The sequence below is a fragment of the Rhamphochromis longiceps genome, linkage group LG10, assembly GCF_057381845.1.
Source record: "Rhamphochromis longiceps isolate RC_006_pf linkage group LG10, R_longiceps_female_GT1.1, whole genome shotgun sequence".
In the NCBI taxonomy this organism is placed as follows: Eukaryota; Metazoa; Chordata; class Actinopteri; order Cichliformes; family Cichlidae; genus Rhamphochromis; species Rhamphochromis longiceps.
This window is the reverse complement of record NC_140566.1, coordinates 11,945,466-12,184,874: the sequence shown is the minus strand read 5'-3', so window position 1 is coordinate 12,184,874 and position 239,409 is coordinate 11,945,466. Positions and strand designations below refer to the sequence as shown.

At 40.0% G+C, this 239,409-nt stretch overlaps 4 protein-coding genes across 5 annotated transcripts; 1 reads left to right on the top strand and 3 right to left on the bottom strand.

Annotated features, from left to right (window-relative positions):
- Positions 1-7,792: 7,792 nt before the first annotated feature.
- On the bottom strand, positions 7,793-24,406 carry kif4 (kinesin family member 4). Of its 2 annotated transcripts, none has more exons than XM_085420183.1 (31): positions 24,190-24,406; positions 23,271-23,415; positions 23,029-23,143; positions 22,656-22,846; positions 22,484-22,573; positions 22,200-22,366; positions 20,693-20,787; positions 20,433-20,552; positions 19,362-19,537; positions 19,169-19,230; positions 18,924-19,056; positions 18,684-18,742; positions 18,403-18,508; positions 18,039-18,146; positions 17,718-17,894; positions 17,351-17,454; positions 17,114-17,258; positions 15,898-16,008; positions 15,672-15,755; positions 15,431-15,544; positions 15,180-15,335; positions 13,959-14,056; positions 12,627-12,756; positions 12,323-12,493; positions 12,117-12,236; positions 11,926-12,003; positions 11,116-11,217; positions 10,870-11,037; positions 10,540-10,665; positions 9,809-9,916; positions 7,793-8,567 (listed from the first exon to the last, which is right to left on the bottom strand). In XM_085420183.1, exons 2-31 carry the CDS (start codon positions 23,391-23,393, stop codon positions 8,379-8,381), a joined length of 3,726 nt encoding a protein of 1,241 aa, XP_085276309.1. In that variant the 5' UTR covers positions 23,394-23,415; positions 24,190-24,406; the 3' UTR covers positions 7,793-8,378. The 2 variants fall into 2 exon arrangements, with proteins under 2 accessions (XP_085276309.1, XP_085276310.1); XM_085420184.1 differs by having other exon boundaries at positions 10,552-10,665.
- Positions 24,407-29,824: 5,418 nt separating this feature from the next.
- ammecr1 (AMMECR nuclear protein 1) lies at positions 29,825-46,639 on the top strand. The gene is made up of 6 exons (XM_085420182.1): positions 29,825-31,696; positions 36,431-36,541; positions 40,023-40,137; positions 40,771-40,861; positions 40,980-41,076; positions 42,766-46,639. The coding sequence occupies exons 1-6, from the start codon at positions 31,224-31,226 to the stop codon at positions 42,878-42,880; spliced, it is 1,002 nt and encodes a 333-aa protein (XP_085276308.1). The 5' UTR covers positions 29,825-31,223; the 3' UTR covers positions 42,881-46,639.
- An 11,756-nt stretch (positions 46,640-58,395) lies between these two features.
- tmem164 (transmembrane protein 164) lies at positions 58,396-79,553 on the bottom strand. The gene is made up of 6 exons (XM_085420185.1): positions 78,709-79,553; positions 69,175-69,224; positions 66,761-66,827; positions 65,051-65,129; positions 61,704-61,804; positions 58,396-59,000 (listed from the first exon to the last, which is right to left on the bottom strand). The coding sequence occupies exons 1-6, from the start codon at positions 79,144-79,146 to the stop codon at positions 58,794-58,796; spliced, it is 942 nt and encodes a 313-aa protein (XP_085276311.1). The 5' UTR covers positions 79,147-79,553; the 3' UTR covers positions 58,396-58,793.
- An 18,002-nt stretch (positions 79,554-97,555) lies between these two features.
- gabra3 (gamma-aminobutyric acid type A receptor subunit alpha3) lies at positions 97,556-216,200 on the bottom strand. The gene is made up of 10 exons (XM_085420181.1): positions 215,913-216,200; positions 184,210-184,307; positions 151,281-151,402; positions 145,720-145,787; positions 127,437-127,657; positions 119,460-119,542; positions 118,524-118,667; positions 116,228-116,380; positions 113,664-113,869; positions 97,556-103,977 (listed from the first exon to the last, which is right to left on the bottom strand). Exons 2-10 carry the CDS (start codon positions 184,290-184,292, stop codon positions 103,669-103,671), a joined length of 1,389 nt encoding a protein of 462 aa, XP_085276307.1. The 5' UTR covers positions 184,293-184,307; positions 215,913-216,200; the 3' UTR covers positions 97,556-103,668.
- Between the last annotated feature and the right edge of the window lie 23,209 nt (positions 216,201-239,409).

Here is a 239,409-nt window from a genome sequence, read left to right as displayed (position 1 = left end):
TGTCGTCTTTGGTAGATCTCTGCAAGTAACAGCACCTCCACTGGAACTGACACAGCTTCCACATGGAGTTGCTGTTACATCCAGCAAGCACCAGAAGGCTCGTCGCCGATGATAAACAGCACGAGGCTGATGAACAAACCTGTCTTTGGATCAGGGTCCAGTTTATTGAAGAGGAGAGAAGCACCAAAAGAGAGCCCAGAGGTGGACTCAGCATTTGGACTCGGAGGCAGCTGCTTTAGTAAGAGAGGAGTCTCCTCTTGCAAGTGACTTTGACCTGGCAATTTCCTCCTCCCAGTTTTTATAACCTGAAGTAAACGGCATCATTGCTCACGCTGCTCCAACAGCATGTCCAAAGGGCCAAGGCCTGTAGAGATAACACAGATTTTATGGCAGCTGTCAACATGAGGGCTTTCAATGTGTGAGTAAAAGGGTGTGTCTGACCTGTGTACCTGCTATCCTAGCATTTCCTGCTTGCGCCTAAATGAGTCTTCTAATAACTATCAAGTTCTTACTAAGTAATTATGAGGATAAATCTCAAACGTCAGATTACCCAGTTTGACTTTAATCAAGTTGGTTTTAGGTCTTGTAGTAAACGTAAGTAAAAGTAAGTTTCTTTTTCACCCTGCCTTGTTCAGCTTGCAGGGTTATGTCTGTGTAGACTTTGCCTTGTAGTAAAACTGCACAGAAAAAAGAAAAGAAAAGAAAAACAGAACAATAAAGCAATTCAAAGACCAGCAGTTACACTTAGACCAGCTGCTGTTCTTGTACTTGGTTTGTTTTAATTGTTTTGAACAAATCAATCAGACTGCACTAAATTGCTTTCAAGCAGACACATTAGCATTCATTTGAAAACAGCACGTGTCTCTTCTGATCACTGATCCAAACAACGATCCAGTGCTTACACTACATTTAGTTATGTTCTGAAGGTATAAACGTAGGAAGGATGAAGCTGGGTCTTGCCTGGTCATTGCTTGGTTTTGTTTTGTTATTGTGACTGAAAAAACAAACAAAAAATAAGTCATACTCACCTTCTCGCTCAACGGGGCGCAGTGGATTTCGCAGAGGAGGCCAAAGGTTTGAGCAGCAGGGTGTCGTGACACACAGAGCCAGCGCTGGGAGCAGCAGAAAGCGGGTTACAGCCAAGACGAGTAGAAACTCAGCACACGGGACCGACACAGGTGAAGTCACACCTTCGTGGATACTGACAGTGCATGGTTTGGTTTTTTAAGACGTAAATGTCAGCAGTGACAGCAGAGAAATGGCAACGAAGCAGAGCGGCCAGTTTATGAGATCAGGAGTTGGTGCAAAGTTAATTATTATACTCGCAGTCAATATTTAACAGGCCCAGCGCCCGGCCCCTCTGTCCAACATCCTGATTCCATACTGAGTGGCACGGAGGGTAGGGCCAGTGTCAAGCACATCTCTTTTGTCGCCCTGCACAAAATATGTATTCACTGCCTCAAATGGCCTGCGAAATAAAATAAAAAACGAAACCCTCAGAGAACTGGGCTTTCTCTGAGTTTGAAAAAGCTCAGCTCTTGTGAGCCTCTATCTTAAAGGATTGTTTTAACAATAGCAGTAGTAACAATAATAGGATGGGGTGCAATGTACATTTACTGTTTTTCTCATACATGCATACAAACACACACACCTAAGCACACTTAGTGGAATAAGCAGTAATGTAGCTGAGAAGTATGAAGCAATAGCAAGAGGAATCAAAATACTGTGGAGTGTAGCAACAGAGCCAGGCTGAACAACAGGACAGTAAAAGGCTGATTAAGCAGTGCATTAAAGATTGGAAGAGGGCACTTTGATGCATTGGAGAAAAACAGCACGACATGTGACACAAAGCACTGATACTAAAAGTAGCACACAGTAACACAGTGTTTAGCGATGCTTTAAAGTAGCTGCTCAACACGTGCCAGTACAACCACATCTCTGAATGAGGTTGAGATATTGTGTAAAAGTGGTACTGCATTCAACGTAAAAACAGCACAAAGACAACTGAATTTGGTTCACTTTAATTCGTCTCAGATGTTGTTCCTGGGATCTGCTGAGCTAGGCGAGTGGCTTCAGCAGATCCCAGAAGAGTGCAGTGCCCTCAAGCTCCCAGGCCTCCGGTGGAGGACCTGAGCTTGAAAGGATAAAGACCGGCTGCAAGGCCGAAAGGGGAAATCTTTTTTCATGAAATATATATAGCACCAAACCAGTGCCTCGGATTACTTTAATTTGTAAAGTAAGGATCTTACCCCAACAATCAGACGATCCTCAGTGAGTAAGCACTTGGCGACAGCGGGAAGGAAAAACTCCCTTTTAACAGGAAGAAACCTCTGTTTGTAGTGGCTGTCCTGAAATGCCACGTTTTTCTGAAAAACAAAGAAGCTGTTCATCCGTTCAGCTCAGACATACACGTCTATATCTTGATAAATATATGTATACAAAAATATTAATAACTAAAAAATACATTTGCTGAAATTAAGAGGCTTGAGCCGTGTGTGACATGGTTAACTGTCAATATCTAATGCTTTCCCAGTGTCTCGTTGCCCTCGTCACAACGTTTCTCGAATGTGATGCTTGAATGAAAGTCAAAATGACCTTTTATACTTTTCCCTCAGCAGTTAAATGTTGCGCTATATGGTCTAAATGCAGAGTTTAAATAATGCAAAGCACTGTTTTTACTTCAGTTACACACTGTCCCGGATCTTTTCAAAGACAGGCTTGTAAGTCACACTCACGTCCCCTGCATTTTTGCATCCATCTTTACTTGATTAATGACTTAATACCTTTTATGACATCTAACAAGGGAAAACAATCTTGTTATGGTTACCAATCAGATCCATATTAACGCCTAGTGATGATCAGCAGGAAAAGCAGCTGGTGCTCTGCTGTTTTTCTCCTCCTTTCACGGGAGCCACTGTTTTAATGTTCCCACTATGCAAAACAGCGCAAACTCCCTGAAAAAAGTAAAAGCAAATGTGTATCAATCATCTTTTATTTTAAGTAATGGCATTTTGTGCCTCTTTTATTCATGCACTTGGCCTATCTTATCTCAGACATTCAAGAGATTGCTCCACCTGAGTGCAGAGTCCAGTGTCTCTAAGAGGGAGAATATGTGCACAGCATTAATCTTCCACATTGATAAGTCGTTTCTTGTTCCTCTGAATCGACTTTGGTCATAATCATTTGAGGTGCAATTTAAAGCAGATAGCGACATCAGTTTACTGGGCATAAAATGATCTCACGTACAAGGTCACATGCAGAATCTTAGCTGAGATTGGTGTGGTGAGGACAGTGATCTCACTTCAGAAATGATTGACTCCATCGGGGTTATTGATGTTCTTTCAATTGTGCCAGTTTTTCTTACGAATATGTCAGATTTTAAAAGAAAATACGTAGCTCTGGGTTCGAATGTCTCCTTTTGATTTGTTTTCTCTATGTTAAATCTGGACTAGGTTTTACAGTTTGATATCTTGCTTTAGGTTAATTACCCTCAGAGTTTTGCTGGACTTTGGTTGACTTGTGCCAAACATGTGACAATCCCCGGAACAGCCGGAGAACTGCACGAAAAGGTTCTGAAAACCTATTGCTTATTTATCTCCCTACTATGACTCACAGTTTCTCTTATGTTCCAGAGTTTAGCTTATTTATGCTTCTTATCTGTGTACTTCCTGCTCCTTTGGAAGGTGGCAAAGCTCAGTTGGACAAAGGCGACATCTGCTACTTCAGTGGCCCAATCAGGGTTTGAAACAGCATTCGAATGAAATCAGATTAGCGTTTATGGCCTGTTTGACCATTGCCCACCAAATCTGATCAAATCTCGCCACAAAGATCTAGATTAGTGATACACTCCTAAAACAGAACACCCAGTGCACACTGTGTACTGCTCTAACTATACTATATGTTTTTAAAAGCTGACTGATGCTCATTTAGTCATTAATATTTAATGATACTTTAAGTGGCTTCAAAAGTGTTGAAGGTCTTGAATGAACTTGGATTATTTGATAACAGATTTTTAAACCTAAAGAATGCACATGTAAAGAATAATGTATTCTAATTATTTTTATTATATTTATTTGTTGATTCGGTGCATGCTATATCTAGACTGCATACGAAGATGGTGACCACTTCTTGGTCTAAAAAATGAAGCCATTAGCTTTGAATTGCCTCAAACCTGCCTTTTTTGTAAATGGCCAGGAGGGGGCGACTCTTCTGGTTGCGACATTTGTGACCTCAGTAAACTCTACGTTGACTTCATGGACTCAGTCCATTCATCCATCCATCCATCCGTTTTCCTCTGCTTATCTGGGGTTGGGTCATGGGGACAGCAGCCTAAGCAAAGAAGCCAAGACCTCCCTCTCCCTGGCCAACACCTCCAGCTTGTCCAGAGGAATACCAAGACATTCCCAGGCCAGCCGAAATATATAACCTCTTTCCAGTGTAGCTTGGGTCTGCCCTCGGTACAGCGTCTACATCACTGCAGCCACAGCACCAATCCATCTGTCGATCTCCCGCTCACCTCACTTGTGAACAAGACCCGAGATATTTAAGCTCCTCCACTCGGGGTGGAAACTTGTCCCGACGCAGAGTGGGCTGAGAACCATTGCCTCAGATTTTCAGGTGCTGATTTTCATTCCCACCACTTCACACTTGGCTGCGAACCACTCCAGCGTGAGTTGGAGGCCACCACCTGATAAAGCCAACAGAACAACATCATCTGCAAAAGGCAGAGATTAGATTCTGAGACCACCCAAGTGGAATCCTTCCACTACTTGGCTACACCTAGTAATTCTGTCCCTGGTGAAGTCCAACACCCACCGAGAACGACTCTGACTTATTGCCGGCTATGTTGACCATGCTCTTGCAACAGTTGTGTAAGGATCAAATGGCTCATAGCAACTTCCACACCAGGCACCAACCACCTTGTGGCTGCAGCTCAGTGCAGCAGATTAAGCAATTTAATGTGGTCCATTAAGACTCAATGTCCCTTTGAATTGCTTTGACAGCTTTTCAAAGAGACGTTGAAGGAAAGAGTTGCCAGGGGAAAGAGTTGAAGATCTTGCAGACTGGGGCGTCTAGCGTTCTCAGCACACCCTCACTATGCATTTAGCCGCCACAGATCTGTTGAACAGAACATCAGAAATTAATCTATTTTAACAGTAGAGGATCATGTGATGTCTCCTGACATCTCATGAAAACAATCAGAAAATTCTGAAATAATAATGTATAATTTTATTTAATTATAGTTATAATAATTTATGCTACCGTGCTTGCAGAGGTATTTCCATTCAGACAGACTGCAGAGAGCAGTTTTTTGCTCCTGTCCAGTTTTCCAAAATCCCAACTGCATAGTGCCAAATGTAGACGATGCTGTGGGCCAGAAGAGGAAAGGGAGTGACGGCTGTACCACACACTTTTTGACTGTGCACCCATCTGACAGCAGACGCTCTCTGCAGGTAGACAGGTGCACACTTCCACCCCTGAACCATGATTACCCCATGAGAAGTAACCTTAATTACAAGAAGTTGTATTCTGACATTTAGTGCCCTCTATTGGTGACCAGCATGCTGTGCACGAGAAAAAAAAACAGGCCTCTGGCTCAGATTACCTTCCTGAGCTGAAACCATTATGTTTTCATGAGAGCAGGGAGCCATTACACTGAATGACACACTTCAACTTGTGCATTTTACTTGGACGTGTGATAAAGTTTCCATTCATAAACGTGACGCCAGCTGCACACTACGAAGGACGCTGCCTTTAAAACTCATCGCCTCTTGTTTCTCAAAGTACTTCTCGCCTCGGTGTCCTCGACCCTCACGTCTGAATCCAATCAAATGGGAGAGACCTCTCATTTCCTTTTCATCCTGCTGTGTTATTGAGACAAAATGTCTTCTGTATTCATGAAGGGAGCCTTCATAACCCATCTCCCTGAGGCTTGATGAAATCTTTCTCCTCTTAAACTAGATGCGCCTCTTCGTGCTCATCCCCGTCTATTTATTTTCTTGCGTAAATCTGTAATTTAGTCCTCCGCCTCCGTGGCCTTTTCTGGTAAAGTGTTTTTGCACTAGCCTGAATGCTTTTTATCTGGGGGCGGGTAAAAAAAAGTCAAGCAGACTTTTCTGTTTAACAGTGATGCTTTGTCTTGTAATTCATTTGGCCTGGGAAGCAGCTGTCATGGCCAATAACATCCCATAAGAGCTTCTAGATCGGATGAAAATGTTCCAAGAGGAGAACTTTGAAGCACCTTATGAGACATTTAACTGTTAAATCGGTGATCTCCATGAAAAATTGTGCTGAACTTGGTTTTGTGCTGGAATTGGCTTTGGGATCAGTGGATATTCTCTTTGCAATTTGTTGCTTCTTTCCGTTCAGCTTGTGACAGTTTGCTTTTGGCATGTTCGTTTTACCCACTTTATAATCTTTACCAAGGAACATCCAGTTTTCCAGACTTATTGTTCACCGCAGTTTCATCATCTGCCAGCTCATACTCAGATCCTGCACTGACGCTGTCATCGGGACTTTGTGTGTGCCCAAAGTAAAAACTACTATAAGTACCTAAAGATCTTTGATTAGTGTGATGTCATACTGAACGTGATTCAATATGACATTGTAGCCAAAAGCTGTTTTCACAAATCTTAAAATATGACTAGATTATTCAATTATTTTGGCTCAGAAAAAATGCAACAAGAAGATGAGTGTGGTATCTACATGTAGGTCAGATGGATCCTTTCATGATGTCTGGATCATCAAGTTACAGACCCCTGGGACAAATGTTTGCTAGTCCCTGCCCAGCTTGTTTTGATGATCAGACTTCTTTTCTGTCTTCAATAATCAGACATAACATGCAGGATTGTGGACACACGTGTCCTCAGAATAGCTCCAAATTGAGAGCATTGCACTTTAATGAGTCAATAAAAGCTCTAAAGTACCAGAGTCAGAGCCTTTTTTTAAATATAACAATTATATTCTAATGTATGTTTTTGTGCTTGCACATGCACCTGTTGCTATCGTGTCTTCTTTTGTTTCCCCCCCTTTCAGTGCTTCTTGACAGCTCCGCAGCGAGTGCTGAAAAGATAATGAAACAGAGCTCAGAGAGGTGAGTTATTGAGGATATCCTGAACTTCTGTCTGTAAGTGCTCCTGTTTTTGCTGCTGTTATCCACTGTTAGCTGCTATTAGTGAAACATTCTTTGAAGTAGCTCAAATAATGTTGGATTTAGACACTTAGTGAATAAACTCTCAAAACTGATCTGAGAAGTGAATCAAACTGTTAATCCCAGGGGAAGTGTTGGTATATAACCAGTTGTTGTTTAGCTGTTGTCAGCTGTCCGGAGAGGGAGGGTCAATTATTTAATCTGCTGAAAATAAATGAGCATATCTGTGTTAAAAAGTCACAACTTGTCATCTATATGTTGGTCGTGGTCTCTTTTCTGCATTTTCATTTCTTCAGCAAAGACAGCCTTACATACGGTAATGAAACATGGGTATGAGAATTCATATGTGGTGTCTAAGGTGACAGTACAAATCTAAAAGCCTCGTCCTTTGTATACTTAAAGGATTCATTGTTCATGCCTGTGTATCACAGTACATGTTTTTGTACAACCCCCCATGACCATATGAGATCTGACCAGGAGTTGCTTTGATGAACCAGTTAAACAAACAAACCTAAGATTGCTCTCAGCTGAGGCACTCGGATGTGTAGACTGGAGAAAAGCAACAACAAAACCTGACATCACAATGTTTTCATGCAATACATGACTTGGCATCTTGATAAGTGCTTATTCTCCACCTGAGAATTTGATTTGGAAGAATTTAATACATTCAGTACTCACACTGCTCAGCCGGGACATGATGTACATTTTCCAAAAGCATCATCAACTGAATACTGTTTTCCTGGTGAAACATTTATTTCATCTATCATTTACACTAATTTAACCTACACAACAACAAAACAAATCAGAAGTTCCACATTAATCCTACCAGAAGGATTCAAATAAATTATCTTTCAGTTACAAAAGAAAAAACATCAATTTGCTTTAAAAAAAAGAAAAAGAATAGACTTCAAAACTTTATTCAGCAGATAGTACGCAGTAAAAAGGACTCAAATTTAATCCATAAGATGTTGTTATGCACCTGTAGTGACAACCGGTTTAATGTGTTAGAAAAGTGAGTTTATTATCATTTGGGGGGATAAATGAGTCATGTACAGTTTGATCGTGTCATTGTGAATCATTGAGTGCTATTCACAGTTCTTTGATCAGCATCTACTGAAACTGAAGTGTCAATAGCTACTTTCAAGTAACACGTTAGTCACATATAAACAGAAAGACTTAAACGCACGGACAACATTCATCTAAAAAACATTGACAGCTAGTGTCCAGATTAGGACTCCTCTCTGATTGGAGTGCATCCCGAGAAAAAACTGTTCTGGAAACTCGTCAGGAGTCGTTTCTTCTTCTTGAGGAAGCTGACTGTTGTTTTGTCCTCTTCATCATCGTTGTCCTCCTGCTCTTCCTCTGCCACCTTCAAGTCTGCGGTGGTGTGTCCCATATCTCCAATTTCTTTTAGCACCTAAAATAGTAAATGAGCACAACACTGTTAGCTGGTTATGCAACATGCAAGACATAAACAGTCTAAGTTTACTCTCGATTTTAAGTGTCAGGATGTAAAAAAAAAAAAAAAAAAGTCTTCTTACTTAAATACAACCTCAGATGAACAACACCCAGTCATTTAACAAAGACAAAGAAAATCCAGAAGCCGTTTGTGGAAAACTGCAAAAATGCATCCCATGATTCAACAGTTTATAGAACCACCTTCTTTCCTAAATGACCTTATTAGCCTCTCACATCGTAGGTCCCCTCCTTTTTTGCTGATATGCTGCGTTTGGTTTTCTCCAAACGTGGTGCTGTGTATCATCACCAAACATCTCCACTTTGGTCGTGTCTGACCACAGGACATTGTTGCAGAAGTCCTGTGGTTTGTTCAGACAAAACTCTGTAAAGCTAAACTGTGATGCTGTGCTCTATTTAGAGAGAAGACACAAACAAGCCACACTGTTTTTTCTTCCTTTTCATTTAGCTGAAGCTGGTAGAGTATGAAGTAGCTCTGGGTTTTTTTTAGTAGTTCCTCTGAGCACTGCACAGTCTTACTGTGGGATGGATTTGCTGGCACGTCCACTCCTGAGAAGACTGGCAACTGCCTTGAATATTTTCCAGGACTTCAGGTTGACCTTGTGACCCTTTCCAGATTGATGGGCAGCAACAATTGTTCTCCAAGATCATTGATGACGTCTCTCCTGCGTGTGCTAGCATACACCTGAATGACCAGAGCTGCAAACTGCCTAAACGTCTGCTTTCAGAGGAGCTCTCACCTACTGATAATCCAATAATCAACTGAATTTGATTATCAGCACCTGGATGCTACTTACACTCTTAATTCCTCTGGAAACTGTACAGGTGCACTTTTCACAAAAAACTTTGGCATTTTGACATTGCTAAAAAAACAAAACAAAACAAAAAACCCCCAATAAGGTGCAGTATCCCACGTGTTCATCTCTCGTTGTACTTAAATCATTTAGACCCTCACAAGGATCAGATCCTCCCCCCCTTATCTTGATACTTAAAATCTTAGAACTGATGATTTATACGACTGTAGCAGTTTTTTCTCGCTGCAATTCTATATTTCTACAGTTGAGTTGCCTCATTGAATGAGAAAACTAATGTTAACTAATGTAACTGAGAAATATGTTTACATTCACTCACACGCAGCCTTGGTACAAAGTCCTGTGCATGCCAGTCAACTCTTGTTCTTACCTTTTTTGTGGGAGTGCAAGACGGCGGCTTGAAGAACGTATTGTTGCCTGGACTGGAATCCTGAAGAGATAGAGAGTCTCGGGAAGTGCTTTCTGTGGAGCTTGCATCCTGAAATAATGAACAGTCCCAAATTCAGAACAATGCTCACTGATAGAAATATGCTGGGCAGTGAAAGCCAGACCTGACTACACAGAAACACACCTCTTAGGCTAACATTCACTTCAGTTCTGAGTCTTATTTTCACTTCTTAGGTTTTCAATCATTTTCATTATGAAACAACATGTTTATTGTATAATACACACTATAAAAATCCATCCCAGAAGCGTGCAGGAAATGGCCTGAAATTAAACTGACAACCAAACACTGTGGGGATCCAGTTTTACTCTTTCACTGCATTAAAAAAAAAATACATGTTGTTTCTAGTACATCAGGCCAGACTTCGGTGGCTGATCTCTAAACTCTTTGTGATGCAATTAATGAGTAAAACTGGAGCCCTGCAGCATATGAGCTTTTATTCTCTTCTAAAGCAGTTAGTAAAAGTTCATTTTAAGCACATTTTTCATACATGAAACTGGTGTGAAATCTGATTCTTATATATTTCTACCCCAAAAGCTAAGAGTGACTGCTATGCTTGTGCAACTCTAAATCTGCACGGAAATCTTACATCTACACCAACAACCCATTATTTATCCCAAATTAAGAACAGGGAGCAAGAATGAGGAAAAACCTGCCTCAGCGGGCACCTGGTTATCCATATTTCGACACTTCTCGTGATCACATTGGCAGTTCTCCCCACATGTCATCTTCCCTTTGCGGCACCTGCACTGCTTGTTGCTGCAGCGACCTTTACACGCACACTAAAAGAAGAGAAACCAGGTTCATAGGCCTTCTATCCTGATGCAAACAGTTTCATTTCTGTTTTGGTCTGAAATATGTGACATTTTCAAAGAAATGACATGATGATAAGATGCACATGATTTGTTTTCACTGTGGACAGTCTGTTTCTATAAGATCAAGGAGTTCAATTCAAAAAAAGTGCCAGACTCCTCTTCCCGTCTTACCCCGGTTTGTTTCGGTTTCTTTGAGACTCTGCGTCCTCTCTCCTGTTTCTCAGGTCGCCACTCTTCCGTTTCCTCCTCGTTTTCGTCCTCGCTGGGTGACATCAGCTCTTCGATGTTGATGGTCGCATTCAGCTGCGCTTTAGCTGTGGTAAAGCGCCTTGATTTAGGCTACAGAGAAAGCACCATGTTATGTTCAAATAATCATAAATTGAAGCTACTTCAAGTAAATCTGCAAGAAAAACTTACCTTTGGAGGGACGTACTCAAACGAATCATCTGGGTTGTTTTCTTTGTTGATTTTAGGCACAAGGATTTTCTTCTCACTTGCCAGGTGCACCATTGAGAGTTTCTGCAGACACGGGCAGGTTTAGGTTAGTCATATAACTTAGGTGAAGAGAATTGCAATGCTTTTTTTTGCTTTTCACTATTCAAACCTGCACTGCAGAACTTTTATTTCTTCCTTCTGGCAGTGAGTGAAATTACACAAATACTTTCTTTATGACAGGGTTTCTTTTCATCTAGGCAAACACTTTTTTTCAACATTTCCAGCATACAGGTAGTAACTGTAGTCTACTCTGTCTCCACTGCAGCACTTAGCGCCCTCGTCAATAACAATCAAAGACTAGTATGATGCAAAATATGTAGAGATAAGGACATAATCAGGATTGCATGAACGTCTTTAGGGGGGCCTTAAATAATTCCACTTAATTTTATTTATAAAACACCAAAACAACAGTCACCTCAATGCGCTTTATATTGTAAGGAAAAACCCAACCATAGTAGAGAGAAAACCCGAGTAATCAGAAATTTCCCTTTTGAGCAAGCACTTGGCAACAGTGGGAAAGAAAAACTCCCTTTTTAACAGAAAGAAACCTCTGGCAGAGCCAGGCTCAGGGAGGGGCCGCCATCTGCTGCAATTGATTGCTTTAAAAAATTAATAAGAGAAAACACTCAGACTGCCATACTTAACTGGCTGAACAACTGGCTAGTCATGACAACAGAAATATAATGACATTGGAGGGAAAAAAAGAACAACAACAACAAAAAACACCATTACCCGTCTGTACTCTTCATTCTGCTCCACCAGTTTCTGGTTCTGCTCGCTTAATTCCCGTAGCTTTTCAAGCTCTTCCTCCTATAATGATATTACAACATAAGCTCTGGGCACAACTCTGCATTAATTAATTAAAACAAAGAAAGCTAAAGTTAATTAAACCACAAACGGCTGTAAAATCTGTCCAGACAAACCTGAACATTGAGGCGCTGCAGGAGCTCCTTCTCCTTTGAACTCTCCTTGATGGTGAAGTTTGTTTCGTCTGAATCTTCACCGATAGGTTTGTTCTGAAGCTGGTTAAGGAGGTAAAGAACCTGAAGAAACAAGGTAGAAAGGTAAATATATGGAGCTGCGACAGGTCAATATTTTTGAGTCTAAAGCGAGCCCATCTATGAAGCACCTTCTCTTGATGCCTCTGCTCGAGTTCAACCAGCTGCTGCTGGTGCTCCATGTCCATGGTGGACATGACATTTCTCTCTTCAGCCAGCATCTTCCTTAAGTCTTGTGCATTTGCCTTTTCCTGTGTCACCTCGCTCTCTAGCTTGGCATGGGCTGTTTTAGCAGAAACCAACTTAAAAAAGAAAAAAATATTAGATTTTCTTTTCTAAAACCAAACACCATTAAGTGATTTGACTATTGTACAATTAAACAATTCAGTTATGGTCATGGAATATATGCATGCATTCTCATTTCATTTTATCTACCTCTGACATCAGGACCTTGAGGGCACACTTGGTCTCAACTATACTGGTGATGTTGTCTATGCGTTGCTTAAAACGTCCCTCGCTGTCTGCAGCGAGAACTTTCTGCTGCAGGTCCGCTATCTGGGCATTCCTGTGAAGGTGCAAATCACTCTGCAGATCTTATAAAACCTTTAACGTGTAGCATATACGCACAAAACAAACGCAAACAGCATTTTAGTCCAAATAAAACAAGCTTGTACATAGCTTCGTTAGCAGGATTTTGCTAATACAGCGGACCTTTTAGCTTGAGTACAGAACCTTTGGCCACAAGTGCAGCATGTGTGATCGTTTGTTCTGGAAAAACAGCCTAAAAGAAAAATGAAGATACCGACTGTGGCTGAGAAACCAGAGAGAACCAAGTTACTGGTTGTTGACAACATTTACACGACTGACCTTCGCTATTTGCATGAACCAAGAAAAAGAAGTATATTAAACGTTTGCGAATTTATTGCAATATTAAAATGATAAAGTGACAGCTCACACATGTTGCATTTAAGTACAGTTATTACTAAAATTGCAACAACTGTACTTAAATGCAACATCAGATGTTTCTTTGCAGCTCTGAACCCTTGGTTTGGTGTAAGTTTGGCATAAACTGGACTCCAAACTTATCTTTTGCTAAAAGCTTGAGAGGCTTCAAGGAAAATCGAAAAACAAACAAACAAACAAAAAAAACCCCTGAAATAATCAGTGAACAAATTCAGGGTTTTTTGTTTGGTTTTTTTTTAAAACCGCTATTACTTATTACAGAGAGCATCTTAGAAATAGACAATAGAGTTTTTTTCACATATAAAGGGGGGAAAAAAGGGCTGCTTGAAATAGTCATTAAATCACACAAACAGTTTGGACCACAGACAGTAAAAAATATGGATGTACTTTCAGGTTGGAAAAATTCAGCCAATGGGCAAGTGCCTAAAACCTGCATTCTTTGTGAAGGCCATCAGGTGGCAGTAGTTGCAATTAGGCACATAGGCTTTTGGTCCTATAGAAGTCTATGAGAAATCAGCTTTCTGGCCTCACCTCTGTAAACACTTTGCTGCTAGGTTTATGTCCTCAGTTACTAACGACTTCTCAATCACAGGTCATTAGCCACTACAATGCTTTCAGACCCACCCCTCCTCGTCACTTTTGTAACCAAGATGACAGCAGCAGAGACGCTCATCTAAGTGGCCTCGAAACAGAATGAAGCCAGTGGAACTTATCAAACCAAAGGAAATGTCATGGCAGCTAGGTATTATACTGTCTGGTTTTGACAGACTGAGGTGTCTTGTTTGGCTGGTTTTCATGACTCACCTGAGGCCAATTTCTGTCTCCAGGTTCTCCACCTGTTTCGTCAGAGGGGTTTCCAGCGCCCCCTGGCTCTCCAGTTCAGATATGATCAGTGTCCGACGCTGCATGGAGAGATGACATAAAGTAAATGATTTAACCACATTTCTCTGCATCCATGTCACTTTAACTATTTTATTTAAAAAAGAAAACACTTAATTAGATTTATAGACAAACTCTGCTTTAATGGTCCCCAGAGGAATGTTTATAATTATAGCCAATCAGAGTTCACTGATAGATGATGGCTGTCTCTGCTGTAGCAGAGATGTTTACAGAGTTGCTATTAAAACTAAGAGTTAAGCAAGTTGGTTTTGCATTTAACTCATGTAAATAAGTCACTGTGAATGGATCCAAAATGGACACGATGAGCTGGAAAATAACCACATCTAAATTGGATCTGGTCCTCATCCGGTCTGAATCTGTGGTTCTCATCTGTTCAGATGAGTTCAGTCTTTGAATTTCACACATTGTACCTTTCAAAATATTGTTTAACATCATTTAAAGGCCGATTTATTGAATGCTGCCTGCTGCAGTCTGAATTTAAAAGGTCACAAACATATTTAAGAATCATTCAGCTTCATCTGGAAGATCTCAACTGTGACAGACATTTTTCCATCATTGTGAGCGATTACAACACAACAAATGGTTGATTATTGATCAGCGTGTTACATGTTTAAACACTTACACAGCTCTGTTTCTATCTAGAGAAACAGAGTTAGACACTAAAGATTTTATCCTGAGGCGATTATAAATATACAGTGTAATGACAACTGTCTCTGTCCTTCTATCACTCATTTATTATTCAACTGCTCATGTTACTTAAAAAAAACTTTAGCAAACAAACGGCAAGCTAACGTGTTCTTGAGATTTCAGCGTGTGTAAAAATGTAAACTTCTGTAGCTTAATTGGCTCCACTCTGATCTTTGATAGCCACTTTGTGAATGAGGATATTAAACTGTGTCAGACAGCTGGTTCAGGTGTAGCCAGAGGGCAGAGTCAGAGAGAAACACCAAAGTTTGCAAAAGAAAGCCCGTCAAAGAGTCCGTTTCCACAGTAACCAGCTTAGATCTTAAACCCAGCTAATCCCAGGGTTATCAAACTCAGTGTTGTTAGCCAAACCTGGCACTGAAACAGGGCCTTGCTGCATGTTTCGTTTTCTATAACAACTGTACAGATGTGTCAGCTCACCCTGATTTTGGGAGCCGGCCTCTCCCCAGCCTCCAGCTGCTGTTTGAGGTGGTTGATCTCCTGAGCCAAAACCTTCCTGTCCTCCAGAAGATCATTGAGATGGCGCCGGGCCTCCTCCGTGCTAACCATCACCTCCACCTCGTTGAGAAACCATGTCTGATGACAGAAAAGGAAAACGGTTCATATTGTGAAACTTTAAGTCCGAGTTATCTCCAACACAAAATATTTGACCATTTCTCAAGTTTTTCTACCTTCACTCTCGCAGCTGCTCCCTCCATGCCTTTGTTCTGGGCATCTTTGCGCTTCTCTGCTACCTCACTTCTCTTCTGTAGAGCATCTTTTAATCTCTTGTTTGCAGCTGCAGCCTTTAAGCAAAAAAAAGAGCACCTCATAAACAGCTACAAACCTTTTCCAGTGATTCTTCAACCCTATGAACACAAAAATTTCAAATGGTAAAAAACAAACAAACTGTGCAACAGTGAATGGCCACACCTCTTCGGTTTTACGACGCAGGACGTTGGCTTGTTTCTGAAAATCTCTCTCCAGTTTAAGCAGCTCATACTGCCGTTTACGATCCTGCAAAAAAAATACAAAATAAACGGATTACAGAAGTCAAAGAACCTCCAGAATAAACAGGTTTTTGACAAGAAAAGGCTAGAGAGTGCAACAACTGAAGTCATCCCTCTTATGTCTCCATAAGAGTCTTATCTCTACTCACCTTCTCCTTCAGCTGCAGTACCTCCCTGTCCTTTTTGTTCTTCCACTGCCTGAATTTCTCAGAGTCCTCTCTCATCTGCCGCATTAGCTGTGTACGTTGGGTCTTCATAGCCTGTGAGAACACAGCGACATTTGAAACTTGTGTCTGTAGTTACTCAAACGCTTTAAAGAAAAACAAAGCTCAGAGTACACGCGATGACGCCATGTGACAAAAGGTTTCTGTACTGCATGCTCACAAAGTGCCATATAATGCAGAAGAGAAATATGTTACTGAACAAAGATAATAGATAAACTATTACATCAATTACGGAGGCTGCTTGATGATCCAAAAATGACTCATCAGTTACATGGTGGCTCTCATCACATTGACTTAATTAGTTTCTGACTATAAAAACAATATCTGAAAACTCTGCCAGAGATTTTTAATATAAACAAAAACTATAATTGTCTGATATGGAGATACGATCACAGGCTCTCGTGTGTGATCTGCAGACAAATCAGCTGCAGGCAGCAGTTAATGATCCTTCCAAAGGTTCACAACTTGTGATCTTGTTACAATTTTAGCTTTCACTAGACAGAAAGAGAGCCTTTGTTCATCAAGACTTGTCATCATGGCTGAAGCCAAATAAACTGTTTGTTAGTTTGCGATTTTATGAAGGAAAAAGTAATTAAAAAAAATAAAAATAAAAAATAAAAAAAAAATAAAAAAAGCTGCTCTAAAGTATTTCTCCCATTAAAAATAGCCAACACAAAAACGGTAAAGAAGGAGATCAAATTTTTTAAAACGAAAAGAAAGAGGTAAATATGACATAAAGCAATTCTAAACCTAAAATAAAAGCATGTATTGTATAACAGGCCAGTTGAGATTTGGATTGGTATCACAAGAACTTTGTAATGAAAACGAATCTAAAGAGATTTTAAAAAAAAAAAAAAAAAAAAAAAAAAAAAAAAAAAAAAAAAAATCAACCATCTTGTTTTCATAATCCCCTAAAGCCAAAAAGCACAATTAGAAATAAGATTTAACTAATAGCCCAGCCCTACACCCTGCTTTTACAGGACTCAGTGTTAGATTAAGCATCTCAGCTGTGGTTTATATCACAATTCCCAACTGTGTTGTTTTGTCTCATACTTCAATTTAAAGATCAGTTTAAAAAACAAAACAAAACCCATGCCACACAAAATATTCAACACACCATTAAAGGAAAATAAACCGTTACCTGTATTTCCTCCATGAGCTTGCTAACTTTCTGAACAGACGACTCTTTGAGTTTCAACAGTTTGGACTGCTCGAGAAGTTTCTTCTTCATGTCTACCAGCTGGCTCTCAAGCTCCTGCAGTCTCTTCCTCCGTTGCTCGCTGAGCCTGGGCGAGGATGGTGGAGTCAAGTCAGGTCAAGTATAAGAACCTGCACGTATATTACAACAAGCACCAAAACAAAGAAAGGGCTTTCCTACTTAGCCTGGTTGGTGTCTTTCTTTGCAGACTGAAGGGCCAAAACGAGTTCCTCTTTCTCCTTCTGCAGTGAATCCACAGCAGACTGTAGAGTTTGTACATTTTTCTGGAAGAGAGTCCGAAAGATTAAAATGTGTCTACCGTTTCATGATATTTTGAAATATGGCTTACACGTATTTGCACTACACTTTGAGATCTGTGTATGTGACAGCCTCTACTAATAAAACCATTTAGAATTTGTTATTCAAGTGGAAACGTCTGCAAAGTTTAAAAATGCCAATAATAAACTGTGACTTGGCAGTCAATAACACCTCGCTTAAACTTGTCTACTGTAGTGAGATGACAGTTAAGTGACTCTGTAATGCTGACCTGGTGCTCAGATTGCATCGGCTCCAGCTGGCTGTCATTTTGGCACATTTTTTTAACAAATGCTTCTTTCAGGCTTAAGACTTTGTTAAGCTCAATCAGCTCCTTGGAGAGCTGGGCTTGCCGCAATGCATGATGGGCTGTGAAGGCTTCTGGGGAGTCCTTTAGGGCAGTGGCATCCTATTTGGAGAGTATTAGAGTTGGAAAACATCTAAAATTACATCTGGTTCAGTCTTCAGTCACGTTAGTTTGGCCAAGATAAAAGAAATGTGATGCTCCGCTACTCGTGGAAGATACGTTAAGAAAACAAAACTGAAAACATACTGATGGGGATCCCTCTGGTGAACATTTATTGCCATTCCCAGACACTTCAGGTAAATCCTCTTCTGCAGCCACTGCATCAATGGAGGCGGCGATGCCCGCACTCTCATTCTGACAAAGCAAACAAGGAGTAAACCATAACATTCAAGAAGAATATTCAAATTTAATAGTGGAAAAATTGAAGAATTGCAAAATAGTTTAATAACACAGCAGCAAAAGAAAGTTGTCATCAAATTTATTTAACCCATTTCTTTCTATATTTAACATCAGGCAAAGCTCTCTATTTAAAAAAGAAGCACCAATTTACTCTATTATTACTTGACTTATATTTCTTTGACTGGATTGTAATGTAAGAAGACATCCATACTTTGAGCTCCAAGATGATGTTTTGCAGATTCTTCATCACTTCAACATTCTCCTTGAGCTCCTGGTCCTCCAGCGTTTTCATCACTTTCTCCAGATCTACAGTACATCTGAAAAACCATCGGACATCAATGTGACTCAGTGGATTTGTTGACAAGCTGAAATCCTGAGTCAAATTAAAAAATGAAACTGCTTTTTGTAGGAACAGATTTCAGCACAGCTACTGTTAAAGCTTTTTGAGACCTCTTCTAAAGCTTTGCTGGCTTTTTGCTTTAGCAAACTCACGCTGCATGGTGCCGCAGTTGCTCCAGCTTGCTTTGCATTTTCTCATTTGCTTGCTCTGTCTACAAAATAAAACAAACAGCATATAAAAACTATGATGATGCAAAACAGTGGAAATGTAAGAAAGAAACTAAGGTCAAAAGATCAACTGTAAATAATTTGCAACTGTTTTTGTTCGTGTCAAATCCAATCCTTTTGTTTTCATAAGCAGTAATAACAGGATGCTGCTGTGACCAGGCTCACCATAATGATCTTCTCAAACATGTGGGCCGTCTGTCCAGCTGCCTCACTCAGCTCTCTGCTCAGTTTATTGTTCTCATCCCGCAGAGCGCGGTTTCGTTCCAGCAGTTTAGTCACGTTCTCTGCACTCTCTGACCTGCAACAGGGGCAACTATTATGGCCTTTTGCTTTATAGGTGATGTTTATCCTGGCTGCATTTATTTGGCATCCTCTTTGAACCCTGAGGTTTACTGAGAAAGCTGTCTTACCCAGAGAGCACCGGAGCTACTCCTCCACGTGCATGAAGTAGCATCACCTGCAGCTCTTGGACCTACACCAGGGTACCATTGAAAACATTTGGAACATGCTTTAATCTTTTTCAAACTAAACCACTCAATGAAAAACTGCAACACTAGTAATTTGAGTGCTGATGATAATGAGGGCCAACACCCATTTTTGCACCTGTTGTTTCAAGCGGTTCATTTCTGCAGCTCTGGGGTCGATGTTGACAACTGGTTTATTTTTAATCTTGCGAGCTCTGTCAGCATATCGCAGCGTGTTGATGGTTTCCTCCATGTTGGAGTCTGCAGGACTGACGCAAGCAATCATCAAAGTGTGGCTGTTGCCTCCCAGAGAATCTGAGGACAAACACACATATACATGTATACGTTTACAGGGGTGCAGTTAAGTTCTACAATGCATTGTTACCACTTTGAACACCCGTAGCTTTTCTCCCTCAAATAAATAAAAACCTAAGCTTAATGCGAATCCTGTTCAAGGAGTCTGAAGATGTTTCAGTTTTTCATGGTAATGGAAGTGAAACAAGCAGGAAAAAAGAAAATACCACATACTACAAGCCCTACCATAGAAAGGCATAATGTTTGTGTCTGCTGAAAGTAGAAGCGGGCCTATGTGACAACATCTTATGATCATCTCAGTCATACAGGTCTTTCTGAAAGTAGAATGGCAGCCTCCACTTGCTGTTCAAACCTTGTTTGCAGAATGCAGCCATTCAGAACATAGCTGGCTTAAAGGCCTCATATGAAAGGGACCTTAAAAGTCTTGTTTCAGACAGTGGAAGAATCGAGGAATCACACCAAAGTCTGGTATAAGCTAAATAAGAATGATTTAAAATGGAATTATCGACTCCAGCAGAGTCCACAAATACAACTTTAAAGGAATCAGGACAAAATATATGACAGATTTAAAATGTTTTAATAAAATTGGTTTTGCTAGAGAATATAATGAGCAAAACAAAGAAACACTTAAAGAAAAAGAAAAGGGCAGCACATATCCAGTTTAACTCAAATTTAATTCATGTTTGTGAATTATGAGTCTTATTTCTTGCATGTTTCTTCAAATTCAAGATTAAAGGTAAATAAAAGCATCACCAATCCTGGACTCCAGGCATCTAAGCCTTCTGAAAACCTAAATAAAACCCTGACTGACTTTGAAAATCCTCACAGTGAGAATGTATCCATGTCTGACCTAATGACCATAATGTAACATCTGGCCATCTACATCAAAGCTTACCTTGCAGCAGGCGGGTGAGCTTAGAGTCTCTGTAAGGAACAAAGGTGTTTTTCTTGCTTTCATCCCCCAAAGCACTGATCACATTTCCCAAAGACAAAAGGCCACGATTGATGCTGATACCTGCACATAAATATGGACGGCATGACCAGAAGTACTGTTATTAAACACAGAAATGTAGCTTAATACACCTTACATAGCAGCACATGTCTCCGTGATAATCGCACATTAAAGGCTTACAACTTTTAACTGATCTTGGTTACCTTCCTTTAAACGATCTCCTTCTGCTTTGGTTTTTTTTTGTCTCTCGGATCCAGCCAGATCCACAAGATGCAACTTTGAAACAACTGAATCAGCCCTGAAACAAAGGATTGTACAAATATTCAGACTGCAGTAGGCAATATTTTGGAAATGCCTGTTGGGTGTTGTAGAATGAGGACGTGCACAAACACACTAACCCAGTTTAAGGGAAAATATTATAGTAGCTTACAAAAGAGAAACACTGAAATTCTGGGCCCACCCTCTGTGTAAATCAACAATTTAGCTGATACAATGTATCTAAAAAGTATTCACAGCGCTTCACTTGTTCCACATTTTGTCATGTTACAGTCTTATTCGAACATGGATTCATTTTTCACCTCAAAATTCAACAAACAAACACCTTATAATGACATTAAAAAACAAGAATATTTGCTGTTAGTTTTAGGTTGTGGTGGTGCCTTCTGTGGTCCTTTTGGTGTTGCTGAGCTGGTGAGTGGATTAGGTTGTTGTTGTTTTTTTTTTAAAGAACGGACTAGATTGTTGATTCAGCAACTTCATACATTTTCTCTCTTTGTCTGATGTATTCACTATGTTTTTATCAGGCTAATTTAGTCGTCTGTTTCATTTGTTCTATTTTGAAACTTAAACACTTTAGCGGCTACCTTTTGTGTAGTTTGCAATATTTGCCTTTTATTTATCTGAAAAAGTCTCATGTTCCTTAAGTACATCTACCCTGTTGAACTTATTATGGGAAATAAATATTTAAATAAAAACAAGCTGCTGATTATTTCACATTTTACTTGTGAGCAACGGCACATTTAAATCTTACAAATATAGTTATTTGGCTTATATCGTGATAGATATCGTTATCGCCTGAAATGAAAAAAACATATCGTGATATGAAAAAATCTCATATTGCCAAGCTCTATGAAAAACCAACAAATGCAAGTTCAACAATTGGAATCAACTCCAGATCTTTTATCTGCCTAATCTCTTAATGAGGCAACAAGCAACACCCGGTCATGAAGCAGCTTGTCCAGTTTCTTTTGACACTTTGACAGTGGGGCATTATGTACAAAAACAACTTTAATTCCTAAGCAGTTCATACAGTTCTTTCATAATACCCCTTGAAATAGAACCAAATGCCTCATGTTGAGGATTACATTAAAAAAACAAACAAAAAAACAACAACAACCTGCTGTGGTGATGTACAAAGGCAAAATAACAGAAACATAGTGTCCAAAGCCGGTTCCAGTAAATCAAAGATTGACAATATAATAACAACCCAAGGCAAAGTTTTTACTGGACAAATGTTAAATTAAAACTGTAACATTTAGAGCAATTCTATAACAAATACCCATAACAGGAATATGAAAATGTACAGAATTCAAATGACTGTCACCTTATATCTGAGCACTGTGAGCAGGTATTCTGTGTCTATATCAGAAAAAAATGTTTGGACAATAAGATGAAACATGTTTTATCAAGGAAAAAGGGAGCCAAACTGACTTATCTGTCCCTCTGCGCTGTTCCAGTGTGATGGTGAAGATAGCATGGGAACGTGAAGAGGCAGCGTTCATGGCTGTGGAGCCCACGGTACGAGCAGAGTTTCCAAGCTCCAGACAGCTCACCATTTCAGGGGCAGAAAATACCTGCTTCTCAGTTAAGCCGACAATCTGGAAAGCAGGACATTTTTAATAAAAGTTCAACTAAAGATGGAGAAAAATGCACATATGTGGTTCAGGTGGGCTGTCAAAAAATTTGAATTTGCTTTTAACATACGAGTCACTCACCTTGATGCCTTCTTTAGGATCTTCCCGAATGCTGATAGCAGGTTTGTCTTTGGATGAACACAGCAAGTCTAATATTTCTTCATTATAAATCTACAATCAAAAGAAAACCTTAACTACTTTACTTTATAGGGCTATTGTACATACACACCACAAACCAAAAACATTCACCAACCTCCAGGTAAGACACTGCCAGACAGAATTCACAGTCTGTCCTTTGCTCCTTTTCTGCAAAGATGCACCTGATAACTCGAGGAATGACTCCAACAGATGGCTCGTTTTCTTGAGCCGTTGTATAGGTTCCTCCCATCGAAAAGGTCTTTCCAGATCCCGTCTGTCCATAGGCAAGAACTGTGGCATGGTAGCCTACAGTAACAATAACATCACATGATGGATGGAGCATAATTAGCTGCAAAATTATTCAATAGATTTAAAGGAATACAAAAAATAAACACAGCTATTTTATTTTTCGAGCCTACATAATCACGTCTCAGGAAGAAGATTAAATCTTAAGACATTCACTTAAAAAGCATCAAGTTAAAAGCTACCTTTGAAAAGCCCAGACAATAAAGGGGAAACCGCTGTACTGAAGACTTCTTCTTGTTCAGCAGTGGGCTCAAATACATAATCATAAGTGAATGCCTTCTCTGTGCCAACAATCACCTGAAACCAAACAAACATGCAGCAGTTTTTACACACAACATGCAATGTAAGTACAAAACGAAAACACAGTGTAGTTTGATTTTGATATATTGTGAGGCATGCCTGTAAAAGAAAGGCAGTTGAGCACCTGTGGCTCCCCAGGGACGAAAGTGAGGCAGGACTGACATCCCTCGTTGATTTCTTTTGGTACTAGTGGGCGACATCGTAAGGCAACTCGCACCGGAATGACCTTCTCATCCTCGTTTGTCATGATGCAATATTCCAATGAATAACTGCAAAACAACAAAATGAAGGGATTACCAAAAAAAGCTGGGCACTGATGTGATTAAAAGGCATGTTACTATATATTTGCAGAACAAATATGTTTAAAAAAAACTTTATAATTTATACAAAATAAAAAAAAGTTCTGAGTACTCAATATTAAGGCAGGTGGTGTAATAGGGACTCCCTGTATGTTCAAATATAAGACTTTACTTTTGCTAGACAATTTGACAGACCAAAAAAACGTCCTAGAAATAAAATAGAAATCTCTTCTGATAGTTTACGGTTACACACTTTATATGGCTGAGTGTCAAACATTTATGCGGTTGTCTTTTTTTACATAAGTGCTTATTTGTGAAAATGACTTAATAAAACAATGGGTGGTGTCAGTATCTAAAAAAATTGCTCCATTATTGACTTCCTATGTTGCGACTCCGTGATCAGTCTCTGTGCACCACAGCTTTCAGCCCTTCTGGAGATTAATCGGAACAAAACAGAGCTGTGCAATGACTCCCTGTCCTGGTGGAAATCTACCATTTTCCACGGAGGGGGTTGTATCGTTGACGATAAATTTTAACTGTTTGTCTGGAGGACACAAACAGCAGCCATACTTTAAGTCCACTCGAGCAATTCACATTTCATAGTTAGCGGTGCTACTTTTCCAGAACAGAAAGCACTACCAAAAATGCATCAAGATGACTGTTAATTAGCTCAGCTGAAACCAGCGACAGCTTAACCGTAGCTAACTAGCGGGAGTTATCAGCAAACATTGACATTAACGTTACCTTCACACGTTTCCTCCAGAGCCAGTGTTTAATTAAGTATAGCGAAAACTACATTCGTTGGTTCTGCCTGATAGACGCTCTCAAATAAACATTAAGCCTTAAATATATCAAATTATTAACGCTAACTTCCTCGACTTTTTAAATTTTACTCAAGTCAGGTCCCTAAGAGGAGTTGTTACTGCCCGCCACTTTCAAACACTCAGCTCCGCCTCCTGTTTCTTCTTCTACTTGTAATTTTACTGCAGAGTCAATGCAGAAACGCAACGCTACCGACCTCTACAGGATAAACGGAAGAGTACAGCGTTAGTACGTTGTTCTGTGTTATCCGTTACACCCTTTCTCCTCAATGTTTCTGAACTTCGAAATATACTTGAAGGTGCGATTAGTAAATGAAATCCCTACTTGATATTTAAATAGCCATACTAAAAAAGTAATTAACCACAGACACAGTGAGGAAAGCACTAGAGTTTTACTGTCCAGGCAACAACACGAAACTCAGTAGCTAAGGTAGAGATGCCAGGATTAATAAACACAAATAAATAAATGAACAAAAGAATGAAAGCGCAAGAGGGGACTATTTGTTTTTTCAAAAAGACAGGAGGAATATAAGGAGAGATGGGTGAGTGACATAACGCCCCACTCGATGAGATGAGTTTTTCAGCCTACAATGGAGAAATGGGGGAGTGACTCTTGTCTGCTGGCTGGAAGAGAAAGGTCATTACGCTGGGAGCCAGAGGGGGAAAACAGCTGAGTCCAGATAAAACGATGATGACAAGGTTTCTGCAGGGAAGACAGAGCTAAGCTGACAATAAGAGCAGCAGAAACTGGGGCACAGATTCACATTGCATTTATGTGTTTCTGATAATATGCAGTAACGTATCATTTTATGACAGTAACCAGTCCAACCAAACACATCAAGGAAATTTATTGAATGAATGGGACAAGTGAGCACATAATTGGACCATATGCAAACTTTGACCTCTGTCAATACTTGGAACTCCTTGGGAGAAGCATAAGCGCCAATAGAGCTTATCCTCACCAGCCAACACAGATGTCTGACTCAGCCCCACCCCTCCTCTGACTGAAGCTCTTGACCTCATATCACATTTTTGCAGTGTGATTAAATGAAATATAATAACACATATCAACCACGGGCATGTCCTATATTCATCCTAAGAATTAGCCACTATCCTGCCATTTCTAAAACCCTACAGTTACGACACACTGACAGTGCTATGAAATAGAGGTATTTTGCAATTGCTCACCATTAAGTGATTGTTTTGCTATTGAGTCGTTTGTCACAATATGTTGAAGGAGATTTGAGAACCAATGAATCCTTACTATTGATTTAAAAAACCAGAAAACCCTGGTGTTGCCCCTATACCTAACTCCATACTTATGTGAATCATGTTCATCATCATGTCTCCTCTCAGCTGTGATCTCAGAGGCAAGTGAGTCCTGCTGCTGTGGGAAATTCCACCACAAGGCGTAATAACAACATGCCAGACAGTCCCAGCTCCCAGGAATAGAGCAGACAGTAAATGAATGGAACAAAACAGCCTAATCTTTCCATTTATATTCACATAATGATTAGTGCAGATACATGTATTTTTCTTAAAAAGGTAAAACTGCAGAGCCAGTGATAAATTCTCTCAGTGTGGGGGTTACTTAAAGCCATCACGACCTTGACAACAGTACACGCACTTAGACTGCAGCTAGAAGGGGAGGAAATTCAGCCTGCTTCCCCCTTTCCTGTTGCAGCTTCAAAAGATAATCTGGACGTGGTGGATTGCATTGCAATGACATCACCCGTGCCTCAGTTCCAATGGTTACACGAACAGGGTTTCAAAGAGAATACAGTCTGCTCAGCTGCACTAAGCTATGTGTACATACCAGCTTCATGCTCTACTGAGCTAAAAGCCCCATAATGGTGTTTGCCATTAACCACGGAAAGTTTAACATATGATCAAACTCATTTCTGTTTCACAAAAATGTATTAATAATTAAAAATATGCTAAATATCTGTTGAGTTGAGTAAACTTGAACAATTGCCTACAGAAATAAATCACTGAGATGTCAGCGAGATTAACTGACTGTGTAGAGGTCCATGTGACAATAAGTGAAATTATATGTTGCCACATAAGAAAACACAAGACAATTTTTACTTGCTTCATTTATTGTGTAATACAATAAATGCAGGCATCTGCATTTTTTTTTTTACTATTATTTTTCTTTTAAAACAATTTTTTACAACTGTTTTGTCTGCGCACTTCACATCATTTTTGAGTGCTTTCAGGAACCTGCATAGATACAAAATGTGAGTATATAATATGACTACATTTATATCCAATGTTAGGGTTACATGTTTTTCCCCATAAAAGGGACAACAGAAAAAACTAGCAAGCAATTCAGCCAAGCAGGAAAATGGAAGCTTAGAACACTTAAAACCTGCAGTGCTCTGCACAAGAAAGCCTGTTTGGAGGCGAAAGCCGGAAAGGGATCAGTCAACAGCACAGCCAACAATAATTAGTTGTACATTTTCAAAGAGGTTTGAAGCCTTATGCTGAGTCAGTCATGAGGCACTTTATGGGAGCGGTGTCTGTAGGTTACTGCTCTGATAAACAGAAATATGTCTGAACTTGACAGCCAAGGAGGTGAAGCCAAATCAAGGAAAATACTGTCAATGATAATATAAGTATAAGCATACTAATACTTTGGGCATAGGCAGCATTACAGAAATTGACATAAATTTTTTGGCTCTGGAAGAACCGAGGATGCTGTTGGGTTGCTACACTGGCATTGAACTGATGCTGACAGTAATATTTAAGGATGATATACTGATGTTTAATTTAAGCACATATGAAAATATTGTACTGTGTAATTATTCTTTTTCAGTGCTTTTGTCGTTACAGTTGGACTCTAAGGAACTTGACTGAATTTTGAGATTTATTTGCCATAAAAAACAAATAAAAAGACACACAACAAGCAAAGTTATATATGAATTTAGCTGATAATATTACTTAAATTATTTTTTTAAACTTTCTGTAGATACTATAATAATATTGTTTTGATTATTTTTCTTTTTTTGTTGACCATGGTTACAATAAAGTTCCTTAGAGTTTACTGATAACACAGCAACAGCAATTGATATTGGGGAATATGCCAGTGGAGTACTTATAGATTAAAAAACAGCCTTTGACACTGTTGAACATAAATGATTATTTTAAAACATACAGATGTATGGACATAAAAAACATGTGAGAGAATGTGAAATGCCAAACAGTCGAGGGTTAAGGCATGACACCTGGTTAAGAGAGTGTTAGTACCCGTAGCCATGTTTTGTAAAATGACAATGTTGTCGTTAGCTCTGAATATAGCAAAAATAGTTATCTTATAGGCATAGTATTATCATAGTGTTATTATAGTATTATGTGTTTAGTAGCACAAAAAAGGAACAAAGACTGAGTAACTTTAGTTTGATGTTGCCCCTCTGCTGTCTGTTCTCATATTTAGCAGACGACAGTTAGCTGTGTTGAACCTGCAAAACATCATCTTGGAGCTCAAAGTATGGATTTCATCTTATATCACAATCCAGCACAAAAAAATATAAGTCAAGTAATAATGTCACCAAATGACTATATAATGTTAAGGATAGCAAATGTCAAACTAGATGTTGCTGCTTATGTAAGTGAAAAAAACACAGAAAAACACCTTAATCTGTAAGAAACTGCTTTCAGCAGCACCGTTTCCAGCAAAAAAAAAGAAGAAAGAAAATGCTTTGGTAAGCCCACTGTAACACAGAACAAACAGCTGACAGAAAAAAAAGTCATTGGCTGCTGGAAAGTTAATCAGCTAAAAAGCCTAATATTGTTCTCGGGGTCTGATGGGACCCAAATCAGAGCTAAATTTAGCTCTGATGTGGCACAGATGTATCCAAGTAAATTTGTTTTTCTGCTTTCATTCAACTTCACGTTTGTTGAATATTGACATTTGGTAAAGATGACAACTGTTAACTTTTTAAAAAAATTGCATTCATGTATTGTCTGGACATGGTTATTTTAGAATATAATTGATAATTAATTGCACTATTTCTGGGTTTTTGTGGGGTTTTTTTTGTGGGGGTTTATTTTGTACATTTTAACTATTCAGAGTTAGAAAGTTGGCCAAATTGTAATTTTGTTTGAGTCCCTCAAATAGAAATTGTTTTGCCATATAAATTTAGTAATTCAGCTTTGGTTAAAACTGAAATTGATACACTTAAATTTAAAAGATTCTAAAAACTGTTGTTTATTCTGTTTGGGTAAATGATAATACAACACATATAAAATGGAATTAAATAAATTTATACTGACAAACATACATCTTTTTCTCCTTTTATCAAACACATCTTTTGTTCAAATTAATAACAAACAACTTAAAACTGGGGGGTTCCTCATGGATCTGTATTAGGACCATTCTTGTTCATTTTATGCATTAATGACATTGTGTAATTTCCAGATCACTACAAACAATATTATTTGCAGATGACACCAAACTTCTATGTTGTGATAATAATTTGGAACAACTTCTGAATGCACTGGGGAAAGAGTTAAGTAAATTAAAGATGAACATTTTAATTTAATGACCTGGTTGAGCTTAAAACTGTCCAAACGCACAAATATAAAGAATTTGTTTCAAGTTAGACAAAAACATCACGTAGTATCATAAAACTATATATTTAATAAACAGGCTGTAAGAACCTATGGTAAATATTTCAGTATTACAGTCAAGAGACTAAAACTGCGGAATAACTGCACAGAGGAAACAAAAACTTGCATGTCACTGCCTATGTTCACACAGCTGTATAAAAACAAAAAACAAAGAATATGAGGAAGAGCTGGCTTGGTAAATAAGTGGTTTGACTTCTCTGTTTTGCTGAGTTCTCACTGTGGTCATAATGATATTACTGTCGCCTGTTATTATTGTTATGTTCACATATCTATGAGAATGTTATATTTTTGTTCATTTTTGCATCATGGAGTAGGTGTTGATAAGACCTACACACAGGCAAAGCCCAAAATGCTGACTTTAATTAATTTGATCACATCTAAATTTTGCATGTAATTTCTTTACAAAGTACATTGTAAAACAAATGTAATTGAATCTGGTCAAAGCATCTAGTTAAAAATTTGGTTTTTTGACTCTGGTTCAAAGCAGCAAATGGTCTAAATAATACTTGTCTTAAATATGACAGACATCAGTGATCCCCCTTCAAATGAAAGTGAACCTAATGGCAGGTGTATTTGTGTAGCTGACTGCAAGTATTTTGAATATACGGGAGTGAAGGTGCTAATTTCACTGTCTACATCCTTTATCAGAGCCCGTAGAAAAGAAGATGTCCTTTCCCAACTGCATCTAAGCATTATTTCCCTCTGCTGTACATGCAGTGTTTAATGTCTACCCACTCCGTTCTTTATTGATATATTAATTCCTGACTGAAGGGCAGAATGGGAAGGAGGTGGGGTAAGAGAACGATTCAGGAAACACAGAACTCGACATTAGACGTGTGTGGATGTATTTATTTGTTTACTCTTCCAGGGTCCTGGATGAGATGAAGCCACGACATTTCTAGCAGCAGCAGCAGCCCCGAGAGCGGCCATATGATATGTCTGTGTGCCACATTTCAAATCGGCCACTCGGAATAGATTACATTAGAGGCAGTTTCTCAAAAGAACGTGCATCGGTGTGCGTAACTTTATCCGAACTCACAGCGCTGTGAAATCCAGACACTGTCAAATCAGTTTACAGCAGTCAGTCGGCTCCTATGCCTTTTATAACTTGGGGGGCGTCGGCACCGATACTTTACCATGCACGCACGCATATACACATACACACGCATGGACGTCAAGAGCGCGCATGCTTCCACGGCCCCGTGCACTTCTTCTGAATTGCAAATCTGATACCCCAGAAGCTACGCATTATGTGTAGCAAGTGGGCGCAACACGTTTTCTGAATCCGGTTCCGGTGTGCCGACGACACCGATGCCCGTGCCCACAGACTGATCACAGGGCTTTTACCCAAACGGCACCGAATTGTAGCAGCTGAGGACGAATGCGGGGCTCGTCAAATCCAGAGGATTTCTCACGGCTCACGGACTAGAATGCTCTTCTCTGTGTATCCCCATGAACGGATGACAACCTCCAAACAAACCTATACTGAAAACTTTCAGCTGTCCGTTTGACGCGGGGGTGTTATTGAGATTTCTTCCCCCCTCCTTCTCACCAGATTCAAGAAAAAGGCATCATGCAGGTGCAAACTGTGGGCTAACGTTACTGATATGACTTGCTGGGCGCTGACGCGTTTCATTGTGCCATGACAACCCTGCATTGTCAGATGCCATTTTACTCTGCGCTATCCCAGCGTCTGGAATTCCAACATACTGGGCCTGTTGTGTAATTAGAAGTTCGTGAGGCAGTAGCAAACAAGCTGGTGCAATGAGGGGCTACGCTGTCCAAGACACTGTGCGCAATTTGTGCTGAAGCTTATGGGTCCTGCGTACTCAAGCTCCCGGCTTCCACTTGGAGAGGTGTGCAGCGGGGCTACAGCGCACTGGCTGTCGGCTTCACATCTGGACCGCTTGGCTACTGTCATCTGCGGCCTGTTCGGACCGTGCCCACCCTGAACTTGTGTGTTTTAAGGGGGACTGACTGTGATCTCCTCGGATGCGGATGGTGTCGTGTTAGGGAGAACGGGGGGCTATTAGGCTGGGAGTTGACGTTATAGGTGATCCACTGGAACACCGAGATCCAAAGCTGGACTGGCTGACTACTCGAGAAAAAAACTGCTTATCCCAGCTATGGATTTTCCGTAGCAAAGTCACGCATTTTTAAAGGCAACGCTAGGGTGACACTGCAGTCTTCTCGCCACATCGGTTATTTCGTCGTCCGACAAAAAATAAAAGAGTGAAAGTGGAGTATTGTCCGTCGTACGTATCAACGCAGTGGGATTTCTACGTCTGGTCGGCGTTCCCCCCCACCCTTCCCGCGGTGACGGTTATGGGTCGGAAGCGGTGTGTCGGTGCAGATTGTTCCAAGATGGCGGCCGGGTGCTGCGGGGTGAAGAAGCAGAAACTGTCGGGATCGCCCGGATCAGGGGGTCCCGGCGGGGTGGGGGCGGGAAGCGGGGTGGCAGGAACCGGACATTGTGGCTCGGAGCTGGGGATTGGCTCCTCCGCGACAGTTGCAGCGGCGGCGAACGTGAGCCGAGCCAACGGCCTGGGGGGACCCGGGGGTAACGTTAGCGGCAGTAGTAGTAGTGGTAGCAGCGGCACAAACGCTCTGTCCCCAGCCCCGGCCGGATATAATACATCCGGCCTCTCCCCGAATCTCAGCCCAGGACCTGGTTCGGGAAGTGGAGGCAGAAAAATGGTCGTTTCGGCGGAGATGTGCTGCTTCTGTTTTGACGTGCTTTATTGCCATCTGTACGGATACCAACCTCCGAGAACACCCAGGTTTACAAATGATCCCTAGTGAGTATTTTCTTGTCTGCTGTTGTTTGCTGCATGTCAAAGGCTCACTATGCTATTCTCCCAGAAAATGTATGTGGCAGCACGCTTCGTGGCTTCAGCTCCGGGTTCTGTTCAAACTGTCACTTCGAAACACCCTTTTGCTTCTCGTGAATTTACACCGAAAAGCTCGCGAATACAGCTTGAATTGGCCAAGTTGGAATATCGGGCCTTGTCGAAGAGACTGTCTACACTGGCCTGTCGCTAAACTAGCTGACCACTAACGCTACAGCGAATTTGATATAGTGCTTATAAAGTAATCTTTTATGTCACTGGATAGAGTGAAAGGTCACTCTTATATTTCCTGTTGGCACTTTGCGAAAGAAACCGTTTACAGTGCTGTCAGACGAACTCTTTAATAACACTGCTAACGTAAGCTAAGGGTGTTTGCTACTAGCTTTAGCTGTTACCAGCTAGCCACTTAGTCTAAAATCATAGAGGTTTGAACGAAGATAACGTCGTTGACTTTATTTTAGTGTAACACCGATAGCTTCGTTAGGTGAAACATACGACTCAACGTGTTAACTTTTAATATTTTGTATGTTAATATCAAGAATATTTTAAGTCGCCCTGAATGAACTCTGCTTTGCCACATACTAGGCTTAGCTTTGAGCTACATTAGCTTAGTAACGAAGTATTAACAAGCTTTTAGGAATTAAATTAATGGTAAATATGCTGAGAACCTCGGCTACCATGACTACGAAACCAGCCGGCGGGTTTCACAGCAAGTTTTTGTGTAGTGTGGACAAGACCAGTGTAGAAACACATAAAAATACCCGATTTTTGGCACCAAACAACAAAGAAAAGGTGGTGCTTGCTAAGTACTTAGCAGCACTAATCTTTGCTTAATTTAACCGGCGATAAAAGAAGAGCAGTGGCGGCGTTAGATAAATAGAGCTAAAAGATAGTTTAACTGTTTCGCTGTTTAACCATGCGAAGCATTCGTTGAACGAGGTGTTTTTTGTATTAATTGTTTAAAAAAATCAATAAATGTATGATTCCTGCGCCCTCAACCGAGACATTTTGTCTCCACCTTATGTTATAGCGTCTGGCTTGCGGTTGTTTAACCCAACATAAGCCTGTAAGACGGTTGTTTACATTGGCAGCCCTACCCAACAATTTCATTAACCATTATAAATATAATAGACCAGATGACTTTGAAATAACTTTTTGATCTTGTGTGATCATTACTAAAATAATGAGAAATCTTGTCTTTCCATTGTACTGTCACGTGACACAGAGGCATTCTTATCCCTTTAGACAGACAATAAATTACATTGCTGTATACATGTTGGGTGTATGCATGCTGTGGGTTGTTTGTATCTACCAGCTCAAACATTCCAGTGTTTATGGAAATCATTACCTACCATGGCAAACGGTCCCCTGTACACACTGCTTTTTGCAAGTGTTTATTTGCATTTATTGTGTTGAATATGCAGAGATGCTGATTTTGACATCTTGACCTCTGAAAGGAAATCCAGCTTGCAGGAATCTTTAATGATAAAAGGGCATCCTCGAAGTCTGTCAGACATTTCCAAGTCTCTCTCAACTGCATGTCAGAAAACTGTAGGCAGAAATGCTTACACATTCAAATATACAGATTGCTCAAAACTCAGTGGTGGGTGTCACCTGACATGTCTCTGACAAAATAGATAGAGCTTGTTAGGCCAGAGTTTATGTTGCTAGACTTACCTAATGCACAATAAGCTAAATAAGAAATGCATTCTTGGTGGTAAAACTAAAAAATGTTTATTTTTCATATTTAAGTTGTAGTCATTTTTTTGCTCATTAATTCCAGGACTGCACTGACAAATGCAAAAATCCTTCATAAGAGAATTCTCCTCATGTTGGCCCCCATACTGGTCTTGCAGCCTATATAGGTGTTTCCAGTGATGATACACTCAAGCCCACATTTTCTGTTGTACCTCCCAATAAGAGACTATGGAGAAGGAAAAACTGTGAAAAAAAAAATTAGTGCAAATTACTCCACAGTCTCTTGTCCACTCTTAGCAAAAAAAACCCCCTCAAACATTAAGCGACATTGCGTTGGTAATCAGGATAAGTGCATCACTGCAAGGAGAGTATGAGTATTTGAAATGCCAGCAATGGGGCACAGACCTTGGTAAATCCCATATTTACTGAATATTTCCGTGTCCAGCAAAGTGTCATGCAGTTTAATAAATGGCGAGTATTTGGTGCTGACTTTCTAAATATTGCAGTAAGGGTATATTCTCCACAGCAGAACAAATTTACTGAAGTGATCATGCAATATTTACATTTGGGAGCCTCTCTTAAAGGCACAAATCTTGTCCATTTTTAACTCTGGCTGGCCAGTCTTTAAGGCTGAGCATTGGGCTAGGGCTTAACCTTCAGATTAAACCCAGACATGTACTCGTGTCTAGGAATGTAGCATGCTAATGGCCACACAGAAAAACTCCCACAGGTTTGAGCAACTCATGGTCTTGGGTGCCCTTGACATGCCCTTCTCTTGGGGCCATTGTCAGTTTGAATTATTTAAATGCTGCAACAATGCTGCTGTATTTGACATAGATGCACTGCTCTGCGCAGTTAGTCGATCAGCTCTGCAAAGTCACATTAGTTGTGATGATATCAAAATTTTGAGGGATAAAAATGTGTGTTCTGAAGACATAAACATGAGTTTGTTGTGTTTCCCGTGCATCCATTTCAATGATCAAACAACATTAAACATTGTCTGCATTTTTTTCTGTTTATCTAGTTTTGGATTTACAGCTATTTAGCATCCGCTTTAAATGTAATGAAATATTTGAGTGTATTTAAAATACATTTGCTGTATTTTTACTGCAAGGAGACTAATAAATTATGCCGTCCACCAGCTGCTCCCACAGTCATGTTAGCAAGGCTCGTCAGCTAAATTAGCTGACTAGCTGCTAGCTGACACAGCAGGAATATGGCGTGCTCGTAACTGTGACCGTTTTGTTCAGTTCTTTCAAATCATACCAGACCCTTTAGTCTGGGTGAGGTTAATTTGAAACTCCAGACCGGATGCTCTGTGCCGTTCCTGCATCTGACTTCCTGCCCTCACCATCTGGTTTGTGCAGCTTGACCCGGCTCCCATTAAAAATAGACTCGGCGTGTGTTGTTAGTAAAGCAGAGAGCTGGTTTTGAGATGCATCCATATGCGCTTTGGGAACTACACGCATAGTGGACCCCTAGTAGGAATGAGCAATGTTGAATGGGTAGGCATTGCTTAATAAAATGTTTTATTGGATACAAATTTTGTAAAAGTTTTGAAGTGAAGCGAAGCAGCCACTGAAATTTAAGGTTTACAATTTAAAAAAAATAAATAAATTAAAATGTAGAAATCATGCTAAGTTTCTGAGTGTACTGATCCACTGCGTTACCAGAATAAATGAATAATGGCTCCTTTTTTGACTACATTACCATCTAACGGAAGAAAATCATTCACTTCTGTTGCCAGCTGAAGCCACTTAAACTAGTTAAGTTTTAGTTTTTTAAATGTATTTTTTTTTTTTTTTTTAGATAAATGAAACTTCATTGAACCAGGAGTCATTTTGATTTGTATAAAATATCATTTAAATGTTTTCAGATAAAACACACCCTTTTTTTTTCTTAGGCTTTGCGCATGTCCAATATTTTAGGAGTGAACTCAGAGATGCTGGAAAAGACTGTTCTGTCACTGAATAATTTGGCAGGGATATAATAATACTGTGAAACCTTTGTAGCTAAACTGTAAAAGTGTCATGCTGAATTTTGAATTGAATGCTGAATTATTTTTATCTGTACTTAGAATCTGACTGGTGGTTTTAATCTGGAAAGAGATCATTTGGAGCCCTACAGTGGCATGTGAGAATAAAACTTTACATAATCAAATGACTGTACATGATGCAATATACATATATAGTGTGTGTATATAAAATTTATGTATTTATTATTTTCTTTTCGTTTTTTTACAATGTGAAGCTATAGATGACAAAAAAACCCTTTAAGTATAGTGTTTCAGACACACATTGGACAGATGACAAAAAGGTATGCAGGGTAGATGGGGTGTGTGTTCTTATTTCCATAATTCTCCATGGGCCATACACCCGGTTTTGCATGGTTTTTGCCATGGACATGCCATGATGCCTTCCAGCATTGACTGTTGTACTCAGCAATGCTTGATGAATGTATGCAAACCAAAAGGAGGTGTGTACCTTTTACTGTCCTGTTCTCTGCCTAATGCACTTTTGGCTCCAGTGAAACAGCATGTAACTAAGTAATTCGGTGTTTTTCCACACAGTGAGTCCAATGAGGAATTTAAAAACAAACAAAAAACTTGTGTAGTTGGTTTCTTTTTTCCAGTATGTTTTTTTTTTTTTTTGTTTGTTTTTTACCCGCTACCATAAAAGCTGGAAAATGTAGTAAGTGTAGAAAATCATTGTTTCAAAAAGAGATTTGGGTTATTCTGTTGTGGCTGGACATATGGCCCAGTGCTATGGGCTAAAGTCTTTGATGACAATTAATCCGTAATAATGTGAGACACTTGTCCCATTTCAGTCCAATGTGAAAAGGTCTGTCTTACTAGCTGCAAAAAACTCGGCGATGTGTACTTCTAATGAGCTTTTATAAGCCCTGAGTAGGCATTTCTCATCTTGTGTAAACACATTAATGTTCAACTACTTTAACACAGTATCTTGTTCGTCTGTTGTTTTTCAGCCCGCTGTTTGTCACATGGAAAATAGGCAGAGACAAGCGGTTGAGGGGTTGTATAGGTACATTTTCTGCCATGAATCTGCACTCAGGACTCAGGGAGTACACCCTTACCAGGTAAGCAAAAATGGGGACTCGCTAATTTGTGCTTCAGAGCTGCAGACCTCTGTCACAGAGAAGAAACATTCAGAAACGGCACAAAATGTTATTAGTGGGGAAAAAAAGAGTAAATTGAAGTCATATTGAAGGTTATTTTTTTTAATTCATTTATTTTTTAAATTTCATTTGTGCTGCGTTTTGAGTGGAACTGATGTTTGTCTTTGATTCCTGATCCTGGGGCTTGGAAAATATTCCACAATAATGTTCTTTAGTTTTCCGTAAAGGTTTGAATTAATGACATCTATTTGGGAAAAAAAAAGTAGTGTGATTAAAGGACAAACATGAACCCTTGAATCCCAGGAATGCAGATCACTGAAGGGTGTAATAAGGAGAAGTCATCGTAGGCTTTTTGGAAAGACGTTAGTTCTTCCCCTCGGTTATCAGATGCCGAACACTGTGGACAGTGTTTTTGCTCCTATAGTAGACTTCCAAACACTGAGAGAATCAATGCCAACATGGACTGAAGCTGTTCTGGAGATACATGGAGGTCTCCTATCTTGTGACCACCTTTTCTTTTGGTATTAAAAACAAGCGACATAAAGATTTACCTTTGTCTAAAGAAGACAAATAAAAATACTGTTTAGGTTCTGAATGTGCAGTGCCACCATTGTGTTTGTCATTTGTCAAGCAGAATGCTACATAACCATTTATGCTCATGCAAAAATGCAGTTGTCTTGTCTCAGTGCAGGTGCCATAACACTGTCCATGCGACAAGGCTAAACAACACGAAAGTGCACCATTCACTAGCAGTTGTTAGGACATTTGTGCCACGCATCACTGTTCTTGAACTACACTGCCTGTGTGTGGTATGTGTTGGCATGTAATCTATCTCCATTAGGATCTTGGATAAGTTTCAACAGCTGGTCTTAACTGCTGTGTTGGTCTTTGCTAAGACGTGTCTGTAGAATGACACTCACATTCACCAAGTCTTAACTACCCCCGTTTGTGATGATTATGAATGACCAAAGCAAAAAGAAAAAGGCAAAATCGCTGAAAAAAGGCCTAAGTAGAGCTGGGCGATATGAGATTTTTTCATATCACGATATGTTTTTTTTCATTTCAGGCGATAACGATATCTATCACGATATAAGCCAAATAACTATATTTGTAAGATTTAAATGTGCCGTTGCTCACAAGTAAAATGTGAAATAATCAGCAGCTTGTTTTTATTTAAATATTTATTTCCCATAATAAGTTCAACAGGGTAGATGTACTTAAGGAACATGAGACTTTTTCAGATAAATAAAAGGCAAATATTGCAAACTACACAAAAGGCAGCCGCTAAAGCGTTTAAGTTTCAAAATAGAACAAATGAAACAGACTAAATTGTCAATTCCACTTAGAAACAAAATATTAATTCTAAAAATAAATCTTAGTTTGTTTTACAGAAGAACAGACAAAATTGACTAACTTTTGTCAATATCAAATAAACTGAGAACTAAAAGGAAATTCTCAATCTCTCCTTGTTGTATAGCTTAGCTTTTCAAACAGTTTTAACAGTTACTTTAGTCTGACAAAAGCCGAATGACGAATTAGCGCTTCCAGTCAGAGACTGAGGCTACGTCCACACGTACACGGGTATTTTTGAAAACGGAGATTTTCCGTTTTCGTTTTAAAAAATAATCCCGTCCACACATAAAGGCAGAAATGAAGGAAAACGCTGCTATGAACATGCCAAAGCAGCAGGTGGCGCTAGATTCCTAACCGTGCAGAAATATTGGTCAATCAGAAGTCTAGAAGCCTCGGTGGGAAAAAGTAAACAAAGCTGGGGCATAGAAGCAGAACCGAGTCGTATGTGTGGAGGGACAGTAACTGTGTGTATATGTAAGCATTTAACCACTGCAGAGAGTAGAATTAACAGTAACAGTATTGTAGAAATTCATTTCACCGAAACAATAACGTGGCGCAGTGTGACGCATGCACCAGTTTATTGTATTTCCAGACTTGCTTTCGGCACAATTTACAGTACACGCTACTCTGTTTTTTGTCAGACTTGAAATAGCCGAAATACCTTCAAACTACGGAACTTCTATGGCTCTTCCGTTCGACAATCTCTCCAGCATTGGAACCATCATCTGTTTTCTCTTCGGTCACGCTCGGTTGATTTTTCTAGTCGGCACACTCATTTCCTCCATTACCCGCTGGCTGCTTCCCAAACAAACACACGTGCGGCTTGGCACTTGTGCTGTACTAACAAGTCACATGACGTGACGCTGCGGCTGTGATTGGTTCGGCTCTGCGCTACTTAATTTGGATTGGCTGACATTATTATTATTATTATTATTATTTTTTTTTTTTTTAAGAGGACAAGAGCGGTGAGGTCTATCGCGATAGCTTAATTTCTCTATCGAGTAAAAGTTATATTGCGATACATATCGTTATCGTTCTATCGCCCAGCTCTAGGCCTAAGACAATTAAAAAGTGTGCAATCTGCACAAAAACTTGTCTGAGTGGCAAAAGATCAAGAAACCGTAGTGGATTAGGAAATAAATAGATAGAAAGTTGTTGGGAATGGAGCATCTTATGCTAAGCAAACAATCATGGGAAAAGCGTCAGATCCTCCCAATCAATTCAAGAAAGGTGGGGTAATCAGACATATGGATCTTCCACTAGTGTTATCAGTAAACAGTGGTGTAATTCATGTTTTTGGTGAGGCTAAACCACCTTTTACTGGTTTTTGCCACTGTGGAAAGCAGCAGTGCTGACCTGCTTCTGTTCCTTTGACATCCTTGTAGTATATACAGATAAATAGCTCATATAGAATTAAAACCTGTCAGTTAGCTTGTAAATGTTAAATATGTTCAGGAGATGGCTTTTCCTTTTCCTCAAATAGTCTGGTTTCATGAAAGGCAGTATCCGACATTCAACATGGCTGCAAGTATGCTTTATTACAAGCTTGTGCACTTGTATCCCCACTCCTAAATAGGCTTGGTTTGTTTATGGCCAGTCGTAGAAGAGAAGTTGAGTCACAACTAAACGGTGCAAGTGGTGTAACTGAGACTGCCTCGATTATACTCTGTTGTGGATGCGGACAGCTGGAGACCCGATGGCTAAATAGTCGTTCCTGTCATACTCCTTTGAAGAACGCCACCTGAGGTGCATGTGCAGTTGATACATTGTAATGTAAATTCTCTGTGGACAAGTCAACAAAAACAAAACAGGCCGGCTGGCCATCCGAATGGGTCTTCACAGTCACTGTCTGATGAGGAAATTTATATCACACAGACTTGTGGACATGGAAAGTCCACTAGTCGTCTCCCCCCCCCCCCCCCCCCCCCCCCCCCCAAAAAAAAAGACAAAACCCCCCCCAAAACAAGCAAAACATATTTCATTCTGTTGCAAAGTGTGCTACTATATCTGTTACATACCAGCACCCTGCATCCCTGTGCTGAGTCACCTCTTGTAATGGTGTTTTGCTTTTGTACTTTGATGTCTCCAGTGCCCTTAAAGACAGCCGCTTCCCCCCTATGACAAGGGATGAGCTGCCTCGCCTCTTCTGCTCAGTGTCTCTTCTCACCAACTTTGAAGACGTCGGTGATTACCTTGACTGGGAGGTAAGAGATGTTATTTGCTTGAACATGGCTGAGCACAGGCTTTTGCCCCCGCACTTTTGTGGTGCTTTGCAGCTTTGATGCAGACTCACGTGCATCTCATTCTTCAAGCTATTATTGTACACGAATGTGTCCACACGTTATTTCTGGGTTTGTCACTTGAAGGCATACCCAGCATTCTTGAAGTGGCAGCATAGTTCTAAAGCATTGTATTTATAAAAGAGAAAAAAGTCTGCTTTAAATTAAAGTTTTCTGGCTTTCAAAATTGGATTAGTTTGATTGGGTGCTGTATGCTTTTCCAAAACATCAGTAGATGTCTTTACCAGCTGTTATCTGTGAAAATAAATATGATTTGGAGCTACAGTTTGATCAATAGTACCATTTTTTAATTGTAGTTTTAATTTCCAGCAGAAGACTGAAAATTAAGAATAATATGTGAACAGAAATGAGAATATCGTGTAATAAACTGGAGCTTCAACCATGCAGTACATTGCATTTAGATGAAAAATGTAAAACAGATTCCATCATTAACTTGGAAGTGCATTTTGAATGGAATAACCTGTTTCTCCACAGCTCTGTCTTCATTGGATGAAGAGATTTATAGGGATTTATTTTTGTGCCTGTCTTGAATTCTAGGTGGGTGTTCACGGTATTAGGATAGAATTTTTCAATGAAAAAGGATCAAAACGCACCGCCACCTACCTACCAGAGGTTGCAAAGGAGCAAGGTAAGATCTTCTTGTGCCTCTAACAATCTAGCTTCCTCTGCTTTTAATAAAGACTGAGTTGTATTGAACAGAGTAGGGAATATGTGGAATTGCTTTTCACTCCTTTTACTTTAACTAGGTTGGGACCACATTCAAACCATAGATTCCTTACTACGAAAGGGAGGTTACAAAGCTCCCATCACAAATGACTTCAGGAAGACCATTAAGTTAACCAGGTAAGATTACATTTAATTGATTGAATTATCTAATGCTGAAACATTAATGCGTCACTGCTGTACTCTGTTCTTGCAGCACACTTTCATTTAGATCCTTTTACCTGACGTGCACAAGGCTTAACAGAACCAGCACAAATAGTTGTATACGTCAGTGTGTCTGGATGTACCTATGTGCATATGTGAAAAGGCATATGTTGAGTCTGTTGATTAAACCTTTTGTGGCTCTTGAGGAAACTATGTGCAAATGTTCCAGGAACTGCCATGCCACTTTTGTTGAGGCTGAAGTGAGACAGTGGCAGGCAAAAGAAGAAAACCCAGGATGTAAGAGATGGGTGTAACCACAGTGACATCACCCTTTTGTTATGTGAAGTAATGGTTTAAAACCTTAGCTCAAGGGGCTTTGTCCAAGGGTTTTTTGTTTTTTGGACAAAGTTTCAGCTAACACTATCAAGCTGCATCCAGTTACTGTGGCTAGCTGCTATTTACTCTTCAGTAATATAAAAATCAGGATCATAACTTCACCAGTAATGCATTCTGCCTTGCACTAGGCTATAAAATATTTAGATGTAAATATAAAATATTAAATATATTCTGGTATAAAACTATCAGTTTGCGGTGACTCATTTGCTTTTAGAGCTCCCATTAACCTCCTAAAACCCGAACTCTTTCATGACATGCATTTTGAATTTTTCTTTGCTATTTGGATTGATTGGGACCTGATGAATGTAAAAACAAAGAATTAGCAGATTTATTTTTTTTTTAACCTAAATTTTGTATTTTCTTGTAGAGAAAAATGTAGTATTTTTGGTCTAGACATCCCAAAATGTGATGTCCACATATGCGGACACCAGGTCCTAGGAGGTTAAGTGAAATTGAAATTTCTGGCTGCAGTTTTCGTTGCTACTTCGTGGACACTAAAAAAAAAAGACTCTCCTCTGCTTGAATATCCCTTCTTGAGGCCACATTAGCCCTCATTAGCATAACACAGCTAAAGTCCATATTGTAGACTGTATTAGCAGACTGTATTAACAGAAGTGCTAGAAATCTGTAATCTTTTAATGGCCAGCAAGGGTTGACCCCTGGTGGCAAACAAGACCAGTTGTACTGAAATATATGGAAAGATGTCCCTGACTTTCCTCAATCTATATCCTCAGTAAATATCTTCCTGTTTGGTCTCAGTTACTAGTTAAAAGCCTTGCTGAATATAACAGGATGTTCATTTAGTAACTTATGGTCCCCTTTAGTAAAAAAAAGAAAGTTAATGTATGGTTTACTGCAGTGTGTGCGCTGTCTGTCTCTTTGAGTGATACTGATGTCTGGTTTCAAAAAGCTAAGATGGCAACAGTGGAAATGCTGAGCTTGAAGTTTAGAAAATGTTCACGTTGCTAGCCAACGTGTGATGCACATTGCCTACATCCATCTTTTATGTAAATTTTGTTTTAAACGTAATTCTTTCCAGGAAGTTGCATCATGGTTATTGTATGAGTCAGGTTTAGTAAAAGAAATCACGCATACAAGTAAAGTATCATCTGTGGGCCTGCTGCTTTAGTTTTGATAGCTACTGAACATGCAGCCTATTTTAGCACTGACACTGGACTGTATATGAAGAGCAAAGTGAGAGTGATCATGACTCTCCTAACACTGGATTAGAGCAGTTAGCCATCACAACACATCTCTTTTTGTCCCCAGGTACCGTAGCGAGAAGATGACGATGGGCTATGCAGAGTACATCGCCCACCGCCAGCACCATCACTACCAGAATGGCATTGGGCACCCTCTACCACCCTACAACCATTATTCCTGACAGCGAGCCGCATGACCAATCATTGGACCTCTCCGCGGACCTTTTCCCAGGAGAGCCCGCCCCCTCCTGGTCTAGCTATTTCTACTACTGTACCATTTTATGATGATAGTTTCCGTTGCCATGCTGGCCGTCTCCCAGACGTTGACATGGCAACGGGTGGCAACGAAGCGTTATTTGATTCTGACAAGAAATCCACACGTTTCCTTTTCTTTGCCTGTGGTTACGTTTTTGCAGCATATGTATTCCTATATCTGAAACCCCCCGTTCATTCATATTTTTGGAAATTTAATCAAACGTTAGATTTTATTAATCTTTTCAGCGAACCTAATCAGGTGTTTAAGTCTGTGGATGGAAGGAAGTCTCTTCGAGTGGATTAGTCTCGCGCTTCTGTTTTTTAAGCTTTGCTACAATTTTTACATTTACTAAGAATTTTCTTTTTTTCTTAATCTTTACGTTAACCTACTCTTAAACATGTAACACCATGTAGCAAGGCAACTGCAGTTTTCAAAGGCTGTCGTCTCTTCTTGATTCCTCTCAAAAAAACAAAACAAAAAAAAAAGACTGAGGTTTGTTTTAGCTTGTAAACTCTTGTAGTGTTGTAGTTGGAACTATGTATTGGAATATGTATACTCCAAAGTATAGATGGTAGGATTGTGGTGGCTCTTGACCAGCTTTTGCTGGCAATATTTATTGATTGAGCTCACAATCGTGTGTGTGATTTCTGTGTGTGGATATAGACATTGGTCTGCCACAAGACAAAAAACTAGTAGAAATTGGATGATACTTAAAGATTCCCCTACAAAAGAGTTTGGAAACCTCCCCCTCTGAGTATTTGTAGTGTTTTGGTGTGGAAGCTCTAAACCATGAACAGCTGTGTCCCTTATCGGTTTTTGTTTTAATCATTTTTTTTTAGCTTCTTTCAGTTTAAAGTAACTGCTGGAGGAAGCCATTTTGTCCAGGGATAATCGTGTCACAGTGATTTATTAATAAACAGTGTAAAATTCTCTGCATTGGAGAGGGGGAGCGGGCACAACTACAGGTCCCTACAGAGGGGAGGAAAAACACCCCAAAAAGCATGGCTGAGTAATACTTAGATTTAAGTTGAACGTATGTGTTTGTTTCTGAGTTTACTGGCAGGGAGTCACTTGACAGGGACATGCTATAACTACTCAAAGCCATAATGTCTTCTCTCTATTCCACACTTTGTAGTCCATTGTTTGGTTTTGCATTCTTTAACCTCTGGTAGATGTATCAAGTCTCCAGCTTCTGAATGCAAAACCAGTTTCGAGACAGACCGCATCACTTGATATACTTGTCAAACCAGGTGGGTTTAGTCATTTGCTGAATGTGCTGCATGTTGCCCACGCTAATGGGGAAAGATTGTCTCGTCTCTTTACATTATAGCTAACAATGGTCACTCGTCCACAAAGTATTATGTATCAAAGCTGTCATTTTGATCCATTGAAGACGCACAAAGGAAGTGATCTCATTACCATGTTTGTGTCATGTAGACGTTCATGTCATTGTGCTGTTTAGAAGTGCAGCCAGTCAACGTAGTTGTTGAAACTGCACTACTGCCATTCTGCTCCGGTACTTTAGTGAGATCCCATTGATCCTGTTTGTGTGTCCACGGCGCTAGTAACGTTTTTGTCAGCTTGTATGGGCAGTCAGGTTGAAGCAAACACAGTTGAATTAGTTGGAACAGATTCTCTGCACGGGGCTCAGTGGCTCGCAGTCGAGGTCTACGTATATATGAAAAAGCCTACACATAAAGACTCAACAAGCCATCTCCCATCCAGATATTTACTTGCTGTGAGTCTCATCCGCACACACACCTGGATACTTGGCTTTACTTGTCAGAACGTTTGAGTCTTGGAGGATCGTCGTGCGGGTCGCTTGTTTCGGGTTTTAGTTCGCTAACTGGAATTTTTGAGAGGTTCTTGTTACTTGACCAACATCTTTCTTTGTAACAGCCTTTACTAACTGACAGGTATTTTTTTCTTTATGCAAAAATGTCAAGGGCTTTTGGCACTCCATCCACAGTAACCCGAAATGACCCAGATTTCAGTTGTGTTGCCTTAAATGAATGATTTAAAGAAAGGAAAAAAAACAATGGACCAGTAGATGATGCCCTGAGTGTCCCTCTGTCGCTCTTCTCTTTTCCATCATCACACCACAGCGTAGGAAAGAGCCACATGACGTTTTCCTGCTTTAGAATGCCAGTGCTCTCTCTAAGAGGGCAGCTGGATGCCCGCAGCCTTCAGTTTTTTCACCCAGCTGGCGAAAAAAAAAAAAAACCCAACCCCTGCTCTTAAAGGTGACGTCAGCCGCTGTGGTGTTCAAACTGCGTCTCCTTGTACACTACATGACGAGGAGGAACAGCCAGGTGGTCATTTCCTGGTCCATTTAAACACAGCACAACCTGAATTTTTCTGCTGCAAAACCAAATTGACCATGCTCTTTTACATATGTCTTTGTATACACATGCAATGTATTTTGTTGCATGTATGTATGAGTATGAGACCTATGGTTTTATCCATGATATGCTTGATCTATGGCTTACACACTCTTATTAACCATTAAGAGATTTAAGACAAATATGGTGCTATCTGACCTCATATTGGGGTGGTCACATCTCGTGACTGGTCATGCGGACTCATTGATCATATCATACTTAAAGATGATACATATAAGATTTTCTCTTTAGTACATTCCTGTGAAATGAGTCATGACGGCACATTTTAATACCGAAGTATGATAGTCACCAATTCATACAGTAGCCCCCAGCAACCTCTGCTTTCACGAAGTTCACTGTGGGTTATTTTGGGATCAATTCCCTATGGGAAATACGGAATATAGTGAAGAAGGAAAAGTCCCAGAAGCAACACGTTACAGGGGCTATGGAATGTACTGTCTGCGGTCGTCATTACAATTTACCAGTGATATATTAAGAGAAAATCTTACATGTTTTACCTTTACTATCCTTGATATATGCAGATCTGTTCAACAGGTGTTTTTATTTTGTTTGTATTTTGTTTGTTTTTGTTTAGTTTTTTTCCTACCAGTGCAAGTCAACACCCCTTGCAGGTTTGAAAGGACAAGAAGTCACAAGTTAACCTCATTCCCCTTGATCGCTCCCTACACTGTGGCCCAGCCTCATGGCCTAGTTTGTCAAGGTGTGTGATGTATGTCGTTCGGTAGATGGTGACAGTAGTCGTGGTCGTCTTTAGCCTCCTCCTGCAAAATTTGTTGCTGTTGTTTTTGTTTTGTTTTTTTTTTCTTCTTCTCCCTTTTCTTTTTTTTTTTTAAAAGAAAACAACAAATCCTTAGTTTTTCTTCTAGCTGCTGAATCGTTTGACCTCCTCAAAGAGTTTGAGTTGTTGACTAGTGAACGATCCTGTTTTTAAGCCACGTTGAAGGAAAGCATCTCCTAAAATGGGACGGAGAGTTAATATTTTACGTAAGGACACAGAAAACAGTCCTGCTTCTGTACTGGTTTAACTGTTTAAAGCATTAATACCTCATGGGATCTTATGGAACGACATTTGTAGTTTGTCTGTAGCAGATTGTGTTTTGGTTCCATACCAGGGTTAGAGTTCAGCCTCAGCATTCCTTGCGTGGTCATTCTCATATTTCGTGGAATGCTCAAGCTCGTGTTACCTTCGTATGTTTGACTGAACCAAAGATGCCAGCGGCCATGCCCAAATGCTGCTCTTCAGGCCTGGCTTCCTGTCCTTCCAAAAAAACAAAAAAAAAACTGCAATTGACAAAATGTTTTGTCTTTTTTTTTTCTTTCTTTTCTTTTCGTTTGTTTTAAATGTGCGATTTTTCTCAACTGTCTTGACTTAATAAGCAACTCAATTTTTCAATGATTTTTTTTCATTGACTCTATCTCTGAAGCCGTAATTGGCCTCAAGGATGGTTAAAAATGGTTGCAAGTTGTTGTTACTTGTTTTGTTTTATTAATATTATTATTATTATTATTACTATTATTATTATTATTATTGCTATAATTTTCAAAAATGAAAATCCCATGGTGTGCCTCCTAGCTTTATGGGTTTATAAATGTTTTTTTTTCCCCCTAAAGACCAGCAGTTATACTTTGTATGAACTATGGATTTATTCCTTATTTTTTATGCCATTAAAGATGAAAAAGCCTGTTTTCTTTACTCTGGACCCAGTAGCTGCACTGGTATACAATCGCACTGATAGATGAATTTAGAAAAAAAGAAGAAATGAATCAATAATAATAATAATAATAATAATAATGATAATAATAATGACAAAAGAAATAAGAACTACAATACACTTGTGTTTGAGAGTTTTATTATAAAAAAAAAAACCTAAGAAAAAAAAAAGGAAAATGACTGTTTTTGTACATCAAAATAAATTCTTTTCAAAGGAATATTTTGGATCTAGTTTCAAAATTATTTTAGTGGTTTTCTATGTTCTGAATTTTTGAGACACTGACTTCTTAAGACGTGTCACTGTACAAAATGACTTTTTTCTGTTGCAGTGGCCTGATGGGCTGGGAGGGTTACCTGGTGTAACTCCTCATACCAACTTTTATTTCATTTCTTTAAAAAAAACAAAAAAACATTTTGGATCCTTGTTTTTTTCCTTCTGCTTTAGTAACTTGACAAATTGTTGATGGAATAATATGAACTGGGAACTTCAAATCCAACCCCTGTAGAGCTAGACCCTTCCTTTTTTCCTATTGAATAGCTGTTAGTGTGACAAGACTTGAAATGGGCATTTATTATGATAGTATGACTCAATAAAAAAAATAAAAAAAAACATAAAAAAAGAAATTAGCAAAAAATTGCAAAAGACAAGTGTGGGGAGGGTTGAAAGAATATATATAGATGGGTTATCTGAGTATGTAAGCAATGGCTGTGAAGATCATGTAGTTTTAAACATTGTTACCTTTTAAAATCATTTATTCAATAAAAAAAATTACAAAATCAACTTGAAAGAGAACGTGTCATTCTACTTTCTTGCAGCATGTACACTAAATTAGCTAAACTAACCTCCAGTATCTTCAGCTGACTGATGGTGGTCTAAACTTTATATTACACCTATGCATTATGCTGTTTGGACAGTTACAGTTTGTCCTGCTTTAATTACGTGTTGAACTAATGTATGCCTAAACATTTATTTTTCAGGGAACATGGTCCAGTTTAAAGGCAGCAGCATGGGCAAGAGTCCGGTTAACTTGTATGGTCTTCAGTAATGGAGCAGGATAATATTTGGTGTAATTGGCAGAACAATGTGATCCCCCGTGAGTGTTCTGGCATCTTATTTTCTTTTTAAACACCAAATTTGCCCTCAGCAATTCTCATTGTTTTGCATTGTACATGGAGGTTTCCCCTAATGAAAACTGTGAATGGTATGTTTACTAAGAGCACATTATGTTTCCTTTACCCTTGCTGTGATGGGGTGGAGGGCAATTTCCAGGCAAATCCTCAAAAAACAAAATCCATGAGATTCACCACAGTGCTGGAAACATTGCTCTGAGATTTTGGTCCATGTTGACACAGTTGTTGTACACACATGATACAAATCTACTAATGCTGCGGATCCCAACGCTGCTCTAGTGCAGGGGTGGGCAATCTCAGTCCACGAGGGCCGGTGTCCCTGCAGGTTTTAGATCTCACCTTGGGTCAACACACCTGAATCACATGATTAGTTCGTTACCAGGCCTCTAGAGAACTTCAGGACATGTTGAGGAGCTAATTTAGCAATTTAAATCAGCTGTGATGGATCAAGGACACATCTAAAACCTGCATGACACCGACTCTTGAGGCCGAGTTACCCCATTAAGCCATGACTAATAGCCTGAACCCTTGATATAAGACATGATGGATTCATGCTTTCACTGTTAACACCAAATTATTACCCTACCATCTGAATGTCGCAGAAGAAATCACGACTCACCTGAGTAGGCAACGTTTTTGCATTCTTCTGTTGTCTGCACCTGTGAGATCTGTAGCTTCTGCTTTTGCTAGCTGACAGAGGAGTAGTGGCTCATCTGCTTCAAGGTTTGAGAGGCTGTGTGTTGATTCTCCTCTGACCTCTGGCAACAACAAGGACATTTTTAACCCAGAGAACTTCTGCTCACTCTTTCAGGCCATTCTCTGTAAACCCTAGAGATTGTTATGTGGGAAAGTCCCAGCTAGATCAGCAATTTCTGAAATACTCTAACTTGCCAGTCTGGTACCATAAGCCATGTTCAATGCCACTTAAATCACCTTTCTTCATTCTAAAGCTCAGTTTGAACTTTGGCAGGTTCTCTGGTCCATGTCTACCTGCCTGTATGATTGGCTGTTAAGATTTTGTCGTTAACAACCAGATGACAATGTATACCTAATAAATTGGCTGTAAGCGTATGTGAATTGGCCCTTTAAATTTTGATCACATTTCAATCCCCCTGTAGCCTCATGTTAGTATGCAGTGTTCTATCAGTGCTTTTCTATAATTATTCAAAATGACTTCAGGCAACACATACTTTTATGATGTTTGGATTAGCAATGGAGCATGCTGGGTACATGCTGAGACAATGGGCTAAATGAAGATGTGATATTTCTGGCTCCAATAATTTAACGCAAAACTGGGCCATATTTGCATTTTGCAACCACTAGGCATCGTGAAATGATCCAAAGCTCAAATTATCAACACAATCATAACTGCTTTTTTAAAACTTAAGTATTTCCCTGAAGTCCTGCTGTGTTGTACCAGGGTGTAAAGTTCCATCTTTGCTAGGAAAATGTGCGCCAGATCACACTTTAAAACCCAAGAACAATGTGGTAATCATAAAATCAGAGCCAATCATGAGGCAGATAGATTACATCAGAACGCCACTTCAGGTTTCACTCCCACCTGGCAAAAACAAAACTTTGGGGCTGCAGTAGGCATAGTCTCACTATAACTGGCCAGTTGAAGGCAGGAAAAGTGTAGTCTGGTCTCATAAATCTCTATTTTCAATTCAGTTCAACTCAGTCGTATTTATATAGCACCAAATTAAAACATCAGTCACCTCAAGATATATTACAAAAAAAGAGAAAACCTCAGCAATAAACCCCGTATGAGTGAACACTTGACAACAGCGGGAAGGAAAAGCTCCCCTTAACAGGAAGAAACCTGTGGCAGAGTCAGGCTCAGGGAGGGGGAAGCTATCTGTGGTGAGGTGAGGAAGACAGGACAATAGACACACTGTAGAAGAGCCATAGATTAAAAACAACTAATGATTAAATGCAGTGCAAACTTTTTCAAAAGCCTAATTTTAAAAGCAGATAATTACTGTTGAAGCATCAAGATTTAGCTTCAACAGTGCAAATTCATTGACTGTGCCTTGTGCTAACAGTGTAGGCAGGTTATGGTGAAATGGTGCAGGGTTTTCCTGGCAGACTCTGGCCCCTCAATACCAATCAATCGTGGTTTGAACGTTATTACAGTCCACACATGCTGAATTACTACTCTGTAAGCTTTTATCTTTTAATGAATACCTAAAGCAGGGGTGTCAAACTCAAATACACAGTGGGCCAAAATTCAAAACTGGAACAAAGTCGCGGGCTAACGTTAATATTTATTGAAAAAAAAATCTTCCTCCAGATATAAGAATGAATCTTTTCTTATGGACTCAAACAAGCTTTGCTGAAAAACTGAATATGGAACAAGCAAAGCTTAATACTAAACAATATATATATATTAGCTGTATAATACCAGTAGACCAGCTCTAATAGTAATTTGGTATGGCTTCGCGGGCCAAATGTAATTAGGCTGCGGGCCAAATTTGGCCCGCGGGCCAGAGTTAGACACCTATGACCTAAAGCAAGTTAATACATCATGTTGTCTTCAAAAGGTCTCACGAACATACCAGTGAATTCACTGGACTTTAATGGCCTCCCCACATGTCACAACATGTGAATCCCTTGAATATCTTTGGGATGTGGTATGAATATTGTACAATCTGCTCAAAACTAAGGATCCTTTGAGCAAAAGGAGCCTTTACCCAATATTAGCATTATGTTCCTAGTAAAGTGTTTAACAACGACTTAAAGATATCTATCTCAAAAATATGTGCCACCAACTTGATACGCAAGGTGTAAATTGAAACTGTGTTGTCTTGTTCAAAGCATGTAACAGCTGGTTGCTTCAACATTAAGAACAGAAAACTTGACAAACGTGGCATTAATGTATTGTAAAGCTCACAAATACACAAGTATTATTTTCATAATACACTACTGTTGGCATCAGTTTGTCCAATCTGCATGTTTTCTTCATGCTTCTTCAGTCTCTGCATTCTCTGGGTTGCCACCTTGTCATGGGCAGGGAGCTTGCGTGCCATAGGGACACTAAGAGCTGTGCCTTTTATGGTCACCCATGATGGACAGGTTAAAGGGTAGGAGCTTGGAGCAAGGATTGATTCCAGGTCGAGACCCTTATCCTATAAAAATTATTTTGAAACAGAAACATCAATGGTAGGAGGTGGTCCGTGTGCCTCCACCCTAGAGAGAAGGGTTACATCTCCTGTGTCTAGGTGCGGCTTGCCCCTCTGAGGGCGGGGGTACCTGGACCTGGGATATAGAGTATGTTTGGGGAGTGCGACTGTCTGTGCAGTGTCTATTTGTGTCTGTCTACACGTTGGGTGAGTGCCGAGTATTTGGTTGTGCATATGGGGTGGGAATGCACGTTTGTGTCCGCGTGCGCCTGTTCGTCTGTGTCTATATGTCAGGTTGGGTCTTAGACTCAACCTCTCTGGGTACATCTCAGGCCCTCTAAAGTACGGAGGCCTATCTCCCCTCACCACACTCCCTGCCGGTGGCTGATGCCCTCAGACGTTGGTGTGTTGGTGGTCCTTGTCGTCTGGGGCTGGGCGCTCATGTATTTACCAGCTCACTCCTGGTGGCCGATTGGCGGGGCCTGGCGCCTGTGGCCTGGCTGGGCCCCTTCCGGGGGGTGGGATGCCCTCGGGCCTCTGGGCCTGAAGCTTGGTCCTCTCTGGCACAGCTGGCTGCCAGCAGAGCCCGCGGGCACGCCACTGCAACCCCCTCTGGCCTCTGCTCCGTAGCTGCGGGGGGACCTCTCCTTTGGGGCTCTACTCAGCTCTTCCCAGGAGGGTGGCACGGTTCCCCCCCTTTTGGTGGTCCTCCTCGGGTCCTTGTACTCTGGGGCCTCTGGATATCTGGGGCCTGGATCTCCTCCATACCTGCTTCATACCCTGGTGGACGGGGCTATGGCTCCCCAAACTCCCTAGCAGATCGTTACATGGAGAAACCTTTGGAATACAAGCATGCTGATCCACACAGGTATGCACACAGGTGTACACACGGGTGTTCACAGACGCGGACTAGAGCTTTCTTGGCTGCTGCCTCAAAGCACATTGTGCGCTGTCTATCTTGCGTGCTGCACAATAGCGTTTAATATTTAGTATCTACTGTTATCTACTGCTAGCTAGTTTATTGTGATGGTGCTGTTTTTTATTATGTTGCTCTTTTTTTGTTTGCTTTCTCTTCTGTTTTTTTTCTCCATACACCTGATCCATGTGTTTTTTTGTTTTTGTTTTTGTTTTTCTTTCTTCCCCCCCTTCTCACCGTCTCTTCTCCCCTTTGGTTTTCTTTCTCTCCCTCTCTTTCTTTCATTCTTTCTCCCTGTCCTAACCCCCAGTCATGTCTGTCCCGTTTGTAGCAACCGAAAATAAAATAAATTCATAATTATAATAAAGGTCAATCAAATGGACCAATATGGCAAGGCCATGATGATCCACTTGGTAAAATAAATCTGCTTGGCATCTTTCTTGGCCTTAAGACAACAATTCTGATCGCTAAAGATCCAAACGGGACACACACAAAAAAAAGAAACATCAATGGTAGAAAACTCCAAGACTCTAAGATGGGCATCTGAAGAATATGATGCTGTGTAATGAAAGCCAGGAGTTCTTGGAAGCCACAGGACCAAACACTCTTTCTCTGACACCCTAATTCGTGGGATATGGAAGACTGTGTACCAGAGTGGGAAGACTACACCAACAGGAGTAGAAATGCAAAAGTACAACATGACCCTGCTTGGAATGAGTGAGAAGATGATGAGGTTGGATTGGGCACATTCTATGGAATCCAGAGCATTACCAGAGAGGCCCTGACATAGAACTCCTCAAGGGAAAAGAAAGAAAGAAAGGTCAAGCTACACCTCCAGGCAAACTCCCAGAAAGTGGGCCTTACTTGGAACCAGCTAAAGGCAAAGACTCTAAATAACACCCAACAACAGATCTTGTTGATGGCCTGCACCCTATGGGATGAAGGGCTGAAACATGCATAGCTAGTAACAATTTTGATCTATCCGACACTTCAACTTCAACTTGGACATGTAACTACCGAATTTTGTAGAAATAATTAATACTCCACAAGAATTTATTGAAATAGCATGGCAAAAATGTTCACTTTTCTCCATTTATTCAATACATTATGATGAAATACCAACAAAATGATTGACATCCACATTAGCTTTGGTTGCACTTGTATTGCTCTATAACAAGCTATCAGTTTACAATAAGTCAGAACGCACCTGTTTAGCAGTTAGGTCAGTACAGCTAGCATGACTAGCCTTTTAATGCAATTATTTTTAACAGGATCCAGTACAGTGCAAATGTCTGGAGCCCCTCTCATTTCTCTATATTTTGCTCCAAAGGACACACTTTCAATTTTTTTAAGTGGCCTAGAGCAGCAGTTCCCCTGACTTTCTGAAGGTCTTTTTTTGGACACGGCTTTTCTTTGTACCTGACCATTTCTAGAGGAATGTTTTGCTGACCTATTAATCCCTCAAGCATAAAAAAATTCGAGGGATGAACCAGTGTTGTGCCTAAACTTAACTGACAGCTTAGCAAAGAACCAGCTTTAATTTTATCTTTAGGTGCTAGCAACCAGTCACAAAAACACTTTTGACAGGCACAAAATTGTATTTGTACACTAAGGTGATTCTGAGCATGGTGTGCAATGTCTCCCTAGAAACTGAGGAAAATGGACATTACAGGAAACAAGAAGAAGTGGTAGCATAAATTCTGTTCAATTCAATTTTATTTACATAGCACCAATTCAAAACAGCAGTCACCTCTGGCACTTCAGCTGATCCGTCTATGGTTTGTTGAAGCCACATGAGAGCTGGTCACATGCGTAGAGCGGCCATGGCAGTAGTTTGACTTGAAACGACTACTTTAAATTCTAAATTTTGACTCTGACTTTTTCTCAAAATTAACAATAATATTATTTTTCCTTAATCTGGCCATAATACTCCTTTGTATCTTTGAATGTCCTTCGATGAGCCGGGAGAACTATTCCTAAAGGCTACCTAAAGAAATTACAAGAGAGCTTGTCTAAAAGAGTTCAGGTTGTGCCTAACAATGTATTTCCAAGTATGTTGGCACATTTCAATAAATCCCTGCACTGATATCCCATTTTCCTTGCAAACTGTAAAGAAATGTGGGTCAAGACTTTTGCATAGCACTGCATATGCTATAATTTATACTAATTATATATAGGAAATACAAGTCAAACTAAGCATCTCTGCAATGAGACATAAAAGCAGCGCTATGCGGTTCTCTCTGTTGTAAAATGCATGTAGAATCTACACTATATTTAGAAAGTGGATATCATTATTAATGCATCATCTGACAGATTTCTATATTTGTGTTCTCATGAAAATAAATCAAAAAAAAAAAAAAGCAAATGTGTGTGTGTTAGGGGTTGTGTGGAGCTGTGAACATAATAAGAGATTTCACATACTTGCTCTACTTTTCTACTATTTCTCCCACCGAAATGTCTGAGCTGCACTCCCGTCACAGTCTGGGCAGGTGTATCTGAAAATACTTGTTACATGACACTTTGGGGCTAAGAGCTCAGAGACAGTTGAGTGGCTCAGTCTGCTGCCTGCATGTAAGCACACGTGAACCCTGGCGTGAGGTCAAATCTGTCCGACACATCACATTCTCTCCTGAGTCTGCCTCCGGGCTTCCATCTGCCAGAATAAATGATATCGGTGAGTGAGGGAAATTAATGGTGGTGGTGTAAATGCAAGAAACGCCACCTCTTTCAATTTCTCTTGGATTCATTTTCTATAATTCGGAGCAATTATTATACGTCATGTGCCAAGAGTTACAAAACGTGCCATCGAGTTCCGTAATCAACCGTAACAAATCAAAAAGTTCCCTCCTTGGCCGAGCAGTATGTTACTTTGCTTACCAGTATTTCAAGGAGAGCAACGTGTATTGTAATCCAGCGTCTCTTTGCAGCCACTGCGGTGGTTTTAGATCAACCTCCACTCTTGACTGTCTGGAATCATGAGGTGCTACAGGCCCGTGAAGACTCTCTGCAGCTCACTTCAGTCAATATGCTGCACTTAAAGCTTTTTACCCTGTCTGGCCTCAGAGAGAACAGCCAACCGTAACGTACAGTGCTGAGGCTTGAGTGCTCATGAGTCATGCTGCAACTTGGCAGCAAACGGATTTTGTAGTATATCTGAAGGTCTTATTATCTGAAGAACAGTTTGACAATTTAGGACAAATTCATTCCCTTCTTGCAGAGATGTAAAATGAGAAGAAATGAATTTTGTGGTCTCCCTATTTAATCTTAGCCTTCAGTTGGTTTGTGATGATGGCTTTTTAACAAAAAATAAAAAAAAAATTTTTTCCCCTAGTTTGTAGCTACATGAATTGAGACTTTGTTAGTAACTTCTTGTAGCATAGCACCACCGTCTCTGACAAGCTCACTGTTTAGGATTCTCTCTCAACTTGGTTTGATATTTGGTTTGAATAATCCAGTTGGTTTTTGGCTGTGGTGTTCCCTTTTATACTGGCTATGTTACTACAGTTTGTGCTCAGTGTATGAAACGTGTGTGCAACCCTTATTAACAGGCGCAACAATAATAGGGGCAGAATGTTTGATGGATGGCTGTCCAAAGTTAATCTAGCATGTCACTGTTTGTTGTCGAGTTGTGCTTGCTGCCTGTCAAATATGCTCCTACGGATATCAAGGTTGCAGAGAGAGTAACAGACAATACTGGTGGGACTGGGAGAAAACCGGTTTTTAAAATAGGCCGACGGTGGTTGTCAATCTTGAATCTAACAAGATGAGTAATTTGGTCTTTGCCACCTCCATCGCTCATTTCTAGTGAGCTTAATTAGATCAGCTCTTAAACTTTGCGGTCTCTCTGTTCTGAGTTTTAAGTCAATTCATAAAAATAATGAACTTAGTATGTCATGCTGGGTAATTTTTTTTCTAAAAATAAATAAATTCAAGATATTTGACAAGCATATTACATCCATTTTTATAGTCTCCCATTGTCAGACAAAAGCAATTGGATAATTGATGGGCAAGTAGGGCAGGTTCAGACCGGTTCCCTTGTTATTCTATGAGAAATTAAGCAGATAATAGAGTTGATCCAAGTGATAAATGTGCAATTTGTAGCTTTTCATCAAAACTCTCAATATGATGTACGAAGAGATACGAGTACAAATGAGGGAGGCCCTCATAAATTAAAAAAAAAAAAAAAAAGAAATGTAGAAGTGGCCAAATCAACAATCTGAAACATTCTTGCAAATAAGAAAAGCAGTGAGCAGCTCACTGTAAGGTCACAGAAGAACTACAGTATTCTTTCATTGGTTCAGAAAAACAACATCAACCAAATCATGAACACCCAAGGACACTTTTTAGACTTTAAAATTGTCTCAGTGTGAAATCAACACATGCCTAATTCATTCACTTCCACGTCTCCTTTTTCAGGGTCGCGGGGGGGCGCTGGAGCCTATCCCAGCAGGGTACACCCTGGACAGGTCTCCTGGACACACACAACCATTCGCACTCACACCTAATTTAGAGTTTCCAATAACCTAACCCCACTAACTGAATGTCTTAGGACTGTGGGAGGAAGCCGGAGTACCCGGAGAGAACCCACACAAACACGGAAAGAACATGCAAACTCCACACAAAGGCCCTGGCGTGATGGTGGAATTGAACTCAGCACCTTCTTGCTGTGAGGCAACTGTGCTAACCACCGTCCTGCCCCATAAATGTGAAAACACGGTGTAAACCGCTCCAATATAAAGTCAGATTAGAATGTGGCAGACAAAAAGAGTCTGCACAGTTAGTTCTGCAAAAATTCCTAAAAAACTGATGCAAATTTTGTTTTAGCCAACCTTAAATTAAAGCTAAAAGTCTCTATTTTCATTACACTTGATTTAAAATCCACTGTGACAGTGCACAGAGGAAAAACTTTAAAAATATGTATTACAGTTCCAAAAAACCCCACAAAAAACTATGGACCTCATTATCAGCATGAGCGCTGTGGTGTGAAATCCTGAATTATAATTTATATTGTTTGAAGCAGGGCATTTTCTGCAGTGTAGAGCTTAGATACCTTTTTACTTCCATGCTGGCTGCATGGCAAATCCTCTTAATCTTCTCAGCTCTTTGTAACAATATGCACATTTCCCACAATGCCAGTCTATTTGGCGAGCTCCAATTCATGATCACGGTATTAACGGAGACACAAAGTGGTAATATCTGTTGGTCGTCAGCAGAATAAAGTCAGATTTAATACTAACGCAAGCAACATGGTTAAAAGGCAAAAAATACACGCTTAAACATACACACAAGGAGAACTGTGATGAGCTACAATCACCTTTATTTTCAATACAGCACATACACTCAAACTGATAGAAATACAAAAGTTCCTCTTATCCCTTCTTTGCAGTGAAGTTTAGAATATGCTACAGTAATATACACACACATCCCTCATATTTGAAATGATACATACCATGACTGACATCTTCTAACTTATCAGTTAATACTTCCTTTCAAACGGGCCATGAATAAATGACCCACAGTGACCTGATGCAGAACATCAGATGCATTTCTTAAAATACAAACTGGAGTGTGGCTCGTTACAGTTGCGGTGGAGAGAATGGATGTTTTGTAAGATACATTAATCCAACCCAGAAAGACACTTTATCTTGGGAAACACCGAATTCCTCCCACTCGAGATTATACCTCACTTATTATGGTCTAACGGCACAATAAAACAAAGACTAATAAACAAAAAAACTCCTTCACAGAGATAATATTAACATCCCACTGTAGATTTCTGGATCCTCTTTCACTGCTTTGAGTCGCAGCATCTAATACACCCTCCTGTCCCCTGATTATCACAACTGGAATGATCTGAACAAGTTGGAGACAGAAAGGCAAAAGAAACCTCCACGGCGATGCTTTCATAACCCGCACAGCCGTGGAGTCAAGTGGGAACAGAAGAACGCCAGAAAGCTTTCAGTCGTAACAACACTGAGAGTGTCAAACAGAAATCCTCACGCTATACACAGGCAGTAACTTTTACAACTGCTCAGATTTTCATTCAGCTCCAAAGTTCAAGTTTGAAGCAAATAAACTCGCTAACATATGATCTAGTGCAACTTTAAAAAAAACCCCCGACAACAATCAGAAAAGTGTAACAGCTGGAGATCAGTAGTGACATTTGGGTGACCCCTATTTTCTGTCCTCAAAGCTTAAAAAGAAGCAGCTGGAGTAATTGCCACAAATTCGCTGACATATTTCTGAAAATAAAAAACAACAAAAAAAAAAAAAAAAAAAAAAAAACGAACAAGGGCTAAAATCTGGCCAACGCCACAATTCTAAGTGCCAGCTTTAAAATGCCCGGTACGTTTGTGCATGCAAGCCAACTACAACGCTAAAAGAATGACACGAAGATTCACTGGCCCTGAAATGCTCGCTTGTTTCTGTGAAACAAGTCTTAAAAGATGCATTAAAATGTTGATTTAAAAAGAAAGACAAAAAAAAAGACACTGTAAAAGCAGGCATTTGGAGTAAAAGGAGTGAAAGGCTAGGTCTGAATGCACCTTCGTGGACATTCAGTCAACTTTCTTGCTGCGCAGTCTGAGTGTGTCCAGCAGGTATCTGCAGGCGGTGCCGCTGTGCTGCGAGAGGAGTGTGAGGAGCTTCCCGTGGATGAGCGTCAGCAAGGTCTGGTGGCCCGTCGCCCAAACCCGGTACCAAGGGCCGTAAAATGGATCGGACACAGCCGGGCAGAGCATGTTATTCAAGTTGACCTCAGTCGCCTGGAGGAGAGCAGAGACGAGACAGAGTAAGACCTAATTTGATGCCAATATGAATCCAAATTTATCCAGTGGATAATTCATTATTTTAATTTTTTTAAGCAAACATTATGGTTGACTTTGCTGTACATATCTTTACAATCATTCTCTTCCAATAGATTTCAGCTCCAAAAAGCAGACACTTAATTGACTGATGTCAGACTTCATTGCCTGGAAATCCTCCATGACTTATTAACCGGCTGTTGAATGAGTCGTATCATTGTAATTACTAAAGATTTTCAGGGGTTTTACAACCATTTAGTCAGCACATGCTAGAAAAGACAAACATCAGCACTGTGGGCCTTACAATCACAATTCATTGATTACTCTGTACTATCATTTTTCAATCAAGCAGCTACTCTCTGCCCTCTTTGTGCCAGAAACACCCTGGAACTTAAAGCTGATGAATTGCTTTGTTAGGGAATAATGCTGATTTTCATCCAGCAGAAAATAAACTGAATGTTGGTCCAAAATAGGAGATCAATTTGGAGGCAACAGGCTGCATAATTTTTTACTATAAACTCTAAAGTTGTGAACAAGCCAAACAGGCAGCATCAGTGGATCATCAATAATTAGGTGTTAATATCTCAGGATTTATGACTAACAATATCACACACACACTTTGTTAGGTACACCCGTTCAACTGCTCATTAATGCAAATATCTCAGCCAATCACGTGGCAGCAGCTCAATACCATTTAGGCATGTAGACATGGTAGAGACAATCTGAGTTCAAACGTAGCATCAGAATGAGGAAGAAAGGTGATTTAAGTGGCTTTGAATGTGGTTGTTGGCACCAGACTGGTTGGTCTGAGTATTTCATTAACTGCTGACCCAACTGGGAATTTTCCCACGCAGCCATCTCTAGGGTTTACAGAGAATGGTCTGAAAAGAAGAAAATACCCAGTGAGCAGCAGCTCTGCTGGTGAAAATGTGTCATTGATGCCAGAGGTCAGAGGAGAATGGCTGGACTGTAGGTATTCAGCAGAGCATCTCTCAACGCACAGCATGTCAAACCTTTAACCGGATGGCTACCACTGCTGCCAGCTAAGAACAGGAAACTGAAGCTACAATTCTCACTGCACAGCAAAATTGGACAGAAGATTAGAAAAACGTTGCTCGGTCTGATCTCTTGATTTTTGCTGTGTCATTCAGATGGTAGAGTCAGAGTCAGACTGTGGTTCAGGCTGCTGGTGCTGTAATGGTGTGGATATTTTCTTGGCACAGGTGGGGCCCCTTAGTACCAAAGTGAGCACGATTCAAACACCACAGCCTGCATGAACAAGCCAAACAGGGAGCTGACCGTGTCCATCCTTCTATAATCACAGCGTACCCCGTAATCTGCTTTCTTCAACAATGAGCTCACTGTACTCACTGGCCTCCACAGTCACCAGATCTCAGTTCAATAGAGAACCTTTGGGATTTGATACAACAGGATATTTGTATCATCTGCAGCAACTGGTACACAGGTTGTCCTTCCTTGAAGAATTTTGATAAGTATTACCAACAGCATGCTGACAACAGTCCACATGAAGCTCTGAGCCTGTGCTGTCACAGTTTGGCCCTCATCGCTCAGAAGCCTACGCCTGCCAAATTTTCCTGCTTCTATTACAAATAAACCTCACTCTTCCCTTTCTACCCCAGTGACACCCTGTTTAGTTTATTTTTATTACTCACTTATTATTTTTAAGAGTAGTATAAAGGAAATGCACCTACAGTTTGCTTGTACAAGCTGGTATAAAATGATCTGAATCAGCTCTTTCGGTTTTAATATTTACTTATTGTAAATTATTTATGTGAAAATTTAAGTATTAACTTTGTAAAATGGGAAAAAGAGGTTGTTTGTTGGTGTTCATAAGCACGTCGCATGTTCAGAAACAGGCCTAACATGTGTGCATCACTGTGGGGACCAGTTCAGACATGCATGGATTAAAAACATGACAATGATTATACCTGCTGTCTCTGTTTAGCTGCCTGCTGCAGACCAATCCAAAAATTGGCAGATGATTAACTATCCAGGACATATTGGGGGAAAAGTATGCATGTTGCTAAATGAGAAATCATCCAGAGTACTTAACTAAGCTCCATTTTATCAACTGCAGTGTGTAATGTTTTTTAGCTCTAGATAAAAGGCCATAATTTTAAATCCAAATATACATTTTCTTCACTTTTAAATTGACCAATAGTTCTCCTCGTGTGGGTTTTCACCCATAGTTCAAAGTTATGCGTGTTGGTCATTTTAAGTTGGATACGAGAGTAAATGGTTGCGATAGTGTTGACCTGCTCAGGGTGGTGTACCCCGCCTAATGTCAGCTGAGACAGGCTCCAACCCCTCCTATGACAGAGTGGATGGGTGAATGGATGAACAGCTCTAGCTACACTGTGAACTCTAAACAAAAATATCTAGTATTTTCACAAGGGTTTGCTCATTAAGCTTAGACCTTAACAGTCTAGGCCAATGCTGAAATACTTTTTTCCCTCTGTACCTGTGTAACTACTATTTTTTAGGTTTATGTTATTATTTTTTTTAAAAACAAAAACCTACAATTTCAGTTTGTTTGTTTTTTAAATCTTAAAGCTTTACCACAACTTTATGTCTAAGGCAGTGATGGTGTAATAAAAATATAGTGAAATAGCACACAGTGTCCAGCAGAGGGCTCCATCTTACCAGGCCAAGGAGCTGCAGGAAGGTGAAGTGATAGAAGAACAGGATGCCTGTAGAGAGCACAGCCCACCACATATCTCCCAGAGGCTCAGGCTTGTACACACCTGCAAAAAGAAACACTTTGAGTTAAAGAGACAGCAAACACACAAAATGTGTCATATGTGCCAGTCCTGGCCACCCGTTTGACGACATGTAAACTAGAGAAGAACCAAAAGCTATTTCTATACACTTCCTCTTTTATGTGTCCTTAACACGTCAGCAGAGTTCATAGAGAGAAAGTGGAACCACAGAAAAAACAAGAAACAGGATATGGTGTCAAACTGGCTTTTCCTGTTTGCTCATTGCTGGCATTCGGAGGACAAGTACCAGGAAGTCGTATCAAATGTGCTCTAATTGTACAACCTTAATTCTGAAGCTATTGGCATGCTGTAAATGTAATGCAATTTAATGCTTTAAGCTGCATTTATGAATGGGACAGAAATTAGGCTCTGACAGGATCATTCCTGCTTTTAATGCAATGCACACTGAGGGAATGACAATCACAGGTTTCCAATATTGGTTTTCTGTGTTCTTTGCGCACAGAGATTTCTTCAGATTTTCTGAATTTTTGATGATAGAGATGCACTGTAGATGAGGAACATTAATCTGAAATGCAATTTATCGCAGAATGGAGAACCGCTGCCCATTTTCACTTTTTGTTGTTGCCATCAAAGTCAAAACGAGCTAATATTTTTCACATGTAAAATGTGTGAATTTAAAATGTGTTCTACTGTGAAGAAATTACAGCTTTGAGGTCTGCAAACCATTGCATTCTGCATTCATTTATATGCTAAACAGCATCCCAACTTTTCTGGAATTGGATTTGCATAGGCAAGAAAATAACCCCATCTGTTGAGCTCTACTGTTACATTGCTAATAAACATGATCAGGCACTTCTATTCTATTACTGGGTTACAAGCTTGAAAATTTGCATCGATGTCAGTTTTACCAGTTAAACAAGATGAACTGTCATCTGTGCTTACAGATCAAGGTTTGAATAAAGTTGAATAAACGTTGCTCCCACTGATGTCCTGCTTTAGACTCACTCATTTAGTTCCTTTTATCAACCCCTGGGTTTTAACAGCTCAGATGTCTTCAGTAAGAGCTGTGCTCATGTTCAAATCTGTCTGCATTCACAACACGTTGCATAAACAATTTTTAGGAACCATGTTAACTAGTTTACTGAGATTGGCAAAATCAAAAAGAGGCACACAACAAGGAAATAAGACTAGTTAACAAACTAGAAGTGAAACTTCCAGAGAGTAAACATAACTGAGTGTGGATCACCATGAGCTACAAAAAAAGGCATCACTCACCAAGTCCATAATCAGAAACTATAACCTGGTCGCTTTTTTAAACCCAAGTCCATATCCAGCTTTCAAAGGCTCTCTATTGTGCTTTACTGAGCTTTCAATAATGTCTAATGCATAATAGATCTACTGTTGCCAAATAATCAAAAAATTAGTCCAATAATTCAGTTAAACTTTAACTAATACAGTATCAAGTCATAACAATAGTGGCCTCAAGCTTTACGCTGTAAAGTAAAGACACTACAATAATGCAGAGAAAAGCCTAATAATCAAAAAAGATTACCCCCTATGGGCAAGCACTTGGCGACAGTGGGAAGGAAAAACTCCCTTTTAAACAGGAAGAAACTTCTGGCACAAGGCGGCTCAGGGAGGGGTAGGCATCTGCCATGACGGGTTGGGATGGGGATTGGTGGTTGGGTTCAAGTGATGGTGTGTGAACAAAATAACTGTCAGTGAATTTTTTTCAAAGTTGTGCAGTCACATGGCTTGGACACACTGGTTTTTCCCTTAGTGGACAATTACAAGTAAGCACAAAGTTTTACCACAGACATTGTCAGTCGGGACACCACATGGACAAGGGGGACAAAGTCTTTTAATCTTTGAAATTCAGGTGTTTTGGCGCCTATTACCACATACACAAACACTTGCAGAAAAATAGGTTGTTTTACAGAGCTCTGTACTCGCTCTGTTGTAATACGAAGCCACCGTTGCAACAAGTCAGTGTTTGAAATGTCTGGGAGGGATGAAATGTCACAGTTATCTGTAAAAGGTCTTATTGCATCTAGGAGCGACAGAAACTTCAGCCCATGCCAAGCTACAGAGTGGGGTTCACAACTGTTGAAATGCACTATATGCAAAATTCACCAACACTCTTCTGACACCACTGTTAATTTTGTTGACCAATGATTTTCGTCATAGTTTTTGTCCATGACTTTTATCATCGGGCGAAAATAAGAAGATGGCTAAATAAAAACAAATGTAGGAGGGCAAAAACTATGATGAAATGTACTGACACTTCAGTGATTAAACATTTTACGAAAATATTCTGGAGAGATGCAATTCAAATCAGACATAATCAAGTTGTGTTGAAAGAAAGGACAAGTTTGGAAGTGATCTCCTTGTACTGTAAGGTTGGATGAGCACATTTGATCTGCCCCTGTGTGTGTGTGTGTGTGTGTTTGTTTTAATGGTCCAAATAGGTCCTAACTAAATCAAAATTTGCTGTCAAAATTACATGATAACTGCAGAGTCCCAAACCTCCTCTGACATTATCGTCAGCACAGAAACTGCAGTTGGTGCTTCGTAGTATGGGTTTCTCTGACATTAAGCACCAATGGCAGTTCCTATAGATGTAACATGTAAGAGGTGCAGTACTTTCAGCCATAAGCAGTATGAAATCTGCTATATAGAGATTGAGCAATTTAGTAGTACTGTTTGAAAGTTAGCTGTATTAAAGGGCCTCCTGTATATGGTTGTATGAGACTCCTTTTATGTCATCCAGGTCATTGTAGTCTAAAGAGCTAGGTTTTTATAGCGGGTTCACCCGAAACCTTGGCTGATTGTGACCTACACCCCTTTTCACATCTTGGCTCGTGTGATTAGGTGGAGGATCAACAGGGAGTTCATGACCCTCTTGGGGGGACACTCCCCTAGGACACATGTTAAATCTGGGATTCGACACCATTTGAACTTTGAACTGAAGAAGCTTCTCGGATGAGAGGTGAAACGTCTTCAAGCAACTTAAAGAAGTCCAGACGCTTTTCCTTCCAAGCTCTTTAGAGAACTCCTTTTAGTTAAACTGGTTTTATAGTTGCTCTTCAGTATCATCTATGTAAGTGGAAATGACCAAACAATCTTTCATTAACAGACACTGAACAGACAAAACAAAAAGCTGGTATCCACAGCATCTCAAATGACACAGACAAAAAGTGAATCCATCCATGGAGATATTATCACTTTGCTCGGCTGACATGTGAAAAGTCAGAATGAAGAAACACCTACCTCCTTTCCTGAAAAGATAAACAGGCACCAGGTACATCATGGAGTGCTGGATGTAATAGATCTCTTTCTCAAATGGCAGCTGAGAAAATGAAAAGCAAACAAACCATTTTAATTCTTTTACGGCACCCAGATACAGCAGAACAGCCCCCAACTTGCTCTGGGCCCTGAAATCTTAAAGACCTGTGGCCTCACAGTCTCCAGCTATGCTACTGCTTAACAAGCAACCATGACAGAACATTACCCAAGTGAACAAAGAGATGGAAGAACAGCAGGTACACCGTCTGTCTATTTTAGCTGCCTTTATAAGGCACCTTTCTTCTAAAAATGTATGGCCTCATTAATGATCACTGTCATCATACAAAATCTATAATAATAATAATAATAATAATAAAATTGTATGAAACTTGAGTGTTTACAGCAGTTTGAAGTTGGAGCTTTCGTTTCTCAGGGATTACGTGTACATATGTTGACCATGTTTTTTTTGTTTTTTTAAAACTGGGTGGAGTGGGTGGAGACGAGTGTCGCGGTGATTTGTGAAAGAAGAATGGCAGCAAAAGTGAAAGGGAAGATTTACAAGATTGCAGTCAGACTTGCTATGATGTCTGGTTTAGAAACAGTGGCGCAACCAAAAAGACAGCAGGAAGAGCTGCAGAGCCCAAGATAGATGGATAGTTTAGAAACAAGTGAATCTCAAGGACATTTTAAAGACAAAAGTTAGAGAGGGAAGGCTGAGATGGTTTAGATATGTGCAGAGGACAGATGCAGTGCAAATATTGAACAACAGATGTTGAATATGGCTACACCCTTTGTTTGTCCTGCTGTCAGGCAGCAGGAAAAGGCAAAAGAGAAGATTTATGGATGTAAAGCAGGAGGACATGTAAAGGGTTGGTGTGACTGAGGAGAATGGTAGGAACAGGCTTAGATGGAGACAGATGATCCACTGTGTCGACCACGAAAGCATAATATGGGTTCCCTTTAATGGTATAACTCAAGAAACACATGAGATCTTTGTCCACAGTGTTTTTTTTAATTTACAAGTGACTGATGTAAACTGCCTCTTTTCCTGTTGGTTGGCAGGCACGTAATGTTCAGGGTGCAATCATAGTTTACTGTGCTCTGTAAGAAATACTGACATAAAGTTTATTGATGTTATAAAATGCAAAACAGCTGTGTAAGCCTTCATTCCCTGCTTGAGAAAAACAAGTTTATCTGATAGGGAACTGCAGATATGGCAGAACAGCTCAGCCTTATTTCTGTGAGAACTGTTATAAAAGGAAAAGCACTTAGTCTTAATGGCTATGCTGGGTTTTTTTTTTAAGTTTAAAACTTACCAAAGTGACTTCATTCAAACAGATCAAGTTTAAATTTGTGAAATATCTCCTGCACCCACTCAAGCTGCGCCTTGAGTGAGTCAGAGCTTTCAATTTTAATTCAATCGTTTTATACGGCGCCAAATCATAACATAATCATCATCATAGGTCTCTTTACACAGCAAGTTCTAGAGCTTACGATATTATAGAGGAAACCAATGATACCTGCACAGACACAGTGTAGTCTTTTTCAACACAACATCGCCGTTCCAGAGGTAAGTGATAACATTCGTTTAGCTGCTCAGTGAGTCCGACACTTAACCTTGTACACCTTGGAGACCTAACAAAGGCTAGAAGAGGGCTGCTCATAAATGAGATCTGAAGATCACGGTCTACTTACCAGTCTGGTGTTGACTACAGGGAACATTAAAGCAAGTAATGCACCATTCAACATGTGGACCTGCAGCCTGAAAACAATAAAAATGTCAGACATTAAAAATACCTACAAGGTCACTTGCTATTTACCTAATCTGTGTAAACCTTTCTGAGTCATGTTAGTTTCTCTCCTGTCCTTCTGGTTTCACTTTGCTCTCTTCCCTCTCCAGACACAGAGCAGCGCAGAGGAGAGAAGTTACCGGGGTTGAGCTATGGTTAAAACAATAAAGGCTTTCTAACAAGTGTGAGTCTGTCTAAAGCATCTCTTTCAGATTTATCATCAATGAAAGAAAAGAGGAAAAAACAGAATAGGAGAGGGAGGGAAAAGGGCTGTTATTACTACACTCCCCTCTTGACTTCTGCAGGCCATTTGCCCTCCCCAAAGCATTCAACCCATAGAAGACTCTGCCACTACTGACATATGAATCAATTCCAGCTGATATAAGGGACAGAGGAACAGGTGGAGGACAGCTTAGATTCTATCCCATGTTGCCGAAAACCAATCAGACTCCTCCCTGATGCTGTTAGCAGCAGCTGTCTCTTACTCTTTGTCAAGGTCAGTTTCTTGTGGGAGCGCTTATTGTCTAAAGTCAGGTCAGTAAAGTTTCAGGCGATCACTCTCAAAATAAATTTGCTTTGATGTCACGATTTAACAAATCAGTGCATCCATCTACTCATTCAGACTAATTAGTATAATTTGGTTTGAAGCTTTTAGTTGCACCATCCAGCGCACACATATAGCCTATCTGCTCCTAGTGGGAGCTGCGATGCTTATTTAGTAAACCTGTATAAATAAACCCAGCATAAGGAAAAATGTGTCTTTTGAACTAACATTAATGTTAAGAGGCTCCAAATACAGAACAGAAGCCAAGGAGCATGTGTGTCAGAGTGTGGAGCTCCATCTATCTCCTGTGACTGCTCTTTTTGTCAAATGAGCCAAAATAACTGTTGTGACAGACGAGGTCGCCGGGAAAACAGCAGTGCCGAAGTAATGCCGCTTCAAATAAGTCCGGCTGTCACTCTTCTGAAAAGCGGTTCATTCAAATTCAAAATTTACAAAGCGTAACGAGCATTAGCGACCTTATATTTTTCCATCACTGTAATTAATTGCATGTCATAGGCCAAGACCTGAACCTCTGATACTGTTGTAGCGTAAACTTCTACTTTATGTAGTAACTATTTAATATGACGCTGCTCCTGCTAATTTTACAATTTTTATTTGGCAAGTACAGTCCAGTGGTTGTTGAACTGCCTTCATACATAAAAGGGATAAAGATGTAATCTTAAACATAGATTTACCATTTGCTACTGCAGGAGAATCTGAGCTTTACACGCAACAAGCAAACGTTTCCAGCAGCTACTACTTCACATTACAGAAAGGTACAGTGACTGTTATTGTGAAGCAGTCACAGGAAATGTAGCACATCAAAAATGTCAAATATTAAAATAATAAAAAAGGATCTATTTTAAACTTGTTATGTGCTGTGCTCATTGCAGGTAGAAGACCAAACCCTCTTTGGTGGGCAGCAGGATTAGTTGGGGCATTCTACACGGCAGTCACTTTGAAACTGTAAATGTGGTGAAATAAACTTGAGGTTTGCATGTTTCAGTTAGTGGGCCTGGTTCCACACCACCATCACAGAGTAAAATGCCATGTTTACACAAACAAATGACAAGCGCCTCGAACAAAAGGCCATGACTCTATTTCTTACATAAATGAGACAAATTAAAATATGTTGTTACGACAACAAATGAACTAGCCGACTATGTGAACGAACATCTTGACCTGGTGGATAAATAATGTTGGCAGTTCAGTAATTCTTCAAACGATTGGATATTTATTGGGGCATGTTTCACATTTCTATCCCATGTAAGAACCAGCTTTTTGTGGTTTCATAAAGTTGCTATGACTCTGTACACTGTGTTCACTGTGAGGCTCCCGTGGGCTACTGGAACAGAAAGTGACCCTGCTTGTATTTATTTCTGAGTAAATCCCACATCATGTTCCCACCGGCAAAACCAGAGTCATTTCTGCTGAATAATTAACTGCTCAGACCGGATGAGTTGTTGAAGAGGAGACTATAAACCCAAATACATTACTATACAACTGCTTACTATGGGGGAAACCAATAAGTAATTACAATCAACGTCAACCACAATTTGGATTATATGAAAACAAAAACCATGAGCTTTGTCTGCCCAGTCATTAGACGTTACATTCAGCAGGACAAGCGGCTCATATGGCAGTCGTGGCCTTTCTACAGTCTGCACTAAAAAACTCTATATTTTGCCAATTCAGACCTTTAAAGTTTAACTTAAATGTAGACGACAAGTTGAAAACACTAAACAGGAAGAACCCAGGAGTGCACGTACGCTCACCTGAACACAACCATAGCTGTCTTACATGGCGGGCAGGCCAGCAGGAAGATCTGTTGAGGAAAGCAGAGAGAAATGAGCAACGACATTATTGCATTAAGCTCATACGGTTGTTATGGAACAGCTCGAAGGCTTTTAAGAGCTTTCAGCTCCGAGTTCTGCAAGAGAAAATGAACTGCTTTAACAAGTTTGTGCTAACACAAGAGCAGAAGCATTGAACAGAACATCCCAAAGGCAACTAAGGTCTCCTTAGTCCAAATTAAGAAAAAAAAAAATACATAGAAGAGGTTCAGACAAGAGGATAGGCCCACAATTAGGATGGAATTTGAGGCATTAGAGCTGCTGGGTGTTGGCACTAATGAGCTGATTTCATGCTAAACAATCTCAGTTCACAGCTCACTACTTGGAAGTCAGCTTTCACAAGAAAAGGGAGGCAGCATTTGAAAACAAAGGTGAAGTGACTTCCTGATATATTTCCATTGCCAAAAATGATTTCTACCAACAATCTGACTTTATTCTTGTAAAGGAGAGTGGATCAAAAGACAGCCTGCAATCTGTGCATGGTGATTGGGCTACTGGGCCCCGAGAATAGTTCAAACAGGAATTTGTTCAAAACACCATCTGACACACGAAAACTTAGTTTGCCTGAAGGCTGGAAACAGAATTACAGAAAAGAAACTGACCCGAGATTCATTCTCCAAACACACAGTTGATATATTTGGTTTGTTTTTTGTTTTAAATGCGTCTCCGGGATTGATCTGTGGCGTGCCTATCAACTTTATTAATCTGCAGCGTGTGTGGGACTATTAAAAAACACTCAGACTTTCATAGTTATATTTACATCTTCAGTCTTTTCTACATATTTCCCCCTCATTCTAACACGTGAGTCATGTTTCGCGTTTTAAAACACCACAATAAAGTCACGAGAAGGAAACAATGCGTGAAAATGTTTTGCCGTGGATAAAACGTGCTTGCCAAAGCTGACAGTTTGTTGGTTCCTGCAGATGTCATTACTGTCAGCCTCCATTGTAAACAGGGGTTGGCAATACGTTGCTGGCAGTTAAACGTTGTCACTTTGATAATTTGTCTCATGTCTGAGCTATCAAAGCAATTAGACAACGTTCTGCAACTTGGAGCCCTCAAGTCTCTCATTTTAAATGAATAAGAAGTCGTTATAAAATAAACATGCCATAGAGTTGCGAGCTATTATCAAATAAATGTTGCATATAATTGGTTGTACAGACTATGTAAGGTTTCTTTAGCTCATTTCAGTCTCATATGAACACTTCTGTGTCAATCAGTTTTGATATTGTGTGACGATTTAATATTTTGCCTGAACGTGGCAGTGATGCCGTCATTTTCTCCATCACCTTTCAGCCAATCACCAGTTTATGGCACCTGTTAATCGCTAGTGTAACGCTACCCTTTTGGCATTAGTGTCACTTTACCCTCTGATCCTTTACTTATTTGTAACGGCTTGACCTTGTTCACTTTTTGCATCACAGAATCAGAGGAGAACATTAAATTTGCCTTTCTTATGTTTGTCACTCCTTGCTTGACTGTTAGCCAGAGCCTTAGGGCAGCCTTCACTGCAAAATATTGTTTTATTTGAACATTAATGCCGTGAAGGATAGAAGTATATAATTCACAACATTCGCTGAAGTATTTTTCTTATAACGACAACTTCCACAGTTTTGCAGTACGAGCCAACTAAGAAAAAAAAAAAACTGACAGTCAACATTCAGCAAATAACATTAACATAATATCATAAAATGTCAAATGTTATAATGGGTTGTATTTGCACACATTTTTAAGAGAAGTAAGTGGATGCTTTTCTGTATGTGGCAGCAGTAAAGGTCTTGGCTCCAGCGGTGCCATTAGCTCTACTTTAACAGCACACAAGAGAATAGACTCAGAAATGGATTTCATGCAAATTACTGAGCAAGAAGATTTAGCCCATAAACACTTCTGATTGTTGACTTTATGCAAGCAAAAAGAAAGAGAAATTCATGTGGTCATGCCGGCACTCCAACCTTGGACGGACACTGATATTCCTCGATCAAAATAAGTTGAGTTCATTTGAAATTATGCTAAGGTTGGGTCTGATCCAAGAAGTATTCAGGGAAAGACGTTCTGTGTTAATTCAATTCAAAATCCCACTTAAGCCTATAACTAGGATTGATCTCTGGGTGGGACACTGGCCCAAGAAGTCATGATCCTATTTATAGGTGAGAAAGACTACTTAAGTGTAATCCAGTGACTGCTGTATATTTTCAAAGAAGTCCTGGATTAAAAAACAAAGAAAGGAAAAAAAAAGGTATAAAATCTGCTGTGACGCAAGTACAAAAATATGCAAATCAGGTATGCACAGTAAAAATTAGGTGTCAGTTAATGCCAGATCTGACGTTCATTTTTTCACTGAACAAACTAAAAGGTACAGAAATGAATCATATTTGCGCTCTCTGAGAAAGGCCATCAATTAATAAGTAGGTACTAGATATTTTTATTTCCTGGTTCAGGAAACGCAGTTCTCTCCCGTGCGTCGTCACTGGCATGTTCTTCGATGCTCATTGAGTTAATTGGCATTGACAGGAAATGACTTCCTGATTGCTGTGAACATTGACAGAGTTGTGACCATGAACCTTCCAGGAGGCGAGCTCAGTGACAAAAGACAGACTGGTATGCAGTGTGAATTTCGCTCTGCCGCTGAAAGCAAACAAACTGGGCTGGTTAACTATTTAGCGTGCTGACGGAATTGTGTGAAGCAAGTTTTTCATAATTAATATGAGAGCCTGTTTTGTTACCTGAGCTGTAGGATGGATTAACAAGGCTGGAACTGGGTCCACTCCTCACATACACTGAAGCTAAAGCTGGTGAAGCTAATCTGTAATAAGTCCAGTTTGTTCTTTGTGGTCTATTACACAGTTTACAGCTGTAGGATTTCTCTGCAGGAAACACATCACACAGTGCGTCATGTGCTCAAAAAGCAACGCATTGCGAGTGGGTGTTTTTGTAGTCGTCAACCACACTAAAACATGCAAACCTCAACCACACAAGTGCATCAAAATGCTCCCATATCATAGAACCCTTGTAATTTTCAAACCCATGTAATTCTGTTAGAAATAAAAATACCAGCATGTCAGATTTCACTCTAAAATGGGTTCATTCATCATATAGTGAATTTCAGGGTGTGCAAGAAACAAAGAATTGCTAAAAGAGTCATTTTGACACCCATAGAAATCAATGAAAAATGCTCATGGCATCCTTGGTTGCCTAGCAACAGGTTGTTTGTTTAAACATATTTTGATATCAAGGCCCTAACGTTAGCCAGAACTAGCTAGATGAAGCAATTGATAGGATTAACATACAACGAACTATAGGTAACTCCATATTTGATATTTTATATTTAAGTGGATGAGCGGAGAACCAGGCATGTTGCTGTTGGCTGTGCAGAGCAGCGGTGCACCCATGGCTAAACGGAGCAGAGTGTCCACAATGTGGAGAACTAATATGAGGAAATAAATATGACTATGTAAATAAATGCCAGGGAAAGGGTCTAGACTGCAAAGAAAGCTCAGAGCACCAATAATACCGCCCCCCCCCCCCCGCCAACAACAACAACAAAAACAACAGTTAATAGAATTATCTCCACTTGTATAATCACAGTAATGAGTCAAACCAGTGTTGACTCGAAGCATTTTCTGGAATTATAGGGAGTAAAAGGGAAAGCAGTCATTCAACAAGACAAAATAAATAAAAAATTTGAGAACATGACCTTGCAGACAAATATAGTTCAGCATGGGCGAATATGATGGGGACATTTAAACTACCTTCACAGTGTGTACCAACTTGTGTCAAGGTAAGGGTACAGCTGAAAGTTGTTTGCATAGAAAGATAAAGGAGTTATTTATAGATTAAAATACATCATTGCTAATAAGTCAGACTTCCTTTTAACGAGTGCAACCATAGAGTGACATGCCGCAGTGTTTCGAGTGCGATGCACATGAGTAAACATACTGTGATGCTCAGGGTTATTGCGACAGCTGCTACATTAAATGTGGCTATACCTAACGATGAGGCCGATGATCTGTTATAATGGTGCTGATTATTTTTGCCATACACAGACTGTTAATACTGCGATACATCCATTTATCGGCAGCCTACGCGCATCCATTCAAAGCTGCTGCAGAAATGCAAGATACCTGCTTTGCAGACAGATGACTTGACGTTTCCTGCAGCCGACGGCAACATTTATCACGTGCCCACGTGATATCTGTTAGCTGCGAGTTCAGCTGTGCCTGGCGAGATCTACAAGGGAAGAAAGTTCACTTGATAAAAGAAGGTCGTGTGTCTTTAACTTGTGGGAAAAAAAAGAAGAAAAAGAAAAAGGGAGAATCCAGTGGCAGGCGATGCCTCATTTGGACAGCGTATAAACGTTACACTGTATGGATGTAAATGCCTTTAACCTTTATCCCTGAACACTCATGATGACAAGCAAAGAGCTCAGACAGAATCCAAGGCTCTACGCCAGGGGTGTCAAACATAAGGCCCAGGGGCCAGAACTGGCCTGCCAAGACTCCAATCTGGCCCACTAGAAAATGTGAAAGAGGGATTTTAGACTAACTGTATTTTTTAAATAGGATTTTTTTCCTACAGCTTTTCCTACTGATAAAGACCTGCATGGCCATTTATAGTGCACTGAAGTAACAAATAAACATTTAAATAACATAATGACTATTTAGTACATAATTTTCCATTTTCAGAGCGAATCCACTGTCTGTGAATTAAGAAAAACTTGGATACCAACATTTTTGGTCATTTTACACAGCTTAGAGCTACAGCTCAGAAATGCTGACAGATTTCTTTCATTTACAGCAGAATTTCTGTCATGTAGAAAACCAGACTTGTTATTAAAACTGCACTTTTTTATATGAAGATATTTGTGGGACTTGCTGTGTAAACACTTTCACTCTAAATGTTTCACTGGTTTGATCCACTTAAGGTGATAGTGGGCTGCAGGTGGCTCACGTACAAACATATTTATGAGGGAGAGCCAATGAAAAAACTTCTTTATGTCGATAAAAACAGAATGGCTTGTTTCAGTTTCAGACAGCAGAGGGACCGCACCAGAGTTCAACACAGAATCTATGTAGAACATACAACGTAACCTACATAAGCGGTTACAAGCATAAATGTCAGTGCTGGCATTTGGTAGTTAATGCCAGCACTGACACTACCTGTCAGTGCTGGCATTATACGTGATGGAAACAAACAAAAATAAATGCTGGGACTTTTCTCCTTCTGGGTTCATGGTGTTTTTCATTCCCCATTGAAGTGTAAATCAGTAAGGTCGGACTGATGAACAGTTTGCACAGAGGTCCATCATAAGCAGAACACAGAACTATGAACCTGGAAATTTGTATAATAGGTCTTTTAATAGCTGTTATGTTCAAGCTCTTTGTTCTTTATCTTTGTGCAAGCTAGTTCTGAAATCTAGAAATCTATAAAACGGCAGGGGAAGTTCGTACTGTCTTCGTATTAGCACCAATCGCAAGCCATAGAAGAAGCATAAAGTGCGTGCCCCTCCATATATAGATTTCTCCAACTTGATATACCCATTATTTGATTTAGTTGTTTATGGAACCACACCCATTTCCGCTGGCCTCAAACGGAAATACACGATAATAAACTGATCAGTCGGGAGACCCTCAGCGTGCCACGATGACTGCTGCGGTACTATGTGGTGGAAAACGTACGAAAAACCCGTGCTGCTGGATGTGAAGCACTCAGTCATCACACACTAAACTCCATCCCCTGTGGGGCTTTCTCACCTTGATATTTGCTCATACTTGCTGCTCTGTAAAAGCTCCTACTGACACCGCCTCTATTCCTCCACCTACAGATACTATGACTGTGCCAACAAGCACCACATTTTCCCAAAGTCGCATTGCTTTGTGCTCGGAGAAGGAAAATATCAAACTCACTAGCAAACCAAATTTGTGTTTTCAAGAATAATGCCAGTCCTCTTCAAAATGTGGATTTGGTTAACAGTCATGAAAACCAGCTGCTGCATAACAACACTGAAAGGCACGCAAACTGACGCAGTGTAGCAACGAGAGGGTATTTTCTTTTCAACAGCACAGAGGTGGTGTTCGTTCCTCATTGAGTGTACTTAAGAGTGAACTGAAACTCACTATTGTTTCCAGATGCACAGCTTTAACAAGCTCAAATGAGACAGGAAATAAATGGGTGCTTGGAGAGCTCTGCATCCCTCTTTAGATGTTTTTATCTGAGGTTTCCATCAGGCCTGAAAGGGATTAAAACCACACCCATACGCTAGAGATGCAACATGAGGAAAGTGTGATCACGATAGGAGCTCATGCATGCATGAAACAAAACAAAGAACAATTAATAAGCCACGATTTCTTTAGAAGAATGTTCAACAAAGACAGCCGAGCCCACAGGCACTACCTTTAATAAAGCAAGAATGCAGGAATGCATGACGCCTTCTCTTTTCCAGCTTTTTTTCTCCCCACATCAGATTCAAGCTCCAGCAAGCACGTGCTACAAATAATCAGTTGGTGCCAGTGTCAACACCCCCTCACCCACCCCTCCTCTGGATGGGAGAAAAAAAAAATCTATACGTAGATGATTTTCACAAGTTGTGAAAGCTGTACAACTTCCTTTTAAAACCCATTTCCTCATTTGATCACACCCCTTTTAACACCAACAACACATACACTGCTGTCCATCTCGCCCTTACATCAAGGACATTTTACTACAGTCAGTCAATTTTTCATCACAGCCAGCAATTCTTCAGTGTCCGCTGGTTGTCATGCTACCTCCCTGAAACCTGAAAAATCCATCATCATTGAGCACATCAGCTTTGCTCTACTCTTCAATTTTCATGATGACTTGTCACATGGCAGTCATGCACCATGAAGATCAAGCAGTCTGCATGTGTAAACAAGCAGGTACTGCATATTTTGACTCATGATGGGGCGGCTGTAGCTCAGGTGGTAGAGCAGGTCATCTACTGATCGGAAGGTTGGTGGTTGATTCCTGGCTTCCCCTAGTCTGCATGCCAAATATCCTTGGGATATAGGGCTGCCACAAACGATTATTTTGATAGCCGACTAGTCACCGATTATTTTTGCGATTAGTCGACTAATCAGATCATCATCCATTGGACGTAAAACTACAGCTTATTGCACCAGCAGCATCTGCTCTTATATAACTATCATTAGCTTACAGCTTTAAGTGTTTAAGGTCTGTGCTAACTAAAAATAAAGACAAGATGATAGTTTATTAAATTTTAATGAAATTTGCAGATTGTTTCGGTGAAGTTTAATAAACTCCTTGCTATCTAAAATATAACAGGACACTGGAGTATATTCTGGAGCATCTCACACTTCTGATAATCAGTTGTCTGCTTGAGTTTATTCAGCTGTGTAAAAACTATAACTTTAATCTCAGACAAACTGATTTACTCAGGAACAAATAAAATACTAAAAAAAAAAAGCCAAACAATAACATTTTAAGTTATCTAAGTGACTCATATATATTTAACCTGAGTAGCGAAAGACGGCGGTGGGTTTGAAAACGATTTGCGGGGAGTCCGGTGTTCTCGCGGCGCTAGTGAGCCTAGCCCCCGGCTCGCTAACGAGCTAGTGGGTAACAGATGTCTCCGAAAACGTCGGAGCGCTTTTGAAAATATGTGGTGTCCTGATAAACTGAGCAGATATTTGAGGTTTACACAGCTACATTCTCGCCTGAAAATATGTTAAACGTTTATTTTGTGACCCAGAAAGAATAATAAGAGTAACATTAAAACTAACTAGCTGCCGCCATTGTTGGAAACTGCGCTGGGCCGCGCTATGAATTCTGGGACACAGCTGCTTCTTCTTCTTCTTCGGGGTTTAACGGCAGCTGGCATCCTTGTATATGCAATGCTGCCATCTTCTGTTTCAGTCCGTTATTACACTCTTAAATCCTGCCACTTATTCCTGCGTCTTTTGTGATCTTACAAAGCTTCAAACGACGCTTCGACTATTAAATCAGTCGTCGACGATTTTGATAGTCGACGTAATCGTGACTAGTCGACAAATCGTGGCAGCCCTATTGGGATATTGATATTGCATTAAAGTTGTCTATTGAAGATGTTCATTTGAGGATCCTTCCATTATGTTAACTTTTATTACAAGTACGGTCAGAAGGATTTCATACACATTGCATATTTGTGCTTATTTCGAGTTGATGTTCGGTTCATTAAGGGTCTTAAGCGTCACTGGCGTGACTGTCCAGGTGATACATGCTGAGGGAAACTAGAACATAGAAGGATGATTGCATGCATGCTTACAATACATATAACACATATAATCTAGGAATGTGTCAGGCCTGAGGCCTTAACTCATTTGGTGTCTCACTATATTTTACTCTACTTGGCAACAGATGACCACAGTCAATAATTAGCCCCAGAGACCCTGAGGGCTTGAAGTTTATTACCTTGTATGGAAGGTGTTATAGAAAAGAGAAGTTCTATGTCTGTTTGTAGCCATTAAAGATGTACAAGATGTACCATTAACTGTGACTAATGTCTGGAACCTATTTTTCTGGGCCCTCCATGGTTTGTCTCACTGCTCTACATTGATCGATTTCGCGACAATACTAACCCCAAATTGCTCTCCGGTGTATCCATCGGAGTATGAATGTGTGTGAATGTTAGCTATAAAGCACTTAGAAAAATGTGCTTGTGCGAATGGGTGAATGCACAAGTTGAGTAAAGCGCTTTGAGTGTTCAGATGAGTAGAAAAGCGCTACATAAGAACCAGTCCATTTACCATGATCTAAGTGTTATTTAACACATAAAAGCAAAGACACAGCTCCCTAATGCTGATTAAAGAGTTTGACATCGACCTCAGGCTGGAATTGACCTCACCGGCTTACAGGCTGTTGATACAACAGCTTCATAAAATAATATTTGGAGACAAAGAGGGGGACAGCTCTGGTTTCACAGCCAAGGAATGAACTTGAGATGTCTTCTTTCGTGGCAGCACTGGACCAACTCCCTAACACACGGAACAATGATGTCCAAACAAGGCTCAAACTTGTACTTTCTTACCGAATTTCCTGTGGTTTTTAGAATCAATTTGCTTCTATTACTTTATTAAAAAGCTTTAAATGTGCTACATATATTAGTTTATAATTTCTTCCCCTGTTCTAAGCCTCGCATGGCTCAATAAAAAGCATGCTCATGTATCTCAAGGCGCCATAAAGCCATTAAGAGACAGTGATTGCAAAATATCGATCAGGGTGCTCCACCAGAGCTGGAGATGGGTGAGATCAGGTCAACAACCAGTTAATGAAAACAAGGGCTTCGAAGTCCAGCCAGCACACTAAAATTTATACCCCATCAACCCATCAGCTTTGAGAGGACAGCTCGGAAGAGAAGATGACATCTTCTAATAAATCCCCACTAGTCATACTCGTAATCCTAAAGGGCACACATCAGCTCTTTCCCTCCAGTGTCATGCTTACCTGCACCATGGTGACGACATGGCAAGGATTCAGCAGATATATCAAAGTCTTGGTTGCAAACTTGAAGCCAACCTCCACTCCGAAAGTCATGCACAGGGTAACCAGCAACAGGTTCTTGCCCAGACTATCCTCCTTTGCTCTTATGCAGTCTTTCCCGGCTACTCTGAGCTCTTTGGAGATGTTTATTTTCTTCAGTGCCACCAGAATCTCCACCAAGGAGATGAGGACGATGACCAGACTCTCGCTGATGCGCTGCTGTGGAGCGAGGAAGGCAGCACACTCGGGGCCCCCGTTGCCCTCAAACTTGGGGTCCACCCCGCCGTAGATCCAGTCCAGCAGGCTGTATATGTTATATCTGGACATATTCCTCTTCTCGTGTTGGAAAAGATACGAACAGGATGGAATAAAAGACGCCACACCGACCTCTTGGCGAAACATGAACTGCAAGATTTGCCTTTCGCAGCTCGCCTCGTGGTCGACAGATAGACATGTATCGACTGCCGCCCCGGTTCGTCTGAGTAGCTAAACTACCTCATCCACAAACGGAGGAGGAACTTCAGCTAGCGACAACAGACAGCCGTAGTCAAGATTACCAGTGGATGCTGCCGGTGGTGGTGGTGGTGGTGTTAGAGGGTGCTGCCAAGCCTCTCTTCTTTCACGTTCCTCACACACTTAGCTCGCTAGCATGGACAGTTAAACTGTAGTCGGCATCATACAAAGCAAGCCAGTGCGCTGGCTATCAGCTCTCAGACACATCAAGCTGGAGAGCTGGTATAGTTAGCATGTGTTAGCAACAGCGCCGACAGCCGTTAGGTAGCTAGCTCATCTACCGAGCCTTACTGAAACGAACAGGTATACATTATAGATTTGACCCCGAGTTTTGCCTTACAGGCTCATCACAATGCTAAAGGAAGATAAGATAAGATAAGATAAGATAAGATAAGATAACCTTTATTAGTCCCACACGTGGGAAATTTGTTTTGTCACAGCAGGAAGTGGACAGTGCAAAAGTTATGACGCAAAAATTAGAATACAATAAGAATAAATACAGTACACAGCTGTACAGAAGGAAGCCGAAATATAAATAAATCTTACATCCAAAATGAAAAAAAGAATGCAGTTTTCCTCTTATGTGAATTTCCAAATTAATCGATACCATGTTCAATTATATGCTAATATTAAAGTTCGAGATATTGATGTCTGTATATCTAAGCTATGTTGTTACGTCTCATTAATCACTTGATGTTCACAGGTGATATTTACGACTGTTTGAATGTGCAATTAAATTGTAAAAAACTCAAAAGAAACTAAAAAAAAAGTTTGAGTGACCCGAGGAATTAACTTGGTTCAATGAATATACACACTGCCTGAGTCTCTCTTCTGAGGGCACATAAAACAGTCTCTTCTTTGACACACGTGACACTTGCCGATGGGGCGTTCAGGGAAAATACGGAAACCTAATACTAAGCATCTCGTTGCATTTGAGAGAGGAAAAATTTAGCAGCCAGTCAATACAGGCATAGTAATGTTTCTGTTTAAGTCTCCGTTGCTTTATCAGTACAAATCACTAATGCTTTCAATTCAGTTCTATTTAACTTTATTTATTTGGCACCAGTTCACAAAAATAATCCCCAATGTGCTTCTTTTTTTAAGATGAATACCAGTCATGATCCTTATGAAAAAGCACTCAGAAAGTGATAGTAGGGAAGAAGAGATTTTCTTGAAGTGTAAGAAATCCATCAGAAGCTAGTTCTGCTACCAAACCATCTATTGTAGCTGGTTGAGAATGACGGGAATGAGAAGACACCAAAACACGAGTACAAGGACACAAACAAGAGAAAATACAATCTATGTGCGTGAGAGAGAAAATGACATGCTTTAGTCATATATCAACACTTCTCCACAAGGGCAACATCTAGGCTAAAAACAGCTGTTCACTTAAATGCAATTCATACATATACAGTGGGGCAAAAAAGTATTTAGTCAGCCACCGATTGTGCAAGTTCCCCCACCTAAAATGATGACAGAGGTCAGTAATTTGCACCAGAGGTACACTTCAACTGTGAGAGACAGAATGTGAAAAAAAAAATCCATGAATCCACATGGTAGGATTTGTAAAGAATTTATTCGTAAATCAGGGTGGAAAATAAGTATTTGGTCAATAACAAAAATACAACTCAATACTTTGTAACATAACCTTTGTTGGCAATAACAGAGGTCAAACGTTTACTATAGGTCTTTACCAGGTTTGCACACACAGTAGCTGGTATTTTGGCCCATTCCTCCATGCAGATCTTCTCGAGAGCAGTGATGTTTTGGGGCTGTCGCCGAGCAACGCGGACTTTCAACTCCCGCCACAGATTTTCTATGGGGTTGAGGTCTGGAGACTGGCTAGGCCACTCCAGAACTTTCAAATGCTTCTTACGGAGCCACTCCTTTGTTGCCCGGGCGGTGTGTTTTGGATCATTGTCATGTTGGAAGACCCAGCCTCGTTTCATCTTCAAAGTTCTCACTGATGGAAGGAGGTTTTGGCTCAAAATCTCACGATACATGGCCCCATTCATTCTGTCCTTAACACGGATCAGTTGTCCTGTCCCCTTGGCAGAAAAACAGCCCCATAGCATGATGTTTCCACCCCCATGCTTCACAGTAGGTATGGTGTTCTTGGGATGCAACTCAGTATTCTTCTTCCTCCAAACACGACGAGTTGAGTTTATACCAAAAAGTTCTACTTTGGTTTCATCTGACCACATGACATTCACCCAATCCTCTGCTGTATCATCCATGTGCTCTCTGGCAAACTTCAGACGGGCCTGGACATGCACTGGCTTCAGCAGCGGAACACGTGTGGCACTGTGGGATTTGATTCCCTGCCGTTGTAGTGTGTTACTGATGGTGACCTTTGTTACTTTGGTCCCAGCTCTCTGCAGGTCATTCACCAGGTCCCCCCGTGTGGTTCTGGGATCTTTGCTCACCGTTCTCATGATCATTTTGACCCCACGGGATGAGATCTTGCGTGGAGCCCCAGATCGAGGGAGATTATCAGTGGTCTTGTATGGCTTCCATTTCCTGATGATTGCTCCCACAGTTGATTTTTTCACACCAAGCTGCTTGCCTATTGTAGATTCACTCTTCCCAGTCTGGTGCAGGTCTACAATACTTTTCCTGGTGTCCTTCGAAAGCTCTTTGGTCTTGGCCATGGCGGAGTTTGGAGTCTGACTGTTTGAGGCTGTGGACAGGTGTCTTTTATACAGATGATGAGTTCAAACAGGTGCCATTCATACAGGTAACGAGTGGGGGACAGAAAAGCTTCTTACAGAAGACGTTACAGGTCTGTGAGGGCCAGAGATTTTCCTTGTTTGAGGTGACCAAATACTTATTTTCCACCCTGATTTACAAATAAATTCTTTACAAATCCTACCATGTGAATTCATGGATTTTTTTTTCACATTCTGTCTCTCACAGTTGAAGTGTACCTCTGGTGCAAATTACTGACCTCTGTCATCATTTTAAGTGGGGGAACTTGCACAATCGGTGGCTGACTAAATACTTTTTTGCCCCACTGTATGAGATCAAATGATTGTTGGAGCTTTCTTTATATTATTGTAGGGTCTTTACCTTACAATATAAAGCAGCTTGAGGTGATTGTTGTTGTGATTTATCACTATATAAATAAAACTTAATTAAATTAAATTGAATTGAACTGAACTGAATTCATGCAGTTATTTGCCATCTTTTCAGCTCTCCATGTAAACCCCACCAATGCATGCCACCAAACTTTTCTCCATCATCTCATATCTATGGACAAGAAAGGCCAGAGGAACATAAAGGCTATATGATTAAAATTATAATGGGACCAAAATACTGCCTTTCGAAAACCAGGTTATTAAGGATGAGGAACAGGCTCATGAAAGTCCTCGGAGAACTCATTTGTAAGCTGCTTTCTTTCTTCCTTGCTTAGCATTGAATTTCCATTCTAGAAGAGGGTAGTGACGTCTGCACTCTCCTCACTAATTGGTTTGGAGTGCACTTCAGTGTAGCAAATATTTTTCACAAACATGCAAGGAGAGACGCTGTGGATTGGATGATGTCGTGGGGATTGGATGAAAATGGACTCATAAGGCAAGGAAAGAAAGAGCAGTAAAAATAAGACCGGGGATGAAACTAATGTGTCTCCTAAGGTGCTCGCTTTGATTTGCATGTACTTACTTTTTTTTTTTTTGCCATAGCTTGGTGGCATGTTTGACTACTTGTAGTTGTGGCCAAAACTGCTTCCTTGTGGAAAATGGAAAGGACGAGCACTGGAGGTTCATTTGAAAAGTTATGACATAGATAAGATATAATTTCTTGGTTATCTAATTTCCTGACATCGACAGTGAGATCGCATAAGGAAGAAAAGATATGAGTTAAAACCAGTTAGAGCGGTATTACAGCACCTGCATAAAATCATCCTGTATACTAGAGTGCCATTATCTGATCATTCATTTCTACTCCAGCTCTGTTTTAGCCACATTTATCTATCTTTTATTATTATCGGAAAAGCCACGTAAAAATGTAACTAAGCAGTATGGAAACAGGTTGCTGTGGAGACAGGCTTCTATTCAGGTACCAGAGAAGCTGCTCACATTTGATAAGGCAACTCGGCAGAGCCTTTCTCACAGTGCTGTCCAGGAAAATAAACTGGACCCAATTTTCAACATCGTGAAAAGGGTAATACAGTATGTTCTCTCAGTCCCACGAGGGAAAATGCTCTGACTCAGTTTACAAGCTACAAAGTCCAACAGGCCTCGCTTCAGGATGTGGAGCAGAGCGGAAAGAGGGCTAAAGATCAACTGGCCTCCTTGCACGTGATCTCAAGGGGAAAAGAGTGAAACGTTTTCCTGGCTTGAGATCAGAATCAGAATCAGGATCAGAAAGGGTTTTATTGCCAAATGTTGAGCAGGTTTACAACATTAGGAAATTGCTGCGGTACTTAGTGCAAACATACTGTCATATAACGCTTAAATAGACATAAAAGAATTAAAAGTGCTAAGTAGATAGAGTAGATAGATGCTGAACACCTCAAAAAAGAAAAAGAAAAGAAAAAGAAAAGAAAAAACAGTCAGATAGAAGCAACTTAGTGAATCTAACCCTTTAGGCCTGCTGGAAAGAGATCATTTAGATGAAACTAAGATGAGCAGGAAACAGGGAGGAAAACAGAAGCCTGGCTTTTGTTACAGAGAAAATGGATTTCGGGACTGTTAATGCACCTCTTCTTATTTGATGACTCAGGTTCAAGGCTGTGTGGGTACACACAGAATATCAAAGCTTAGGAAGAAAACTGAAAAGAATATTTTTGGTCAGAAGCTTTTTCAACAAAGCTGCCATTTTAACATTAGCCTGAGATTTACTTTGCACCGCTAAACACATGTTTTTCCTCTCAAGGTTCCCTCCACGATACATTATCTGCAAAAAGAAGAATTTGTGTACCGAAAAGTCTTTAGAATTCGGACGCTTTAGGATTTACATGACAGTGCTGTCACTACTCAACCTCATTTTAAAATATAACACGGACTGTCCTATAAAAGCACACACACAGACACATAACATCCTGTCCCACTCTATGCTATCAAAGCCATTTGTAATGTCCTGGATCTGCGCATATCGCATCGCTTTTTCAACAAAGCAAGTCCTCATTTCAGTTTCACTCAGACTACAGTTTAAACTTCTTTCAAAAAGAACAAGCAGTTTCTCGGTGTTGTCAGTGTCACCAGGGGGCGATGTTACCATTTTCCCTGCTCTGTGTGGATTCACTCCACATGAGGCCCTTTTTCTTCTTCTTTTTTGTTAATGTTTGAAAAAGCCTCACTTTACTGAGAATCCCAACCCTCTTAAAAAGAAAACAGGCCAATTGCTTTTATAGTTCTGGCTCCTTAGCTGGTTAATGTGCTTTAAGTGAAAAGACTGCAAACAGTATTTTGTTGTCTTTGAATCATTTTCACTTTGACAGAGAGAGCTTGGAGCCAACTCCACACTGTGCAGCTGCCAAACCTTATTTTCAACTCCCATTATAAAATTCAATTTATAGAAATAATTGTAGGACATTTCAGTTTAACATGAATTATCATTCCATTTGGATTCTGCTTCCTACATTCTGTGTCTATGTGTTTACAATTCATGTATATATGTTTAAATTAGGCTAATTTCCTTGATGAGCTGGTTGGCATTCATTTCTTGCAGCAGTCTCAATTTTGCATGCACACAGAAAGAAAGAAAAAAGGGGGATCAGACATGGCCAGCTGTGCCCTCGAGGTGATGGCTTCTACATGAACAACAGATAAACAGTTTTGTGACTCTGTGTTTGTGTTTGGCAGAATAGTGAGAAAAATCAATGGACTCCTGAGTGGGGAGGCCTTGCTTTCATAGGCCTGCTCCTCCTCTTTGCACTGCAGAGCGGGACTCAGTCAAGGATATTAATCTCAACATCAGTCATGCATGGGGAACACCCCACGAGGTGAATGAGCCTGCTCATCCATGCATCTCCTGGGGGGAGGTAGGGGCGCTTAGAGGAGGGACTGGAATGGGTAAATGCGTCAGGGTATCATCTCGGGAGATGCCATGTGGGCCGACTTGAGGCGCACAGTCAATGAAACTCAAACCGAGGCAGATGCTGGCACCATCAAAACCCAGCGAGCCACATTATAATGTCAGATAAAGCTGAGAAATGCACAGTTCAAACTGCGAACAGCAAAGAACAATGTGTGTGGGAAATGCTGCGCTTTATTTCTCTTATATGTAAATGTAATTCCTCTGCTTGCAGCCTAATCCTCCAGCCATCCCTGAAAAGCCACACAGGTAGTATTATAATTCAGGGTTCATTTTCTCATTATCGCCAATATGCCACAGTTCATTTTCTCCTCTCTGCCTCTCTGTTTAAGCCGTTCGAACTGCGTTATCTTTCCAAGGACGAATGCAGCTGTTGAGCTGTTTCCTCTACGAGGATCCTCCACACTGACTGCAGGGCATCTGAGCTTTCCACTCTGCAGTTAATCTAATGTACCGCAACTGTCAAGTGTGCTAACAGCTACAGAAACAGGCCAACATAGTTCATTTTTACCCGCTAATCGATACTAAAACATGGGCAAAAAATCATGGGGCATAGGAGGGGGATTTGAAATGAAACTCCCAGCGACACGGTACAGCAGAGCAGGGGGGAGCTTTCTCACCCAATCCATATTGCTGCTGTGGTATCTGTTCTACAAGATCAATACATTTCTTAAGAAAAGGTAAAGTAATAGCAGAGATTTCAGAAAAGTCTTGTTATGTTTGCTCTGTAAGTCAGAGAGTAAGAACTCACTGGGTATTGTTACAGCTGTCTGCAGGGGTTTGGTTGACTCAGAGCGGTGCAGAGGAGGGGTGGGGGATATACATGCAAGAGCATTCGAGTAAGGGCAATAGGTTTGTGTTGCCTTACATGACAGCAATCTCTGCATTTCTGGCCATTTGATAAATAAAAGTGTCCACTCTGTTTGCATTATAAAAGCACAATTCACACACACACACAAAAAAGGACAAACTTTATCACAATGCTGATGGTTTTCCTTTGACTTCAGCTCACGTCTCTTATGTGTCCAGTGTCTCAACTTCATTTAAGACAAGTAAACAAGGCAACTTTTCTCCAAATCAAGTTTTCTTCCCTTATCTTTCCTGTGGTCGTGACATATTTCTTTCCAGTCCCGTTCCTTATAGTCGCTCACAGCGTGCAGCCACGGGGACTTTAACTCGTTTCAGCATCAGCAGAGTGCAGCCAGCAGAGTGCAGCATCACAAGTTAAAGCCAGATGAACAGCCTCATTGCAATCTTTAGAACAGTCCGTCTGCTTTTATATGCTTGATAAATCATTAGAGATAGCGAGGCAGTCTCTTCCCAGGCAGATAAAATGACAAACCATCAAATGAGACGCCTGAGAGAGAGAGGGGGGCTACGTTTTTTTTGGAGGGGGACAATTTTCTTTATGGATAGATTACAGTGAAATGTGTCACACACAGGCATGTAATAGAAAATTACAGCTTGTTTCATGGACATCATAGTTCAGTATTATTAGATAGGACATTGCGTAAAAAAAAAAAAATTAATGTGTGCAGCCCATCTGACCTCTCGGGATAAGCTGATGTTTTCATGCTGTGACTTTAGCATATTGATGAAGACTTTTCATACTATCATTACTTTGCAGGGGGTCCAGGCCCTCCAAGAACATAGGAGTGAGTCAGAATTTGGCACTACTTGATACTAATTTTTTCCAGCATATTTGCGCCCTAACGACTTATAAAGTACCGGAGATGTCTGTATAAAATTATCAGGTCTGAAGCAGGAAAGTATTAAAGAAAATTTCAAATTGCACTAGAGTTAAAGAAACAAGCACTGGTAGAAGATCAAAACATAGGTGCAAAAGGAGACCTTTGCCAAAATAATATTAATAATTAAAAAACATTTTCACCAGTGAACAACAACTGGTAGCACCTGGTGCTATTGCAGTCATAACATATGACATGATATTGTTGTTAAGAGGTGGCTGGTTTTCTTTTCTTTTCTTAATTTTCTTTTCTTTAATGTGTTTTTCAGCCATGAGAGTTTCATGTGCTACTAATAAAAATTGGGCCACCCATGTAAGCTATGAGGGCCTGTAACTTGGACCATTTTCAAAGGCGTAATTTAGCATGGCTTGATTGAAAATACAAAATTGCTGAGCAAAAAAAATCAGCTTATTCAAAGGGAATTTTTAAAAAAAGATTTGACTGATTCTTTATCAAACAACCAAGATCTAAAACAGAAATTCTAAAATTATTCTCTGGGTGATAAATCCTGTGATTTGACTGTGAAGTTAAATTAGTCCTTATGAATCAGGCTAATTCTGCTTTGTACATGCCTATCATGCCACTAAAATGCCTACTACACGTGATGCTTTTCAGTTCCTGTTATGTTTATTTTCCAAAATATTTACTGATTGATGAAACGTTTTCCACAGAGCTGTTTCCACTCGCATGTTTTTTCCAGATTAGCATACTTCTTTTCTGGTAAACACAAACCATCGAACGCTCCATAGTAGAAGAAACTAGGCATGGATAGAGGCAATTCCAGCATTACTATCACTTGTATTGCAAACAAGCAAGCTAATTAACAACAAAGCTACAAGAGGCAGCCCTGAAACAGCCTTCAGGCAAAGTATCTGCCTGCAGGGTTACAGTACCTAAACTAATCACTGAAAAGCACCAAGTGCCAGCGGTGTCTTCTTCAGTACAAACCGACGAGCTGAGCTGACGTTCTGTAACTGAGAAAAATGCTAAAATTGCAAGGTGTGACTGAAGGTGGATGAAAGACATCGAAGCTGATGTAAAGGTTCGATATTTGAGTTTCGCCTCACACGTTTTGTTCACAACCTTTTCGTAGAAAACCTACATAACAATTAACAACAAGTCTTAACAAGTCTTTACAATGACCCACTGCCACATGGTCATATTACTGTACTGTGAATTTTACATAGTATTAGGTATGTATGAAGAATTAGTGCCCTGTATTAGTTACACCTTGCTAGTACCATCTTGGGCCTTCTTTTGGCTTTAATTCTTTGTGGCATGGAGTCAACAAGATGCTAGAAACATTGCTGAGAGATTTTTGTCCATATTGACATGATAGCATCACACAGTCACTGCAGATTCATCAGATGCACATCCATGATGTGAATCTCCCATTCCACCGCTTTGGACTGGATGGGTTTGAGATCTGGTAACCCTGGAGGCCATTTAAGTACAATGAATGTCATGTTACTGTCTTGTCGTCTTCAGGAAACCACTTTGACATGATTTGAGCTGCGTGATATGGTGTGTTATTGTGCTGGAAGCAGCCATGAGGAGATGGGTACACTGTGATTATAAAGGATGGATACGGTCAGCAACAATACACAAGTAGGTTGTTGTTTTTGAATCATGCTCAGTTGGTACTAAGGGGTCCAGAAAGTGCTAAGACCCCCCCCCCCCCCCCCCCCCCCCACACACACACACACCATTACGGCACCAACAACAAAGCAAATCATTGATGGAAGGCAGGAAAGCGTTAAATTCTGACCTATTACTATTCAAATATTGCAGCTGTAATCAAGAGTCAGGACCAGATGTTTTTTCCAGACTTCCAACTTCTAGCCTCAGTTTCCCGTCCTTACCTGACAGGAGTGGCATTCGGTGTGGTCTTCTGCTGGTCTGTTCATCTGCTTCAAGGTTCACAGATGCTCTTCTTTTTTTTTTCTTTTTTTTTTGGTTTTTTTTTTGTGTCCCGTTTGGATCTTTAGCCATCAGAATTGTTGTCTTAAGGCCAAGAAAGATGCCAAGCGGATTTATTTTACCAAGTGGATCATCATGGCCTTGCCATATTGGTCCATTTGATTGACCTTTATTATAATTATGAATTTATTTTATTTTCAGTTGCTACAAACAGGACAGACGTGACTGGGGGATAGGACAGGGAGAAAGAATGAAAGAAAGAGAGGGAGAGAAAGAAAACCAAAGGGGAGAAGAGACGGTGAGAAGGGGGGGAAGAAAGAAAGAAAAACAAACAAAACACCTGGATCACCTGTATGGAGAAAAGAAACAGAAGAGAAAGCAAACAACAAAGAGCAACATAATAAAAAACAGCACCATCACAATAAACTAGCTAGCAGTAGATAACAGTAGATACTAAATAATAAACGATATTGTGCAGCACGCAAGATAGACAGCGCACAATGTGCTTTGAGGCAGCAGCCAAGAAAGCTCTAGTCCGCGTCTGTGAACACCCGTGTGTACACCTGTGTGCATACCTGTGTGGATCAGCATGCTTGTATTCCAAAGGTTTCTCCATGTAACGATCTGCTAGGGAGTGTGGGGAGCCATAGCCCCGTCCACCAGGGTATGAAGCAGGTATGGAGGAGATCCAGGCCCCAGATATCCAGAGGCCCCAGAGTACAAGGACCCGAGGAGGACCACCAAAGGGGGGGAACCGTGCCACCCTCCTGGGAAGAGCTGAGTAGAGCCCCAAAGGAGAGGTCACCCCGCAGCTACGGAGCAGAGGCCAGAGGGGGTTGCAGTGGCGTGCCCGCAGGTTCTGCCGGCAGCCAGCTGTGCCAGAGAGGACCGAGCTTCAGGCCCAGAGGCCCGAGGGCATCCCACCCCCCGGAAGGGGCCCAGCTGGGCCACAGGCGCCCGGCCCCGCCAATCGGCCACCAGGAGTGAGCCGGTACATACATGAGCGCCCAGCCCCAGACGACAAGGACCACCAACACACCAACGTCTGAGGGCATCAGCCACCGGCAGGGAGTGTGGTGAGGGGAGATAGGCCTCCGTACTTTAGAGGGCCTGTGATGTACCCAGAGAGGTTGAGTCTAAGACCCAACCTGACATATAGACACAGACGAACAGGCACACGCGGACACAAACGTGCATTCCCACCCCATATGCACAACCAAATACTCGGCACTCATCCAACGTGTAGACAGACACAAATAGACACTGCACAGACAGTCGCACTCCCCAAACATACTCTATATCCCAGGTCCAGGTACCCCCGCCCTCAGAGGGGCAAGCCGCACCTAGACACAGGAGATGTAACCCTTCTCTCTGGGGTGGAGGCACACGGACCACCTCCTACCATTGATGTTTCTGTTTCAAAATAATTTTTTATAGGATAAGGGTCTTCTGTGTACTTTGGAATCAAGTGGGGGTTTTTGAGCTACTGTTGCCTTTTTATCAGGTCACAGCAGTGTGACAGTTTGTCTTCTGACCTCTGGCATCAACGTGGCATTTTTACCCATAGAACAGCAGCTGACTGGATACTCTTTCTTTTTCTTTTTCAGACTATTCTCTGTAAATACTTGAGATGATTGCACAGATAAATCCCAGCAGATCAACGGTTTCTGGATCCAGCCCACCTACCACCAACAACCATGCCATGTTCAAAGTTACTTAAAACACATTTCTTCTTTATTTTAAGTTATTATCAATTTGATCTTCAGCAGGTTGCCTTGATCGTGCTGCCATGTGCCTGGCTGGTTAGATATTTGCAGTAAAGAGCAGCTGACCAAGTGTGCCTAATAGAATGGATGTTAGTAAAGGTCAACACCAAAGAAAGTACTATACCCTATTGACAGAGCTACTTACATTTCATTCATATGTTGTTTGTAAAGTTTTTTTGTTAGTAAAAGAGAAATGTCACACTGTGCCTGGTCTTCTGCTTGCAGTGGACAGTGAATCATTTTTATACTGATTGTTCCAATTCAGTCATTTTCAACAATTTAGTTCCTTTTTCTGTTCCAAAGTGAGTTGCAGCTAACACCAGTCTTTGCAAAAACTAAAGTTAATACTCATGAGAAGCCACAGCTATGGCTCCAAGATAGCAAGCTAGTACCCTTTATTGTTTCAAGGCTATTATCAGTAATAAAGTTCAATATCTCTATGAGTGTCAGAGACACCACGATAAATAACAGTAAGGAAGATGCTGAAAGCTGATCGAAGTATGTATCAGTCCACATAGATGCTTTTCCAACCGTCTGACAGCTGTGACAGTGTCATTCCCAGGAGATATGTATTTAGCGATAAAAGTCATGCAGTAAGTCATATTAAAAAACTGTTTTTTATAGAACAAATTTGCTGCAGTCACAAACTTGGTTCACAGGCAGTTACTTCAAAAAGTAAGAAATATTTTTGCGAGGTTTCCAGTTTACATAAGGATATCTATGATATCTATTCCTCCATGCATGGCTGAAGGTGTCTAATGCATGAAGAAGTGACATTTTAACTTGTCCAAACTAATTCATAGATATCTTTAATTCAATAATAGTCATCTGTAGGCTAATGCAAGTAGTGCTAACAATAATTAGCACATTCATTTTTTTAGTTTTTACCCTAAGCATTTGCATTATGGATACGTGGCCTAAATTTGTTTAATCATTGCAGATAGTTCATGCTGATGAATATATTCAGCTTGGATATGTAGCCTGAAACCATTTCATCATTGCAGATATGTCATTTTAATAATCGTATTAATTTGGGATTTTAAGTTATGTCAACTAAATGTAGCATATTTGTGATTCATATGTTGGTTTAAGTATTTTTTTTTTAAATGCTTTAATTCAATTCAGCTTGTTATTACGCATAAAAACTAGGTAACATCACATAAATGACAATCCATAGCATCAATAAAAAATGAAATAGAAACTAAAGGGAAAATAATAAACGGTCATTTTACATTCATAGCCTCATGACAAGAGTAAATAGTTAAAACATATAATAAACTTAGTATAACACATTTGCCTATACTGCAAGTGTGGCATTAGGGTAAGTGACCCATCTGGTGCCATTAAAATGTCTATGTTATATGTGAAAATCTGCAAGGAGGTTTTAATAAAGCACCAATTTTCCCTAATTTACTGAACCAGGCAGCAGGCAGGTCTCTGTTCCAGCCTTCCATACTGCCCCTCACTGAGCAACAAGAAGGAAGATAACCAGCTCTGGTTTGAGTCATCTGGATCTTATTTTCAACTTTGTTTTATTAATTTCAACAATGACATACAAAGTTAGCAACAGCTAAGTCCATCTTGATTTCAGAACAGTGGTATGTCCATTATACCCTCCAACCCCCCAACCCAAATTCTCCCCCTACCAGGTCTACAATAGACAAAACACTGCAGAAAACCAGTTTCTGCCCACACACACACACACACACACACACACACACACACACACACACACACACACACACACACACACACACACACAAAAACCCAAAAAATAAATTTAGAAAAAAAAAAACAAAAAAAAACCAACACCTCAGGACCCATACACATAACAAGCATAACCCCCAAAAAAACAACAACAACCACAACTCCCCCCCCTCCCCCCGCCCCGTAACCAAACAGACAAACAAAAACAAACAAAACAAAAACAGAGAAAACAAATAACAGAGAAAGGACCAAGCAAAACAAAAGGAAAAACAAATAGATAAGGTATAAATAAGATTAAAAAAACAAACAAAAAAACATTATAATGTAGCTTCGCTCAGTTCACTGCAGACTCAGGAAGTAAAGTAATAGTGTCGACCAGCAAGAGAAATGATTTCCAGATTTTATTAAATTCCCTAATAGAACCTTTTAGAGAGAATCTAAGTTTTTCCAGCTTTAAGTTAAAGAGTACATCTCTCACCCAATGGTCATGAGTTGGGGGGTGGGGAAGCTTCCACTTCAACAGAATAAGCCTCCGGGCCAGTAAAGTGGTAAAGGCTAGGGCCTGTTTGAGGGGACCAGATAAGTTCAAGTCAGGAGGAATGCCAAAAATTGCAGAGAGTGGGTTAGGAAGGACAGTCTGGCCATATGCTTGGCTAAGTGTGTCGAATATATTCCTCCAAAATGCACTCAGTTTCGAACATGACCAAAACATGTGGACATGGTTGGCAGGCGATAGTCCACATCTGCTACAGGCATCACTGATGGTTGGATAGATTTTAGATAATTTTGCGTTTGTATAGTGTACTTTATAGACCACCTTACACTGAATCAAAGCATGACGAGCACAAATTGAAGACGAGTGAATCAATTTCAAAGCACGATCCCACTGCTGTTCTGGCAGGGTTGTCTGAAGCTCTTCCTCCCATCTCAGCTTAATATGAGAAATGGATTTGGGGACCAAAGCATCTAGTATTTTATACAAGGCTGATATCAGTCTGTTTTGATGAGGGTTCGTCTGCAGGATGATATCCAGATTTGTTTCTGGAGGCCGATTGGGAAAGTGAGGGAACTGCGTTTTTACAAAATTTCTAGCCTGAAGATAGCGAAAAAAGTTGGAGTTAGGCAGGTCGTATTTGGACGATAGGTCAGCAAAAGATAGAAAGGTGTCCTGACTATACAAGTCCTTAACAGTCCTAAGTCCGTTATCTTTCCAACTACTAAAGGCCGCATCAGTGTTTGAAGGTGCAAAATTAAAATTTTTTGATAAAGGTGTTAGCAAAGACGGTCCAAGTAGCCCGAAGTGTTTTCTGAACTGTCGCCAAATAGTTACTGTTTCCTTAGCTATTAGATTATCCCCAACAAGGGTTGGAGAAAAAGGGAGTGGTGAGCTGAGTATTGATGATAATGAGTAACAGCTAGATGCAGTTTCCATTTGTACCCAGGCTGTTACAGGGGGGTCGTTATGAACCCATTGTAAAAGTTTTTGTATGTTAGCTGCCCAATAGTAGTGTCTAAAATTGGGCAAAATCTGGATCTTATTAAGCTCTTGGTTTGATACACTGGACCAGATTGCTGAACACTATTCAAGAAAGTGTAAGAGCACGCTCAAAACGCCCCTATTAATGTCAGCTAACCATGAAAATTAAATGTTGACACCCAGTAATTTGGTGTTTTTAACCTGCTTCCACCACATTTAGCAAGAGCGCAGATTTGTTTGAGATTTTAAACTCGTGGATAACAGCTTTAGTGACCAGTGGAAATGATTTTTGATATCTAAAATTCAATTCTATAGATACTGCTATATTTCAGCTATCACACACCCAAGGAAATGGTAGACAACCTTCAAAGTAGCAAACACATATTATTTGGTGCGTTAAATAGCAGTTGGACAAACAAAGCCAAATGTGCTGGTCCCTTTTTTCTTCTCGTGCTTCATTTTATTTATTTATTTCTTTTTCTTAAAAAACATTTTAAACCTCTTTTGCTCTCTTTCTGTCTCTCCTTGTCTGTGGTGTTTGTCACTGCTACGTCCCAAGAGGCATGGCTTCTGCTGGTCACGCTGGTTCTCTGGCTGGTGCACCTGCTCTCCGTTAACTGCTCACTCACCCTCTGAATTTAAACACCAGCTCTTCCACCCACTCTTTGCCAGATCTTTCTGCCAGCTCTGTGATTGTATCAGTCAGGCTCCCTGATGTTTTGGGGTTTTTTTCGTGATTCTTTGTGCTTTTTTTTTTTTTTAAATCAAGGGACATGTCTTGTTTTTCGCTGCGCTTCAGATCTCCTTCCTGTGTGTCATCACAAATCCTGACCTCTAGCCCCTGCATCAGAATTATGTCCACTTTTTTTTTTTTTTTTTACTTATTCTCTTAATTAGGGAACTCTTGAATAGGTGTTCTGGTGGCTAAATCATTACAAATAACCAACTTGGAAAAGTAATAACACCTCAAATATATCTGTATCTTAATTTAAAAAGGGTCAGTGGTTGATTAGTGGAATTAAACTAGAGATAATTCGACTGTGTGACTCTATTGTTGCAGAAGCACCATATTTTCGGAGTGTTTTGAAGATGTTTGCATTACTGCAGTTCGACTTGTCTCTTGTTTTAAACAAAAACTTCAAGGTGAGGTTGTAGTTGATTGTGATTGGTTGTTGATACTAAATCCATGCCAGCAAAGGCACCTGCCTCCAAGGATGAGGAGTGCAGACTGTCAAACATTAAGCAAGCAATAACCTCTGGTGCTGAAAAATAAAGCCAAAGCACAAGTGCCAAAAAAAATGCAGTTGTGGGAGTTGCAACTTGAGGCTGTCTCAAAATAATCATGGTTTCATCTCAGTTTCACGTACAATGGGAACACGGCTGCTTTGATCGACAGTTGGCAGCTGCAGTCCATGGCCAGGTCTCACTTATACTAATTTGAGTCGCTAACTGAATGAATGGACAAATATTACAAGTTTCTGTGTTATACATTAAGTATCTGATGAATGGCGTGCGATCCAGGCTGTATTCCGTCTCTCTCCTGGTGTCAGCTCCTGTCCAAGTGGTAAACTTGATGGATGAATGAAAGGATATATAATGTGTGTGAAGAGGGAAAGGACACAGCTTAAGTGAGCTTGCTTGCATTAACTGATAAGATAGCAGTCAACATCTCATCTAAATACCACCCCCCCACCCCTCAAAAAACAATCAAGCAATCCAAAAAAACCCAACATGGTGCACGTTCTCACTTTAATGTGGCAAAAACTCACAATAAGTAGTGACGTGTTGTACACAACAGTATATAACGTTCTAGATTCGGGTGTGTTAAAGAGTTGGCTATTCCCCTTTTTCTGGTAAGAACACTTTTTTGTGCCCGTTTTCAGTAACTTTAATTAGCATCCCATTCAGTATAAAGCCTATTCACGTGGTTGCCGTGCCACTTAACAGAGTATGCAGCATGCCGAATTACTCAAATAAACAAATTAGTCCTAAATTGTGAGTCAGATTGCCAATCGTAATTCTATCAATCCTTTGGCCAGATTGTTGAACCATAACTAAACAAGAATAACCTCAAGTGTTGGATTACAGGATTACATCAGCAGAGCTGGCTACTTCCTCTCTGCTTCTTGTTGCTTGGGAGACTCTTCTAGTCTTTTTGGTTGTCACATAATTATGTTTGGGTTAATGTCACAATCTTTTTATACCTTTTTTTTTCTCTGTCAAGGTTAGTTTATGCTACTGCCACACTCAGCTGCACTCATTCATAGCTTCACTCGTATCTGTACTGAAGGTCATTTGCTGTATAATGGTAGAGCTTCTGAAATATTAATATAGTTTACTTAGCATAGAATAGCTCTCGAGTTAAATTTTCCATCTGCCTTTGAAGATCCAGTATTTGTTTAATTATTATTTCTTTTATAAGACTTCTCCTCTTGAATAATCAGGCCTCATTTTATCTTAAAGACCTCAGAGTATCTTATCATCCCAACAGGGCACTTTTCTCTCAGACTGCAGCCTTATTTTTGGTTCCTATTATATTAGCCTATTAGTAGCCTATTTAATAGTAGAATGGGAGGCAGAGCCTTCAGCTTTCCTGCTCCTCTTCTGTGAAATCAGCTCCCGGATTGGATTCATGAGGCAAACACCCTCTCCACTTTTAAGATTAGTCTTAAAACTTTCTTTTGGGATAAAACACATAGCTACAGCTGGACCCAGAATGATCAATGAATTATGCTGCAATAGATCTAAGCTGTTGGTGGACTTCCCATAATGCACTGACCGTTTCATCTTCACTTAACTTTTTTTTTACTCTCCATGTGTTTATACACTAATATGCATTTAATCATTAGTTATTATTAATCTCTGGCTCTCTTCAACAGTGTGTCTTTTCTCCTTTCGCCTCCAATTGGTTGTGGCAGATGACAGGGCCTCCCTGTGCCTGGTTTGCCTGACGTTTCTTCTTGTTAAAAGAGTTTTTCTTTTCCACTGTCACCAAGCGCTTGCTCATGGAGACAATCTATCAATCTATCTATCTTAAACTGAAAATGAATTGAATTGAAACAAATTCTCTGGGATGTTTGGTTGTGCTTTGTTTTGCAGTGGTCACATGTCAGCTGCAGTTGTTCCTCTCTTCTACATAATCCATGTGACTTTGGTCCACTTTGTTTTTGCTGTCTTGCTGTTCTAAACGTGGTGTGTCTGGTTTCAGGCAATGACTAGGCTGGGGTTTACACAAACCCTATTAACCTTGTCCGTTCTGCATTCATATGAATCTGTTCCACGTGAGCTGGCTGGCTGTAATGTTAAGACGTGTTTCTGCACCTTTGAATTACATTAAAGTCACCCCCCTGAGCTAGCTGCATTCTGACGGTATTGTCCCTTGTGCAGAGTTGCACGTCTGTGAGATTGAAGACTCCCCTGAGTGGCTTTTGGTGGACTAGACTTGAGGTTCAGTAGCCTATTCTCTATAATGGTTTTCATTAACTGAAATCAGACATTTATCTGACCAAACACTCAGTCACACTAGCAGAAGCATGAAAGCACTTTAACTTTATTTACTGTAAAGAACAGCGATTCCCGGACAAAAGGATGGAGACAGCTTGTCAGCAGCCCCACACAAACCCTGTGTAATAGAAAGGTGAAAGGTTAAAATAAAAGAGCTTATGCCTAACAGCTTTGCTTCACAAGTAATTAGAGATGAGCGTCCTTTACCACAGCAACCCATTTTTTTTCTTTCTTCTCTTTTTACATCAGTGAGTTCCATCCTTCATCAAACCAACTTCACGTCACAAAAAGAAGCGCATTAGCCCTATTAGCAAGTTAGGTGTCATCATCTACTGGCTTACCATAGTAACTGGTCTCCAGTTTGCATAAATTATACAATAAATTTACTGATGGCATGTGCGATCTATGCAACTTGGCATCTTACTGAAAGAAAAGCATCCTTTGTGTGATGTCAGGTCACTGGTGAAGTGAAAATAAAACTTATCTTTGATGCTTTACTCAGTGTCCTGCTAATTCCACTGGGTTCACAAAACATTTGTGTGTCATCACGTTGTTCCGAGATGTGTGTCGGGACTCTCATTTTAGCAAACGGAGTGGTTATCCCAGTGGAAGATGGTGTTCACTCCACTGAGTGTGAACAGGTCTTTAGTGTTGCTGTAGTCAAAGCCTTTTTCCACGTTTGAGCTCTGGGAGATGAACAAAACAGGCGCGCAGACAATAAAACAAAGAAAAACAAAGCACTTTACGGGCTAAGAGATAGCGCGCACAATATCCTTTTAGTGTTAATGAGTAACTTCATTTATCATTGCACAAGCATGAAAACAACCTTTTGTGTCTATGTCGTGGGCGGGGTGGTGGTCTAATTTTCTCAGGCGTGCGGTTGTAGCTAAATTTAAAGGTTGTAGTTTTACACATAACGCCGTTCCTGTGCAGTTGAAGGCACCTACAGGGCAGTCAGAACTGGACTCCAGCCAGACAGCAACAACTTTCAAAGTCTGTGGACAACAGCACAGCTGCCTTTGTCAAAAACACAAGCTAGTGTTCATCAAATGTTCATCATCAAAACTCTTGTGCTGTGCAGATTTTACTTCATTTTTAATTCTCTGCTGTCACTTCAGTTGCAGTTACTCTTTGTAACACTGATGCCTCCCTCCCCTCTAAAAGCCGTCTGGCAGTTTTTGGCAGTTTACTCATAGTGAAAGGCTCTCGAGGGTTGCATTTTTTTTTTTTACTTTGTAACGTAATGTGTGTAATGTAATGTCTGGCTCATGTGCCTTCTGGCCAATGTGCAGCATTAAATCAAGTTTTACAGGTAACCTCCAGTGTGTGTACATCTACCAACAGTTTTTTGTGTGTAATAGAAAACTGTAATTTCATAAATCCTGACCATTAAAATGTATGGGAATAACACTGCATCTGTTAATTTGGACAATTCATTAATAGCAGGCAGCACATGTTAAATAACCATATAAATGAGGTACAACATTAAATATAGACTATTTATCATGACATATATTAAAATCGTCAGCATACACTTTAAGCCAGATGTTGTGCCCTTGCTGTTTTGTCTGATTTGTGTGTAATCTACAGTGGCTATAAATGTTGTGAAATATAATAAATTTTAGGTGACTGTGCTTTGACTTGAATGTGTGCAATATGTTTGTTCCCTGTAGGATGTCTTCAGGCTGTAACTGAATTTTCCCCTAATCAACCACAAACAAAAAGGACCCGCATGCACAGCACAGACAAACACACAAAGGGTTAAACAACAATAGTCGTCAAATGAGCCTCTAAAGGAGCATCAGGTGAGTCCAGCGTGTTGAAAGCGTGCACCTTTGAGGCTCGGATGTCACCAAGAAGGGCCTTTTAACTCCAAGACAAAATACACGGTCCTTTTAATCCTCATTTCCATTTGCTATATCCCATACAGTAAGCACACGAATGACAGAGGGCAACACAGAGTCCAGTCACTGAGCATATAGAGACCACTTCCTAACGAAAACACAAAGTCCACAAAGTTCCCGGAGCTGTCTTTGTAGAGGAAGTCTTTGATCTCTCAATGCGTAGAGACATGCAGTGAAATTGCTGGAGAGAGAACACAGTGTGTACGACTCTGCTTGCAGACAGCTGCTTATTCACAGTTAGGTTTGAAAAGTGCACACAAGGTACGGATCGTGTTAATAGCTCGATGAGTATTATCTCTACTGTACATCTTTATAATACCATAACACGTAGTGTTACAGAGCTCAATGTAAGACAGCAGTACTTATCAAATGTAAAAATAAATGACATGACATATCAATATTCACAAAAACTATCGGAATTAATTTCACAATATCTACAAATTCACAACTTAGTACTATTCTGAGCAATTATTCTGCGCAATTAGAATTGTTGCCATTTAGTTGAATCATTTGTTTAGTTTGCCTATTTTATCTACAGCTTTCTACGCATCAGGAGTTTTGCATAAATGCTGTTGAGGTTACGTCGTATAAAACATAGAATATTTAATGCTGTACTGAATAGCATAAATATATTAATATAGTAATATAGTCTTAATATACTCTATCTCATATGGATGACATGTTTCTGCTGAAGTTAACTCTGGCCCTGTGAGAAAAGGATTTACCACGTGACTAACACAATCATAGCAGAGCCTAAATGGCAACAGTACAGTGGAGTCCTGCTCATCGAAATCATCCCAGGAATGTTCAAATCAATCAATCAATCAAAACGAAATAAAACAATTACCACAGGTGTACATGCAGACTCTTCAAAACACAGTTTTTTCTTACAATTTCTAGTTTTAAAAACTGCTCAGATTCTTATTTCTGCACTATGACATGTGTTGGCTGCTATGGTCTTTCCAAGCAGACTGGATGACGATGATTACGCTGTAGTTTAGCGGCAGAGTGAAGTGGTCATGGTCTTATAGCTCCGGAAGTGTTTTACCCTTGTTTGCTAGTCACAAACACACAACATATGCGGATTTAAATTTTTTTTATAATTGAAGAGGTGTAGAGAAGTATGTTATTCTGTAAATATTTAACTTGATCAGTACAGTCAGTACAGCTTGGCAGTCACACTAATTTCATGTTGTGAATGGGGTTAGACATGAGTTTATGAATGCTGTAGTACACATGAAATCACAAAGCAAATTGATCTTTGGTTATCACATTATACCAGATCCTGACATGACAAGGGTCTTTGGGCATATTAAGTAAAGTGACTGTTTCTGCTTAGAAGTACGTACCTACAGTACATTTATCCCACTACCCAGAAGAGTCATACACAAACATTAATGCTGTTTAGCAGCAGCCAGCAGGGTTTATAAACCCTCAGTGGATGTGTAAAATGGATCATTTTGTTTGAGACTAAATTCTAAAAAAAAAGAAGAAATAAAGAAGAGGAAACAGGGTGTTTTCATTGAAAAGTGTATAAATCAATGAAATGTATCGGATTAAAAAAAGCTATACCGCGCCGGGATGATGTGTGGTGTTCAGAAATATTTAGAGGTAATACGTATCATTAAGACACAGCGACGTGCTTCACCCTGTTTGTTATTATACATTTAATTTGCCCGATGAAATGAAATGAATTTCTATTCCTCGATTTCAGTGCAGAGGTTAGTATCACGCCTTATTTTGCCATTATAGCCACTGTGTTTCTAATGTCTGTATAAGGTTTACAAAGAAATGCACATGCTGTTGCAATTTAGCTGCATGTGGAAGAGAGAGATAGGGTCTAGCTTTGTGTGTATGTCCACATATGTATGGCTTGAAATTAGACGCACTGATTTATTGTAATGGCTAAAAGAGTCAGTGCTCTACAAATAGCCACTGATTACATTTTATAATAATAAAAATGTAAATATCTCATTTGTTCTTCATTTGATTATATATCAGTTTTTAAAAAATATAATAATACATCTTGTGTTAAATTATACACATTATTTGATAAGAATAGCTTGTTTTCATCATGTTATATGTCGGTTAAATTCACAACTTGTTCGATGTACTTAACTTAATTCTTTCAATCATGGAACAAAATTTTCTATTGTATTGTTGTTGTCCTGTATCTTCATGTATGAACTGGCTTAACATTATTTAAGATGACTGCAGAGCCAGTTCAGTATGTGCGAACTGTGCGTGTGTGACCAAATAAGGGTAAAAACACTCCCAAAACTCTGTACCAGCTGTAAAGCATAAACATTGCATTAGTATGCACAAATAGTTGGAATTATGCGTGTTTATACAGATGCTGGGTTATGAGAGGTTATGAGTAACTGGGATGAAGTACAACACATTGATACCAAGCCCTATTTCCTTAGTGACAAACACCAATATTTGAGGCCAAAGACGAAAAAACGTGTACAGACTTCACCATGCATTAAGCTATGACTGAACACTTCTACGTGGTTTGTATTAACAAACCTTTACAGGTGCCACAACACGGTTCACTCACTGTCCTAAGCTTACCACTGAAAATGGTAAGCTTAATGTATGAAAGAGTATCGAGTACAGTGGTTGTCAGAGCAGGTATTTAACATGATGAAAAACAGTTTGCTTAGCATAAAAAGCAACAGAAATGGCTTTAGAGTTACACCTGCATAAATGCTTAGCACACATAACACAGAGTGTCACAGGAATACAGACACCGCTAAACAAATCAGAGACAAATTCAATGCACGAGTGATCATCGCTCCATCGTTAGTGGCTCTTTGGCGCGATCAGAACAATTTGTTGTTGTTTTATTATTATGAATTTTGCAATGCAACTGTCGCCAGCGATGGCAGTGTCTCAGAAATGTGTTCAGAAATGCTGCATGACTGTGACTTGACTTTTACTACAAAACACAGTATATGGAGACAATCAAATCAACACCGACCGACTTTACACGATAAAGTATAAAAGGGCAAAAAATACAGCACGAATCAAAACGCTTGTGCATGAGTGTGGCTACGGTGACCGATGGAAACAAAATAAGGGTGAAAAACAAAAACAATAAAAAAAAAGGTTTCAAGGTGCCTGCTCACAGTTTACTTAAAGGGCGAGTGTCTGCTATGATTTAATTTGTGAAACGTGTCACGTTATTTGCATTTGAACGGCGAAAAAAAATAATGTGTGAATTCGACTTCAGTCTGAGGTAATGGCGGTAGTTTGTAATGACTGCTCAGCTCACAGAGATGTCAAAACATAAATGGCACACGGACTATGATATATCCTTTAATATCTTTGCTTCAGCTTTTCACTAGTGCTGAAAGGTCTGTTAGCCTTCGGCACTCATGGGAAACATTTACACTTTATACCCATCTCCCCCGGCGCGGTGCGTGATGCACAGCCCATACTGCACTACACTGCAGAGCATGGATGCCAGTTTGTAAATGTTTGTATGTAATGTAAACACACAGACCGTCGTCTATATGTGTGGAAATGCAAGTGTAAGCATGTCAAAGCCTTTTTTGCTTCGTGATGTGTGTATTTACCAAGGCACGTAGCTTCTCTGTCGTAGGACATAGCCAATTAAACCTCAAAGAGCCACTGAACTAGAAAATGTACAGGCAGCCCAATGAGACGCGAAAGCAGTTGCAGATAATACTGTATTGGGACTGTTGAACTTCACCGCAAGCTGAAGGTCAGACACTGACGATTATTAACGATGTTCCTATCGACCTACACAGGCTGCCCCCAGCTAACAGAATAACAGTAAAGCGACCAGCAAATGGCTCTCTTGGTGTCTTCTGATGCATGTGTTCGTGTGCATGTCTGCATGCATATCTCAACTCAATGCACGTGACAGTCTTATTATTGGTAATGAGCTACAACGAGAACGTTGAACGCATGCTTGCCCTGACTTATCATAAGAAAAGCGCAAACATGTCCAAATTTGGTGGAAAATGCAATTTGACTACTCTACAAAACAGCAAGCCGTCAAAGGTACAGCAAAGATCACCGGGTTACTCACAACAGAGAACAGGGCCAGAGCTAAGTGTGGAGGGGACGAAACTAAAAAGAAATGCTGCACAAACACAGACTGACGTGACAATGTGCTTCCTCCACGGTCCACTACTCTATGTGAATCTACTGTATGGTCAAATTTGCCTTCCATCTATACGGACGTGCAAAATATCAGATGCCTAAGAAAAAACAGACACACAAAACATGCGCGCACACACGTACACACGCACAAAAAAAGATGTAATGGACTTGGCACACCGAAACCAAACCCAATCAAGCCGAGCATTTGGTCAGACTCAGTTTAGGTTGTTTGCCTTCATGATAGCGGGCTTTCTGTTGACATATGTGGCCCAGTAACCCAAGTTGAAGATGAAGAACAAAATTGGGAAAATGATGCGTGATATCTTGTCCACTTTGCTGACGCGGTTGTAGGATTTCTTGGCCTCTATGTAGGGGTCAGGCATATAGGGATGCTTCGCCGATGCTCCCGCGCTCTTGGAAATGGTCGTTAAACCTTGATCTTTAGCTACGTTGATGGCGTAGGTGGTTCCGACAATGTTGAAGGTGTTGTTCGCCTTTTTGGACAAAGTCGCAGATTCTCTTCTCTGAAAAGGAAGAAGGAAGTAAAGCAAAGGTCGTTAGGAAGGGGGGGGCACCAGACTCAACCATACTTCCATTTGAACTCATAAAGAGGAAATAGAAGCAACACCACGAGACACGACACACACAAGAACAAAACAAAAGCCTAACCATATCTTTAATCCTGGCCATGTTAGCCTGAAACGGTTCCTGAAAAGAAAAGTAGAAAAGAAAAAAAGTTTACCAATTATATTAAAATTACCCAACTTACATACTGTATTCATCAGTATCTAGCTGGAACTACTTTTGAACATACCGTCAAATCAAATCTGCATCATACAAATCTGGATTGCAGAACGTAAAGGACCAAGATCGAAAAAAAGAAAATCATGATGAAATTAAGAGTATGGGAATAGGAACAGTTCTGATTTGCATCATTGCAGAACCAGGCTGGACTGGCGTCTGATACTGCTAGCAGTAGCAGTAGCAGCACAGAGCAGGATTAGAAGGAAAAGCAAAATAACAGCGCCTGAAAACATGTCTGACAAACTGTATCAATGAGAGCAGCCAGACCTCTGCAGGCAAACAGATTGCGATACAACAAACACGACAAAGGCTCTGTGTGATAAAGCTGGCTGGAGAGACTGCCGTCTTAGTTCTACTAGAGGGAAATCATTAGACTGTCTTTCATATTGAAGTCGCACAGGGAGCCAGAATTTTATTTGCTAAATTGGTACTGGCTCAAATAGCTAAACTTGCATCACTAGAGGATCCTGTCAGCCTAGCGAAGAACAGTACAGCGCACACAGTAGATGTGGGAGAGCAAGTAGGACACTAAGATTGATTACCAGGCAGAGTTTTAGTTTCCTGTGTGGCATCCAGTGTGCGAGTCTGTACTGTGGTAATTTCCTTCACACCATTCATCCCCACTGTGGCCACTTTAAGAAACTAATTCAGTGCGTGTCTTGTAACAGATTTTCACTTTCACAGCTCCCCCTTTTCACTTTTGCTTTGAGCCCAGTTTTAATTTTTGCTCCACTTTTTTTTTTTTTAGCTTCATTTAATTTTCCTTCCTTTTTGCTTCTCTCCATCTTTTTAATTAGCATAACTAATGTCCCCTCTACCCCAAAGTGCTTCACGGTGAATCTCTTACAGCGCACAGCTCATCACCAAATATTTTGTTTGGTCTTTATGCTCAGTGTTCACATATACTCACGAATGGAGGCACAGCAATGGTTTTACACGTGACAAGACATGTGCCGTGGCTATGTTCAGTGTCTCGAGTGCGTGTAAATCTCACAGGGAGTCCTTTTTAATGTCTGCCAGTAGGTTTTGCTTGTTTGTTTTTTTTTGACTTTGTACTGGAGGCAGCAGGATTGAGGAGGAAATATATTTACTGTCATAAGTGTGTTTCCTTGAGTGAGCAGGGCAACAGGATGAGTATGATCCTTCAACCTTGAGGAGAGCTAACAAACTTGCAGGCAGTTGATTGCTTTAAACCGGTGCTTGAAGCACCTGCTATCTTAAGTCAATTTGAACAGAAAAAGAAAGAAAGACAGAAGAGTCACACTCTTGCTCCCAGATAACCAGGTACCTTTCAATGATATTGATTCTAACTAGGGTTGCCAACCGTCCCTTAAAATACGGAATCGTCCCGTATTTCGAAACAAAAGCACACGTCCCGTATTGAGCTAATAAGGGACGCACTTTGTCCCGTAATACAGTGAGAATCAAAAGTAGTCTATAAATGTTAATGGAATTAACACTTTGTTTGAAAACATAATTCCCAGCCCCTCTCCTGCTTTGTGACCAATGAGCTGACAGCACACTTATGACAATTCGAGTATGACAATTCAGATTACCGCTCATCTCATTGGTCGAGGAAAGGTCGCTTGCGGAGAAAATACCGGAAGACAACAGATGACCACAACAAGAAGCATGGCCAACAGGGGAACAAACGCCGACACTGCGGTGCAAGTCTCGGATGACAGTACACCTAAAGCTGGGCAAACACTGTGCGATTTTTTCAGTCACGTTATTCAGCTCCTGCTCAAACTGCACGATTGACTCGCAGGGGTTAGAAGTTCGTATGTCACGATGTACTCTCACACTATACCGCCCGATGCTCTGATGCGACCTGAGAGCTCACACTGTGCCTCCATAACATGAAGGTTATAACAGAAAATCTGTCGCTCTCCCTCTCTGTCTTTCACTCACACAGACACACCACCACCATCAACTTTGCTAAATTGCTAATGAAAAACATTGATCAGGCAGCTGTGATTGAGCAGCGATGTAGATCCAACTATTTTCACGGTTGTTGTGGTCGTGATAATTTTGTGATGCCACATCGAAAAGGCTCGGATGAGCTTTCCAAAGTTCTACAAGTTGTGCCTCCATCGCTTGTGTCCAGATCACACGCTGCACAGCCGTGCTGCTCCGTCTTTTTCACCAACGTTTACGTTTGCGCGTGAGCAGTGTGAGCCCCTGTGGTGAGACCCTCACGAGCGATTGATGATCGGGAGCTGGTCGTGAGGTGTTAATCACTTCTCTTTACCCCACGTATACTACACGACGCACGATGAAGGCCAAAATCGGTCCGATCACTCAAAAATCGGCTCAAAATGGGCCTAAAACCGCACAGTGTAAGCCCAGCATTAGAGCAGCAATGTTTGTTCCCCTCAGAGAAAGGGAAGAATGGGAAAAGGAAAACACCTGGCTGGAAAAAGTTAATATGGGCATGTGCAGTGAATATCAGCGCTATGTGGCCAGAAGTGTGATAATATAATTTATTTTGTGTAATAAACAACTGCAAGAATAGATGATTACAACAAATTGATGACTAATACATAAAAGTAATACATAGATGAATAATGATGATGAGTTATGATGCGTAATCATGGGAACAAGCGGGTTTAAAAACAGGAGCAGCTGATTAGCATTAGAAAAGCTGAAATAATACCTCAACTGAAGCCAATTGTACTAAATGCACTAAATGTGCACTGTTACAAGAATGTTTTTCTTTCTATTGTTTTCTATTATTTTAAGTTAAGCAGGACAGAGTGCTTTTAAAGAAAGATTTACTTATATTCTCAAAAGTTAAGCATGACAGGCTTCTGTTTAAGAAAGAGACCTGTTTTATTGTGTTAATGTTGTCATTTTGAGCTAAAAATAAATGGCTAAATGATCATTTGTTTCACATGTGTTCATATCACAAAGAATACACATCTACTTAAATCAAATTCAAGTCAAATGGTTAAAAAAATAATTTCACACACAAAAAAAGAGCTAGAAAATTCACCACACTGGGAAGGGTGAAGACAACTGGGTTGCCCGGCCCTGGCCACGAGGTGTCCCTTATTTATTTTTCAGGGAGTTGGCAACCCTAATTCTAACACAGAATGAGCTGCTCTATTGGAGGTTTCTGTCAGCAGGAAAGGCAAATTACTACAATATCACGCATCAGGGATACATCAATTGTAGTAACAATATAGCTCAATATGGCTACCCGTCACGCATCTTTAAAGAGCAGAAATTCAATCATAAAATTTGTGAAACTGGATCGACTGCAAAATGGATGGAACACAGCAGATAGCCATCAGTCACTGCCAGTGGTGAGTGTCATGTCCGACAGTAGAATGACTTGGCTGATGAATATGTGTATCCGAAGTGGCAAACACCAGTCCTGAGAAATGAAGCCAAACCACAACTTGATTTCCTATAATGGCCACTTGAGACTGGCTCCAAACGCAAGTCCACACAGACTCCTGTGTTTTCACAGCCTGCTACAAAAATCAGTTTTGGCCTCGATAGCTAACAGACACTCAATTTTAGCCTCGATAGCTAATGACCGCTATACCTTTTGCCACTGTACCTGTCAGGCGCTATTGTTTTAGCTTTGATTGCTAGCAGACAGTATATTTTTAGAGTTGATACCTAACAGATGCTATATTTTTGTCCTCAACAGCTAACAGATGCTAACAGATGCTACCATTCTGGCCACTATAGTATCTTCACGGAAATTGTATAAGAGGCCTACGGTATGTATGTTTGGAGAGGGAGCTTCAAATTAATAAGTATGTAGCCGCTTTGAATGACAGGTGGGTGCTAACAAAGGATTCTGTAGTTGCTAACCGCCTGTTTGCCTTCCCCTGAGTTAACTTGAATGGCTAACTTGAGAAAACTCTCAAATGTTCCTGCGGTGCTGCCTTTAAGAGCATTTTTAATCAACAGAAATACTATGTTTAGAGTTCTCCACCAGTCTGGAGAAGAAAGCCTGAATGAAAGTGGTTATTAGCCTGTATTTAGAAAACATAAATTGCAATTTTATGGTCGCTAAATTAGAGGTCAGTTTATGTCTGTTTATAGTGAAACTTTCAGTGAGTACTAAAAGTGTTTGGCCGTCTCAATTTAACTTGCTGTACATTATGAAGGCTGTGTACCAAACTTCTAAAACCAATTTTCATACTGATCAGTGAATGTTCTGCACTTACACCTCTAAGCTCTAATAATACCATCCCAAACTGTTCAGTCTTTTAGACTATGGATGCTATCTGCACAGTAATGTAGCAAATTTTCTCTTCTTTTTTGCTGTTCCATTGTCCTTGTAGGTAATAATTTATATGGTCTAATTATTGGGGGAACAGTATGTAGCACTGGGCTGTATGCATGTTTTTATGAACCTTATGTAACAGAGCACATAATTCACTAGCAGCCACAGATTCCTGTGTACTATTCAAAGTCATTTCAATAGCTGCAGGCAAAAATACTCCATGAATACAATGCATCTATTGACCTTGTCTTTGTAACTTCTGAAAATTGTTGCATCAGAATTTCTTGATGAGTGTGTTTAAGTGTCCTGGGGGTAATTGTGCCTTGCTGTGTCCTGCTGTTTGGAGCTCAGTGTGTGCATGTGTGCGTGTAACTGAACCTTGTGACAGTCTGTCCCTCTCTAAGACTGGAGCTGAAGTGTTGGCGTAATAAATAGCCCCAAGTATGTGAGCATGTGGGTATGTGAGTGTGCAGACTGTCTATAGGGAGCCACGATGTCCCTGTTTGTGTTCCTGTGGACACGTTTTGACGTGAGCATTTAAGTGTGTATTTAGGTAGAGGCACTTGCACTATCAAAATTTGGAGGAACTTGCTAGTTGCATGGGTGGCCTCTCTTAATAATTATGTCATTTAGTTATGATATTATATATAAACATGAAATAGACCTTTCTGATTTCACTTAAGGATGTGTTAATGTACACTATATGGAAAAAAAGGATTCTAACATTTGAATTCAGGTGTTTTCTGTCCTTTTGCCACAGATCTATGAAATCAAACACCTAGCCATGCGGTCTGCCTTTACAAACATTTGTTAAAGAATGAGTCACTCTAAAGAGTTCACTGATTTCAAGTGTGGCACTGTAATAGGGTGCCATGATGGCAACAAGTCAGTTCGTAAAAGTTGCAAGCTATTCCACAAACAGCTGTGAGAATCTTGAGAACTGGATGAACTCGGGCAACGTAAATTTACAGAGTGGGGCTGCCATGTGCTGAGGTGCATAGGGTGTGAAAGCCACCAACAGTCTGCTAACTCTGGCATTAACATCAGCACAAAAATGGTGCACCAGGAGCTTCATGACATGGGTTTCTTTAGGAGAGCAGTTCCTGTAGGGTCTAGTGTGTAGGCGGCCTATTACATTTGTTAATATAGCATCGCATGGAAAACGCCAACAACAAGGGGTCAGCAATTTAGTGGTATTTCATGCTTGCTACATCAAAAAACTTGTACAAAAGAATGCTTCCAAGTATCCCCTTGCAGTGAGGAACACAGCTTAACACCCAAGTATCTCTATCATTATTGGGACTGAAAAAGTACAAAAGTGCACCCCTGGCCTCCAGAAATGTCAACTCACCTTTGTTCTTTCCACCTGAGTGCATCAAAACTTCCAGAATACATTCTACTGACATGCAAGTGCTTGTGCTAATAAGAGATAATGAATTATTCTGGTAAAATGTTGATGAAGTTATTATGTACTGCAGGTGCGTAGACACACACACGAAACCGCGATCACCCCTTGGCCGCAGCAGAGCAACCCACAGCCAGTGCAACCCACAGCCAGTGCAACCCACAGCCAGTGCTTCTGCCTCTGCTGATAAAACAGCACATGATATCCAACATAGCAGTGTCCAATCATGTGTCACAGAGTGCTGAGAATATGCAGGCTTTTCCAACCAAACTCCCCACCGGCTAATTTCTGTAATAACCTCACCTTCAGCCGGAGAGGGGAGAGCTAATTAGGCAGATTGCCTGTCACAGAAAATGGTCGAATAAAAGCAAAGGAAAACTACATCGATGCTCCATAACCAGTAAAGTAAATTAGTGCGCACACACTCATCTGTGGATCATATCTGAGACCTAAAAAAAGAAAGCAGCCTAAGGGTGATGAAGTCATCATTTGGTTCCGGTAGGAGTGGTGGCTGAAACCCTAGCTCTGATGGCTGCGGGGCTAGATTTTTAAAAAAGACTTACTAGCTAAAACTTCTCTCCTGAAGAAGAGGTTTTGCTTATGTAGCTCGTGCTCATTAACAGTCATTTTTCTAAATTTGCTAAAACAAAAAAGGGAAATATATGCAGTGCCTGATTGCTTTGGATTCCAGTAGCTCGTTCTAGCAGGCAGTGTGTTAGGAGTGTCACGTCTCCCTCTGTGACCCCATTCTATTTTATCTATCATGACAACTGCATGCTCAGCACAGTCCCTGAGAACCCAGTCCAGGCTGTTGCCATTAAGACGAGCCATCAAAGAGGAGGGGCGGGGAAAAAAAAGAAAAAGAAAAGAGAAAAAAACCTCCTCTCTGCAGCAGTGTAACAAATTATCCCCACCAACTGAAAAGTTCTGTGGCAGCAATATGCATTTCTGCCAATCGCTCCGAGGACCAAATGTCAAACTATAGAAAAAGCGGGAAAAGGCTGTACTGATTGTGTCAAACAGTTTGTACAATGGTAGCAGAAAATAGATTCGTGGCACTGTCTGTCACAGAAGAAATAACTTTCCCTTTATGTTGTGTCTGTGGCTGTGTTTTTATGCGCTCACAGCAATACAGTAATAGCACTGCCACTATTTACCACTGGCACAGCTTCATAATGTTTCTTATATGAGTCTTATATGTTTTTCCAAGCACCCCAGAAGGCTGTCCTTTTAATATAGCTTTGCTTATAAGCCACAGTTAATACTCCTTTTCTCAGTTTGAAATGGACTGTGTTATACATATATCAGGTAAACTCATTTTAGCTGCACAATTACTAACTTATATTAGTCTTTTTATGCTGGTGTGCTTTGTTTTTATTGTTCTAATGTTCAGTTCTATGTACCAGGTCTGTCCTTATTGAACTTAAGCTACTTCTTCATGCAGCCCCCCCTTTTTTAGATGAACTCACTCTGATCATAGACTGTATATAAAAGATGGGTGTAGCCACCAAGACCCTGTTTTGTTTTTTTGTTTTTTTGACAAAAACAGGAAAAGTCTGACTGATCACCCCAAAGCATACCCAGCCTTTTGCTCCTTTTTGAGTCTAATGAGGACAGAAAGCTGTAAAAAGAATATCATGCACATTCAGTAAGACTTGAAACTATAGCTCTCATGGCTGGGGACTGCAGAAAAGTGTTTAGTGAAGTCAAAGTTTAAGTGAGCAGTAGGGTCATTTCCCCAAAGAGAGACTTCTTCTTGCATCCAGAGAAGTTGCCTCCTGCTGGCCACAAGAAAGAATCCAAACCTGAGCGACTTTAGCACTTTCACTTTTCAGACCTGCAAGCTACGTCAGTGTTTTATATGCAGTCTATAGTTCTAACTGGCTGACATGCAAAATGCTCCTCCAAGAATCTCTCCATGGTTCCAATGTCAGTGACTCACTATGTAAGTTAAGAGAAATAAAGGTGATGTTCAGTACATGCTAAAGTCTTTTGCTTTTGACTTTCTAGGAGCATTTTTACATATGTCTATCTAAGGCTTTTGTAAAAGAGCTAAATAACATGAGAATCTTATATCATAACAGTAAATGACACAGCCTGATTTTAAACTGGTATTTAGTGCCTGGTGAGATTGATGTTAAAAGAAAAGAAGACTATTTTGATATTTAATGTAAGTTTTTAATCTGACTTAGTTTCTTTCATTTCACTACGTCTGTGTGCCTACAATTGTTTTTGATTTAATGCTATCATTTACAAACACATGAAAAGTCCACCAGAGAGGCTCGCCCTGGGCAGGATTAACTTTTAAGGGAACAGCAGAGTATTTTATGTGGGAGTAGGTAATAGATAATAGGTATGGATTTGTAAATAATTGGATATAATTATTATATTATTATATAATATTATACTACTGTATATATTTTTAACTAACTGAGCAGATTTTGACAATACTTTAAACATACGACAAATAACTTCAAAAAAAGGCAGATGTAAAAGTGAGGTCAGAGGTCAAATGTGACATGACATTTAGATGCAAACTATAGTGTTAATATTTAGAACCTCCATATACTGGCAGCATTTCCTAAATCTTCCAATACAAACAAAGGCTGTGAAATTTTAAGCACATAAAGGTCATTTTATGAAGGTCTGGCCTTATTTTATCACCATTATTATTATTTCAATTATTATCAATCAGTTATTATCACTTTGACCTTCAAATCATTGAGTTAAAGAAGAGGTCAGAGGTCAAATGTGACATGATATTTTAAATCTTTCTATATGTTGACAGCAAACACAACGCTTGCCATACGTTTTAAGTTATAAGGCTTTTTGTCACTCTTCGACCAATAAATCACGAGGGTGACCATGAAGACCGTGGTGGATCTAAGACACTTTTTAATGGCTCGTGCTCTACACTACAAAAAAGTTTGATCAGAATTCATTGAAAACTTTTCAAGCTGTCGTGATTACAGACGGAATGATCTTTCCAGTAAGGTAATCATACAGATCATATTGCATTTAAAGGCTGAAGCTGTCATGAGAAACATGTGGCTTGATTTAGGTGTTTTTTTTTTCTCTTTGAACAACAACTTCTTTGGATACATATCTGGTTGTTCCCTCAATATAAACCATTAAATAGGCTCAGGCACGGAGATCTTTTTATTTTATTTTCTTTGTTTGGCTATTGATAATGTACAAGATGTGATTTATCTTCAATATCACGTGATTCATTTTAAACAATATACTATATAGATGTAAATGCACCATCTTTTCTGGGGAGAATAAGGCTGCATTGACTTTAGGATGAGAGTTGAACATATGCTGCCATCATAAATCAGGGCCAGCGTCTCTGGGAGTTTACCTCTGTTTTTGCTCTCACTGTTCCGCCCCACTGTCTCTGTTCCATTTGGCAATGAATAAATAAAAGGTCTCTTTACAGGCTTTACAAAGTACTCCATGCTGCATTAAGGATACTTTCTATGTGTTTCCAAACTGCAATTTCCCCTCATCACTCCTCCAGAATCAAGTGACATTTTTAGCAACTTCTTTTTTTTGGATTAATTTTGAATTTAGTAAGCAAAGAAAAGTTGCGTGAGCCTTTCCCCTGAACTAGCTGCCTTTCATTCTGTTTTTGTCCTCACATATTGGTGATAGTTAATGTTGGTGCGCTGCGATGAATCGAAAGAGCAGGCGTCACACATCCATCATTTTTTTTTTTTGATTACATGAAACTGTTGCAAATGAGAATCACTCACCCTTATTTCCATGCCCTCTTTTTTCCCATCCCATGCCCAGCTGCGCTTGGTGAAGTAGTTGACTGTGGCAAACTCAATCAAGGCAGAGAAGACAAAGGCATAGCACACAGCCATGAACCAGTCCATGGCGGTGGCATAGGCCACTTTAGGAAGGGAGTTTCTAGCACTGATGCTCAAGGTAGTCATGGTTAGGACAGTGGTGACACCTGAGGAGAAAATAAAAGATCAGCAGATATTTCATTATTTCTGAAATTAAACATTTGCGGTAATTCAATTCAATTTTATTTATATAGCGCCAATCACAACAACAGTCGCCTCAAGGTGCTTTATATTAAGCATAAGCAAGTGCCATGTAGTTCCTGTGCATTCAAGAGAAGGAAATTTTCTACCAATGTCTTCAGTCACTGGGAAATTCTCTTCAAAAATTGGATAAATAACAATGTGGCAGTGAACTGTCCCTTTAAAAGAAAGTTACTTACAACTCAGTCATGGTTTGTTTGGGTTTTGCTATCCTGGCACTAAACTCTCACTTTATACTGACCAACATCTCTTTAGAGATTTAAGAGAAAAGAAAGCTGCACTGCAACATAACAATAGTCTGGATTATGGCTAGAAAAAGAAATGTTAATGCGTACTGTCTCTTTAAACCTAATATAGATTCACTTTCCTGGGTTTGGTATTAGGTGTAAGTTATAAACTAAAAATGATGGTGTAGTTCCCTGCATTGCAGAGCTTTACATAATCTACTGTATGAAATCAAAAAGTCTAGCCTCATACAGATGACATAACTCAGTGGTGCATAAACATTCAAAGTACACTGGGTCAGTCTTGCAAGTTCAAACAATGAGAATGTAGAATCTCTGTAATGACCCACTACGGAGGATTTTTCAGGCTATGTTCTTCTGTTCAAACCAGTCTGATGAATGTATTTTCTTACTAGACTTATCTACAGTACAACGAATGAAAATATTGAAAGTTTCCTTTAGCTTATACACAAACAAAGAGACATGCTATTGACCTGCATACATAAAGCACAACCTGTCTAAGCTGCAGGATTGCGTGCAAAGGTAAATCGCTAAATGACACCACTTTTGAAAAATGAGCAGCAGATCTACATCTGCTAAAATTAATTAAGGCAAAAACGATGTCTTAAAACTTTCTAAATTTCGCAGATCATTTCACAACCTGGCCTTTACAGTCAGGGCGAATGGAAATGAAAGGCAGCTCGGACAATGTTCGCCCATCGAAGCGCATCGCTTTATCTGTTCCAACCTTTCTCATCTGATAAAAGACGGATACAAAGGAGGCTTAAAAAGGCTGCAACAAAAGAGTGATACATGGCTATTCATGGGCTGATTGATTTGCAGGTAATGCATTTCTAATCTTGACTTTGTTCCACCATTTACATAAAATTAGAATATTCATCTGTACAAAAAGCAGTCCTCATTACAACAGCAATTAACTGGTGTCAGAGACGAGGACATCTGGTGCTTGCGGTAACAGTGAGTAATGCTCTTATATAAAATGCAGGTATAAATCAAAAAGTATCGAGTCTTAACTAGAAATATAACTTGGAAGGTGACTGAGGATGCAAAAACAAAAAAGATAAATTAGATTACGCAGGTAATGACAGCCACATGCTCTCATAAACCAAGGGACTGTAAGCATGATGGCGAGAAAACTAAAACCAACACAGCTTGAAACTGTCCACTGAGAAAACGGCACTGATTAAAATTACTATCATAATGTGAAGGAAATTGTCCCCTAAAAATTCAACCTCTTATGGGGCTGAAGTGATTCTTAGACGACTGTGTAAGAAAAATCTAATAGTGGGTGTATTTGTGCAGAAGTGAAGGAGATATGGTTATTCAGACTGCACAAAGGGAGCTGGAACAGTTTTTATCTTCTCAGCAACGCTTTGCCTTGCATACATTTTTAAAATCTTTTGCGCAATATATGCTTCTGCATGTACCTGTCTAAATGCAAAAATGCTAACTGTGTTTAGAATTACATAAGACTACTCATATTGATTATGCAGCGCAATAACAACTGCAGGAGAAGGAAAATTACATTCCTTATTTGAGTACCTTTGAGTTGATCACATCTGACGCAATGTTCTTAGCATGAATCAAGTTCGATGGACAAATTGAATCTATTATTATTCATGGCTTAAAGGGAGAAAACACAGTCAATTGTCGCGATGGCAACTGGGAAATGTCTCTATATTAAAGAGGAATTGTTATGAAAAATAAAGGAAAAATATGACATGTAAATGCTTTAAATCTTGTTTTATGTTCTCTGTATTAACAGCAGAATAAAGTCAGAACTGATAAAATAAATTATTTTCAGTGCTCCTGTGCACCTGAATGTACTAAGCTAACTAAAGCTAAAAAAAGAGAACTTTCATGCTCAAACCTTTTCAAACCGTTTACTTGTTTGCCAAGTCCTTAGACAGTGCATTTCTGTTACCTCATCATTTAATAGCCCTCTGATTAACTAGCTTCTTCAATGAATCATTTAATGCATTTATTTGAGCTGGATTTAAAACACGAGATAGCACTCACCGAATACTGTGCGCGCCGGAACGGATTCTCTGTTTAGCCAGAAGGAGACCTGAGACAGTATGACAGTCATGATGCACGGAAGGTAGGTTTGAATCACAAAATAGCCAATTTTCCTTTTCAAATGGAAATATGTTGTCATCACTACATATTCGCCTGAGGGGAAAAGAGACAAACAGAAAAAGATGGAGAGACACAGACAGGGTCATGATTATTAATATACTTGTTCCTCGCTCAGAGCAACACAAGGAAAAATATTTGAAAATTGATGCATTAATGTTTGAACATTAACGTGCATGTGACAAGACGTGAGCAGTATTGAGACAGAAAATGCTTAGATGCTTAAAATATTCCAAAGATGTTGATGCACACTTCCAAACCTTAAGCTACAGACTGTATATAAAAGATGGACATAGCCACTGTGTCAACATCCATTGGCTAGTTTGGCCTTAATGCCTCAAGCTGAGAATGCTAGGTCCTAATGAGCTGAAGGACTGCATTCTCAAAGGTTTCTATACAACATGATTTGATTTTGGAACAACAGGAGTCGCCACCTGCTGGCTGATAGTAAGAATGTAAGTTTAAGTAACTTGCATTGGCTCAGATGAGAAGCTATGTCCATCTTTTACTTACAGCAAGAGTTTTTAACCGTAAGAGACAAAAAAGTATAATAATAACTAAATAATAAAGACTGTAAACAAACAGACTGGCAGATGACATCACATTGATGTCATTAATAAGACATATACAAAGTGTCACATTCTTTTAAGTGCACATTTACATGTTCCTTGGGATGTTTTTTGCTGTTCATATAAATATGTCAATTATACTAGCAAATGGATAAACTCACATCTTCTCCAACTGCCAGCTCTCAGTGCCATGTTTGCAATCTGTGTTACGAAGATAGGACGAAAAACAGATTTCCATCCCTGAGGTGTTTTTTTGGTTTTGTTTTTTTCTGAGGAGAATCAAACCAGAGCTGAACGGGCTCAAATCCTCCCATCCCCCTAGATCACTATAGTCCATTAGGTTTAAAGTCTAAGGAAATGAGCTTTTCCAACCGCCATAAGCTGAAGTGGTTTATGAAAGAAATCGCACTGACTCTATCATGAATCTTTGGTACTTGTCAGACTTCTGTTGGTCTTCTTCCATCGCTGCAATTCTCCTGACTTACATTCAACCCACCAAACAGCACAAACAATAAAGATACTCTCAAGGAACGCATCCTCTGTAGAGTTAAACAGGTGCAGTTATTTAAAGGAGACACACACATACACACACACACTTTTATTTCTTGGAAAACAGGAGTGCCATCTAACAAAGTGGATTCTTGGTGCTTTAGTCTCCAAAGACAACTGAAGTCTGACAGATATCAGCGACTCTGTGGCTCACCTCTTGAAAGTTTCACAAGCAAACAGCTTGAATGCAAAGGTTAAATCTCTCAAAACTGAGAGCAGCGTGGCTCGCTGGTAAGCTGTTTTACTCTTGTGATTTCCAAATGCCCCACTAAAGCAACTTTTTATTTTTAGCTTTACCATTACAAGCTCTTTGGTACTTTATCTAGTCCTATTACACCATTAACTAAAGCTGCTGATTGATGTTAGCGGTACATGATAGTGACTGATAAGTATAATAAAAATGCAGCACATTCTTGAAGGTGTTTGAACTCAAATGATCTATTACCAGTGAGATGCTGCTGCTGTAAATATTTTCAGCATATGTGAGTACCCTGCCCTCACCGTGCTATTTCATCCCTTTATATTAAATTGCTAACATAAGCTTTAAGCCCTCCAATGGGGAAATAACAAAAACATTTATTTTTGTGTGACAGATAAAAAGGATTCTGCAACAGTTTTGAAGATAAGATTTTAAGATCAAATGAATATGCAATCAAAAGAAAGGGCTAGACGATGGTTATCATAGTTGACTCTTGGCTGAACCCCAAAGGAAAGTGAAAAAAACCAAAAAGAAACTTTCACCTCTGGCAAACGTCTTCATATTATCTTGGTAAATATGCTGAATAGTTTCAGTCATCATTTTCTCGATGGAGCCAAACAATGCAAGATGAATTTAAACTGACAGAAACTGTTGAGAAACTGCAGACTGTTTATTAATTTGGAAGACAAATTACACAAGAGCCACTATATCTCAGTGGAATAGATTATATGCAGTTTATCTTTCAAAAGTGAGAATTCGATCACTTCTGAGTACTCAAAATCAACTTTTTGCCTGTTCCAGACAAACTCTGATTTCCCTTACAGTGTATTGTATGCTGCTGTCTGTACCCAGAATGGCATACCTGTGCTGGAACTGATGGTTTCTTTGCCAATAACATGTCCCAGTAAGTCATATTGGTTCAGCCTGGAGCCGTCCTCTGCCACAGCGACAGACCTCTCGTCACCCTGGGTCCACAGGTAGATCACCTCATTATTTGTGTAAGCATCTGAGCAAACAGAAGACAGCCCCCAAAAAACAGACAGCATAGGTGAGAGCTCAAAATATGGGTGCAATATTTTCTGTTTTTCTCCTACCTCTGCACATTGTAGGATTATCAGCATTTGCTTTGGCAAAAAGTTAACTGCTGACTTCAGGATCTAAAAGACATTTTTCCTAAATTCCAGTAAGTCATTCATGATAATACGCAGCGTCCATCCAGTATTGATCGGGCTGATAGACCTGCGGCCGATAATGATATCAGGTTTCACAAAAAAATTCCTTTTACTGTGTTCACCACCCTGAGATTTAATCCTCACGCTTCAGGGGATCACTGACTTTTCCTCCATTGCCACTTTTTTAACTAAATGTATCCAAAATGAATGCTCTACCTATCAGCATCATTTTATGTTGAGAGATATAAGCATTGATGCTAACACATCAAACTATATCTAATGCTGTGTTTGAAACAGTAAATAGCCTATGCTTGTGTATGGATGGTTACATGCCCCGCACTATGAGCATACTGAAAGTAATTTAAGCACATTAACTGTCGCTGTGGCGATGCCTAAAGGGTGCAGCCCAAAGAGGGAGAAGATCTTTATTAATAAAATTTTCTCTTAACTGCTTTTGTTATATTACCAAACATCATACTGCAGTGTAGTTTTAGCCTTTGTTTTTTTTTCTTCTTTTTTTATAGTTCAGGAAAAGGTTCCTAACACCTGCAGAGAACCATCCCCACTGTTTCAGATGTCTGATCTTATATAAAACACTTTTGTTTTGACCATCTGGACTGACTTACAACTTCCAAACTTCAGAGGACAGGCGTGTGCATCCATCGGGAAATCCTCCAGGTGCATGGGGCACTCGGCATGAATGGTCAACCTGTGGGGGCAGAGGGAAAGAAAATGCATCACTGTTCAGTCTGCAGGATGGTTGAACAGGTCATTATAAACAAATGATGATGCATAATGATGTCAAATATTTCTGCAGAAACATAATTTGGAGCATTTTCATAGAGATATGTGAGACATGTTGGGAAGGTCTTATGCAAATTGCTTTATCGTGCATCAAAATTGGCTTTCCCACAAATCCAAATGTAGACCAAATAATGCTTTAATCTCTGAGTTTATTTCAAAACCAGGGATTTGTGTACGTGTGAATAAAAACTGAAGGAGAACAGATTATATCCTCTCTCTCTCTCCTCCTTTGCATCACCACCCTGTCAGTGGTAATTAGAAGGCAGACATGGACTAAATCTCCAGAGAGCACCCAAATTTGTTTCAGTTGGTCAAATGGCCAGGCCACAAAAGGCACTCTGCAAGTAAACAGAGAAATTGTGCACGTTATCTCACTCATACATGTTTAATCAACATCGGGGCTACATTTGCCGAGTTCAAACAACACAGCAACTAATTAAATGCCATCCTTTGGTGCACTAACTCACACATAAACCCCCCAAACTGGGTTATTTAAACTCAATTATACCATATTTACCCTGTACATCCATTGAAAACTGGGTTTTTATTGGGTAGATTCTTTTGGTCTCACTGTTTAATGTTGCAGAAAGTCCCACAAGTTTATTTGTAGCCACAGCCTTAAAATGTGTAACATCGCGAGCTGCCTCCACAGACAAACTTTCTGTTTCCAATTAGCTCATTGTGTTGTATTTACAACAATGCCAAGCCTGTTTTTGCCTCTAACTCGCTTCTGTGCTCTCTGTTGCTGCCTCATTACTGATAAGTGGCTCACTATCTACACAAGCTAATGCTTTACAACATAAATGTGAGAATCTTTTGCATCACACGGCACTTAAAATCAACATTCACGCGCTGTACTTATACTCTGACAGAAACAAAGGCTACAAGAAGACAGAATGGTTTTGATTAAAGACAAAAAGGCAAGCTGTCTTCATACAGAGCTTACAACTATATCATCAGCCTTGCAAAGAAGCGCTTGGGCATAGAGGTACCTTACACAGCATGTGTCAGCAATTTATGGTACTCACAATGACAATGCAGACATGCTGGTGTTTTTTGGGGAGGTGAAGTCTGCTAAACTTTGGCAACGTTTACAGAACCATAAAACACCAATGAACACACATTGAAACCTCTAAAAAAAGGTTCCTTTTTCTGTCAGCCACTTCTCCTTAGCCACCCTTAGTAACCTAGTAAATGGTATTTTTTATATTCTAGAGGTGTTTACATTTCAGACTCAGGATTGTAATCAGGTGAAATGGACCACATGTTCCAATATATGATAGAGAGAAAAAAATTAACGAAAATAATAAAATTGCAAAAATAAAATTAGTACTAGTAGTTTTTGGGTAGGGTTGTCTAACATTACAGTGTGATTGCGTCTAAAAATTAAGTTAAATGTATTTTGCTTAATGTTTCTTTGCTTCCTTCAAGCCGCTGAATGGAATTCTTGTCTGAACCGACATTTCTGCCTTTCTTCTTTTAACCCTTCCTCTTGCCTTACAATTTGTTCTGGCATTTTCTCTAAAATAATATATTCCACTTTAATGTATTTAAATAGACCTAGCTTATTATACTTTCAAAGCCTTATTAAACCTTTCATGCCTAATTTTAGTTTTAGCATATATATATTAAAATATATGTATATATTTAAAATCATATGATAATTAAATATATACAGAAAGAATTGGCCACACTTATATGTGCAACCGGACAAAAAAAATAAAATGTATATATATTATAAAAAAGTATTATTTCACCCATCACTTATGCTCTGTTTCATAACCCGAGACTTATCAAATCAAACAAAAACACTTAACTGATTGACAGTGACTGATTACTCAAATTTAATTTAACAGTATTACTCCTTCCAGTATTAATTTATTAAAGTACTGCTGATGACGGGTGACAGGAATGGCAGCACTGTTCATAAACCAAAGCACTGGGCAATTTGAAATTGGATCTGATGACTGGTGCAAGTTAAGTGATCGTTATTACAAAGTAAATATTGATGTGCAAAGTGAATGACAATCGACTGAATAGCTGTTAAAACATGTTACTAAAATATTAGTATAATTTGAGTAGAAAGCTTCATTTGGAAAGCATCGTTTTGATCTGCCCCCACAGAAATTCTTAATTTCTTGAAGGGCTTGAAACATTTGCAGGCATATGCAAGAACAGCCAGACTAGAACAATAATAAAGGAAGACAAAGCAAAGAATTAATGAGGCGACTGCTACCACTGTGCTCTTTTGAACAATGTGAGACATGATGGGTACCACCCAACTATTTTCTAATCCAGGACTGTGGGGGCAGCAGTCTAAGCAGAACCCCACCACCTCCTCCACTTCTTGTGTATGTGTGCATATGTGTGTTTCGGATATCAGAAAGCTTCCAAACCACCAGGGAGTAAAAATTTCCCAAGTGTGTCCCAGAACCTCATCGGAATCTTCTCCCTCCTGAACTCCCTTCTTAGAGTGAACCCAGACATCCTTCAGGAAAAGCTCATTGTGTCGGTCCTTTTGTTTTGCTCGCTACTGACTGGTTGTGGCCATAAGGGAGGGTCTGAACAGTTGCTGCCCAGAAAATCAACAGCTATGCCTTGTGGCTGTTTTCACCACAACAGACCTCTATAGCTGCACTGATCCACTGATCAACCTGCTGCTTCAAGGTAGAGTGATCAGTCCACCCTCTTCCAGCAGAGAACCATGTCTTCAGACTTTTAATCCTCACACTGCTTAGCTGCTTTGCAGTGTATTCACTGTGTACAATAATACAACACTTGCCTTCACAGATACCAGTTTTTATATTTGTTTGATGCCTGTCTTTATTTGTTCATGTGGATCACACCCACTGCCATCACTGAAGTCTTTCTTTAGTTAAATACAATTCTTTTGTTAAAGTAAAAATGTATTTCACTCTGGAAAAGGGGGGGAGACACAGGAGTCATGCTACTAGCAAGCTATAGATCATATAAAACAATCTATTTATTTAGTTTTTTATATACTAAATATACCAAATGTTTAAAGACAAGACAAAAACTTGTGTCTTAGCAGCATTGCTTTTGTATTGTGTTGCTTTTATAGTCACATAGCAGCGTGTTAAGTGAAGCATTACTTCTCAGCTTTGGCCGTGTTGAAAGGGCTTTCTGGCATTGTAAATCCCCAAGTACGGCTGTACAGTTGTATTTGTTTTTGGTGGTCTCTAAGCTGTTAAGTCCACTTAGTAAATGATACATTCGCATACAATAAATTCTTGAAACAGCTTTTAATGACAAATATAAACCTGCATAAACCTCTCTCTCTTTAAAAAGTACACCTGAGTCTTCTCACAAATTAATATTAGTGAGGGACAGAGAAATGCCGAAGAAGAAGCAAGGAGGTTGAGTTAAAATGAGGTGAACTGTAAATGAGTGACAAATGCTTTCACAAAAAATAACCGCAGCAGCGCTGGCAGACAATACCAGCTCTCTAAATTCAGAAATAATGATGCAATCCTGCAGAGCCGAGGCCTTCATAGCATTTGTCAGTTCAGATCCTGTAGACGTGCTGATTAAATGGATTTAAGCAGTTGTTTAGTGAGGAATGTCAATCAAAGCGGGGCGCTATGGTGACGCACTGTGCACTAAACTTCCCGTGAGACAGATTTATATTCTAAAGCCTAATACCTGTGCAGTATGTGGAAATTTAAGGTATCAGTCTCTCCTTGGGAGTGTTTTCCAGTACCTCTAATAACACAGCAATATTTTCATGCAGATCCCCTTCAACTAATCACCCAAAGCTTAAGATAGATGAAAGGTAGCCCTAAAATTGAGAAAGTTCTTTGCCAGTGCTTTCAAAAATACATTCCATATTAAGTTTATGATATGAGTTTTATGATAGAGTCAGTAAAAGTAGGGATGGTCTAAAGAATACTTTGCAGTTTTTCATTAGGGCTTGGCAAGATATCAATATATTTGACAGAATTTTATATAAGACATGACATTATTGATGCTGTACATTGAGCGCGCAGATTTTCACCTACATGCATTTTAGCGGTTCAAAACAGTTAATCTCTCTCGCCGACTGCTCACACATTAGAATTCCAGATCTTAGTGTTTTTACTTTTTTGGCTCAACTCTGCAATGATAGAGGGGGATGCAGTTGTAAATTTGCATGAAGTAAGTGTTTATTTTCTTTATTCAGGCAGTAAAGATGGTTAACAACATTTGGATTTATGTAATAACACTATTTTTACTTGAACTATTCAGTTCATTTCCATTTTATTTATATAGCACCAAATCACAACAGCAGTCGCCTCAGGGTGCTTTACATTCTTAAGTTAAGACCCTTTAATAATGTAGAGAAAACCCCAACGATCAAATAACCACATTTGAACGTGCAATTGGCGACAGTGGGAAGGAAAAACTCCCTTTTAACAGGAAGGAGGGGTAGCCATGTGCTGCAACCATTTGGGGATGATGGGAGGACAAATAGCACACTGCGGAACTATGGTTTTAATGCTAATATTATATAATGTAATAATATTAAGGTCTCTAATGTATAATAGTGTTAATAATATTAAAGTATGCCATACCCCCCCCCCAAAAGCATTGCAATGGGAAATACAGAATTCCTATAAATGAGTTTTATTTGCTGGTGTTTATTTTAGCTCCATAATACAACTAAGCTGGTTCCAAAAATGCTTTTGGGCCTCTAAGGATTATCAAGGATGCCAAGGATTATCATACTTAATCATGCAACTTTTTCATCATCTCACAATACATTTCCCTGCTTATTTAAACATGTTAGTCCTTGTAATACTACATCAGAGCTCAGGGATCTTTGTTGGCCTTGGCAGAACTGCCACAGCATCAGATCTACTCATGTGGGAGCACAAAATGATTTTTTCACCATTTCATTTTCACCCCTAAAAATCTATACTGACCTTGTGCACGAGCATCATAAAAACATTTCTGCAGCCTTTTCACAGCCTAGTGCAAAGCTGGTGAATGCTGATCGACAGGTTCAGTGTTTCCAGCCAAAGCAATCACAGAATTATTTTTGCTGTTATTCAGTACATAATGGTATTCAGTGACTATGACTGTCTTGCTGATGCTATTTACAGTGTACTTTACGCATGACATACACACAATGACACTCCTTTGATCAAGTGAGTATTATTCACTCGGCTGTCTGCGTGTGATACATATATGGGCCAGACTGGCTGCAAGTCAGCTATCTGACTCACAGACAGGTAAAAAGCACAATTTTATTCCTAAGATGTTAATTTTCACCCTAGTGCCACCACGGTGTTTGCATTCATGCTTTTAAATAAAATGTCTCTAGCTATTGAATTTGCTGATATACACACATCATCTTGTAAAAGCTAAACTAGGTTCTCTCATAATCTTCTAACTTTTCTTTGGAATCCGGGACTATAGTTTCCAATTTTCTTTCTATCAAATGTTCATGTTCTAACTGAAAAAAATATGACAAACATTCCGATTTCATTTGATGAAGGATGAGAATTTTGTAAATTCTCAGCTTGAAAAATGTTTTCAATGATTCAATATTGACTATTATTGCTGCTGTTCCTCTAATAGCCAGTTGAGGCAAGCTGGGAAAGTGAGTCAATAGACTGCCATGTTCAAATATCTGTATATAATGATTAGAGCATATTTATGTAAATATGCCTCTATGTACCCTTAACATTGGGCCAATCTGAATGAAACTTTGCATGGACATGGTGACACATACAGTAACTTCCAGTAACTTCTATATGATCTTTAAAAAAACCCATTTATTATAAATCAAAACTAAGTTTTTAAAAATGTTTTAATATTGGCGACAGAATTTTGCTTGACTTGACTAAATACAGGATGATGAATTTGAAAAACCATTACAGGCCTGGCAAAAACTGCCCACAGGCTGGAGTTTTATTCGTCCAACAAAACAACATTAAGAAGCATTTTTACACACTGATACAGAAAATGGCTTTGATCTTTATGGATAGTTTTCCTTTTCATATGGTGGGTCAATTTTGTTTGAATCAACCCATCTACATAAACTACTGGTCAAAAGTTTTAGAACACCCCATTTTTTTCAGTTATTTATTGTGATTCAAGTTGTTTAAGTCCAATGCATAGCTTGAAATGTTACAAAAGTAAGTGCTCAGATTTAAAAAATAAGGTTCAACAGTATGCCATCAAGCAGACGAAAAGGATGGTTCCACAGTGTGTGGCATCAACTGTCAGACATGGAGGAGGAGGTGTGATGGTCTGGGGCTGTTTTGCTGGATCCAGGGTCGGTGACTTGTACAGAGTGAGAAACTAAACTAAAACAGCTACCACAGAATTCTGCAGTACCCACTGGTTGCACCTAGTTGGTCAGGGGTTCATCCTACAGCCAGATAGTGATCCAAAACTTAAGTCCAAGACATGCCAGAACTACCTCAGGAAAAAAGAACAAGATGGTAAGCTTGAAAACATGGAGTGGCCAGCACAGTCTCCGGACTTAAACCTCAGTGAGATCGTTTGGGATGAACAGGACAGAAGAGTGAAAGCAGAGCAACCTTTAAGTGCCACACATTTATGAGAACTTCTGCAACAGATATATGAAAAACTTTCTGAAAAACATTTGATGTCTATTGTAGAAAGAATGCCAAGGGTGTGTTCAGCTGTTATATCTGTCAAAGGTGGCTACTTTGATGAGTCAAAAATTAGAAAAATTGGGGTGTTCTAAAAGTTTTTACTGGTAGTGTATAATACTACTACTACTATTACTACAACTAATAATAATAATCCAGTCGTTAAGTCTGACGTCACTAGCCGTGTCTGGGCCTAAACTCCGCTGCAGGTCGATCACTATGGCATTACTGAGAGTTGAAAAACTGTCTAAAGTCTTTCATCTTTAATAAAATGATCAACGTTCTGCTCTACCAGGTGTAACAATTGAGTTTAACATCCAGGCATCCATGAAAACGGAATTTATGACATTTAACGGAGTTGGAAGTTAGCAGGAAGTTAGCTTGCTAGCTTCCATCGAAATACAATATAGCATGTCCTGACTGCGTGGTTTTGGAAACAAATTAAAACATACAGCTCTGTTATCACTTCAAACATAAATGAAGAAAGAAAACTAAACAGCAGTGACGTTTGTAGGGTTACTGAAGTTTGGCTAGCTGTAGCTAATGATGTGCTACATGACCGCTAGCGACACAGCTATGTTAGTATAATATAAACAAGCTAACTTTTTTTCCACTCGATAAAAGTTAACGTGAGTGCTGAGCTGTAGTTACATCCTAAGGTTTTAAAAACTGAGCTTAAATAAATGATTAGCGGTAATAAAAGCCGAGGGAGGTCAACAGTGATTACTGACTGTTTTAGGAGCTTTTTGAGATTAAATAGAAGAAAATACAAAACATTAAACATGTTAACAACACAAAAGCCATATTAAACACAGACTACTTTAGGCCCAGAAGTAGGATTCGTCATGTCATCACTTAACGACCGGTTAGTGTATTTGAGGCTGAATGATAGGAGAGGAATGCTGTCACAGTCAACTGTATCCCAAGCTTCCTAGCATAAGCTTATAAGGAAGCGAGTCACCCTTTCATACATATGGAGAACTTCTGGCTGTAAAAAGTGCTGAGTGCCAGTGGGTGAAATCTTTTATTATGCTTTCTTTTTTCTTTTAGGAATGTCAAAATAAGGATGCTCTCATGCCAAATTAAGACGGTTAATATATCTACTAAACAGCACCTGCAGATTTTTTTTTTTCAAGTGATGGTGTTGACCTCCGAATCACCACAAAAAATGCTCACCTCATTGTGTATAGAAGCGTGCCGTTGTCGACTAGTCGTAGCAGTTTGTTAGGAGTTGTCATGTTGTGGGCTACAGATTTCTTTCCATTGTGGAAAAAAGTATCAGGAGTCCAGATCTTACTGGCCAGGAGGTTGTTGAGGGGTAAAACCTGCATGGGCCCATCGAACTTCAGCCGCTCATCCCTCCAACTCTGGCGAAAGAAGACATCGATGGTGTACTCCTGATGGGAAGAGAGTTTGAAGAAATAGTTAGCAAGGCAACAATTCACAAAACTGGGAACATGGCTCTCATTCAAGCCTTACGATGCTCTTATTTGTGAAAGCATACAAAAAAAAGGCTACATGATGTTAAGTTGAGCCACCTTTTTTGTTCCTTTATTTCCACTTTTGCTTTTCCTGCTTTAATGAGTCAAAGTGCATTTCCTTTTTTGTGTGACACGATTACTGCTCCGTTAACAATGTTGTGTTTCTCTCACACTTAAGGTGTTGGAGCCTCAGCGAGAAAGCTTGTAGAACATCTGTTTCATGTTTTATTAATGTGCGACACAGTATTTCTGCATCGTCACCAACACACGAAAGACCAAACAAACTAAAACAAATGCGGGAAGTAGCTGTTCAAAATGAATTTATTTCACATTATTCATTCAATGGGTCTTGGTGTCCTAGCAACTGCTTTTCCTCGCCAGCTGTGTACAGCGGCTTTGCAGACAGAGAGCTGAAGCTTGAACAGAGTGAGATGTGGGGAAGCTATGCCACAACAGTGCGCAACAAAGGCACGGTCCACGTGTTGCTAGCCATTTTGGAGCTTTTTGCTTGTTCGCTGAAACAGCTCAGGTACTGTGAACTGTAACTGGCTGCCCCCCTGAGTGACACCTTGATTAAGTCATTTCCCATTGGTTTTAACAACAGGATCCCGTCATGCTCAGTGGGAGAGGGTGTGCAGCTTTCATTCAACACAGCAACAGGTCTCCTCTAAACAGCACAGGATGGACGTCTGTTAATTGATGCGATTGACCTCCTAAAGGCCTGCAAACTTGCAATGCTATACAATAATTACATCGCATCTGTCCTCACAGCAGTGCTCTAAATAAAGCCCACAGAGAGCTTCACAGACTGATAAAAGCCAGAATGTGACTAACGTGCGCAACCCTCAATCATTTTATTTCATCTTTGCCCCATTTATTAATTAACTGCAGTCTCTGGTTCTTTCTTTTTTTTAAATGATAAATGGTCTGTATTTGTATAGCGCTTTACTTGGTCCTAAGGACCCCAAAGCACTTTACACTATACACAATCATCCACCCATTCACACACTGGTGACAGCAAGCTTCAGTGTAGCCACAGCCACCCTGGGGCGCACTGACAGAGGCGAGGCTGCCAGACACTGGCGCCACCGGGCCCTCTGACCACCACCAGTAGGTAACGGGTGAAGTGTCTTGCACAAGGACACAACGAGAGACTGTCGGAGCCGGGGCTCGAACCGGCAACCTTCCAATTACAAGACGAACGCCCAACTCTTGAGCCACAATCACCTACTAAAGAGTTCAAAAAGTAAATCGTTAACTGTTTTTCCCATTAATTATGTCAGACTGATTCCTTCATGCATTAAGTTCTCAGTGCTGTCATCAAAGGACTCTCCAGGTCACAAAAAAGACTAATGACCAAACACATGTGGACAGTAGGGCAACCATGACACTGATTTATTGTTCTGTCCTGTGCATCTTTAACAAAAACTTTCCTGCACAGTCTAAGAAAGTTTGCTCTATCTTGGCATACAAAAAAGGAACCCTAGTAAAACATTTAAATCCCCATCGCCAAGGTTATCCTTTTGTTATGCATGTTAATCACGTCTTTATGAGATGCCAAATCAGGCCTCAATTAGTGTAAAACATGCAGTGATGTAAACTGACAATAGTGAGCTTGGCCCAGCTGGGGTGAAGCCATCATTTGTTTGTTTCTTTTGGACAGAACCTTCTGTAAACATGGGGAATTAATTTGAAGACTGAAAGACAGAAGTGAGGAAAAGTATAGTCAATCTCCACAAGGCCAAATGGCACAAACCATTCAGATGCCAGCTGGTGTTCCTCCAGGGACTGAGTGATTGATTTCTCCTTGACAGAGGAGACAGAGCGGAGCGTCTACCCAACAGTGGCTGTCAAATATCTTTTTTTACAGCAGTCAGAATCATGAATAGATTAACTATGGCAAACAACTCTAATTTAAAGAACCCCTTTAAACACATGACACAAGTATTGCAACTGCATTCATTATTTGTCTTCACATAATACACAGACCATTTTTACAAGATTGCTGGCATCTTGCCTTTATTAGAAAGATGGATATTTGGGGTGATTGATGTGCCCTGGATGGATTCAAAGTGAAAGGTGCAGATGCTCTGCCTTTTTTTACCCAGACAGCCCACAAATAAGTACAAATTCCATAACTGTAAAAACATATTTGCTAAGGATGTATGTTTATTGCTGCAGTTAAAAAACCAATGACATCATAAAAGTGGCAACTGGATCTAGACTACAAGAAAATTTGTGGAGCATGCTGAGCTGTAAATTAAATCATTTGATTGGGCTCTGATAAAAAAAATGTAAAGATTTGCATTTTATGGGTTGAAAATTCCTCAACAGGATGTATAAGCTCACCTTAAAACAAAAAGGTGCCTTTAAATGTTATGTATTGTGGACATGTATATATAACCTGTGAAGGACTGCTGACCTGTACAGGATGTACTCTAATCTGTTCACTATCAGCTGAGACTGAATCTATTTCCCTGGAATCCTAGTTGGATATTCAGTTTTGAAAATGAGCAGATGAAGGGTCACCTTGTAAAGCTAGTGCTGACATAAAGTCAACAGCTTGAGACCAATCAGAGGTGGGTGGTCCACTTCCTTCAGCTGCCCACCCTTCAGTGGCAGGTCTGTGAAACGGCGCTCATTTTCAATTAATCCTCAAGGCTCCCGATTCACAGGAGTGATGTTTGGAGCTATAGTTTAAACTTGGACTTCTGATGTCTGTAGAAGCATCACTGTACATTAACCCTAGACATTAACCCTAACCTAGACTTTTAGATGACTTGGCAAAGGTAGCAGCTGGCAGGATGGGCTCCTTGACTCATTTTACTCCTCTCTTGGTCTCGCATTGACTAAACAATAAAAAATATCCCTGCTTTTGACATTATTGGGGATATAGCAACAACTCTAATTGATAGAGATGTAGTTTTCCGCAACAACCAATTTTTAGCCCACTGTTTGCGAGCAGATCTATTAAAAAATTCTAAAACAATTTGCATGAAACTGTTACTTTTGGAGTTGACTGAAATTTGGGTTCATGAATTTTCAGTAGGATTAATTACCGCAGCAACACAGGAAAAAATGGGAGACATTCTCTTGATGACATACTTCTGGAAGCAGGAACTCAGTTCAGGTATGATGTGGAGGGAATAGTCAGCCTTTGTGTGGGTGTGCAGTCTTGGACTGTTGTTCTTTTGTAATTTAGCAGTGGGGTGAAGTTACAGTTTAATTACTATAGAAAGTAATTATCTAAGGCTACCCTTATTATAGTCATTACTTAATGTGAAAAAGAACTAAAGAAAGGTACTTCACAACAAAATACCGTAAATGACTGCTATAATCAATATTAGAATAACAATTAAACCAAGACTAAAGTAAACTAAGATGAGCTCACTGGCCACTTCACTGAATGCCCCTTTTCTTTCAGAATTGCCTTATTTCTTCATGCCATAAATCCACAAGGTGATAGAAACATTCCTCAGAGATTGTGGCTGCAGATGTGCCAGCTGCATGTTTGTAACCCATGATATGAATCTCTTGTTCCACTAAATCCCACAGGTACTACTGGATATAAATCTGATGGTCATTTAAGTAAAATAAACTTAATATCGCGTTGAAGAAACCAATCTAAGGTGATCTGAGCTTTGTCATATGGTGGGTTATCCTGCTGGGATAATGCGCCTTTGTCAATGTGGTTATAAAGGAACGGACAACACCAATACTCAAATGATGCTGATTTGGTACTAAACACCCAAAAGGTGGCAGGAAAATGTTCCACACAACATTACATCACCGACAGCCTGAATCATTGATACAAGGCAAGATGGATCCATGCTTTCTTGCTGTTTATACCAAATTCTAACTGAATGTCACAAGACTCAGACTCATCAGAAAAAATCAGGACTCGTCATGCTTTTCAAATCTTCTATTGCCCAATTTTGGTGAGACTCGCAAATATAGTTTCCTGTTCTTAGTATACACAAGTGGCAACTGGTGTGGTCTTCTGTTGCTGTAACATATTAGCTTCTGCATACCTTGGTTGTAAAGACTAGTTATTTGAGTTAATTTTGCCTCCATATCAGCTAAAAAACCATTTTCCTCTGACCTCTCGAATTAGCAAGGTGTTTTTGCACAGAGAACTGACACTTAATGGATATTTTCTCTTTTTCAGACCATTTTCTGTAAACCCTATAGACAGTATATGTGGGAAAATTGTAGCACATCATCAGTTTCTGAAATTTTTAGTTTAGCCCATATGGCACCAACGACCATGTCACATTCAAAGTCACTTAAATACTGTTTCCTCCCCATTCAGATGTTTGGTTTGAACTTCCAAAAGTCATCTTGACCATGATTACATGCCTAAATGCACTCTTACTGCCATGTGAATGGCTAATTATATTTGCATTAAAGAGAAGTTGGACAGGTGGACCCAAAAAAGTGGCCAGTGAGTGTATTTTATGAAAGGATTCAGTCACAGTTACAAAGTCACAAATTATCTTTCAAGCCCTTAGTTGTTTCGAGAAGCAGCAATTTTCAGCTACGGAGCTTTGATGAAGCCTCTGTACCCTCGCTGCTCACCAAAGATAGCAACGAGCTGGGATGGACAGATAGATTAGACTGACATTTTTCTCACATGTTGTGAAAGGACCACAATGTGGCTAAACGGCGAGAAAATCTGGACTTTGATCTGATAAACACAGCGATGACTCCAAATAAATGCTAATAATGACTTTTGAGTTAGATGTGTAAGTACAAACAGTTTCCATTTGATTTTTTTCTCACTATATCATCAACAGATTTATCACCAGCTGCAGATGTTTGATAATAAATGTCCTCTTTTAATGGGCTTAGATGTAAATTAAATTCCTCCTAAACTGCCTGACTGCACCCCTCTAAGACCATAAAAAAATGAAATTTCATGAAGTGAAAGCTTCAAAGGGCACAGCTGGGGTTACAGTGGGGCAAAAAGTATTTAGTCAGCCACCGATTGTGCAAGTTCCCCCACCTAAAATGATGACAGAGGTCAGTAATTTGCACCAGAGGTACACTTCAACTGTGAGAGACAGAATGTGAAAAAAAATCAATGAATCCACATGGTAGGATTTGTAAAGAATTTATTCGTAAATCAGGGTGGAAAATAAGTATTTGGTCACCTCAAACAAGGAAAATCTCTGGCTCTCACAGACCTGTAACGTCTTCTGTAAGAAGCTTTTCTGTCCCCCACTCGTTACCTGTATGAATGGCACCTGTTTGAACTCATCATCTGTATAAAAGACACCTGTCCACAGCCTCAAACAGTCAGACTCCAAACTCCGCCATGGCCAAGACCAAAGAGCTTTCGAAGGACACCAGGAAAAGTATTGTAGACCTGCACCAGACTGGGAAGAGTGAATCTACAATAGGCAAGCAGCTTGGTGTGAAAAAAATCAACTGTGGGAGCAATCATCAGAAAATGGAAGACATACAAGACCACTGATAATCTCCCTCGATCTGGGGCTCCACGCAAGATCTCATCCCGTGGGGTCAAAATGATCATGAGAACGGTGAGCAAAGATCCCAGAACCACACGGGGGGACCTGGTGAATGACCTGCAGAGAGCTGGGACCAAAGTAACAAAGGTCACCATCAGTAACACACTACAACGGCAGGGAATCAAATCCCGCAGTGCCAGACGTGTTCCGCTGCTGAAGCCAGTGCATGTCCAGGCCCGTCTGAAGTTTGCCAGAGAGCACATGGATGATACAGCAGAGGATTGGGAGAATGTCATGTGGTCAGATGAAACCAAAGTAGAACTTTTTGGTATAAACTCAACTCGTCGTGTTTGGAGGAAGAAGAATACTGAGTTGCATCCCAAGAACAGCATACCTACTGTGAAGCATGGGGGTGGAAACATCATGCTATGGGGCTGTTTTTCTGCCAAGGGGACAGGACGACTGATCCGTGTTAAGGACAGAATGAATGGGGCCATGTATCGTGAGATTTTGAGCCAAAACCTCCTTCCATCAGTGAGAACTTTGAAGATGAAACGAGGCTGGGTCTTCCAACATGACAATGATCCAAAACACACCGCCCGGGCAACAAAGGAGTGGCTCCGTAAGAAGCATTTGAAAGTCCTGGAGTGGCCTAGCCAGTCTCCAGACCTCAACCCCATAGAAAATCTGTGGCGGGAGTTGAAAGTCCGTGTTGCTCAGCGACAGCCCCAAAACATCACTGCTCTCGAGAAGATCTGCATGGAGGAATGGGCCAAAATACCAGCTACTGTGTGTGCAAACCTGGTAAAGACCTATAGTAAACGTTTGACCTCTGTTATTGCCAACAAAGGTTATGTTACAAAGTATTGAGTTGTATTTTTGTTATTGACCAAATACTTATTTTCCACCCTAATTTACGAATAAATTCTTTACAAATCCTACCATGTGGATTCATGGATTTTTTTTTTCATATTCTGTCTCTCACAGTTGAAGTGTACCTCTGGTGCAAATTACTGACCTCTGTCATCATTTTAGGTGGGGGAGCTTGCACAATCGGTGGCTGACTAAATACTTTTTTGCCCCACTGTATGTCTGTTTCACCATCTTGTGAGAAGGTTTACTGGGGAAATCAGATAAGGTTTCATTTTATTTGTTGCGTATAAAGAGCACAGTGCATTATGGGAACAACTCTTAATAAAATCGAACATATTTGTGTTCATGTTTTTTCTGCCTTGGGTACTGCAGAACCAAATGAACTAAAATGAATTAGGTAAAACCAAATCTCTGCCACTCTCTCACATGCCACAACTAAATGGGTCTCTAATGTTTTCAAGTTGGGTTTAATGGCTGAGAAATTTCAGTAGATACTGAAGGGCTCGCCACTGCAGTAAAAAAAATAATTCACATTAGTGAATTATGGAATGAAAGGAAATTAGGAAAATATGAACAGTTGTTGAGGTAGGATGTACACGAGACTGGGCTAAATGAGTCTAGATGTTAAAAAACGAGATCGAGTGTCTGGATCTCTGGTAATGGCAGGAAGGTTGTGTCTAATATCTGATAGAATATTAATGCAGCCTTTTATCATAAATTAATGAGTTCATTAAATTCTAAACATTTAATTATTACATCCTCTTGTAATAATGTCACTATGGCTTTGTTTTAAATTGTTTCTTTTCTTTTCTTTTTTTCGTTTCAATGAGTTCTTTTTATCAAATCAGTTTTTAGCCAAGCAACCTGAACAAGCCGTTTATGCCAGGGAATTTCCACTCGGTAACCCATGCTACTGTTATTCGTGACTACAACTGGAGACATTTTTTCTTTAGATTAGCAGACTGGTTTGACAGGTTTGATTTAGTGCCTCTGACAAGATAGCATATTGTGCACAAGCGCCGTTTCCCCAATTTACTGTGCAGAAATGCTATGCGTGGTACACAATATGTCATCATGTCTTGTTTTTGACAGTGCACAGCAGCCCAGAGATAAGATACTGGTTCGCTGGTGTGGTAATGATACAGAATTAACACAGCTTTTGGGCCCAGTTCTTCTCTTCTGTGGGCATCGTGTCGATCAGTCAGAGGCTTGATTAATAATTACAATTTCGCCTTTCTCTCTCCCCTTGCCAATTATTCTGTCTCACTTGGATTCTTGTTTGCTGTTCACCTTTCCCTGCTGAGAGTAGAACCTGCGTGAGACTTGCATTGAGTTGTGAATCCCATACCAACTCCAATTATTGTCAGAGCTCACAAGCTTCTGCAGCTCTGAGCCGTAAACATGTTTTAGCACTTCACTGCATCACACTTCAAATAGGAACATTTTGTTCCACGAATATAAAGTCAAGTATGTAGCAGTAATCACATAAAAGCAATATGGAAATGGGACTCATTAGCAAATTATGACTGTTTGGAGCTGCATGCAGTGATGCAAACATGAATGAATTACATTTAGAAAGGAAATTTTGGTTTATCCATCATCACTACTACAAAAATAGAATAAATCCATCCATGCATGTTAAAAAAATGCATACGTAGTGTCCCCTGACAGTGTTTTTACAGTCCGCAGTAGAAAATGCAAGAGAGATTTATGAGAGATCAGGGTTTCCATCTTGTGTCCAATGGAAATCACGTGATTTAGATGGAACATATTCAATTCAATTTATATATCACCAAATCACAACAACAGTTGCCTTGAAGTGCTTTATATTGTAAGACCCTACAATATCAGAGGAAAATCCCAACAACCAGACATCTGTCCCTCTGAGCAAGCACTTGGCAACAGTGGGAAGGAAAAACTCCTTTTTAAAAGGAAGAAACCTCCGGCAGAACCCAGCTCAGGGAGGGGCAGCCAGAACAAAGGACACACTAGAGCTGGGCTATATGGCCTAAAATTCATATCGCGATATAATTTGAAGCATATATATCACGATATATTCTTTTCTTCTGTATAACGTATTTTCTACACTATAAGGCACACTTAAAATCCTTTAATTTTCTCAAAAATCGAGAGTGTGCCTTATGTATGAATTCTGGTTGTGCTTACTGACCTTGAACCGATTTGGGCGTGCAGAAATCTGTTAAAAAATGTTTTAGTACAACTTTGGTAAGCCGCACTGCTTGATGGATTGTCAGAGCATTACGGCTGCCGTAGTGAGGAGCTTCGCGGAGTAATCTGGGTCCAAAACTCCGTCCATTTCAGGTCCCAAAGTCAAACGAACACTGAGAGTTAAAAAACGGTCTAAATGCTTTCATCTTTAATTAAATCATCAGCGTTGCTGCTTTGTCGGGTGTGACAATTAAGTTTTAGAAGTTACAGGAAGTTAGCTCGCTAGTTTACACCTAAACATTTCATACCATGTTCTGAACGAGAGATTTTTTGAAAATAATTAAAACGTACAGCTCTGCTACCACTTCCAACATAAATGAAGACAGAAAACTAAACAGCAGTGGCGTTTGCAGGGTTACTGAAGTTGGACTACCTGGTATATAATGTTGTGCTACATGATTGCTAGCGACACAGCTATGTTAGCATAACTTTAGCACAGTGAAGCTGGAGGATGAACGCCAACTTTTTTTCCACTCAATAAAAGTTAACGTGAGGGATTCTGGTGGTCAGGGACAAATGCAATCGCATAGCAGGATGCTATACACGGGCCAAACTTCAGTCAGGAGAACAACTGAGATTATTCATCCACAATACGAGGTTAGTTATTGATATACTGCAACAATATGGGAATAGAACAGCTGCGAGAGAATTCAACATTAATGAATCAATGTTACGGAAGTGGAGGAAGCGCAGTTTTTGGCTTTCCCCTTATTTCAAGAGTGATTAATCTCTTTGCTATGACTGTCACCCGCCATAATTTGCAGATGATAATGGTTGTAACCGCTGCGATGCTTTCGACCAAAACAGGCACAGCTTGATGACATCATCAACATGCGCTATCGCGATAGAGCGATATAGTCAAAATCTCTATCGTTGGCCAAATTTAGATATACGATTTATATCGTTTCTATTATATATCGTTTCTATCGCCCACCCCCAGGACACACTATGGAATATATGTAAACTGATGTGTGGCATATGTATAAAAACTGAATACCATTATAGTAGATCTGCTATATTAGATTTATAGTGGCTCTGCTGTACTACTTTAACATGGATGTTTTTTTTATCCTTGAACTTCCCTTGAGTTCTAGTCTGTATTTATCTTACACTGCCCTTTGGTGCAGTCCCTTAATTCATCCTGTTTGAAAGAAGCTGATTAGCTTTCCTCTATTTAACCCTCAAGCAACCAAGCACTTAAATGTAAATCTATATGAACACATTTACATTTAATTACAGAATCTAATGCTACTTGTTGTAATACTAATAATATTTCATTTTTAAAACCTGAGGTATGTTTGAATCAGTAATGCATTGCAGTATTCTGGTATTTTAAATGACCAGAATACAGTTTTCTCATCCTTTATAAGTGCAAACAAAGATTTTTTTCTGCAGATTTAACCTATTTTGTGCAGAAACATTCAAAATATTTAGATTACTGAAATATCTAGAAATATGGAATAACTGCCTACAAGCTCGAGTAAGGTTTCACTGGTCAAGTTCACATCTTGCGTGTATTTATGTTTTAAAAATCAATTGCATAAAGTATGACTTGTTTGTGGCTTTGCTCTGGGCTGCGTTGGTGAAGCGTTGCTCTGGTTCCATAGGCAGATTCTGTGTCAGAATGGTTGGACATCTCAGGGATACTACCTTCACTATCCGGTGCCAACTCATCTCCGTCCTTGAGCTGTGTTCACTGTCACTTTGGGCACTTTCAGCACTTTGGGAAAGTATCCAGTAAATTTTGATACTCTGGGTCTGTCTGAATGTATGAGAACAGGACATTTAGAGCTATCTGAAGCCTGTGCTACCGGCTCACTACAATTTCAAACAATACAATGAGCTCCTTATAACTTTTCCAGTATTTAACATTAGATTTCCCTTAAAAAAAAGAGAAGATGGCTGCAGCTGCAAGACTCAAAAGCATAGAAGCCATACAACAGTTTTGCTTGTAATCAAAAAAACGCAAGCCGCCACTGCCATTTACTTGCTAAGGGATTAGGATTAGGGATGGGAATCATGGGGTTTCAAGTTAGTAGTTCAATTCCTTGGAATTGGTAGTCTGCTAGCCTATCGATCCTGCTTATCTGTTCCACTTTCACTTGCGCTACAATCAACTGATTTCAGTTTGTGTGCTGAAGGACGACTATAGAGTTGCAGTCTACAGCGTGAACATGGACATTACTTTTATTTTTACTGGACAAAAAAACAAGAGTGTTATGGTGCAAAGTGCATCGGGGACAATTGCACTATGCGGCTAACACAACTTTGGCTCTTTGCAAGCATCTGCACAGACATCATGCTAACGCTAAGCTAGCCAAGAACCCAAAGCAACGTTAGCTGAGCCAACCCCCGCCCAGCAGGCAGACCCTAAACCTCAACAGGTATCAAACTGATAAGCAGTCAGACTCCAGCCTGTGTTTCTACCTATTCATGTTTCTAAGGTGAATCGCTGTGGCGATCACTTTATAGTCTCTTTGTACTGGTTTTTGTCTTTGCTTTGTGTTCATACCTAAATACGAGGAGAGAGATCATATGTGTAGCCTCATTCAGATAATGATTTGTCTCGGTGTATAGATCTGTAGCCACATGAGACTGTTTTGGGTCATTTTATAGAGAAAACTTTATTCTGGGAGTATTGCTTTAAAGAGTTCTGTTCTGTGGCATATTTGTAATACATTACTTTTTTTGAGTAATGACTCTAATGCTGATCACAACAAAAAGGTGAAATACCTCCAACATTCACAAAGATTTGACCACACAGCATGCTGTCAAGTTGCACCAATGTAATGTCTTGGATATGCTTCTTAGCGATGGTGTGTGGTGACATCGAGGCCAACGAAAACCCAGTGAGAACCGATAAGCAATTGAATGAATAAGTGATATCGATAATGGAACTGGAATAGCTAAATTCTTATCACTTCCCATCCCCATGAAGGATGCTACAGCCTTCTTACTTCTGGCTGCTATTAGAAGAAAAATATAGGCTTTTAGGTTGCAAAAAAGTCTTCCTGTTCTGCTTTCAAGTTGTTCCTGTCCGACACATGAATCATGCCGCGACACTGGGGAATACAATGACCTGTACAGTGAGTGGAAAAAAGCTCTATTTTCAGAGTAAAGTTTTTTTTTTTCACTTTTTTTTTTATAAAAGGTGGTGGTGATGACCAATTTAAATTTGGTTTATTCTCTAAAAATGGCATAACTGGGTTAGCAAGTCCTTGAATAAGGACAACATGATTGATACAGATTCCAGGAGTTAACCTTCAAATTTTAGCAGCACAAAGATTCATCTGTTCTCTCCAGAATTTTAACTTGTAGGGGGTTTGTTTTTGGAGCACATTTTTTCTGAATTGTAAACATACAAATATAGGCTGTCATTTTTTCACATAACCCAGTAATTTTTATCCCCAGAAAATTTTGCAGCCCTGGTGAGATCGGGCCATCACTGCCGTCTTTGTCAAACCGAGCCTCAGCACAGTGCATGTGACAGCCTAAATCGCTTCCCATTTCATCAGCAAAGGCCTGTCAAATCCCACCATGAAACAGGTACATGTGCTGTGACACAGCATGCATGTGGATACGACGTGACTCCATTGACTTACCGAAAGGGCAGGAGAAAGACACATACGAAAGACAGAAAAAAATCCACCAGATCGAGTGAGAAAGGGGGAGCTCGGGATAGAGAAACACACCAACCTACTTACTAGAGATCAGCATCAAGATCGTAACCTACATTCTGTGTCTTAGTGTGACAAAGTGCAGAAATCTTCTCTTAGTCAGACACAACTGTACAAAGTGCCCTGCTACTGGCCTAATATTTGAATCAAGCACGATGAATACGCAGATGTGAGCGTTCCTCTTCTTCCAGTATGGGACACTAAAGGTAGATGTGGCGGAAAGGGGTACAAGTGACGTCTAAATGTGTGGCCCCAGGGCGAGCAGACATTTCTAGGACACTTGATGTTACGGAGATCGGTAGTTGGATGTATACAGCAGAAGATAAGATTAAGAGGTCATTGAGTGTGCTCTGACTGTGAATTTCTTGTAACAGTTTGGAGAGAAATATCTCTACAAGTATAGTGTTTGTTTTTTCATGATCCCACATCAACCTATTGCCTGATCTGATTTCATGAGACTTTGTTTGGTGATATTGTTCTTCTTGAAATTGTTTGTTTCCCCTTATACACATAAGAATGAGGTCTAGTATGAGAACGCTTTTTTTTAGGAGACAGCGTTGCACGATAAGATACTTTAATGGCTAATTCAAAAGATATCTTATGCTCCTATAGAGCTGGTTTGCCTTTTTGTTTCAGTGACTCTGCAGCTGCCTCAAAGTAATCAGTTAAACTGCGGTTAGCTGTAGACAAAACAAAACTCTCTTGTGTGAACACATCAAGGGAATACCTCAAAAAGCTTCTCTCCACCTCTGAAATACCTCCAAGATTAGCCGTTTCCTCTTTTTTAACTGACCTAGAAAAATGGTTCAGGCTTTTGCTTCCCCAGTACTGTTTACTGCAATGCCCTACTCAGAGGCTGTCCTGCTCCACGCTCATTCAGCTTGTTAGCCTGAAAACTCATCATCCAGAAAACACGATCCCGCGACCTCAACCTACTCTAGAGATGCCACCGTCGGCTCTGACGAGTGTCTTCAAAGCTCAAATATACAACCATAAAATAACCCACCCTATAGGATTATATATAAGACAGCACTAATTTTCTAAATTTGAAAGAAAAACTACGCCAACTTCACTTGTCCTAGAAGTCACCCGTCGATGTGGAGACAGGCACCAATTTCAGACAACTCCTTATTAAAATGCACAATGGGGATTTTAACCCAGCCTACTATCCACATATTTTCCTTGTACAGCAGTTGCTCTTGTCTTGTGTTATTTCTTCCTCTGCTTAAAGGAACCGAAAAAGCTCAGAGTGCTGATCTATGACCAACATTTTATTCATGCAATGCTACACAATACCTTTGAAGACAGAATTTAGTAGATAGTGTAGGAGGAGATTACTGGAGTATAAAAAAAAAGAGATGTTAATCTCCATAAAGTTGCTATCTGAACTGGACCCTTGCAATGTATGCACAACAATGCAAACACAACACTTTAAGCAGTTCACTGGTACAGACAAGCTGTGAGCAAGCGAGAGGAACAAAAAGAGCGTCGGCACTACATATGCAAAAGATGTCCTATAAACACATTTGCAATGCAGATATTCAGACACTTGACTTTCGACGTCAGTTCCATTGTGGGATGCCTTTTGACGGCTTAAGCCTGATCATCTTTTCAGACTAGGCTGTGGAAAATCTTGAAAGGAAGTACTTGGAGCCGTTATGCAGCTTTCATGGAGCAAGAAAACCCAGTGTAGCCTGGGGCCAAGATGAGTCCTTCTTGGGTAATGACCTAAAACTGACAAGACAATGAAGAAATTAAAATAATAATAATAATATGTTGATGCTGTGTTTCCCACGCTGCTACTCCACATACACTGACAGCAAGACAAAGGTGCCAGCGTGTGTGAACCAGCACTGACCTAGCTAACTGCAGCTCTGACCAAAGCATTACCACAAGTGGGCTTCTGTGTCCCGTGGTGTTTTCTGTTGATTCATGCACCTGCCAAGTGGAGCATGTGAAGAGAATAAAAGACTGGGTCTAGAACTGAGCTCTGAGAGACCCCAAAGGTGACATGTCCTGAAAAAGAGAAAGCACTGTCTTCTGTACTAATGCAACAGAGCCCTTCTCTCAAAGCAGGGAAACTGCTGTCTTTCTCATATTAATAATCATACTCAGCAAGTGTCACATGCAAACATCAAATGAGTAATCACTTTTTTTAGGCTAGTTGTAGGAGGGACATTGATATGTCATTAACTTTTAGTTGACATGGCACAGTTGTTAGCATACGGGTACTTATTCACATATAAAAATTTCCTCTTATTTTGTTTTATTTGTGTCCATATAGTGAACATTGATCCCAGGAAACTCTTCTAGCACTTTATTTGGTGTCTGCCAACACATGAGCCAAGTGTCTCCTTTATTGCTTAATGCTATGTTCACGAGCTAGTTACTGCCTGCCACTGGATTTGGAGCAGGCTGCGTACAGCGGGACAGATGTGTTCTGTGGCAGCTGGAATGTGGCATGTGTGAAAAGGTGGCTGTGAGTGCAGGTGTATCAAAAGGCCTGCGATATGTTGAGAAAAAAAATGCAAAGAACGAGTCCCATATGGAAATGCAGTATTTTACATGTGAATTTGATGATCATTGAAAAGTTATGGGCCTAGAGTTTTTGTTTGAAAGATACAGAGTTGTCAGCAGATCTGCACTTTATGAATGTTCACTTTTGCTCTGTGGTTAATAAACAAGAGTTTGCAGATGAGTCTTCCATGCAAACTAAAGACAACTGTGGCAAACTGCTAGCAACCAAGGAAACGGCAAGGAGGTTTTTGGTGCAAAACCCTCTGTCACTCGGCAACCTTCAGCAACAACTCATCAATTGGCCAGGGAATGCACATTTTTCCCTAGCGATCGGTTGTTGACAGGGGGCACCTGAATGGTCTCAGTGAAACTGAGGGTATTAGCGATCGATATCACAATGTCTGCCTGCAATCTCCAGCAACTGGCAGGGGAATATTCCTGTAACAGTTGGTGGTTGCCAGGCTGTCGCCTCTGATCTCTAAGCCCGTGTGACTGGAGCCATGGATAACCAAGTCAGTATGTTAACAAAGAGCCTCAAGCTTTTCCAAGACGTTTAGAGAAGATTTATCAAGATTTTGATGTGAGAGTGTTCCTTCTTTACAACAGTTTGTCAGCATGTTCATGTACTGAAATGATGCCAGCACTGTTTGCAAAATACAAAAGACACAGCTGTTGTATCAGCCTTACATGACAGTCACATAGCTCATAGAGCACATACTTATGGATATGCTTATTTAGATCGACATAGAAATAGCTCATGAAATGAACTGTGCTTGATCAGAAGCTACACTATCATTTCATCTGTCAAATAAGCAGTGTGTTCACACTGTAGCTCACATTATGTTGAAATAAATGTTGAAAGACCGCTGTTTGAACATCCAATCAATATGCTGAATATTTATATATTGCGGGGCAGCACGGTGGTTAGCACTGTTGCGGTACAGCAACAGCAAGAAGGACCTGAATTCAATTCCACCATCAGGCCGGGGTCTTTCTGTGTGGAGTTTGCATGTTCTCCCCGTGTTTGTGTGGATTCCCTCTGGGTACTCCGGCTTCCTCCCACCATCCAAAGACATGCAGCTTATGGGGATAGGTTAATTGATTAATCCAAAATTGCCCATAGGTGTGAATGTGAGTGCGAATGGTTGTCTGTCTCTATGTGTTCGCCCTGCAACAGACTGGCGACCTGTCCAGGGTGTACCCCACGTCTCGCCCTATGACAGCTGGGATAGGCTCCAGCGCCCCCCGCAACCCTGAAAAGGATAAGCGAATGGGTGAATGGATTTATATATTGCCCTTGTTATGTATCCATGTATATTGTCATTTTGTTGCTTAAAAGAGAACAAATCAAGCAAACAAACAAAAAATTACAGCAAAAAGAACAACTGGACCGACCCCTGGATGTGGAAAGGTGTTTTTTCATCATTAGACCACAACCTTTTTTTGACTAGTGACACATCACTATGCCGGCACTATACAGTATATAAATGGGTAAGTGCATTATACACAAATAATTTGTAGTCTTTTCAGGTATCAAATTTGGGATTAGAAGTCATTTAACTACCATGATTACTACAGTGGCAACCCTATTTTAAACACTAATATAATGAAATTATTTATTACAGTTACAATAATTTCTAATTATTAAAAGTCAGGATTATCGCTCAGTCACAGTAGAATAAGAACAGGATGGCAATTTTCTCGTGACTACCAAAAGCCAGTGCCTGCCCAGTTATTGCATTACATTTTCGCATTTGACAATCAAAAGTAAGTAGCTGAAACAACCACAGTTGACTGCAGAGTTACTGAACAGGTAGCAACTGGTCTCCAAACAGTTGAGTCCCGACTCTGGAAACATTTGCAAATAACTGTTGTCTAATTTATAAATGTGGACAGATTTCCAACACATCTGAATCAATCTCAGACCCCATTCAACTGATAGAGAGATAGATTTATTGTTGATTATCGCCATCCTGAGACACCAAAGTTGCTTGAAAGAAAGCGAATGACTGCAAGTGGTTGCAGGCCTGGTCTTTGAATCTAAAGTATTGAGATTGCAAGCTGACTGCACATGATCGCAATAACTTTGGATTGATTTGGGCCATTAGAAACGTGTGTGTTGACTCAGGGATTGCATAGCATAGGAAAATAAAGAAGCCACCAACCACGTAGACTAATATCAATTCTGACTTGCATGGCGGTACCTCTTTTGTCGTGGGTTGGCTGGTCTCCTCCTCTATTTGTTCTTTTTTCTTTTCACTAATTAATTAATTTTCTGATTCTTCCAACAAATCTCTTCTTTTGTGTACTAATACTGACATTTAATTACTTCATCTCATTTAATTATATTTCATTTACTTATCTAATTATATACAGATATACACCCACTCATTTTATTTGTGTCTTTGTTACCCGGCACACTTAACCATGACAGCATGAATATTTATGTGTCTCTGTACTCTACAGTTGAGTTAGTTAACATAAAGAACATCTGTCATATACCATTAAGGAAGTAAAGCCGTTCACCTTTAACATCCTCTGTAACCGTCTTCACACAAGTTTATGACATCCTCAGGAGATCCTCATCGACTCGCGTTCGAGTCTGACAGTGTGAACACAAGCTGCTGTAGAGGAGCTACGCTTAGAGCCCCAGAACAGAGTGAAGCAGAGCTCCAGTGAGACCGAAACACTCAAAGTTTGGCAAAAACGCACTAATCTTGCTATGTCATGCAGGCTGTCAAGCCAGCTCTGTGCTCAGCCTCGGAAACAAACCCAGAGCTCAAGGTGGTCAATTAGAGCTGCATGATCAAATATGTCAAATGCTGTACAGGGTCTCATGACAACGCATAAAAATTCTCAGGCAATTGCTGCTTAAAGAGGGTCATCTGAGGCTTTTAAAGGCTGTGTTTTACAGGGAGACCACTTTGACAAGGAAAAGCACCATCCGAAAGTTGTCTGCTAGTATATAACATAAATATATGTACACAAAACCATTACTACTACTACTACTAATAATAATAAAAAATGCATGAATAGCTAAGACCAACAAATCCAACATCCTCTACAAGGACCTTGAAGCAAAGATGCTTACACAATCCAAATGCCACACTAAGCACCTCTGCCAAACAGTAACAGGTAAAGGGATGAAAGCCTTCTTAGGTTTGATGATTCTGATCAGAGTGAGGAGGAAGCTGAGGAAACTGATACTCACCATGTCTGTGTCTGAAACGGGTCCAAAACTCGTGACATAGATGTTTGTCCTCACTTCTGTTACGCTCTCTGAGGAAAAGAGACAACGAGGACCAGAACACATTACGGTCATTACTCAGTCTGTACACAAAAAAAGCATTGCTGGAGCTCTGTCTTTGTTAAGCTGATTGTTTGTGTGCATGACAGTGAAGTTTGCTGGTTGGATTTTAACTAAGCTACCTTAGAAAAAGCCTAGAGTATTAAACGGTTAGAGAAACATCTCAATTTGAAGGAAAAAAAATAAAACAAATGCAGAAGACTTATGCATGCTCAGGGAGGAATTTGTGTCCTCCTGGACGGCTTAATACCTGGATTCAAACTGTCTTTATGGATCATTTCATCAAATCCGTGTTCTTGTAGCACAGGCTGCTGGTTTAAGAACATAATGCTACACCAATAATATAAGACATTTTCTAAAATACACACAGCACTGGCTATAACAGTCCTAAGGATTTGGCCCAGGAGGAGTTGTTTGTTTTTTTTCCTTCTTCCTTGACCTCAATTCGGAGGCAAAATGTTGCTGCGAGCAGCTTCACAGATGCTTCTGAAAGTTATCCATTCAGTAAAACTACCATTTGTTTGGCTCAAGCTCGTTTTTGACCACTGAGGCATAAAATTTGCTTTGGGCCACGCCCAAGTCTGTATCTTCAGAGATGAGATTCCCTTTTGACCCAAAATGATTTTAGTCAGCCTTAAAGGACTACTGGCTCAGGAATAATATGCAGCAGCTTAACATTAAGCATTTTTTAACTCAGATAATGTACACATGTTTTGCAGTTACACACACATACAAACACTGAGTCTGATTCTGTCATAACTCTATAAGACTTTCTACTGTGTCTATTCTTAAGGAAGATGTATTTCTTCAGTTTTAATGACATGCATCCTTGCATGTTATGTAACAATAAAAGCCCCATAATTGCTTTTCTGTCATAATGATTTATAGATGATTCCTGAATTTGCAACACCGATCACACTGATCATTATACGGCATGCTAGTGCAGACCTTTAATTGTGATATGAAATATGCGATGTGGAAGGATTGTTTCCAAACACGTCACTAATGATTTTAACATCGCATTAAGTAGGGCATGAGATGAAAGTCATGACAGATCAAAATTTGCCCTCTTCAGTGTGGGCTGAATCAGCTCCTCTGGGGTAACCGTGTAAAGCAGGCTCTTGGGCCGCTGGCGAGACAAATAGCTGCTCCCGGTGGTGCAACGACTAGAGAGTGATGAGGCTTTTCTCCAAAAGTGAATGGATCCTCGCTCTAACTGTGTCCCAGATCTAAATGGCCACCCACAGGTGAGGTCTTTAATCCTTTAGCAAAGACCCCCCCCTTTCCATCCCAAGGGAGGAGATCCACTTCCACATTAATCATTTCTGTGACTCAAATAGCTCTCACAAATACACGATTATCACAACACCAAGTCAGCAGTTTGCATGGAAGACATAGGCAGGGGAACAGAATGATTTGCCCTGTTTCTGTTTACAACAAAGCACTGGAGCATAGGGCAGAGCTAATAGATGCTGCTGAAAATAAAATGAAATGGCATTTTTCCAGTTTCTGCCCAGTCTGCTTGTCTGAGATGGTCCCACATGACTGTTTTTTCAGAAGGCATGGGGTGGCCAGCAGGAGGAAGATTGGTGCTTTTCTTCTTGTGCAGGCAGCAGCTTTAGACATTAAAGCGTCCCTGCTATACAAAAGCGTGGCGCCTGGTCTGTGTGAAGGGCAGATGCTCCTAATCTAATCTGCAGATTTAAACCTGTGTCAAATAGTTTTACAATATTTTACATTTAAAATACATTTTAAAATATATCATAAAATGTTAAATTTATAATTTATATATTTTATACATTCCTGTCATATTTTTGATGAATAAAGAAATAAGAGGATAATAAATGTCACCACCTTCCTGTCTATTAAATATCAAAGAGGATTTCAAATATGAAAAATTCAAACAGGTCCCCATTCTGTGCCTTCATAAAAAGTAATAAAGCTATGATACACCAGTGCATAAAGCAACTTTAGAAATATGTACAGCTATGGCACCCTACTTACATACAAATAACTGACATATTTTAACCAATCAGAATCATTTCAGCTTCAGTCCTACTATTTGCTTTGCTTAGTGACAATTTTCCTAAAGAACTGTGAGTAAAGAGGTGTTGATAGAATTGTGCTTTAACCTATAGGCAGTCACTTCTGTACAGAGAGACACCTGATCATCTGTTTTGCCTTTGGAGATGGGAATATAACACGAACAACCTATGTTTGGTTCCTTTTCCTGGTTACTGCCACAGAGCCCGAGTCATCCAGCATGGTAGGCCTGTTGCCCAGTAGGTATGCTCATGGCATGTGAATCAAGCAGTAGAGCAGAATTGGACATTCCAGCTGACTGGCTGAGAAATGGTAAAGCACGTTTGAGCATGTGGGCTTGCTGTTGTCCTTTAGGGCACGGATATTTGGATGAAATGGCATCAATTAGTGGGATTTCCACTGACGTGTGTGCTTATTTGCCATTTGGGCATGATTGAACAAAGATGTTCACCCAAGGGAACGCACTTTTCCACAAGAGTGATGTAAAAAAAAAAAATGCTCCGTATTGTCCACTAGCAGTGCATAGTGTCAGTTTGGTTTCATGAAGCCAAAAACCTTCAGTTGAGAAGAAAATTGAAGTTTCAGCTACACTAGTCTAATATCTGATATTTACACCACAAAGAAAATGTCAGTAGTTTGTTTGAATATATACATTTAGAAAAGAGCAACATGAAAATTGCATAAGGATATATAAAATAACCTGCACCCTGTGCATGTTGGGCCAATGGCACCTGTAAGTATGTGTGCTGATGAACAGGAGTGTGCTACAGGCTTAGAAGTTTATAACCTTCATAAATATGTGTCAGGCACTGCTGCAGCAACTGCTTACTGTGTTGATAAGGGGCCAAATTAGCCTTCCGACCTCACCTAACTCACTTCCTCAAGCACCAGTTTGAGATGTAGAACATGACACATATCAGTTATGTAACAGTTTTTTTTTAAAGAAAAAAATATATCAATTCTATTTATAAATAAATGTGTCTCCTATACATCTGGACTGAACCACAGTGTTCAGTTGGATCAATAAGTGCCTCAGTGAAGCATAGAAATGCTGCTCCTTAGACCTGCTCTTTTGACTAAACATAGTCAAAAGACATACAGTGGGGCAAAAAAGTATTTAGTCAGCCACCGATTGTGCAAGTTCCCCCACCTAAAATGATGACAGAGGTCAGTAATTTGCACCAGAGGTACACTTCAACTGTGAGAGACAGAATGTGAAAAAAAAATCCATGAATTCACATGGTAGGATTTGTAAAGAATTTATTCGTAAATCAGGGTGGAAAATAAGTATTTGGTCACCTCAAACAAGGAAAATCTCTGGCTCTCACAGACCTGTAACGTCTTCTGTAAGAAGCTTTTCTGTCCCCCACTCGTTACCTGTATGAATGGCACCTGTTTGAACTCATCATCTGTATAAAAGACACCTGTCCACAGCCTCAAACAGTCAGACTCCAAACTCCGCCATGGCCAAGACCAAAGAGCTTTCGAAGGACACCAGGAAAAGTATTGTAGACCTGCACCAGACTGGGAAGAGTGAATCTACAATAGGCAAGCAGCTTGGTGTGAAAAAAATCAACTGTGGGAGCAATCATCAGAAAATGGAAGACATACAAGACCACTGATAATCTCCCTCGATGTGGGGCTCCACGCAAGATCTCATCCCGTGGGGTCAAAATGATCATGAGAACGGTGAGCAAAGATCCCAGAACCACACGGGGGGACCTGAATGACCTGCAGAGAGCTGGGACCAAAGTAACAAAGGTCACCATCAGTAACACACTACAACGGCAGGGAATCAAATCCCGCAGTGCCAGACGTGTTCCGCTGCTGAAGCCAGTGCATGTCCAGGCCCGTCTGAAGTTTGCCAGAGAGCACATGGATGATACAGCAGAGGATTGGGAGAATGTCATGTGGTCAGATGAAACCAAAGTAGAACTTTTTGGTATAAACTCAACTCGTCGTGTTTGGAGGAAGAAGAATACTGAGTTGCATCCCAAGAACAGCATACCTACTGTGAAGCATGGGGGTGGAAACATCATGCTATGGGGCTGTTTTTCTGCCAAGGGGACAGGACGACTGATCCGTGTTAAGGACAGAATGAATGGGGCCATGTATCGTGAGATTTTGAGCCAAAACCTCCTTCCATCAGTGAGAACTTTGAAGATGAAACGAGGCTGGGTCTTCCAACATGACAATGATCCAAAACACACCGCCCGGGCAACAAAGGAGTGGCTCCGTAAGAAGCATTTGAAAGTCCTGGAGTGGCCTAGCCAGTCTCCAGACCTCAACCCCATAGAAAATCTGTGGCGGGAGTTGAAAGTCCGTGTTGCTCGGCGACAGCCCCAAAACATCACTGCTCTCGAGAAGATCTGCATGGAGGAATGGGCCAAAATACCAGCTACTGTGTGTGCAAACCTGGTAAAGACCTATAGTAAACGTTTGACCTCTGTTATTGCCAACAAAAGTTATGTTACAAAGTATTGAGTTGTATTTTTGTTATTGACCAAATACTTATTTTCCACCCTGATTTACGAATAAATTCTTTACAAATCCTACCATGTGGATTCATGGATTTTTTTTTCACATTCTGTCTCTCACAGTTGAAGTGTACCTCTGGTGCAAGTTACTGACCTCTGTCATCATTTTAGGTGGGGGAACTTGCACAATCGGTGGCTGACTAAATACTTTTTTGCCCCACTGTAATTAAGATTATTTTTCGCCAACCCTAATAATGGCTAAAGAGCCATAAATATCTGACACCTTGTAACCCATGCATTTAAGTCACAAGTTAAATAGATGGATTCATGCTTCACACACCCCTTGATTACAAAAACGCCAATAATTCAACTTCAACATTTTCTTTAACAGGACTCATATTCTATTACACAACTATGTTAATAAATTTTGCACTATAGCACTTTTTTCCCACTCCCTTAGGAAGATGTAAGTAATTCTATTCTGAAATGAAACAACTCCTGATATTTAAATTAAATGCGACTGTTACGCTTTATTCTACTGTACGCAATGATTCACGCATCAGGACGACAGCTTGAGGTTTACATCAAAGTTCTGTCTTTGCACAGCAAACATCACTCTGCAAAACACGATGATAATTTGCTACTTAAATCCAGAACTTACCCAGCACACCCACTCTATATTAACTAATATTAATGGGAAAAAGCCACAACAGTGAAAGAAAAGTATGAAAATAAGTAAAATGACTTAATCTCACTTAATCTGCAAAAGAAGTTCAACTTAATCAAAAATAATCCATTTCATTAACGCAACAGGAAGGAAATGACATAGGACCTAGTAGATTAATTAATGTATTTAATGATTTTCAGCATTTGGGATTACAGTGTGATTAACATTTTTGTGTATCCATCATCAGTACAGCTGTTTAGGAACTAAGCACTGCTTACCTCCCAACCCGGGACGGAGCCTGTTGTCATATCCATCCAACAGCCTGTCTAAGATTCGGGTGAAAATGGTGATGTTGTCTTTACTGTCATCAGGCAACGGCTCTCTGTGTCCAACTACTGCCCTGCAGGGAAAAACAAGGAAAAGAAAGTGGAGTTCAAGAATAACAAAAGCTGTCAGATTTAGCAAAACCACTGATATGCTGACACTGCGTACAACAGTGTGAAAGCCTGCTGTTTGTTAGTATCTCCCACTGTCTCGACTGGGTGGACTCTCCGTTTTTAGAAAAAGAATACATTTATAGTAATGAGTTGTTTCCCAAAAAGAAAACACTCAGCAGCATTTTGTTAGAGAATTCATCATATGCTATCAACCATTAGTTATTAATTTACACGACCCACAATCCCCAACATAACAATACTGTAGTGAAATGAAAAGGCCACTATATGTGGAACAGTGATGAGTTAATGAGTACCATCTTTAATTAAGTTAAAATCCCCCTGGGAGCTGACCTATAATATAAAAGTAATCCTCGTCAACCACCCCTCCATGCCCACATGCACTCTTCCACATGCAGCCCTTCACACTTCTGTAAGGAAGGAAACGAATCGTGTATATTCCGTGAAAGATCCTCAAAGGAAATCCCAGAAAACTGGGAAACTGTGTTTTCTCTTGACTTTCTGTAGCTTAATGCCTGCTAAAATAACAAGTCAATATAAAGAGTCCACTGGAGCTACAGCATTATCCATTAAAACACTTACTGGGTGAAGGTCACCTCTTTAAATGTATGCAATTGTAATTATTATCAGCTCGGGGAGTTAGGGATCTTAAAAATGGCCTTCCTACACAAAACGCATCATAATTTTGAGGCATCTGGGCAAAGTACTTCAGTTTAGCTAAGTGGCCATTATGAGGGCATGTGTGGGCAATAAAAAATATCAATTAAGCATCAGGGTTCCTTCGTGTTCTAGCGATTATTCCCTCCATAATGTAGTGGCACTCATGTTGTACAATACACCAAGCATAAATGCTTTTAAAGCTTTACAAAATATGATAAAGTGCTGTTTTTATATTAGGCAGGTTGAAATGTGTAAACTCTGCCAGTTATACTTTATTCGGTGTTAAATTAAACATTAAAACCCTCTGGTTTATATAAAGGATACTGTGCTATCAATATTACAGGGAACTTTGTATTTATATTGATTATAAAGGTAATGTAATGCGGCACAGTTAGCACTTCTTTTACAATGTGTTTTTTATTGCTTTTAACTTTCTTTTATGTTCTGCATTAGTAGAGAAACCTTGACTGTTTACTAATCGATTTCCTAACATGTACTGGGGGCTGCGTTAAATTGTTGGCGCCTCACAGGGAAAGCATTTGGGTTGGGTGACTTTTACTGTGAAAAGCTAATGAAGCAAGATGGTTATTGCATAAAATGCATGTATGAAATAACATTTTATTTTATTTTTTGACAGTGGATCAGTTTTAATTATGGACGACAGTAATAGAAGTTTAATGGGGTGAGCTCTTAGATGAAGAGCCGGAGGCGAAAGACGGCACACCTCCACTGTCTGCAAATTACACTTCCAATTATTTGTGATTGACTCTTTGAAACATTGTTTGTTGGACTTCACAGTAAACAGAAACAAGTTGCTCTTGTGTGTTTTAAGTATTTAACTCATCTGAAAACTGCTCATTTTGAAATAAGAACACTGGGGGCCTTCTACCAGTACATTGCATAACTCTCACACAACACTACTGAGAAAAGTACTTGCAGCACTCAGTGATTTGTGTCTTTAATAACATAGCATTCAACATGTGCTGTAAAATCTTCCACTGAGGTCTCATACCATGTCTACAGTTAGGTTCATACTTTGTTTTCTGTTATTTTGAACATCACCAAATGCTGTGTTTCCTCAAGCAGCAAACAGTTGCTGCTTGTTTGTGCTTCTTTCGGCCTCCAGTTTTGTATTTAACAGCAGAAAAGCAAGCTCTTTATTGGACTGAGATCAGGTAACTGACTTGGCCACTGAAGAATTTCTCATTTCTCTGCCTTGAGAAACTCTAGGGTTGTTTTTGCAGATTGCTTTGGGTCAGTATCCATTTACAATGTGAAGTCCTGTCAGTTTTACAGCTTCTGGTTGAAAAGTTCATCTTGGTTTTATCTGTCCAATGAGTTTATTTTTTTCAGAACTTTGAAATGTCTTGTTCGAGAGCTGTTTGAAAACAGTGGTTTCACTTGGGCAGCAAACAGCTTACAGCCAATTGTCCGACTGGTTTTGAGCCTGAGGCTCAAGTAAAAATGGCTCCAATTACTAAACAGTTACTAATTTGTTGTAAACCCTTAAATTAAAGCTGGAAAGTATGCCCTTCAATCACATCTTGGTTGTTTGATTTAAAATTCACTGAGGTTGTGTACAAAAGTTGTGCACCTGGGACTAACTGTATGACCACGACAGGTTCACAGGTTTGGCTGTACCCCCAAGTATTAACAGCACATGCTCAGAAAGTCCCAAGAAAGTCGGAAACTTTCAGAGGGTTCATATCACTTCCCCGGGTGAAAACCTTCCTCAGTTATGAAACTTGTGCTGAAATGCTGCTGGTAATTTTAGCATTCAGGGTGGCAGCAGAGGGACGAGTTGAGACTTCACAATAAAATCAAATAGGGCCCAAAAAAGTTGTCTACCCAGAGGAAAAATGTAAAATGGAAGAAATTGCCTCTGCAGCAATCTCCCTTGATAGACTTGATGATGCCAAGCAGGCGCAAGTACACCGAGTTCACTAAGTGCACGTTTTGTTTGAACAACGACAGTGGTGTTTTTGTGCATTTCTGCTGTAACTGCACAAGATTTAAAAAAATCATTAATCTTCTTCTCGTTTTGTTGACATGACACAACTGGAATTTCTGTTCGTCTTTCCTTTTCATGCCCTCATAAATGGACACTCTTTTCTATGCTGTATATTAGTTATTGTAACAAAATTGACTCTTCTAGTATGACTCATCATTTTACCATTAAAAAAATATTAAAAAAAAAGACAAAATCTGATTACAATGGATTTCTTTTTACAACCGCGTCCATCAAAATGACAGAATCAAAACCTAATGCCACCTCTGCACCAAGGTGAACATGGAAAATAATAAAGAATGCAACTTCCAGAACCGAGGGCAAGTGATAAGACAGATGATGTCAGATGTTTGAGGCTTCGTAACTTGTGAGTGCACTCCACTGAGACCGAGCCTTTTAACTCCAAGCTCACGACTTGAACCCCATCGAGCAGGGCATGTTTTGATATATTCCAACTGTCAAATAAGCACCTACCTCTATAATTATGCTCTGGCAAAAAAATATATTAAAATATGACAGCATAACAGTGTACTCATAAATATTTGAATGAAGTAATACTGGATAATTCTGGATTTTCCATTCACGCAACTTATCAAAAATGGACAGGCATGTGTGTTTGAAGTAGCTCAGACACACCGAAAACACCAAAATACAAAAAAAGCTTTTAGAAATGGCTGGGAAGAGTTTAACTGCAATAGGTGATATCTCACTTAACATGAATCATATATCAAACAAAAAGCCTCTGTGGCCTCTCAGACGGCACCGATGGAAATTCAAAAATTAATGAGAACCCCTTAGTCGCTAAGAAACCGTTCGAGCAACATCTGCTGCACAAATATCCACTTCAGAAAAAAAACAAAGCAAATGTGTGGCGTGTAGCATCTGCATGTTTAACTGAAACACACACGCTTTCTGTGACACACACACACACAAAAACACACACTCTTGTAACCTCTTCCAGTAGGCGCCAGCTGTTTAAATTCACTGATGAGGACTAAAGAAATGGGACATTCCCTCTGTATTTGACATCATTTTTATTGAAACACAGAGGTTTTATAATCGTGCCAGCTGCTGTGTTTCACTCCCTCAACCCCCTTCATTATTCACACCATCTCAACACAAGCACATGAATCCAATTTTAAAAGAAGCACAAAGAACCAAACAGCCATTATATCTGCACATAACACGATGTTTGAATTTCGGGGGGGGGGGAGTTGCAATAGGAGCAAAAAGACCCCCGAAAAAAACAATTACTGCTGTATGTCTTAGTTTCGTGTCAACGCCAAATTTGACAAATACTTTCTTTTATTAAACATTGATATTAGTCATAGGCTCAGCATATAAATACTGTTAATTATTAATGACTTCCAGGATGTCTGATCGCATTATTCTGTGTAGCTACTCTAAAGTTGGACTTTGATGGTTAAAAGTGAATTATGAATATTTGAACATGAGATGAGTGATATTTACCGATGCTGTGTGAAGACAGCCCGGAAAACTATCAGTAAAAGGCCCCAATTCATCATCAGATCAGTTTGCAACAGAATTGTGAGAATTAATTAATTTTCATTAGTGGCTGCAGGAAGACATGGAAAGATTAGTTGGACCTCGTACTTTTTAATTCTTATTGACCATTTTCATATCAAATGAGTGACTAACACAGACTAACACGAGCCACTTGTGACATTGAACACAAGTGGCTCGTGTTTTATTTACTGAGGCAGTGACTGTAAATGAAACCGATATGACTGCTCTAAAAAAGGTGCAGTGCGCTAGCGCTCGGAGCTTCGGCTTGTATTCTTCTCCAGCCTGAGCAGGTTTAATAATAAGGATAAGTGGAAACAGCTGTGTGGGTGTGCAGGACCTTTAAGCTAACAATGGGCCTTTTTCACAGTGGGTACTTGACTTGTATCTAGGAAGAGCACAGGTGTTACAACTAACTTTAACAATGGCTCTGTTATATCGTGCTGCAGAAAACGGCATGGCAGCAGCAGGAGCCTGAAACAGGAGCAGATAAATGGTATTCAATTCAAAAGGATAACAAACGTCTGTGCTTTGTAGTTCTTTGTTCAATTTGTAAAATTATCCATATGAAAAATGCATTTGAAATTCTCGTTATCCATTTTATTTTCCTGGTTGCTTCACTTCATTTGTAACATCGCCACCTGGTTCTTTGCTTTGTTTTGTCTGTGGGAGTGGACTGTACCAGTTTCCAGGGGTGTCTAAACCCACTAACTTGACGAAAATATGACGTAATATGTGCATTTGAACACATGTTAATTTATCAGCAACACTAAGGCATTAAATGTTAACTCGTGGACTGGATCCAAAGGCCAGTGAAGTATTGTTGATGAGAGGACACAGAGTAACCTTCAAAGCGCCCACCTTGAGCATGTCCTCTCTTTCCACACCGCAGAGGGTTTGAATATATTGTGTATTTAACGATCCTTATATCTGAGTTACAATGACTAGCTACTGCTAGTTAAATGAATAGACAGAGAAATGTAAGTAAAGACTTGTTAGTTGCAGTCTATTACTGCCTACATGACAATGGTACAGTCCATGTTTTTTTCATGTAAAATATCCATTTGTCTATTTATTTAAAAGGGTGGTGTAAGCCCATTTTTATGTTATTTATTTTGATGACACAAATTAAAAAAAGAATTGAACTGTGAAGTGTTACACTGAACGATTACTTGTTAACAACCATTAACAGGAGTCACTCTGTGCTTTTGGTCCTCTTGATAGCCGATTCCTACATATTTTCCACAAAAAGTCTCAGTTTCCCCACACTGCACAATTGCTCACTTACATGAAAAGGCAGACAGTGAGCTGCTATATCTCAAAATCCAGACAGTAATTAATATTTGTACACAACAGCACTACACTCCCTGTTAAAGTGATGACGACTGACTATTTTCTATAGACAGGAAACAAACTTGCATGGACTTTTGCAGAGCTTTATCCTCGATGTTTAGGAGCAGCAAGCACACAGTGTTGCAGAAACAGATTATAGTAAAGCATTTTACAGCCCTGAAATTAAAAACCCAACGCTGCAGCATTTGTCACCAAATTAATGATATCAAAAACGCCGACTCACTGGAGCGGCGAATGGTGCACGTTAACCTGAGGTTGGTGTTACCATAGTTTTAAAATATTTAAAGCCTAAATTATAATATTTAATCACTTTAATTTAGTTTGGATTTTTGGCTTAGATTTTGACTGAGTACTTTTGCAGAGAAAGCTTTAATTTGGAATTTAAATTGGCTGTTTTGTCACTTCCATGGTTGCAGTACAAGGCAGGAGAGCGCATTAAAACCAAGCTGCTGGTGGCATATTTTCTGATGGCATCATTAGATGGGATAAACACGGGTATTAAATCAAGGGTATTCTGCCTTCTGGAGCACAAGGAAAAGTTTCTTTTTTTTTTTTTTTTTTGGCCTGTCCCGTTTGGCTCTTTTGCCATCAGAATTGTTGTCTAAAGGCAAAGAAAGATGCCCAACGGATTTACTTTACCAAACTGACCATCCCAGCCTTGCCGTAATGGTCCATTTGATTCACCTTTTATTGTTTATTTTATTTTCACTTACTGAATACGGGACAGACTTGACTGGGGGAAAGAAGGGGAGAAAGAAAGAGGGAAAGAGAAACAGCTGAGAAGAGGGACGGGGGAGAAGGGCAAAAGACAAAAACCAACAGAACGGGCAGAGAAAAAAAAATGCATATATCAATCACCTGGATCACCTGCTGAGAAAGAAAAAAGAAAGCAAGCAGAAGAGAACAAGAGTAATAGAATAAACAGCATCACAATGATATATGGGAATATGACAGTAAATACTAAATGTTAAACATTATTGTGCAGCACATAAGATCAACAGAACACAGTGTGCTTTGAGGTAGGAGCCAAAAAGGGTGTAGTTTGTGGGTGTGATCACCCGTGTGTACACCTGTGAGCATGGACGCGCTTGTTTTTTGTTTTTTAAAAGGTTCCTTCATGTAATAATCTGCTAGAGGGTGTGGGGGGGCCACAGCCCCATCCTCCAGGGCGTGAAGCAGGTGTGGAGGAGATCAAAACTCCAGACATCCAGAGGCCCCCAGAACACAAGAGACCAAGGAAGACCAACAGAGGGGCAGCTGCGCCACTGTCCCGGAAAGAGCTGAGGAGAGTCCCAGATGAGGGCTCACTCAGCAGCCGCGGAACAGAAGCCAGGGGGAGTTGCAGTGACGCGCCCGTGAGCTCCGCCGGCAGCCAGCTGCGCCTGAGTGACCGAGCCCCAGGCCGAGAGGCCGGGGGCACCCCACCTCCGAAGTGGCCCGAGCGAGCCCCAGGCTCCAGGCCCCGATAAGCGGCCGCCAAGGAGTGAGCCGGTGTGTACCTGGACGCCCATCCCCGGACACAAAGAACCACCAACGCACCGATGTCTGAGGGGGTCCGCCACTGGCAGGGGAAGTGGTGGTAGGGGGAGATAGGCCTCCAAACCTTGGAGGGCCTGAGATGTCCCCAGAGAGGTGGCGCCTGACACCCAACCTGACATATAGACACAGACATACAGGCACACACAGATACAAACATCCATTCCCACCCTCATGCTCTCATATGCACTTACTCCACACTCAACCAACGTGGAGACAGACATAAAGAGACGTTGTACACACGATCACACTCCCCAAGCGTACTCTACAAACTGGGTCTAGGTACCCTTGCCCCTGGAGGGGGGAACTGCACCCAGACCCAGGTGGTGTTTCCCTTTTCCCTGCGGTGGGGGGAGGCAGACCGCCCCGACTCCGCAGCAGCAGGAAGGCTCCACACTCCAGACCGCAGTCGGACGGCCAACTCCTCCTCCTAGCCCCCCTGCTCCAGCAGGTCGCAGAGAATGGGGGTGAGAGAAGACTCCAAACCTCCCTCCACCCGCTCATTGTAATGTTGATGCATGTGTGTTCTAAGGTGCATTTAAAACCCAGGAGGGCTTGGAGCTACCTGCCAGAGAGCAGCAGGTAAGCGCATGGTCCCTCCTGCTAGCCCTCAATGTCTACGTGTATTTAAAATTGAGAGGTGGGCAACGATGCCAGGGGTGGGGTGTACACCCTGATGGTACTTTGGACTCCGTGTATCGTGCCCACCCCCAAGATCCTATATGTATGTGTAATGAGAGTGTGAGTAATGTGAATGTCTAAGTTGTGGGATAAAATTGAGGCAGAGGCAGCCAGAAGGGGACAGAGGGGGGGGGGGGGGTAGCCTCCTCTGCACCCTGGTGACATACCCCTACTCCAAGGCCCTGCATGTGTGGGTGGTTGTGGTGGAGCGGGAAGAGGGAGGCAGCTGGAGATGGGGAGGGAAGGAAGGGAGGGGCAAGTTTCTAACCTAATCATTATGCGTAAACTTTTTGGGAAGTTTACTTTCTGTAGTAGACACTATGGATTTAAATGTTATCCTGTGAAAGTTTCTTAATTAGCAATGTTCTGTAAAAGGCGTCTCTTTAATTAATTATTACTTAGTCCCATTTCTGAAGGGCATCCCTGATTTCCAATATTCCTCAGCTGAAATGAAAGGGACTAAACATCAAAGGCCTTTGATACTTTTAGTGGCACACCATATTGTTTGTGAAAGCTAACCTCGATGTGGTCACTTTCTGCTGTAGTGTTAGCGTCTTACATGGATGACTGACACCCTGAGAAGAAGAAGCAGACTCGCTGGGCTGGTGGTGGGAACAAAATGCGTGTGGGCCCAGCAGTCTGAGTTAGTGGAACGGGCATGCACTGAGTGAGTGGACTGGCGCCAATCCAAGGTTAGTGCACTGAACCAGTCTGACAGGTGAAGGATTGCACTCTTGGCCGGGGAAGAGATGTAGTGTTGGTCTCCCAGGGCATGCTGGTGCCTGCTGGCAGCCAGAAGGTGTGGAATGAGCAGCGAGGCTGGAGGGAAGTGAGCGGTAATGAGAGCTGTTCGGGTGGCAGGAAGAGATGAAGGTGCTTCATGAGCTGACAGAGTGATGGCAAATAAACCTTAGTGAAGAGGAGTAATTGTGGAAGCTAAAGTTCAAGTGTGCTGTTGTGTGCAAATGTGTGCTTCGCTCGGTGACGGATCTGCCTCGTTTTGTGGGGCCAGTTATTTTATCCCACAGCCTCAGGATGCTGAATATATAAAGCAGTTTCAAACTATTTGATTAAATCTTCGCTGTACACACAACAGGGACTGAATTTCATTACCAGCTAAAGGAGCTCTGAGGTTACATCGGGACTGGCCAGAGGAAAAGGTAACCAAATCAGATTTTAGAGAAAAGTTGTGATTGGATTTGAAGATTTACTGCTATACACCTACCACCAACTTAAACGCCCCGTCACTTCCTCAGTGTGATGCATCCTCATTTCAAACAGGATGTCTGTGAAGACAGTGAGGGGCGAATCTCAAGTGTGAGGCAATGAGCTTCAGTGGTTTTATTAGAGAGAAGGGTCAGAAAGGTGAGGCCGCTGGAAAAATTGTGAGGATTTTATTCATTGAACCTTCAGGTTACACCCACTTGTGCAGCATGAGTCACCTCTGAAAATGCTTTGTTCTCCTGAAGGTTCTCAGTAGCTTTGACCTAAACACAGCTAAACAAACCAAATCCATGTTGAACCCCATTTAAAAACAAACAAAAAACCAGCCTTTTCATTAACAAGAATGTGACTTGTCTAGCAATGAAGCAGAGTGCGCTGAAGAATACAAAATAGATGGACCTATTTGCTTTTCCTTACTGTCATCGATTCTGTTACAATGGTGGATGTTCATATTAAACACAGGCAAAATTTAAAGTAGCAGGTTTTTCCTTCCCACCATTCCCAAATGCTTGCCCATAGGGGTTCGTCTGATTGTTGGGGTTCTCTCTGAGTCTTAGCTTTACAATATCGAGTATTGCAATATAAAGGTGGCTGTTGTTGTTTTTTGGAGCTGTATGAATAAAATCTAATTGAATTGCTCTAAGGAACTACTTTCCAACTATTTTTTTCTACTTTTGGCCGTGGCTGATATTAACGGCCAAAGTTTTTGTCTGTATATTTCACAGACATCAAATTCACCCCAGAGCCCAGGAAGCAGTGTGTAGAAACGTTACCTTGCTCAAGGGTACCTCAGGGTAGCCGTTCAGTGGATTTGAACCCTCGAACTTCTGATCATGGGGCAAACACTATACCTACTGAGCTATTCTGGAATTTTGAGGTAGAAGCAACATTAAATCACTTAAAGACAAATGTCTTGTCTTGATATTCAAACCCAACTGCCAGTCCTGTCAGCTAAAAACAGGAAACTGAGGCTACTGTTCACACAGTGATTCCACCAGAATTGGATGATAGAAGATGTGAAAAATGTTGGTCTGATTTCTGCTGCGACATTGAGATGATAGGGTCAAAAGCTAGGTGTAAATAGCATGAAAGCATAGATCTATCTTGCCTTAACAAACAAATTAGTTGCCAGGAACAGTTTGAAACCTCCACAGCAGCAGGAAGAGGAGCCTCTTTTTGAAGAGGAGCCTCTTTTTCTGCAGTCAGTCAATCAGAAGAAAGTCATCTTTTAGAGAGCTGCATAAAGGGCCAGTATCAGTTAAATAAAAGGTTTTTCTTTTTTCTATCTGCAGCTTTAAAAGTAAATTATGCAAAGCTACTCTAGTGGAGTCCCAAAATAAAAAAAAATATTGCTGGAAAAGAGCAGAACGGGTCCCCTTTAACATTTGATGGAACAGGAGGAGGCAACAACTGGAAAGATGTCACATAGATGCTCATTCCTGGTAGATTACATTGTAATAACAACAGTGCAATGCTTTTCACACTAGTACTTGCAATGGACTTCATAAATTGTGTTTCATATGTTAATCCCCAACAGTGTGTGCCCTTGGATTGTTTTTAAATGAAGAAAGAAGGGCATGATTTTTGTTCCTGTGCACATAGTGAATACATACTTGTACACTGGAGAATTACAATATATATTGGACAGTAAATGCAGCACTCTACAGCTCATATTAAAGCAGTACATGTGGATTTGACGCACCTATTGTAGTGCTGCATCATTCGTATATTACCGAGAGCACCCTTTTAAAGTTAGCGGCTTGAAAAGCTGTTGAACCCTGATAATAGAACAGGAGAAAAGGAAGGAACAAACAAACGGTCTCGTTGATTAACTTCCATTCCAACAAATTTTTAATCTCTTAAGCATTTGGCTGCTGCTGCTGTTACTGCTCATGCAGTCTGAATTCCAAGTGGGCACCTCAGGAAATGCCACAGCATCCTCGTCCAACTACCTTGTCTCTATCTCAAATGTGCGTCACCCAATCTGAGTTGACGTGAGAGCTGCCGGATGACTGATAAGAATCCTGATATCCAAAGTGGCCTGACGACGCACCCGCTGAACTTCTCGCTGTCTTGCCGCTGAGAGCCAAAGGCGACTCAAATCGAATGGAGGGGATTAGTGAAGCTGCTTGGAGCTTTGGGAGAAAAGATATACTGGAAGCTGATCATTTTTCTTGACTGCAGCTATGGGAGGGACTGATTAATTAATTAATTTAAACATATGAAGACAAATATTTCCATCTTCCTGGGAAGAAGGCATGATGGGAAGAGATTTCTACAGGCCTTTTGTCAATAAATTTTGAATTTAAAGTTTGCATTTATGCATGAGATAACCTTTACATTATAACTAATCTTCCTCACCAGATCCTCCCACTCATATTCTTGCCACATCTACCAACAATATATTGATAATATTATCCGGCGTGGCATTATGCAGTATATTGTCCCTTGCCTTGTATCATTCATAGCCTTTTCAATGTGACTGATTTTTCTTTGCTTGCGTCTTTATTCTGTCATCCACTCGCCTGGTTTAAGCAGATAATATGCACCAGAGAGAAGCTGAAGTAGGAGGGTGGGGGTGAAGTGCTTTGGGTAATATCAAACGGTACCTTTGCCCGACTGCAAATGTCTCATCTGCAGTCATTCCTCTAGGCCAAGATTTCTCACATCTTTCACTCACTGTAGTTGAAGTGTTTGAGAGGAGCTAGTCAAAGAAGTTCAGAATCTGTTGGAGTGGAAACTGTTTGAAAATGTGATAAACAGGCGTTTAAACACATCAGAATGACAAAAGGCCTTTTGGCCGTGCTAACGGTGTTCTTTTTGTCAATCACTTTCTTTGGGAGCATTTTTCTCATTGTGATGGCAAGCCACACATGGTAAGCTCCACACCTCACCGCCACTTTAGTTTACTTTGCAGTCACTACTTTAAATATATTCTACTTATTGTTCAATGTTGTTTCTTTATTAAATTTATTTATTTTTCCATCGCACCTTCCAATGTTTATATGGTGTGCACACATATTAACACTGCAAGGTCAAAGTTCTGTTTTATGTTATATTAATACATCTTTCTTTGTTTGAGTTACCTGGGGTTTGGCTTCTCCTCCTGTCTGGCTAAAGGTGTGGCAAAGGACTGGGAGGCTGAAGTACCACTGACAGCCTAATTGGATAGCACCACATGCTTCATTGCCTGGGGGGTGTTTCAAGTTTGTTTAATTGTTTTGTATTAGTTGGTTATACGGCAGCCATTTTGTTTTCCCCCTGTATGTGTCATTTGGTTTAGCTAAACCAGTATTTATGTTCCCCCTGTGTCATTTCAGCAGGTCAGTTTGTCTTATGTTTGTTTCAGGGTTTGTTAATTGTTATCTTGAGTTTAGTTTATTGAGTTGACCTCTTTTATTGGTCTGCCTGTTTAAGTTTTTTGGCTTTGTTAAATATATTTTCATATTTTGGGGTCAATAAAACCCCTTTTTTTTAAATTAAACACCTGTGTCCTTTATGCCTTACTGCTTGGTCCCTGATACTTATCATTTCAGATGCTGTGAAATTGTTGTGCACACACTCACTCCCTGTACAAAGAATCCATTTTACAATAACACCTTTTTTTTTAATGACATATTTATACTATATAAGTACCAGTTCCTACCATCATTACAGTTATAAGTGCGATCATATTGTGCATCCAGTGCATTGGTTAAGATTCAAAGAAATAAGAATGTCGGACTTATTATGTGCTAAATTCCTAGACTTTTTATACCATGCAGCCTGATAAATTTTCCTCTTACAGTCCATCTCATCCAATCATCTTTCTACTAAACCTTGAATCTTTCCCTATGCAGTTTCTTATGGCGCTCTTCCCACAGGAACTCCAGGCACTCCCCTGGCAGCTGGGCTGGAGTCCCTCCAGTATTTTCTCAGTTAGCCCCCCCTAGGCCTTTTACCAAGTATGCCACACCTGGCACTCTTTTTAAGGCAGGCACCTCGGGGACATTTTTAGTACTGGACATACTTTTCTAGTGTGTGTTTGGAGTAGATGCCAACTTAGGTTATGTGTCCACTGGGAACATTTCCTCTGAGCTTTATATCACTGTATTGACTTATGAGAAACTGCTACAGATTTCATACGATGTCGGGAGATTTACATTGAGTTTTTCACTCAGAGCAGAAGAGTGAAAGAAACCTTTGGAAAAAGGTTTTCAATAATTGTTCAGCATTAATGACAGGCATGTCCAGCAATTCTTCCCAACATCTGTTTAACACTAAAGAAACAGGAGCAGGCCAATTTGGAGCCTCCTCAGCCCATTGATTACCATTAGGCTTAAAGTTGGAGACTGTGGCACAATCTGTTCAGACAGAAGAACAAGAAGAGGAAAATAAAATCAATTGAAAAACGTTAATTTCCAGCTGTACTACCATCAGATTTGTCGAAAATTGTTCTGTCTCTTGTGGTTGCTGTGTCATCGGTATTTTTGGAAGTTTGCAGTCCCAGATTTGCACAGAAATACAGTGGGGCAAAAAAGTATTTAGTCAGCCACCGATTGTGCAAGTTCCCCCACTTAAAATGATGACAGAGGTCAGTAATTTGCACCAGAGGTACACTTCAACTGTGAGAGACAGAATGTGAAAAAAAAAATCCATGAATCCACATGGTAGGATTTGTAAAGAATTTATTCGTAAATTAGGGTGGAAAATAAGTATTTGGTCAATAACAAAAATACAACTCAATACTTTGTAACATAACCTTTGTTGGCAATAACAGAGGTCAAACGTTTACTATAGGTCTTTACCAGGTTTGCACACACAGTAGCTGGTATTTTGGCCCATTCCTCCATGCAGATCTTCTCGAGAGCAGTGATGTTTTGGGGCTGTCGCCGAGCAACACAGGCTTTCAACTCCCGCCACAGATTTTCTATGGGGTTGAGGTCTGGAGACTGGCTAGGCCACTCCAGGACTTTCAAATGCTTCTTACGGAGCCACTCCTTTGTTGCCCGGGCGGTGTGTTTTGGATCATTGTCATGTTGGAAGACCCAGCCTCATTTCATCTTCAAAGTTCTCACTGATGGAAGGAGGTTTTGGCTCAAAATCTCACGATACATGGCCCCATTCATTCTGTCCTTAACACGGATCAGTCGTCCTGTCCCCTTGGCAGAAAAACAGCCCCGTAGCATGATGTTTCCACCCCCATGCTTCACAGTAGGTATGGTGTTCTTGGGATGCAACTCAGTATTCTTCTTCCTCCAAACACGACGAGTTGAGTTTATACCAAAAAGTTCTACTTTGGTTTCATCTGACCACATGACATTCTCCCAATCCTCTGCTGTATCATCCATGTGCTCTCTGGCAAACTTCAGACGGGCCTGGACATGCACTGGCTTCAGCAGCGGAACACGTCTGGCACTGCGGGATTTGATTCCCTGCCGTTGTAGTGTGTTACTGATGGTGACCTTTGTTACTTTGGTCCCAGCTCTCTGCAGGTCATTCACCAGGTCCCCCCGTGTGCTTCTGGGATCTTTGCTCACCGTTCTCATGATCATTTTGACCCCACGGGATGAGATCTTGCGTGGAGCCCCAGATCAAGGGAGATTATCCCTTGATCCCCACAGTTGATTTTTTCACACCAACCTGCTTGCCTATTGTAGATTCACTCTTCCCAGTCTGGTGCAGGTCTACAATACTTTTCCTGGTGTCCTTCGAAAGCTCTTTGGTCTTGGCCATGGCGGAGTTTGGAGTCTGACTGTTTGAGGCTGTGGACAGGTGTCTTTTATACAGATGATGAGTTCAAATAGGTGCCATTCATACAGGTAACGAGTGGGGGACAGAAAAGCTTCTTACAGAAGACGTTACAGGTCTGTGAGAGCCAGAGATTTTCCTTGTTTGAGGTGACCAAATACTTATTTTCCACCCTAATTTACGAATAAATTCTTTACAAATCCTACCATGTGAATTCATGGATTTTTTTTTTCACATTCTGTCTCTCACAGTTGAAGTGTACCTCTGGTGCAAATTACTGACCTCTGTCATCATTTTAAGTGGGGGAACTTGCACAATCGGTGGCTGACTAAATACTTTTTTGCCCCACTGTATGTATGTGACATTTCTGTCACCAGAAATAAAAGCTACACGTATATTATACTATGATAGGAGTTAAAACCATTAATATGTAATTTCTTTAAGTGTACAGCAGGTGTATGTTTCAGCTAGTAGTTGCTCATTTTTAGAAAAACTAGCTCCTCTTTCCATTCAGTACACACATTCATCTTGCATGGTCATCCCACACACAGTCTGAATTCCCCAGTCCATCGCTGTAAAAGCCTCTGACTTACTTGATCTTGGAATTTAACAGTTTTCGCCTCTCTTGTTGTCCTTGATCTGTAACTAGCTTTAATTCAGTGCCATGACAACCAAGGTCGGCGAGAGGGCAGAGAAATGTCTTTCTGGTGTCCGTTCAGCTCGCAGACAAAAAACTGACTAATCAGAAATGATCGAGTTGCAGCGAAAAAGAAAAGCCAGAGAAATGAAATCTCAAAAATAATGAGAGCAAGGTCAGCATAGTTCAGTATTGCTGTCATAACAGCTATTTGAGTCTAATCAGATTTGGACTCCATGCAGAGATCCACAGCAAGGTTATACCATACTGAATTTAAAGTAACACGTGCTTTAATACTCCAGTAGTGATGAGACATTGCAAGAGGAAAGCCTTGGATGCTTTATTTGGAAGTATGCCACCACAATAGATATATGCTTTGGTGTAACAACTCCTTACAACAGGAGGAAATTATCTAACGTAGAGATATGATCTGAAACGTGTTGCGACACCAATCTGCTTTGGAGGCCCAGAGTTTCACCTGCACTACTGATTTCATCGGGGATTACAAAAGCTCTACCAGCACCATCAGCAGCAATGAAGATATCAATTACAACTTTAACCCTCTCACATCTAAGTAACCCTAATCCCTAACTCTCTGCTTGCAAAATATGTAATATCTGGATTTTGCAAATTACTCTCCAAGAAAAAACATAAACAACTGACAAACTATTAGTCTTCATTATGAAACATGATTACAGCAGTCGTGTGAAAAAGAGAGATCTCGGAGTCTAAGCACATCATTTCTGCTTCCATGGGAATTAAAAACAGTAAGTAGCAGCCATTGCAAAATTCACCTGAACAAATCACAAAGCTTCTGGAACAATGTCCTTTAGGCAAGCGAGACAAAGTACAGCTGTTTGGCCATAATACACAGCACTACAACTGTCAAGCACGGTGGTGGAGGGGCTATGGGTTGGGCTTATTTTGCATTCACAGGAAAAGAGTCGACCATGAACTTATCTGTATACCAAAGTGCAGCCGACTCCCGAAACTTTTGAGGGTTACACTTAGAGAGCACCCGCGGAATAAAAAACGGCAAATTTTGGATGCGTTTCCTCCACTTCCATACCATTGATTCATTACGTTAAATTATTTCGCAGCTGCTCCATTCACATGTTGTTGTAGTACAGGGGTCGGCAACCCCAGGCGCGCGTGCCACAGCTGGCACGACCATAGCTGGGCTAATGGCAAATGCCCGGTATGCCCAATGGTGATTTTCCGTTTTTATGGGCCGATGATTTTTTTTTTTTGTAACGGTATAAACAATGAAAGGTTGTGGATTGGCCAGATGCTGGCCGGTGTGTAAAAATAACTCAGTTGTTTGGTGGTGGCTATCGCGGAGCTTCCACAGATTCAGTAACATTAGCAAGTGGTGGAGGCCAGCAGGTGGATGAGGGAAAGGGGAGGCAAGAGGAGGAGAGACCCGGGGAGGCAGGAGGAGGAGAGACCCGAGGCGGCCGCTGGTCCGAGTGTCAGGTGAACTGAATTTCAGGTAAGAGGTTATGACCTGCAGTTTATCTGGGTCAGATATAAACCAAGTTTAGGGGTAGTTTATTTTCATTGTGCTGACTTTTTACAGTCAGTTACAATAACTCGTACTGCGTACTAGCTAGCATGATGGAGTTTCTATACAGCTGGGTCGGTGCTATGATGTTACTGATAGTGAACTTTATTTTATTCATAAGGTTAGTTAGTAGAGTTGCCAACCGTCCCGTAAAAAGACAGAATCGTCCCGTATTCAGAGAAAATATTACGCGTTTCGTCTTGACACAAAGCTGGAGTTATTCTGTGTCTTTACACTGCACAGTTGCCTCGTCTTCTGTCATTCTCTCCCCCTCCCTCTCCTGTTTCTACTTCAATCATGAAACCGTTCAATGATCAGCTGATCGGCTTTTCTCTCGTTTGTTTATCGCCCACTTTTCGCCAGAAAGAGGAAACCGCCGGTGGTCGCGTTAAACTACAGCAGCACGTTTAAGCTTGATCAGCTGTTGTTAGAATTTATTTAACATTAATTTCCAGTATCAGTTGATGTTTGCTGGAGCCACAGCTGTAAAAGCTGCTGGTCATGATGTTGGTTTGGTTATCAGGTGGGAGGGAAACATGCAGATGAAACCAGGAGATGTCCTTACTGAATCATCAGAGCTGAACAGGTGATGGAGAAACAGGTTTACCTTTTAGGTGACATGAATGAGTTGAAGGGAAGTTATAAGGGAAGGAAGAAATACACGGATACATCTGTAGATTCGAGACAGAATTCACAATGCGTTTTTGGGACTTTCAGGTGTATGGACCAATGTTTTATTTTCTGATCAAACCAGAAAGCTTTAATGAGCAGCTAGACTTGTCTCGCATTAACTGGCTCAGTTAATGCCAGTTAATGCAACATCGAAGCAGCTGGAATCCTTAGCTGTGTGTGCTCATGGAGCTTGCATTTTCACCTGCTGAACATCACTACCTGACAAGTTTAACTGTCTTCAGAGCATTGCAGAGGCCCTATTGACAGTATTTGGCTCTACATATCTGTGTGAGCAGATTTTCTCTCACATGAGTGTCTTCAGGTAGCCGTCTGAATGCTGGACACTCGGAGACCTGTGTCTCTCAGTGGGAGACCAGAGATCCGAGTGTATTAACAAACATGCCATATTGGCTCAGTTTATTTTTCTTATGATTGTTGTGAGGAGACCATAAATAGCATTTGCATTTTCTGTTGTACAGTTCATTTGCTGTTATGGAATTCTTGTTATGGATAAAAAGTGTCTTTCTTTTGTTTCAAACTAGCTGATAACGTCGCTGATAGCTGCCAACATCTGCCAACATCTGCAAATAAATATAATTCTATAAAGTGGTTCTCTATATTGTGTAACTGTTAATATAGAGTGTTATTAAATTTATTGCTAATGCAATCATATAACACACTGACTTCTGAGGAAATTTTAGATGGCACTCGTCATCAGAAAGGTTGCCTACCCCTGTTGTAGTATATTAATGAGTAACCTTGTATTGTGGATGAATTATTTCAGTTGTTCTCCTGACTGAAGTTTGGTCTGTTTACAGCATCCTGCTATGTGATTGCATTTGCTCCTATCTTAGTGAACCCTTATGTTAACTTTTATCAAGTGGAAAAAAGCTAGCTTTCATCCTCCAGCTTCACTGTGTTTATGTTATGCTAACATAGCTGTGTCGCTAGCAATCACGTAGCACATCATTATATACCAGCTAGCCCAACTTCAGTAACCCTACAAAAGTCACTGCTTTTTAGTTTTCTGTATTTATTTATGTTGGAAGTGATAGCAGAGCTGTACTTTTTAATTTTTTTAGAAATCTCTCAGTCAGAACATGATATATCATGTTTAAGTGGAAACTAGCAAGCTAACTTCCTGCTAACGTTAACGGATGTTAAAATTAATTGTTACTCCTGCAGCAACACTGATCATTTCAGTAAAGATGAAAGATGAAAGACTAAACATTTTTTGACAGATTTTTGACCACATAAAATCGGTTTGAGGTCAGTAAGCACAACCAGAATTCATACATAAGGCGCACCGGATTATAAGGCGCACTGTCGATTTTTGAGAAAATTAAAGGACTTTAAGTGTGCCTTATAGTGCAGAAAATATGGCATTTTCATTTTATTTTTAATCCTAGATATGCGTTTGGGTGCCATCTAGGATCTAGATGACAATTCCCACCTTTAAATTCAGAATTACTTCACAGTTTCTTTCTGAATATATTGCAGCTACAAGAGAATTAATTTCATGGGAGCACGCTTTGCAGTAAAGTCTACACCTAAAATCTCGGTCATACATGTCGCAATCCATGGAATTTCTAGCAAAGAAATGGGTGTCTATTTCTTTTTACGTTTCTTAGATTGTCATGATTTACTGATTAGGAATCCATCTTTAAAGAGTATACACAGCAGAATCTTGCAGCTTTTATGACCAACATATGTATCTCCATCTGACGGCGAGGTGAAATCACTGGAACGGCACTTTTTCTCTTCCTTGACAGAAGTGTTATCCTTTCATCGTTTTCCATCTCAGAATCACATGTTCTCCCGCCTTACTCTCTTTTCAACTTGATATCCCCCTCTCTGTTTTTAGCTGCCTCCAGCAGAAACAAACATCTTCCGACCTCTAAAAATGTAAATGTTATTGAACTAGTATATACTATTCACTACTGTGTCATCTATTACAATATATCCAATCATGTGTTGAAGGTAAATGTGTGAAGCAAACATTTACCATCTGACGTGACATTTTTCATGGGTGTTGGCAGAATAGCTCCTGCGGTAAAAGCCTGTGGTCAGTGAGTCAGTCACAGCAGCTACACTGCAACATCCAGGACATTCAACTGACCTTCCATGCGCACAATCGCACATCTGCAGTACTCAGGTCCATTTGAGAATTAGAAATGAAATCATGGACTCTTAATTTGAAAATCAAACTAATTTGTCTTTAAGAGTAAGATGAAAAAATGTCTCATTATTTTTTTCTGAAGGAGGCCATTGATGTCCTGATGTTGGCTGAACTTAAACATGTGATGCAAGTTTTCGAAATAATGCTACACCCAAAGATTATCATCATTATCATACCTTTATTAATTAAAATATCCATTGTGTACTTTTTTTCAGTATTCAATTAATAGATCGATCAAGTCCTGTTTTATTCAGTGTTTGTACCAATAAACTCCAACATTAGAACCACTGACAGCTGAAGTGACCCTGATGATCTCATTAGAATGCCACCTGTCAGGGAGTTTGATATATTACATAGTTTTTTTTTCTCATCTTTGCCGTTTCTGTGCATGAAAGCCTGCAGCATGCCACTAGAGTTATGTTGGCTTGCAATGTGCCTGCAAAGTTTTGCAATCTGTCACATAAAACAGCCAAGTGGGCTGGGCAAAAGTCACGAAGCTGGAAGCAAGTTGGTCTCATTTGTGTAGAATTTCTATGATGTATCAATCCAGGAGCACAGGTAGTAAATTAGGTAAATCCCAGATTTAGTGTAACAGCTGTGAAAGAGGAGATGTTCTGCAGAAAACTATAGAAGAATCCCCATAATTGTTTTAGTTCCTGTTTTAACCCAAGTTGAGTGGTTGGTACAACAGAAAATCATTCCTCAAGAAACTGGTCTGGGTGGCAGCACGATCAAGCTCCTTTGGCATGTGCACAAAAAAGCAAGTTGGATCCCTACAAGCCCTACTCTGCTGCTAGCGTCACAAGGAGGACCTACCCAATGTAGCATTGTCCAAAAAACAAACAAACAACAAAATACAACTTGATACCAAAAATTCAGATTAGATACTCATTTGCAGCAGTATTTATACCAACAACTTCTTCACGCCCTCCAGTTGACAACTTCACACACAACCACTGCAGACAGATAGACACACAGCTCCGCCCCTCATTAGCAGCTAAAGTTGACGTCCACAACACTGAACAACATTTTAGGAAGAATTTCAAAAGTTCAGTAACATTGAAGTGTTAAACACTTTTCATGACCTTGATGGAATACTGACCTTAGTTGTTTAACTATTAGTAATAACCTGGAGCCATATTAGTTTTCTATTAAGTCATCTTTAAGGTACTAGGTACTGGTTAGGGGCTTTGGCTAATAATAAAATGATAATGTTTGAGCTATGTTATCAAGCCTGAAAATGCTGCATATTGTCACCTGTAAAAAAGTACTTCAGATACTATGAAAACTTACTTGTATAGTAAGTTTCTGTTGATTAACTTACTGAATTTGTTAAGAACGTTAAATAACTATGTAGGTTAAATCTGCACTATGAGCTCTTGAATGTGATAGGAAAAGAAGTTGTACATATCTTGGTTATAGAAAATATTCAGCCAAATAAAAATATTTATATCTATATGCATCTATATCCACGCTGTAACTGCGCCACTATTTTCCTCCCCTGGGACCCAAAGTAAAATCAGCTGATTCTCTATAAGAACCAGATCTTGATTCCCATCCCTCTAAATGAATTATGAAGAAGTCTCTATTCTTTTCGCTTAATGCTTAAAAAACAAAAACAAAAAAGTCTGTTTCCATCTGCTGTACAAAGTAATTTGTACAGAAATATGTTACGTCTGAAGAATGGGCACCAGCTGGTTAATGAGAAAATAAAAACAATGGGAAGTGGACTGTAAACCCAGATCAACTGGCACACCTGGATGCTGTCTAAAGCTTCCAGGCAACATTGTGCTTGCCGATTTCAATGAGATGTGACAACCTGGTGGTGTACATCACACCACCACCTGCGACACCACATGTGCTAAAGCTACCGGTACAACTGCAGCTGAAGGAAGGAAGGAAGTGCTATGTAATCGATTAATAATCTAATAGTCAGCAATATGTGTTTTTTCACTCTTTAAGGAAAAATTGCTTCCTGCTGCACAGCTTTAACTAGCCAGTCACTGTAATTTCCCATATAGTCATTGAGCCCATCATGTGGATACAAAATCTTGACCACATTTAAATCTGCAAGTCATTTAAAAAGAAATTCCTAAAGACATGTAGTCTCCCATAGCTAATTATAACCAGAACGACACCGGCTCCCATATTTTATGAATCTTTTCCTGTGATATAACAAGAATAAATGTGCACAGCTCTGACTGAACGGAAAACTGAACACACAGATGTTCTCGTCTTAAATTCAATTTCAAGTGTCGTATCGTATCAGCCTTATAAACAGTCAATATATTGAGATGTCTTGAAGGTGTAGGGCTGTGGTAAAAATAGCACTTTATTAGTGGTAAATAGATGCAAGATTTTAAATATTACACACCTTACGCACATTCTGTTTGCCCCCTTGTTGGCTGTTAAAACAGATTTCACTACAATACGTAGAAAAGACAGACTCAAAACACGAAAAAATATGTACATTTATAAGGTCTTCATGCATCAAGTCCAACCCACATATCAAAAATGCATTTGTAAAAACCACACACTGTTCTCCAAATATACAACTGTAATGCATAATGACAACATAAGGCACCTTGGAATAATATTTCCACTTTATTCCAGATCAACATGACCTCATCCAAAACATTATAGTGATGCTCATGCATAAGACCTAGTAGCACCATTGTATTTTGTTCATCTTTCTGCAGACTGTGTTAAACATTTTTACCACGTTTAGACCAAAATTCAAGTGAGCTGCAGGAATATTTCAGGAACACTAAGGCTACGTTCACACTGCAGGCCTTAATGCTCAATTCCAATTTTTTGATCAAATCCGATTTTTTTGTCTGGTTGTTCACACTGCAAATAAAATGTGAAAGCAAACAGCTCTAGTGTGAACGGTTCATGGCCCTCAGAGCGGCCCCGCATGTGCAAAAGAAAACGTCGCAGACAACGCGCTCTATTTCCGGAAGTAAAAATGGTGGCTACAGAGCTAGTAGGTGTTGTTGCAGCAGTCTATCGATTTCTGCACAGTCGTAACCGACAGAATTTTGACAAATTAATTAGAGAAAAAAGGACACTGAGAAAAAAAGAGAGCCCGTGCTTTAACAATGGCTTTGTTTGGAGTAGTGGCTGCTACCTCCGTGCAGAGGCATATATGGACACAGAGTTGTTTAGCTTGAATAGAACTGTCTCCCCACATGCTAATCAAGTCCACTGACTCGCTCCGTCTCCAGTGTCCGCCGCCATGCTTTCTTGTTTGTCTTCTCCGGCGCTGATAATTGCCTTTTGTCTTGTGTCAGTGACGTAAAAGACGGATTTAATGTTGACCATTCAAACAGCAGTCGCTTTCTAAAACATCAGATATGTATCGGATTCAGTACCACATATGAAAGTGACCCAGATCGGATTTCAAAATATCAGATTTGTGCTGTTCAAACTGTCATACCATGATCGGATATGGGTCGCATAGGGTCAGAAAAGCAGGATTTGATGCACTTTCGCCTGCAGTGTGAACGTAGCTTAAGTTTTACTATAAGGTAAATATCACATTAATATTAATGAGAGTAAAACTTAATATGTGAGCAAGTTATGAGCTTGCTGATAATTATTTTTAGATAATTAAAAATGATTCTGTGGTAACTGAATTTGAAAGCAAAAGATACTGTGCTCCCTTTGATTTTGTGATAAAGAAATATCACAGACATCCTCACCACCAAACTGGACCACCTTCAGATCCCCCCGCCACCTGATCCTGGATCAAGGACTTCCTAACCAACTGGCCTCAATCGGTCTGCCCTGACTGTACACCAACCCATCCAACCAACGTCATTGTCAAGTATGCCGATGACACCACTGTGGGTGGGCTCATCTCCGATGGGGATAAGACATCGTACATGGAGGTAGAGAACTTGTCCCACTGGTGCTTAGAAAATAACCTGAAGCTGAACGTTCTTAAAACCAGAGGTGTGGACTCGAGTCACATGACTTTGACTCGAGTCAGACTCGAGTCATTAATTTTATGACTTTAGACTTGACTTGAAAAAATGTTCTAAGACTTGTGACTTGACTTGGACTTTTACACCAATGACTTGGGACTTGAATTGGACTTGAACCGGTTTACTTGAAAAGACTTGATATTTCACCCCAAATATAAAATTTAACATGCATATTATATAGAGATTGAAAATGTGACGTCATTCAGGGGTAGAACCGCAAAGGATTCTGGGAACTTGTGGCAAGAGGTACTAGCGCACGCAGGCTTTCAATTGAAATCAGTCACACAGCGATAAAAAGAAACACAAAAATGTCAAGAAGCTGTTGTATTATTAACTGCAATAGCCGGTCGCATGACAGCCACGGGAAGCCGACGGGTAAAGAGATCGGTTGTTATCGGATTACGTCGTTGAAGAGAAATTGTTCGAGCCATGTTTCCGAAGTAACAAAGACGCGACGGATGGCCTGGATTGCAGCCATCCAAAGATCAAATATAACGTCCCAGAACACTCCAGCTCACAGGTTAGTCTGCTCCAAGCATTTACACGAAGGTCAGTGTTTTTTAGTAGTTAATACGTCATGTTCTTAACATAATTGGTGATATAGGTTACAAGCAAGTCTGGCGCTGAACTGAAATTGTCACGCTATGCTCCTTTATTTATTGTGCATAAATAGTGAATTGTCCTGACACAATATTGCGTTTCGCTTCTGTTATTATGGTACATTGACAAAAACATATACTTTTATTCACAGGATAAAACAGGTTTTTTGTATCACTAATTGCCCAGTACGATTACAGCATACAATATTATTGTCACTGCTACATTTCTGTAACGCGTACCAGAAATTATTTCCACTACTAATTAATTACCCTTGAGCTCAAAGGTCCTATTAATAAACGGTTAACGAATGTGTATTTATGAAGACAATTTGTGAGACTGGTAAACTTATGATAGATACGATCAGAAACGGCCCTAACCAATCTGGCGCCCTAGGCAAGATTTTAGGTGGCGCCCCCCTACATCAGCAGTGTAGTGTAATGTTGTAACAAATAATATTTCTATTAAATAAGCTTTACTTTGCATTTTCATTAACGTGGGATTATTTTTTGTATTTAGAAATAATAGTACCAACTTTTTTTTTTTTTTTTTTTCAACATTTGTGGCACTGGCGTGGCGCCCCCTGATGGACAGCGCCCTTAGCATTTGCCTATACGGCCTATGCCACGGGCCGGCCCTGGGTACGATGGTCTTTCGTTCTACACGGTGCATTTCAAGGTCCTGCACCCATCCGGCGGTAAACTGTACCTGGGCTTGTTGCAGTGACCTGAAGTTACTAAACTTCATGAGTGTATGCACTCACTCCAAGAACCGTATAATTATAAATATGCATATAAATATGCTACAATGAGATAGCTGACTTCATCTAACTAGCAAATGTTGTCCAGGCTACGTTGGTGATGCAGTTTTTTTTAATATGTATGATATTTTTGTCATGCGATTTTAAAGCTGGTCCTACAACCGCATCCAAGAATAACATGCAGCTTATCTCAGAACTGTCGGTGAAAATTATTCTTGGAGCTAGGTTTAATTCAGCTGCATTCTAAAGAGGTGCAATTTCACAATTTGTGTATATTTTCTAAGTTCACTATTTTGTCATGTGTTGAGAAAAACACAGATTTTAAAATTACATGGTCTAATATTTACATTTAGCATAACTGCAACATTATTTTTTCGTTTTTTTTTTTAAAGACTCGAAAGGACTTGAAATTCAAAATTTCAGACTTGTGACTTGACTCGGACTTTTACACCAGTGACTTGAGACTCGACTCTGACTTGCCTGACATTACTTGAGACTTGACTTGAGACTTGAGGATAAAGACTTGAGACTTACTTGAGACTTGCAAAACAATGACTTGCTCCCACCTCTGCTTAAAACAAAAGAACTCATAATGGACTTCAGGAGGCACAGACAGGTTCAATCTCCTCTCATTATAAATGCCCTGGTAAAGAAAGCCCTCTGCCATTCCTGGAGGCCATCGCCAGCTCCTCCTGTCTTGTTTGCATTTCTCTTGTTTTGTATATATGTATTTCTCCCGATTGCTATTTATTCCTGCCTCGTTCACCATAAACTATTCTTTGCATTAGGTTTTTTTTTTTTCAGTAAAATTTTTCCCTTTGACTTCCACATACTTCTCCCCTGGTAGCCAAACCCTAAAGCTGCTCTTCTTGTATAAAGTCTTTGGCTGTTGACCAAACAGCTATTTGAACCTGTGTGCTTGTTAAATTTCAAGCAAATAATGTGTAATTCAGTATGTAAACTGTAATACTTCTACTGTGTTTTCAGATGAAGAGTAAAATAAAATAAAATAAAAAATAACTAAATAAAAAAAACAAAAATCACTTTCAAACTGAAACAGCCCATGTACTCTGAGGAACAGAATTCACAGATGCAGTTATGATGATGATCTAAAAAAATAAACTTTGATGCATATCACTTGATGAAAAATACAAATTAGCTCATAAGATGTAAAAAAACGTTTTTATACACTTTTTTTTGTATATCTACGTCTATATAGTCCATGAAAACCTATTGCAATCTTTTGTTCACAACACTGGAGTCGGCGTGACAATTTCAAAGGCACCGCTACGTTTAAGTATTTTAATCTGTACGGCTTGTTTATCCATAGCTTTACTGACTCAGACTCAACTTCAGAAGGGGTCGGGGGTGGATGTTGCTGGTGGCAAAAAATATGGGATGCACTGAAAATGATTGTGCTCCACTGAAAGTGAGTCAGAGCTTTTCCCAAAAAGAAAGGAACAGAACCCACAGAGTTATGTTAAAACAACAAAAGCAAAATTGAATCCAACAAGTCTATAAACTGGTAATATCTGAGGGGCCATTTTAACAAGGATCACACATTATTTTCAACATTTGTGCATTTTCAGGAATGAGCGGTCTGTGTCTAACACCCAGCTGCACAGACACTGGGAAATCTATTCTGTCTTCATTTTGATTCATGCCTGCTGGGGATGTCAGCTAATTGGTTGCTTGGAACATTATTGACCAGATCTTCAGTATATCAATATAAAATTGACTGAAACTTCAAAGTAATTAGAGCACGGATCAATAAAATTTTTTCCCTTTCATGCTGTACCTGATCTAACTGTATATTTTGTCCATGATCTCTGTTCAGTTCTATATTAGCGTCTTGCTGGTGCTCTTAAAGGACCCAGTTTGGCACGGTTTGTGGTTGAGCTGGTTTGTGGTCCAAGTGACCTACAGCCCTGCCCCTGCAATTTTCTCTCTCTCCCTCTTGAGCCACGCCTTAATTTTTTATATTTTGCTAGGAAAACTGGAACTAGGTGAAGAGATTTTCAGGAATAGTTCCCCAGGCTTCTAGAAGGACATTCAAAACTCGTCTTTGGATGCTGTGTGCTTTTTGTTCTGTTCTCCATCTAGATGATCCACTGTGTGTTTTTCTATCTATGTATCTATGCTTTTAGTGCATTGGCAGTATGTTTGCGATCATTGTCATGACGGAGCATGTATTGTATCTAAATCTGTATTCAACATCTATTACAGCTGTAGACACTCACTTTTGTACCTCTCTTTTGACCTCCTCCACATATTTTGACAATGATTTTAAACCAAAAGGTTCAAATTTGGAGTCATCACTCCATAAGACCTCTGTCACTGTCTGTCAGTTTAGTTCTTGTATAATTTATCATACATTTTTTCCCTGCTTCCTTTCCTTAAGTATGGCTTCTTGACAGCCACCCTTCCCCTGAGACTACTTTTGATGAGGTTTTTTCTGCATGTTAGATGGATCTGCAGAAGGCCAAGTTACACCTGTCAAGTACTATTGGTGGCTGTAGCTCAGGAGGTAGAACAGGTCATCTACTAATTGGAAGGTTGCTGGTTTAATCCCTGCCTGCTCACGTCTACATGCGAAGTATTCCTGGAGGCAAGATACTTACCCCAAAATGTTCGTCTATGCATCCATCAGAGTGTGAATGTTAGATAAAAAGAACTTCTGTGAATGACGCAAGCTGTATAAAGCGCTTTGATTACCGTAATTGTCGGGCTATAAGCCGCTACTTTTTGCACAAGCTTTGAACCCTGCGGCTTTTAGTCAGGTGCGGCTTTTCTATGGATTGTCCATGATTTTTGTCATATCGTAAGACGATTTGTTTTGTGTGTTCCGCTGTTGTACGGCACTACGTTGCCTGGCGGAAGGATCGGGGTTCAAGAGTGGTATGTTAGTCACATGTCCGTCCGCCAGGCAACGTAGTGCCGTACGAAGTAGCTCGAAAAACAAACTTCAAAGTAGCGGTACGCGTTCAGCGGGAGGCGTGGATGATGAGCGGCGATAAACTTGCGAAAAGCAAGTTATGCCCAACTCCACCGGTGGATTCTGACAGCGTGGAAAAGTGTGAAAACATCCACGATCACCAACGGATTTGAAGGGCTGGACTGCTGCATGATGGAGAGGACACTGCCACGGCCCTTCTGAGGGTGTTCGACTCTGACACTGACAACGAGGATTTCTTTGGTTTTGAAAGTGACAACGAAGGAGAGAAGCTGAGAGTGGATGACGAAGCCATCCTGAGCCTGTTTGTATCCGACACTGGAGGAGAGGACTTTGGTGGTTTTAGTGCGCAGGAAGAAGAGAAAGATGGTGAATGACTGACTTTTCTTCTTGTTAAAGCCGTGTCACTGCACCTGAGCCTAAAAGGTAGTCCGAATCTATTTTTCTGGTGTGCTATAGGTTACTGTTATGTACTACATGTGCAAATATGTACCTATAACTTGTTTTTCAAAATATTAATAAAAGTGATGTGTCTCCAAACAGCCATCTCTTTCCTGACAATTCCCTTTGTGCATATTCTCTTACATATGATAAGTCAACATTGAAACACCTGCGGCTTTTAGTCAGGTGCGGCTAATGTATGTACAAAACAGGATTTTCCCCTGATTTTAGCTTGTGCGGCTAATATTTAGGTGCGCTTTGCAGTCCGGGAAATACGGTACTCAGCTAGAGTAGAAATGTGTTTTAAAAGGACCAGTCCATTTATTGTACCATTTATTTCAGACTTGAATTTTTCATATTTCTTAACAACATGACTTTCAGATACCGTTTATCTGCTGTACATTGTGTTTTTTTTGGCCTGACACTTGTTTGTCCTCCATTTGTTCAGTTTCCTCATATTTTTGGAGGATGCACTGCATATCATGCTGAGATAAATCAACTTCTGGGAATCAGCTTGGTGCAGAATTACTACTTCATGTCAAACTCTGCTATTTTTCCCCTTTTTAAAGCTTCAGCTAAAGAAATTGGAAAAGAACTTGTGTGTTGCAAAAAGGCTTCAGGTAAAAAGTGCCTGAGACGTCATTGGTTCTTTGCCAAGTTTTCTATTATGTGTAGACACAACACTGTTTCATCCCATAAGTGCCTTTTTATGGTCGAAACTTGAATGGCTCATAGGTCAGTGTTAAGTTGCTTAACAAACAAACTAAAAAAATCCCCTGAATGTGAAAAAGGACGTTAATGTTCAATGAAAAACTTGATTGAAAAAAGATCTGTGTGTGTGTGTGTGTGCTCTTTGACCACTTGACCAGTGACTCAATTGTTCAAATGATTGAGGCCCCTATAACACTGGCTAAGCCAAAATAACTGATAAGCCAACTAATTAAATCAAATTAGAAAGGAAACGCGGTGTATACAATTGGCAAATCTTGACAGGTAACCTATGATTTGACATTAAGTAGATTCTCAAACCTCTGACTTTCTATTTCTTTTGACTCCTCTGAGAAACTATTTGGCTGGTCATTCAATCAGGAAAGCAGTTCCGCCATGAATACCTTACCCTTGTCCAGACCCGTGAAACATTAACCTTGACAACACCACTGAAACAGAATGTTAACTGTTGACCTGGTCACTTCTCAAAGTGATGCCCCTCTCTGCCCTGCTGTAAATAATTCATGTGGGATGAGCTTACAAAGCCAGCAGAGCCTGGGCAACTTCAGAGCCAATATACAGGCAAAGTGTACATATAGCACTTTCATTCTTATAGCTATTGATTATGTGCCATGTTATCCAGAAGCTTGGCAATAGATTACAAACAAAACAGACAACAAGATGGCCTGACTGTCGACACTTGTTAAGCGTTGACTGTATAAGTGGAAGGCAGAGTGGAAGCGAGGCAAGCTGAAGGACTGATGGACCTTCGCCATTATGCAGACTTCTCATTTATATGTGGTCCATGGATTGCTGGGAATAACAGCTTAATCATGCCCTGACTTTCAGTGTGGGGTGAGGAAATTTGTTGATGTGCAGAATGACAGATCCTTATATAGAGGATTTGTCTGTTACACCTTAATCCATTAGGAAAGTCTCCTGCTTCAACTGTAGTAAAGCCGATTTGGAGCTTGTTGATAGCATCAGTGGGCATCAGGGAGGTGGCAGTTCTCAGAGAGAAACAGCTTTGCTGATATGCAGATATTCTGGGAGCATGTGCAAGCTCATGGTCTGAGGATTATACCCAAAGTTTGATGGACAATTAAAATATACTTTTACTTTCAGATGCAAAAAAATCCATTTTTCAGTTTAGGTTTAGATTTCAGGAGAGGCAACACATAAAAAAAAAGTCTTTATTCAAATAAGCAAATGTGAAGCCTCATGTAGTACAAGTTAAACCAAAGAAAAATGTTTTAAGCAGAGACTGCTGTGCTACATTGCGTCTGAAATAACTGGAAGATGATTTTTAGTGAGTCCCTGTCACGTGTCACATCAGGCACATGCATTAAAACCTTCTCTGACTGCTCGGGCAGTGCTGCAGCAGCATGTGGGTAGGGCTGCTGTGCTCAAAGCCAGATGGCCATGCAAGGGATATGTGCTCTCATATCAGATATGTTAGAAACTAAACGTTAGCATAGTCTGCAGCCTGAGCTTTTGGATCATAGAGATATGGCTGCCATCACCAGATGCTTTTAAACTGAAGTAAACCTTAAAATTAGATCAGTCTTAGCCAAGTACTGCAGATGAAGGGAACACCTTGTTTTCTAAGACCAGGGGAGTTTAGTCAAAACCTCGAGAAGAAAAGGTAACACTCTTTCTAAAAATGTGTGTTACGCCGGCGTGCTCCTGTTTGACTGAGTTATGGTACGGATACAAATTTTGATGCAAACTCTAGCTCGAGGTAGTGTGACACCTCCAGAGATCAGCTGTGAAAAACGTTCAGTGAAGTCACTGAGACACTGTTTACTGGAGACAATAAGTTTGCAAAATAAGAACTGTGTGCATGCGTGTGTGTTTGGGCCGGCTGAAAGAAGTAGGCTCCAGAGCTTCATGAAGAAGAAGAATGTCTTAAATAAAGTAATTTGCCTGGTTCTGCTGCATCTATTTAGATAAATGTCAAACTTTTTTTTATAAATACAACAATGTGGCACAAGTGCAGCTGACTGTTAGAGTTAAGTTCTGTCTTATATGTCTGGACACTTTTTCAGTCAGTTTAGTCTGTGTTCATCACTGACTAAAGATCTGTTGATCTACATACACTGTATGAACCTGGCTGAATTGAAAGCTACTTTAAGACCAGGGCACAGGTTCTTGTAAAAAGATGTCTTGCCAGGCTTGGCCAGCACCTTCCCCTGGTCCCACATTTCTATTTAATATATGTAATTACAAGCACTGTGTGCTCCTAATAAGCAAGAAGAGCCAAGTGGCACAGTGACAAAGCAAACTGGGCTAATCCCTGTCACAGTGTTCTGATTTCCTTCCCCGACCGGCTTTCTTCCAGGTTCGGCAAGCCTTTCCTAGCGTGTAAAATCTTAAAGTGATTTACACTCCGTCGCGTCTGCCTGCCATAACATCCTACCTTATCAACAATGCAAACAAGGCAACCTGTGCAATCTCTGCGTTTGAAATTACAAGGAGTATGATTAAAATGACTCCTAGACATGCTGGAGTTTTCTTTTTTCGCTGACTCGTAACACGCAGCCTGAAAAAATATGCACAGGATGCAGGAGTGAAAATGCTGTGAATGGACAATCATAGCTATGTTGTGCTGCACAACGCAAATTAACTCAGCAGTCAGTGAAATTTAGACGAGTGGTGAAGACAGCACTAGGTGCATTTAGATGGGAGGATAACTCACTTTATGTCTGTTCTGTTCTTGAGGACACATGTCATGTATTCTATTTTAAGAGTCACAGTGCTCTGAGGTCCTTGGGTACAAAAACTTCAATATGTGCAAGAACAAAAGAAGATGAGTTTTTCTCTATACACTGAATTATTAAGCTCTTGCAGAACTATATACACAAGAATTGAGCCATAATTCTTAACATTTCAATTCAGGTGTTTTCAGTCCCACTGTCACAGGTGAATAAACTGAGCATCTGGCCTTGCAGTCTGCCTTTACTGTAAAAATATTTGGGAAAGAATGAGTCGCTCTGAAGAACTCATTGAACTCAAGCGGGGTGCTGTAATATGATGCCACTGTTGCAACATTCACTTTGTGAAATTTCTGCCTTCCTGGATGTTCCACTACAATCTCAAAGTGGTAGTATTGCAAAATGGAAGCATTTAGGAACCACAGCAACTCAGACCACGGAAAATTAAATGAAGACTCAACAAGTTGCCAATGCTCTGCGGACGGAATAAGTGCAGAGTAACAAATCTCCTCTGGTGTTAACATCAGCACAAAAACTGTGCAACGGGAGCTTCATGGCATGGGTTCCCATGGCAGAGCAGGTGCAATGTATAGGTGGTTCAGTAATCCATACAGCATTACAGTTATTGCATCTGACAGTCACAACTAAGATTCTAATTTCATACATTTCTTAAATTTTCCATGCAAATAAAAAAAGTTGGTTAGGCTGCAGAAGCGAGCCTGATCAAACAGGTCCTAAAAAAAACAACCCCACATCAGCAGCAGACACCCGAGTACTGAACTTGAATGGGCATTACAGCGTGACATATATATTTTTGTGTACCTGCATTCAGGAATGAGGCTGAGGAGCAGGAGGAGCCAAAAGCCAATATCCACTGACTGAGGCTTCCAACGTGCAGCAGCCATAGTCTCTGCGCAGGTCTGCAGAAGGAAAGAGGAGACATAAGTGGATGGTGTTATGTTTGGAGACTCAACCAAAATATCCAGTTTTCCATTCCTTATTTATTCCATAATTTATTTCATCTTCGCACTCTGCACCACTGCACATATCAATATAAATATGCTATACATGTTGTTATTGCGACCTGTCCAGGCTGTATCCAGCCCTTTCTCCCTATGGTAGCTGGGATAGGCTCCAAGCCCCCCGCGATCCCGAATTGAACAAGCGGAAGAGAATGGATAGATGAATGCTGTTCTAGTCTGTCTACTCTGCAAAATACATTGAGAGCAAAGAAAATAACAAGGCCCAATTCCCTGTATTTGTGCACATACTTGGCCAATAAATGTGATTCTGAATTACTCACAAAATGTTGTCCGATCTAAGTCATGATTATAAACAAACAACATGACTACGCTATGATGAAATAACACAAACAACTGGACTAAATATAGTAACTCAGAACCTCTTTTAGTAGAAACCGTCCTCATCAAACTACACCCTTTTTGGCTCCTACCTCAAAGCACACTGTGTTCTGTTGATCTTATGTGCTGCACAATAATGTTTAATATTTAGTATTTACTGTCATATTCCCATATATCATTGTGATGTTGTTTATTCTATTACTCTTGTTCTCTTCTGCTTGTTTTCTTTTTTCTTTCTCAGCAGGTGACCCAGGTGATTGATATATGCATTTTTTTTCTCTGCCCGTTCTGTTGGTTTTTGTTTTTTGCCCTTCTCCCCCGTCCCTCTTCTCAGCTGTTTCTCTTTCCCTCTTTCTTTCTCCCCTTCTTTCCCCCAGTCAAGTCTGTCCCGTATTCAGCAAGTGAAAATAAAATAAACAATAAAAGGTGAATCAAATGGACCATTACGGCAAGGCTGGATGGTCAATTTGGTAAAGTAAATCCGTTGGGCATCTTTCTTTGCCTTTAGACAACAATTCTGATGAAAAAAAAAAAAAAAAGAAACCGTCCTCATCAGTGTTTTCTTGTAGCTGTTTAAAAGCTCCGGATAATAATGTTTTTTAAACCTTTTAATGATTAAACAGCCCTCTTTAAAACAGACCTGGGCTATGTCTATGAAGAGGTAGAGTGGCACCACTTATTGGAACAGGCAAATGCAATTTAACATATTTCATAGGATATATTAGACCCCTTACATACGACATAAAATTGATAGTAATTATTGCCCCAGATGCTTGAGATGTAAGGTCACAGATGGCAATCTCCTATACATGCTGTGGAATTGCGCAGTGATAGAAGAATTTTGCAGACGGGCCATTCAAATAATCTCAGGGGTAATGGGGATCCAAATTGAACTGGACCCAAAACTATGGATTCTAGGTGACAGAGGTTCTATTAACGTGAATTACCATAGGTGATGCCCCAATATCTAAGTTGGATTATGTTCAGGAGTCTTGGTCTGAATTCCATTCTTTCTCAACTATTCGGTTCTTTATTTGTGTGCCTTGGGTTTTCTTTATTTGTAGGTCCCAGACTGCCCTGACATACTTCTGTAACACTGTAACACTGTTTAATTCAATTTACTTTACAGTCTATTGCAAACTGTTCAGCCCTTGAGGTCAAAAAGCAGCTCCAAACCAAGTTGCTCCCTCCACCTTGCCTCACAGTTGGGGCTAGTTCTTGATGTTGGTGCGCAAAGTCTCCTTTTTCCCCCACTCCAAAAAACAAAACGATAGCAGTGAATGTATTTGATGAGGGCCACTTAGGAGAACTCTTTTGTCTGATCTTTTCAGAAAGGCTCTTGAGGCAAAATTGAGAAAATAGAGAAGATACTTCTAAACTGACAAAGCTTGTCTTGCAATTTGGACACAAACCCAAATCTCCTTTTTAAAATTCTTGCATGCGATGCACCAACAATCGACACCAACAAGCAAAAATATTTTCTTTAGGTTTGTAATAGCAATTGACTGATTCTACTGTGAACAAATGTTTTAGCAAGTTGTAGAGATTTCTGCAGGTGTTTATTCTTTCTATTCTTTCTGTTACGCTTTTAAAATTACACAGTGTGCTCTTGGTGTGCTCTTAGTAGGACGCCCACACCTAGTAGCTCTACTGAATTTCATCCATTTGTTGACAGCTTTTCTTATTGTGGATAAAGAAACACCAAAGTCTTTAGAAATGCTTTTGGAGGATTTCCAGCTTCTTCTAAGGTGCGATGAGAGCGTTCGTGATTGAAGCATGGCTGCACGAGTCATTCTTTCTCAAGAAAAGCAGACTCAGCAACTGGGTTTTGCATGGCTGAATTCACAGGGCAGGGCACCTCTAAAACTCACACTTCTAATCTCATCTCCTTAATTTGAATGCCTGACTTTAAATAGCTTTAGCACAAAGGTTCACTTATTTTTCCCAGCCTGCCTTTTGAATCATTACAATTTATTCAGTGAAAATGTGAAAAGTTTTTCTTGCAGCTGTAAGTACAGAATTGATTACTGATCAAACCAAACCTAAGACTGCTTTTCTTTTAAATTACTCACCAAAGCCTCAACAATAACCTGCCTGTTCTCCTGTGCTCGATAAGTTATATTCATGGTATTTATGGTGTTTTTCAGTCTTAAACACATAATCCTGTGAGTCTGTCTATTATGTGGGTTAAAATCAAAAGACGCTTTATGTCCAACTCAGTGTTTAAATGATCAGTGTGGAAGAAAAAAATGACACATTGTCCAAATAATACTCAGAAAAGCAATGTGTATAAATTTCCTCTGTGCTTAACAGGGATGGCCTGACTTATTTACGAGAGCTGGCTTCATTTATTCTGCGCCTTTATTTTCTTATCATAATAGAGAATTTCTTTTAGGACACTAGTGATTTGAAATGACATGGGCTTATAAGGTTCTTTTGCATCACCACAAAAACAGAACAGCAATGAAGACAAATGTGTCAAAAACAGTTAGATTTCACAGTATTTTTGCATTTTGCATCTCCTTGCATCAGCAGGTGATCTCAAAAGACACTCTTTGTATACATGTGTAACCTTGCAGAAGTTTTGCAGTTTAATGCACCAACCACACAAAACTGCAGCTTACTGGTGCACAGAGTAAGAACACAGACAGCTGTTCCCCATCAGCAAAGACTTCATTTTCTTCCGTGCTGGAAACAGTCCCCTCTGAGTTTCCGTTTGCTGATCCAAAACGAGCCTGGTTAGCACACCAGACAATGAAATAAGGCACGACTCTTTGCTAAAGATGTACACTTATGGAACTGAAATTGTAACCAGTAATAATTATTTTTTCTACATAATTATTTGACTACAATAGTCAGTAATAATACTGTTTATACAGCCTTCAGAATCCCTTTAAGCACATGCTTATTGTAAACTGCATGGTTTAGTACTTAATATATACTTTACTTTAATTAATGATTAGACCTTATCTCTTTAACAAGCATGCATAGGCTATATAAACAACTTCGCATACTGTGCGCTAATTAATGGTTGCCCAAGGGTTTTGGCTATCTGGGAGAAGAACTCAGGCCATGCAGTAAAACTGTGGCTGCCAGTCTAAGTGGGGCACAGGATGGGGAAAAACGTCTTCAAGACATTGTGTGCATGAGAGGATAACCTAAACGGCTCTGTGGCAGCCTTCATCCTCTCCTTCATCTTCCTCCCTTGGGTTCTGCAGTGAAGTCACATCATCTTCCTGACTTCAGCAAAGTTTAAAATGTAGCTCCATAGGCTCAGCTGTGAACACGCAACATGCACTTGTTAGAAACTTGCTTTAAAATAATCTGCCGGAAAATGTGATGAGGTTTAGATAAAGACTAGGGCTGAACGATATATCGCATTTGCGATAATATCGCGACATGATCAAGTGCAATTTTCTAACCGCAAAGGCTGCGATTATACTCTGGACATGTCCAAATTCATGGGCTGCATCCTCCTGAGGCCGCATTTGTAGACCGATTACGTCACAGCGACGCGCCGAAGGCTGTCCAAATTACTACCATATCCCAGAATTCATAGCGCGGCCCAGCCAAACTCCAGTTTCCAGCAATGGCGGCCGCTACTGAGTTTTAAAATTACTCATACTAATCTTTCAGGGTCACAAAATAAACTTTTAACATATTTTCAGGCGAGAAAGTAGTTGTGTAAACATCAAATATCTGCTCGGTTTATCAAGATATCCCATATTTGCAAAAGTGCTTCGACGTTTTCAGAGGCGTCTGCTACCCACCAGCTCGACAGCTAGCCGGGAGCTCGAGGGTTACTGATGCGGCCGAGAACGGCACAACTCCCGGCACATCATTTTCAGATCACAGCGGAGTTTCGCTGCTCGGGTTAAACGTAATATATAAGTCACTTAGACAACCTAAAAATGTTATTGTTGGGCTTTTTTCAGTGTTTTGTTTGTTCGTGAGTAAATCGGTTTGGCTGAGATTAAAGTTATTAGATTAGATAAAATAAAACTTTATTAATCCCCCGGGTGGGTTCCTCCTTGGTTTTCACACAGCTGACTAAACGTCAAACAGAAAACTTATTAAACAGAAGTATGAGACAGTCGAGAATTTACACCAGTGTCTGGTTATATTTTAGATAGCAAGAAGCAGACGGCCGAGTTTATTAAACTCCACCGAGACAGCGGTGACGCTAATCAGAACTAGCCTTCTGATTAGCTAATCAGAAGGCTAGACCGTCCAATTTCACGCCTTTAAACTTTAAAGGCGTGTTTGTGTGTGTGTTTATACAATTGCTATTATGTTTGCACTTTATGTGTAATGTTACTGACTGCAGAGATCAGTAAGATGTGTGTATTTTTTATTTATTAGTTTTATTTATTTAATATTATTTTTTAATTGAATGACTGTCTAGTAGTTCACAGATGTCGAAAAACTGAGTGTGGTAAAGCCACTGATTTTTTTTTAATGTATATTTCTGCAATCTGCACATTGTACTGACTTTCATTTTAATGTTTACACCAGGGTTCCTTGTCAGCACTTTATGCTCAGATGTTTGTAAGCTAAAAATAAACTATTGTGTATGTTCAAATATACTGTTGTGATTGAAGAAGTTAAATAAAAATGTCAGTCATCAATTCATGCATCACCTCATGTCATCATAACAGAGGTCTGTCTTCCAGGAAAGAACAGTTTAAAATTAATGTAATATAGTATTGGCCATACTATATGATGTATTGCTTGTCTTTGTTTAATAATACAGAAGACAAAGACCTTAAAAAATAATCGCATATCGCATCGCAATCGCAATATTGGGGCAAAAAATCGCAATTAGATTATTTTCCATAATCGTTCAGCCCTAATAAAGACTGCTGTGGTAATTATCAAAGACAGCTTGTTAGTTTGTTGTTTTGCCACCACAGGTTTATATTCTACTTGTTCTGCAGGTGTGCAACACGACAGAGAACAGAGTTTAACACTCAACTCAGGTTTCAAGTGTTTGCAAATTGTTTGCAACAATGCTTCACTTTATCAAGAATTGTTATTGACTGAAATTCTATTATCGCAACAGTAACATTCATTTAATTTTCTGAATGTCTTTTTTATCCCTTACTCCACATCCAATTTACTTTATGATTTGAGACCTGGCTGGAATGATATTATTGGGCTCAAGCCCATCTGTAGACAAAGACAACCCGTTCTCACTCCCAAAGCGTAACATTTTACGCTAGGTGACAAATCGTCACCATATTACGTTTTCGGCTACCCACCACGTTCCTAAATGACGACCTCGGAAAAAGAGGAAATATGAGAACCGTCTGGACTGAACCTACACATGTTCGCTCTTTTTCTTCAAATCGCTTAGAAACACGCTATTTAACATCATTAAAGACCTGGTTAAGGTCAGGAATAAGGTTATGGTCAGGGCTAGGGATAAGGTTAGGTTTAGGGCTGGAATACAGGTCTGGAACGTCTACTACCGCGGGAGCGTCATTGCACTGGATTCCAGCCATAACCCGCCGCGTACCATAAGAACGCCGAAGGTCTCCTTTCGCGTTCCTCAGGAACGCCGCGGGACGTGACAAAACGTCCACATGTTACGCCTCGGGAGTGAGAACGCTCTGACAAAGAAGTGATGCATGTGCTTAGTTAAAATTCAATTCATTGTTTTATTGTTTGTCATGAATGTCTTTGGTGGCAGATATTGAAAGTAATAGTTCATAATTGGATTAACAGTATATAAACACATGGTTTCCAGAATGAGCAGGCCCATTAATTCTGCTGTAAAAATGTCCAAACATCAATTTTACAAGGACATGTCTAACTATATTTATCCATAGTGTTTAACACAGCACAAACTAGAAATGTACAATGACGTGAAAATGATTTTGTCCCCTGTTAATTTCTTAGATTTGTTCATATTTCTTATACATTAATGTTTCAAAATGCAGTCTTCAAATGATGATTTCATTTATAAAGGAGGAAGAAGTCCATCCAAATCTACCTGAAAAAGTAACTGTAACTGTGATTAGCAAATTCATTTTTGGAAAGCTGAGTTCAGTTTCAGCAGCCACACCCAGGTTTGATTACTGCTACACATGTGGAATCAAGAAATCACTTAAACAGCCTCACAAAGTGAAGCTGGCTTAAAGATCTCAAAAAGAAACAGATCGTACCACAGCCTAAAGGAACTCAGGAACAGATGGGAAACAAAGACATCATCTGTGGTTATAAAGCCATTTCTAAGGTCATCGGACCTCAGCAAACCACAGTAAGAGCCATTATCACAAATGGAGAACTTAAAATAGTGGTGAACCTTTGCAGGAGTGGCTGGCCTACCAAAATTAATCTAAGAGCACATTCACGACCCATCAGGAGGTCAGAAAAGAACCCAGAACAACAACTAAAGAACTGCATCCAAAAACCAAATAAAGGACTTGGATATGCATGTAAATAAAAGCTCAAAAATGGAGATCTCTTCTCTCTGGGCCTGTCTGTGAGGGACATCATATACACTATATAAACGCAACTTCATAGTGAAATCACGCACATACTGTGACTCTTTCCACAGCTGTTAGGCTAGAGTAAAAAAACTAACCTTTATTTATGCCTTCATGTCTATGTAACTATTACCTACAGCTAAACTGAAACTAAATTCATAAAATTCTAAATACATATTCTCAAAACAAATGATGCTGAAAACATACAAGCTATTATTACCACTCACTGCATGACACACATGTTCAGTTTGTTGCTTCATGTTAGGATCTTCTGCATTTGCTGTTGCACTCAAACAAACATATTAGTACATGCACCTACATAAAACAGTTTCCTTTATACAGTATATGCGCTCTCTTTATGATGCAGAACAACTGCTATCTTAAAATTAAAACGGTCATTAATAATGCAGCTAATAAGAAGCGGGGCAATTTACAGAAAGGTATTACCTTGCATTAAAAATGAATGCATTCAAAAATTGGCAAAGCTGCTACTGAATGCAGTCTGAAAACACTGAGAAGATGAGAAACAAGAAGCCCGATGACTGGGGTACAGCAGTCACGCAGTCACATGAATGCACGCACACACGTGAAGCAGGCGTGTGGCAATTTCAAGGCTTTCATCATGCTTTTGTGAGATTCAGCCCTCCCTCTCCATTGCCACCGTACAGAGAGAAGATCAAACCCTTTCCTCAGGGGAATCACTGATCTCTATGTTACCTTAGAGCACTGATCATTACAGGAGGAGTAAACAAATGAGTGGATGCAAAAATACAACTCGGGCTGGTGTTCAAACATGCAGTCGCATTAACAGTGTTCCAACCTGTGACTATCTTCCTACACTATATCTGCGATGGAGCTGAGGTGAAGCCGTTTCAATAAGGGTGTCTTAATATTGACTGAAGTAGCTAAGCACCAAGATAAGCCAAGATCCACATCTACTTTAAGTCTTTATACTGGCAGCTGTGCTTGCGAGAATTGGCAATTATTTTAAACAGTCTTTGATGCTTCTTGGCAGTTTGTCACCTAAATTTTTCCAAGACCCGAAGTAGCAAATAAAGAGATGCCTCAGTGTTGCTGCTGGTGGCATTTAGGACAAGCCTTCACAATTTCCTTGTCAGATTAAATAGCTAAGACCGCATCACAATGCAAACTGCAATGAACAAACTGTTTGATAAGTAGCACTGCAGCTCTTGTGGGATGTTCCCGGTCTGCAGTGGTCAGTATCTATCAAACGTGGTCCAAGGTAGGAATAGCGACAGGGTCATGGGAGACCAAGACTCACCGATGCACATGTGGAGCAAAGGCTGATCCGTGTGGTCCAGTCCAATAAATGAGCTACACTACCTCAAATTGCTGAAGACCTGCAAAAACTGCTGGTCTGATAGAAAGATGTCAGAATACAGTTTGTTGCCTGCAGAAGAGACTGCAGACCAAACAGGGTGCCTATATGACCTCTGTCCAGTGACGAAAACGCCAACAATAAGCACGAGCATCAGAAGTGACCCCTGGAGAAATGGAAGAACATCATGTGGATCGCCAGCTGCGTCGCTTACCTGGGGAACACCTTGCACTAGCATTGCCACAAAGCAAGAATGGCTCAGGGATTGTCTGAGGAGCACAACAAAGAGTCTGAGGTGTTGACTTGGCCTCCAAATTCCCCAGATCTCAATCCTATTAAGATGACAAGATGCCCCACCTTGAAACTTACAGGACTTAAAGGATCTGTTACTAACATCTTTGTGCCAGACACCACAGCACACCTCCAGTGGTCTAGTAGAGTTTATGCTTCGACTTCTCAGGGCAGCAAAAGGGGGACCAAAAACAATATTAGGAAGGTGGTCATATATGCCTAATCGATGTATGCTTACAGTCTCTGTTATAAACCAGTGGCTGTCATTGTTAAATAAAGCATCACGTATACCTTTGGATGAGAAATATTACAGTGGGGCTTTTTTCTAACATGGAAACGCAATCCTGATGGTCTCTTTAAAGAAGAAAGAGACGGGATCTGAACATGTTTCCATGCCCACCTATCACATAATCTTATCAGGACAACTGAACCAGAATTCAAGAGCACTCTCATTATTTCACATGAATTCACCTAAAACTGGATTACTTGAGCAGCCACATTAGGAGGTGAATTGTAAATGTAGCCATTTGAATTGAGCATGGTTCATGCAAATCAGCTGAAATGCTACTTTTAATCATTTCAACACATGTCATGCTTGAGGCCATGCCAAGACCCAGTGTCAAATTATACCAATCTTGTGCTTAAGAAATGCTGGTCAAACAGAAAGCTGCAGTCTGCCATGCAAGATTTTGTTTTATTCTTTACACACATCACATTCGGTTTCCAGGCTCTGCCTCTCTCTTTCATTCCCTTCTGCGCTGTGTTTTTGTTAAAAATAATCCTGGCTCGTTAGCCATTAAAGATTTTATGTTCCCATAAAAGCTACTTGATGCCCTCTGGTACCAGAGGTATCATTTCCTTGTCTTCTAACGTCTGTCTGAAAATTGCATTGCTAATTTCCTGACATATATTACCACCTATTCGAGTCACTTCCACTCATACTCATCACTGCATATGTGTCATCTTTAAGGCTTCAAATGTCCGGGGTGAATAAATCTTTTGAAAATATGTAGACATTTCTGTGCCCTTAGGCTCAGTCATAACACGGTTTCACCACAAGTAGTCTTTGTAATTTGTGGCTGAAAAAGTATTTTCTAGTTAAAAAGATGAAAATACAGAATATTGACTATTTCAAATGACTACGTAAAAAAAAAAAAAAGATGACCTAATTATTTTCATTAGTCAGCCCATAAACTCCATAATCTATCTGTTAATTCATCTAGAAAGCATACGAGACATCACTCTTATTAAGTGTCCTTAAGTCCTTTCCAATAAAAAAGGCAAACAGGCACTAAAAGGCTGGCTTCTATTCACTGTATACAATTCTGCACCAGATTTACCAATACCTGTCATGTAAATGAGGGCTCCAGCCGTCCCTGGGGCTCAGATTGGGCTTGAAAAAGAGAAAACGAAGGAGGGGGAATAAAGACATGGTGCTTTTGTTGGCAAATTAAAAATAGCTCGCCTAAAGTGACAGTAGACCTAAACCACTTTCCGTTTCCTGCTCTTCTAACATTTGTTTTCAATTCTGCTGTCAGTCTATTTTTTTCCTGGGGATAAAAGCATATGTTATGAATAATGCAATCACATTTTACAGAATTAAAGGCTGTAAATGCCTTTGACGCAAAGGAGGTGAATTATCTGAATGGGCAACTATGCTGAGTGATAATAGGTGGTAAAATAAAAAGTGTCAGGGCCTAGTTTCCTACAAGCGAAATGTCACTCTGAGACAAATTTGTTTATTGTTCGTAGTTACACTGCCAGTTGAAACATAAAAGAAAGTGAAATTCAAACTGAATGTATTATACAGGCCATTTCACGGTGTGCAAAATACTACCGCTGCAGCTACTGCACAGCCGGGACGACGAGGAACATTTAATAAAAACAGGAAATCTAATCAGCCAATAAATACCAATCACTCCAGTAATTGTTGAATTCAGGGCACAGCTCTATAGCTATCTAATCCATGTGGCTGTTAACTAAAAATAGCCCCAAATCCTGTCATATTTGCTTTGATGCAATGATTATGCACTGTGCATCTACCAGCAGTCTATTATTTACAACATACATCAAAAAAGACTCATTGCTTCAAAGTTGAGGGAATCACTAGTGTTCAGGATAGCAGGACACATTAATATCGTGGGGTTTGTCTAAAATCATATTAAAGCACAGAGAATTAAAAGCGTACATTCATGTGGAGCTACTCCCAGCTGCAAAACCGAGTGACAAGTTAGGAATTGAAAATAGCTTCATTCAGTGTAGTTAATACAGAGAAACCCACAGATTTAGAGTCGTAAGAAAGCACAAGTACTGAAACTGAATACGTTTCTTTCTCTTGAAACAAATCATTGACTAAATAAAACAGTCCTAAAGTAATGAAACAAAACAATCATGTCATTGGTAATTAATAGTAATAACATGAATACAAACACGAACAATAATTAGAAAAGATCAAGAAAAAACACATCGATTGGTTTGCTGAAATAACTCCCTACAGTCAGACCAGTGAAAACATTAACTGGTTATCAACTGCTGATATCACCAAGTGCAATGAACTCATGATCTTGTTGCCTTTGAAATGGTTGCTCTGGAAATGGGGACCAAGTCTGCACTCACTTTCAGTCTGTGACTGTTTTCAAAGTTGAAAGGAGGCTGCCAACGTACTTTTGCTGTAGTGTGATTGAGCTATTAAGAAAATAAATGAACAGCTAAAATAGCTTAAAGTAAACAACAGGTGTTTAAGTAGCTTAATGTAGCCTCCTGGATAAGGAATTCAAATAGCAAATGCTAGTAGACAGTTGGAAAGTTAGCAAAAATAACTTGATAAATAGTTCAAAGCGTTAGCTTAAATAAGAGCTGAAACAGCGTGGTCATTTGAAATATTAATGGTAAAACTTTCAAACATTTATGCTCTTTTGGCAGCTAAAATACTAAATAACGATTAACTGTATTTGCAAAATATAATGAATGGTTGAAAAAGTACAGTGAACAGTGAAAAATGGGTTTTGGTTATTATTTGCTATTAAGTGGCTTGAGAGTATGAATCCAGCTAAATGCAAAATGTGAAACTTTATTAGATATTGTGAAATATGGCTGAAATTTGAAACTGGAAAAACAAAAATAAAAACCATAAAATGCTTGAGAGTAAACTTTGCTGTGCAATCAGAATCAGAATACTTTATTAATTCCTAGCAAATGATGTATTATGTGTATTAATGATATGTGGTCCAGTTCATAATAACCTATTTGGAACGTGGAGTGAGTTCATCTGTCTGCGGCCATGTCTGACAAATAAAAAAGTCTGGGAACCACCATTGTAAATGATTCCTTCTACAAAGCAGACAGGTGGAGCTCTAATAAGGGAAGAAGCACGATTTTCCTCTCTGCTTTGGGACTGTGTGTGATATAATGATCATCAGACTGTTCTCAACCAAATGATCAATGCATTGGGCTGCAAGGCAAAACAGTTTCTACTGGGACCCATCACGATTATGTTACGCCAGAGATAATTTGTCAAGATTTGGGTTTCTTCCTCACAGACATGTAATGAGAGTAAAATGAATCCATTATGAACACAGCGCCACATGACAATAAGTCTATGTTGCTGTTTTTAGGGAGGAGAGAGAACGATATATTTCATTCAGTTATTTCCATCTCACTGCTAAGGCTTGGCTGACTCATTTGCAGAGTTGTTCACAAGTGGTGAAAGGAATGATAAAATTATGGCGTGAAACAGCTAAAGTGGCCTGATGGTCCAGTTTAATGAAAGCTAAACATATTTAATCGTGTCTGAATATAAAGCGAAGTGACTTCGAAGAGGTTTTATTAGTGCTGAACTTGGCAGGAATCGAAGTCTCTCACTTCCTGCTTTTACCGAGATCTACTTAAGGAAACATCCTCTCCTGACTGAATGTTAACAGGGCCAGAAAAATGTATGACATCAGTGGTTTATTAGCATAAAGGACATAATAAAAAATATATAACAGATGGAGTTATTTTTATAGAGACGGATTTGGACTTTTCATGCCGAGCGCACACATTTACATGACAGCAGAGAGGGAAAAACAGATATCTGGCTTCCAAAAAAATGAGACCAAAGTGGTTGAAAGCAAAACACTGTCACAGCCCTTAAACCTTTGTCATTTGATGTTCAGAGAGTACTTGAAACTTTTTCGGAAATAAAATGTACACAGTGTGGTGACAGTACGTGCATGTGACATCAAATGAGATTTGATATTCCACAAGGCAAAGCTTTCATGGGATTTAGCTTCTCTCGAGGAAACAAGTGATAAAACAGTGAGAGAAAGTGCAAATTCCTGTACATACTTGCAGCTACCGCACTGTTCAAATGCACCAGTGAGCCATATAAGGCCGCTCCCCGGCCAGTTTGATCAATTACGACCCATTTTTACTTCCCCTTTCACATGTAAGAGTGAGAGAGCAGAATACATTCACAGCCAGATTGATCCAACAGTCCCTTCGGTCTGAATAAAGCCGATTTGGCTAACACCTTGATTCAATATTTCTATACACCATCAAAAGTTCTCACCTGTCAAGCTACAAATGGGAAAGATCTGCAGCATAAAGCTTACCCAGTTGAGCACATTTGCACACATGGAGCACAGCTTCTCTATAAATACTGCTGAGTCGACTGTATTTGAGATCCATTTATTAAATCTGCAAAGCATACAATAAAGAAGTGGCTGGAATTTGATTCCAACAGAGCTCAACAAAATGCATTCCCACTCTAACCCAGCAAAGCGAACAAAGCTAATATGTCATAGAGAGCATCCCATTATTCACAATATTTTCCAGTCGCTATCAATTATTTGTAAAAGTAATTCCTATTATAAGAGTGGAGCTGAGAAAATAAATGCTGAAATCAAACATGATTATAAGGATACTGTAATGGGGCAATTTTGCCTGCAATAACATTCATTACTCTGCTGGGAGGAAGAGATTTCATCAGATAAATAGAATAATCATGTAAATCAGTGCGACTTTTACAATTATAACTAAACTAGTGCGGCTCTGCACACAAGTCAGCGCCGCCACAGCTTGAAAAACTGGAAAGCAGATGTTAAACCGGAGACAGGGTGGCTGCCTCGTAGGTGTAATCTGTCAGAGTTCATCAAGGACTCCTGGTGAAGAGCATTACCTTTTCTAGCACTGACCACCTGTGCACATGCGTTAACGCTGGCCTTGTTACACTGTGTGCAGCTCAAAGCCTGAACAATCCAGAATGAAGACCTTGAGTCTTGACATTTCCATTCTGCACCTTTGATAGAATCTCACTGATACGTCTGCTCTATCACAGATATATTTATCGCCATGTTGTCCAGAATCTGTTTATGTTTTTTACTTTTTACAAAAGGCAAAATATTTCTGTCCTCTATGGTATCGTTGAGGATGTAAATGCTTTGTGTGAATAATAGAAAAATATGAATGACAGAAAAAGTTAATCAGTCATCCATCCAGCCATTCATCTTCTTGACCACTTAGCCGATTCAGGGTTGCGGAGAGGCCTATCCCAGCTGTCAGCTGTTGAGAAGCAATCAAGTAATTTTCTGCTAATGCAGTTTTAACACCATCATAAAATAAATAGAAAAAAGTCTTCACAAAGCTTTTTGGGATAACGAAACCAAGTCCCTGTTTGTCCAAGATCAGAGGTTGTTTAAGAGAAAAAATAACTTTAGATCACATAAAGAAATGAAATTTCCATCTGGTGTCCTTTCAAAAATGCATGAAATGCTACATGTTTTGATCACTAGAAGACTGATTGTCAACTAATATTTCCTTGAGCATTAATTTATCAAGATGAAAAAAAGAAGATTTTGTCTGAGGCACAAATTTTAGATCTACTAACAGACATCGAAAGTACCACATTTGGATCGTTTATAGTTCCTAATAAAAGCCACAAATTTTTTGCATGCTACTGGAAACGAAAACACGCGAGCTTTAAATGTGCTGCTCATTGTAAATAAGAGATGTTTTTTCTCTGACCATTAGCACAAATATATTCTTAGCAGAAAATAGATGTCAAATGGAGTATTTTCACACGGCTTAAGCAGGCAAAATTCCTTCAAAGCTGAAAGCATTACATGGCCAGCAAAGCAGGTCCCCACATGGAGGGAAAATTAATATCCCAGTTCAGACTGTGACAAGTTCTGCATCTCCTCAATGGATTATGATTACAGCTGGAACAAAGTCTTTGCCCAGTAGGAGGCGAATCAAATTGGCTGACAATCAGAAGAAGTAGGCACCAGAAGGAAAGGATTGAGAAGATGAACAGTTTAAAGTATTGACTGTTTACAGAGTTCCCCCACTAATGGTAGATTTCTATTAGGCTGGAGACACTTTGATCATCTGTTTTTTGTGTGTAAATGCTTTATTTTAAATGCTGCCTTTTCTTTTCCTTACATATTTCTAAATTTTAAAAAATGGTCCAGTCGCAAAAATGGAGAAACCAATTTCATCATGGTGGCAGTCCACATCTGAGACTGTGTACGTCTTCTACTTCAATTAAAACATCCTTGCAGAAGCCATTATTGACGGTGCAGTAAGAAAAAAGAACATATCTCTTTAGATGTACGTGAAAGCCGGACTGATAGATTTGCCGTCATCTTACTCTGAAGCTATATTGATGCTGCTGCACAGAACTAAGGCTGAACACAGTGAGACATGTTTAGCCAATCAGTTAACAGTGACATTGCTATGGGAATACAAATGAGCGTTGCCTGGCAAAGCGTGCAATAGATACGCCATGTACTGGCTCGCCAGAGAGAAAGGACATGTGAATTCAGATATAATGAAATGGGGAAGATAACGTATACGGTAGAAGATAAATTGCCCTGAGGCAACTCTGGGCTAATAAAAATAAGCAATAAGGCTCAAAGTCTGGACCCAGTTTCGTTACTATAAATCCATTTGCATTTAAATTATCACGTGAGAAATCAGATTTAGGTGACGATGCACCCTGCTAACTGGCCTGGGGTGGGGGTAACCTGCATTATTCATGTCACAGCATGCTCCACTTGTTTGGATGGCAGTAATTGTTATATGATTAACCTGCTGGCTGCTCGCTTGATACATTTTCTTAAGCACCTCACCGATGTCTGATTGTTGGAGCAAACCAATCCTTTTATCGCGGTCCTTTGCCAATAAATTCAGGGGAAAATGAAATCGAAAAACAAGTAGATACAGATACATTGAGACAGCGCTCGCTCACCTTATTACCGTCTAAAGTGTTGGATTTCACAGCAGCCTCAACACACTTGGTACCTGGAGGGGATGCTTTCAAGGCTTTCATCACTGAAAGAAATTTCACAATGAATCCAAGTTCATTTTTCTTCTCCATAACCCATATTAAAAATTACCATGCTAACAGCTGTCATCAAAGATTCGAAGAAATCAGATTAATCTCATGGTCATGTTATGAACTCAGAATAATTATCTGTAAAAGGCTTTCGAGGAAAGAATATCCATTACTCAGCTATGAACAGTCAGTTGTTCACCGTCAGATGCCAAGTCACAGCTCCATCGAATACGCTTCCCAAAAGAGCAATGGCTGCAAGCCAGAACACAATAAATCATGAACAAGGAATCACTCTGTACAGAGTAGCTCACAATCCTGTTAATTTTTATCTTTCACATCCAATAAAGTATACGGCTAACAAGACAATTTTAAGATGAGGCCAGGAGCAACAGCAGCTCAGCCTCTCACACTTTCACACCGTCTAGTTTTGTTAATGAGCTGTACCATCCATACCATATTGAAGTTTTCAGGCACTATGCAAAATGCTTTTTCCAAGTGCTACTTCAATACATTCTGAAACACTAATGAACCATTACTTTAATCTGCTGTCACATCACAGCGGATTTCATTTTGCCGAGCTAGGTGTGCTTTACTAATTGGTGAAGGGCTGAACGGCACCCACGGCCTGGTTGCCGCAAAAAGGTTAAAAGAAATCATACGGTCACTATCACTGACACCTAAAACGAGTCACAATGTGCCACCTAGGAAACTTTTCTGCTTTATTTTTAATTATAACAATAAACGTGGATTGTCCAGTCTAATGGCTATAAAATAATGACATCGCCTGCATTTAGACTTGGCTTTAAGTCTTTTACACCAGCCTGTTTTACATACCTGGGGAAATGAAGACGCACAAACACGAAGAGGTAAGTGCTTTTATTTTATTCTGTAGGCTTTGTTTGGTAGCTTAAATAGCAGCTAGTGGAACAACTGGTGTACCTGTGAAAAAGAACCTCATTATCTAAGGAGACAAAGAAGGTGAAGAGGGAAAGTGAAACAAGAGTGAGTCTTGGACAGGCTTGCACTCACTAGAGAGAGGCCCTAGCCTGCAAAGGCTAAATGAAATTCAGACAGCATTAAGTTGACTAGTTATGTAAGGAAAGGTGCCTACTTATGAGCCTAATACGACTGGGTGTTTTAAAAGAGGACGTGACCTGGTCTTTTAGACAGCAATACTGACAAGTTGTCTGTTACCACTGCAGAATCATTTATTTGTTGGTCCATTAACCTAGTGCACCCTGACTTACATCAAAGCTTTCTAGGACATAAAGTGAGTCTGGAAAATGCAACAGCATTAATATTTCAACATAAAAGACCATTCATAAGACTGACAGATAGTCCCCCAAAGTCATCAGTTAAACAGGGTCTGAAGAAGCAGGGCACAGCGCAAATATCTGTCCAACTTCATTTTGTCCGTAGAGTTGTGTGGTTCTTTCCATGTTTTCAGGTGCATGAGTGCAAAAACACGACTCGGGCTGTTAATTCTCCAGTGGGTCTTCCATGTCATTGCCATCAATCAAATGCTCTGTATGTCACTTTGAATCACTATTGTAGGAAAGACGGTCCGTGCATTAACATGTCAGGGATTCTTCACTGCTAGCTGCAGGGTTTTCGGTGCGGCAGCGTCAGTTTGTCAGACAATTTGCTGCTCCGGACCAGACCAGAATATTTCAATAACTGTCCGATGGATTGACGTGAAATACTGGACAGGCATTTGTGTTCCCAGAGGAGCGAGGCTGACTTTATACATCTTCTGACATTTCCTCTACAGCAGCAGCAAGTCAAAAGAGCAAATTTTGTACGGACGATGAACTCTAATGACTTACAAATCCTAAAGCACAAACATGAGGTTGGCATTTGTGATTTGGAGCTAAATGTCTATTGAACTGGTTGCCAAAAATTTTGAAAGCGTACATGCCCCGTCCTCAGGATCAAGTCCGAAAAACTGTGCTAAAGCTATGACGTAATAGAGCTGAATTATTATATTGAGTCATCAAATTTAGATGCCAAAGACAGATGGTCGTGGTGAATCCAATATCGAGATAGACCTCAAGGTAAATACTGACTTCTGCAATGAAAAGAAGATCAATTTGGAACATACATAGCAAGGTTTACAAATTAAATCCCACTCTTCTTTGTTTTTTAAAATAATTTTTGAGAGCTAAGTCTTGTAACTTAAGAGTATCATCGATCATACTGAAAGGGAAAGTACTCACAGGCAGGGTTAAGATTCAGAGTAAGTAGAAGCTATAGTCATTACTAACATGCATGACAGCTATATAGCCAAACTGTAATTGGAATGCAAGGTTTCACTCCCAGGTAATAGCCATACAAAGAGCAGGAGAGTTCAGTACACGCACTATACTGGCCCAACAGAATAATTTGAACCATAAATCAAAAATCCATGCAGCAGTTCACCTTGAAGCTCTACAGGCTTGTCTTTGCCACTTAGTGCTAAATTGTGTTAAATATGAGTTCTTGTTTTTGTATCCTACCTAAACAAGGATATACTGTAAGGATTCAAGGATGTATTATATAACAATACACAATATAAATGTGCAGCAGAGTGAATGGGGATAGTTTCAAAGGCGAGACAGTTGTTTCATTTGCGGAAATAAATTGAATGTGATCTGTTGTTCCAGTTAAGATCGACCTAAATTTCAATTTGAAAAGAGCATTTTTAACATTAGAGAAAGTCTATTAATATCTTGCAAAGAATTAATTATAAAATAAGAAAGGAATAAAGCATCAGTCACAACGCTTTACCTTGATGAGTATTTGCAGAAATATGCAATCTTAAAAACTCAACAATTTCCACTGAAACCTGAATAATTACCTTAATCTGATACAGATTACCCAAGTGAGCAAGAAGAATATTATTTCAAATGGTAATGTATTTAACAAGCACCGTCATCGGACTGAATTTTAAATAGGCAATTCGTATTTAGACTTATCGTCAGTCAGCCGAATACATTATGTAGGCTCTGGCTCTGCCATAGGCAAGAGCTGGCCACCCATTTCTCCATATGACACAGAGAGATATTACTGATGGTGTTCTTCCATGGAGTACATCAGGCTTGCAAGAAATAGCAAATCTTATCTCAAGAGCAGATGCGCTGCATCAAAAAAAGGCCTTACGTTGCAAATGTGGATCCCACAAATCTAAAGTTGCACACTGAGTTTCATTGCCTTCTTATTACACCACACAGATGGATGGAAAGACAACTTTGATCCAGAGACATTGCTACAGTGCACAAACGCATGTACAGCAAGTTATTCGCAGCATTTCCAGTGTCCCCTACCACTCCATGTTGTCTTTCCCCGGACTGGATAATAACTGTTTTTCTCTTCAGCTGGATGAGGTGCGTGTGAATCTGAACAGAGCTGCAATCTGCTTTGGGCCCTGCTGTGAGTCTCTGTGGATGAGCTGTTTACTGGCGCTTTTTGTGTGGCCAGTAGGATCCCACTTAGTGTGAATGATGGCAGCTCTGAGGGTGCCTCTGGCAAGTGTGACTCCGACTATGGCTGCTCGGTCTCATGTAGAGTATAACGCCAGCTGCTCAGGCTGAGTAGCACTCCAGTGAGCACGACCGATTGTGGCTGAGGTAAGCACGTCTCTGGCGAGAATGATGCTGAACGCAGCAAGGGGTGAGCACAACCCTGACTGTACCTCACCAAAAACATCATCTTGGTGCATCTGGATGCTTGAGATTGTCACTGCATTAGTCCAACTGTGGCAAGTGCGACTGAGTTTCTGTGGAAGGCGTAAGTGCAGGCTGCTGCCACGCAAGCTGGCAAACTGGTGAGGGTGATTTTGTGATCACGGCAGCTTTGACTGCTGGAGCAGCAAGTTATCACTCTGGTGGAGTTTGCTGGTTGGGCAGAGGCTGCGATGAACACAACAACAACAACAACAACAACAACAAGTGTGACTGCAGCAGTGGTGAATGCGACTCAGTAGAACATGGTTCAAGCTACACTATTTCAAGCACAAATGGAGTGGTGGACTGTTGGGCTCCAGCACCTTCAGTCTGGACACACACAGTTGACTATTATTGTGGTTACAAAGGTAGAAAGCATCCATTAATTTACATGTGGCCTAGATCACTTGAATTTAGTTTTAGGATAAAACCAGAGGTTAATGTAGCTATGGCAACTGACTAGAAGATAGTTATCCTGACTTTGAAACATGTAACTTAAATAACAGATACAAGTAATTCATAAAGAACACTGGCTTTAATGGTCCTGGAAAAGAACTTATCTAATGCACACCAAGGACATCTACACAGGGCTCAGTTATCACATATAACATCACTACACTTCATAATCTTTGACTGGGACTTTAATCTTAACAGAAGTAACAGCTAACCTGTTTTTAAAAAAGGCTTATATATATTTTTTTCATACAGAAAGAAGACTCCTTGTACTCTTGCTTTATTCAGGGCCCCAAAATGTACACAACTAACTAAAACAAAAAAAGAACAAAGTTTTTCACCAGCTTCATAAATCTTGGACAGCACCATGGTCGTAATTTCCTGACTTGTATGGTTGCCTTCTTTTCTTTCTTTCTGATAGAAAGTAAACTTGTGAGGTTACAGTCTGGTCTTAAAATAAACAGCAGCCAATGTTCCCAGCAAAGCTGTGAGTGCTTCCAATTCCCGAGGCACCGCTCACAATGACTAATCTTTTCACTCGTCTATCAGTTCAAAGATGTAAATGTTTCAAAGTTCATCTGCTTCACAGAATGCACCTGAGATATACATAGTAATCGTACTATCAGCATTATGGAAAATGACAGTATAAAACACCGCTATTTCTGTCTACATTACCTAACATCATCAAAATAAAATATAGCTTCTACGTGTAATTCTTAATAACACTCAAAAAACCCATCGCAACAAAAACGATATCGTGATTGAGCGTGATTTTCTGCTCCTTCCTTCCTGCCTGCATTATTTGGTTACTGCAGCTTACTGCAGTCAGTCCGTGTAAGGTCACACCGCTTTAGTCTTTTGCTTTCAACACTGAGCAATCTAATTCACAAAAGCAGCCTTTTATCATGAAAAGTACTTAAAAAACATTTGCTGCAAAGTGGTATTTACCCATCAATAGAAAAATCCAGCTAAGCACAGAAACATTCAATCAATTAGTCAAGTGGCAAACAATAATTGTAAGCATTGATTACTTGGCATTTTTTAAATTATAGCTCAGTAGCTGCATTTGAATTGACGTGCATCTTGAGTACATACAATTTATTTTTGTGCCCTCTCTCTGAATAGACTTCAAGGCCAGCAAAACTCCCAACAATGGCTTCCAGTGAGTTTGTATTCACTAAAGCTCCCCTGCTCTTTTTTCCTGCTTTCCTCATCCATAATTGAAAACTTTTAGACTTACTTCTTGAAAACTCTGACCGTAACTCGTCACACAACACTAAACACAGACCACTGGGCCGTTCCAGTTTATTGTGTGTGTGTGTGTTGCAGGTAAAATTCAAGTCAACTACATAAAAAAAAAAAAAAAAAATAGGAGTGAGCTCATGAGGGCAGGAACGGGCAATATTAAGAGAAAAAGACGGCATTCTTTTTTATGATACGCAAGCTTCCAATTTCACTTCATCCTCATTTCTTTTCTACTGAAAATGTAATAAACCTGACTAACATCTGAATAAGCATGTCATGTCATTCAAATACTTGTGTAATACACAAATGTATAGAATAAAAGACGAAGCCTTTGTTTCAATAATAATTATGAAACTATAGTCAGTTAATAACTATGAAGAGGATAGCTCAAAAGGTCTGAAATTTGAAAATGCAGATTAAAAAAACATAAACATTCTGCATTAAAATCTACAATATACAGCAAGCTGTGGGTAGAGAGAACCGGTGAGGCGATACATTAATGATTGACTAGATGACTCAAAATAGCCAGTATATCTGTGGTTACTGTGTGGGAAGGACCTGGCAAAAAGGAGCAGTATGTTATGGAGGTTATGGGCTTGTTCATAGGCATTGGTATTCACAATGACGAGGAAAGACAGACCTCAAAAGGTTCTGTAGCTTCAGTCTTGATGCCAGATAACACAGTGCACCTTTAGAGCTCTTTTCAGTCCAGACTTAGGCAGCGTGTTGACCTTTCACATGGAAGCATGTGAAAGGTCAACAGCACATTAGATATGGATGCTTTTGGCTCACTGGAGTATGTGATTCATAGAACTTCATGGCAATAAAATATAATGTGTCAGAGGTGTTCTATTGGATTGAGGACAGGTGAGCCTGGTGGCTAGTCAATGGTATCCATTCCAGGAACTGTTTGCACTCACCATAAGAGGACAGGCACTGTCGTGTACCAGGAGGACCCCGGGACCCAGAGCACCAGGTAGGATGTGTAGGGACTGACAGTGGATCCAAGATTACATCCCAAAATGTAATGGCAGTCACAGGGCTGTGGCCCAGCCTATAGAGGTCTGTGTCCCTTCATGGATATACCTTCCCACACTACCACTGTCCCACCATCAAACCGGTCATGTTACCACGTCCTCTCTGGACCCTTTTTTGTCTGTCACATGTGCTCAGGGTGAACCTGCATTTATCTGTGAAAAGAACAGGGCACCAATGGTGGGCCTGTCAGTTCTTGTATTTTCTGGCCGAATGCTAATTGAGCGTCAGGATTCTGGGCAGAGAGCACAGAAACCAATGGAGGATGTTGTGCCCTCAAGTCACCATGTTTGTGATTTTTTTTTTGTCAGACACATTTACATCAATGGTCTGCTGGACATTGTTGCGTAGGGCTCTGACAGTGCTCATCCTGTTCCTTTTTGTACAAAGGAGCAGATTCCAGTCCTGCTGATGGGTTAAGGACCTTCTGTCCAGCTCTGCTAGAGTAACTGTCTGTCTCCTGGAATCGCTTCCATGTTCTTGAGACTTCGCTGGGAGCCACACCAAACCTTCTGGCGATGGCATGTATTGTGCCAGACTACCTGTAGAGCCTCTGTACGGTCCAGGCATCACCTTATGCCACCGGTAGTTACACTGACCCTAGCCAAGTGCAAAACTAGAACAGTCTGAACAGTCAAAAAAGATGTGGAGGGAAAAAATGTCAATGGCCTCCACCTTTAAAACTATTTCTGTTTTGTGATTATTTCATTGTTGCCCCTCTAGTGGACATGTTTTTAATTTCATTAACACCAAAGTAGCTGAAACTGATTAACAAACCCCTCTGCCAACTCTATCCCACAAGTTTAACTGACGTGACGCTAAACTGTGAATATGCATCAACAGCCCCAATTTGCTTAGACAATATCTTGAGAGGAAGCTGTACCTGGAAGAAACCTTTGCAGGCACAAGGAGAACAGGAGAAAACTCAGCCTGGTGGGGTTTGAACCAGGAACCCTCTAGGGATGAGGCAACAGTGTCCTCTCCACCACTGTGCCACCCAGTTAAGACAACAGAATCATTGAGCTATATAATTCCACTGACAGAAAATGTACTGCATCTTTGCAGGACTGCCAGCTCTTCCTATTTTAAACACGTAGCACTGGGGGTCACTCACGACAGGTTTTACAGGAGGACAGAATCACCACAGCAAGTCATTCTGTCCTCCCAGGGAACTGTGTTCACATTCTTGGCAAGAAGTCAGGCCTATTCAAGGTGGGCGTCTCAATCCAGCAAAGTTGTCACCTTGCCTGTCTGCGGTTTTCATGGATATGTGTCGAGGCAAAGCCAAGGTCTGACTCCACAGCTCAGGGACATTACAGTGGTATTCTTGCTGATTACAGAAAAACATCATCTTTTCATCATCTTTTCCACAGTTGGGTTTGCTACTCACATTTGTGCACATCATGTGTTAAAGGCTTTGTTTTATATAAATATCACTACCCTCCCATCACTCTTAGAGGACAAACTGACACTGCTGACAGCTGGGATTGCTGTTTGTATAGCCCTAGTTTCACAGTGAATAACCCTTCACAGGTCTCTCCTTTGGCTCTTGTATAAAGGTTTCATAAAAGTGTTTTTAGTGTAGTATATATTTTTTATGCAAGATGCACTATCACATCAATAAAAGCTTGTGGCAGGCTGCAACCAAACAGCGAAAACCTGAGATATAAAAGATTTTGTTTTTGATGTATATTGTGTCTACAATGCACTTTCATGGGCAAATACAAAATCTAATAAAGTGGCACTGTCTCTTGATAAAAGTGTTTGTGAAGCCATAACATTTTAGAAAATCCATGCTTGCTTTTTTGTTGCCTCTCAGTAAGTTTTGAATATTTATAGCTGCAATAAAAAACACAGTAAAATGATCTTTCAAATATCTAGATAGCATTTTAAGTGCTCACAATGACTGCTTTAATATTGCAGCGCCTGCTTTGTCTAAGCTGCTTGAAAGCTTTTCACTAAAGTGAAAGGACAGGAGCATCCCCTCTGTTTTACCATCTCACTTGACGCCTGTTTTAGCATTGATTTTTTTTTTAGAGCTCCTAATGTTTAGTAGTCTTTGAATGACCTAGCCCTGGCTTGTCTCTGAACTTAAGCTGCCTTATGGCTCGGTGTGCAGCCTGAAATCCTCAGACAGGAGCAACCTGACAGTTTTTCTGTCAAGGTTAAAGACTAAAGGTGACCATGCTGTTGTTGTCAGAGCTCCGAAAACTTATGAGCCACTTTCCAGCAAGATCGTGTCACAATTAAAGCTTTTTTCTTAAAAAAAAAAAAAATCATCTTTGATATTTATTCTTCTTGCATCCCTGCTGCTTTGACGGCTCTCAGGATGTCGCATTTCTTATCCCTAAATGACTCCCTTTGTTTAAGGCATTTATGTTTGTCAGGCATTATAACCTAGACTAACAAATTTCCTGTGGCGAATGGCGAGAAATCTCATAGTCACAGTTGTTGACAGGAACACTTTATGTTGTAATATAAACTGTAAAATCCCCTTTTGCATCTTAAAGATATGTTTCAGCAGCTATAATGACACCTACTCTATGTTTGCGCACAGCAATGCAACAGTGATGTAAAATAATCTGTGAAGAATACATTTTTACTGTGCGGTACCTGGTGTAATACAGTGTGGGTTGAGATGACATGAAGGTGGCCAAAAGCTACACACATTAAATAAAACCAGACACAATCATCTGGCAGCTTGTGATAAAAAACAATAAACACTATGGTCTCAGAGAGCAAAAAGACAAACTGTCTGCACGCAAATATGCTTTGAATCACATAGAAATCTTTACAGTACTTTGCATAGACTATGTCTTTAAGGGACAGTTCACGGTACCAAAATGATTTACATATTTTCCCCTCGCCTTTAGCGCCATTTATCCATCGAGATTGTTTCGCTGCAATTTGCCCAGTTTTGGGTCTATCTGTTGTACAGATATAATGGGATGTGATGGCAGTTGCTTGGGGAGCTCAAAGCACCAAAAAGTTACATTTTTAAAAACTCAGCAACAACGTCTCTTTCTAGAAATCTTGACCTAGTTTCTCAAAAGACCACAAAGTTGCAGTGAGTACTTTCATGTATAAACTACTGAACTACAACACTTTTGCAAACAATATTGCTCTGGAGAAGAAAGCAATCATCAACCAATGACAAGATGCTCATGCTTCGACTACTCTGACAGGATGTAAATGATGAGTGTGTCTCCTTTGACTGAGCTTTAATGTTAGCTAAGTGTAAGCTCTGCTTGACTGCCAGATGTAGCTCCATTTAAATAAAATAGTTCTCACATGAAACCACCCATGGAAAGGTTTGTGGACTTTTTGAGAACCTTGATCATAATTTCTAAAAAACAGATATTACTGCAGTTGTTGCTTCTTTTTTAAAAACTTATGAACACCACAAAAACATGGCACCCAGTTCCATTATAGTCAAGAAAGATCCTTACAGCCACTGTCTCCTCAATAGGGCAACACACACCAAAACAAGCTACAGAGACAGGCAGAGACAGGCTACAGAAAAGAATAATGTGTATTGGACAGTGAGATGGCTGTGTGAAAACGTCATGAAAACTTTTGAAAATGGATGATAAGTAAAGATTTACTCTTCAACTTTGTTATGAGTTTTGATTAGTCGCTACCTAAATAATGTTTTACATATTACTCCACATTTAATGCAATAAATTACTTAATTACTCAGCAGAAAAAGTCATTTGTTACACTAGTCATTGGATTACTTACACATTACTGCATTATTTAAGTATTAGTTGATATATCTGATTTTTTAAAGGACCAAATATCGGTATAACTTTTAAAAATCTTATATCAGTCGGGCTATATATTCTTGATAAATCAAATTTTAGTGACACCTGAATGAAGCACGCTGTATCTTAAAGCCCAAGATGTCATCTTAAAACTGCTTGTTCTGCAACTCGAAGGTATTTTACTACCACACTAAACACAAGCAAAAGAATTAAGTGAGAGGATAAAATACTACTGTTTTCCATGCTATTCAATATTCCAGCTGAGGCCTACAGTAAGTGTTATCTTAAGGGCAGTGCCAAGCCTCGAGTCAGCGAAGGGTTAGATAAAACGTCTGTGGGTCATTTGCACGTACACATTTTTGGTAGATAATATGAAGCCATTTAAATTGGTTCAAAGCCCAAACTCAACAGGCACCATCTAGATGAAAGGGCACAGTCAGATTTTGCCCTTGCTCTTGTGTGTTTGATTATTCTGCTTTTATTTTTTATTTTTTATTTAACAGCTCAGTCAAAAATATGCATAAAAGAACTGCCAGTAGAATTACAGCAGCAAACACCAGGATGTTACATAATAATGAACAAACATGCATGCCCCTCACATTGATCTCTTGTATCTTGATGTTCCACACACAGTCCCACTTGATAAAGTAAAAAAATAGTCAAATACTTAAATATAATACTTAAAAGAAAGAAAGAAAGAAAGAAAGAAAGAAAGAAGAGACAATTAAAGCATCTCTCTCTCACCCCTCAGGACCTTTGGTTCCCAATAATCCCCACTATCTTCAGCCGAAAACACTATGTTACCAGGGCAACAGCTGCATTGATGGTGTAGCTTCATGGAAGCGTGTGTGACAAAAGCGGTACCTGAAGCATCACACTTATAATTGCAATCAAGGCAGACCTGTGGCAGAGATGACTGGGGCTGAATTATTTCTGTGTCTCTAAGTGTGTGGTTTAAATTCCATACATGCACGACAGGAGACAAAAACTAGTGTGCAAGAAATTTATGTAGTCATGTAAATCTTTGCCCATGTGCCTCCACTCCCTCTGCACACATTACACTTCACTGCATTTTTTACCAAGCACCTTGATTCATGAAAAGTACACTTGCCGTCTTTGCCAATAACCTTTAAGCAATGTTTCTCAGCTTATCTGGATCATAACCAAAAATCAGGCTACTCAATGTCTTTGCTTTAAAAAGCCAAAAATACCTTTTAGTCGACTGCCAGCCTCGATCAAAAGCCCCGATTTAATACTTTAAATCCCTTCCACTGATAGATGATGAAATAAATGCATGACTTAGGTAATTTCTTAGCGGACACACGCATTTTTAAAGTTATAAAGAAAGAAAGTATCCTTCTTTAAACACCATTTCAGATCCTGAATGTCTATAACAATCGCTGACATTTTATGAGTATCTCAGGACCTGCAAAGACAGTCTGCCTCTCAGGAACAGGCGGTCCCAATATGAAGCTTTAGGCTCTTAGAAGATTCTGACATTTGAAAGATTTGACTGTCAATCTTAAAGGTCATTGACAGTGTGAAAGACGCGTGGGGTTTTGAAGAGTGGGTGAAAATAAGTCAGAGCAAGGTGACGCTATATGTTATACAACCTTCAGCTTCTTATGCATTCAAGTCCCTAAATGACAATTTTATTTCAGGGATTACAGCATACAGATTATATAGAGACTCCAAAGCTGAAGAACGTTTCATTTAACAGTAACCGTGTGCCTGACACAGACTTCATTTGGGTACACTGCTCAGATAAATTAAAGATCACTCATTTGAATGTTTTGTGTTTTTAGTATTTTCTCTGTCTTGTTGGCCGGGTTGATGTTGCAGCTGTCCTGATATCATTCGAATATTTCCTCAGAGAAACATACTCCAACTTCAGCATCTTTGACTGCAGCTGGTGATAGCGATCCTCCACTCATAGTTGGAGAGCCACTTTAAGGCCAACCTGCAGCAGATGGGTGAACTGTGGCGAATATCATCACCAGCTGCAGTCCAACATGGTGGAGGTGGAGTCCATCCGCAAGATAAGAGACTCACTGGAGAAGCAGCTGATTATATTGATTTGTTGTGTGTACATCTATATCCACCACCCCACCCCACCAGTACAAATCCATTCAGCTGGAAACACTGAAAAAAATAATGAATTCATTAAAGATAGAAGTGTACCGAATCCTGCAACATGCTGAATGTTCGTCTAAAGGTTATCTTAGCCTTTATGAAAAACGGCTCAATTGAAAGAAAAAGAAATCATCCAAAAAATAAAACATCAAGTCTGACCTCTGATGATCTAACAAGAAAGGTTGGAATTGTTGTTGGCGCGTTGCGCAACTACAGTTCGGGCTCCTGCAGTCTTTTATCAAACAGCAGATGATAATTTGCTCTGCTCATAATGCACTTGTTGAAAACGCTTTATGCAGCCTTGGCAGGCGGTTCTCTACTTCCTAAATAAATGACTGGGATTTGCGTTCCACACATGATCATCCTCGTCAGGACTGTTCTGTCTCAGCCAAAAATACAGTAATAAAAGTCACCGCACTGGCGGAGGCTTTAACATAAACTACATTTAAAGGAGCAACTGCTCGCAGGGTGAAAATCAGTGACAATCATGGGAATTAGCATAAATCAGCGGGCGTCTGGTGGTAACGTTATTCCTGTGTGAACGGAGCTTCTGTGATTAATCGTCTCTCGTGCACAGAAATGGGGAAATGATTGGATCTCACATTAAGGGAAAAAGACTAAGGCAAGTGCAATTCTTGGAAGCTCCAAGTATGCAGACAAAGAAAAAAAAAGTTAAGACAAAAGAAGTCAGCAGCTTCAACATACTGCATTTCTTGACTTCATCCAAAACAACAACATTAGGCTTTTCCGGGATGAGGAGAGCATCCAGAATCTGTGTGCTAACCCTGCTCTGCCTTCCCATGGTCCTGCTTTGCTCCACCTCTCATCATCACTGTCACTCTGTGGAGCCAAGCTGTAAAATTTCCCCTCAGAGCTTATTGGTCGTGACTGACACTGTCCTGGTCGAGGTTTCGGTGTATGTGGATGGCTCTGATGATTACCTCTTGTCAGCTGTTTTCATTATCATCCTCTGAGCGTTGCATCATGCCTGACTCCTGTGCCCACTTGACCTGTGTGGTGGAACCTCAGAACACACTGCCATCTCAAAAACAAGACTAACTTGTACGGAAATTCAGTGAAGTGGAGGGTAACGCCATTATTTATGCAGGAATTATTTTCTTTCTGCTCACAAAATACAAACTCACAATTATATATGTATGTACATATATATAAATATAAACACTTATACTACTTTTCCCTGGGAGCCATTACCCCCATTTATTTTCTAATCACTCAAGATACTTTGCATTTTTACTGCATCACGTCTTACGGTGCCTCGAGTAACAATAATGCAAATCCCTGCAACAGTCTGCCTCTGTCTTTTATTTGCCTGCATCTGCACGCTGAATCCCAACAATAGCAATTACAAAATAGATTCTCTAATCACTTCAGATGCGACGGGTTCACACAAGTCTCACACAAGCACGGCACATCCATCTGTAGCTCTCGGATGAGACAGCACCTTCTCCTTCAAACAAAATCTGCTCTGGCTGACACATTCCCTGCTGGACAATAAATCTGAGTTTACTTCCTTTTTCACCACACACCCATGCACTGCGAAAAGGGTTCTGTGTGTGTGCGGAGACTCTCTCTCCGTATGTCTCAACAGATGAAGAAACTGGCTGAGAAAAGTCATTTACTTGTGGTCACACTCACGGGCGTCATCGCATTACGAGCCCTGTAGCTTGCAAGACTGAGAGCCGGATGACTGTGCATCACATCAAAACATGAGGTGTGGTAGGAAGAAAAAAAACATTCATGCATGATGTTGCAGAGGAGCAAACGCCTGAAAAAACGTGGCAACATCAGGGTGAGGGAGGGAAAGGATGAGCACCATTCAGTGCTGTGCTTGAGCGACGCCTCCCAGGTCTGGCAATTAAAACCAGCTCCTGGCCTCTGACACAGGCTGGATTCAAGCGTGGAAAAGATGAATGCAAGGATTCATGCAGGTGTACCACAGCTCTTCCTGACGTGTGTCTGCATATGGAGCCTGCTTGTTAACCTTTTCACCATGACACTAAAAAAAAAAAGACATGCAGGAGCAGATGTCTGAAAAGGTGCCACACTGTCTATTACAAAAAAGGAAAAGATCAGAACCAAAGGACTACCCTGTCAGGGACTCCATTCAGCACTCTGACAGTATGGATACCATTTGTTGTCACCCTTGTCTCAGGCAGCAAACAAACAGGAGATGCAAATTCTCTAATTGTGTCTTGTTTGTGTGTGTTGACCCAATTTCACATGATTTTAAAGAGGGGTTGGGATTGCTGGATTTACTTGTGCACTTGGGAAGCTCATGTCATTATTACATTTGCATCATTCCAGCTGGACATCGCTCAGCATGTGCGCCCACTGACACTCCATAAGCTACACCACGCGTGGCTAACTGACAGAGAGGATGACGAAAGAGATAGTCGTGTTCCCTCTCGTGTTGCGCTACGGCAAAAGCACACAACTACGCCGAATTTAAATGATTAAGAGCAAGAAAATCGTTTAAATAAGAAATAAAAAAACGCGCATGCACATGGAACTGTTTTTCCACTGTCGTCATCTCTTAATCTGCTTTTTTTTTTTGGTAAACTTGTCAGTCCCGGTGAATTAAAGAAAAAAAAATACTGATATTAATAAAAGACAAACCGCAGTGGTGTTTATTTCACTGGCGGTGGAGTTGAGACCCTTCGCTTTAATGGAAGACGGTTTTTAATCCAAGGTTAAGTTAGCCTGTGCTCAACAGTCTTGTCACAGGTTGCGGTAGCTCGTTCCGAACACGATTCCCAGCACGCGGGGTCAAAGCACGAGCCCGGAGTTCCTGTGCAGGTGCGGCTTTTTTTTCCCCTTCTTTTTTTTAATCATTACCAGAAACGTCTCGCGCGTCTTCACCGCTAATTGCCCATTAAGGGAAAGTAACAGCCGCTCAAGCAGTAGTGTCGCATTGTGCTGCTATTTTGACTGTCCTTAGAAGTCGACCTAAGCTTTTAAATAAACAAACAAATAAATAAAATTCAACCACCCCTGTGACAGGTGTATCTCCACAAAAACAACCCCCTCACATTTGTTGCTTACTACTTTAATTCGCGGGCGAAATCGTCGCGGTTGAGCAGAGCCAGAGCTAGTCGCATGCAAGCCGCGCATCCCCCTCACCGTGCATCTTTTCCACTTCAGCATGCGAGGGGAGACCTGTTAAACCATCAATTATACTGCGGTAGCTACACAAACAGCAGTTGTTGCATGTGAATGAAACATTGCCGCTGAGCCCATTTGCAACCGTCTCCGGCAATTATCCTGCCGGCGACGTGTGCGAGATCTTAACAAGAAGAAGAAGAAGGAAAAAAAATCGCATCACAGAAGACACAGCAGAGGTAATGACTAATAATAAGAAAAATAACAACAGTCTCACCAGCAGCAATGAGGATGATGTTCCTGCTGTTGTGTGTGTGTGTCTTCTCTCTCTCTCACTCCTGGCTTTCCTTGGAGTTGATGAGGTTCTGCCGTTTGGTCCGACTGATTTCTCCCTCAGCTGTTACCGGCCACTGGATTTGGATAATTTTTCTCTTTCTTTCTTTTTTTTAATCCAGCGGTGAAATAACGGGGGGAAGCGGCGTCCTCTCGCAGAGCTCTGCCCTCTTCAAACTAACCTTCCCGCCCCCTCCTTCTGCCCATCTCAGATTGGCGCTGGGCGGGAGGGGCAAACCTTGAACCCGGGGGCTGGTTTAGGAGGGGTGATCTGTCGCGCTGATCAAATCCCGCGTGGATGTTTGCGGGAGGGCTCACTGTTAACTGATCAGCTCGTCACTGATGTTCCCGACAGCTGGAAGGGGGCTCTCCCCCCCAGCCCCCCAAAACACACACCGCCCCCCACCGCCCCTCTTGTGCAGTTATTGCACAGCAACCTCCCAGGCGAGAGGCAGCAGTGAGTGGGCCCACTTACTCTGGCGGATTGAGCACTGACGCAGGTGCCCAAGGTCCAACCGCGACAGACAAGAGATGCCAAGCCTAAGAGCTGCTGCTGACAGTGATACAGCAATCTCATCTGAGTCATTGCAGTGGTAGGAAATGGGAGCAGATCATCCCCACTCTGTGACCTTGGAGGGGGGATGTTGTGGTCTGATCAAGGAGTGGAGATGGGAAAAATCTGGGCAAGGCAGTAGGAACACAAGACGTCTCAACCTCTGTTTGAACAAAGTGCCCTTTTTGCATGGCGCGTAATGCCACCTCTAACCTCTGCTCAGTCAGCAGCAAATAGTACAAGACTGCTCTTGTACTCTGCAACTCCCGGGTGTGCCGTGCCATACACAAATCTGTCAAGAACAGACAAAACTGCTGCAAGTTACCTGCCAGTGAAGCCTGCATTTTAAGTCTGCAGGCGATATAAGAACCTTTTTTTTCACAGTTCACAGTACAAATCCGCACACTTCTGTATTTCTGTCAATAAAAAAGACCACAAATTGTGCCTCCTGTCAGTCTTCATCTACTATCTGTTGCTTACATCAACAGTGCAAAATGGAAACAGTGCAACACCAAGTCAGCAAATTGTTATTATTATTATTTTTTAAACGAAATACACTACACAAACTTTCACTACATCCACCACTGCTTTCCTGGAAAGAGGGGAATTCCTCGCTGTGTGGTCCAGCCTAAGGCATCTCGCATCTTGTCCCTAATTAGGTTTCGTTGAAAGGCTTTTCTCCCCGCTCTCACTGGGGGTCTAAGGTTGGGGTGGTGTGCCTTTTTCATTTATCATTTTCATTTATTGTTTCATTGTGAAGCCCTTCGAGACTGTAATTGTAATTAGAGGCTGTAATAAACTTGATTTGCTGGGAGCTGCTGTGGGCGAGGGGAAGGAGAAAGAGAGAGAGGTGCTGGCCAGTTCTTCAAAGGAGCATGTGAGCTGAGGAGAGAGAGCGCTGGTACAGGATCCAGGCTGCTTCTCAGCCACGCATCCCAGAGCTATAACGTTCCCCACTCGGGTGTCTACATCACGGACGCCACAAGCCGCGGAAGCTTGTTTGTTTGTTTTATGTGCGCGTAAGAGTCGACGCCTCGCATAAAAGGGGACCAGCCGAGAACATTTCACATCTGCTTCACTTCTTTCCCACGGCGATAAAATGAATTGAGCACAATGTGCCATTTCCATGCTTTCTGCAGTTACCAAGTGCTTTATAGTTCGCTTTATTTCCCTCCCCCCAAAAATTCCTTGAGCCGGCATAATCGGGTCATTCTTACTATTCGGTGCCATTTGAGTCCTAATGACATAATATGGTATATTTAGTGTAAAACTTGTCTAATGCTTATTTCTAAACCATTTTCTTGTATGTTTAACCCCCCTCTACCATAGAACACATTGATATATACACAGGATAAATACATTAAAAGTAAATTACTTTTATTTTAGCACAAGTCACTAAAGTACTATGTCCCCAGTCATGCTTGCTCGACTTCAGTTACAAATATAACTTAAAAAAAAAAAAGAAAATCTAAATTTTTCATCATTTCTGGATTGGCTTATTTCTAATGTTCCTCATCAAATGTTCTTTTTTATTATTAATGCATGTTTAATACTTAAAATCTTTAAAAAATGTTGTGTCCCTGAATCAACTGTCACCCCTGTTACTCTGATAAGAATTCCATAGAACACATCACCTGATTATTCTTTTAGTCACATGACACTCCCGGATGTAACATATTTTGGAGGGAAAACTTTCAAGAAGAAGACGAGTAAGTACCACTCTTTAATCAACCCTTTTTTCAATGTTTTAGCAAGATTTTGTAATGTGGCAAAGCATAACACGTCCAACCTGTTACGCTTATTAATAGTGGAAACAATTTTTTTTTTGTAATTTTTATAATATGGCTAATAAACATGTTAAAAATGGTTCTTAGTGGTCACCATGTACTAGCTTGTTGTTCATCATACTAGTAGTAATGGCTAAGTTTAGCATAAAATCTCCCCCCTGTTACCGTCACCCCTGTTATTGCTATGCACTGTAACATGAAATTTCCTTGCAGATTTTAAAAAGGGACATTGTAGCTTTTAGAAAATGTAAATATTACTATAACTGTGTATTCAAAACAGTTATTAATAGAAAATTGAATGTCCTGTAACAGGGTGGACATTTGGCACGTCATGGGTAAAGACTTTGATTTTAAAAAATATTATAATATAATATCCTTAGCTGGACCAATACATTTTTCTTATAGGTTGAAAATCCCTCTTTTAGATGAAATGTTAAAATAATTCAAAATTTTGTATTTTTTGATGAAGAGTGATCACACTGAAATGGCACCGAATAGTAGGAATGACTCAATCATGTCCTCCAGCTAATAATTATAAACTCTGGAAAGACCGACACTGAGGTGTGTGTGTGCGTCTGGGCTGCTTTTCTTAATTAGTCGGACAAAGATGAATCAGCCTTTTTTTTCTTTTGGGGGGGGGGTATGCAGAAATAGGACCACAGTGTATTTAAAAATAGATTTGACATGTTTTGTGTCATTTAAAGAGGAGTCACTGTCCATAGTTTAGTCGCAATTTAGTAACTCTCATTGCTTGATAACAACAGCTTCTGGGGTCACCCTGAATGAGGCACTTGTGCCTCAAGAGGTGCTGCTGGCCTAAAAGTCTGCTCTCAGCATCCCATGTGAAGGATGTGAATGTACATAGCCAATATGAATATGTTGTTAAGCTGTCTCATTGTTACATCCAACCCTTTGCCCCCCCCCCCCCCCCCCCCCCAGCACCTAATGAGTGTGACCTTTTAGACATTTCGTATTCTCGAATATGAGTCTCCATGCTGTGTTTTTTCTACAATAATGATCTCATACTGAAAATTCAGGCAAAGGTGGCTCACTTTTCATTACGCCGTGTGGATGTGTGTGTATATGTAGCCAGGTCTGAGCCACAGGTGCACAGGTTTTCAGAGGCTCCGGTAAACAAGTGATTTGTGGAACCTGATGGCTTTGCTGTCATGAAGATGGAGCAGGGTGTTGTGTTCTTGCAGATGTGTGCATTGCCCTGTCAGATTAGATCATCACTGTAACTAACCAAGTGCGGAGCCCCCTTGTGGCATCCTTGAGCAGCTGCTTAAGTAAATGAACACTCCATTCCATCACCATTCATAAAGCAGGAGCTTGTGCGTGGTGCGTTAAATGTGAAGAAGCGGGGTATTTAGAGATGAAACCTTCCGCGAGTTTGGGCAGGAAACAGAACGCATCGACTTGCCATCAGCTGATCCTTATTAGCGTTAATTACCTTCACCATTTAGTGCCAAGCATTTCATTGAAGCTGTCAGCGCTTCATTTAAGGCTCACCCCGTCTTGCGGCGGTTCTACAACACCGCCCGGCCACTTCCTGTTCTATCTCCTCTGTCAGTAATCAAATACAGCAGCTTGTGGTGTGTTTCTGCAGACCTGTCTCCTATGACGATGACATTTGCAGGCATCTCATGGCACCCTGGTCGTTTTCATCTTGAACTGTGTGTTATTCTCATGGGAGGAAAAAAAAACCCCAATGGAAAGCAGAATCTATATAAATGGACATTTGACACAAAACACCACATCCAACTGCTGCATGATGCCTCAGCTGGAGTGACTGTTTCCTGAGGAAGTGCTGGCATCATCGCCTCGAAATCAAGCCACACAAATCATTGTCAGCCCTGCAATTAACTGAAAGATATTGCTGCTTCATTAATATGTCCTCACATCATCCATCAGTCTATTTACTTTCAGCAGCTTTGCTTATCTCCAGCAAGAAACAGCTTTTTTGGTGTGTTTGTGTGTGTTTACGCGTGTGTGTGTTTGTTTTGTCAGAGCGCTGGGGTGGAAACATTCAGTGTGTGTGGTGTGTGGGGGTGGGGGGGAAGGGGGGGTCAAGAGGTCCTCCCCCAGGACAATTTGAGCATCAGACTTTTCATTACCTACATTCTGGTGAATTTCTATGCACCATTCTGTACCCTTTCTGCTCTTTCTGTTTATGGTAGAAATGTCCGGAAGTCTCTTGGCCATTCTGTGTCGTTTTCAAATAGTTATCATCGACTTTTCTCGTGGAAAACCTCTCAACACACTTATAGACACATGCTTAGCTCTTCCACCCTGTTTGCAAGACTCCAGATGTGACAGAGAGCACAAGGAGTCGACAGTTTTGTCGGATATTAGGCTCCGTTTGCTTTGGGGAAGTAACCTGCTTAAATCTGCATGAGTCACCAGTTCACATCAATGATAAGTTAATTTATTTTAATTTATAAAGCCACAATATCAGACCTCCTACTCCTACTCCTTTTCTTTATGGCCCCACTACGATTATAAAGCTGTCTGCCCTGCTCTCCAGAGCAGAGTGAGAAGACACTGTGTTGCTGCTGCTGCTGCTGGAGATCAGAGCACTGCGTGTGCATGCGGTGAGGATAATTAAGTTTACCACCAAACATTCAGTGGTGGTATGAACTGATTTTCTAGTTGTATTTTGGGAGTGAAAAACAGACCCACTGTTAAAGAAGAAAAAAGGCACTCAAATGCAACGGAAGCAACGGAAGCCCAAATGGCCAGCTGCCCATCTACAATTCCAGTTTCCACCTACTTTCTTTCCCTTACACTATGCTATAAAACTGTTGCATGGCTTCCCATTAGGCCTCATTGATAGGGCCTGTTTACTATGTGAGTAATTTTTTTTTCTGTGCCCACATTCGTTTTGCAGTTTCATTTAGTTAGTGACTTTGCTGGGGTGAGATTTAAATGTATAATGAGGCCATGACTACCACTTGCACAAATAAAAGACTCGGCAGCAATCTGAATTCAGACCATTTAGCTCAAAATAATCCCAGATGGGACTCTGGCATTTTCTACACAAGATGTGTAGCTGCTCTGAGGACAAGAGGTGCTTAGAGCCAAATGCACTACAGCAATGCTTCTCAATCCGGTGCCTGGCGCTTGGGCTACAGGCTGCTTTTCTATTCCATCAACTCCTTAATTGAAGCTCATCGCATTTTTCTTAGTATTCTGGTCCTTAATCAGTCCTTGATTAGATGGCTGAAAAGAAGGCCAAGAACTTATTTAAATAGAAGCCCGTGCGCAGTCGTCCCCAGATGTATATGTAAAACAGGTCTCGTGAGACTACATAAGTATTGCTTGTCCCAGAAGTGTGTTGAAGCCTATTTGATTGTTGAGCACAGAACAGAAGTTTATATTTGGTCTCAAAAACAGTCCTCCAGAGACCGCACAGTTGAGCTATTGGATCAGACTGACTTGAGTTCCCAGTAGTGAATCTGTGCTCTTTATTTTACAAAGAATTGTTCTAACTTGCCATGATACAGCAACGCTTAACTGATACATACACAGATACAGTAAGTATTTTTATATTTATGTACAAATGTACTGTTTATTAGATGAGAAGTTATTATTACGACCCAGGCTCAAAAGCTGCAACATAAGGCAGACTAAAGACTCACACAACAGTTTGTAGAAACATTGGTTTTATTATATATTACTTAGTAATCTAACCCCCCACCCACCTAAAATCTTCATCCTCACCTCTTCAGTTATAAACAATCAACAGCTAAGCCTTAGCAACACTCAGAGTCTCTTACGCTGTTGCTGCAAGGCATGCAAGGGAGGCAGAATGAGTGTGACAGCGTGACCAGCCTATGTCAAAAAAGCTGTGGTAAGCAAAATTAATATAGAGAGTCTGTGAACTGTGTCATCCTCATATCTACCAGAACACTTATGCATTTCTTCTGCATTTGGAATAACTAGAAGTGTCTAGCTGAAGCTTCAAAAAACGTAGCCTCTCCAAGGCTGTCTGAGCTGCTGGGGAACGCTCCGACACTGTGAGAAGGGTCTGGATGTTCACTGCTGCATGTGGCAAAAGGAGGAAACTAATGTTCAAGTGGCTGAGCGAACTTACATCTCAGACCTCTGACATTCTGACAGGAGACAAATGCTCAAATGAGATTTTGTGTTGGCGCTCAGTTTACACACTTTGTGCTCACAAAACCCTCAAAAGTCTGACGTGCAAAAAGGCAAAAAACACGAAGCAATTTCATAGAGTAGAAAAGATCAATTCCAAAACTATCGAGATTTGGTTAATCAGCTAAATTGACAACATCTGTAAACAGCCATAAGCATTCATTCATAATCATTCATTATCGCTGATTATTACCACTAATAGCTAAGGCTACTACTGGACATCTCCAGTCTTATTTTACTACCAAAAACACTCAATCAGAATCCCATTTTACAAGTCATGAACTAGGTCTAAGTATTGTTAAGCATGGCTTTGGAAAAATATCTTAATAATTAATAATTATTCTATAAATCCTTGGATTTAAATGATCAAGTTAAAAAAAACAACCTTTCCTTAAATATGAAATGGTTTGAAGTGAATGTGGAAATTCCTAGAAAGCAATAATTTTCCTGACATTTTACTGGAAGATATCAAAATTTTTTTTTAGGAAACTTGTATCATAATAGATCCCAGGGTTCAAACTGGATCACACAGAACTCCTTCTGCGTAGCTACAGCAATCCTAACTGCTAGCTCTCGGTTTAAGCTGCTGTTGCCAAATAGAATAATAAGGACACGATGAATAATGCACATTTAATGTTAATATTAAAGGAAAGACATTCAGTAAAAGCTCAGTTCTGTACGAATGCCACTGTGATAGTGATACAACGATGAATACTATTGACAGTGCTCATAAAATTCTAATAATGTTGGAAGAGCAGCTGCATTCTAAATGTCTCTTTCTATTCCAAGAGAGAATTATGACACACATTCTTCGTAATCTAGTAGTGAAATTGGTAAAAGAGTTTGAATCTACGAGTAGTGGTTTTTATTTTATTTTATAAATCTCTATGAATCAGGGAGATTTAGAAGGAGGACAAACATCGCAGAGGGTCCAAATTTTGAAAGTCTGCACGTTGTAGCGGTTAGCCTTCTGCATGTCTGCTGCAAGGCCACTCACATTAGAGCCCTGCTGTACATTTTGCACTTTTTTTTCTTAATCTTTTTTGATGATGCAGATGCATGCACCCTGACTGGATAGCCTTAGTAAGATTGTGATGTTGAGCACTATTTTATTCTCTTAACATAAGGTTTGATCTTTCACTTGTAGACTTCACATAGTGTCTGTTTCTTAGATGTGCATCTTCAGACTGGCCCTGATGATTTCAGCTACATGGAGCATCACTGAAAGAGAACCTGCCTGCCAGTCAGCTCTATAGGCTTCAAAGAGTTTGCAGTTGTGATTTGGATTTTATGAAGCCGAAGCTATGCTTTCATGATTTTGGGTGTTGGAGAATACCCAGAAGAATGACTTCTTATTTCCTGCAGCAGTCATTCTGACACAACAGCTTTAGATCACTGAATTACACCGTGGATCTGACATCACCCTTTCATTTGAATCAAATGAATTCGTTACAAGTTAACAAAACTCGTTTGTCCATATTACGTGAATGTAGGGTTTTATCTGCACAGATTTCCTTTCGTGATTCTTTCCCTCCAACGTTTCACGGCAAAGAAAGTTTTTTATTTAACAAACATTGCTTTCTACAAATCCCTTGTTGTAGACAAGGTTTTCCATGTTAAGTAGGAAAATGTTATGAATTCTGAAAATGAAGAGGAAAAGAAGCTTATCTAGAAAAAGGGGAGACACATGAGAGCTATCTTTTTGTAGATACAGCTGGCGCTGGCAGCACTGGCATTAGCTACGCAAGGATGTAGTAATTCAAAGTAAACCAAGAGAAATTAATTATTGATGTGTTATGAGAGACAACCATACATCATTATGGCGTTTTAGATGGAAAAGCAAATAAGAAAGAATTATAGAGTAGGCATTAGTTAGGCCAGCCACCAGGGAAAGGAAAACGCGAGTATTAAAAACATCAACTTGCTATCCTGCCCATCACTCAGCTTTCTGTTTACACTGGAAGGCGGACGCTTTAGATCAGGCATATGGAAGAAAAAAATTAGAAATATGACAAAAACTAAACAAACAAATAAACAAAAAACACACCCTGACCCTGCAGCCAAGGCTGAATACACTTTACATCTTAAAAAAGATGTGGATGTGGCCGGGCCTTTCATCAGCAGCCAAAGACATCATCAGAGGCAGATACAGAACAGAAAAGCGGGTGGCTGAAGTGGAAGAGAGACGACTTTATTGAATCTGGGACTCAAAGTCAGGAAATTTATCACGAGCAATGGATGCCTTACAGGAATAGATAATGTGCTATAATATGCATTTACCAGTCATTGTATTTCTAAATGCATTCATCTCTGTTTGTGGGAGTGGTGGAAAGTTGATGTTTTTATTAAGATGGATGACCTCGACATAAATCACTGTTAGCTCTTTTAAGAAATTTAATGAATACTATTATTATTTCCAGGAAATAAAATAAAATTATTGATTATTGCCCATTTTCTGACAATCAATAAAACCTGTCTGATGGCTGGAATTGATCAACGTGGCAGGAAAGAGAGGCTGACAGGAAGGGTCGTGACCTTTACAATGACTGGAGGAGGCGCGGTAATGAAAGGCACAGAAGCAATTATCTCGTCAGCTCCGGGTTTCTCTGTATGATCAATGAAACAATATGGCTTGATGTCTACATCCACCTTAAGTCTTCGGCGCACCCCTGAATGTGCCGGACCTGTCAAAGTGAGCAGTGCTGTATTTTACCCCGAGGAATTTGGGTGACTTTAAGCCCAGATTCAAATGTCACAACTCAAAGCACATCAGCAAAGCCTCAGCACATACTAAAGGACAAAGTTACAGTTATCAAAGGGAACACTTTCTAGCACACATACAGAGATACAAAGAAGCGCTGGTTTGAGAAACATTTGTGTGTCTCAGAGAAGGATGCATAGGTGTGACAGAAGATAGCATTCGTGTGCAGCCAAGACTGTGGCTCGTCTTCCAGTGAAGCATATTAAATCAACAAAACCAACTCCATGGAAGGGCTTAGTCATCCTGTGCTGCCTGTTTGAATAAAAAAGCCGAGCTATACTTGGGAGCACTCGCTGTTCCTACTCCAAATAATTGTTCTACACTTTGGAGTTCTGCACCTGTTTGTGGGTTTGGCTTTTAATGTCATAATTTTTTTAATCAATTTTTATTGTTTACATATGGATATGAAAATGAACAATGACAACAACGAGATTCTGATTTGTTTTTAGAATCAGAATACTTTATTAGTCCCAGGGGGAATTGCTTTGTTACAGACGCTGTTGAAATCTCCCAATTCTTTGAATCTTTGGGCTGAAGGAGGGACAATACTCGGTGTATAAATGCTCAATCAACAATCATTTATTTTCATACAATTCAACAGTCAGAGCATTACAACGTCCGGACGGGAGAGATGCTACCAGAGGGTCAGGCACATGTCTCAAAATGGTGACGGGTTGCTCAGCTTTTTATAGTCTCTAGTGGCCCCCAGCTAGTCGTAAAAGCCAAAACATCATATTCTTTCTCTGTTACAGCGCCTAAGTTATGACCTCGGCAGTTGTTTCTCTGCTTTCTGTAAGGTGGGGGTGTGGAATGTGGTCTGTCTATCTCCCCTGTCTTTAGACACAGAGTCTCCTGCTTACAACCTTCTCTTCATGATTCAACAATTAAGCATGTCAAGAAAACAGTGTAACACATTCCCAGCAGATCAAGGATACAGAGTGATGCACATTTATCTAATGAACTAATATGTGAATATGTTCTGTTAACTCAAAAGTATAATGAGAACTAAACTACATACAGCTCACACACTCTATATTAAAGGGTATAATATGATCTACAGCAGTATTCTAATTCAACTACTTTGATTACATATATAAGGTAACATATAATAACAGAATACAACGCCCACTTGAAAGTATAAATATGAGAGGTAGGACACTAAAAACCCTATCCCAAAAAATTAAGCAAAACTAAGGCGCTAACTAAGATAAAAGAATAATATGTAAAGTAAGGACAAGATATTACAAGTGAAAATAGTCATAAGGTGTCATAAAGGGGTCTTATGAAGTCTTGTAAGGATTTTGTGTCCTTTTGCAAACCTAACAAAGGAAGATCTCTTGCAACATGACTAGAGTAAATCACAGAAACCTGCACATTAACCTGTTGCCAGTCTAATAACAGTCGTGAATGCCAAGACTTGCGGAAAAAATCTTCCAAATCCCCAAACAGAATTAAGGTTTGACTTTATTTGCAGCGTATTTTCTGACAGCACTGAGAAAAAAAAGAAAAGGGGGAAAAAAGGACTGTATTATAGAAGTGAAACTATACAAGAATTAATACACAAACAGCACCAGTGATAGAAAAAAAAGGTGAAAAAGCTCGATACCCTCCTCGTACATGTAAGACTGAGAAAGCCATCCCAAGAGCTGGTTAGCTTTGCTTTACAAAATAACTGGAAACCTTTTAACACTGTGTTAAATGGTGAACATTTGGGTTGCTAGTGAATGCAAGTTGTGACCTTTAGATGAAGCCAGAGCACCTGTTTCTCTTTTTCCCCCCAATATTTGTCCTAAATTATAGCCTACCTCTGGTTGTAGAGTCACATATAAACATGTTTAACAAAAGCATCCAAACCAACAAACTATGTTCTTAACAAAGAATATATTTTTAAGTATTAGATTCTGTTTCACTGGTTCTGTCCTGATATAAAGATTTCTTTGTCTGCTGTGAAAATCTCCGAAGCTGCTAAATTATACAAAGGCTTATATTGCTGTTGGACTTTAGATTGCTATTGACCCGAGTGCTTCTTTTATTTTAGTGGATCCAAATGTTTAAATTTCTCTGATTGCACTGCTTCACAGAGCAAAGATACTCTGTGCACCGAGTAAAAAACTTGCATGCAATAACACTATCTGGATATAGCAAAGTGCAGCGGAACTATTATTTCTCTTTCGAAACTCCCATGAGGGATAATTACCAGAAAACAGAATCTGTTTTTTTACTGTTACTTGTGCACACTGATAATGTGCACATGGCCTGACATTTAAGGAGCCTATGTTGAATTTGATAAATGACTATTTTGATAATGAGGCGGCTGTTCCATCACACTGTGGGATGCTGTTGTGAATAACATATACAAACAAAATACCCACTGTTTGATGTGAGCACAAAGTAGGAGTACAGCAGTGAGCTGATTTGCTATACATTTAAACCCCTACCACTGGGACAATGGAGCTCAGACATCAAGGTGGGAAATGCAGACTCACACCCTGAAGATATCCCCACTACTGATCGGATTCTGTGTGGAGGAGAGAATGAGTAACACTCTACCTTAGGTAACACAGTGGGGAGTTTTCCCAGTGGCACGCACTCACGCAGTCACACAGTCAAGAGTGGTCTTGAACCCACACTGAAAGCAGCATTATTTGGCAAGCAAGAAAACAAAAAGGGATAAATGGCTGGTTTTTGCTCTTATTTTTGATGGTTAAGGTTTCACTTTTTCCTCCACAGTTGAAAATATAAATTGTGGGGGTGGCTACGCACCTCATAATGCAGTTTATTGCTTACTTCAGTGGTTGGTACAGTTAAAGTTCAGAAAATCAAACCACAAATTTATATAATAGCAAAGTACAGTCAGGTTGTACTGGTCCTAATGCTTCTGTTTTTTAAGCCACAGAAAGGGTCTAACACTCCAGAAAAAAGGTTTGCCTATCTGTCTACTGATACTGGTGTATCTCGCTAAAATAACTCTAAAATCAATGCATAACATTTTCTACAAACATTCATGAACCTCTGAGGATGTCAGTAAATGTTCCCCAGAACTCTAGGTTCACATTTATAGTTTAATGTCTTGGAAAGTGTTTCAGTTTTAATTGCAGTGATCCCTGTGGTTTCATAACACCTTCTGGTTCACATTTGTACAAAGTCATGTTCTAGTTGCTGGGTTGGAGGGTTGCGCTGTTTGATCCTGTTGTCTACAGCAACACATGGCAACAAAACTTACAGTCTGACCGCAACGTTAAATACCCAAAGCAATAAGGTAGCACTTGACAAATCTCAAACACAACAGTTTGACCTGCAAGATCCAAAGTTCAAACAATTAATCAGTTTGATCTTATCTTGCAATTAAGAAGACCGTGTGTGATTCTTAGCCATGGTCCGATACTATAGTGAGACCCCTGTTTGCCAAAAGCTTTCTGAGGACACTGAGGTCTTGATTTCTGCTGTTTTGACTGTCCCACATATCACTGAGCCTCAGTTTTCATCTTTTTTTTTTCCAACTACAAATGCATGCTAACAAATTAGGCGCTGGGGATGGTCTGCTGCAGATGAAAGAGACCGCAATTGACCATGTAGTTCGTCTTTATAGAGAAAGTTTAACTCTTACCAGTCAAACTATTTGATTGCAGAAAAAGAGGTGCTGTCTCTCATTTGGGGTTTTGCAGCATTTTCAGTTGTATGTGGAGGATGGTAGCAAATATCCTGTGGCATGTACAGAACACAATCCCTTCCAGTGCCTCATTTCATTGTGCCTTTGTGTACTCCTACATTTTTTTATCTTAGAATGAGTATGTTAGCATATTGATCACTTACTTTTAGCTAAAAGAAAGATCTTACTAGGACAGCTGTAGGCTGTTATTGGGAATCCACATCAAATGTGGCTTAAAGGAAAGCAGCAGACTTGAATCATAAAAAATACATGGACTGCTGGGGTTAGGCTGGATAGATACATTTGATAAAAAAGAAAAACATCTCTTGTGAGTGCCTGGCAGGTGAAGGATGTCACAACTATACCTTTGGTATGTGGATCCTTTAGTTGACATGAATGCCACACTGTGACATTTACCTGGCCATGGCGCTTGTTATCAGGCTTAGTTTTCATTAGACATTAGCTGTCCTAGCCCTACAGTGTCTTTCTAGTCTATACAGATGACTAAGAACGATTGACTTTGCACTGCACAGCTTCGTTCCACACTGTCTTCCAAATGGGACTTTAGTAAGTTCTTCTGACAGAGGACAAAACATGTAAAATAAGAAATATGAAAAATAAATACATATGGTAGAATTTCTGCCTTACAGTGTGCTCCCAACACATCTTTCTCCTGTTTGGAATAAAAACTGACATGTTGCAGTGCACTTCATCTGACAGCATACTGTAGGTACACTAGGCACAGCAGTGCAGATGGTGGAACAGAGTATAAATTGGGAGAGCTTGTCAGGGATCTTGCCACAGACATCAGTGCAGTTAGTGTGGAAGAATATAATGTGTAAATTTTGTTTTCTGCCAGCTGAGAATGTTCATCCCCACAGTGAAGGTTGTCTTTAATTTGAAACTGCACATTTCCTGCAGGATCTCAATCTGTTTTATAACGTAACATCAATTTGGCTTTTATTTTAGAGCTTAAAGTGAAATACACAATGAAATGAGAGACAGGAGGTGGTCTCATATTGGATTTAATTCAGTGATGCTGCTTTCAGGCTAGATACTTCAGTGACCTGACCCGCAAGAACGCTCATTCTATTCTCTCTTTTTAATGATAACATGAAGAGGATGGTTCGTTCTTTCTCCTTCTCCTTTATTATCCCTTGGTGACCTCAGGAAAGCAATCCTTGCTTTCATCTATTGTGGTCTAGATTAGTTGAACTTATCATGGACTCTATTCTCAGTGATTCAAGATGCCTTATGCCAGAGCTTCCCAAAGTGTGGGGCCCGCCCCCTAGGGGGGCGCAGAGCCGTATGAAAAGGAAAAAAAAAAAAGAACGCTTGGACACTGCTAGCATAATGGACAGGTTTTTGATGGGGCTCCCGCACAAACGCAAAGCAGGAGATGAAGCATAGCTGAATATGTTTCCAAACCAACTTCCTTCCAAGCCAAAGACTAGAAAATATAGTGAAGCATATCTTCCCTGTGGATTCACCTGCACAAGTGCCAAGGTAGGTCTCCCCTGCAGAATTGGTTTTCCCTGCGTCGGGAGCACGCGCTGGGCTGTCCAAATCATGGACAAATAGTATCCCACATTCTTGATTTTTAGTTCACAAACACTTCTTGTAATAACCAACTACTCCTGACATTTTGGAGATGTTAGCTTTTTATACAGTAAAGTTATAGCGGGATACAAATAATATCAGGCTGATCCTGCCGTAATTTGTTCCCCCGGTTCAAATCACGGACAAACAGTATCCCACAGTTGTTTATGTTTTTGAACCCATTTTGCACAGAGAGGCATTTTTTTGAAAAATGTATTGATAGCAATGTTGAATATTATTACACAGGGGGAAAAAAACAACTACACGTAAAACTAGAAAATGCATTTTCTGAAGAAACTGCAGTGTGGATGCTGATAGCTGAATGTTTTGAGCTGAAATGAAATAATTGCTGAATGTTAAGTTAAAAATGTTGAATGAGATGAAAAATACAGAAATTTTCACCTGAAAACAAAAGTTCAGAACTATTGAAAGCTGACATTCTAACAGAAAAAGTTAAAAAGTAGACGAACATGTTTACAATGTAAATTAGAAAAAGCTGAGTAATGACAAAAGAAAATGTAGAGTCAGAATACATCTGCATAAAAAAATTGAAACCTCATATTATTTTAATCACTGAATGACTGAAATGTGGGAAAACAGACAGCTAAATGCAGTAAGTCTTAATCATTCAGTCAGAAAAAATGATTCTAAAAGTCATCATCTGACTCCAAATGCCCAGATCTGAACCACCTGCGTGCGGAAGAAAAATCCACCAATGAACAATGAGTTTGAATTTAACAGGCCAATCAGAATACCCTATTTAATTGGCCTGCTAAAGTTGCCCACTTTTGCTGCTTAAAATGAACAGAAAAGTTAGGCCGAAACAAATCGTTCCCAAATGAAAAGTACAAGTCGTATTGACGAAATTCTTTCACCATGAGCGACAGCAATTTCTAGTCTATTGAATTCTCAGTTTTCATGCCTGTGAAGTTTATTATATGGACGTGGTGACAGTGGAAAGACACCATGCTCTTCTGATTTTCAAACTAACCTTCTGAGCCATTTTAACATTAGAGTCCATGGAAGAGTTGGAGGGAGGAGGCTGTGCATTGGTGACATTTACGAAAGAACCATAACACCTAGTACAATAATAAACACATTGGATAAAAGAGGACAGCGATGGCTACGTTTTGAGGATAAAATCATACCTGTAGAGCAAACGCTGCGGACACAGCAGCAGTTTTAAAAAAGATTTGAAGATTAATTTTTTTGCTCCTCTCACTCTAGCAGTTGAGCTGTCTCATTCTAGCCGCAACATTCCGTCCCATACACAACAATTATAAACTCTGAAACGGGTAAAAAAAACATCATGAAACTTAAACTGGAACTGAAGAAAAAGTATAATAGATATTGAAAAGATAAATACAAGTTGAATAGTTGAATGTCTTGTCTTCGTTTTAAAGTTTGAATGGTGGCTCTACGTCAACGTATGTGGAAGTAGTAAGAGTTTAAAAATGAGTAAGTTGAATGAGGATTTGAAGGGTCTCTCCATTGAAATACATGGGAAATTTTTGTTGAATAAAGTTGAATAATTTAAAAAACAACATAACAGCCAAAAATGAGAAAAATACAAGCACACATCTCCAAAAGAAGAGGAATCTAATGGTGCTTGAATGGTTTTTCTAAGTTGAATGGTGATAAAGGAAATAGCATACAAAAAGCGGGTCTACTCTGTGACCAGTGTTGCCAACTTAGCGACTTTCTCGCTATATTTAGCGAGTTTTCAGACCCCCTTAGCGACTTTTTTTCTAAAAAGCGACTAGCGACAAATCTAGCGACTTTTTCTGGTGTTATTGGAGACTTATTTATGACGACTTTTTGACGTGAAAGCGGGTATCGCTTATACTCTCAACAAGCAGCGGGTGCTGCCGTGGGTACCTTGCCCGTTCCAAAGTGCTCACGGGCGGAGAATAGTCCCCCCCAGCTGCTATCAGGGCAGAAGATGTTCACACCTATGCCTCCGAACTGCAAATGAATGCTTTTCAAGCATTCACACTAAATAGAAGAAAGAATAGAAGAACAATACTGTGGATTCTTAATCAGTATCCACACTAATGATTACACCGTGAGGCCTCTGCCTTTCTAAATGGAGGGACAGTAACTGTGTGTGTATATGTAAGCGTGTAAAACCTGCAGATAGTCAGATTAACAGTAACAGTATTTTGTCTCTATCTGCCATTATGCAATTCATCTCATGTAAACAATAACATGGCGGCGTGACGTGAAAAAAGGCACATACCTTTGATGTTGGGTGACGAACTCTGTATTCCTCATCCACATGTAAACGCAAAAAAAGAGTTAAAAAAAAATCCCAGTTTTTGGTGATTTGAAACGTCGTTTACGTGTAAACGAAAGACCCAAACACATAGAAACAGCTGCGTTTTCAAAAATACCCGTGTAGGTGCAGATGTAGCGTAAAAGAGTTGTTAGTGTATTTTATTACTACCTGTAATTTATTGCAGATTACTTGTATTTGTTTAATTGTTTACTAAATGTTTGAGGTGTGAAATAAACTGCAGTGGAGTTTGAAAACTAAATATGGGTGTATGTGGTTGGAGGATGTGTTTGTGCAGAGGAGGGGTGGGGTGCTGCCACTATATGTTTAAATGAAAGCATCAGGATCATATCGTTACCATATAAAGGAGCTCCCGGTATGCTCTGAAGTCCAGTGTTAAATTTTTACTTCTTGTTCAGCTGTTTTCTTTGCCTGATTTATAATTTTCCTGTATTAGATAGAAAACACATTTATATTAAAGGTTCCTGTAAAACATTTTTCAGTTGTTTATTCCTTAAAAAATATCTCATGCCAACTGAGGTATGTCGTGGTAAAATGAGAGAGCTGAACCTTAGCGAAGGCGAACGCTGCAATCAGTTGATTTCTTCATGTTTGATAACCGAGGGTGGGGATAATCTACTTCTTAACTTCTAGCCCCCAGTAAGCTCTGTGGAATTGTTGAGCACTTACTTTCTCATCTGGTGTCCCAGGAGCAGTGAGCACAGCTTGATAATGCAGGAGGATGCTGCTCAAACTCCACAGCATGTATCTGCAACACGATCACAAACTGTAAAGTGTGATTTCATTAAAAAAAGAAAAAAAGGGGGGAAAAAAAGCAAACCTCCCATAGTTTACATCACAAGGGTGGCTTAGGTGTAGCCGTGCATGCATGACTCTCCCAGCAGCATTACTGAAGCATCAACTGCCAAATGCCAGAATATGTGTTAGACATTTCTTTTTATCTAACTGGAACAATCCCCCCAAGCCTGAAATACAGCTAAACTTGGCAGAGAGCGGGATACAAAAAACTGCAACACTGCAACAATCATTGCAATCATTATAGCTGAAATTATATTAATTTTAATACTAAACTGATCAGGTTTTAAATCACTGATGACTGTGATGACAAAAGGAAAATAAACAAAGACTTGGTAGCACGTCTATACTAGGAACACACAAAAGCCATTGCTTGTTGATTGTGAAGCCACGCAATGAAAAGACTTTGCTTTAGGTATTCTGCTTTTTCATAATTAGATATTCAAGTAAAGCCATTCGGAACTTGAGTGTCAAGTACCTTGGATACAGTATCTCACTTTATAATTTACTATTTTATTTTGTAGTCTTTGGTACTTCGTGTCTTGTCTGTACTGTTACTGTATATCTGGCATTTTCCTTGATTATGTTCAGCTGTGTCCTGTTACCGACCGTCCTATTGCCTTGATTAGTCCTCAGTGTGTGTGTCTGTGTGAGACAGCGAGTATTTTTTTTGTCATTCTTTTGTATTCACAGCCTTTCTTTTTTTGGATGTTTATTTATTGTATCCACACTATGTGCCTGTAGCTTTCTGTTCTTCATCAGGTGGCATTTGGGTTTTAAGCTCACAATTCATGATAATTGATACAAAGTGCTTAAAATTTGGTAAACTTTCTTGTTCTTTATAAGGCTTATATTTTATAGTCGCATGAACCAGTTTAACACAGTACTTCTTAGTATATTTTAAAGGTAAAAAGACACTGGGTTGTATAAATGCTAAAATACTGAAATGATAACGGTGTAGAAAATTGTAAAAGTGTACAAAAATGCTAAGAACAGCACTCATACACACACTAAAATACCTTCTGCTATACTGCTGTGCAGCGCTTCCCAGCGCTTCCCATCAAAGCTTAGTATTAAAGTCGCACCATGTGTGTGTTGGGCTCCTGTGAGATCACTGAGGGCTGTGGTACTGTAATAAAGAGCCAAAAAGAAATAGGATGAAGAGGGGAAAGGAAGACACATGAGGAAGTAGAAAAGCTTCTGTGTACTGTGAGAATAATAAGGTTAACTCACACGTGAACCTTATTTAGTAGGCTAAAATATTACATGTGCATTATGGCTTTGTTAATGGCTCAATCCTGGGTGCTGATATGATCATAGTCTTTGCTCATCACATCCCAGCACTTAATAAATGCTTTGCTAATTCATTATGAATCCAAGTAAGCTACAGGCCACAGTTTCCTTTGAAGGCACACCTGTTATTCAAAGCAGCCATGCCTCTATCTTTAAACCTAAACAAAATCCAAATGGGTAAGCTATAAAATAAATCCCTCTCTCAGAGGTCATGAAGGAAGAAATGAGCTATAAAGCCCAAAAACCATTATTTGTTGTTTTGCTGCCAGTTTTTTTTACTGGACATTTTCACAAAAATTGCTAAATATCAGTGAAAATAAGTTAATTACACCTTTAAATGAGATGTCTTAATATAAGAAAAAGAAATGTAATTTCGACAGTATGTCTTAGTTTATCTACACGATAAAGAAATGCTGCTCGTAAAAAAACTGAAACTTCTATACACTGTAAAAACGATAACTAGCAATTGTTGATTTCACTAAAGTTTTTAAATTAAACTGACTTAGAAATAAAACTTTCCATTTACAACCTAAAAAAGCTTGTCTACCCAACAAATTTCTTTCATTGTTGTCCTAACTAAGATTTTCTAGACAGCATAACAAAGATTATCAACTTTTGAGCAGAGTTTCTGAGTCAAGTTGGGAACCAGTGGGAAACCCCGTAGATGACTGGCACATGTGGTCTGAACAAGTTTGAACTAAACCAAACGGACTTTCAACTGAGCCTGAGCAGACCTGAGCTGTGTGATAGTGGTTTACCATGTGTTCTAGACTAAAAACCTCCTAAGAAAATTTGAACCATCGTGGCTAGATTTGGATGTAAAATGCAATTTTTCGACCATTGAGGATTTTCACTTCTGCAGTTTTGGACAGGTGCTGGAGCTGCCGACCATTTACCCTAGCAGGTAAGCTAACTACATGTGTTATTAAGATTTTCTACAAGCGCCTAGGCTGCATCCTCCTGAGGACCCGGGAGGATGGAACTAGTAAAACACTGAAAAAGGCCAACTATAGCATTTTTAAGTTATCTAAGTGACTTAATTGACCCCCCCCCCCCCCCCTTGGCTAGCTATCGAGCTGGTGGGTAACAGACGTCTCCGAAAGCGTCGGAGCACTTTTGCAAGTATATGTTGTCTTAATAAACTGAACAGATATTAGCAATTTACACAGCTACATTAACGCCTGAAAATATCTTAAAAGTTTATTTTGTGACCCAGAAAGAGTAATATTAAAACTAATTCCACAGATAGAATTTGCACATGCGCAATAAGGATCGGGGAGTCCGATCCGTAACTTTTTTCTCTCGTTTTTTTTCTACATTATATTGAAATGTTTCAATATTGCAAACATTTTAAGAGATGCTTATTATAAGGAGGACGTATTTCTCGGACGCATTTAGAGGAGTCCACTATGAATTTGGGCAGCCTTCGTCGCGCCGCTGTGTCGTAATCGGGCTACAAGCAGCCTCTGAAGGTTTTAGCTCAGAGAAAGACTTCAGTAGATTCATTGCTGGACATCTCTATAATGACTTTACTGTGAAATGGGAAAATGTTGTATTTTGTTTCTTTCGAAGGCAAAAAAAGAAGATGTTTACTTTATAATAAACTTATTAGTTATCTTAGCTAAATTTTATTTTCACAAATGCAAATACAGTAACAAAAAACCTAATTTTAAACATTACTATAATGATGTTTTATGTTACATAAAATTGATTAGTGGATCACTTAACAAAAAGGCTATGAAAACTATTACCATTTGTAGTAATTACAAATTATTTGAATGTATGTAATTCTTTGTATTACACCCCCTGGCATATGTTAATTTTGTTCTGATTGTATACATGTTCTGTATACTGTTTCTTAATAAAGTTTAACATTTAAAAAAAAAAAAAAGGTTTTAGCTCAGAGTAGTGGCCAGCGCAAAAAGTAATGTTTAATGTTAAACACTCTGAAATTCAGACAGACATCACTAAATGACGGTATCTCACACTGGCTTTTTACAGCACTTCTGCCATGGTAAAACTTATTAGCTTATTACCCGTTTTGTAACCAGTTTCAATGTTATCTTTGCATGAAAACGTTATGTTAACCTTGACAACAAACTGGGCCAAGCACGCGTTGTCATGGAGACTCTTTCATGGGTCGGTGTAGGATATGTGCGCCAATTATATGACAGTGATATAAGTAACTTGCATATTGTCTAATATTGTTTTTTCACTTTTTCAATAGTCACCGTTTATCCGGTGCAGCACTGTTACTTTAAAGTAATGTTTAAAGCTGACTTGACAGTTTGTCAGCTGGTGTAAGATTGCCTAATGTACTGTAAGTTAATGTCACACGCAAATTAAAGTTGTACTTCATGCTCTGTATTATAAGATTGCTACATTTTCAGAGCTTTTTACATAATGGGGAAGGAGACAATATTAAAGGAATGATTGTGTGTTGTTGATGTATACTGTGTTACAGATAGTATTAATTTTTCTATAGTTATTGCATTTTTTTATCATAGTAACAAAAAAATGTTTGAATTCAAGCTTGCATTTATGTTACATGTCATGTATGTTATCAATCATATACTTGATATAGTAGACAAGTGGTCATATGTAAGTTAATATGATTCCTTACATATTTTTTTCATGATGTCTCTGGTTTTGGCTTGTTGATGTATTCAGCTCCTGCATCTATGGATTCCTTTTGTGTGTTAGATATGGATGTTTTATCCCATTGCAAAAGTGCTTTTGGCAAAATTGACTATGTCTCTTGTGTTTCAGGGGTGGAGTTCATGCAGTGCCGATTTTGCAAATTCACAAGCTCCAGTCAAGAGACTCTTTTGAAACATTTCCGCCTTCATCACGGACAAGGTGCACATTGGCCATGCATTCACACAGACTTTGTATGTGTATTTAAAACACCTGGAGCATTACGATCACACCTCTCAAGGTCACACTCAATAGTAAAAATCCACAAAACTTCCACATTTCAGTGTGAACATAATATATATTTGCATATTGATACTGTTTTTTGTGGAGGGTGTTTCTATTCCTGTGCAAAATGTGTATTCATGAGAGATTTTTGAAGTAGGTTTTGCGGTTGATAACACAGTCAGGCATATAACATGGTGCAGACTGTACAAGGCAGCTACCCAGAAATTTTCTGTGCTGAATAAATGGCAATATTTTGGTTATTGTCTTGTTTAGATATCTGAAGAATTTCATCGGATCACAAGCAAAGACCTCCTGGGGACGTTCAATGCATCCCTGGACAAATTTGTGCCTGGCCTGCTGAAACTATACCGGTCTAAGAAGGGAGCTCTTGGTGAGGAGATGGAAGACATCTTGGATAAACTTGATGAACAGGTAAGTGCTCCTTTACCTGACATTTTTAGAAGAGAGTATACCTTTGTCATAACAGAAAAAAATGTTGGCTTCAGCCAAAACACATCAATGGAAATGAATGTCATCAGTCATTACTTTGTTTTTATTTGGCGGTATTTTATTTAATTTGTAAAAAGAAAGTAAAATTGTTAAAATGGTGTTTTGTTTTTTTAAGTTTTACATGTTGCTGGGCCTGATCTGTATTTTATTTTCATTACTATAAGAGTTCTGATTTTGCATTGTGTGTAGGTACACCACGTTACTATACTAATTTAAATGTCTGTTTTCCACTGAATACTCTTTAGACATCTGACATTGTGTCCCACCAAAAGACAGCAGCACTGAGAGGCCTGCCCATTTTCCTCGGAGAGGATGCAACACAGGTTTTCCTGAAGTGCTTAGTAAGTACAAAAAAGTAATGCAAGAAAAACTAGTTGCTATGAGATGTTTTTAAAAGATGATTTAATCCAAAATGGAAATGTACACTTCCTCAGTGCAGTCCAGATAATTTTATGGTGAGGATTGCAGTTGTCATAACTCTCGCTGCTTTTTTTCTGCTGAGGAGCACCTGGGCATTGTTAGCGGGTGTTCAACAGCAGAAAATATTTTTGTACAAAACTCATCACAAGGTTGGTTGGTGAAAGATATTGTGCCGTTAATTAAAGGAAAATAAGCTTTTTCTTTTTAAAACCTCCATGAGTCAAATGAGCATCATGGTATAGAGGTTAAAGTTAAGATCTTTAGAAATGTATTTTGTCTTTAATTTTTCTTAGCTTTCAATAATTCATATTTTACTTTTCTTCTCTTCAGGACACTGACATTTTGGAACCAGTGTTGAACGGTGCATCAGTTGCCATCCTCACCATCCTGCAAGATGATGATGCCGATACGTCTGTGCGAGAACATGCTGTTGTGTTGGAAGGGGACATCGTGCTACATAACATTCCAGACCTCTCTACTGCCTTGGCATACCTCTTTGGCCTTCTGTATGCCCTCAACATTGATTATCCAAAGCAGATGAGTTTACCTTTGAAGCAATTCAGGGCATCTTTTTTGAACTCGGTGGCTCTCGATGCTCACAGCGCATAAGGTCTCTAAAAACAAAGCTTTTGCTGTGACTGTTAACGGGGAAGCCAGACATGAGTTTAACTTGTTCTTAAACATGTTCAAGTGCATTG

Bases quoted from the DNA above. Each gene is read 5' to 3' on its own strand.
- kif4 (XM_085420183.1), bottom strand. From the start codon at position 23,393: ATGACAAACGAGGATGAGAAGGTCATTCCGGTGCGAGTTGCCTTACGA. The intron at 11,218-11,925 runs GTAATGGTGTTT...CCGTGTCTGCAG, and splicing joins AGAATGAAGAGTACAGACGG to AAACTCTCAATGGTGCACCT. The intron at 9,917-10,539 runs GCAGGTTTTTCC...TCATTATTTCAG, and splicing joins ATAACCAGGTGCCCGCTGAG to GATGCAAGCTCCACAGAAAG.
- ammecr1 (XM_085420182.1), top strand. From the start codon at position 31,224: ATGGGTCGGAAGCGGTGTGTCGGTGCAGATTGTTCCAAGATGGCGGCC. The intron at 40,862-40,979 runs GTAAGATCTTCT...TACTTTAACTAG, and splicing joins AGAGGTTGCAAAGGAGCAAG to GTTGGGACCACATTCAAACC. The intron at 41,077-42,765 runs GTAAGATTACAT...TTTTGTCCCCAG, and splicing joins AAGACCATTAAGTTAACCAG to GTACCGTAGCGAGAAGATGA.
- tmem164 (XM_085420185.1), bottom strand. From the start codon at position 79,146: ATGTTTCGCCAAGAGGTCGGTGTGGCGTCTTTTATTCCATCCTGTTCG. The intron at 69,225-78,708 runs GTAAGCATGACA...TTTCCTCAACAG, and splicing joins ATGTCGTCACCATGGTGCAG to ATCTTCCTGCTGGCCTGCCC. The intron at 66,828-69,174 runs GTGAGCGTACGT...TATTGTTTTCAG, and splicing joins ACAGCTATGGTTGTGTTCAG to GCTGCAGGTCCACATGTTGA.
- gabra3 (XM_085420181.1), bottom strand. From the start codon at position 184,292: ATGGCTGCTGCACGTTGGAAGCCTCAGTCAGTGGATATTGGCTTTTGG. The intron at 151,403-184,209 runs GTACACAAAAAT...TTTTCCCTGCAG, and splicing joins AGCCTCATTCCTGAATGCAG to GGCAGTAGTTGGACACAGAG. The intron at 145,788-151,280 runs GTAAGCAGTGCT...TCTTTTCCTCAG, and splicing joins GCTCCGTCCCGGGTTGGGAG to AGAGCGTAACAGAAGTGAGG.